The sequence below is a fragment of the Cupressus sempervirens genome, chromosome 4 (assembly GCF_028749045.1).
Source record: "Cupressus sempervirens isolate cs-2001-9-10 chromosome 4, ASM2874904v1, whole genome shotgun sequence".
NCBI lineage: Eukaryota > Viridiplantae > Streptophyta > Pinopsida > Cupressales > Cupressaceae > Cupressus > Cupressus sempervirens.
Genome location: NC_143121.1, coordinates 629,382,896 through 629,671,253, shown reverse-complemented (window position 1 = coordinate 629,671,253; position 288,358 = coordinate 629,382,896). Strand labels below are relative to the sequence as shown.

The 288,358-nt window shown below is 34.2% G+C and overlaps 2 protein-coding genes across 3 annotated transcripts; one reads left to right on the top strand and one right to left on the bottom strand.

Annotated features, from left to right (window-relative positions):
- Positions 1–164,047: 164,047 nt before the first annotated feature.
- On the bottom strand, positions 164,048–171,475 carry DIM1A (Ribosomal RNA adenine dimethylase family protein). Of its 2 annotated transcripts, none has more exons than XM_089826265.1 (3): positions 171,292–171,475; positions 165,179–165,496; positions 164,048–165,009 (listed from the first exon to the last, which is right to left on the bottom strand). In XM_089826265.1, the coding sequence occupies exons 2-3, from the start codon at positions 165,479–165,481 to the stop codon at positions 164,272–164,274; spliced, it is 1,041 nt and encodes a 346-aa protein (XP_089682391.1). In that variant the 5' UTR covers positions 165,482–165,496; positions 171,292–171,475; the 3' UTR covers positions 164,048–164,271. The 2 variants fall into 2 exon arrangements, with proteins under 2 accessions (XP_089682391.1, XP_089682392.1); XM_089826266.1 differs by having other exon boundaries at positions 165,179–165,489.
- On the top strand, positions 166,532–170,856 carry LOC149562803 (pentatricopeptide repeat-containing protein At3g24000, mitochondrial-like). The gene is made up of 3 exons (XM_089828026.1): positions 166,532–166,620; positions 170,259–170,528; positions 170,580–170,856. The coding sequence occupies exons 1-3, from the start codon at positions 166,532–166,534 to the stop codon at positions 170,854–170,856; spliced, it is 636 nt and encodes a 211-aa protein (XP_089684152.1).
- Positions 171,476–288,358: the final 116,883 nt, after the last annotated feature.

Here is a 288,358-nt window from a genome sequence, read left to right as displayed (position 1 = left end):
TATAGAACATCGAATGGAGAGATCACTTCACCCAAGAGGTCAAGTGATCACACCTCATCAAATTAAGCACTAGAAAGGCACATGGGGCTAAAACATATAAAGATGTATCATACATCAACCCAAAAGAACATAGGAACATTGCAAAGAAGAAATTAGCATAAGTTAAGATGTCGGGATAAAAGTTGGAAAGATGATGTTGAGCTACCTTTGGTTGCTGAGTAAAACTCCAATACATGCCAAATTGAAAAGTCTAATGGATGTTGAGTAAAGAGATGATAGTAGTTGTTGAGTGAGTGAAATATAGTTGATGTTGAGTTGGAAAATCCTTTGGAAGCTAAGTGTATAACTGTAAAGCACGAATGTAATAAATGCAAGGTTTCAAGCCTAATAAAAGTGAAAATCATTCATTTTTTGTTCATTCGAACAATTAGCAAGATGAGCAAAGTAATTAAGTGATTTCCCAGTGATCAAAAGGTGATTTATAGAAATTTAATAGCTAACCAACTCTATTTCATCAATTTACCAGGTATTTCATTCAAGTGTTGAGTTACGCAGTTTAAAAATTTGTAAACAGTAAACCCTAGTTCAGTTAAAGATGGCATCTGGTTCTAAATCTACAAAAGAAAAAGAAGGGTTGGAAATTCAACTAGTTAGCAATGAAGTTAGACAACCAGATTTTAGACCCATCCCTAAAGTTTCTTACAAAAATGATCCCGTTGGTGCCCTATCTGTAATTCTTGATAAAGTAGTTATGGTCCAAGATGTACGCAAATGCTAAAACTGCAAGATAGGAGCCATAGGAGATTTGGAGATTTTCAATGCATTTGATAAGCTCTGTGAAAATGGGAAACTTAAGGATGAATTATCCATAGTCAAAAAGAAGGGATTGACCAAAACCCTAGTTTTCCCTATTGTTTTTAAAATAGAATGGATATGCATTGTGCTGAAAAAAATCCATGATGGAGCTTTTTGGCTAGAAAATGGGCTAGTAAAGTTCATAAAGAAAACTGTACATAGGGTCACTGGTATCCCAACCTTAGATTGGCCCAAAACTCTAAGGAGTGATAAGAGGGAGACAATCGAGAAAAACACTAGTGCCAAGTGGAACAACAGTGTATGACCATTGACACCATCAAAGACCCCCTACTAGATTTTGCTATCAGGATCATATCTCACAAATTTTACTAATCTATTAGGTTAAATAGTGTAACCCTGCATAGTTGTAGATGTTGCCTACAAGCTAGTGAAAAATGATCACACTTATGATCTTATAGATTTGATGATGTAGCAAATCAATGAGAACTTGGGAGCCATAAGGAAACCCAAAGGGGTTCAATGTGAATTTGGTGTAGTATTAATTTGAATGTTCTTCTATATTATGAAATAATTCCCCTCAATAGGCAAGGTGAGATGGGATCTAGATAATACTATTGTTGAACAAATAAATGGATTCATTGAGCAGATGGGTGAGAACTTTGATGCCCAAATGACTAGGTATTTTGAAGATTTCAAACAATCCATGAAACAAAGAATGAGAATTCCAGTCCCATTAGTGGAGCAACATGAAAGGGATATTTGTTTTTTAGTGGTTATTGACTATACCTACATACAAGTAGTCATCCCTAGAGTTAGATGGCTTAGACTACTAGGCTATGAACTTGATGTAGATCAGGCTTCAACAGCTATTATAGCTCTACTTGTAGAGGAAATTGATAAAATTACAAAATATTTTTGAACCTATGACATTGTTAAATCAAGGGTGGTTACAAACCTCAAAGTAGCCTCAATAGTAAAGAAGGATAAATCGGCCAAGAAGATCAAAAAGAAATTTGGGGTAGATATTGGAGAGATAGATATTGTAGAAGAAGCAGAAGAAATAAGTGATGATGACAAAGAAGATGACAATGAAGGAGATGAGCCTGAACAAGAGTCTCTACAATTGACTCAAGGCTTAGGAGAGGATGAAGAGAAAGGTGTAGAGAAAGAAGAAGCTGAGGAAACATCCATTAAAACCAAGGTCACTAAGAGAAAGGAAAAAGCACCACCTGCTCCTCAGCCTAAGCCAAAGAAAGTGGCAAAGCTTGTACCCAAGAAGCCCACAACTAGAGCTACTACAAGAGCGACAACACTTAAGGAAAGAGAAGAAGTAGCAAAGAAAAAGAAATCCATTGAGAAGACTGGAGAAGAGCCAAAGAAAAGAAGAAAATTTGTGGCTCAACCTGATTTAGATGAAGAAAGGATGGGATCAGAAGACCATAGTCAGTTTAAAGTGGTAATTCATCCACCAAAGTCTTCTATTGATAAATTATGTGCTAAGATTAGGAATGGAGACTTAAATGATTTGAAGAATGTAAATTTTAATAAGCTCACAAAGGATGAGCAAAATAAAATAGAGAAATCTATCTATAATATGATGGCAGAATATAAACATACACCTCTTGAACTAGATAGTTCATTGCCAAAGGAATTATGTAAGATTGTTGAGGAAAAATGACATTTTTGTCTGCAAACTGAGAAAGAAATAAGGGAGTCTACCTTAGCAAGGATGTTTCCTACTTTGACTAAAAGTCAAATAATAAATGCAATCAAAAGGCACAATAGTAGATTCACTCCCAAATATAGGGCATTTAGTATTCTACAAAATAAAATTGAAGAGGTTGTGAGCAAAACCACAAAAGTGTGGAAAATTATTTACAAGAAAATTGATGATGTATTTGATGAAGGATACAAGGTAGAAGCAAGTGCCAAAACAAAAGAAATAAAAGAAGCAAGAAGAAAGAAGATAGAGGAGAAGAAAGTAGAAGAGATGAAAGTGGAGGAAGGAAAGAAGGATGAAGAAGAAAAGGAGGAGGAAATAAAAAAAGAAGAGGAAAAGGAGATAGGTGAGCAACAAGAATAGAGTGTATAGGACACACAACTACCACCTCCTAGCTCTCCTCGTTCTACCATCACACTTGCAAAGATAATTAAGATAAAGGATGTCATTGACACTTCTGGTCAAAATATCAATCCATTAACTATAGAGGATCTAGAAAAGATCCCTGACAAATCAACACAAGTAGCTAGGCTATGTTCAAGCCCAATATTGGTTAGTGTTGATGAACTCCAGAAGGCAATAGTAAAATTAAAGGAAATCAAGGTGCACACACAAGAACCGTCTATGATCACACAATCTACTAGACTTCTACTTCTTCCACCACCATCTCCACCAAAAGAAGTCACAATTGCACTTCATGGGCCAAATGTAGCAACAGGGAATGATAAAGTCAAATCAGTACAGTCATCAGGTACACCCCCAACTAGAATGATAGAAAAAGAAGAGACAAAAGATAAGGAGGAATCTGTAATATAAACTTTGGTTGAACTACCCAAAATAGGTACTTCTACAAAAACTCTTCAATGGTCAAGCATTGGAACTCTAGAATTGCAAATTAGAACACTAGGCTTGAGCTCCACTAGGGTAGCCAGGACAATTCATTATGGAATTCTTGAGCTTGATGAAGAAATAAAGATACCCTATTATAAATCCAATACTCTCACTATGGAAAAGATGAATGAAATTCAGAGTGCATTGGATAGAAGAAGGAGACAAGAGGCACTTAGAAGGGACTACAAATATAGGCAAGCATTGAATGAAATCAAGGACATATTCATGGATGCCTTTAGTCTATAGTCTCCAGATGAATCAAGACCAATTATAGAGCAACTATTAGATATAATTAATTAGGTAACAAATGAGGATCATGACACCAATGCTAAACTAATGGAATGGCCAGAGAAGAAATTCCAAGGTAAGGTCAATGAGAAGATATCAATTACTATCATTTTGGGACAAGTTGACCTAGCTAAGAAAATAGATAGAGTCAAAATTGTACTAGGGAATATATTCTCCCTTTACAATAAACTATGTGATTTTTCAAACTTCACACATGAGACTAGCCAAAAAATAATGAGCTTGGAGATAAATCTAAAGATTTCTAATACACAACTCCCAATCGATCCAGCTCAAAGTGAGAAGCATTTTGCATAAGATGCTTCACACTCAAAGGGAACTAGCTATATTATTAGTAGAGAAGGCTAATATAAAAGCTAAGATAATGCAAATTCAATCCTCCATCACCCCTCACTTGGAGATACTTCACAAGGAGAAAATGTATGCAAAGATAGTCCTAAAGAAAGATCCCAATCTTTCTACACATGAAGGACTCATAGACCCAACAATAGAGCTTACAATCCAACACAAGTTATTGGATACTGCATTAAACAATTGGGATGCAACTCTGAAGATACACATGGAGGTTAATAGCTTATTTTTGGCTAAACATGGAATTAATCCATAGAACCCTTTGACATCAGTGTCAAAAAAGGGGGAGATATATATTATAAGGGAAAAAATAATGGGTAATTACCAAATTTTGATCATTCATTTATTTTGAGAATAAAGTGGAATGATTGTATATAGCCACAAAGGGGGAGATAAAGAATAAAGAAGTGAAGGAGAGATATAAAATTTTGCTAATCATATGACATCACACAGATCAAATACAACATTCAGGCTTAGAAAGAAGGAATAGGTCAAAGGATAGAAAGGATCAGGCATATTGGCATAGAATTTTAATTTCAAAGGCACAATCAACTTAGGGGAAGTCATAAGGTATATTGCTACTCACAATTTTTTTTTTGAAATTTTTCATGTAAGTTGAGTGAGTAAAGAGTGTACTCAATAAGGATAGGATCATCAATGTTTAGTTAATTGTTTTTGACACTCATGTCAAAGGGGGAGATTGTTGGTCAAATAAATAGTATTGACAAATGAGTTTCAACACACTTAACCATTTTCACTATGTATGTTGAGTACATAATAGATGTCGAGCCAGAATTTTAATAGTTGCCAAGTCACAGTTAGTGCCAAGAAAATTACAGTATAGTATGTGTCGAGTGATCCAAGAATTATTCATGTGCCGAGTAACAGAATCATTTAGATGTCGAGTAACTCAAAACAAAATATGCCAAGTGATATAGGATACAATAGGTGCCAAGAAAACCAGGAAATGTAGTTGATGCCAAGCAATCTAGAAATAGTATGTGCTAAGCATTAGTAATACTTCATGTGTCGAGCAATGTAGGATCAGCATAAGAGTTTGTACTTGCACAAACTAAGATGTAAACCATTTTTGGAGCTGACTTAGAGAAATTTTGAAGGAGAAAAAGGATAAGCATGAGTCATTTGCATTCCCTATCGAATCTATATGCAACCAATCAGAAAAATGGTGAACGAATGCAACCAAACAGAATAATGCAAAGTATGAGTAGGAATTTGAGATTCAATTTGGGTCATAGATTCGTACCTAACCCTAAGTCTTCACATTCTTTATAAGGAATACAAATGCACCATTAAAAAAATAGCATAAGGGAAGATTATAGTGTAATTTTAGTGTGAAGAGGAAAAGACTGAGTGGAAGGGATAGCATTTATCCAGTCAATTAGAAATAAATAGAGGACATATTCAAAAGATCAGATAAAGTAAGGATCAGAAGAGAAAGAGCAAATCAAGTGCTTGAACCTAGCAATTTGAGTTTGCATTCAATCAAGTCAAATTTTCTAACACTCTCTCACAATTGTATTAGAAGTTGAAATCCTATGGTGATAGGTTAGCTTAACAGCTAGGCAGGAGAGCCTTTGGAGAAGGTCAAGAAAATCCTATGTATTAGGTGGGTTTAATAGCCTTATGTTAATCCTTTAACAGGGTGACACTTCATGTAAAGTGTTTGTAAATCCTTTCAATAGGTCACTATTGACACAATGTAAAGCCTTTAATAGGTTAGGCCTTTAACAGGGAAAACCATTAGAATGGTTGAACTCATTGCTGTAGTAATTTTTGTGGGTGTCATCCCCACCACAATTTTACCTTCTTATTCCTAGAGGGTTTCTGAGTCACCAAAATCTCTTGTGTTATGTGTTGATGCATGCTCTCATTTTATGTTTGTTTACTTTGATACATGTTAATTTCAGTTATATGTTATTAGGGGCTTGAAAGGATAATAATTGGTTACTTTTGATTCACCCCCCCCCCCTCAAAAGTACTCTTCCCATTTGAATATTCCAACAAAAATTACTTTCACTTTTTCCTTGAAAGTGGGATCAACTTCTTACAACCACACTTATCAATTTATTCTTATCAACCAGGTAACAAAAAATATTGAATAAATAATCAATTGAATGACATACATAAGAGTACACCATATTTTTTTAATGAAAATCCCAAATAAGAAAAATCAATCATGGAGATGATTAACTAATAATAAATTTTATAGATTCTCACTTTGAAGGGTACACTATCCAAAAGATATAGGATCACTACCTAATTCCTCAATGCCTAAATTATAATAGGTAAAAAAAATAAATTGTGACAATTACATATGAGATGTGCACAAATGAGCTCCTTTGAAGCTCTAAATATACATAACATACTACAACTGCTCAAGGGTTGGTGGATCTATCATAATAGATGATTATTTCTATAGGGTTTTCTCATATGTATGCAAATGTCACAAAGACTTATGATAGAAGGGACACATGATAGTTTAAGAGGAAGAGTGCTATCAGACATTATATGATTAGATAGTGTTAGAGAGTGGCAGGGCTCCAAGATTCTCACCAAAGACATAATCAATGTGCATAGTTTCAATAGAATTGGGAGGGTCAATAGGAATGAGGATGCCAAGGCCACCACAACTACTTAATAAGGATAAAAGGAGTGTAAGATAGAGCCTATATTATGTGAATTTGCATATATTAGGCCCAATTTACTGTACATTCTCTCTCTCTCTCTCTCTCTCTCTCTCTCTCTCTCTCTCTCTCTCTCTCTCTCTCTCTCTCTCTCTCTCTCTCTCTCTCTCTCTCACACACACACACACACACACACAGATGTGTGTGTGTGTGTGTGTGTGTGCGCGCACGCGCATGTGCATATGTATGTATATGGTTTCTTATTTATGGACTTGTTTATTATGTGTATTGATGATTATGATGCATGTTTTTTATGAGGCATGATTTATGGATTGGTCTACCTTACAATAGGTGTATAATAATCATGCTCTAGGCCATGCTTAGGAATAATGTATTCAATCTAAGGACTATTTATCCCACTATGAGGTGCATTTAATCTTATCAACCCATGGATGTATACTTGAAATGGTTAGCACAGTATGTGCACAAGGTCTCTTAATGAGTCACTATGCTTATGCTGTAGGAAAGTAAAATGCAAGGAAAAGAACCTACACTATTGTCGTAGGAAACTAACATGTTTATCTCATTACTGAAATGAATACTAGAAATGCAATAAAATGCTAACATGTATTCCAAATTAGTTCATCTATTATAACTATTCTCACAGATGTTGTAGGAACATTCACAAAGTATGATGTTATAGGAAGGAACTTACAACTTCTACGTGCAATACTAGAAATGCTTGGAAATAAATCTATACTACTCTAATCTAATCCACCTCCTAGGTGGGCCCCCTTGGTTGGCTTCTACTAATCTACTAATATAGGATAGAATCCAAAAACTATTTCATTACATTTCAAAAATTCATTACAAGGGAACAATACATAGAACTGTAAAAATAATTCACTACAAAAGTTAACTATTTTTTTTCATAAACTTTCTCCTTCTAACTAAACTAACACACTTGGTCTAATCCCTATATATAGAAGATCGACACTTATTTTGAAACAAAAAAGTAAACAACCTAGCTATAAATCCGCAGGAGAGAAAGAAGGAAAATAACAACTCAAGGTGGGAAGAAAAGATAATGGCTCAAGGCGAGAATAATAAAGTCTAAACAACCGCTTGACATAATAATAAATGTAGAGAATGTAGTAAGTCTTCATAGCTCCTCCATACTCACAACCATGTCCTTTGGTACCATTATGATTTTTCTCCATCGTGGCTAAACCTCAACATTCTTTTTCTCCTTGAATGCTATTTATTGGCTTCAACGTTCATCTTTGAATTCTTCCAATCATCTTCAACTTCATTACTAATAGGTTAGCTATAATGTAGAGATAATTGAAAATAAGCATTATCAAATTAAATTCAAATATAAGAACACACATTCTGATAATTATATGAAATATTGCATCATATATATATTATTGGGAAAAGATGATATACTATCTACCCATAAGTTAATCATTGGTTTAGGTAAACATAAGTTCACAAATGTCTCGATGAAAATGAAATAGAGTATTAAAAAAGTGTTTAAAACTATCATGAAATAGAGGCAATAATTAGCCTCATCATCTGCCCCCTGGTAAACTGATGCTTTTCCTCAAGTATGACATTTCCTAGTTAGTGACCTGAATTCCCTCACTTCTATCCTTCCTTTCCTACTACTCTTGAAGGTATAATAGAATCCTCATGTTCTTTTCCAAACCTCCCTTTTGTTTTCCTCCTATAGCTTGTCAAGTCTGTCAGCATAATGTCATATAAAGGCCACATGAGCATTAGAGGTTGCATAGTGAGTGGGCACCATAGTTCTGGTCTATCCTATTTCCCTAACTCTAGATACTTTAGAGCTTAGTGAAGGGTAGCCTCCAAGTTTATGGTACTAAATGGCTCTAAAATTTTAAGTGACTCAGGTAATATGGCCCATCTACTTGTAGTACTAGCCATAGCTCTCTAGAAGGAAAAGTAGGGTAAGTTCTCAAAATTAGCATTGGCCTTGGTTTTGGCAGCAAAGGTTCTATCCCTTACTCCCTTGTTCTTATCCCCATAAGTTAATTTGAACCAATCCATAAGAACTTCTTTTGGTTTACTGCTCTTAACTCTTAATGGCAGGGGCTATGTTCTTTCCTCATCTTTATAATTATTCAGTTGCCTATCATAGTTTGCTTCATTAGACATCTAGGACATCAAAGCCCTTAAATTTATATCCCCTATATAGAGTAAAGGATTCCATTATGTTTCTAAAGGAATAACAAAATTATGCACATATAATTCATAGAGAAAATTTTGCTGCTAGGGTGGTAGAGTCTGATATAAACCATAAAATTCCTGGGCTGATTTAAATTATGCATTTATATTCTTAAGGGTTAGTATAAGTTGGAATAAAAGAAAATTTTCTTTTAAATAGAGAGCATAAATCCATGGCAGTGGTCTATAGTCAAGTTCTTGATTAGCCAATTTGAGGGCATGATCCATCCTTTGTTTTTGATTTGCCAATTGCTCTTTCAAATCTGTAATTTTTGCACATAGAGACACTATGTGTTTCTTCATTCTTTTTCTTTCCTCTTCCCATAAGGCCTCATAAAACATATGTTGTCCAAACAACTGGAAAAGGAGTTTCTATAGGGTAATAGAACCAATGTCTTCTTTATGGTTTCTTTTCCTCTTTCTTTGTTCCCTCAATAAATGCTCTACAAAATCAATAAGCCATGTTGATTTATAGGGAAATAGGGTAGTGTTTGGATAAACTAGCTCAAGAACTATTTCATCTCTATAGCTTGAAGTATCTAGTTGGCCTCTTGGGGTATCATTTGGATTTTCATTGACTTCAACCCTATATTCCTCATTAGGGTTTTCAAGAATATTTTTAGTTTCAGGATTCTTTAGAAATTTGTCCTCTCATTCTAGGACTTCTTCTTACAAGAGTTTCTTCTAGTATCATATCCTTCTGCCTACCTCTTCCTTTTGGTGTCTCTACTATAGGAGTAATTGTTGCAGGACCCTTCCTAGTTCTCTTTTGCCTCACGACTGTAGGGTTTGGCTCTTATTTTACCATAATAGAGATTTCTTCTTGCAATTTTCATTTTCTCTTTGCTCAACTAGAGGTAGGTTTTTGGGTTTCTTAAATAGGTAAAGGCACAGTCTCTTGCACATTTTCTTGTACATTTTCTTATACATTTCCTTGCACATTTTTTGCTTCAGCCTCTTGAGTGCTTTTCTCAGTAGGTTCATTAGTGGGAACTAAATTCTCCTCACTAGGTTGTTCATGAAGGGTAGCCTAGGGTTGTAAGGTTTTATCTTGGACAAATTTTGCCCATGATATGGGAGAAACATCCCTAAGTGATCTTTCTATGAGTAATTTAATTAGGGCATGATGGGTGATGAAATTGTTCTTTCCCTTTTGGGTTTCTTCAGCACTAATATAGAGCATATTGTACAAGAAATTGGGAACATTTACTAGATAATTATGCCTTATAGAACTGAGCAATTTAAAATGATGTGCATGTCAATATGAAAATCTTCCTTTGTATGTGAGGTACTTGATAATGTGCATGGCTAGCTCATTGTATGGTGGTAGAAGAGACGTTATTTTGCAACCTTTCTTGGTAATATCTATCTGAGGATCAGTTGGTATGAAAAAATGAGCCCTGGCTAATCTTGCATCATGAGTATTGGGATAATGTTCTCCTATTGCCACTAACCCAGTTACTTCTACCATATGCTCTTCTATAGCAACCATTGTTAAGCCCCATATAGAAGCTTTTTCTTCATCAAACATCCTTGTGAATTCTATGGCTACTTCTTCATCAAATGCAGTCAAACTTAAGAAATACCCTAACCAGCCACATGCATTAAATATCCTCACTACCTCTACATCTGAGAGCAAAATGGTATGCTCTAGCAGTTCTCATTGTTGCAATTGTCCACCCATTTCTACTTAACACTTTCATTGTTTTCACTACTTGCACTATTTCCCCCTTACAAATTTAGGCTTCTTTTGTTGTTTTACAGACCCATTTTCACATTTTATTTGATAGGTAATTAATGACATAACAATTCAATATGAGCAATAATATGGTTTTAATGAGAGTAAATCATGGATGTATGTGAAAATCATCTGAAAATGGGATTCAGGTCACTTAAAATTTAAATACAAGTCACATCACAGTTTGATAATAAAATCATTCAAAAATAAGGGGTATGACACCTAGACACTTGTGTACTTAAGGAAACATGAAGATTTGGAAAAATATTTACGAATAAATAGGAATGTCATTGGGTTTTAGTAACCTTCCCTACCCCCTACGAAATATGGATAAGTGTCTACACTTGTCAGACTTAGTAAGGGGTATGGAACTAGCATAATGCCACCATAATATAAAGAATGTAGTATTAAAAATAATCAACAAAATTTGTGTACTATAAATGAATAATAATTTGAAAATCTTATACATGTTAATTGATTGTTGCACATACCAAAAGTTGGCGGAAGTTACATCAGCAGTGATAGCATCCATCAACAAACTTGCAGTGTTTATTGAAAGCATTAGAAAATGATGACGTGGAAAGTGGGTAGGTGGAAGGTAAAGAAATGAGATGAAATGAGAAAGTGAATGGAGAAATGTGGAACTTTATGTGGGCATAAATTTTTTTTTTATGAGCATGCACAAAGAAATTAGTGTTGAAGAGCAGTAGGTAGAAGGTTAACACCTTCGGTTGCAGGAAGAGTTACCTAGTGTGTATTTGAATTTGGCCGTTGGAACTACTACAAGAAGTCCTCTTTTGTTTTGGGCCACTTATATAAATTGAGTTTGTGACTATTGACTAATAATTTAAAAGGCACTAGATCAATGGTAGTTAATTAGATAGCTCCATTGTCAAAGACATGATTAATTTCATATGGACCCAACCATCCTGTCTATAGCTTGCCTAGCATATCTTTAAATCTAGAATCATATAGTAGTGCCTAGTCACCAATTTGAAATTTTTTATTGATAATATGAGAGTCATTCCATTGTTATCTTTGTTTTTGTATAATTTTAGTACATTCCAAAGAAGCTTTGCGATTTCATCTAAAGAGTTAAGATGTAGAAGACATTCTTTTTGTGTTACAGGAAGTTCAATGTCTAACTCCAGTGTAGTTCTTCAAGTTTTATGTTCAAATTCAATGGGAAGCATTGCTACTTTCCCATATAGGAGCTCAAATGGTGTGAATCCTATAGTAGTCTTCCATGTTGTTCTGTAGGCCCAAACAACTTCTTGTAATCTACTGGTCCAATCCCTATAGTGGAAATGAACTATTTCTGTTAGGATGTTCTTTGGCTCATGACTTGTGACTTCTGCTTACCCATTAGCTTGAGGGTGATTAGCACTTGATTTGTGGTGCCTAATGTTATATTGTTTCATCAGTTTTGAGATTAGATTAGAGGTAAATTGCACACCTTGGTCAATGACTAGCTCTTTGGGTACACCATAGCGAGTAAAAATTTCTTCATACAAAAATTTTGCAACTTTTTCATCATGAGCATGCTTCATGGCTTTGACTTCAACCCATTTTGTCAGGTAATCAATGCACACAAGGATATAGGATTTCCCACTGGATGGAGGATCAATTGGACCAATGAAGTCCATGCCCCATTTGCTAATAGTGTTAACACCATCTATGGGTTAAGAGGCATTTCATTTGTTCTTGTTGGTCGGCCCATCATTTGACACTTATCACACTTCTATGTACAGTTGGCTGCATCTTTGTGAAGTGTAGGCCAATAATAACCAATTGTCAAGATTTTCAAGGCTATTCTTTTTTCTACAAAGTGTCCTCCACATGGTTCAGTATGAAATGTATGTAGAATTTCATATGTCTCATCCTCTCTCACATCTTCTCATAACTTGATCAGGTCCAGTGTAAAACAAGAGATTATCTATCCAAGAGAAATGGAAACTTTTCTCTACAAGTAGCTTTTTTTCCTTATAAGAAAAATGTTCTGGTATTTCATTAGCTATAATGTAATTAGCAATATCTGCATACCATGGAGTTTGAATAGCAATATGAAATAAATGCTCATCTAGAAATGCATCATCTACCAGAGTAGTGTCAATATCATCATGATGGATTCTTGATAAATAATTAGCTACAACATTAGCTCTTCCAGGCTTATCAATTGTAGTTATATCAAATTCTTGCAACAACAATAACCATCTTGGTAACCTACTTGCTATAGTAGGTTTGTTCATGAGATATTTAATTGCTACATGATTAGTATGAACAAATATGGGATAGCTAGTTATGTAATGTCAAAATTTGTTCAAGGCATAAACAACTACTAGCAGTTCTTTTTCAGTCACTATGTATTTTAATTCTAGTCCATGAAGGCTTTTGCTAATATAATATATTGCATTTTCAAGATTTTGAGATTTTTGTCCTAGAATTGCACCTATGGCATAGTCAAAAGCATCTGTGTGTGTGTGTGTGTGTGTGTGTGTGTGTGTGTGAAAAGGTAAATTCCAATCAGGGCCTTGTAAAATTGGGGTTGTAGTGAGAAGTTTCTTAACCTATAGGAAGGCTTCATTACATTCTAATGTCCAACTAAATTTAGCTTCTTTTGTGAGTAATTTATACAAGGAACTAGCTATTTTTCTTAAATCTCTTATAAAATATCTATAATATCTAGCATGACTTAGAAAAGATCTTACATATTTTGATTTTGTAGGTATAGGCAATGTTTGAATTACCTCTATCTTAGCTGGATCCACTTGTATTCTTGCAACTAATATGAAATGGCCAAGTACCACACCTTCCTACATGAGCATGAAATATTTTTCACTATTAAGTGCCAAATTATGTTGTTAACACCTTACCAAAACCTTTTCAAGATTCATCATTTCTTCCTCAAAGGTGACTCCAAATGTTGTGAAATCATCCATATATATTTCCATACAGTCATGTGATATATCAGAAAAGATGCTAATAACATCTCATTGGAATGTTGCAGGGGCATTACATAGACCAAATGGTAAAATAGAGTATACAAAAGTACCCCATGGGCATGCAAATGTGGTTTTGTCTTGATCTTTAGGAGCAATATTGATATGATTATAACCACTATACCCATCTAGAAAAGAGAAATACTTCTTTCTAGCTAGAGTGTCTAAAACTTGGTCTATAAATGGTAATGGAAAGTGATCCTTTTTGGTGGCCTTGTTCAATTCTCTGTAATCTACACAAATTCTCCATTTTCTTCCCTTTTTGGGCACTATGACTAGGGGTGACACCCATCTTCTATCAGATATAGGAAAAATAAAACCAACATCAAGCAATTTTTTTAATTAAGTTTTAACTATTTCTCTAAGGCTTGGATTTATCCTTCTTTGTGGTTGACAGAGTGGTAGACACCCTTCATTGATGTATACCCTATGGGTGCACAATATAGGACTCAACCCTTTCATATCACCATAGTCCCATGCAAAGGCCTTTTCATGTCTTTGAAGCAACTCTGTTAATTGTTCCATCTATGTGGGTGTAAATTTGGGATTAACATGGAGATTATGATCTTTAGATAGTTCAACAGTAGTGGTAGACTCTATCATAGTAGCTTTAGAGATTGGACTTGCTTCTAATTCATACGGTAAGAGTGGATGAAGAATGTTAGGTTCTTTAAGTAGAGTACAATTCTCATCACATTTCTCATATGTGATTAATTCCAACATAGAACTTTTAGATACATCTTTTTCTACCACACAACTATTAGTGAGAATACTCTAAAGTACTAAATCTTCCTCCTGTAGCTTTAGAAAGGATTTTCTATGTAACATCATGAGTTGTACTATAGAATATAACTCTTCTTCTTCATCCCTTAAATCTGGCCAAACAAATGTGCTCAAATCTGGTAATGGTTGTGCTAGAGGATATAAATCAAATTTCTTTATTGCTTGTCTATTGGATATGGTCATATTCCCTAACCTAAAACTTATATTTGCATCAGCTATGACTAATCATGGTTGACCTAGGATGATAGGGTAACTAGATAGATTAGCTTTGGGGGACAAAATCATGAAGTATGAAAGGATACTCTAGAGAATCTAAGGTTACAACTATGTTTTCTATCATCCCATCAGGGGTGATAGTAGAACTATCTGCAAGTTGTAGAATTGTTGGAGCAGCCCTTAATCCTTCTATTTTCAACTTTTTCATAGTGTCCTTGGTCATGAAATTTATATCAACACCAAGATCTATTAAATGATTTTTAATAGACTGCCTGTTTATGCTCACATTCATTGCTAGGCCACTTGGATCAGAATATTTTGGTGTGATCAATTTTCCTAACATAATGTCAGCCAATTGTCCCCCAACATGGACTTTGGTGGGGTCCTTTTTCTTCCTTCTAGGCTTCTTTAGGTAGGCATCTCTAATGGCTTTTCCATAGATTAGAACATTTTTAATGGCTTAGAATAGGGGTATTTGGACATGTATGTTCATCAACTGATCAACAATATCAAAAGGTTGTTCCTTTGTTTTTATAGGTTTTCTTTTTATAAAAACATTGGAAAAGGAGGTTCCACCACTGGTTGAGCTTGGGTTGAAATGGTGACATTGGTTGGGTCAACCGCTTTAGTGACTGAGGGTTCTGATGTTATAGGAGTATCTAGTATTTTAGTTATAAGAGGTAGTTTAGGCACTAGTAAAGTTGTACCAGATCTTAGATGTATATCTGTAGCACTCAAAGCATAAGCAGGATATTGTTGAGCATCAACACTATACATGGGTTTTTGTGGCTATTGGCTATTTGGATTTGGCTAAGGTTGTGTAGGTAACTATGTCTACTTTTGAGGTCCAATATTTGTAGGTGGTGGCATTAGAGTAGGTTGTTGAACTGGAGGTGGCAATTGTGGAGTACTAGTATTTTGGTTAGGCCACTATTGAGATCCCCTCCATTGGTTCATAGACTACCAATTCCCTTGGGGTGGTTGCCATTGGTTTTGCCATTGGTTATTCTCTTGGTTGGGCTAGGATGGTTGGGAATTCTAAGGCCATTGGGGTTGTTGCAAATTGTTTTGCCCAACATTATTCCAATTAGGTTGATATTGTGGAGGACCTTGGGGATTACGATTTTAACATTGATTACCATATGAATTTGAATTTTGCAAAGGGTCCTGAGGCATACCTTGACATTGGGCCCATGGTCAACATTAACCAACAAAAAATACTTGCTCATCATAGCCATCTATCTTGAGGTACTCAACTGGAAGATGTTGGTTCTCCATGCTTGCAACCAACTTACATTGGCAATTCTTCTTTTGCTTTTGGAAATGAGTGTAGTATTCAGCTAGTTGTAACTTAACTTTTTCATACTTCTTCTTTGCAGTCATTGTGTCAAGATGTGTAGTGAGATCATTGATGATGTCCTACTTGAAATCTGACAATAGGTTAGATATCTTGAGCTTTGGAATACCTTGGCTGATTCCTTCAGTGACTATGGAACAAGGTCCTTGGCCTTTCTTCATGGTTGACCTTGAATAGTTTTGACAGATCTTCTTGAGCTCATCCCAAGAAGCTTGATATACATCACCACTAGCCATCAAGTCTAATGCTTCTAGATAGTTATCATTCACACCTCTTAGAAAGACTAGCTTTTGTGAATCCTCAGACAACACATGCTAATGGTTCTTCTATAGTGTATATAAGAAACATGAAACATAGTCTTCATATGTTTCTTCCTCCTTCTATGATATCCTAAAGACATCATCTCCTCTTGAACCAGATGCTTTGCAATACTCTTTATATTTATCTAGAAATAGAGTTTGCATTTCATCCCAAGTTCCTACTACATTGGCTCCTAAGCCCATGAACCATCATAGAGTTGATTCTTTCAATGTTGTTGGAAATAATTTCAGCTTATGGGCATCAGTGTTGTAGTCAAAATTATGACAGAGTATGTCAAATTCAAACAAGAAAGTATCAGGTTCTTTGGTTGCAAGGCCATAGAAACTTTGGAAGGGTAGCTGCAGGTATATTCTTGAGATTATCAGTATTTATGAGGCTTGGGAGAGGAAATGGAAAAGCATCTTGTGCCATTACTGGAGGTATTAGATTATGATGTTGCTACTGAAAAGGAGTATTGGGTACTAGATTATCAACAACTAGTGGATTTAAAGTAGTATTATCAATGAAACTAGCCAAAATCTCAATAAAAGGTTGAAGACCACTTGTATCTATAGGTTCTACTCTTAAAGATGATGTTGTAGGAAAAATAGGGCTTGCATCTTCAAAAGGCAACTCAACATTTTCTTCTTCATTTTCTTCATTCAAATTAACAAACTCTTGTGGAAGAAATCTACCATATTCATCTGGTTGTCTTCCTCTTTGATGCATGCAATTGAACTCTTCACACTAGTGAAGGAAGCTTTAAAACTAGAAATTTCTTTTAAAACTTTATCTAAGAACTATGACTCAAGAATGCTCCTAGCTTGACACCATCCCTAGCAACGATGCCAAAAATGGTCTGCCTCACAATAGGTGTATAATAATCATGCTTTAGGTCATGCTTAGGAATAATTTATTCAATCTAAGGACTATTTTTCCCACTATGACGTACATTTAATCTTGTCAACCTAGGGACGTATACTTGAAATGGTCGGCAGAGTATGTGCACTAGGTCTCTTAATGAGTCATTATGCTTATGTTGTAGGAAATTAAAATGCAAGGAAAAGAACCTACACTATTGCTGCAGGAAACTAACATGTTTAACTCTTTACTGAAATGAATACTAGAAATGCAGTAAAATGCTAACATGTATTCCAACTCAATTCATCTACTATAACTATTCTCATAGATGTTCCAGGAACATTCACAAAGTATGATGCTATAGGAAGGAACTTACAACTTCTATGTGCAATACTAGAAATGCTTAGAAATAAATATATACTACTCTAATCTAATCCACTTCCCAAGTGGGTCCCCTTGGTTGGATTCTACAATTTCATTACATTTTCAAAATTCATTACATGGCAACAATACATAGAATTGTAAAAATAACTCACTGCAAAAGTTAATAGTTTGTTTTCATAAAATTTCTCCTTCTAACTAAACTAACACACCTGGTCCAATCCCTACATATAGCAGATCGACACTTATTCTGAAGCAAAAAAGAAAACAACCTAGCTATAAATTTGTATGAGAGAAAGAAGGAAAATAACAACTCAAAGCGGGAAGAAAAGGTAATGGCTCAAGGTGGGAATAATAAATTCTAAACAACCGCTTGACATAATAATAAATGTAGAGAATGTAGTAAGTCTTCATAGCTCCTCCATATTCACAGTCGTCTCCTTTGGTACCATTATGATTTTTCTCCATCATGGCTAAACATTAACATTATTTTCTCCTTGAATGCTATTGGTTGTCTTGAACATTCATCTTTGAATTCTTCCAATCATCTTCAGCTTCATTGCTAACAGGTTAGTTATAATGCAAAGATAATTGTGAATAAGCATTATGATATTAAATTCAAATATAAGAACAGACATTCTGATAATTATATGAAATATTGCATCATATATATATATATATATATATATATAAACAAAAGATGACATACTATCTACCCATAGGTTAATCATTGGTTTAGGTAAACATAAGTTCACAAATGTCCTGATGAAAATGAAACAGAGTATTAACAAAGTGTTTAAAACTATCATGAAATAGAGGCAATAATTAGCCTCATCATGGATTATGGATTTTAATGTAGATTATGTACTATGCATATTTTAATCATTATGTAACTAACTATACCATAATAATATGTAAGCAATCATTTACTTAGGGGATCTTAAGACATTTAGCTCCTCTTTGATCTCCTAGACCATAGATGTATTTATGTTTAATTTTGGCTCTTTTTCTCATTCCTAACTAATTGATTCTCAGTTTTCTTCACCTATTGATTCTAGATAATTCTAAAATTGGAATTTATTTGGGCCTAAGACCAATTTTAGTTGGTCCCATAAGGACCACATCTAGGCCAACTTGGTCCTTTCTAGGGTCTAAGTCAAAGTTGAATTGGTACCCCCTGGTGACATCTTTTTTGAATTTTGGGAATTAATTCAAGTTTTCAATTTCTTTCTCAATTATTGTTGACTCTCTATTTGAGTATGCAATTGGAATTATGTATATAAGGAAGCATTATCCTTTTGTATTGAGCATTTACAATTTTTACATTCACAATCAAGGAAAAATTATAACATCTTCTAGTTATCCACATCTTTTGCAAGAATTCATTTCATCCATTTCTTCTTCAATATCTAGCTTCTTCTTTTTTGATATTTCATTTTTCCATTTAGGAGATACTCCAGTTCCATCATAGTTTCATTCATCCTTCTTACATTGAGCATGTTTACATCCATGGATATATGAGTTTTATTTTCTAGATACATTGCATAGTTGGAGATATCCTGCATTCAATAAATTTAACATTTAAGCATCATCAAAAAGAAAGGTGAATATTAACATTTATCTTATTTCACATTCATTTTTCTTTTAGGGTTGATTCCTCAATCTAGGGCTTGACCAAGGTAAGTCCTTCCCCAACAAACCCAAAAATCCATTTCCTTATGCATAGGTTTTGGAAATGTGCATTTTGATCATAGATACAAGTACCCATTTAAGAAAATATTTGTTTTTTTTTGCATAATTCATCGTAGTTCCCAATTCCTCTTGCTCGTTAGGTAATCTTGGTCCTAGAGATATTTTTTTGTATAGAAATCATAGAATAGGGACATAACAATTTAGATCACAATTTTTTGCACTTAGGTTGACCTGGTCCCTCTAGGTCAACTTTGATCAAAGTCATCTAAGTCCTCAAGTTGACTTGGTTCCTCATCTCAACTTGGTTATAATGCAAAAAAATGCAAAAGATCATCATTTTTAATTAAATGATATATATTTTAAGTCATATGATAAAATGGTAGGAGAAGAAATTTCTGAAAATAATCAAGAGGAATTTATGTTTCTATTTTAGTGAGAATGTAAAGTTGAATATTCAAAGGTAAATGCATTCAGAAGTGACAATTAGAACATTTAAAATCTAAGGAGTAGAAAAAAACCTCTTGTGAACAAAATCCCTCCCATATTACATCCTATGTCTCTTGATACATAGGACAAAAATAATCCAACACCTCCTAAGGGTCCATGTAACACTTTTATGACATCTCAAATTGCTAGGCAACAATTTTTAAAAATTCCACTTGATCCACAAAAAAGTATAGTGTTTTTAAAGAACTAAAAAGGGAAAAGGCACATATCTCTATATTTGAAATGTTGTAAAGCTTTCCTACATATAGGAAAGCTTTATTGAAGCCTTTAGATCACTCTAATATTATTACTTTATATAGTATTAGAATGAATCCTAAATCAAGAATCAATAAGTAGATGTTATGCCAACCATGTTCACGGAAATGGTCAAAGTACATCTATTTTTACCAAGTCTTCGAATGTTTGGATATAATTTGCATAATTGTCTAATTGATTATGAAGTTAGTGTAGTGTAATGCCTATGTCAATCTATTAAATACTGGGGCTCACCCATTATTGATCTAATTGAGTTATAATCTAGCTCAATAAGACTAAAGTGAAGGTGGTTGATGCTCTTAAAGATGTACTTATTAAGTTGACAACCAATCTTTGAATCAAATATATTGTAGATATTCATGTGTTGGACATCCCTAAAACTTATGGAACTCTTTAGAGAGTGGAATAAATTCTTAAGGGGATGAGCATCCACTAATTTCACATAAATATGTATATCCTAGAAGTGGTTAAATAATCAAATCAAATTTTATGTAGAGCCTAAGTTATAAAAACATGATTACACAATATAATGACCCCAAAAAAGTTTTTTTTATGAAATTGGACTTAGGTTCATACAATAGTAATCATATCTTGATTTCCAAAGTTGAGGGGGGAGAAATATTAAATGAGATTTTGGTTTTTGGTTTACCAAAATTTCATGTTAATGAATTTTTTTTCAAGAGTTCATGTAATATGTGACAAAGTGTCATGCCCAAAAATACAACGTAAAAACACACCAACAATTTTTTTTTTTTAAAGTAATAATAGGATTAAATGTAATACATCAGTGTTCAAATAGAATTACTTAACTTCCTCATACTTCTATATGTAAGTACCAATGAAATGTGAATTTTCTTAACATATTTTAAACTTAACTTGCATAACTTAACATATATATCACCATGTTATCTAATTCACCTCAATCAAATGAATATAATTTTGAAAACATGAGAATGTCGTAGGAAGGTGAAACATCATTTTATCCATTTAACATAAATCAAGTGAATGAAATTTTGAAGTATATAATGCCACAGTAAGATAAAACATCATCATATCTAATTTCAAGTAAACATATGCAAAAACGGAAATACCAGAAATATCATATGCAAGAATATTACTCAATTTTTTTATCAACATACGTGGACTAGCCACTTCTCATTTATTTTATTTTACCACCTGATTCAAAGGCTCTGCTAGGAAAGAACCGGGAAGAAAACCCAATATCATAGCCATTTCCACAATAAGTTTAAAAAATAACATTTTTACACAAGATTACTATCTTGAGGAGAAATCTACCCACATATTTGAATTCAATAACAATTCTTAATTTCCTTCTTGGCTCCTCAATAGGGAAACCATTACGAATTCTGCAACACATCAAGGTGATCATAGAGAGAACAAAAAACTAATTGGGAGACAACCAAACTTAACATGAAGATAATTTTAAACATTTACTCCCATCTAAGTTTGCACAATAGGTTCGTCATTGAGCCAGACTAGGGAGAACGTGGATTTTTCCAATAGGAGATGTTAGCCACAACACCATAACAAGTGCCCTTTTAGGGCTATAAACTCAAGAACTTCTGTTCTTCCATTTCATAAATTACAAAACTCAAAACATGGTTTGTGCTGATGAGTAGGGGCCCATAACACCCTACTCTCTCTCCCTCTTCTCATCTTGAGAAGAGACTCAGCACTGTTGGAGTCCAACTAAAGACATCCTCCCATACATAGCCACTTTTGCCCTATCTAAGGGTGAGTAATGTCAATACAACCCATAAAATCTCTTTGAAAATCAAGGCAAAATATGAAGGAAAAACATTTAAGAAAACCCATTTCAATCCCTCCCAAACATATTCAACAAACATACGAACATACATATGCAAACAAAATGACTTAAGCATGAAACACAACATGAACAAAAAGAGCTTGAAGGGTTCCTACCTTCACAATAAGGCTATGACAATTGAATAATTTGAGATGAGCTTCCCTTCCTTCTCCTTCTCTTTCAATCCTAAATTGCTCTCTAAAACTAGAGGTTGGGTGAACAATCTTCCTCTCTCAATTTTGCCTCTCAATAGGATAAAAACTCAACCAACTCCAAAATACAATAACTCCCCCACTTTCCTTAGGTTCTAGAGACTTCTAACTCAAATTTTCATAAGATTAACCTCAAGGTGGAGTTAAACTTATCCAACTCATGGTGAAAACATTCAATTTTCGCAATAAAGCATAAATAGGATATTTTGGTGACCATAAAAGCCAACAAAAAGGGCTAGAAGGGTGGAAAATGCCTCCAACCCATACCCATACCCCTTAGGTACTTAGTTTTAATGATTTTATGCCTCTAAGACTAATTAGGGACCTATCAAAATGCTAAAAAAATTTGGACTTCCTATCAACCCTCAAAAATGCAAATTAATCACTAATCCAAATTAGGGTAATTAATCTTGATTACTAATTGATAAGCAAAAAGGTAACTAACCTAGTCCAAATTAGATCTTTAGGTTACTTGGTTAACCCTAACTATCATGCTAGAATGCATATACAATTCACAAGTGTCAAGCAACACTATAAAATCATCGTTACAAAACATTAACACTTAATGCTTACAGAATAATACATTCATTCATATTCATGATACAAATAAAATACGAGCAATGGGTTTTGTGTCTTTATTTAGACTCAACCCTGGTTTCCAAAATTGGTACATAGGGTCTAGTTTTAGTTCTCCATTAGATTTCTTGGCTAATAAATCCTACACACTTGTTTCACACATCAGTAACTCGAGAAAATCATATGCATATATTCAAAACTTATTTGGATAGTTACATAAATCAAAACATAAATCTTTCATTTAAATAACCCTTTCTAATTTTGGCACACACATTTAGTCATCAGTAAGTACATAATCAATAAAACATAACTTATTCATTAATTCATATTAAAATACTAGAATAATCATTGTTAGGCATGCATGCATATACCTAACATCATAAACATCACCAATTAAGGAGTGTTGAACTATTTGAAAGCATAAAACCTAATCATCAAGGTACCAAAATCAACACCCTTATCATCAGGTGAAAATGCCTCATATCATCGTTAGTGAAATTTTAATGTTTAAACAATCAAGATAATGTAGTAGTTCTCGAATCATTGAGTATTAAAACATGGATGTATCAACTACTCTCTTTTTCATTAGGACATTCATAACATAAACATCACTCCATATCCGTTCTAATCTCCTATAATAGATTTAACAAAGAAATTCATATTTAATAAGTACATGCAAGGAGGGACCTTACATCCTCCCCCACTAGCTTTTGACTTCCTCCCAAAAGTCGCACAACTAAAATATTCATATTTTGCTAGACCTTGTCTAGACTTATACCAAAATTTACTCTTGTAAATATAATGATCAATAATTCATATACATACTCAGGGGTGATAACATGTTTACCTAATTATTCTTACTAAAAGTGAAGTTCAATCCATATCTCTAACATGGTTACATTTTCCAAGGTCAAATACTCCTTAAAACATATTGATCACATATAAACAACATTCAAATCTAGTATAACATACTTATAAAGTCTCTAATAATAATTATATCATAGATATTCCATATTCCACACACCCACTCATCAGGGTAACATCTATACGAGACTCCTTCAAACAAGGTTTTCATATTAAGTAACTTGACTCTTTATTAAGGTTAAACACTTTTACTTTAGAGTTTCCACAATGTACTAATTCTTTAATAGGCCACAAAACAAGTCCATCACTACACATGCACCTTTTGCATCTAAAAATCCATTAGGTTAACTCATAACCTTAACCAGTTGAATGCTTGAGTGAAATTTCATTACTCATAACAGTCAACAAATATTCACTGGTCCTATTTTCAAAGTCTTGGGAGAGGGTGGAGCATGAATACTCTCAATAATAACCTCATACCCTAATGCCATGCATCCACTTAATTGTCAATAATCCCTTTGGTAGGCCCATCATATATCATTTTGCCAACAAAATTCACAAGAAAATGCCTCAAAAATTAAATTCAACATCAAGGATGAAACATCCAATGCAAAAGTTTGAAATAAAAGAAATAAAGAGTGGCCACTATAAAAAAAATTTAATCAAGAATAAAGACATAACCAAGAGGCAAAATAGAATCATCAATAATATAGTTGGCTAAATAGCCCCACATCACACTATTGGCAAAAAGGAAGAACATTAAAATACCAAAATCTGGAAATCAAACATATAAGGAAATAAATCCAATTACTTACAAAATTTACATTATTGACATAATGCAGTCATACCAAGGTCACTGAGGAAAATGAGGAATCTTAGGTCTTCCAAATACATTGCAGGGATCTTGAATTAAAATTGGATGGTGGTCTAAATACCATGTTACTCAAACTCTAATTGATCCCACCTACCAACTACATAGCTCACTTTATCGACATCACTCTACAATTAGGGTTTACTATACTAAGGGGTTTGGCCTGATTAGAACTCACTCCAAAAATGCAAATGTGAGGATACAAATATAAGTCCTCTTGTTGTTACATTGGTTTCCTTTCAAAGATCTCAACATGAGGGGACATCAATGTCAATATAGTTGTACTTTGAGTTGTAGTTACAATATCAAATCTCTTATTCTTAATTCACTAAAATTATATATTAGGGCTCCTATCCATAATCTTTCTTAGGTCAAAATTTACCACAATATACTGATTGAAGTTATGTTATCATTCTTTCCAAATTTGGTATTATCTTGTATACATATATACATCACTACCCATGTTATTCCATCATTTACACAAGTTCTAATTATCATCTGATAATGTACTAGATGTTATTGTTCTTATCTATAATTCCATATTCCAAGTCTCCTAGTTATGGATGACTTATGATTTCATCCTTAGGTTGTAGGTTTACAACTAGGTAGGTATAGAACCATTATTAGGATGTTGCTAATGTTTACTCAATCATTCTTACAACTTTTTGCTTGCTGACATTATAGGTCATCATCATTGTTCTCATCATTCCTTGTAGCTTATAATCCACTTATTTCTTAATTCTAATACCTAAACCTTTAGTTTGTGTTAGGTTGATGGCCTCATCATGACTTTACTTACTCTATATTTTAGAGTTACAACTCATCCAAGAATTTCAATGTTAGAGTCTATGAGCATTTACTTGATAGTTAAAAACTTATTTCTCATACTTATACAATAAGTTTGCTAACATAATTTAACTCACATAACCCTATCTCAAAAATTTACATATTCCCACCATTTAATTTCCATTCTTACCACCATATTTTTAGATAGATTTAATCCCCTGATTAGGGTTCCACTACTCATAGTAGAACTAAGATTCTTTTATTGTTTGAGTGTTCCTAGCTAACTCACTTGTTCAAAAGCTTCTCACATTAGTAATCCTATTGTTTGAGGTTTCCAAAGGTTACTTGTAGATTTCAATTGAGTTCTCATTTTAAAAAAAATAAAAAATTAATAATCTACTATATATATACATACCACACTGCAATGGTTATGAGAAGTAGATGAAGGATTAAGAGTGAGTTTCAAATGCATATCATCAAGATGCAGAGTGGATATCTTCCACATGATGTACGGGTTTGAACCCCTAAAGTTCTAACAATATGGGAGTACTTAGTTCTGGTTGAATGAGTTGATCAATTAATATTTAGGTTCAATTGCAAAGTTATGACTTCTAATTCAATTTACATTTTAGGTTTTCCAAGTTCACATGTCGCCTATGATGCTATCCCTTTTATCACTATACTAGATCAACCCTTAGGAAAATCAAATTAGGCATTTAAAGGCTAATCTATCAATATACTAATACTTAATTCTAGATATAATCATAACTCATCTATAACTATTTTTTTTTAAAAAACAAATATTTATCATTAAACTAATCATGAAATTACCCTATCTTCTAATCAAAACCAAAACCATTCTCTCAAGCTATCTAGACAACTATAAATCCATTACACATTTAAATTATGATATAGCTATTGAACTAATTAATCATTTCTATTTGTCATTTAATTTGTTTACCACATTCACAATAATTTTAAAAACATACCTGACTCCTTAAACAAGTTCTCTTAGTCAATTTGAGTTATAACACTTCCTGATCTACAATCCACCTTTTAGGTTGGAATTTAAAATGTACAATACCCCAGTACTATAATCATTGCAAAAATTTAAATCCCAACAAAATATTTCTAACATAAGATTTCCAACTAATCCATTTTTCATCTTACTCTTCACTTAACTACTAAGGACATTATCTAACAATAACTAGCACCATTATACTAACTCTAATCCCTAAAACAATTTCGATATCCTATACCAAAATAAAACTAAGTATTATTTTCAAAATAATAATAATTCTTATCTACTAACATTAATAAGATCTAGTTTATAATCCTAATCTAAAAACAACATATCTAAATATCTCATAAAATTTGAATAAAACAAAGATAACATTATATTTTAAAATCATAGACTTATTTAGCATTAAATAACATCAATGTACTCTATTAAAAGAATACTAAACTAAATTATAACTAACTAAAAACACAATAAACACTAACATTTATCTAAAATATTAATATGAAATAATAAAAAGAACTAACTAATTCTAACATCTAACAATTAATAATTAATCTTTAACTTACTAACTAAAACTAATTATAATCTAACACTAAAACTTGCTAACATAAAAACTTATAAAACATAAATTATAAACTAACATTTTCTAATCTTAAAATATCATTATACTAAACTTTACTTGCTTCACCACTAACTAAAACTTAACATCTAACATAACTAACCTTAACTCCCTAGTCATACAATTAGTTACTAATAAAATAACACTAATAAAAATATATATTCTAGTAATTCACAACAATTTCCCAATATTCTCACCTTCTAATACTAACTAATTTTAACCACATTATTAATAGCTAACTAATCCTACTTAATCCCTAACACTCCCTAAACCTGAAATATCTACCTAGAACTCACGTACCACCCCAACTAGGCCACTTGGCCACTAACCCACCCATTTCCAAGAACTTTTTGGGTGCATTCCAAGTTGGGTCCACTACCCCAAACCATGTGAATGCTTCCCTAGAGTAGTACACCTAATGAGTCATGAAGTGGTGGTAAGGGAAGCGGTGATGGTTTTAAAACAAGTTGGATGTTATTGGTTTTTTTTTTCTATGTTTTGCTCCAACCACAACTTGGATACCATGCAACCTACGCCCAAACCTAATATCTACTAGGAGAGTGAGGAAAAGTGCTTGCATTTAATATATAATTCCCTCCTCTATTGACTTTGTAGGTCTGTGTGAGATAATTGGAAAAATTTAAGAGGTGGGTGGAGTGTGATTTTAATCAAAACTTTCTTCCCACTACCATTCACATGAGCATGGTGCAAGGCTTGTCCCTCCCCCCCCCTCACAAACTCAACACTAAATAAGGCGCTTCCAAACATGTTTAGCCACTAGCCACCCCCCCTTTTCAAAATGACTAATGACATGACCCCCCTTTTTAAGGTGCTAGTCAGTTTGTCCTAGGGACATGTGATGATAAGAGGTACGAAGAGTTTTTTTTTTTTTTATTAAAAAAACTTGCTCCTCATTAAATCATCCTCCAGTCTTAAATCTCTCACTCTTCTTCCACTTGGGGATGAAATCTGCTCTATGGAAGTGAATTGTCCAATGTTGGAAAGCATTAAAATCACTGAATGCTTTGAACTCAATGTGGTGAACATATATTTACCTGTATGCATTCATTTGGAAGTGGATTTTGAATGTCTTGAGCAATTTGTAATAGTAAAATCATTGAAGAAAATCATGTGTTTTGATATTTTAACATTCCATCATTACCGGTATCTAGAGAGCTTTCCTTGCTTGGGAGAGCTATACATTGCCAATATTTTGTCTTGTCCAATGGTCAGTATTTCTCTTTTTATTTAATCTACTTCAAAAACTTCCTTTCCAATCATTTGTGTTCAAGACTTCAGTGACATCTTGCAAAGCATTGGTCTATAATTTTGAATTTCTATTTAAGAAAATTTCCTCTATTGTATGATATAGATAGGTTGTTCCCTCATAATCAAATCATCAATCAATACTTTCAAATTTTCATATGATTTGATACTGTTTAAACATGCAGCTATAGGTTTTATCAAAGTGGTGGACTATACAACTACCAAATTTGGAGACTCTTGCTATGAATATTGGGTTGAAAGATATAATTAACAAGACTTCCCATCCAAACAAATTTAAGGTGGGAGGTGACTAGGACCTGACACCATTCCCAAACATATCAAATTGCCCAACTCATGCCCTCTTTCAAGTGCATGGAAAGGGTGGTCAAGGTGGAGCTCGCCCAATCGATGTGCCACTTCCCTTTCATTCAATATGTCAGTTTCCCAATAAATTGATGATTCAGACCAAATCTACATGGGGGTACATTGGGGGTAAAGTCAATGTGTTTAATGCGCCATTGGTCACATATGGATGTGCCTAGCGTGATGTGGGATAGTAAATGTAAATTTTAGTGGTTAGATTCTTAGGATAGGGTAGAGTAGATATTATGGTTATTATATGAAATTAGTTTTATTTTTATTTTAATGTTAAATTATTTATAATTTATATAATTTATCTTTTCAAAAGTGTCAAGGTGGAATCCAAGGGAATATTCCCTATTGCAAAAGGGATTAATTTCTTTCTTCATAGAAAAGGCAGAGAGCTTTTAGCTCTAAGAATGAACAATTTCTCAAGGCCCATTTTTTTTTCTAAGTTTTAGGATTTTCAATTTTATTTATATAGCCAAGGGGGATTTTTTTTTTTTAATATGAATTATAACATAGAGTTTAAATGTTTTGTTAATACAATAACATAGGATTATTTTCCCTTCCAATCAAATACAAAAATGTCAGAGGAGATTTAATTCATGTAGTTTTAAACATCCACGCTTTACATGTGCCCATTGTTGCCCAAGTGTTATGAAACTGGGCCCTGATACCAAAATGTCATGCCCAAAATACAGGGCAAAAACACACCAACAAATTATTATTTTTAAAAAGTGATAATAGGATTAAATGTAATACATAAGTGCTCAAATAGAATTACTTAACTTCCTCATACTTCTGTATAATTACGAAATTTAAGTACCAATCAAATGTGAATTTTCTTAACATATTTTAAACTTAAATTGCATAACTTAACATATATATCACCATGTTATCTAATTAACCTCAATCAAATGAATATGATTTTGAAAACATAAAAATGCCACAGGAAGGTGAAACATCATTTTATCCATTTAACATAAATCAAGTGAATGAAATTTTGAAGTATATAATGCCATAGTAAGATAAAACATCATCATATCTAATTTCAAGTAAACATATGCAAACATTGAAATGCCAAAAATATCATATGCAAGAATATTACTCAATTTTTTTATCAACATACATGGACCAACCACTTCTCATTTATTTTATTTTACCACCTAATTCAAAGGCTTCTTTAGGAAAGAATCGAAAAGAAAACTCGACATTGTAACCATTTCCACAATAAGTTTAAAAAATAACATTTTTACACAAGATTACTATCTTGAGGAGAAATCTACCCACATATTTGAATTCAATAACAATTCTCAATTTCCTTCTTGGCTCCTCAACAAGAAAACCATTACAAAGTCTGCAACACATCAAGGTGATCATAAAGAGAACAAAAAACTAACTAGGAGACAACCAAACTTAACATGAAGACAATTTCAAACATTCACTCTCATCCAGGTTTGCACAATAGGTTCATCATTGAACTAGACTAGGGAGAAGGTGGATTTTTTCAATAGGAGACATCCAGCACAACACCATAATATTTGCCCTTTTGGGGCTATAAACTCAAGAACTTTTGTTCTTCCATTTCATAATTTTTTTATTTTGAATACATGGTTTGTGCTAATGAGTAGGGGCCCATAACACCCTACTCTCTCTCCCTCTTCTTGTCTTGAGAAGAGACTCTGCACTATTGGAGTCCAACTAAAGACCTCCTCCCATACATGGCCACTTCTTCCCTATCCAAGGGTGAGTAATGCCAATACAACCCATAAAATCTCTTTGAAAATCAAAGAAAAATATGAAGAAAAAACATTTAAGAAAACCCATTTCAATCCCTCCCAAACATATGAACATATATATGAAAACAAAATGACTTAAGCATGAAATACAACATGAACAAAAAGAGCTTGAAGGGTTCCTACCTTCACAATAAGGTTATGGAAATTAAACAATTTGAGATGAAGTTTTCTTCCTTCCCCTTCTCCTTCTCCTTCAATCCTGAATTGCTCTCTAAAACTAGAGGTTGGGTGAACACTCTTCCTCTCTCAAATTTGCCTCTAAATAGGATAAAAACTCAACCAACTCCAAAATGCAATAACTCCCCCACTTTCCTAAGGTTCTAGAGACTTCTAACTCAACTTGTCATAAGGCTAACCTCAAAGTGGAGTTAAACTTATCCAACTCATGGTGAAAACATTCAATTTTCGCAATAAAGCAAAAATAAGATATTTTGGTGACCATAAAAGTCAACAAAAGGGGCTAGAGGGGTGGAAAATGCCCCCAACCCATACCCATACCCCTTAGGTACTTATTTTTAATGATTTTAGGCCTCTAAGACTAATTAGGGACCTATCAAAATGCTAAAAAAAATTGGACTTCCTATCAACCTTCAAAAATACAAATTAATCACTAATTCGAATTAGGGTAATTAATCTTGATTACTAATTGATTAGCAAAAAGGTAACTAACCTAGTCTTACTTAGATCTTTAGGTTACTTGGTTAACCCTATCTATCATGCTAGAATGCATATACAATTCACAAGTGTCAAGCGACACTATAAAATCACCATTACAAAACATTAACACTTAATGCTTATAGAATGATACATTCATTCATATTCATGATACAAATAAAATACAAACAATGAGGTTTGCATCTTTTGTTAGACTCAACCCTAGTTTCCACAAATGGTACATAGGGTTTAGTTCTAATTCTCCATTAGATTTTTTGGCTAATAAATCTTGCACACTCATTTCACACATTAGTAGCTTGAGAAAATCACATGCATCTATTTAAAACTTATTTGGATTGTTGCATAAATCAAAACATAAATCTTTCATTTAAATAACCCTTTCTAATTCTGGCTCACACATTTAGTCATCAGTAATTACATAATCAATTAAACATAACTTATTCATTAATTTAGATTAAAATACTAGAATAATCATTGTTAGGCATGCATATACCTAATATCATAAACATCACCAATTAAGGAGTATTGAACTATTTGAAAGCATAAAACCTAATCATCGAGGTACCAAAATCAACACTCTTATCATTAGGTGAAAACATCTTTTATCATCGTTAGTGAAATTTTAATATTTAAATAGTCAAGATAATGTAGTAGTTCTTGAATCACTGAGTATTAAAACATGGATGTATCAACTACTCTCTATTTCATTAGGGCATTCATAACATAAACATTACTTTCTATCTGTTCTAATCTCCTACAACAGATTTAACAAAGAAGTTCATATTCAATAAGTAAATGCAAGGAGGGACCTTACACAAAGAACTTGAAATATCTTAAAGATGATGTTGACTCAAACATTCTACAATTACCAAGCTATCTTTTTCTACACCATGAGGGTCACTATAATTTTGAATGAATTATTTGCAAGGATGTAGCATCTTGAGTGTTAGTGCAAATAGGCTAGCCTACTTACGTTACTCAAGTTTCAAAATCATCAAATAATGCTGAAGTGCTTAGGTCATTTAGTGATGCATCCTATGATTGAGGAGATTTTCCTTCCTACATAGTCATTCCAAATTTACTCTAAGGATTAGGAAAATGTGATGTGGTGATGGGAAAGGTTGGGTAACTAAAACAATAAATGATTATGAAGAGAATAGTGCATCTCATCTTTAATCTTTATTGGAGGAAGTAAAAATAAATAGAAATAAGAATGGAAATCTATCTCTTAGCAAAGTGATTTTAATATACTATTTGATACTAAGAAAATAGTTTCTTTGGAGTAATATATTTCATTAGATGATACTTCTTATCCTACACCTGAACAACTATTGAAACATAAATATAAGGTCAATTCTAAGGCCAAACCCAAACCTTGAAAATATAATAGAGTTTTGAAGTTGTGATTTGATATATCTAAATTCTAAAAAGAAGCTAGAATGATCATTGAACTAATCCACCCCTGAGGTAAGTATTTGTGCATTCTCCACATGGAATTAAAAAAGAAGGTGAAGATATTATTTTTTCAAGGTGACTCACTATTGGCGATCAGGAAGATTAAAGCACACTATTCATGTAATGAAAAAATCCAGATGGAATACCAAAAGAGAGTTTGGGATTTGATTCAAGAACTTAAAGCTTTTAAAAATAGCATCAATCCTAGGAGAAAGATCTTTATTGTAGATGCTTTGGCTATATTCATTAGTTCATTATAACCTATGGAGAGAACCAATTTGAAGATAAATTTTCTTGAGTTGGTTTATGATCCACCTATCCTTGATAATATGACCAATTTCTTAGTTTCTTGGTAGGATCAACGTATCCTTAAGTTCATAATGTGTAGTGGAGTATTAGAGAAGAAAAATATAGTTGATAAACTAGAGGGAGAGCATGTAGAAGAAGAGGATTATGGTATTATGAATTTGAAAACTAACACTATTTTAAAGGGAATGGTTTCTCTTGGATGATTGTTTTATAAAGATGAGTCATATAAAGAAAACATATCAGCTCTTAAAGAAGGAAGAGATGATTGTGAGACCTAATACTTGTGTTAGGATTAGTTAGATAGAAAATAAGAGCTACATGAAAATATAACCAATATCATAAGGGAATTAAGCACACATAAATGAATAGAAGACACAACATTTTAACATGGTTTGTCCAATCCTTGGGCTATGTCAACCAAACAACAAGTCCAATATTATTATCCAATACACTAAATCAGTTACAATCTTCAATCTCCATTAAAATTTGACACTACTACAAGAATATATACATTCACTTTTGAAAACCCTAACCCTAAGCCAATATTTCATGACTTATATTGACTTAACAAGTTAACCATAAACATACTAGCCCTAAACCCCATGTCTTATATCCCACTTGGTGATTGATAAGGCTCGACAATAAACCTTTCACTTGGAGACTAACCCTATAGCCACACTACTACCCTTGAATCTCCCACTAGATTGATGTTCCCTAGACTATTTTTTTCCTTTTAGTAAATTCAGTCTAGAAGAACAACCAAAGACAAAGACAAGTGTTAAGAAATAAGATTAGAGGTAGAATTTGATTCTTTAACTTATGTTCAGATATATCTACTCTTATGTTAATACTTATCACAACAAAGATATAACTAGATAAATCAAGAGTTGAATCTTGATCTCTTACATGTATTTGAATTTTCTAATGAATAATGTTGATTCTTTCTTCTTTGATTATGGATGTAGATATATCTAAATGTAGATCATTGGTAATAGCATGTTTTGTTGAATGTGTTTCCAAGTGATCATGGCATTTCAATTATATATGAATTGTAATGGTTGTGTCTTGTATAGGGATGTGACTCTACGTGCCCTTTAGGTTTGTAGGATCATGTCTCTACATTAGATAACCCATAACCACCATTAGTTATGATTCATTATTATTAATCACACCTAGTGATAATGTATTTAAGGAGCCTGATTATAATCAATGTCTAATATTTTATTACACTCAACCTTAGTCTATGATGTGGAACAATGATAACACAATGAATCACGATAATGGAGAATTGGTGGGTAGTAGAATCCACCTCCATGATTCACATTGATTGTGATGTTGTCACGTTAGGATCACTGCATTATAATGGAGATTGAACCAAAATGAATTATTTTTACAATCAACTATTGTGTGTGTATGTAAAAGCAAATATGTGTGTGTATACATACATATATATGTATATGTATGTGAATTTCCCTTTAAGAAACAATTAGATATTAGATTACTGATAGATGCTACAAAATCAACACTCCCTCTTATCGAGGGAGGATATGAATATCTCACAAAATGATGATCTAGGTTTTATCAATCTTAGATTAAAATTTTCATCAACACACATATCCTAGAAAGATGTTAGATATCTAATATTTGACACATTCTAGGATAATAATTAGGTATAGTTTACCAGATATCCATCTCAATCTTAAGAATATAACATAGAATCATGATCTCCAACTCATTTTGGGACTAAAGTAGTCCATCATAATTCATTTCATTATCATGAAATCTAGCATAGGCCAAGCCAACATGTTCACACAATCTTTCTCATGATAGTGGATCAAGAACTCAGAAAAACAAGACAAGTAGTATCATGACTTTTGGCACATTCCAGGACAACAATAGAAGTCAATCATGATACTATTGTTATCATACTATCTGGTACATCTTGGTACAAAAATTTAATCAAATCTATAATAATAAGTCAATCTATTGTTGATATCATCACCTCACAATAGAGACCTAACATCTCATAAAGTGAAAAATCATCACCTTTCATAAAATAATACATGTGCACAATAGTAAATCTTCAAAACAAAAGAATATTTATATATAATACAAAATTGAGAGTTTATCTCAAGAGTTACAATTATAGTTTTTCATACCAAGTTTCCCTTCGAAGTATTCAACTTTCAACATTGCAAGAGGTTTGGTGAATATGTCAACAGACTACTCTTCAATGTTGGTATATTCTAACATGATGACACATCTATCTACCATATCTCTGATGTAGTGGATAGGTATCTCTTTGTGCTTTCAGCTATTATGGAAGACTAGATTTGTGGAGAGTTTGAAACAAATTTGATTATCACAATGAATAATTGTAGGTTTTAGAGGCTTCCCAAACAACCCAACCAACAACTTCTTTAACCATACTACTTCTCATGCTCCCATGGATGCAGCTATGTATTATGATTCAATGGAACTTAGAGAAATAAAAGATTGCTTCTTACTAAACTAGGATATCATCGCAGATCCAAGACTAGAACAACATCCTATAGTACTTTTTCAATTAGTAGAACATCTGGCCCAATCAAAATCTAAATATCCATGAAGCTATAACTCAGCTTTTTCATATTTTAGCCCAAGTCCAATAGTTCTTGGTAAGTACCTCAAAATGTGTTTTTCTACCATGAGGTGAATCTTCTTAGGTTCTCACATAAACTGACTTAGTGTATTTGTGGCATCACTAATATCAAGACAAGTTTTCACTAAGAACATTAATTATCTAATTATCTATCTATAATATGTAGGATCAATAGCCTTAGACTCATGTGCCTCATTTTTTATTTTATGGAAATTCATCTCCATAGGTATGGATAGTGGTTTATAGTCCGTCATGCCAAATCTATTCAATATGTTAGTGGTATATTTCCCTTGATTTAGGAAAATGTATTCTCCCTTTTTTTGTACTTCTAATCCCAAGAAGTAATGTAGAAGCCCTAAATATTTCATTTTGAATTTAGCTATGAGGTCTTTCTTACATTTAATATTAAGATGGTCTTCACCTATAATAAGAAGATCATCCACATATAGAACTAGTATTAATATATATCCCTCTGATTTATTGAAGTATATGTTAGGATCTACTTCATTTCTTGAGCACCCTAATTTGGCCAAGTAGCTATCTATTTTCTCATACCATGCCTTGGGGGCTTGTTTAAGACCATAAATAGATTTCTTTAATTTTCATATATGTGACTCTTTCTTGTGGATAAAAAACCCTTTTGGTTGTTCCAAGTATACTTCTTCATTGATGACTCAATTCAATAATGTCATTTTTACATCAATCTTATGTACCTTCCAACCTTTAGATGTAACTATTGCAAGTATAGTTATGACAAATGTGTATCGGGCAACCAGAGCAAAATTTTCATCAAAATTGATCCCTTCCTTTTGTGAGAATCCTTTGACCAAAAATTCAGCTTTGTGTTTCTTAGTACTTTTGTTTCTTAGTACTTTCATTAGGTGTCCATTTAATTTTAAATAACCATTTTGACCATAAAATGGATTTGTCTTTGGGTCTTATCACAATATCCCAAACATTTTTTTTACTATAGATTGATATTTCTTAATCATGGCATCTTTCTAGGCTTGATATTTTAGAGCTTCTTCAACATCACAAGGTTCAAACTTAGTGGATTTATTTAGGTGAGTAACGTAAATGATTTCTTGTCCTCTTGGTTTCTCTAAGCATTTCATCAGGTACCACATTATTTTCTTCAAACGTTTTTCTTTCCCATGAGGGTGTTTTCTTGTTGAGTGGATTTAAATTATATTTAGGATTAGATGTAGTGGGTCCATTAGCTTCTATGTCCTCCCTCTTAATCATAGAACTTTCATTATTTTAAGGAATGAAATCATCATTACGTTCTTCTATATCTTTAAAAGTTTTGAATGCAACATCTTCGTCAAACTTGACATCTCTACTGATTTCAATTATTCTTGATCCTAACACATATACTCAATAGGCTTTGGAAGAATCACTATAACCAACAAATATGCCTTTCTTCCCTGATGACTCTAGTTTAGTTCTTTTCTCCTTAAGAATGTGGATATATATGGGACAACCAAAGATTTGTAAATGACTTAGATTAGGTTTGTTTTCTAAGAAAACTTCTTCAAGGTTTATGTTCTCTATAATTCCATGAGGACATCTATATTGAATATATATAGTAATATTAGATGTTTCATCGTAGAATGATGTATGTAGATTTTGATCATGCATTAGTTATTTAGTTGCTTCAATGATAGTTCTATTTTTTATTTCCACTACTCCATTTTGTTGAGGATTATATGGTACAATATACTCCCCCTTAATCCCAACAGATATACAAAAATCTTTGAAGTTCTCGGAGATGTATTCTCCTCCATTACTGGATCTTAAAATTTTAATCTTCTTCCTAGTTTGGATTTCAACTAAAGCTTTGAAATCATTAAATTTGGATAGAAACTCATTTGATTCTTCTAATTTATGGAAATACATCCAATTTTTCCTAGAATAGTCATCTACAAAGATGATATAATATGAATATCCTTCTAATGAAGGTACTAAAATGGGTCCACATAGATCAGTATGAATGAGTTCAAGAATCCTCTTAGATTTATGTTCACTGGGATGGAAATGTTAAAATTCTTTAGAATAACTAAGAGGGGGGGGGGAATCAGTTATTCAAAGTCCAAATGCCCTATTAATACTTTTTCACTACTTTTTATGAATCCATACACTTTTCATCCATCCAAACTTTTAAATCAACCATATTAGCAAGTTACAGTAAATCAACATGCAAAGATAAAACATGCAAGATCAACACATGACACAATGATTTACGTGGAAACCCAATTTGGAAAAAACCACTAGTAGCATGCTACTTGATTCTCACTCTTCTGAAGTGATGCCCTATTAAAAGCCTGCCCTATTAAAGGCTTACAACACACTGTTAAATGTGACCTTGTTAGAGGATTTCACCAAGCTATTAGGAATGGGCCTGGTTAGAGGATTTAAGAAAATTCACTTGGAATGTCACCCTGTTAAAGGATTTATCTCATGGCTATTAAACCAACCTAATTCCATAGGATTTAAACTTTACTGTTACAATTCCTAGAAAGTAACGATAATGATCTTTTGATCTGATATAACTTACAACATACTTTGCAGATTTTAGATCACACTTTAAGTTCAATCCTAATGCTTGGCTTCAATCACTTCAGCTCTGACTGCTTGACTTCTTCTCAAGCTTCATCTCCTTGAGTCTTCTAACTCATTGTACCAATGCATCCATATCAGGGGTCTTCTTACTAAAATAGAGTCACTATGCTCTCTTATCTCCTTAGCACCTCCTTCAGCATTTCATGCTTTCATGCTTGACCGCCTCTCTGTCTTTTTCATTAACTTATGACTCCTTAAATAGAAATCTAATTTGCTTGGAACATACTAGCTTGCTCGACTCATTCTCTCTAATGAACTTAGTTGAGCTTTACAAATGTCTTAGCTAAAACTTTACATCTTTGATATGTTTCAGTGCGCCAATTCTCTATGTCTTATAGTATGTCATCAATACACTTTTTCATCAATGGCTTAGCTGATCCTTGTACTTCATTACAACATCATAACTTCAACTTTTCTCTAGGTGTTCTAGTTACATCTTATTGATTGCCTCCTCCTTGACAATCAACTAATTGATAGTATTTGGATCACTAAAGCAATTTTCATTCCTGCAAGTAGCAAGTTTGACATCAATGACAAAACAATGATTGAGAACATTCTTTACTAGTTCCATATATCATTCCAACAACTTTTCTTATGATCATTTCAATCATTTCCAACAATCTTCCTCTTTGGCATTGATGGCAAACCAAACTGATCAATTTATCAACTTAGTTACCACCAAGATTGTATACGTTGTCTGCTATATTTCTTTGCTGCTGCATCATTTACTACTGATCTCATATATCTCCCTCTTTCATATATATCTCCCTCTTTCTTATATATTGATCAGGTTTCTGCACATTTCTCCCTCTTTGACATAAATGCCAAAGATGAAGCATCTTTATTATGCAAAATATGAGCTTTTGCTTCTTGTTGTTTTCTCCCTCTCTCACCATGCTTGTGACTGATTTGGAGTTTCTGCTGCTGTTGTGATCCTCTGCATCATTCTTCTGATATTTCAATGATTCACTACTGGTGATGCAAGGCAACTTCCTTGTTGCTTTAGAATGCTTGAGTTAGGGGTATTACCCCCAACTTGCCTCTAAGATATTCATAAGCATCCTTTGGCAATGGTTTGGTGAAGATATTTGCAGTTTGTTCCATTGTGTGAATGTATTCCAACTTCACTTGTTTGTCTTCTATTAGTTCTCTAACATAATGATACTTGATTGTGATGTGCTTGGTTTTTGCATGCATTACTAGATTTTTAGATATGTTTATAGCACTTGTGTTATCACAATACAATATCACAGGTTTTGTTACCTCTTCTTTCATTCCTTCTAATAGATGTGTGAGCCACACAATGTTTGTGCAATTGACTGTTGCTGCCACATATTCTGACTCTGCAGTGGACTGAGATGTGCATGTTTGTTTCTTGCTAGTCTAGATAACTAGCCTTTTGCCTAGAAATAATGCACCTCCACTTGTGTTTTTTCTATCATCAATGTTGCCTCCCCAATCTGCATCTGTATATGCATTGAGCTCAAATTTTCCATTCTTTTTATAGTATAGACCAAAGTTATCAGTTCCTTTAAGATATCTCATTATTCTTTTAACTACTATGAGATGATTTTCTTTGGGGTTAGCAAAGAATCTGGCTACTATTCCAACTACTAATGCTATGTCTGGTCTACTATGTACAACATATTGTAGTTTTCCAATCATGGATCTGTACATTGTTTGATTGACTTCAGTTGATTCATCATTTTTGGACAGCTTATTTCTTGTTACCATTGGTGTGCTGATTGGTTGGATTCCTTCAATCCAAATGTTTTAAGAATCTCTTTGATGTACTTTGATTGTGTCACAAATATACCATGTTTGAGTTGATGTACTTGCAATCCAACAAAGAATTTGATTTCTCCAAACATAGACATCTCAAATTCATGTTTCATTTTGTCAGCAAAGCCTTTGCAAAGAAATTCCTTTCCACCAAACACTATGTCATCCACAAAGATTTTAGATACAATAATGTCTTTACCTTCTTCTGCTTTGATGTATATGTTGTTATTATTAGTTCTTTCAAATCCAATTTGCACTAGATACTTGTGAAGTCTCTCATACCATGCTCTAGGTGCTTGTTTCAAACCATAGAGTGCTTTATGTAGCTTACACACCATATCCCTATTGTTTTCATCAAAAAATCCTTCTGGTTGTTCAATGTAGACTTTTTCTTCTAGTATACCATTTAAGAAAGTAGATTTTACATCCATCTGATAGACTTTAAAATCTTTGTAGGCAGCATATGCAAGTAAAGTTCTTACTCCTTCCATTCTAGCAATAGGGGAAAATGTTTCCCCATAGTCTATTCCTTCTTCTTGAGCATAACCCTTGCATACTAGTCTAGCTTTGTTTCTGGTTATCTCACCATTCTCATCTAGCTTGTTTTTGAATACCCACTTGGTGCCAATCACATTCTTGTCAACTAGTCTGGGAACCAAACTCCAGGTTTTGTTTTTCTTTATTTGATCAATTTCTTCTTCCATAGCTTTACACCAGTTATCATCTTGTAATGCACTATATACTGTCTTGGGTTCAGATTTGTTGATCAGACATGATTCATGTCTTAGTCTATTCCTTGTCATTGGTCTTGCATTTTTGTCACCAATTATCTGTTCAGCAGGGTGATGTCTTTATACATATTTGGATAATCTTGGCTCTGTCCTTGTTTCCATATTTGATCTTTTAGATTCAGGATCACTATGCACTTCATTGTCAGATTGTTCTTCATCATGTGTACTGTCTTCAGAATCGGATTGTGCATTTTCTTCATTCTACAACTTGGCTTCTAAATGCAACTCGACGTTCACTGGTTGTGACTCAGCTGAAACTGATACTTGTTGTTGATTTTCAATTTGATTAACATCATCCTCATCAACATTCATTCTTTCATAAGAATACACAAAGGTTCTATATTCTTCCATTTTCTTTGGTACTTCAGCTTGGACTTTTGTGTGCTTATCAAAATTTACATTTTCACTTTCCATAATTTTATTAGTGTTAATATTTAAACACTTGTATGCCTCACTTCTAGTGGAATAACCAAGGAATATCCCTTCATCACTTTTTGCATCAAATTTTCCATTTCTAGCATCTTTAAGGATAAAGTATTTGCAACCAAACACTTTAAAATGTTTTACATTGGGTGAGTGACAATACCATAATTCAAAAGGTGTAGTATTTGTACCTTTCTTGACTTGTACTTGGTTTAGTGTATGAATAGCTACACTTACAACTTCTCTCCAGTATTTTAGAGCAATAATCTTTTCCATCATTAGTGTTCTAGCACAGTCAATCACAGATCTATTTCTTCTTTCAGCAATTCCATTCTGTGGGGGAGTTCTAGGAGCTGATGTTTGTCTTTTGATTCATTTATCATTACAGAATATCTTGAATTCATTTGAATTGAATTCACCACCTCTGTCTAATCTTAAGCATTTCAAGCTTTTTCATGTTTCCTTTTCAACTCTAGCCACATACCACTTAAACATTTGAAAAGCATCAGATTTTTGTTTTAAGAACATAATAGTCATCATCCTGGAATAGTCATCAACCAACAACATTATGTATTTATCTCCTTTATAGCTTTGTACTTCCATTGGACCACATAAGTTAGCATGAACTAATTCAAGTGATGCTTTAGATGTATAGTTTTTGCTCTTGAAACTTGACGTAGTCATCTTTCCTAGCTGACATTGTTTGCACATGATATTATCAGGCTTATTCAATTTTGGTAAACCTTTGACTTTCTTCATTTTACTGATGTTGACCAGATTGTCAAAGTTGACATGATATAATCTTCTATGCCACAACCATTCATCATAAAATTTTGCAATAAAACAAGAAACATCATCCATATCAAGGTAAAATAGATTACTCTTTGTTTGATCTCCTTTTCCTATTAGTTTACCATCAGTATCATAGATTTTTGTAGTTTTGTTTCCAAATTCTACTTTGCACCCTATATTGCTTAACTGTGAGACACTCAACAAATTGTAGTTTAATCCTTCAACATAGTATGCATTATCACATGAAATTTTTTCTGTGAGCTTAATGGAACCTTTTCCTTTGATTTGACATGGAGCATCATTACCAAATCTAACACTATTTCCATCATACTGAGTAAAGTTAACAAACTTACTTTTATCTCCTATCATGTGATGTGAGCATCCATTGTCTATGATCCACCTATCATTCTTGTTCATACATGTTACCAATGATGTGGGCTCTTCTTCATTAGATTGATCCTTCATGGCTACATAAAAAACTTCATCATCATTTTCATCAGAATTTTCTTCAACAATGTAACACTTCTTACATTTTTCTTTGTAATCTCTCTTGTCATCATCTCTTCGGAATTTGTTTTTGTTGCCTTCCTTGTAATCCTTTCTTTGTGGACACCTGGTAGCAATATGACCTACTTCATTGCAATTGAAACAAATGATAGGCATCTTACCTTTGAATTTTCCTTTACCTCTATGAAATCTTCTAGCAAGCAATGCTTCCAATTGTTCCACATGTTCCTCATCAGTGCTACTATCACTGGATACATACTTTATTTTTCTTCCTTTCTTTGATTTCACCTATTCAGCATCTTTCAGTGATAACTTGGCCTTAAAGGTAGATTCAACATTCTTTGGTCTATAGTTGTCAAAATTAGATAACTCAAATGCAGCGAGTCTACCTATTATTCCTTCAAAACTTAGATTGTTTTCTGGTATACATCTTAGCTCTTGTATTGCTAATACTCTAATAGCATAGATAGGAAGCAAGGTTCTTAAGAACTTACTATTAATAGTATCTTCATCCAGTTGACCATTCAAGCATCTTATTGCACTTACCACTTCTTTTATTCTTGCACCATACTAAGTAGCATTCTCATTTTCCTCCATTTTCATGTCATCAAACTTTCCTTTGAGACTTTCTCTTTTTGCTCTTTGTACATTCTAATCTCCTCCATAGATATCTAATAGGTCTTTCCACGTTTTGAATGCAATATCACATCCTTTGATATCATCAAATTCAGCATAGTTGAGTGCAGAGGCAATTTCCAGCATTGTCTGATTGTGTTCTTGCCTGTTTTTCATATCTTCTACAGTAGGAGCACTTGTTGGATCTACATGTTCAGTGACAATTGAATTTTGGGCATAATCTCTTATGGATCCAAGATGTAGCTTCATCAAGCTTTCCCATGCAACAAAATTGTCTTTATTGAGCTTGGGAACTTCTCTCTTAGGCATTTTGATCTTTTCTGCTTATAGTTCCTTTAAACTAAGTCAGTAGTAAGGCTCTAATACCAATTGTTAGAATTCTTTAGATTAACTGAGAGGGGGGGGGAATCAATTATTCAAAGTCCAACTGCCCTATTAATACTTTTTCACTACTTTTTATGAATCCATTCACTTTTCATCCATCCAAACTTTTAAATCAACCATATTAGCAAGTTACAGTAAATCAACATGCAAAGATAAAACATGCAAGATCAACACATGACACAATGATTTACATGGAAACACAATTTGGGAAAAACCACTAGTAACATGCTACTTGATTCTCACTCTTCTGAAGTGATGCCCTGTTAAAAGCCTGCCCTATTAAAGGCTTACAACACACTGTTAAATGTGACCTTGTTAGAGGATTTCACCAAACTATTAGGAATGGGCCTGGTTAAAGGACTTTAGAACATTCACTTGGAATGTCACCCTATTAAAGGATTTATCTCATGGCTATTAAACCAACCTAAGTACATAGGATTTAAACTTTACTACTTCATCTCCTTGAGTCTTCTAACTCATTGTACCAATGCATCCATATTAGGGGTCTTCTTACTGAAACAAAGTTACTATGCTCTCTTATCTCCTTAACACCTCCTTTAGCATTTCATGCATTCATGCTTGACCGTCTCTCTGTCTTTTTCATTAACTTATGACTCCTTAAATATAAATCTGATTTGCCTTTGCTGCTCATTTCTCCCTTTCCAATTTTAGGGTTTTGAATGGATTAGGTAGGATATAATGTATCTACCTCATATCTTGTTCTTATCTTCAAACTTTGTCAGTTGTATTCTTAAAAAAAATTTACATGGTGTTCTGTGCCACCAGCTCATCATTCTTATATTCTATTTTAATTCACAAACTTCTAGATAACAACCTTGTCAGCTTAGATCTAGCGAATCTTCGATTTTCAAAATAATGCAGCAACTCTGCATTATTGGTTTTACTGGTGCTCGGCATCTCTATGTTACTAGGCACTATTGGTTTTATTGGTACTCGGCATCTCTATGTTACTCGGCACCTATCTTTGCTCGGCACTCGATATCACTCAACACTTGAACTTGCTCGGCACTTGAAGTTTACTCGGCACTTGAAATTGCTTGGCATTTGAAGTTTACTCAGCACTTGAACTTGCTCGGCACTTGAAGTTTACTCGGCACTTACTAAGAATTTTCTCGGCACATACTAGCTTGCTCGACTCCTTCTCTCTAATGAACTTAGTGGAGCTTTACAAATGTCTTAGCTAAAACCTTACATCTTTGATATGTTTCAGTGTGCCAATTCTTTGTGTCTTATAATATGTCATCAACACACTTTTTCATCAATGGCTTAGCTGATACTTGTACTTCATTACAACATCATAACTTCAACCTTTCTCTAGGTGTTCTAGTTACATCTTATTGATTGCCTCCTCCTTGACAATCAACTAATTGGTAGTATTTGAGTCACTAAAGCAATTGTCATTCCTACAAGTAGAAATTTTGACATCAATGACAAAACAATGATTGAGAACATTCTTTACCAGTTCCATATATCATTCCAACAACTTTTCTTATGATCATTTCAATCATTTCCAATAGGAAAGGAGTTTAAGGATTCTTTCCTAATGCACACGCTTTAGATATTCCTTTATGTTTAGGTTTAAGGTTAGGTAAACCTTTTACAATTTTATCTATAAAGGGTAATGCTCTAAAGTTTAGATGTCCTAATCTCCTATGAAAAATCTCATTTGTCTTCCTAGTTTCATGATTTAGGGATAGATTTGTGGAATTACAAAGTTTGTATAGATTTCCTTCTCTAACTCCAATAGAAATAGAATTTTTAATGTTTGAATTTTTTGACTAGTACAAAACTTTATTTTCTTGAAAATAAATTTAATGTCCTTGATCTACTAGATTGGATATAGAGATAAGGTTTCTTTTGATTTTAGGAACAAGTAGGACATATTTTAGGTGAAAGTTAACTCTAGTATCTAGTTGTATTGAATAGGTCTCAATTCCTTTCATAGGGTAAGTGGAGTTGTCTCCTATTGTCACTTCTTCAATTGAATATTCTTCAAGAGTCTCAAATTTATCTCTAAATCTGATTATATGTCTAAAGACTCCACTATTGACTATCTAGGTATTTTTATTGGTGTTTATCTCACTAGATAAGGCAAGGTAGAATAATGCATTTTTTCATTCTTGTCTTCTACTTCCTTGACTTCAGCCATGTTGACAAGATTTTTCTTCCTTTCTGGACAATACATGTATGTCCAAATTTTTCACATTTATAACATTGAACTTTTGATAGATCTCTTTTCTTAGAGGTTTTCTTTCCTCTCTTCATTTTGAATTTTCCCTTTATATTTCTTTATTTTATATGCAATGCTTGATAATCAAGCCTCTTCTTAAGTGCATTCATTTATGAGTTAATCAAATTTGGGTATAGAGGGATGAGTGATGCATTGAATAAATGATTTACATAATTTTGGTAATCCTCTAAGAGATATTAGGGATAATTTGAAATCTTCAACATGGTTTCCAATGGTGGAGAGTTGATCTCTTAATTTAGAGATCTTTGAGAAGTAGGATGTGATTGTATCTCCTTTGTCCATCTTGATGTTTAGGTGTTGTTATTTTAATGTGAGCAATTTGCTTGCATTGTTTATCTAAAATGTATCTTGAATCATTTTGAACACTTCATGAGTAGTTGTTAGTTTTGCTATTGATAGAAGAATATAATTTTTAACTCCAATGATTAATTTCTTAGCTTTGTCATTTCCTCTTTTCCATGTTATTATTTTTTATTCTTCTTTAGGCATTTTCTTGTTTCCCTCTATAAATGACTCTAATTCAACTTCTTGAAGTATTGTCATGATTCAAAATTAGAGGCATCTTCCAATATATCATCAACTCTTATATTATTTACCATGGTTGTTATAAGGAATTTTTGTTTCAATGATATTGAATTAGAAATAGTTGGTTAATGCTTGTTCTACCAGCCAAGCTTGGATATCATGTTAAGGAATAAGATTAGAGGTAAAATTTGATTCTTTAACTTATGTTCAAATCTATCTACTCTTATTTTGATACTTATCATAGTGAAGATATAACTAGATCAATCAAGAACCAAATCTTGATATCTTACATATATTTGAATTCTCTAATGAATAATTTTGATTCTTTCTTCTTTGATTGCAAGTAGATATATCTAAATGTAGATAATTAGTAATAGCATGTGTTGTTGAATTTATTTCCAAGAAATCATGGGATTTTAATTATATATTAATTGGAATGGTTGTCTTGTGTAGGGATGTCACTTATGATTCACTATTATTAATCACACCCGATTATAATGCATTTGAGGAGCACAATCATAATTGATGCTTGATATAACTCAACCTCAATCTATGATGTGGAACAATGATAACATAATGACTCAAAATAATGGAGAATTAGAGAGAAACAAAATCACCTCCATGATTCACATAGATTGTGATATTATCACAATAGGATCACTACATTATAATGGAGATTGAACCAAATCAAATTATTTGTACACTCAACTATGAGACTTTCTATACACACACACACACACACACATATATATAAATATACAAATATGTACATATATATACACATATGAACACATGTATATGTATATTTATATGCATGTGAACTTCCCTCTGAGAAATGATTGGATAATAGATATTTGACAGATGCTACAAACATATCTACTAAATTGTCATTTGTATGTATCTTTTATAGCTTTAATTGTCCATCATCCAAAACTAGTTGAATAAATGGTACAATAAATATATGTATTTTATCTTTGAATGTAAAGCATAATTCTTGTAAAGCTGAATGGAACTGTAGCTATCTATATATAGATAATTTCTAGTATGTGAGGATCCCAACTCTTCCATAGAATATTGTATTTGTATCATCTTCTTTATTGGCTCATTAGTAGCAACACACTCAGCCTCTATAGTGGATAAATCATCCATATTCTACATTCAATAAACTCAACTCATTATTGTCCCAACAATAGTAAATATGTATCCTATAGTAATCTATCTTGTATTTAAATCCCCTGCCAAATATTGTCAACATAGCCTTGTAAATCAGTAATAGAGTCCCCAAAATGTAAACATTTGTTAAATGTACCTCTTAGGTATTTTAGAATCCACTTGACTGCATTTCAATGCTCAATTCCAGGATGGCTCATATACTTACTAATGACTCCCATAACATTTTACACTTCTTTGGAGGAAGAAATTCCTCCAAAGAAGTGTGGAAGCAAATTTTTAGTCAAGAGGTTTCAATAGGAATCTCCCAAAAAAATTTATCAAAAGTCTAAAACTTTTAATAAAAAGTAATTTTTAAACTACTTTCAGTCAAAACTAATAAAAAAGTACTTTCACTTTCAATGGAAAAGTACTTTTTTCATTTATGAGAATATTAAAGTACTAATTACTTTCTATCAAAAGTACCTAGGTACTTTTGATTGAAAGAACATGGGTAAACTTTTTCCTACCTAAATTTGGCAAAGTACTTTTGATTGAAAGTACCTTATGAAGTACTTTCAATAGAAAGTTCTTGACTAGACAATTTTCAGAGAGCCCAAAAGATTTCTATTATTTTCACGAATTCTAAGATCAATTACCATGTCGAGATGGAGCACTAAAGATGTGCCATCTTGCATGACACAAGTACTCAAAATGAGCTTTCTAATGACTATGGATTTGATACATTTGAGCTTTTTAGGTATAAATTTTTTGATGTCAATTGAATAGAGGTTTATTATTAGGAAAAGGCCTTTATATTGGATGCTCATGGAAAAATAGTAGATAAGAGAATAAAAATTCTAAAAAATAACCAAAAGCTCTATATTCAAGTCCTCTTTCTTTTAGAAAAAGAATTTTTGAAATGAGACAAACACAACATAAGTTACATGATAAAAATAATGTATGTCAGAGTAAGAGTTAGGTCAACTTTAAACATTAGTAAAATATGAAATACTAAGATTAAAGATATAAAACCACCTTCATGACTCAGTATGGATGTTAACAAACTAAATTCAAAAGAATCGTATTGAAATATATTGTAGGAAAAAAGTTGTGTCAAAAATAGTGTCACTCTTTAACAAGTTTTTGACAACATACCAAGTTTTGTGGAGAAAAAAATTTGAATTAAATCAATTCTACACACACACACACACACACACACATGTATATATATATGTATGTATGTATGTATGTATGTATGTATACATATGTATATACATATGTATATGTATACATATATGTATACATATATATATATATATATATATATATATATATATGTATATATATACATATGTATATGTATACATATATGTATACATATACATATGTATATGTATACATATACATATGTATATATATATGTATGTATATATATACATACATAAAGATATACATGTATATATATATGCATACATCTATATATGTATATGTATGTATATATATACACACATATATATACATATACATACATACATATACATATATGTATGTATGTATGTATGTGTGTGTGTGTGTGTGTGTGTGTGTGTGTGTGTATAGATAGATAGATATATAATGCACTCAAAAAAATTCTAAAAGACTCTAATTCGGTTTGTCATCAAATTTGTAATTGTTAAATGACTACTTGCATTCAAAAGTGAATTTTTTTTTTTAAAATTGACAGTTTAGTTTTTATTTAGGTAAAAAATTGTAACTCACTATTATGGTACACCCTACAATATCTAGTCCAATGCATACCTTTACACAAATTGAACTACCTACTGTTGAAGCATAAGATACCCTAGACATTTTATCCTCCTCTTTATGTGCCTTCTGACACATCTCCTTAGTCAATCTCAAATGACTAGACAAAGGTGTATTAATAGCTTTTTTTTATTTTCCATATAAAATCTCTACAAAATCTTTTCAACATAATCAACTTGACATAGAGTCAATTTCTTGTTCTTCTTGTCTATGTAGATTTTCACACCAAGGATTTGGGATTTATTTTTCTTCCCCCAAATCCTTCATCACAAAAGAAATTTGCTAAATTTTATTTTAACCCCTTGATGTGCTTGATGTTAGACCCCTCCATAAGCATATCATTGATATATAGAAATAAATTAATGTATTCATCAATATCTAGCATTTCAAATTTTAAAAAAAGGTCTAAATGACACCAATTGTATACATGTAAAGTCATAAAACTACCAAATTTAATATATCATTTCCATGGTGCTTCCTTCAAGCCATATAAACTTTTCTTCAATTTGCACATTGAATTATCCTTTCCTTTAACCTCAAATCTATGTGTTTGCACCATATATATTTCTTCTTCCAAATCACCATGGAGAAAAGTGGTCTAGATGAAAATCTTTAGTATCCACAAGAGTTAAAATAGTATGAATGGTACTCATTTTAATAATTGAAGAAAAGATTGCATCAAAATCAATGCCCTTTTTCTACGCAAATCCTTTTACAACTAACCTAGCTTTAAATATTTTCTTATCTCTATCTTCTTCTTTCATCCTATAAACCCATTTGTTTTATAAAGCTCTTTTACCTACAGGCAAGTTACATAAATTCCAAGTCTAATTTTTCATTAAAAAAATTATTTCTTCTATCATTCTATGCGCCACTAGTACATTAGACCTCCATTTGCAACCAAAATTTTCGACAATGAGCCAATTTGGCTTGTCAATTTCACTTGCTTTTTTAAAACATGATCCCAATAAGGTTGAAATTTTGACCAAACTTAAGTTTTTTGTTAAAATTTTGATGACACTTAAGGTTTCTGTCAAAATTTTGACAACACTTAAGTTTACTATCAAAGTTTCGATGACAATCAAGATATAAACAAAAAAAAATGTAAAGTAACCATTTTATTTTGTATCTAACAAATTGAAAGTGCACACATGGGATGGTTTTTGCATGTTGTCTTCAAGAAAGGGAAAGTGTAGGTAAGAGATTCAACCCATGTCATTGTTATAAAATGGAAGGGAAACTAAAAGTTATTAAATTTTGATTGATTGTGTTATAACAGCTTCTTCCCCCACCCACATTTTTCATCCATTCATTCATTTAGGATTAAGTAGAAGTAATAATTTTTAGTAAATTACCCCCACCTATTTTAGTATTATATTATGTCAACTCGTCCCATTGTTTATCCAAAGAGGCAAATGAAGTAGTTTGGTTCAGGTGAGTTTTGAGGTGCTAATGTTATCATTGTTTAGTTCTCTCATCTAGCTTGTTCTATTGGGTTTGTCATCATCAAGCCTATTACCACTAGTTTATCATTTTTTTGTTGGTATGCCCCTACCTTTATCATCTGATGTGTTTGATGTGGTCCTCTACATCTAGTGCTCATATGAGTTCTAGTATGGGTCATTAATCTGAGGCCAACTAACTAATCTATCAATGCCCGATGTATTAACACTAGCCATCAAATTTGGAAGGTTGTCTCTAGGATATTGACGTATTGTAGTCTTAGTAGTTAGCCCTTTTGTAAGGGAACACCTTCTAATAAAATGAGTAAAACATGTAGTAGAGTTCTACATACCATCGAGGTTCTAGGCATATGTATTTGAATGGGATTTAATCAACTCTATGCCAATGATGCCCAATTCATTAAATCCAACGTCCTATTGATTTTTGTCCAGCATGAAAGAAAACCATGAACTATATGACAAAATTTCAATGTGCTTTGAACGATTTCCATTCAGATGATATAGTGTCTATTATTATGGATCAAATCCCTTTAGTTGATTTTTGATCCAACATAAATTGTATTTTCCTCATTGGTTTCACATCTCTCTACATTAGGGTTTTTTTTAATGCAAGAATTGCATCAACATATTGTACAACAATGAAGGAATCAACTTCATAACCCATGGGAGGTATCCATTTAACCCATGGTTCAACTACCTCCATATAGGTTCTATCTCTCTCAACTATAAAACACATGGTTTCCACATACTTCTAAATAATGTTCTTCAGTATCCTTACTCATTGTTTCATCTTTGTCTAAAAACCTTTGACTATTTTAAATGAATCACTATCAATCATCTTCATATCTTGCATTCTATAGTATTTTGTGATTATTTGAGTGGTAGGAATATCTTCTCTCCATGCATGATGATACATATTGGGAAACTTGTAAATTATATGGAAAAATAAGTGAAGTATCAAAGTGATGCAGACAAATAGATGAATAACTAGGGCCAAAGGCTCACCCAACTATCCAAACCACCCTAGAAGATTTAACACAATGGAAAAAAAAACACAAGGAACAACAACCAAAGGAGGAAGAAGAGAGAATAATTTTATTGATTCATCAAAATATCTTCATACATGCTCAGCTGTAAGGCCTTCTGGGTTATGGCCAATTACAATAAATTCATTTTCAAAGATCCAATAGATAATTTGCACCTTCGATTCTGCTCTAAAATCATCTCCCTAAACTTGCCTAACTCTAAGCCTAAACACTCTATTTATACTTTCCAAAATGGCTTACAGATCATTCTAGAACATTACATAAGAGGAAGGCTGACCCAACAATGGTCTAGACTCATCCCAAGAAAAGATTTTAACATAAATGTCACAAATGAAATAAATTTTGCAAGTTAGCTCACAAAATCATGTCCAAATACTAACACTCAGCATAAACTAGGTAACTCGACATACACTGAGTAACTCAGCACATGAAGAAACACTCGATATACACTAAGTAACTTGGCACATTAAGAGTCACTTGGCATACACTGGGTAACTCGACACATGAAGGAATTGCTATAGTAACTTGGCACATGAAGGAATTGCTACAATAACTCGGAACATGAAGGAAACTAGATTGCTAGGCACATGAAGGAAACTACACTGCTAGGCACATGAAGGAAACTAAATTGCTAGGCACATAAAGGAACTTCTAGGTACATGAAGGACTACTAGGCACATGAAGGAACTACTAGGCACATGAAGGAACTACAAAATGAACAAAATGAGTAGGATAACAAGGCAACCTAGGATGCTCCTACATCAGACAATCGGGGTTGAAAGAAATGATTCTCCTAAATCATTGAGATGTCCCAACCTGAGCTAAATCCAACTCAAATTGAGAAATCCATGAAGCATCTTCAATAAGTTTGTTCTTCCACTTCACCAAATATTCATAGTAATATTTTCCTCTTGTGTTCTTGTCAACTCTCTGATCCAATATCTATTCAACTTCTTCAATTTGCTTCTTAGGATAATCATCTAATACAACAACTTCATCCTCTAACTCATGACACTTATAGAAATCAGAAATATTGAATATAGGAGATATATCCATGTCATCAAGTAACTCAACTTCATAAGCATTACCACTATCAAACTTCTTCAAGATCTTACAAGGTCCAAATTTCTTCATCGTCAGCTTACTGTATGTTCCCACTAAGACTCTTCCTTTCTTCAAATGAACCATCACCTCATCACCAACTTGAAAATTATGGTGTCTTCTAGACTGATCAGCATTCTCCTTATACTTCTAATTACTTTGTTCCAACCTCAACTTCACTTCCTTATGCAAAGACTCCATAAAATTAGCAAATTCTTCTCTTGCAACACTTTTCTTTTCTTCACTAGCAACATCTCTCAAATCTAATATACCTCTAGGATGCATTTCAATAACAATATCAAAAGGTGTCTTCCCTGTACTCCTATTGATAGAATTATTGTATGCAAATTCAGCTTCTACCAATACCATCTCCCAATTACTTGGCTTATTCCCAACCAAACATCTTTTCAAATTTCTTAAGCTTCTATTCACCACCTCTATCTGTCCATCTATTTTTGGATGGAAGGTAGAACTAAACTCCAATTCAGTACCCATCTTCTTCCATAAAGTCTTCCAAAAGTAACCAACAAACTTATTATCTCTATTAGAAATAATACTTCTTGGTAATCCATGCAATCTCACAATCTCTTTAAACAAAAGTTCAACAACATGCTCAACATCTGATGTCTTCTTACATGGTATGAAATGAGCCATCTTAAAATATTTGTCCACTACAACGAATGTAGAATCATACCCCTGCACTGTCTTAGGCAATCTAAGAACAAAATCCATACTAATGTCAGTCCAAGGTTTCTCAGGAACAGTAATAGGTGTATACAAACTAGTATTTTGACTCACTCCCTTTGCAACTTGACAAAATCCACAACTCTTTACAAATTTCTGAATATACTTATACATTTGTGGCCAATAATACTTCTCTTTTAGCAAACTCAATGTCTTAGCAATTCCAAAATGTTCAGCTAATCCACCACTATGCTTTTCCTTAATCAGATTCAACCTCATAGGACTTCTAGGAATGCACAATTGAATACTTTTGAACAACATACCTTCTCAAATGAAATATTCATCATACTTACTTATGTGGTCTATCAAATTTGGTGCTTTGCACTTTGTCCATGCCTCAAAAAAAATTAGGGTCAGCATCATATAACTCTTTCATCTCATCAAAACCAAGAACTTCAACCTTCATTTCAGTCAACGAAGAATGTCTTCTACTCAATGCATTAGCAACTCTATTAGTAACTACACTCTTATGCTTGATCACAAGTGTAAAAATCTGCAAGTACTCAACCCACTTCATATGTCTCTAATTCAATTTATGTTGACTTCCCAAGTATTGTAAAGCTTTATGATTAGTATACAGCACAAACTCCATAGGAATCAAATAATGTCTCCACTTCTTTAGTGCTTGAAAAATAGCATAAAACTCTTGATCATACACAGAATATTTCCTTTTAGCATCATTCAACTTTTCACTAAAGAAAGCAATAGGCTTACCTTATTGACTTAATACAGCTCCTATTGCAGTACCACTTCCATCGCATTCAACTTGAAATATTTTGTTGAAATCAAGAAAAGCCAATCCAAGTAATTCAACAACTTTTTATTCCAAAGTCTCACAACTCATAATAGCTCCATGTGTTCACTTGAATTCCTTTTTATCTCCCCTCATTGTTTCAGTCATAGCATTACAAATAGCACTGGAATTCTTTATAAACTTTCTATTAAAACTAGCCAAACCATGAAATGATCTTACCTCACTCACATTCCCAAGTGTAGGAAATTCCAAAATTTCTTTAACCTTCTCAGGATTCATCTTCAAATCATTAGTTGAACTCACAAATCCCAAATACACAATCTCCTCTTGCATAAAAGAACACTTTTTCAAATTAATCAGCAACTTTTCCTCTTTCAACCTCTGTAATACTTGTCTAATATGCTCAAGATGTTCTTCCTTAGTTTTACTGAATATTAAAATATCATCAAAATAAATAATCACAAACTTACCCAAGAATCTTTTCAAAACTTCATTCATCAACCTCATGAAAGTACTAGGTGCATTAGTCAAACCAAAAAGCATAACCAACCATTCATACAAACCATCTTTTATCTTGAAAGTAGTCTTCCATTCATCGCCTTCTCTAATTCTAATCTGATGATAGCCACTCTTCAAATAAATCTTGGTAAAATACTTTGCTCCACTCAAAGAATCCATTATGTCATCCATCATCATCATAGGAAACCTATATTTCACTATTATCTTGTTAATGGCTCTGGAATCATACACATTCTCCATTCTTTTTGGGTGCTAATAGAGCAGGTACAGCACATGGACTCAAGCTTTCTCTGATCAACCCTTTCTACAAAAACTCATGCACTTTTCTGTTAAGTTCTTCATTCTCTACAGGTGTCAATCTATATGGTGCTTTTTTTGGCAAACTAGCTCCAGGGATCAAATCCATACAATGACTTATACTTCTTACTGGAGGTAAACCATCAGGAATATCATCAACAATAATGTCTTTATACTCATTCAATAATTCTATAATTTCTACTAGTACTCAGCTATCAATATCTATTGTCACTCGATCATTACTAGCTTCTGCTACTCGACCATTACTACCAACACTGAGTCCTCTAGGAACTATGGCAAAATAGACTTGATTCTTTTTTATTTCCTTTTCAAATTATTTCCCATTAACCATGCAAATTTTTACAATAGTACAATTACCCTCATCTAGACCTTCAATGAAAGGCAGGAATGTTTATTTCTTCCTATTTACCCAAAGAGTATATTGATTCAATCTTCCACCATGTACAACATATCTATCATATTGCCAAGGTCTACCCAACAAAATATGACAACAATCCATGGGCATAATATCACACAAAACTTCATCAAAGTAATATCTAATTTTAAACTTCACAAGGCATTGCTCACTCACCAATATCTTATGCTCATCTTTGATCCATGAAACATGATAGGGTTTGGGATGTTTCAGCCTTTGCAGTTGCAACTTTGCAACCAGCTCCTCTAATGCCAGATTTGTAGAACTTCCACTATCAATGATCACTTTGTAGCATTTTCTAGCCATCTTACATCTTGTCTTGAAAAGACTTCTCCTTAAAATAGGTTCCTCATCACTTCCCTTATTACATAAGGTTCTTCTCACGATTAGATTTTCTCCAACCTTAGATCCACTTGGTGAACTCTCAATGTCTGCTTGAATCACAATATTTCTATTATTCTATTCACTTTCAGAGGATCTACATTCAAAATATCTATGCCTTTCTTTGCCACATCTAAAATAATTGCCATGAAATCCACCTCTAGAGTAAAAATTACCTCTTCCTTGGTAAGAACCATTTTCTCCTCGATAAGAATTACCACTTTTCTATTTGATCTTGCCTTTGTCATCATTCTTCCATTCAAATTTTCCTTTATCCTGCACAAAACTTTTAGATTTTCCACCTTCACCATAAGATCTACCTTTGCCTCTCTAGAATTGGCCACCTCTACCTCTTTGTCTTTGTTCATGCTTCTTTGTCAAGATCTCCTCAGCCTTCAAGGCATATTGGTATGCTTCTTCCACACTCTCCAACTTCACAAAAATTATTTCATCTTGTATTCCAGATCTCAATCCATTTATCTACCTTGCAATTTTCTCAACATCATCATCCACATGTCTAGATTTGATGAATAGTCTATAGAATTCTTTAGTATACTCTTTCACAGTCATGTCTTTTTGCTTCAAATTTTGCATCTTTCTCAATAAGCTAACTTGGTAATCAACAAGAAGGAATTTTTTCTTTACCTTGTTCACCATCTTTGGCCAAGTTCTAATCTTCTCCTTTCCTCTCCTTTGTCTATTAGTTTGCAAGTGCTCCCACCATAGTGATGCATGACCTTTCAACCTAGTGACTACAATCTTCAGCTTTCTATTATCAGGAGTATTTTCATACTCAAATAACTTCTCCATATTAGAGATCCAATCCAACACAGTATTGGCATCCAATTTTCCATCACAAGGAACAACTTCTACAGCAGGCTTTGAATTTTTCCTAGACAACACTTGCAACAATCTTTCCTCATCTTGATCTTCTTTAAGTTCTGGATTATGGTTTGGTGCTACTGCTTCATCATCAAGATGTGCTCTTCTCCTTTGGGCTATCTCCACAACATCTAATCTAGCTGCAATTTATCTCAACTGATCCAATATAGCATCATCAACATTTCTTCTACCATGAACCATCTTTATAAATCATGTTCCTACAAGATCGTAACCCTCTGCAAGTTATAGGTCAAATCCACAGATCTTCCACCCTATAACCAAATCCAAATTAGGGTTCTACATGATCCAATCTCCACAAGGATGAACCTCAAGCTCTGGTACCAACTAACATAGGCAAATAGATGAATAACTCAGGCCAAAATCTAACCCAACTATCCAAACCACCCTGCAAGAGTTAACACAATATAAGCAAACACAAGGAACAACAACCAAAGGAGGAAGAAGAGAAAATACTTTTATTGATTCATAAAAATATCTTCATACATGCCCAATTTTAAGGCCTTCTAGGTTATGACCAATTACAATACATTCATATAGAAATATCCAACAACAAATTTGTACTTTCAATTCTGCTCTAAAATTCTCTTCCTAAACTTGCCTAACTCTAAGCCTAAACACTCTATTTATACTTGCCAAAATGGATTATAGATCATTCTAGAACATTACATAAGGGGAAGGCCAACCCAAAAATGATCTGAGCTCATCCCAAGAAAAGATCTTAACATAAATTTCACAAATGAAATAAAGCTTGCAAGTCGACTTGCAAAATCACGTCCAAATACTGACACTCAGCATACACTGGGTAACTCAGCACATGAAGAAACACTCAGCATACATTGAGTAACTTGGCACATGAAGAAACACTTGGCATAGATTAAGTAACTCAGCACATGAAGAGTTACTTGGCATACACTAGGTAACTCAACACATGAAGGAATTGTTATAGTAACTTGGCACATGAAGAAATTGCTATAGTAACTCAGCACATGAAGGAAATTGGATTGCTAGGAACATGAAGGAAACTAAACTGCTAGGCACATGAAGGAAACTGGATTGCTAGGCACATGAAGGAACTGCAAAATGAACAAAATGAGTAGGATAACAAGGCAGCATCACAAAGAACCAAATCTAAAGACTTCTAACTTTTCATGCTTTATCCTCCTTATGTTTTCAAGTAGTTGTTGCCTTAAGATCTCACAAATTGTAAAATGTTCATTCTCAACAACTATCGTATAAGTTATATGAATATTTTTTGTTGATGAAGATTTATATAGCCACTATAATACATCTTATAACCAAAAATCTTAGAAATTAAGCTCACATATTTTTATCTAATGTTTGTGAGGTCACTTCTCACTTTTCCCATTTATATCCAGCATTCCTTTCCACTTTCTTCTTCACTAACTTGGTCACAATGGTAGTAATTCTGGCAATGTCAAATCTAGTGACCAAATGGATAAGTCTCTTGGTTATTTTGATAGGTGTATCTCCTAACCAAAAGAACTAATCATGAATTATACTTACCTCAACTTTGATCCATTATATCTCATCAAATTCCACAAAGTTAATCATTTGCACAACATTTAGGTTTTCTAAGTACTTGGAATCATCCCTTAAAGTTATTTCCTCAGTGTAAACAACATTCAGATTACTCAAAATTCCTAGATTCCCTATGGTCTTATACTTGTAGTGGATGTATACCAATATATCTTCCATGTGAAGACTACCATTAGGGATTTGTGAAAATACACTTTCTAGATCATCTTCCATTGATTGAAATAGGTGTTTCTTAAAATGGTATAACATTTTCTCCTTAATGTCATAAATTTGTCAAGTGTCTATGTAGTACTAAACTATGAACAACTATTAAAACTTTGAACAAAGCTTGCAAGAATAAAATACCTCTTGGATCATAGAATTAGGGTTTTCTCAAGATACTCTGAAATCTCTTGCACAAATGCTCAAATCACCTTTAGCTCACTCTTCTCTAGCTCTAGAAGCATAAACATAGAAAAATGACTCAATTTTATCTATTAAATCCTTTCAATTTTCTCTATGATTAATGTGTTAGGTCTAATCTAGAAAAGGTTGCTACAAAGATAGTAGCATGAATTTTCACTACAATGTCTCATATCACCGTATCAAAGTTTGTGATCAAAGATATCAATTATATACCTCAGTATACCTTAATCCAATCTTGTACTATGTAACTCTCTAAAATGGGGGTTGAACAATCTTTGAATAATTACTCCACCTTGAGAAATTGTAGACAACTAGGTTATGAAGAGGATTCAATACTTGGCACTAATACTCCCTTATGTGATGTAATATTCTTTCTCTCTTTTTATGTGCCTTCTCATTTCCACCATTAATTTCATTTACAAAAGTCTTTTAGTGTCTGCCCCTAGTTTTATTTTTATTATATTGTCAAATTCTTTTAGGTCAGCTTTTATGGTTATGTGTTATGATTTAGTGGTACTTGGCTACCTAATTTGATTAATGTTATTTTATACTCAATTTATATATTTTATGAGCTACTTGATACTCAGCTATTTCATGTGTTCATGGTTATTCTTTTGATGATGATGATTTGTATGTTTCATATAGTGATTTGAGTTACTTTCGTAATTACAATTATATGAGTGATTTATATATGGTTTTATGGTTACTTACCCCATACTTGCATGTATAAGGTGTACATGTGTGTTTTATTTTATGTTTGATGTTTCTAATGTAGTTGAGGGAGGGAGTCATAGTCACCTACTACTCAGGATCTACACGATGCATTACTCCCCTCCATTGCCAGTTTAGTTTAGATATATATGCATATGTGCATCTTCACCTTTTATGCAAATTGTAGGTACCAGGCATTGACTTCCTTGAATTTCCAGGAAGAGCATGCCCTATCGCAGTATCTCAATGGTAAAGAGGGGAGATAGTTCTTGAGTCTAGATCCTAACCCTGAGCCAATTGTCCTAGAATATAGGACAAGTATCTAAGTTATGTACCATTTTGAATTTGTCAAGTGACATGAATTCAAGATTTTGACCCTTTGAATTTGATTTTGTAGTTTGTCTTTTAGATGGGTTTTCTTATTTAGTTTGTAGGCCTATTGTGATTTTCAATTATAATTAAATCAAATGAAGATATTATTAAATGATTTAAATAAAAGTCCAAATTTGGCATAATTATATTTATTTAATTTAATAATTATTAATTTAGAAGTTTCAATTTTAAAATAAACTCTAAATATTATTATTAGTTAAATTAATAAATTTATTTTCTAAATACATCTTGTTATTTAATAAAAGCATGTGAGAATAATTTAAATAAATTTTATTTTAATTAAATGTAAAAAATATTCACAAAGAATTAAATTAATTAAAATAATAAAAAGAAAGGCTTTTGCATGTTCGTAAAACCAAAAACCCTAAGAGGAGATAATCTTTTATTATGAGATTAGTGCTCTTTTCTTCACATACACATTTTGTGGAGCAAGAATTGGAATTTGAGCAAAAGAATTGTTGAAAGTTTCAGAGGGTTTGGATTTGTATGCATTCACAAGTTGTCTCAAATTTTAGTTTTTATTTTGAGGTAGGGTTTGAAAACCCATTGTAGAATTTTATTGAAAGATCTGTCTATTTCGTGTCTTCTTGGGTGCTTGCATAATGCTTATTAATTTATTGTATTAAACTTTGGATAAAGAATTATGTTATAGATTTTGAAAAGGAAAAGTTATTAATCAAGAAAACATGACTAAGGAAAACTATAGAAAAATAGAAAATTATTATGACTATATTCTTTTAAAACCCTTTCTAATTTGATTATAGAAAATTGGAAGAAAATAAAAAATTGAATGGCTAAGGTTAGAACTTTAAATTTGTCATGTGATTTATCAAGAGTTTTCTAAGTAAAGATAAATATTCTTCTTATATCTAAAATAATTTAATTGCAAAATTTATTTGAAAAGCAAAAAATTAATTGAGAGAAAAATATGTTGTAGCTAAACTTATACATCCATGTGAAAACAATTATACTAAATATAGAAAGCTAAGTATATTATGGTTACATGATTGGAGAGGTCAAAGGCATGCAAAAATACCAATTGCATGTTTATTTTTATTTTATAAGTTTATAATTTAATTTTTAGATTATTCATTTTTCTTACTAATTATTAATTTTGGTAATTTAAAAAAACAAAATTATAAATAAAAATATATATTATTTATTTATTTTGAAAATTAAATGAATAAAAACTACTTATTTTCTTATAAGTGGGTTTTTAATATTATTTCTTTTTTAAAAAAAGACTCTTAGTGATTTATAACTTGTTATATATTTATTAATGCAAGTGGAGTTAATAAATATATATTTGTGATATAGATATATTTTAAGAAGAGCTAAAGTTTAGTTAACTATATAATCATCTAGTTATGAATATTTAAATATTATGAGAAAATTTGTAAATAGTTTAATTATAATTATAGTTTCAAGTTTGAGTTATCTCGACTTGCATTATGAATTAAATGAAAAGTAAATATTAATATTGGACTTAAATAAAAATCAAATTAATAGTTTAGAAATGAAATTGATATTAAGATTTAATCTAATAATAAGCATTGATGTTACTAATTAAATCATTCATGATTTAAAATTATTTAAATGAATAACATAATAATATTGCATGATTGATAACCTTCATCCAACTATGAAATGATTATGAAACAAAAACTTGAATTTGATGCAAATATTTTTTTATCGAAATATATATTTTAAAAAAAGACTAGATAACTAAACTTGCTTTAAATCCATGTCGAAATGTCATGTTTTATTTTGTGGTGGGTTTGGGAGAAATCTTGTAGTTTGACCAGATAGGCATGTTTACTAGAGGCTTGGGAAGTGGTTGTTTTTGTGATGCTTTTATGTGATGTTTAGTCCCAATTATTTCATTCCCAACCAATGCATTATATTCATGTGTTTCTATAATGAGATCAAGCTATTTTTTTGTAAGCTCATGTATTGTGATTTTCTTGGTGTAACCTATGAGGTTTCAATTAGTTATTTATTGGTGCTTTCTAGTTACTTGTATAGGACTGAGGTGAATATTGTGATTTATCTATTAGTGCTTTCTAGTTGCTTATATAGGACTGAAGTGAATATTGTGATTTTACAAGTTGCACTTTTTATGAGCTTAGGGTAGGTTATCTATGTGTATGCTAGAAAGTGGATTGCAATGGAGGCTAGAGCCCTAAAGAGGTTGCTTGGGTAAACCATTGTAAGTTGTTTTAATAAGTGATGACATTTCATTAAATGGTTTAAAATGAATTAACAAGAGTTGGTGTTTTACCTTGCTCATGCCTTGAGTGCTAGTACAGGCTAGGATGGGTGTAGAGAGGATGCTTAGTTGCAACTTTATCTCATTAGTATAGAGGATGACTATGCATGTTGATTATGCCATGTGGTATCTTATGTAGTTGTATATTCTTTTAGGTGTGTTTTTGTACATGTGGTTATTCTATGACATGGACTTTGTTTACTTATTAGATTTAGTCTTATTAAAACTTATGTATTTGATTCAACATCATGGAACCCTTAAGAGATGTAATCTATTTATGGATTGTTTGTATGTATGTGATTTTTTTCTTCTACTATGTTATCTCTTGTTGTTTTAATCTTTCAAAAAAAAGTTTGGAAAACTTGGTGATATATGAGGTTAATTTCTTTTGGGTTCCCTAGTGAGGCATTACAACTCTTATTAATGTTCTCATAGATTGTCAAATTAATACTATTATTCCTTCTTGTATTATATTTATTCCTTCTAACATTAGGCATTATTATATTGCTCACAAATCCATGAAATTTACAACATCCAATTTTATGCCCTAGATTATTACACTTGTAACATGTAAAACTTGAAATTCCATACCTTGGTCCATTCTGATTTACTTGTGATCCATAATCTCTAGAAATATGTCCAAAACTATTTCATTAGAAACATGTAACTCCACTAAATAATATATTTCTATTCCTAATAGGTCTTGTCACATAAGTTAAGTGTGAAGTGTAGTGTAGAAGAGTGTAAATTTTAGTGTGTTAACTACTAGAAGTGAGCCAAAAGTGATCATAGATATTGAAGTGGTAATATAGTTGTATACTAATGGTATACTTTCATTGAATTATTTTTTAAAATATATAATGGAATCAATCTCATTGTCAAAATTATTGTAGGCTAGTTACCTGTTCAATTGGGAGTTTCATGGAATCAATTTATTTTCAAAAAAATAATTTGATTCACTTCATCAAGGGGTTCACCTCTTGAGCAAGAAAAAAAGGGAAAGGGAAAATATTTTTAAGAAAATAGTTCATTAGAAGTTCAAATCCAAAATCAAGTTGAACTCCCCTGAATTGCCTCATAATCCTCATAATATGGAGCTTTGAGTTAAATCTTTGAGCTTGTAGTCCAAAAAAATTGAATCACAAACACTAAATTATTCTAGATAAAGCTCCTCTAAGTGGTATCTCAATCTGGATAAGGGTGATAATTCTTAATCACAATTTCATTAGCTCTTTGAGAAACCATTTATATTTGATCTCTTCACAAAACCCCAAAGCCTTCTCCAAACTATTACCTTCATAACACATGTATCCATCAAATTTATTAGCATCAACATAAAGGAAAAATAAAAACATAAACTAAAAATTTCAAAAAATATTCTCATAAGAGCATCAACTTAGAGAAAGAAGTTAACTTGTACTTGTAAAAATCTTTCATCCATTGATGCCAAAAATCTCCAAAATTGACAATCGTTAACCCTTAATAAATAAAAAGTAGTACTAGAGGGGTAATGAGTACAATAAACACTTTATCAATCAGTACATCTATAAGGCCATACTCAAAAGCTTCCTTTAGACATGAAATTATTCCATTCCATACACCAACATTGTAATATCCCCAACAGGTTATAACTTCTTCAAACACCAAAGTCTTTATACTTCAGTTGTTTGATATTTTGTCAAACACTTTGCAAGCAAGCTCTGATACCAATGTAATATCCTCTTACAAGGAACTAATATGCAAGTGCAATTCTTTTGGTATTATCAGTGCAAATACATGGAAACTAGATGCAAAACAATTACTACAGTAATGCCAAAATTTAGATTTTGAAGTATCATAGCAAAATCATATGCTGATGAATTACATGATAATAGTGATGCCCAAGAATGGAAAAGAATCAAACACAGATACTGTAGCACAACATCAGGCATGTGTACTATAGCAGCCAAAATCTTTCCTTCAATTAAGCACAAATGGAACTCCTAAATTGTAGCTCTCCTAAAAACCAAATTCAATGGATATTTCAACACCTCGAATGGTTGCAACACTTTGACGTTCTCCAATGGATGACTGAAATCAAAAACCTTAGTTTCTTCTCCCAACTTGATATCAAATGAAATTCACAAAATTAGATGATAAACAATAAAGCTCTCACCTCTATTTATACTTTTCCTTGACCCTTGTAGAAGGAAATAAAATATTTAATAATTGCATTCTCTAGAAGTTTCTCCCTTTCCAATAATTAATGCACTCTCTAGAAGCTTCTCTCTTGCAATACAATAATTAAATAAAATATTTAATAATTGCATTCTCTAGAAGTTTTCCCCTTCCAATAATAAATGCACTTGCTAGAAGCTTTTCCCTTGTAATACAATAATTAATTGTGCTTCTAGAAAATTAAATAACTAGAAGCTTCCCCCTTCCAATAATTAATGCATTCTCTAATAAATTAAATTAATTAATATAAATTCACTTCTTTTTTTTGGACTTTATAAGAAATTAATTTAATCAATTTCTCCTTTTTCTCTACTTAGCCTTCGGAGAATGTAAAGGCTAAGAACTCCACTGATATGCTAAAAAGATGGGGACATTACAGTCTGCCCTCCTTGAAATTGCTTGTCCCCAAGAAATTCACCACCTAGATCCCAAAAAAAACTACATAATGTCCTATCATCACCAAAAAATCTTTGCAACATTTGCTCAAGCTAAAACTATCGTGCCAACTTAATATCATCATCAACTAGTGTTGCAGAAGTATAAGCCTCAAGTGGAAGCAAGCCAAGAGACTGATCAACCTTGCCTCCAAACTTCATACAAGCTAAACTATCATCCCAACTATTCAGTCCATGCACTCCTATATTATGCATCATGAATAGGTCATGTGCATGAGAATAAAAAATGAAGCTATGAGCATTCCTCACCATGTACACCTCTAAAATCTCCACTATGAGCCCTATTTGCAATCTCAATGCACTAATAGGATCACAAATACTATCAACAATGCCCATCTTAGGACTAGAATCAAGAGGGCTATCATCATCTAAGCCATAGAGTTGATTATCATATGACCAAGTGGCTTCCACTTTGAACAATGGATTGAGACTCATCTCAAATTTTTCCTAAATCACTTTCTTCTTTCTCTTACTGTCCACCCCTCTAATAGAATGCAAGCCTACCTCCGTAATACCTCTCAATACATGCCTCCTACCATCAACCTCAAAAGACATTTCCATCTTAGGTACATTGAGGGTAAGTACTCCCAAGTTTTTGAGCCACTTCATTCCCAAAACTATGTCCATCTCTTCCATGTTGACCACATAAAAATTTGAATGTAACTCATAGTTGTTCAATCTCAAGATTAGATCAGCAACCTTTCTAGTGCATGTAAGAGTATATCCATTTTCTACTCAAACTTTGAATCGGTCAAAATCCTCAACCTGAAGTTTGCACTGAGCTATAAAATTTCCATTAATAAAGTTATGTGTCGCACCGGTATCAAGCATTGTGATGCAACGATGTCCATCAACTATCCCTCTAAACCTAAATGTAGTCTCATCATGAACATTGGAAATATATGCCATGGAAGCAAAAGTCTTCTCACCCCAATCAAGTTTTAAAGAAACTTTCTAATCAAATTCATCAGATTCAGAGTCCTCAAAGTATTCCCACATGAAATAGTTCACCTTTCCCTTAGGCCTCAAGGGGTAATCATGATCCTTGTTGTAAGGCTCCTTGCACCAATAGAATAATTTCCTCTTCCTCAACTCTTCTCATGTCTCCTCATCCATCATAGGTGTTGCTTCTAATTGTTGAGGAGTCTTATCACTTGTTGAAGGGATTTCCTTATGCAAGCTCTTGCTCTTATGTGTTGCAAATCCATGCTCCTAGCCTCCTTCATTACTTCATGTAGTGAGGGAGGATTGAAAGCTTTCAACCAACCCTTCAATGGCTCCATCAATCCTTCCATGAATAAGACCACCAATCTTCTTTCACTAATGTTAGGAACCATGACCAACAACTATTGAAATTCATTCATATAAGTGTCAAGGGAACTATGCTATTTTAGTTGTGCCAATTCACAGAAACTCACCTTAGGATCTTTGACATCAAACCTTTCAATCAACCTATTGGTAAACTCCTCATATGTAGTGATAAGGTTGTGTCCAAGAGTGATTAACCCATGATACCACCACTTGTGAGCAGATCCTTCAAGATGTAGTGTGAAAAATCTTATGGCGTCCTCTTTAGGCATTGGTCTTAAAGAAAGATAATTATCAAGCTTTTGAACCCAAGACCTAGATGTGCACTTGTTACATCCATCATAGTAAGGCATGGAAATCTTACCAAGTGTTTATTGATAGTCATTTCTTGGAGCATAGTGATCATTCCTTCCTCCTCTCCTATCTCTTTGCTTCATGAAATGGTCAAATGTCCATATTTCTCTCATATCAAGAGGGAGAGTGGTATACTCCAAGTAGACTTGTCTAGCTTCATCTCCAAAAGAAACAGCTAGAGTAGCATGTGGTTGTTCTTCTCTTGGTGTAAAGGTGGGAAAAAGAGGCCTAGATGTTGATCCTCTAATGTCTTCAGCATGATGTATAGACCTTTCTGCACTATGTTCAGCTGTGTTTTAATTTTGAGTGATTTTTTAATCAATTTTTGCTAATAAGTGTGACATCATATCAAGCATGGTATCAAATTTCCTTTCAGCTCTTGCATCCCTATTTTCTTCTTCTACCGTATGTTGAACTATTTTGTCAATATTTCTTTCTCTTAATGCTTATGAGAATGTATCCCCTTCAACCTGAGGATTCTAAGATTGTTGTCTTTGTTGTTCCCTATTATAACATCTAATTTCTCTCTCACTCATCTATTGTTTGCCTGATCATAGGATGGCAGGATGAAAGCTCAAATACCACTATAATAACCCCAATAGGTTATAACTTCTTCAAACACCAAAAAATCTTTATACTTCAGTTGTTTGATATTTCATCAAACACTTTGCAAGCAAGCTCTGATACCAATGTAATATCCTCTTACAAGGAACTAATATGCAAGTGCCATTCTTTTGGTATTATTAGTGCAAATACATGGAAACTAGATGCAAAACAATGACTACAATAATGCCAAAATTTAGATTTTGAATTATCACAGCAAAATCATATGCCGATGAAGTACAATGATAATAGTAATGCCCAAGAATGGAAAGGAATCAAACACATATACTAAAGTGCAGCATCGTGCATGTGTACTATAATAGCCAAAATCTTTTCTCCAATTAAGCACAAATAGAACTCCTGAATTGAAGCTCTCCTAAAAACCAAATTCAATGGATATTTCACCACCTCAAATGGTTGCAACACTAAAGAGTTGATGTTCTCCAATGGCTGACTAAAATTAGAAACCTTAGTTCTTCTCCCAACTTGATATCAAATGCAATTCACAAAATCAGATGATAAACAATGAAGCTCTCACCTCTATTTATACTTTTCCTTGACCCTCATAGAAGGAAATAAATATTTTATAATTGCATTCTCTACTAGTTTCTCCCTTTCCAATAATTAATGTACTCGCTAGAAGCTTCTCTCTTGCAATATAATAATTAAATAAAATATTTAATAATTGCATTCTCTAGAAGTTTCCCCCTTCCAATAATTAATGCACTTGCTAGAAGCTTTTTCTTTGTAATACAATAATTAATTGTGCTTCTAGAAAATTAAATTACTAGAAGCTTCCCCCTTCAAATAATTCTCTAATAAATTAAATTAATTAAATATAAAGTCACTTTTTTTTCTTTTTCTTTTTGGACTTTATAAGAAACTAATTTAATCAATTTCTCCTTATTTCTCTACTTAGCTTTCGAGAATGTAAAGGCTAAGAACTCCATTGATATGCTAAAAGATGGGGACATTACAAACATTTTCAAGATTTTTCTTGGCAAAGAGAATATTTTTACAATATTTTAAGCCTCTCCTATGTAGCCTAACAATTTTCCCTCCTCAATTAGGTAAATAAATGAGGCATATTTTTCAATGAATTTCCATTTAGGTACCTATAATTTTTTTCCTCAATAGCTTGATTCCCACGATAAATTTTCTTCCATTTCTCTTACTTTTAAAAAAACTAGTTATAATTAGGATTTCTCCATCCACATAATTGCTACCATAACCTAAAATACCAAAAATATAGTTAATTTTGTCTAACATTCACAAATAGGTTTAAAACTTGTAGCCAAAAGTTGTTATGATTTGGAGGTGATGAATTGAATGTGAAATATCATTCACAATATATAAATATATAAAGATGTTATGTATAATTAACTTCAGAAAATAGTTATGTAATAAACACTAGCACATGTTTTGCAAACTAATATTTATCTAGTCCAATGTTTCAAAAGAATTAAATATTGATGCATTGAAGAAAAACAATAGTAGACTCATATGTTGAATTCTTGCTTACTATAGATGTAGCTATGCACTCTAATTAATAGAGAGTGGAAATTTTTTTTATTCGAATCACTATGGAAATGGATGTGCAAATAGATTGAACACAAACACTTCATTTAGACACCTTCTATGCCTTACCTTCATGCACTGTTCTACATGGAAGAAAGGTGAACTTCCACAACTTGTTATTCTTTAACCTTCCACATATTCATGTACAGATTGTATTGCTAGAAGCCCAAATGAATCCTTCACCATTAAGATGTCTTTATGCTAACATATATAGAGAGAAGACCTAGTTCCTCTCCAACATTGCAATTATTTCTTCCTTTCTTTCTTAGTAAATCCATTTTACACAAATCATGTGATCATTTTATTGTAATTTAAAATCCTTCAAGATTCATGCTAGAGATGAAAGAAGGAATGTAAACTTGAACAGATGCTACTAGGCCCCTTAGGACATTTTATCATTCTTACGTGATTAACCATAAAATATTCCATTTGATGAGCCTCTAAAAGGCCATTATTTTGAGAACCTTTTTTTCCTTGTTTTTAGACAATTATCTTGGAAAAAAAATTTATAACTCTATGGTTTAAGTAAAAGAACTTATGCTTTTATGAATATATTATCTATATGTTAAGACATGAAGATTAAAGTATAGATTATTTAGATATGTTGTATTTTCTTGAATATATGCACTTCTATGGTCTAATGAAGAAATATTACATGTTGATAAGTATTTCCTCATCCATGCTATATTTTGGTAGGTTCCTTCCTGTAGCCATAGGATTTGCAAAGAGTGGTAGTTTGAACATTAATACCTTTTCTAAAATTGATGATAAAATGAATATATATGTATGTGGAAGTTTTTTGTGTTCAATGTTTTGTAGGTACTTGCCACACATATTCAAAGTTAACATTTCAATGCTAAATCAAAGCCAACCAGATTGATGAATCACTGCAACAAGCATATTATTGTGTGATTTCTGTTATGGTAGCATACAAATATAGCTTCCTCAACTTGCTATATTCTTGGAGAAATTAAAATGCAGTTAACAATATATCTTTTGTAATCTTTATGATTTGTAATTGATCCTCATTGATGGAGTGATTGTAGAAGTAGGATTTTTTTGTAACTTTCCTTTAAGTAATGTTTGTTGTAGATTTGAAATGAGATTTTTCTAGAAGAAAGATATAATAGATTGTTTGTTAAAATTAGTAGTGTGTAATCATTTTTTTAGATGTAATCTCTTACTATGAATTAATAGAATAAAAAATTCAAGTTTGTCAGTTTGTGGTGACTGATCAAGAAAGTATTGTACATACTTTAGAAATTCTTTGGGGTTCAGACTACTATTCACCAATGGCACATAATTTTTGGGCTACTATTCACCAATGGCACAAAATTTTGGGCTACTATTCGCTATTCACCAATGGCACAAAATTTTGGGCTACTATTTGGCAATTGGCTATTACTTATACTCACCAATTTATGGCCAACATATTTTAGCCCTAAAGCAACAAAAATACTGGTATAAAAGGGATTAGGTTCAGGGATTGTTTCATAAGGTGTGATGCAAAAATTGGTTCTTATGGTAGTATTGAGTTGTAGAGGATTGCAGGTTTTAATCAAGTTGTAGTCACTAGATTGTAATAATATTGGACTTACTATTTGGTGGACATAGCCTAAGGTTTGGATGAACCACATTAAATCTTGGTGTCTTGTGTTCTTTTTTGTGTGATCTATTATTTTCTAATATTATTTATATTTGCATGTAATTTTTATTTCTATCCATGGTTTAATTCTAACAAGTGGTATTAGAGTGAGGTTATTTTTACATTATCCTCTACAAGAAAGTCTCACAGTTGAGTGGGAGTCTCACAATTGAGTGGGAGTGATGGTAGATGATGGTAAGTTGTTGACAAGTTTAATGGATAGAACTTTTAGTTATGGAAGATGCAAATGGAAGACTATCTTTATCAGAATGATTTATAGAAGTTGTTGGAAGGAAAAACCAAGAATCAAGGATCTATGTCAAATAAAAAATGGAATCTTTTAAATAGAAAGGCACTTGGAAGCATTCGATTATGTCTAGCATCATCAATGGCATTTAATATTACAAAAGAGAAGATGACAAAAAATTTGATGGAAACCCTAACAAACTTGTATGAAAAGCCCTCTACTTCAAATAAGGTATTTCTCATGAATCATTTATTTAATATGAAAATGGTAGAAGGTGGATCTATTGCAGATCATTTAAATGAGTTTAATACTATTACTTGTCAGATATCTTCTGTGGGTATTAATTTTGACGAAGAAATTAGGGCTCTCTTGATTTTGTGTTCTTTTTCTAAAAGCTAGAATGGCTTGGTAATGGCTGTAAGTAATTCTATTTCTGGATCTAATACCCTAAAATATGATGATGTGATTGGTGTTACTCTGAGTGAGAAAACTCATAGAAAATCATCAAGTGGATCTACATTAGGAAGTGCTTTGAATGCACAAAGTAGAGGAAAAATGATTAAGAGAGGAAGTAATTCTGAAAATCATGAGAAATCAAGAGGAAAGTCAAAGGGGAGGAGGTCTCAATTGAAAGGACCAAATGATTGTTGGCACTGTGATAAAATAGGGCATAAGAAGAAAGATTTCTAGACTCGAAATAAAAATGAAGGAGAAAAGCAAGATGGAGACAAGGAGGCAAATGTGGTAAGTAACAAATCCAAAGTGGATTTTTTCTTTAGTCTTTGGAAAGTGTTGATGATTCATGGGTTTTAGATTCTAGTGCTTCATTTCATGCTACACATCATAGAGGTTATTTCATTGATTATGTCCAAGGGGGTTTTGGGTTTGTTTATTTGGGGGATAATGAACTTTGTCAAATTGTTGGAAAGGGAAAAGTTAAGATTAAGTTGCAGAAGGGAAATCATTGACTACTACATGAGGTAAGACATGTTCCAAGGCTGAGTAGGAATTTAATTTTAGTAGGGAAACTTGGTGATGAGGGTTGTGTAGTTACTTTTAATGATAAAAATTTGAAGGTTTCAAAAGGTTCCCTTTTAGTAGAAAAAGGTGTGAAAGAAGGCACCTTATATCTTTGAGCAAGTCATATTGTTCCTTCTACTTTGATTATTTCAAAGAAATATAGATGTTTAGGAATAGTTGCTACAGTTGAGCAGGGAGAACAAATAGCTATGTTAGATTTTGATATAGCATTGTGGCACAACAGACTTGGGCACATGATGTTGGATAATTTTGTCCTTGATGTCACACAAATGTCATATCAGTCATTAGTATCAAGTTCACTGAGCTCAGACAGTCTGTAATGCAATCTACAGTGTCAACCGAGCTCACTCGATCATCAAAGGAAATGTGGAAGACAGTGTTAACCAAGCTAACTCGATCAACAAAGGAAAGGTGAAAGATAGTGATCACTGAGTTCACTCGGTCATCAAATGAATCATGGAGAAGTCAGTGTTAACCAAGCTTCCCTTGCTCTCCAAAGCGTAGTTTCCACCGAGCTCGCTCAATTATCTTAGGAAACTCAGTACTTACCGAGTTCTCCCGGCGATTGAAGGATTGTCACGAAGTTCGCTGTATTAACTGAGCTCAGTCGGTTAACACAGGAATTATTTTTTGAACAATATTCACCGTGCAAGGTTGGCCAATATAGGGATTTGCAAATTAATTACTTCTAGCCGACTGTTGTAATTGTTTGTTTGGTCAGTAATTCGAGCCGACTAAGATAATCTGAAAGGTATATATGGTCATTCAAGTTATGAATTAAAAAGAGTGTGTGATTGTGAAAGAAGTTATGAATGCAAATTATAGTATGAAATGAAAAGGTGAATGTTGAGCAAAGTTTGATGAAGGATCAGATGTGTTGAAGGAGTTGTAAAGATGCATTTGATTAGTAAGGATTCAACCAAGCACAACAGAGATCTGTAATCAGCAAAGATAAGTTGTACATTATATCAGGTCACTTCATTGTTGCTTTCTAACCATTGTAACAGTGAATTCAAAATCTTTTAACAGAGTTGGTTTAACAGCCATTCAATAAATCCTCTAACAAGTTGATAGTTCAATCGAATTGTTCTAAAGACCTCTAGCAAGGCCACTCCTAACAGGGTGATTAAATCCTTTAACAGGGTCACACCTAACAGTGTGTTTCTATAACCTTTAACAGTGTTGGCTCCTAACAGGGCTCACTTCAGAAGAGTGAAAAATAGTATCTAGTTACATTGGTGTTTTTTCTCATATTGGGTTTCCACGTTAAATCTGGTGTCTCTTTTGTTCTTAATTGTTGAATTGCTTTGTGCATGATAACATATCGGTTCTTAATATTTTTCATTTGTTGCATTATCAAGTTTCAACATTTTATATTAATCAGATCAAGGGTATATTCAAACATCTTAGGGACTGTGAAAGTTTTTGTAGTAACTGATTCACCCCCTCCCCCTCTCAATTACTCTATTCTCATTTCCAACAATTGGTATCAGAGCTTTTGGTGCTTGCAAGAAGAGATTTCAAGGATCTAAGCCAAAGATCAAGATGTCTTACAAAAGAGAAATTCCAAAACTCAACAGAGATAACTTCTATGCATGGCAAGGATTGATGAGACTTCATCTAGCTACTGTTGGTGATACTGGACTAAAATACCTTGAAGAAAAATATGAAGAACCTCTTGGCACATTGTTTGTCAATGACATTGCTGAAAAGAAGACTCACAACAATATGATGATAGACATAGCATCCGCTCTTAGTTATGAAGAATTTGATGACATTAAGGACTGCAAAACTACCTTTGAGATGTGGAACAAGCTAAAAGAGATCTATGGAGGAGATGATAATGTGAGAAGAGCAAAAGCAGAAAGTCTAAGAGGACAATTTGATCAAATGAGGATGAGAGAGGATGAAAACATTGCAAAGTATGTTGAAAGAGTTAAAGCATGTGTAAGTGCAATCAGAGCATCTGGAGGTGATATCAAAGGAGAAACAGTTATAAGCAAAGTTCTCAGAACCTTGCTTCCCATTTATGCAATCAGAGTTTCTGCAATTTAGGAAAGAAGATGTGAAGCAAATCATCAGATAAATCTTGAAGCCATAGTTGGAAGACTAACTGCATTTGAACTAGATAACTTTGACAACTATGTTCTAGCCTCCAAGAACATTGAATCATTATTTCAATCCAAGCTCTCACTCAAGGAGAAAAACAAAAAGGAGAAGGAATCTCAGTCAGAAAGTGAAAATGAATCAAGCCCAAGTTCAGAAAGTGACATCGAAGTGATTGAAGCTCTACTAGTAAGGAAATATTCTAGAGGCAGAGGAAAATACAAAGGTAAAGTTCCTCTAATCTGCTTTTCTTGTGAAGAAATTGGTCATATTGTGGCAAGGTGTCCAAACAAGAAAAACAATGATGAAAAGAAAGATTACAAATGGAATGGCAAGAAAGAATTCAAATCATCCAAGAACAAAGGTAAGAAATCATGCTTCATGGCTGAAAATTTTAAAGATTCTGATAATAGTGAGGATGAAATTGTTTATATTGTTGTTAAAGATGATTCTGACAGTGATGAGGAAGATAAAATGGCACTTGTTTCTCATATAAGTAAGAATGATACATGGATTATAGACAGTGGTTGCTCACATCATATGACTGGTGATAAAACTAAGTTTGATCAGTTTGAAGACTATGATGGTGGTAGTGTAAGGTTTGGTAATAATGAACCTCATTTCATAAAAGGAAGAGGAAGAATCTATCTAACCAAAGAACTTGTATGTAATAATTCCTATTGGGTTGAAGGTCTTAAACATAATTTTCTAAGTGTGGCACAGTTACTCAATACTAGATTCAAGGTGGAATTCATGCATGGAAAGGCAAGACTGTTAAATAAGCAAGGAAAGCTGATAGGATCTGGCACCCAAACTAAAGGTAACTTTTTTATCTAGAACTTAGTAAATGCTCATGTTTTATTGCTCAAATTGAAGAAAGTTGGTTATGGCATAAAAGGTTGTGTCATGTCAATTTTGATAATCTGGTAAAAATAAGCAAATTCAAGAAAGTGAGAGGCATTCCTAACATTAAGAAACCTGCGGTTGGTCTATGCAAGAATTGTCAGATTCATAAAATGGGAAAGACTAGTTTACTATCAGTCTGAAGATATATTAGAAATTGTGCATACTGATCTAGGTGGACCCATTGGAATAGAAAGCTATACTGGAGAAAAGTTTTTCATTCTTTTTGTTGATGACTACTCAAGAATGATGACTGTCATGTATCTAAGGAATAAATTAGAAGCATTTGAGAAATTCAAATGGTATTTGGCAAGAGTAGAAAAAGAAACAGGAAAAAGACTAAAATGCTTAAGGTCAGACAGAGGTGGTGAATTCATCTCACATGAATTCAACAACTTCTACATTGAAAAAGGTATTAAAAGACAAGTCCCAGCACCAGGAACTCCTGAACAAAATGGAATAGCTAAAAGAAGAAATAGATCCATCATGGATTGTGCAAGAACCCTGATGATAGAAAAGAACATTGCTATCAAATATTGGAAGGAAGCCATCAGCACTGCAGTTCATACCTTAAACTGAGTACAGTTGAAGAAGGACTCATTCAAAACTCCCTATGAATTATGGTATGGCTACAAACCCAATGTAAGTTATCTGAAAGTATTTGGAAGCAAATGTTATATTTTGAAAGAATCTAGAAAAGGAAAATTTGATGTAAAAGGTGATGAAGGAATATTTTTAGGATATTCTTGCAAAAGCAAAGCATGTAGATGTTTAAATCTATCCACTCACAAAGTCATAGAAAGTGCATGTGTGAAAGTTGATGAGTTTGTAGGCAAATCTGAAGAAGAAAGCAAAAAGATACCTAAAGATTACAGAAGATTTGTTTACATTGAACCAGATACTATACCAAGCATATCGTTCACTCAAGAATCCTCAACTCCTGAGTCATTAGTAATCGAGTTGCAAAAAGTTCAAATCGAGCCACAGCAACACTCAGACATTACCAAGCTAGTGTCTACCGAGTCTGAAGCACCCGAGCCAATTCTTACCAAACCAAAATAGCCTAAACATGAAATTGAAGCACAAGGAGAAAGCAATGAAACTCATTCAAGAGGCAAAGAACCTGTATTAGCTAAATATGTCAGAAGACATCATGCATCAGATCAGATCATTGGAGACAAATCTGAAGGAACCTTGACAAGAAGCAAGCTGAAAAATACTTGTTTACTTGCTGATTTTGAACCTAGAAGCATTAAAGATGCATTTGCAAATGATAGTTGGATTGAGAAAATGAACAAGGAAATAGAACAGATAGAGAAGAACAAGACATGGACTCTTGTACCCAGGCCTAAAAATAAGAATGTAATTGGAACCAAGTGGGTATTCAGAAACAAGTTAACTGAAGATGGTAAGCTATCCAGAAACAAAGCTAGATTGGTATGAAAAGGATACTCTCAAGAAGAAGGCATAGATTATGGAGAAACCTTTGCTCATGTTGCAAGATTGGAAGGAGTCAGAACCTTACTTGCATATGCTTCTCACAAAGGATTCAAAGTTTATCAGATGGATGTCAAGTTAGCATTCCTTAATGGAATACTGGATGAAGAGGTTTACATTGAACAACCTGAAGGTTTTGTTGATCCAGATAAAAGGAACATGGTCTACAAATTACACAAGTCACTGTATGGTCTGAAACAAGCCCCTAGAGCATGGTATGAAAGATTGCATAACTATCTTATTCAGATTGGTTTTCAAAGAACTAATGATAATAGTAGCTTGTATATAAAGGAAGGACCAAATAATAAGATTGTCTTGGCAGAAATATTTGTAGATGATATTGTTTTCACAGGGCATGATGATCTTTGCAAAGAATTTTCAAAACAAATGAACAAGGAATTTGAAATGTCTATGTTTGGTGAAATAAAATTCTTTGTTGGTCTTCAAATTCAACAAAATAAGAATGGCATCTACATCACTCAATCAAAATACATCAAGGAGATATTGAAAAAGTTTGGTATGGAGGACTGTAAACCTGTTGGAACTCCTATGTGTACTGGATTGAAACTTACCAAAGATGATTAATCCAAAGAGGTAGATCAAACATTGTATAGATCTATGATTGGAAAGTTGCAATACATAGTTCATACCAGGCTAGATATTGCCCTTGCAGTTGGTATTGTTGCAAGATTTTCAGCAAAGCCAAGAGAAACTCACCTGATGGCAATCAAAAGAATAATGAGATATTTGAAAGGAATTGAAGATTATGGCTTATGGTACAAATTTGGAGGTAATTTGGATTTGAAAGTATTCACTGATGTTAATTGGGCAAGAAACCTTGATGATAGAAAAAGCACAAGTGGAGGAGCATTCTTTCTTGGAAAAAGATTGGTTTCTTGGACAAGCAAAAAGAAGAATTGTACATCCCAATCTATAGCAGAGGCAGAGTATGTTGTTGCAGCAGTAAACTATTCAAATATTGTTTGGTTTAAGCAGTTATTGTAAGGAATGAAGATGGAAATCAAAGAACCAGTTGTCATGTTCTATGACAATACTAGTGCAATCAACATATCTAAGAATCCAGTGATGCATTCCAAGACCAAGCATATTGCAATAAAATATCATTTTGTCAGAGAATTAGTGCAAGACAAGGAGATCAGATTGGAATATGTCCATACAAAGGAACAAATTGCTAACATATTCACAAAGCCTTTACCTAAGGATGCATTTTTGTATCTCAGAGGTAAGTTAGGGGTCATTCCCCTATTTGAAGTCCACTAAAAATGAGTTCTAGTGATGCATCAACGCATACAAGATTGAAGATCTATCTGTTGATGTAGTTTAATCAGAAATCATTGCATATGAATTAGTACTAAAGGTACATTACAATTCACTTAACTTCTGTTGTCTTTGGCATGTGTTGTCAAAGAGGGAGAGATTTACTATCATATCCTTCTGAAATTTGTGAGATTTGAAAAAGTTTTCTATGAAGTCCCTTAATAGAGGGAGATTATTGAAAGAGGGAGAAGTCTATTATCTTGTTCAACTTGTTTTCAAAATTTCATTTTGTTATGACATGTTGTGTTGCCATCAATGCCAAAGAGGGAGATTGTTGGATAATGTTGTCCTTGATGTCACACAAATTTCATATCAGTCATTAGTCTCAAGTTCACCAAGCTCAGACAGTTTGCAATGCAATCCACAGTGCCAACTGAGCTCACTCGGACATCGAAGGAAATGTGGAAGATAGTGTTAACCGAGCTAACTCGGTCAACAAAGGAAAGGTGAAAGATAGTGATCACCAAGCTCACTCGGTCATCAAAGGAATCATGGAGAAGTTAGTGTTAACCGAGCTTCACTCGGTCTCCAAAGCGTAGTTTCCACTGAGCTCACTCGATTATCTCAGGAAACTCAGTACTTATCGAGTTCTCTTGACGATTGAAGGATTGTCACGAAGTTCGCTGTATTAACCAAGCTTAGTCGATTAACACAGGAATTATTTTCTAAATAATATTCACCGTGCAGGGTCGGCCAGTATAGGGATTTGCAAATTAATTAGTTCTAGCCGACTGTTGTAATTGTTTGTTTGGTCAGTAATTCGAGCCGACTAAGATAATTTGAAAGGTATATATGGTCATTCAAGTTATGAATTAAAAAGAGTGTGTGATTGTGAAAGAAGTTATGAATGCGAATTATAGTATGAAATGAAAAGGCGAATGTTGAGCAAAGTCCTGTAATGCCAATGGAGTATTCACCAAAGAAGCTTGAGTGTCTTCAAGCTCGAGAGAAAGCCTGTCAACTTCCTCCTCCTTCCTCCTCAAGGCATCTAAATAGTCTCTGACAAGGCTAAGAAGATGGTCACGATCTGATAGAAGATGTAAATATCTCAACTTCATTGTCCCCATTCCTTCCCTAATCACCTGTAAATCAACACAAGAAGACTTTGCCTAAACTCCCTTATGTCTACCCTGTAACTGAATCATCCAGATGTGATCCTCTATCATACCTCACATCCTATCATGATGAGATAATGAAGTCACAATAATGTCTTTGCTCACCTTGAGTTGGCTGGACAAAGCATGTAAAGTACTACTAGCCTCAACCTCATGTGGTGAAGCATCTAACTGTACCTGGTACTCTCTCTCAAAAAATTCATGGATGCTCAATATCTGCTCATCTCTACCAAAATTCTCACCATCAAGCACAAAAACATCCTCATAATCATCATTTAAACCCACTATGTTGTAGTCACTACCTGTTGGAACTAAACCATCCCAAGTACCTGTGACATCACTCTTTGACGACCTATATACAATTGTCTAAACTTGAGTATCAAGTTGACCGTTACTATCAATCTACGTAATATTCATTCCCACTACCTTCTAAAGTATTGTGTGCCCAACATCTTCCTCCAAGCTAGTCTGATTTTTGTCCTCCCTAGATTCGGCTATATGCTGGTCACCAACTGCTACAAACTCCTTGTAGAGGTTTCTAGATACCTCACTTGTAGAGACCTCTTGTTCCTCTTTGTCTTTGTTCTGTGATGTAGTCCTCTTAAACATGGAAACCATCAATTCGTTCATCCTTTTCTGACTTTCATCCAACCTTTTCAAATTTTATTTAAGCTTCTTCATATCCTTGTCCCACTGCTTCTAGTTACTTGAAGTAAACATGATTAACTAACTAATTCAATGTCCAATCTACCCAACAGGATGACAGGTCAATAGCTCTGATACCACTGCAATAACCCCAATAGGTTATAACTCCTTCAAACACCAAAAATCTTTATACTTCAATTGTTGACATTTCATCAAACACTTTGCAAGCAAGCTCTGATACCACTATAATGGTCCTGCTCAATTCGGACCTTAAAATGCTGATTGAAGGCTCAAAGAATTTTGTCAAACACTTTGTATACAAGGGGCCATATGACTGATATAACTTTTCAGATTGCTGCAATGACTCTTGTTTCGATTTGCATCAAAGAGAATGCTTACAAAAAGACTCCAGATTGTCTAAACAATGACTTAACATGAATGTGCAACTAATTTTGACAATATTCAATACAAATATGTGACTTAACTACTTGCAATATTCAGCTACAGTAATTAGTAATTATGATAAATACTTTGGATGCAACCTAAGATGGTATTAATGCACTTACAACCAAGTGTCATTAATATAAACACTTAGTATGCAAAATTATAACATTATTTATGCCAAAAAGAGAACTTACAGCCAATTGACATTTTGTCAAACAATTGGAATGCAAACTAATAACCTGATCATCAACTCTAGGGTTGCAATATAGATAATCTAAAAATTACAACGTTCTTTCAATTGCAAAATCCTAGCCTTCCTTTGATACCAATAATGCCAAATGGTAAACAAAGACAAGTACAAGGTGAAATAATGAAGTGCTGAAGCTATATTTTGTACTCAGCTGAAAACCTACATTTCTCAAAAAATATGCCAAATGAGAAGTGAAGAACCTGATTGTGGATGGCTATAATATTTTCCTTCAATGCTGCCCCTTCTGCTTGCTTTTTTTTTTGATCTACTTATTCCACTCGCTTTTTCCGAATTTTCTTTTTTTGTTTTTCTTTTTCAAACTACTTTTTCGGATTGCTTTTTTTGAAGCTTCTTTTTCGGATTGCCTTTTCGGCCTGCTTTTTTTTAGTTTTGCTTTTTCGGCTTGCTTTTTTTGGACTACTTTTTTTTCAGTTTTACTTTTTCGGCCTACTTTTTTCAGACTGCTTTTTCAGTCTGCAGACCTGCTAGAAATAGCTTCTTTTCGGACTTCTTTTTTGGCCTGCTTTTTTGGTTCTTCTTTTTCGGCCTACTTTTTCAGTTCTGCTTTAAAATGGCTTCCTATAATTTCAGACCTACTAGAAATGACCTCCAATAATTTTGGCCCTGCTAAAATTGACTTCTAAAATGCTGAAATGTTGAAAATGGCCTTAGGCCCAATGATGCCCTAGCTGAAGTGACTAAAGTATCACCTCCAAATGTGTAACCCTTCAAGAGATATTTCACTTCCTCAGCTATACTAATCCAAGGGAGTTTTCATTCCCAAAGATCAACTGACTATCTGAAACCACTTGGCTCCACAATAGACTATGTGACTGAATCACAATTTGATGTCAAGAGAGAAATAAACAACTAGATGATAAAAATGAAGCCCGGGGTGCCTATTTATTCTTTTTTCTCCACTTTCTCCAAAAGCTTCTAGAACATTATTTTATTTTATCTATTTAGTGACTTTATAAAATATTTTATAATTCAAGTCACTTTATTAAATTAATTAGATATAAAGTTACCTTTTAATATTTATTTATTTGATAACTTTATAAATAATTAACTTAATACCACTTATTTAATTAATTAAAATAATTAATTAGTCATCCTCATAAAATATTCATTATTTTGGACAACCTAATTAATTAAATTAATTAAATCAAATTGCCTCCAAAAATGGGGACATGACAAGCGACTTTTGGAACCTTCCATTTTGGCGGTGGATGCCAACTAGCACTTTCTAGAATGTATTCCTAATCCTTAACCCTTTGGGGTCTATTTAAGAACATTTATGGCATTGTAAAAGGTAGTTCAGAGTGGAGTTTGAGAGAAGGTACTAGGAGAAGAATTTATCTCCATATTTATGCTATTGTAAGCCCATAGGGCATGTTTTGGAGTCTGTTTCTCTGCACTAAGTGTACTAGCTTATTTTCATAGTTAATAAAACTTTCCCTTTCCTATTGTGTCCATTCTATACTTGGGTCTTGTCTCCATCAAAAATGGAGTGGTTGAACACATGAATAAAACTATAATGGAGCGTGCAAGGAGCATGAGGTCGCACGTTGGGTTGCCCTTACGCATGTTGGTGGAGGCTATCAATATTATTGTATATTTTATTAATAGAGGTCCCCCTACTCTTTTGGATTGTGGTATTCAAGAGGAAGCATGAACTGGTAAGAAGGTGAGTTATACTTTTCTCAAAACCTTTGGTTGTGAAGCATTTGCTCATATAGATTCTAAAAATAGAACCAAGCTAGAAGCTAAGTCAAAAAAATGTGTATTTTTTGGATATGGAATTAATTAATTTGGTTATAGGCTTTGGTATTTTGAAAATCATAAAATTGTAAGTAGAGATGTCATATATAAAGAGAAAGTGTTGTACAAAGATCTATTGCAGCAACATGAGAAGAAAGAAGATGATTATGTAGTGCTAGATGATACTCCAAAAGATGGTGTTCCAACAATTTCTCATGATTTGCAACAACTACAACAACAAGTACCATGTACACCAATGAATGTTAGATGGTCAACAAGGCTAATTAGACCTCCAAAAATATTTTCTCCCTCTTTGTATTATATTTTACTAAGAGATGCTGGTGAACCTGAATGTTATGATGAAGCCATGTAGGTGGATACTAAGATTTAGTGGGAGTCCACAATGAAAGATGAAATGGACTCTTTGCTAAAACCAAGACTTGGGATTTATGCAAATTGCCTACAGGTAAAAGGGCTTAACAAAATAAGTGAGCTTATAGGTTGAAAGAGGAGGATGTAAGTAAGAAAAGATTTAAAGCTAGGTTATTTGTAAAAGGATTTGCACAGGAAAAGGCATTGATTTTGATGAAAAATTATATTATGTTATTAAAATGACTTCTATTTGCACTATTTTAAGTATTATGGCTACTAAAGATTTGTATTTGGAGCAGCTTCATGTCATAACATCCTTCCTTCATGGTGATTTGGATGAAGAGATATATATGGCATAGCCACAAGGATTTGAGGTCAAAGGTAAGGAGAACTTAGTGTGCAGATTAAAGAAAAGTTTATATGGCTTGAAGCAAGCACTCAACAATGATATCTGAAATTTGACAATTTTATACATGAGCATGGATATAGTATGTGTCATTTAGATTGTTATATTTATTTTAAGAAGTTGGTTGATGACAACTACATTATTTTATGTTTATATGTTGATGATATGCTTGTACCTAGGACTAACATGGATCACATTAAACGTCTAAAATGCCAATTAGCACATGCATTTGCTATGAAGGATTTGGGGGAAGCAAAAAAAATACTTGGCATGAAGATTTGCAGAGATAGGAAGAATAGGAAATTGATGCTATCTCAAGTTGATTATGTTGAGAAGATGTTGCAATGTTTCTCTATGGAGAATGCTAAAGTTTCTAGCATACCTTTACCTAGTCATTTGAAGTTGACTAAGGAGATGTGTCCAACGACACAAGAAGAGGAGGATAAGATATCTAATGTACCCTATGTTTTAGCTATAGGAAGTTTGATGCATGTTATGGTATGTACAAGGCCATATATTGCACATGTAGTGGGAGTCATTAGCAGGTATATGAGTCATCTAGGAATTGAGCATTGGAATGCAGTCAAATGGATTCTCAGATATTTGAGAGGAACATCCAATAAATGTTTACACTTTAGGGGCTTACTACTGACTTACATGGCTATGTTGACTTAGATTTGGTAGGGGATATTGATACCCAGCATAGTACTATAGGTTATGTATTTATTATTGGTGGGGCAATCATGAGCTAGGTTTTCTAGATTTAGAAGGTTAATGCTTTATCCACTATAGAGGCAGTATGTTCCTACTACAGAGGCATCCAAGGAGATGATATGGCTTTAGTTCTTCTTGGAAGAATTGGGACATCCTCAGAGGGATAATTATTTGTTTATAGATAATTCAACTCAGTATTCAAAGAAAAACCATATACATTTGCAGTACCATTTCATTTGCTTAATTTTGGATGATGGACAGTTAAATCTGGACAAGATACATACAGATGACAATCCAATAGATATGTTTACAAAGGTAGTGACAAGGGAGAAGTTGAATTCCTCTTCATTTTTTCTAGACTAAACAAAATAAAAGAATAGAAAAATCTAGGGTGGTTTGATCTAATGGGATCCTCATGTGGTAGTGGTGTTGCTACAAGATCAATCTCCAAGCGGGAGATACATACAGATGACAATCCAATAGATATGTTTACAAAGGTAGTGACAAGGGAGAAGTTGAATTCCTCTTCATTTTTTCTAGACTAAACAAAATAAAAGAATAGAAAAATCCAGGGTGGTTTGATCTAGTGGGATCCTCATGTGGTAGTGGTGTTGCTACAGGATCAATCTCCAAGCGAGAGATTGTTGTCTAGTGTGGAGTTTGATCAGTCCCCAAGTGGGAGATTGTTAGTTTGTGGTGACTGATTAGGGAAGTATTGTACATACTTCATAATGGCACAAAATTTTGGGCTACTATTCACCAATTTATGTCTAACATGTTTTAACCCTAAAGTGGCAAAAATACTTGTATAAAAGGGCTTAGGGTTAGGGATTGTTTCATAAAGAGTAATGTAAAAATTGGTTCTTGTGGTGATATTGAGCTGTAAGGGATTAAAAATTGTAATTAGGTTGTAATTACTAGATTGTAATAATATTGGACTTACTATTTGGTGGACATAGTCTAGGGTTTGGGTGAACCACCTCAAATCTTGGTGTCTTGTTTTCTTTTTTGTGTGATCTATTATTTTTTGATATTGTTTATATTTGCATGTAATTGTTATTTCTATCTATGGTTTAATCCTAACACAGTTTCCACCTTTTTTCTTGATCATCTTTTCTATTCACTCATCCAAGGGGGCCCACTTGGTGAGTGAATTACTTTATTAGAATATATGTTATTTCCTTGTTTGTTTCTTTGCAAAGTAGACTTATGTTGTTCCTACAACCATTGATAATAGAATCATTAAATTGTTCCTGTAAAATAGGTACATAGATAGATTTACAATTTGTAGCATTACTCTAAGTTTTAAGGCAAGATATCATTTGATTTCCTGGCTTAGTTTCTATTGTCACTAAGGTTTGCACCCTTGTCCAAAGCCTATGCATGAGAACAACCTACTGAAACATGGAAACAACCTTCAAGATGTGGGACTTAAACTATGAGGTTGAGTCTCTAGAGAAGGCCGGCTTCCTCTTACTATCGGGGTGCACCTAACTATTCTTGAAGAGGAAAAAGGAGAAGGAGAGCATGAAAGAAAATCTACCTAATCTAATCTAAAGAGGTGATGCACCAAAATAGAGTGTTCAAACCAAACTCTTCCCATATATGCACTATTGAACCAGAATGAAACTAAGGATATACACATTCAAACTTTCTTTAATCTAATAATGACATGCAGATCAAAAGACCAAGATGAATGACACAAGGAAAGAGAGATTCACTTATATTATCATTCATAGGCCAAGGAGATACAATCATGTAGATCATAGATCTCTACAAAACAACAGTAAGAGGCAAAGAATTCTTGCACTTTCATACCAATAGCTAAAAGAAATAAGACATAAAATCATGTAGTTTAGAGGCACAAGGGAATTTACATTGAGAATTTGCAGAGCGGTAACAAAGAAAATAGGGAAAGGTCAACCTTTACAAAATTCACAAAAATTGCCTTTATAGTTCAAGCATAACTGAGATTTTCCCTCCAAAATTATCCTGCAACCACTGCCATCAAGGCTCTACCAAGAACAATCATGGGGATCTGAAGAAATCTGATCTAAGTATAGCTTTAGGTACCACAAAATCTGACTGTTAACTAAAACAGGGCCTTGAGAAGACAAAGGCAGTGCTATAACTATGCTCTGACCAAGTAGATAGATTAGATTGGGGTGGTAGAGTATCTCTGCATGATTCACATTCACTTCTGGTGGTTGGAATTGATCATGAAGATCAGGTTCATGTAAAACCTCAATTTCTTATCATTTTTGGTGTATGAATCAGAAGGGTTAGCGAGTTAGCTGAACACTATAAGTGAAACAAGCCACATGGACCAATCAATTCATTTCTTTATGCCACCTTGCAGGTCTCCCTGAATTTGACTAGATATTCAAATTGACTGTACCACCTTGCAAACCTTGACTGTGAAAGTCACATTAACTGTCGGCCACTAACCATCAATGCCTTAACTTCTCATACCCTGGCCAGACCCTGTGATCCCAACTAGCACCAATCGGCGATTTCATAATACTCAACCCCACCCTACTACATGTCACTAAGGTGCTATGTCACTATGGGTAATATCCTCGCAACTTTCCATAGCGAGATAGCACCCACCATTGATCCAGATTTATCCAAGGGTGAGGAAATCTTCATGCATTTGAAAGGGGCATGGGTCTAGGCTACTGCTGACATCAACGAACTACCCATCTGGCAACAAATCAAAGCCTTGTTCCAAGCACAGTCATCCCTTCATGTTGCTTGAGGTCCCATCATGTGTGCCAAATTTCATCACTTATATCTAACGGGGCATGCTTGGGACCCACCTTCCTTCTAATGTCATTGTAGTAACACTTTTTGTCTGTGTGTTATGTCGTTAATGGCGAGGAACACAAATTTTTTGATAGCGCCCTCCGGGGATCTACCAAAATTTGGCATCGAAGAAACAACAAGGAAAAGGGAGGACCCATCGGCCATGTGGCCAAAAGGTGCTATGTCGCTATGGAAAAACAATGTGCAACTTCCCATAGCAAGATAGCATCAACCATGGATATATCTCGATTCGACGATGGGGACCTACGAGCCCGTAGAAACACTAAAATGCGTGAGGAAAGAAATATTTGAAGTTAGCATAAAGTATTTTGTACCTCTTTTGAATATTTGAATATTTAAAACTTGTGAACGTTACTACATTGAATTCAAATGTGGTGATTCTGGCGGGAAGGAAAAAATGACCAACAGTTTCCTTTAGCATTTCTTTTCCATTTCAGTTGTAATGACTTAAAGAGGAATCAAAGCATATAGTTTGTAGCTACCCTCTCAAGCTTATGCTCCTAGGTTGAAAAAATAAAATGAAGTTAGTATGTTATTCTTAGGAAAAACACATGATTCTATCTAATCATAGAGTAAATGTGAAAGGATGTCCAATCCTTTTTTACTAAGGTATTTAAATGACCGACCATTTTTGGTGTCATTTTCAGGGAAGGTGTCAATCTAATTCAACCCTAAATTCATTATGTTAGATTAGATTTCACATTATTTTGCATGCATAGAAGAAGAGACCCCTTTGGGAGATTTCTTCCCCATAATATTTAGGAAGACATTTTTAATCTTGAACCTGAAGAACCTCACTGGGATAATGAAGAATAACTTTTTGAAAATCCATTCATTATTGATCAAGAAAAAATACCCTCATCCTTTGATGAATCCTTGCATCTAAATGATCTCTTTGTTGAACCTGAATACTAAGATAATCCACTTTCTCTTGTCATCTATCAAGCACCACTGCTAGTACCCCCTCCAAGAATGGCTTTGCCTCAGCCTCAACCAATATTTCCTTTTCCTATCCCTCCTTGGCAAGGTAACCAAAATTTGAAGAACATACATGCTACTGAACTCCCTAAGTTACCCTAAAACCTTTGTCTTTGAGTTTGATATACTATGTAGAAGTTATGATTATATAACTAATGCCCACAAACTGAAGTTGTTTCCTTCTACCCTCAAAGAAGCTACTCTGAGATGGTTCATGGGGTTGGGTGCCAATGTTGTAGCAGATTGGTTTGCAATGAGCAATTTGTTTCTCACAAAGTATAAAGAATACAATAAGGTTTGATATTTAAAAGGGGATAAAATTTTCAAAATGTCCCAAAAGGATGATGAAACCTTGGAAGACTAAATTTCCTAGTTCATGTTTAGCCTATAGCATAACACACAACATAAATTGAATTAGGAATCAAAGAAATATCTTTTTCTGAGAGGTGTAAATGATGGGAGCATTGAAGCTATAGACCTTATGATAGGAGGTGATATCACTCAAAAGACTTGGATTGATATACAAAGTATATGCCTAAATTATTCTAGAGCTACTGTGAAGAAAGGTAGGGGACTTAGAGATCTACCACATAAGTCCAATGGTAGTTTATGATTATCCAAGATGGAATTATCTAACTTTCTATTAGATTTCAAGCAAGACATCATTAACAATGTAGCCACTCAACTAGACACCATGCAAGCCCAAAGAAAGAAAGATGAAGCTAATGCCATGTCGATTGAATACTATCCACATTGTAGAGAAAAGAAAAATCATTGTAGATGTAAGTCTATTGCAAGTGTGGAGACACAACCAATGCCAATCGAGTTCAAAAACATTAATGAAAATGGAGAGGTACTTTACATTGTTCAAAGAAGGCCTTGGGCTCAAAGACAAGGTATCTTGCAAGACCCTCTTCAAAATTATAATAATATTCAATGAAAAAATTTTCAAAATACTAGTTTTAGTGGAAATAACAATTGGCAACAACCTCAAAAAGGTGACCTCAGTAGGGTTGGCAACAACCTCAGTAGGGTTGGCAACAACCTCAGTAGGGTGGGAAGTGACCTCAAAATTGGAATACCCAATCTAGTCAGCCAACCCTATTGCCACCACCTCAATAGGAAGCTCTAGTGCCTCCTCCTATATCCACTAATACTCCTTCCAAATAGACCTAACTACTATTTCAACCTAATCCTAATGCAAAAAATACTAAACAATGGGCTCCACACCAAAGTTATGCCATCTCATTGAATGATATTCACTTAATATCAAGCATCACTCTTCCTGCACCCCAAAAGCCTATAATAACTAAAGTTGAAGATCCTCCAACTAAGAATATAGATGAGTCAAATTAGAATACCTCTCTTGTAGCCAAAGAACCTCCATTTCCCCATAGGTTGATATAACAAGGCCAACCTATAGAGAACCATGTAGTCATTGATTTTCTTAATTAGCTAAAGTAGATAACAATAAAAATACCATTGTTGGATGCTATTAAAGAAGTCCCTACATATACTAAAGCTATTAAGGAAGCATGCATTAAGTAGGCAAGAAGGAAGAAGAAAGATCTAAAAAGCATTCATGTCCTAGGATAGTTGTCTGACTTAATATTGGAGAAATTAACTATACCAAAATGCTTTGACCCTAAGAGTCTTGTAGTTACAATCACTATTCATGGGATCCAAGTTCAAAATACTTTGGTCGACCTAGGAGCATCTATTAATGTCATGAAAAAGGAGGTATTATCTCAGTTGCATATCATTGGCATTAGAGAGACACCCACCATACTTCAACTTTCTGATAGCTCTACCATTAAACTAGATGGGATGATAAAAGATGTTCTAGTCACCTTAAATTCCTTGGAGTATCTAGTTGATTTTGTTGTTCTTTCCCCAAAGGAAAATATGGGAATATGTCCTTTAATTTTAGGAAGACCATGGTTGGCCACTGCAGATGCTTATATAGCTTTCCAATCTAGAAAGATGACAATATCCAATGGTATTCATACCAAGAACCTAACTTTATACTCCCCTATTCAACCATTGTTACTAGATGACCAAGTAATATTGCTAGACTTGGGTCATGATGATCCAAAAGCCAATTCCATCATTAGTTGATGATGATAGGTAGAGATTCATTTATAGCTACTAGAGAAGAAGATGAAATAATTTCATGCATTATTCTAAATGAATATGGAATGTACTCTCCAATGTGTCCTCAAGCTAAATGTATCTTAGAAACCATTGTACCATCCTTGAATTCATCACATCATTCAAAAACTTCACAACTTATCCATTCATTATTACCTCATGAGATGGATTCTTCTCCTATTTCCCAATTATTCATGGCAAATAAGGTTATTAAAATAGAAAGTGGTTTAGGAAAGGAACTACATGTAAATAATTCTTTAGCACCCTCTCAATAGAAAGATATGTTGCATTTACCCCAGGAGAATCAAAGAACATTTTCTTGGGATTACATGGACATGAAAGGATTAGATCATATGCTCTACACTCAAAATATTTACATCAACCTTAACTTCAAACCTATTTGACAGCCTCAGAGAAGAGTTAACCCTATCTTAAAAGATATTGTTAACAATGAGTTGCAAAAAATATTAAGTGTTGGTTTTATATACCCCATCTTTGATAGCCAATAGGTACCACCCCTAGTCATAGTACCCAAGAAGGGAGGAAAATGGTGAGTTTGTGTAGATCATAGGGAACTCAATTTAGCCACTAAAAAGGACCATTTTCTATTGTCATTTATAGATAAAGTCCTTGACAACCTAGCTAGTAAAAAGTATTTTTCTTTTCTAGATGGTTTCAGTGGTTACAATCAAATTCAAATAGCCCCAAAAGATGAAGATAAAACAATTTTTGCTTGCCCATGGGGAATTTTTTCTTACTCACTCCTACTTTTGGCTTGTGTAATGCCTCAACCACCTTTCAATGAGCTATCATCAATATCTTTTTAGATATTTCTATTGATTGTATGGAGATCTATATGGATAATTTTATTGTTTATGGTGCTACTTTTAAAGAAGCAAAAGAAAATTTATAAATGGTACTCAAAAGATGTCAAGCCTATAACCTTTCCCTAAATAGTGAGAAATGTTTTATGATGTTGGAGGAAGGGGTAGTGCTAGGCCATTTCATTTCATCTAAGGGCATCCAAGTAGATCAAGCAAAGATTGAAGTCATTAGTACCTTGCCCATGCTAGAGAAGTAGAAGGATGTTCGTAGTATTTGAGGACATGCTTGATATTATGGAAGGTTTGTTAAAAAATTTAGTCAACTTGCAACCCCTCTCTACAACCTACTTAAAAAGGATTTTGAATTTTCTTGGGACTCTAACTAGACAACATCCTTCCTGTAGCTTAAGGAAGTTCTTAACATAGTGCCTATTTTGAGAGGACCCAATTAGGGTCTACCTTTTCACATTCATACAGATTCCTTAGACTATGCTATTGGTGTTGTGCTAGGATAGAAAGTAGACTCTATTGAACATGCCATTTATTTCATTAGTAAGAATTTGCAAGGTGAAAAATTTAATTACACAATCACTAAAAAGGAATTACTTGCACTCATCTATGCCATTAATAAGTTTAGGCCCTACATTATTAGATATGGAATATTTGTTCACATTGACCATTCTACTATAAATTATTTGGTGAACAAACCTGCAATTTTAGGAAAGTTGGCTCGATGGTTATTTCTTATGCAAGAATTAGACATCACCATAGTTGATAAACCTAGTAAGGCCAATATGGTAGCTAACTTTCTCTCTTGGTTGCATGTCCTAGATGATCCTACAGCCATTGATGATAGTTTTCTAGATGAGTAAATTTTTCTATTGTCCATACAAAACCCATGGTATGCAAATATCACTAACTACCTCACCATAAGTAAAATGTCAGTTCACTTCTTTTCCTAAGAAAGAAAGTTACTAGCAAAGAAGAGCTTTAATAATTCATGGATTGCTGGATTTATGCTCTATACTAGACCTAATCAAGTCATCTGTAGGTGTATAAGAGAGGATGAAACATGTGATGTCTTCAAGGTAGGTCATGATGAGCCCTATGGAGGTCACTTTTTAGCCAAAAGAATAGCCTTCAAAATCTTGACAGCTAGGTATTATTGGCCAAGCTTGCACCAAGGTGCAACCAGATATACAAAGAAATGTGACAAATGTCAAAGAATGGGAAGACCCACTAAATCAGATGAAATGCCCCTATAACCTCAAGTAGTTGTCACATCCTTTGAAAAATGGGGGATTGACTTTGTAGGACCCATTGAACCTACTTCACAAGAAAAATCCTACATTCTAATGTGCACTTACCATGTAACCAAATGAGCAGAGGCTAAACCCATGAAACACCCAAGGGATATCAACATGGAAAAGTTTTTGTATGAATACATCTTTACATGGTTTGGTGCTCCTAGGAAATTGACATCTAATTAGGGTGCTCAGTTTACATCCAATTTGATAACTTCTCTTATGAAGGAGTATACTATTAGGCATGGTAAATCATCACCTTATCATCCTTGGGCTAACAATCAAGTAGAAGTTACTAATAGGGAGCTAGAATTCATTCTCACCAAGACTGTAGCACTCCACAGGAAGGATTATGCCACACACCTTTTTGAAGCTCTCTGGGCTTATAGAACCACCTAAAAGTCCATAACTAGTTTTACTCCCTTCGAGCTTGTTTATGGTAAATCGGTAGTAATGCCTATAGAATTTGAATATAAAAAATTGAAACCTATCTTGTAGCTTAAGATAGGACTCAATATTGTCCAACTAGAACAAATCCTAAGTTTAAATGGTCTTAATGAATGGAGGAAATCTGCATTGAACAATACTGAGCTCATTCAACACTAGAGAAAATAATGGTAGGACAAGTTTATCAAATAGAAAATGTTTGTTGTAGGATATTGGGCACTCCTTTATGACTCAAAGTACCAGCATAAACTAGAAAAGTTTCAAACATGCTAGTTAGGAATGTATGAGATTATTGTCATATTTCCAAATGGTGCAGTTTAGCTATCTACCATTGACCTTGTTCGATTCAAACTACTTGTCATGGGCACCATCTCAAGCTTTACAATAAACTAGTTAGTCATCAAGAGTTCTTGTAGCAATTCTAGCATAATGAGGACATTTTTGTTCCTATAGCCAATGAGTTTGGTCTCCTACCTTGACTCCTAATACTTCTTGACTCTGTTCAAAGTATTCATAATAAACCTTCTCTCTCTTGCATCTTACGATTCCATCCCATCACTCTATCAATTTTGATGACCTTTTCCAGAACATCTTTTTTGTAGTAGTTGCCACGTACCTACTGCATGACTTTTCATGCATTTTATTTTTTTTTGTCATGCTTTTTTAGGATTTGGTATTGTTTATAATTATTCACTCTTGCATATCCTAGCCTGGTGGGACCCATGCCTTTATTTAGTTGGTGGGAGGGAAATATTAAAATTTTTCTTTTAAAATCAATTTCAATTTGCATGTAACTTCAAAAGTTCATTGAGATGACTGGAAATAATTGCATGCTTAATATCACATGTTAGTGACTTGTCCTTCTATGATTGTGTCATTATGAAATTAAGGACATTAAAATTAGTTACTTAACTTTTAATGATGGTTTACAATGTGTTTGGGTGATGAACTTGTACATGAGAGAAAATTATGAAATTTGATGCAAGCTGGATATTATGAGATATTGTGCATTAAACTCTCTAAGTACATGCCATTTTTTTTAAATAACAAAGGCTAATACCATAATATTGTAAACTATGATTCACCAAGCTCTGAAATGTCATAGTTTTTCCATAATTTAGCTGAAATTTACCATGGGTGAAGGTATACAAAGGAACAAGCATGTTGATCATTGAGTTCTTTTGAGTGATTCAGTCAGTTGTGAAATGTTTAGAAGAAGGGGATGGTTGGATTATTGTCTTAGTTTGAAAGGATATGATGAAGAAGTAGCTCTTCATTTCATGAGAACCTTAAAGGATAGCATTGCAGTGGTTAAAGGCATGATAATTGAGTTCTCAGAGGAGGTACCACCCAAGGTCACTAGGTTGCCTAAGGAAGGCAAAAATTGGGAGAAACAGTTTGACCTAAAGATAGCTAGGGCACAATTTAGTATACACCAAGACTCTCCACTAGACTTTGATAAGAAACAAGGTACTTCTAGGTTATCCTTGCCAATGGAGTTTATTCAACCAACTATGTTTATCATCTAGTACTTCATGTGCAAGGGACACTACAAATACCTACATACCCTACATTTCAAAATATTGGCTGGCCTATGGCATGATTATAGACAGGTGAATCTTCCAATCATGTTTAATATTGTTAAGAAGCAAGATTCTCTAATGTAGTTAGGAAAAGATCAGTCCATCTCTGACCATTACTTAATAAAGTTAATAGTAGAAAGGGAATTGAATAAGCAAGAAACTGGGACATGGGAGGAGTTCTTGTAGTTAAAAGAGGTAGAGCCTAGGTTGGTCGTCCCTAGAGGCTAAGGTATTGGATGAAGGGAAAGAACATCCACTAGATTCTATAAAGTTGTCCCCAGAGCTGAAAATGCTCTTGAAGCCTCTCCCTTTAGTCCCAGGAAAACTAAGAGGAAAACATACAAAGATAAGCCCTCCATTGTTAACAAAAATAGAAGTAAAAATGTAGAAGATGCTAGTGCTCCTCAGGCCCCATCATCTGCTAAGAATAGGTCTCCCACTAAGAAAAAAAAAGGTAAAACTTTGGAACCTAAAGTAGAAGGGTTAGAACAACAACCAAGTGAGGAGAGTAACCTTAATGAACCCCTACACTCTCAAGAGGAGGAAAAACTAGAAAATCCTTCTGAAGCACTTGTGGTGGAAATACATGTGAGCAAGAGGAAATGAAAGAGTCCTCCATGTCTAACAACACCACCCATAATGTGAAGTATGAGACTCTCTGAGAGTAGGGTTCCTAAAGCATTTGTTCCCATAGTTACCTCTAAGCTTTTTGAATATGAAAAGGAGTCCTCTCTAGAGGAAAAATTATAACAAACTCAAGAAAGTGAAAATGAGAGAAAAACCTAGAATCTACAACTGGAAGTTGATTGTAGTATTGATTATGTGCTTATCAATAGTGATAAGGAGTTTGGTGAGTGTGAAATATCTAAGGAGTTTGAAGAAAATCCTAATATGCAAGATATTATTGAGAATTTTGCATAACTCCCTTCAGAGAATTATCCAAAATTTAAACTTGAAATTGTTAAGGAAGTACTAGAAAAGCTAGATCAAGAAGGGTTAGATACATTAGTTGTAGTAGCTATTGAATCTAGTAGGAAATAAAATGTGGAGACAATTGCTTTCATAAGAAAAGTAGAGTCTTCCACAACATAGAGTGTCAACAAAACTTCCCATATGGAACTTGAATGGATAGACCTCTTTAATCACGAGAAATTGCCACCACCTAATTGTTAGTTTGTGGTGACTAATCAAGGAAGTATTGTACATACTTCAAGAATTCTTTGAAAAAAAAAAAATTGGCTACTATTTATTCAACAATTTATGGCCAACATGTTGTAACTAATTTTAACCCTAAAGAAGCAAAAATATTAGGGTTAGGGATTGTTTCATAAGGTGTGATACAAAAATTTCTTCTTGTGGTGGTATTGAGTTGTAAGGGATTACATATTGTAATCATGTTGTAATCACTTGATCATAATAATAGTGGACTTGTTATTTGGTGGACATAGCCCAGGGTTTGGGTGAACCACATTAAATCTTGGTGTTTTGTGTTCTCTTTTGTGTGATCTAATATTTTTTGATATTGTTTATATTTGCATATAATTGTTATTTTTGTCCATGGTTAAATCCTAACAAGTGGTATCAAAGTGAGGTTTTTTTATTTTCAGTTATCCTTTGTAGGAAAGTCTTATGGTCAAGTGGGAGTCTCACGATTAAGTGGGAGCAATGGAAGATCAGGGTAAGCTATGAGTCGACAAGTTTAATGGGTAGAACTTTCAATTATGGAATATAAAAATTGAAGACTACCTTTATCAAAAGGATTTATGGAAGCCATTGGAAGGAAAATTAAGAATCATGGATCGATGACAAATGAAAATTGGGATCTTCTAGATAGAAAGGCACTTGGAAGCATTCAACTATGCCTAACACCATCGATGGCATTTAATATTTAAAAAGTGAAGGAAATAGAAGAGTTGATGGACACCCTATTGAAATTGTATGAAAAGCCCCCCACTTCAAACAAGGTATTTCTCATGAAGTGTTTATTTAATATGAAGATGGTAGAAGGTGGATTTGTTGTCGATAATTTTAATGAGTTTAATACTATTACTATTTAGTTATCTTCTATGGGTACCAATTTTTATGAAGAAATTAGGGCTCTCTTGATTTTGTGTTCTTTGCCTGAAGGTTGGAATGGCTTGGTAATGGTTGTAATTAATTCCATTTTTGGATCTAATACTCTAAAATATGATGATGTGATCAATATTATTTTGAGTGAGGAAACTCATAGGAAAACCTCAAGCAAATTTACATCTAGAAGTACTTTGAATGCAGAAAGTCGAGGCAAAATGACTGAGAGAGAAAGTAATTTTAGAAATTGTGGGAAATCAAGAGGAAATTCAAAAGGGAATAGATCTCAATCAAGAGGACCAAATGACTATTGGTATGGTGGGAAACCAATTCATAAGAATAAAAATGAAGGGGAAAATCGAGATGGAGACAAGGAGGCAAATGTGATAAGTAACAAATTCAAAGAGGATTATTTGCTTCTATCTTTAGAAAGTGTTAATGATTCATGAGTTTTAGATTCTGGTGATTCATTTAATGCTACATCTCATAGAGGTTATTTCATTGATTATGTCCAAGGGGATTTTGAGCTTGTTTATTTTGGGGGATAATGAACCCTATTAGATTGTTGGAAAAGGAAAAGTTAAGATTAAATTGTAGAATGGGAATAATTGGCTACTACATGAGGTAAGACATGTTCCAAGGCTGAGTAGGAATTTAATTTTAGTAGGGCAACTCGGTGGTGAGGGTTGTGTAGTTACTTTTAATGATAAAAATTGGAAGGTTTCAATAGGTTCCCTTGTAGTAGCAAAATGTGTGAAAGTAGGCACCTTATATCATTGTATAGGTCATATTGTTCCTTCCACTTTGATTGTTTCAAAGAAAATGAATGTTTAGGAACAGTTACTATAGTTGAGCAAGAAGAACAAATAGTTGTTGTAGATTTTGATACAACACTATGGCACAAGACACTTGGGCACATGAGTGAGTAAGGTATGAAATTTCTATGAAAGTTGTGTGTATGGAAAACAAAAGAGAGTGAGTTTTGTGAAGACTAGGAAGGAAAAGAAAAGTGAAAAGAAAAGTGAGAGATTAGAGCTTGTGCATACAGATGTATGGGATCAACTTAGATATCTTCCCTTGGTGGCTCTCATTATTATGTTACATTTATTGATGATGCAACTAGAAAAGTATGGGTTTATTTCCTTAGACAAAAATTTGATGTATTTCAAACTTTTAAGAAATAGAAATGCTTGGTTGAAAATGAGATTGGTAAAAAACTAAAATGTCTGTGATCTAATACTAGTGGTGAGTATTGTAGTCATGAATTTGAAGATTATTGCTCCACTAATGGTATTAATAGATAGAAAACTATTCCAAGGACTCCATAGGAAAATGGAGTGGCTAAATGCATGAATAGGACTATAATGGAGTTTTGACAAAGCATGAGGTTGCATGTAGGGTTGCCCTTAAACATGTGGGTGGAGGCTATCAATACTATTGTATATTTGATTAATAGAGGTCCCTCTACTCCTTTGGGTTGTATTATTCCAGAAGAAACATGGACTAGTAAGAAGGTGAGTTATTCTTTTTTCAAAACCTTTAGTTGTGAAGCATTTACTCATATAGATTTTGAAAATAGAACCAAGCTAGAAGCTAAGTCAAAGAAATGTGTATTTTTTGGATATGGCATTAATGAATTTGGTTATAGGCTTTGAAATTTTTTTAATTATAAAATTGTAAGAAGCAAGGATTTCATATTCAATGAGAAAGTGTTGTACAAAGATCTATTGCAACAACATGAGAAGAAAGCATATGATTATGTAGTGTTGGATAATACTCTAGAAGCTGATGTTTCAGCAATTCCTCATGATCTACAACAACTGCAACAACAAATACCACACACCCTAGTGAATTTTAGATGGTCAAAAAGGCTAAGTAGACTTCCAAAAATATTTTTTCCTTCCTTGTATTCTATTTTACTTACTCATGCTAGTAAACTTGAATGTTATGATGAAGTTTTGTAGATGGATACAAAGATTCAGTGGTAGTTTGCAATGAAACAAGAAATGGACTCTTTGTTGAAAAATAAGACTTGGGATTTATGCAAGTTTTCTATAGGTAAAAGGGCTTTATATAATAATTTGGTTTACAAGTTGAAAGAAGAGGATAGAGGTAAGAAAATATTTAAAGCCAGGTTAGTGGTAAAAGGATTTGTATAGAAAAAAGGCATTGATTTTGCTAAGATTTTTTCTCCTATCGTTAAAATGACTTATATTTGCATTGTTTTAAGTATTGTGGCTAATAAAGCTTTTCATTTAGAGTAGTTTGATGTTAAAAAAAACTTTCCTTCATGGTGATTTGGATGAAGAGATATATATGGAATAGCCACAGCGATTTGAGGTCAACAGTAAGGAGAACTTAGTGTACAAATTGAAAAAAATATTATATGGATTGAAGCAAGCACCTTAGCAATGGTATCTAAAATTTGATAGTTTTATGAATGAGAATGGATATAGTAGGTGTCATTCAGATCATTGAGTTTATTTTAAGAGGTTGGATGATGAAAACTACATCATTTTATGTTCATATGTTGATAGTATGCCTATACTTGGGTCTAACATGGATCACATTAAGGGGTTAAAATGCCAGTTACCACATGCATTTGCTATGATGGATTTGGATGTAGCAAAAAAAATCTTTGGTATGAAGATTTGTAGAGATAGGAAGAATAGGAAATTGAATATATCTTAGACTGATTATATTGCAAAGGTGTTGCAATGTTTCTCTATGGAGAACACTAAAGTTGTCAGCACACCTTTACTTGGTCATTTGAAGTTGACTAAGAAGACTTATCCCAAGACACAACAAAAGGAGGATAAGATGTCCAAGGTACCTTATGCTTTAGTTTTAGGAATCTTGATGTATGTTATGATATGTACACGACCAAATATTGCACATGCAATGGGAGTCATTAACAAGTATATGACTCATTCAGGAATTAAACATTGGAATGTAGTAAAATGGATTCTCAAATATTTGAGAGAAACATCCAGTAAGTGTTTACACTTTGGGGGGTGCTACTACTGATTTATAGGGATATGTTGACTTAGATTTGCAAAGGGATATTGATATTAGGTGGAGTAATATAGGCTATATATTCACTATTGGTGGGGTAGCTATGAACTAGGTTTCTAGGTTACAGAAGGTTAATACTTTATCCACTATAAAGGCAAAGTATGTTGCTAATACAGAGGCAACCAAGGAGATGATATGGCTTTAGTTATTTTTGGAATAATTAGGACACCCTCAAAGGGATAATTATTTGTTTACAAATAGTCAGAGTGTCATTCATCTTGTGAAGAATTTCTCTCTACGTTCAAAGAAAAAACACATTCAGTTGTGGTACCATTTTATTTGATCAATTTTGGATGATGGATAATTAAATCTATACAAGATACATACCAATGATAATCTAGTAGATTTGTTTACAAAGGTAGTGAAAAGGGAGAATCTAAATTCCTCTTTAGCTTTGGTTGGTCTTCTAGACTAAATATAATTAAAGAACAATAGAGTCCAGGGTGGTTTGATCCAATGGAAGCCACATGTGGTAGTGGTATTGCTACTAGATCAGTCTCCAAGTGGGAGATTGTTGTCTAGTGTGGAGTCTGATCAATCCCCCAATGGGAGATTGTTAGTTTGTGGTGATTGATCAAGAAAGTACTGTACATACTTCATAAATTCTTTTGGGTTTAGGAATTGCCTCAAAAAAAATATTTGGCTACCATTCACCAATTGGCTACTATTTATTTGACAATTTATGGCTGCCATGTTGTAACTAATTTTTACACTAAAGAGAAAAAAACCTTGTATTAAAGGTTTAGAGTTAGGGATTGTTTCATAAGGTGTGATGCAAAAATTTCTTCTTATGGTGGTATTGAGTTGTAAGGGATTAAGGATTGTAATTAGGTTGTAATCACTAGATCATAATAATATTGGACTTTTTGTTTGGTGGACATAGCGCAGGGTTTGGTTGAACCATGTTAAATCTTGGTGTCTTATGTTCTCTTCTGTGTCTTGTGTTCTCTTTTGTGTGATCTATTTTTTTCTAATATTTATTATATTTGCATGTAATTTTTATTTATGTCTGTGTTTAAATCCTAACACCAGTTTGTCTACACCTTTTTCTATAGGAATTAATTTATTTCAATAGCTATTATGGGAGAGAGCTCAATGGAAATTGGAAAAAGAAAAAATAAAGCATTTTATTTATGAGTAGAGTTACCAATTGAAAAAAAGTTTACATAAAAATTAAGTCTTGAATAGAATAATTGAGCACATCATAGGATTGATTCCTGAGTTAATTGAATGTAGGTCACCATCGCTAGTATATGCTTTGTTTCTTAAAGAACAATTTGCAAACTATAAATTGACTCAAATTGTGGAAGGTATTAATCCCTCTATCTCTACCCCACATGAGTTTTATGATTCATTTTGATCTATTCCCATGGCTTTGAAAAATATAATGTGTGAATTGTATCTTCACAATCTGAAAGTGCCTAATGAAATTGAATGGAACCCAATCCTTTATATAGGGGATTTGTAGTTAAGAGAAGTAATGTCATGGATATAGAATGAAATAAGCAAAGAACATCAAGTTGCACCCTATAGGGGGAATTAAATGACAACACCCTTGTTCATGAGACTAGACATTCAACATTCTAGATGAACATATCTAGATTAGATTTCTATTTTGGGAAATCATGTAGGACTTGATAAGGTGAGTACAGTTAGAGAATGGGACTTTATAGACTAGGAACAACACTTATCTTAGAATGTTGAGACAACAATCATTGCCTTAAGGCAAGGATGGGCTTGAATGCCACATGATCTAAAAATAAGAGAACCCCACTCTCCACAAAACTTGACTCTTGCTACAATTAGGATTCCTTGGTATATTGACTTGGGGAGGAATCAATGCAAACATTGGTTACAATTAAGGTATCAACCCTTAGTTCTCCTAGAGCCACTACTATAGCAAATGACAATGTAGAAGATCATGACATGACTACTAAAGTTTGGCATTAGATGAGGCTCAAGACAAATTATGGTTGCTTCAATTATGTGAATAATGAGCTAAGTGAAAGGACACCTAGTGACTACAGAGTGTGGGGTTGGATCAAGAACTTCATGATTGCTAGGGACTAGCAATAGATCAGTTGGGGGGAATGATGATCCTCTAAAAGGCCATTATTTTGAGAACATTTTATCTTATTTTTAGACAATCATCTTACAGAAACATTTTATGACTCTATGGTTTAAGTAAAAGAACTTATGTTTTTATGAATATATTATCTATATGTTAAGACATGAAGATTGAAGTATAGATTGTCCAAATATGTTGTGTTTGCTTGAATCTATAGACTTGTATGGTTTAATAAAGAAATATTACATGTTGATAAATATTTCCTCATCCATGCTATATTTGGTTAGGTTCTTTCCTATAGCCATATGATTTTCATAGAGTGGTAGTTTGAACATTATTACCTTTTCTAACATTGATGATAAAATGACTATATATGTATGTGGAAGTTGTTGTGTTCAATGTTTTGTAGGTATTTTCCATGCATATTCAAATTCAACATTTCAAAGCTAAGTCAAAGCCAACCAGATTGATGAATCACTGCAACAAGCAAATTATTGTGTGATTTCTACTATGGCATTGCACAAATATAGCTTCCTCAACCTACTATACTCTTGGAGGAATTAAAATGTAGTTAATGATATTTCTATTGTATTTGATCCTCGTTGATGGAGTGATCATAGAAGTTAGAAGTTGTTGTAGCTTTCTTTTAAATAATGGTTTTTGTAGCTTTGAAACAAGATTTTTTCGGAAGAAAGTTAGAATAGATTATTTGTTAAAATCAGCAGTGTGTGATCTTGTTTTCAGATGTAACCTCTTACTATAAATGAATAGAATTAAAAGTTCAAGTTTTTACCTTTTGTCTTGACCATCTTTTCTATTCTCTCATCTAAGGGGGCCCACTTGGTGAGTGAATTACTTTGTTAGAATAGATTTTATTTTCTTGTTTGTTTCTTTGCAAAGTAGACTTCTATTATTCTTGTAGCCATTGATAATAGAAACATTGAACTGTTCCTACAACATAGGTGCATAGATAAATTTACTATTTGCAGAATTACTCTACGCTTTAATACAAGATATCATTTCATTTCCTAGATTAGTTTCCTTCAAAATTTCTTTTATGTTTCAGTTGTAATGACTTAAAGAGGAATCAAAGCATATACTTCGCAGCCACCCTCTCAAGCTTATGCTTTTGGGTTGACAAAATAAAATGAATTTAGTATGTTATTCTTGGGAAAAACATATGATTCTATCTAATCATAGAGTCAATGTGAAAGGATGTCCAATCTTTTGTTATTGAGGTATTTAGCTGATCGGCCACCATTATTGGTTCTAAAACATGCTAATTAACTTTAATTGGTGTCTTCATGCCTTCTTCCATGTTGGTAGCCTTCAAGAGGTCTTTGGCTTTAAGAGATTTTAAGGGGTGTCCTTGCACGACAATATTTGAACAACTATAGATGTTTTGGGGAAATAAATCAACATATATTGAAACCTATAAATTTATTTGATTTTTTTAGATGGCAACCTTACTAAAGAGATACTAATATTTTATTATTTTATTATTTTTTATTATATTTAAGATATTACTAATGCTTGTATGTTTATATTTGATAGAATTTTATAGCCCAAATATTTGCCTATGAAGAAAGTCCACGCCTAACAATATGAACCTAGAACAAAATAAGGTGACAATTTTGTGGTCTCAGTTAAAAAGAAACAGTGATGTAAAATGTTATTTTCATCATAAAAAATGAAAGGGCTTAAATAATTGAAGAATTTTGATCACAATAGCTCAAATACATTGTAGGCAACATGATCACATTAAAGGTGAAAGCATTTTCATCCTTCAGTGAATGTGAATTTCGAAAAAGTGGAACATGGAGGTGTGAGTTTCAAAGAAGAAGATCTTGAAGCAGAGAACACAATTGAAGATGTTGGTATTGGCATAGCTAATGTGTTGGAGAACAAGAGCAAAGAAGATATTACTAGCGTAGTAGATAATGTACCAAAGAATAGGACTAAAGAAGATGTTATTGGCACAACTAGTGAAGATAATGAAGATGATGATAGTACCATATCTAATGATGATGATGAAGAGTACATTGATATACCTCTAATTGAAAAGGCATACGATCCCCTGTACCAAGGCTCCTAGAGAACACTTCTCTGTGCTATATTACTGCTAGTAAACTTCAAGGTTGTGAATGATATATCCAATGTAGCAATCTCACATATGGTAAGGTACAGTGTGATTTTTGTCATCTTCTATGTTTGTGTACCATTAATATTCTTTATATTAATAATTTTTTCCATAGGTTGATAGGTCAGTGTTGTTACCATCATCAAACATTCTACCTCACTCTTACCAAGAATTATCAGCCATTATGAAAGATATTAGAATGGAGTATCAAACAATACATGCGTGTCCTAATGATCATATTATATAACATAACATGAATTTGCAATAAATGCCCTAAGTATCACATTAGTAGATATCAATCAAATCAAATAACCAAAAAGGTGCCTTGGAAGGTTCTTCAGTACATTCCCATTATTCCATGTTTGCAACAATTATTTAAGTGCACTAGTTTGGCACAATTTATGGATTACCATGCATGCAATAGAAGTCAAGATAGGTGGCCAACATTTAAATAAGAACCTCATAATCTGAAGGTTTCATTAGAAGCAGACGGTGTCAATCTATTTGGAGAGTTGAGATCTGTTTACTCGGTCTAGCCTATTTTTGTTATCAACAATAACATTCCTCCTTGGATGTCCATAAAGAGGGAGCACATAATGTTGGTAGTGGTTGTACCAGTTATTTTTCCATTTAATATTCATCTAAATTAATTTATAAACATGGTATCAAAATGGTCATAATAATTATGTTTTGTTTATGATATGAATCTATATTGAGCCCTTGATTAATGAGTTTTTGGAGTTATGGAATGGGGTCACTACGACATCCTAGAAAAAATTGTGAAAGACAATTTTAATTTTGTGCAATGCTTTTATGGATAATACATGATGCCCTTAGAGTAACACATTTTTGTAGTATGTAAAATTGTTAATGCATGTTTTTGGTATGAAATAGTGCTAATGCATTTTTTTGTATGTTTAAGTTTCATTTGATAATTTTAAATATGAATCTTCTAGTACACATTTCATCCAATTATAAATGATCTTGTAGGTCTTCAGACAAAGGAAAAATTTGTATGTCCAATTTGTGGTCCAAAGATGAAATCTCATCATTCAAAAACTTTAGAATAATAGGTGTTCAATGAGCATAGAAAATTTATTCACAAAAATCATAAGTATTGAATTACCCAAAAACATTTTTTCAATGGGAAAGAAGAGACAACATGAAAACCACAAAGAATGACATCTCACAAATGGAAGTTAGAATACAATACAATGAATCGTCGAGGTAATGTCATTCCACCTTATGCAGGTTTTTGTAAGAAATTAAAATTTGGATATTATCTTTTTTTTATTAATGATGTAATTGATGTTCATGAAGGTCCTCAAGGAATTGATGAGCAACTTCCAAAAGGGCTTAAAAGATATCCTAGACAATTTAGTAGGTTATTGTACTATGAGCAACTCCCAATCGTGCATTTATTTGATGTTGTGCATATTAGAAAGAATGTAACAAAGAAAATATGGAAAATATTGGATGGAAGGCATGACAAAGAACATTGGTCAAAATTTTTAATGGCATTGATGAATCTAATCATACATTGAATTTTTAGCTTGAATCAAATAGCAATGGAAACCAGATTAATACAAGTGGCATTCCTTGGTTATTAACATAGTAGAAAACTAATACCATATTTGAAGCCATAATAAAACTAAATTTCCCATAGGATTTTCTACAAACATAAGAAGTCTCATATCAAAGATTGGTGATTTTTTATTAGGGTTGAAAAGACATGATTCACATACCTTCATCAAGGTAAGTCATATTCTTCTCTATTTACAATAAATTTGTAAAACATCTTGTACTTTTTATTGTTTTATTTTATAATATATTGAAAATATCATTTTATTATTGCAGTGCATTCTACCTCTATCTCTCCCACACAGCTTTGACAACATGAGTGTCAAATAAGTAATATATGATCTTGAGAAATGCATGAGGTTAGAAGTGTTATTTGTTAGATTTGTTGTATAGATATTACTTTTTCATCTTGCTCTTCTTTTTCTATAATTTTTTGTGTAATTTATTGTAGAGTCTCGTTAATATGTTTTTGTATGATTAATATCTTCTAGGTGGTTTTCATCTAAAGAAATTGATGAAAAAATAAAGCATTGAAAGAGAAAATTCCTCAACTTTTGTGTGAGATGCAAAAGTGTCTACCTTCAACTTTTTTCAATGCACAAGAACACTACCTCATAAATCTATTTGAGGAGATATAATTGTGTGGACCTATACCAACTAGGCCAATGTGGATGGTTGAGAGGCACTTTAAATTTTTGAAGGGCTTAGTTTGACAAAGAGCATGTCCTAGGGGTTCCATGGTCAAGGGATATATGGTATACCAAACCATGGTGAACATTAGTGGATATCTTACCTGTTTGTATCAAAGATCCATGTAGATCACATTTGGGATCCCAACTCTATTAATAGATTCAAAGGGGAGTACTTGATGGGTAAAGGAAGATTTAAGATTTAGTGAGAGGCAATTATAAGATATTATTGTAGTTAATTAATTCTTATCCATCATCAATATAAGTTGTTTCTAATTGGTCTATTTATTTTATATAGTTACTTGTGAGTGAGATACACTTCGTTTGTATATTGCAAAAAATCTTGAATAGATGATGGTATGGATTGAACTATCTCAATATAATGGTCACTCATTAACATGGGAAGGTGTTGCTTCATTAGTTAAAGAAGCTCATTGTAATGGAGATTCCAATGTTATGCCAATGATAATTGATGTAGAAAATGGTTTAAGAGGTGGAAAGGTACATATAAGTTAATCTATCATGACCCATTTTTTAATTATCAATTCATGGATGGATGCATAATTTTGACAAGTTTGAAAAATGACATGTCAAGCTCCACAAAGCTATGTACTTCAATGGCTATAAATTTTGCATTAAAAAGGTGGACTACACTAAGAGAACTTATGATTCTAGGATAATTGTAGTCTTTGAGATCACTAATATTTTGTCTAGAAATGACATGCATCCTCAACATTCTGAAAATAAATACTATGGCATTTTGGATGATATAATTGAGTATGACTTTAATCCCTTCAAACTAGTTCTATTTGTTGTCAAATGGTACATGTTATGACTGAATCAAAATGATTTTGATAGAACTATTATTGAACACGATAATGGATTTACAATGATTAATACAAGGTCATTTAAGCTAGTTAGAAATGAGCCCTATAGTCTTCCAAGCCAATGTGAGCAAGTGTTTTACTTTGACTTTCCACATAAACTAGGTTGGTCATTTTTCATTAGACATGATCCAAGAGGAAGATCAATAAATTATATTGTGATTAAAGAAGAACATACTAGAGAAGTCAAAGACAAAGTAGATGATGATGATGGCGAAGATGTTCATGATGATGGTGATGGCATTGATGATGGTGGTGGCGATGATGATGGTGGTGGTGGTGGTGGTGGTGGTTGATGTAGGAGCATCTAAGGTCTTTTCTATTTACCCTGGTAGTCTAATGCAGAAGCATCATGGCCATCATGTTATCCCTCTGATTCTATTGGTTGTTGTTGAGTTATAGCAATTGTCGAGTGCCAGTAAATTTTTAGCCACTGCCAAGTTGAAGTTATCCCATGTTATGTTAACACTTGGGTTAGTGTGTTATCCCATTTATTCTACCAATATTGATCGAGCAATCTTTCAATTGTGGAGTTGGTCAGTTGCAGTGTTTGTCGAGTTGTAGTATTTGTCAAGTTGTAGTGTTTTCCTAGTTATAATGTGTGTTGACCTATTCTTCATGTGCTAAGTGTTCCTTCATGTGTCAAGTGATCCTTCTTGTATCAAGTGTTCCTATTGATGCCAAGTTTTCCTATATGTGTCGAGCACCAATGTTAGTTTTTTATGTCCATTTCTAGTTTGGGATGACCTAGCACATATTTAATTTTGTGATGAGTATTTAATATTCATTGAGATTAAAATTGTAACTTGGTTATGCATTTAATGTAATGGTTTATTTAGTTATTAATTTTTAATAGGCCAACTTGTAGTCGTACAAGTATTTAAGGGGATATTGGGTTGAGTCTTAATCATAATTTTGGGGAGAGAAGTCTTAGGTGGAGCAACTTGGAGGTAGAAGTTTGTATTTGAGTCTGGAGATCTATTCTTCTTTGAAAGATATATTCTTCTTTGTAATAGCCATAACCTAGAAGGTTGTACAACTAAGCATGTTGGATGTAAATTTCTTCATTTGAATATATGAAATATTGTCTCTTAAGATCTGAATCTTGCTCCTCTTGTTCATTTTTTGTTGTGTGTTTGTTTGTTGGTTTTTGGATCACCTCATTTTTGGGTACATCTAGATTATTGTTTCATTAGTAGTGGTGGTGGTGGTTGTGGTGGTCATGGTGGCAATTATGATGGTGGTGGTGATGGTGACGATGATGACGATGACAATGATGATGGTCATAGTGATGATCATGATGATGACGATTATGATGATTTGGATGATGATGACAATCATGATGATGTTCATTATGATGAGATGGATGAAGAAGATGATAAATGACATGACCAATGGAAATGTATTAGGTGTTGATTAGGTGCAATTATTTGTTATGATTCTCAATCCTTGTTGTTGATTACTTATAATATATTTTTTGTAGAGGTAACAAATTAAAAAGTATACAATGATTATGATGTATGCATATTATTCATGTTATGTTCTATGTAATTTTTAGCATAAGTATCATGTAATTTTTAACTAACTTAAGACACATGATTTATATATGCAAGAAACTATACCCCTTTGACGAGGATCGTACACAGTGACATGGATCAAAAGGTATAAGTTTATTACATACTTGCTTTCTCTTTACCTTCAACATTAACTTTAGGAAAACTTCATCACTATTAGCCTCATTTTATAGAAAAATATTTTTCTCATTCAACTATATCTCTCATTTGATGGGCTATAGGTACCACCAAATAGGTATCTATCAAATTTTTCTTCCTTGAGTGAGGGAAATGTGGGAATAGAAGAGGATAGTGATACGTCTACTAGGTCTATGAAAGAGAGACAAACTAGAGGTTTAGAAGCAAATCCAATAAACACATGCAATTTTTCCTTGCTCAAGGGGGTCATGCTCTTATCATGATGAGACAAAGGGAGACAATAAGGTTCCCTTAAGGTATGTGTTGTGGTTTCACAACACACACCCCATTTTCAACTTCAAAAATGGGGACCCCCTTTTTTGGCTCATAGAAGCTCATTCATCAGAATAGGTATCTTCAAAGGTGCCCCAACGAGTGGAAATTTTGTAGTTTGGGTTTAGTCATTTGGTCAACTAGCATCATTTTTTAACCCCTAACACTAGTATATTGATGTTTATATTTTGTGTAGGTCATCATGGCATCCTCATCATCCATAGCACCAAAAGAATTACAATGGTATTGCATGTAAATTTTCAAAATAGGCACCTTGGGATTTCAAATAGCAGAAGTAGGAGTTCAAGAATATGACAGTATTGGGCCATAAAGAGGGTATAAATCATCAAAAAGGAAAAATGAGTACACTAAAGTGCTCTAAGACCTCATCTAAGAAAAACTCAGAAACTATTTTCAAAACTAAAAAATTTGATTTTTTGATGAATTAAGCACCTTGCACAATTCCCTAAAGGTGCATAGGTGTGTAGGTGTGCAAGTGCATATGTGCAAAATTTGAAGATTTGGTGAATGAATTGTATCTAGAAGGTGCACAGGTGTGCATTGTAATTTTGAGATATGCATAAGTTGAAGAACTCTAGAAGGTGTATAGGTGTGCAATTTTACATATTTTAAAGAGAAAAGTACATAGGTGTGCAAGGTAAAAAAAAAAAGTGTAAACCATCAAAAAGATAAAAATAAGTACACAAGAGTGATCTAAAATCCCATTTGAGAAAAACCCATAAACTATTTTCAAAACTGAGAACTTTGATTTTTTGGTCAATTGAGCACCTTGCACAATTCCCTAAAGTTGCATAGGTACAAAGGTGTGTAGGTGCACAATTCAAAGATTTGGTGAATGAATTATCCCTATAGGTGTGAAAGTGCACATATCTAAAACATCTAGAGGCCCACCAAGCTCCCTAACATTGTCATGGTTTTCTTATCTTCTATAGTAGCTAAGACCACACTCAAACCCATGACTTTCAAGTTCCAAGGAATTCCCAAGAAGTTGCACTTCATGATTTCCATAGGGAAGTGAGGTAAAAGTATGAAGATTTAGACTTATTAGGTCCTCATAAACATCACCTCTACCATCCAAAGGTTCAAAGGGAAACATCCACACATCATTTTGGTTGAAGGTCAACAAGACCCAGATGATGGAATCTAAAATTTATGAAGTTTAAAAATTTTAACTCTGGAAAATTATGGAGTTAGAAAAAATTCTAACTCTAGAAAATTGTGAAGTTAAAAAAATTCAAACTCTGTAAAATTGTGGAGTTAGAAAGAATTCTAACTCTGGAAACTGTTAAGTTAGAAAAATTAGAACTCTAGAAAATTGTGGAGTTAAAAAATTGTGAAGTTAGGAAAATTCTAACTCTTGAAAATTATGGAGTTAGAAAAATTCTAACACTATAAAATTGTGAAGTTAGAAAATTTCTGACTCTGGAAAATTATGGAGTTCGAAAAATTCTTAAAAATTCTAACCCTAGAAAACTGTGGAGTTTGACAAATTCTAACTATAGAAAATTGTGGAGTTAGAAAATTTTTCACTTTGGAAAATTAACACTGAGAAGAATTTTTGGATTTTTGGATCATGTCACCAAGGTGAGCATGTGTATAGGTCCACATGTGTACTTTTTGAAGGTGCATTTTTCCAAGGTGCAGTTTTCTTAGAGGTGCGCCAATAGTTTTTGAAGAAGTAGTGCACTAACAGTTAACTATCAGTTGTTATTTTAGAGCATTCCATGCACCAAAAAACATTTTGATGGTACTTCAACTCCCAAAAATGCCTAGAGAAGGTTGATCTTCTAGTTTTAGAACTCTCAAAGACTCCCAAATCATCTCATGGCTTCTATCTTCTTATCTTCTTTGTCTTTTATTGTTTTACGTCATGTGAAGGCTCATGCACCCATTAATGGATATAAACAAGGGTGCATACCTACTTAGCATCATTTAGAGAGTCCGTTTGTATATAATTAGATTTGTTTTATTATTTTTTAGCATGAGTTTTCATTTTAATAGCTCTCACTCCTAACACAAAGGGAGGAGATGATTTCTTATAAATACATGGATGTAATATGTACTCCAAGTTGTTATTTTAATGCAATAATATATGTTATTGGTGCTCTCATTCTAAGTGTAGTTATTCTTGCTGGAGTGTGTTATTTTTGTGAATGTATGTTCATAAATAATAATGGAGCTAATAATTTTATTGTGTTTTTATGATTGTGTGATCTTTTAGTTTTGGTGTTTGCCTCATGTTAACAAATTTTTTTGACATAATGAATTAGAGAAAGGATCATCTTTGTTCTTGCATAGCATCTTGTCTCACATAAGCGCACTTTCTATGGCCTTGAAATTTAATGAAACCTAAAACATCATTTGATTTATATTGATTTCCCATTGGTGATTGCATCAATGGAGTTGAGGAAGTGTTGCTCCTAATTTCATTGGTTTCCTACCCAGTACTTTTGATAATTTAATTCACAGACATGTTGTTACCTTGTTTTATGTTCATTAGGAATTTCCCTTTCAATTTATTTTCTTAAATCTCCCATTACCTTATCTTTGTTATTTTCTTTTCTAACACTTGGTTAAAATAAGAATTCATATTAGTTGCATTGATAACTTGCATTCAACATTAAAATAGAAAATACCAAAAATATATTTCTTTTGTGGTTACTTTTTCAAATAGCAACAGACCAAATAGATTATCCAAAATCATTCAAACAAAGGCCTCCTCATGAACATACACATTTATCTTCAATTGAGTGGATTTAAGTAGGTTGCAAGATTGCTTGAAACCTTGGAGTTCATCTTCGATTATCTTTTCAAGGGAGGAGTTCAAAAGGATTCCTATCATTCAGCATCATGCAAAATGATAGCTCAATAGAAGTGGTGCTAGAAGGAGGGCCCCAAAACTATTCTACCCAAAAATCCAAGTTTTTGTTTGAAAATTCTACAATTTTTGGAAGTTTAGAAATTTTCCAAGTTTGTCACTATTAGAAGGTGCACTAGTGTGCAAGTGCATAGGTGCACTTTATGAAGGTACACTTTTCAGAGGTGTGCTTTTCTATAATAAACACAAGTTACTAGAACTCATTCACTTTCACAAGCCTCACAGTGATAAAGGGATACCAAGAATTATACTACTCCCATTTAAAATTTCATCATCTTCCTCAATTCCACTTGAACTGACCTCCACCTACCATTCTACCTAATCCTCTTTCCATGGCTTTCTTCAATGCCCAAAGTTCACCTTTGAACCTAATTTGTCCATTACATTACTTGACCAAAAATCCTAAAATAAATTCCCATGGTTCATCTATGGAGAATCATGAACAACAGAAGATCATATTAAAATTTTCAACCAAATCTATAATCAAAACCAAATTCAGCATATGGACATGGTATATCACTTGTTTCCTTACACTTTGGGAGGAACAACATTGAATCTACCACCAACATCAACAAGGGAGTGGAACTCTTTTGAGAGAAAGTTTCTAGAATAATTGAAGGTCTATATTGATCCAACTATCCTAAATCATCAGTTCATCTCAATTAAGAGGGATCCCCATGAGACTATTTCATAGTTTAATCATCACTTCTATATGATGTCTCAAAGAATGAAGTTTCCTTACACTTTACCACAACAGGCTATCATCAAGATCTATTTGGGAATAATGGATTCATTAACTTCTATTTTTCTAAGAAGTCTCCCACCTAAAGACATTGATAGCATTTAAAAGGTCTTCAGAGGCTATTACATTCGTGAAACATGAAGATACCCATGGTGGAGGGAACTTTGTGTCTTCCTTCACTCTGAATAATACAATAGGAATAACACCATTTCTAGTAGGAGCATCTACTATGCCTAATGAAATACCCATGTTGAATCTAGTATCTTTATTGTAACAAGTTACCATTGCTCCAATGCCAAAAATTACATATTTAGGGTATGAGCCCCAAAATACAATATTCTTTGATCAAAAGACTTCTCCACCTTATAAACTCAAGAACAATATGGATAGTGAGGTTAAGGCCATGAAGAAGATGATATCTATTTTATCCATTGAACTCATCAAAATAAAGTTGAATTCCTTGAGAAACCAAGGCAATTATCCAAGACAACCTATTTCCCAAAATAATTATTCTCAAAATCAAAGTAAAAATTATGGCCCCTATGATAACATCAACAATGAGAATAATGGTATTATAGGTATGAGTCCAAGTGAATATGGATATGGGTACAATGGTGTTTTGGATCAGCCTTCCCAACTCATGGAGGAACAACCTTTGTAGTTTAGTGCAATGGTGTTTGAATCATATGATAAATCTACATGAGGACAAAATGATGAAGATGATCAAGAGGAGTTTGTGTTCTCATTCAATGAAGAAGAAGAGTCTGAACACTCTAGGATACATTTTTATGGAAGAAATAATATGAACACACAAAGTTTGAAAAGTAGAGAAGGGTTTATAATGGATGATGTTTCTCTATGGTTAAATCCCACTCCTCCAGATATGCAGGTCTATAATAGTCCAATGTATTATGAGGCTCCAATTAACATTACCTTGACAATTCAAAAGGATTTACATGTAAAGGATGAGCTTTTGAAAGCTTTTATGGATAACATAACAAGAAATTTGAAGTATTTTGGAGAAGATTAGAATCCAAACATCCTTTTTCTTCCTAACTATTGTCACCTCCATCAAAGGATTCATTTAGAATTGGAATGTGCTAGTTGCCAAGATGCAGTATCTAAAATGTTAGTGTAGACAGATCGGCCTATTGAAATTGTTGGAAGTAATAAAATTGTTTCAAGTTTTGATGTTGCAATAAGTAATTTTAGTATTTTTAGTTAGGTGTTAGGCTTCTTTGTGTTGAGTTTATTTTGTTTGGGTTTTTTCATCTTTTGGCTTCTTTTACTTTTTTAGTCTTTGAGTCAAGGAGTCACTATGTTTTTTCGAGGTTGTTCCCAACATGTGGTCCATCCAAATTGGTCTCAATTTTTGGAAGAGGTGTTTCTTTGTCAAAGAATTTGGATAAATTTATTTCTTGTACGAACTACATATAGATGTTGCTTGCAGGTAAAGAGGACTTTCAACCTTAAAACCAAATTCTAGATTGACTGCTCTCAATACTTTAAAAATTTAAGGAATTGGTCATCTAGGTTACTTTCAACTTAGGTGGATAGTGGCTAAGGGATAGTCCAAAAATTTTCAGTTTGAACAGAAGATTTCCATAAGAGCTTATCAAAATCACTTGTTCATGTGAGTTTCTTAAAGTTCATTAAAAGAGGAATGCACAAGTCAGCAGAATGCAAAAAGTCCATAAGAAAGGAATACCAACACCTTGAACATACAGTCTAATTGTTGTCAAGAGAAAAATTAAAATAAAATAAAATGGTGTCATCAAATAGGATTCTAGAACTTGGTATGAACCAAAATAAGGTGATCAATGGGAGCTAGCACAATATATTTGTTGGCTCACTTCAAATAAACAAAAGTTTTAAGGAAGAATCAAGTGGAAATGCATGAGCTCCATGAAGTTTACAAATGGATCACCATAAATATGAAATATAAGTAAATGATGACTCATTAAGAGCCCTCTAAATGGTTTCTCACATTTAGTCATATAGTGATTGGAAATTTGTTGATGGGGATTTCTCAAACTCTCATCAGTCAGTGAAATATTGTTTCTATGTAGTTGCACACTCATGGTGGTTGGCACTTAGGAGCATCAAGGAAATTAAGACACTCAACACACACTGAGCGTAAAAATTAAAAATTTTGAGTTTCTTGTTTGAAGTTCTCAAAATGCAGTAGTGACATCTAGAATCAAGTTGCAAACTTCATACAGTTTTGAAAATTGCTTGTTCATAAAAAAAATGCCTTTTTTATTTCTCCCTTTTGTAGGGGCTATTTTTTGTGGTTCAACAATACACACCCCATTTTCAACTTCAGAAATGGGGACCCCCTTTTTTCTGGCTCACAGAAGCTCGTTCATCAAAATAGAGTATCTTCCAAGGTGCCCCAAGGAGTGGAAATTTTGTAGTTTGGGTTTAGTATTATGGTCAACTAGTGTCATTTTTTAACCCCTAACACTAGTATATTGTAGTTTATCTTTTGTGTAGAACATCATGGCATCCTCATCATCCATAGCACAAAAATAATTACCATGGTATTGCTTGTACATTTTCAAAATAGATGCATTTGGATTTCAAATAGAAGAAGCAGAAGGAATTCAAGTCTATGACAATTTTGGGCTATAAAGAGGACATAAATCATCAAAAAGGAAAAATAAGTACACTAAAGTGCTCCTAGATCTCATCTAAGAAAAATGTAGAAACTATTTTCAAAACAAAGAACTTCAATTTTTTGATGAATTGAGCATCTTGCACAATTCCAAGAATATGCGCATATGCATAGGTGTGCAATTTGAAGATTTGGTGAATGAATTGCCTCCAAAAGGTGTGTAGGTGCACATTGTAATTTTGAGATATGCATAAGTTGAAGAACTCTAGAAGGTGTGCATGTGTGAAGGTGTGCAAGTGCACAATTTTACAAGTTTTGAAGAGCAAAGGACATAGGTGTGCAAGGTGTGCAAATAGGCCTAAATCATCAAAAATATCAAAATAAATACACAAGAGTGATCTAAACCCCCATTTGAGAAAACCCAAAAATCAATTTCAAAACTAAGAATTTTGATTTTTTGGTAAATTGAGCACCTTGTACAATTCCCTAAAGGTGCGCAAGTGTGCAATTTGAAGATTTGGTAAATGAATTACCTCTATAGGAAGACAGTTTCTCATATCTAAAATATCTAGAGGCCCCTAGAGGTGCCTAACACTTTGATGGCTTCCTTGTCTTCTTTAGCATCTAAGATCACACTCAAAACCATGACTTTCAAGTTCCAAGGAATTCCCAAGAAGTCACACTTCATGATCTCCATAGGGAAGTGAAGGAAAAGTATGAAACTTGAGACTTATTAGGTCCTCAAAAATATCACCTCTTCCATCCAAAAGCTCAAAGGGAAACATCCACACATCATTTTGATTTAAGGTCAACAAGATCCAGATGATGGAAACTAAAAATTGTAAAGTTAAAAAATTCTAACTCTAGAAAATTGTGGAGTTAGAAGAAATTCTAATTTTGGAAAATTGTGAAGTTAGAAAAATTCTAACTCTGAAAAATTGTAGAGTTAGAAAAAATTCTAACTCTAGAAAATTATGGAGTTAGGAAAAATTCTAACTCTGGAAAATTGTGAAGTTAGAAAAATTCTAACTCTGAAGAATTGTGGAGTTAGGAAAATTCAAACTCTAGAAAATTGTTGAGTTCAAAATAAAAATTGTAACTAGAAAATTATGGAGTCAGAAAAATTCTAACTCTAGAAAATTATTCAGTTAGAAAAAAATTGAACTTTGGAAAATTGTGAAGCTAGAAAAATTCTAACTCTGAAAAAATTGTGTAGTTAGAAAAATTCTAACTCTAGAAAATTGTGAAGTTAGAAAAAATTTAACTCTACAAAATTGTGGAGTTAGAAAAATTCTATCTCTAGAAAATTGTAGAGTTAGAAAAATTCTAACTCTAGAAAATTGTGGAGTTAGAAAAAATTTCACTTTGGAAAATTAACACTTAGAAGAATTTTTAGATTTTTGAGTCCTATCACCAAGGTGCATAGTTGCGCATGTGCACTTTTCCAAGGTCTAATTTTCTCAAAGGTGCACTAACAGTTTTTTAAGAAGAAGCCGTACACTGACAGTTAACTACTAGTTGCTATTTTAGAGCATTCCATGTACTGGAAACACATTTTAACGATAGTTCAAGTCCTAGAAATGTCTAGAGAAGGCTTAGCTTCTATTTTTTTTTGCTCCCAAAGACTCCCAAATCATCTCATGGCTTCTATCTTCTTATCTTCTCATTCTTTTTTTTTTTTAAGTCATATAAAGGCTCATGCACCCATTAATGGATATGAACAAGGGTGGAGACCTACTTAGCACCATTTAGAGAGTCGGTTTATATATAATTAGATTTGTTTTATTATTTTTTAGCATGAGTTTGCATTTTAAGATCTCTCACTTCTAACACAAAGGGAGGAGATGATTTCTTATAAATAAATGGATGTAATATGTACTCTAGGTTGTTATTTTGATGCAATAATATATGTTATTGGTGCTCTCATTCTGAGTGTAGTTATTCTTGTCAAAGTGTGTTGTTTTTGTGAATGCATCTTCATGAATAATAATGGAGCCAATAGTTTTATTGTGTTTCTATGGTTGTGTGATCTTTTAGTTCTAGTGGTTGCCCCATGTTAACAAATTCTATTGACCTAACAAATTGGAGAAAGGATCATCTATGTTTTTGCATAGTGTCATGTCTCTCATGAGCATGCTTTTTGTGGCCTTGTGATTTGATGAAACATGAAACATCCTTCGATTTATGTTGAGTTCCCATCGACGATTGCATTAGTGGAGTTGAGTAAGTGTTGCTCATAATTTCATTGGTTTCCTACCTAATACTTTTGATAATTTAATTCATAGATGTGTTGTTGCCTTGGTTTATATCCATTGGAAATTTCTCTTTCAAGTTATTTCCTTTAATCTCTCATTGCCTTATCTTTGTTATTTTCTTTTCTAACACTTGGTAAAATTAGGAATTCATATTAATTGCATTGATAACTTTCATTCATCATAAAAATATAAAATACCAAAAATATATTTATTTTGTGGTTACTTTTTCAAATAGCAACAGATCAAACAGATTATCCAAAATTGTTTCGAACTAGCAAAGGCCTCCTTGTAAACATACATTTTTATCTTCAATTGAGTGGATTTTAGTAGGTTGCAAGATCACCTGAAACCTTGGAGTTAATCCTCATTTAGCTTTTCAAGAGAGGAGTTTGAAAGGATTCCTATCATTCAACATTAAGTGAAATGATAGCAATGGTACACACATCTTCAGAAAGAATGGGCACCCAAGGAATTACCTTTAATTAACACTAATTTTTGTCTTAGCAAGAGGATATATCACATAGCTCCATCATCATTACATGGTTTGGGCCTATTTTCCATGGATGGAACAAAGTTCAATTATAAAAAAAAATTGAATTGATGGAGTATGTAGGACCTTGTTACAATTACAATAATTGGATGCAAATAGTTCAATATAAAAAAATTATGTGTAGATATGCACTATTAGCAAATTATCTACAATGGAAAGAAAATGATCAAAGTAAGATACTTATTGTGTAGATTGATGGAAAGCCAAAAGCAATAGGGAACATTGCACATTTTATAAATAGTACATGTCTTGGGTCAATTAATAAGTGACCCAATTGTATTTTCAAGGTGCATGAGGGAAATCATGTTTTTTGTAAGTTACAAAGATAGTTACTATCATGGGACCTGTACGTACTATATATGTAATATTTAAATTAATTGCTTCTATTTAATAACTCCAATATACAATATACAATTTTATTAATAAGTTTTTTTGCTAACTCGACTATTCCTTTCCTTATGCTGATGTTTTTATATATATTCTTTTTCACAAGGCAACATGGTTGATCCATCGGATGATAAAGGAAGGGATGTTGCTCCTACCCCTTCTTCAGTGTAGGTAAACATTTTGTATAAAAATTTGTGTAATTGTAATTTTACAAAATTTCATATTATTATGTTATTTTTGTTAAAATTTTGGACTTGTTTTGATTGTTTTAGTGATGTTTTTGTCACAATTTGATGCTTACGGAAAGGGAAAAGAACATATTACACAAGAAAAATTAGTTGCTGATATGGCAGCCATAGTATTATGCAATGATGACATCACATATACCAGTGAAACTTAAGCATGTGTAAAAAGAGCCTCAAAAGAATCAATCTACAAATTATTATGCTTGTGATGGATCCAAATCCAATGGAAGAGAAAGAGGTGACAAGAAATAAATTGTGTCAAAGAGCACATTGTCTGGAAGTAAGAAAAAATGAATCTTTAGCTAGGACAATAGTTCAATAAAGCTTTATGTTTTATACTAATTTATGGATCATGAACCAAAATATGTATGTGTTGTTACAATATTTTTTGAGACCTCACTGAGTTGTTCCACCTGACAAGGGTACCAGTGAAGATCCTATAGGTATATGATTTCAATTTTCAACTATTAGAAGGACATCATCAAAATCATCAATTCTTCTCTATTGTAGTCCATTAATAGTCAAAACTACACCATTATTTTCTTCATGATTACTATTGACAGTTTTATATTATTGTTGTCATACTTTTGAAATCTATATTTAAAAAATACAATACATTATCTATATGATTATTTTTTAGGTCCTAATGATGTGCATACACCTCCTTCAAAGAGGTCAGCTAGCACTCTAATATTGTCAACTATAGGATCGACAACAAGGAGTATGTAAACATCTATGCCTGCTACAACTAGAGATGGTAAATCCTTGTTTTGCTACATTTTCTTATGTGTTAAATATGATTTGATTTTTCCTTCCTTGTTCATTTCATCATAGTATGACATTGATTAACTTTTTGTGGTGGTAGGTACACCTTCTCATGATGATAGAGTGGATACTAGTACTAATGATAATTTACCAACCTTTCCTGGAGTATCTTGTGTTACTTCTACTAGATCATTGGAGGCATCATTATTGATGGCCGAGAAAGATATGATTCCCTTAAAATTGCCTAAGCTTCTAGGTAGTTTAAAATTGTAATTATTTAGAGTGTAATTGTAGTTATTCATAACTCAGTTTTAACTAATGATCCTGTGATGATTTTGTAAAAAACAATCTTTATTATGAAACTTTTTATGATTAAAAATTGAAGATATTTGGGCCCACATTATGTAAAAGGTGTGTAGCTTCATATAATTAGTTGCTACATTTTTCCATCTATGCATTTTTTGTAATATATTCAAGGTACATAGCTTGAACTAATTTTTTTAATCAAAAAATCTTTCTTTTTGTTAAAAGGTGGAATAAGCAAGGCCCTAAATTAAAAGATCAACTCATAAAATATCTAGAGGATCTCTTTGGTCAAAATGTTTTGAACAGAGTCCAAATTCTTAAAAAAACTTTCAAACATCTAAAGATGGATAGACCAATATAGAAGGGCTATAAAGCTCAACCCAAAGTACAAGCATCCTCCTATGGTTCCAGAGCTGGAGTGGAATGAAACCATTGAAGATGCAAAAGAGATAAGACAAAGAGATAAAAGAATTAAAATACCACCCAAAAATAATAGGTATGTGGTAGTATTAATGTAAGTATGGATAAATTAATGATCTTTATATTTATGTAATGTAACATATTTCAAATTTTACATATATAGGCTGCAAGACAAATCAAAAGCTACACAAGCTAGAAAAGATAAGGTTGGTCAACTCCATCTTGGCTCTAGTGGATATATAAAAATTCACTCATGACTTGTAAGTAGCAATAAATGAAATTTTGTATCAATCATTTTTTATAAAATTACAAATAATAAATACATTCAATATTGATGAGATCATGCAAAAAAAGAAAGGCATTGAATTAAATCTAGTGTCCACAAAAGATGAAAAACAAATTGGCTTCAAGAAAGGCTATAAATTAGTTGTTGTCTGCCATGGCACGAGTTTTAGTGGCCAAAGAGATGTAGAAGATTATGGTGCATCAGTTCACACATAGGTAAATAGGCCTAATGAATAATAATTGAAATTGAGAACTTCGTGACAAATAATCTATTTTGAGAAATGATAACAATGCAAATGTCATTTCACTGCATCCTTCTACTCCCATCATAGATCCTACTCTTGATGATGAAAGCACAAATCCTACACATGATGAAGGCCCTAATGTGCATCATAGTGATAGAGGTACATATTCAATTTCTATTAAAAATTAATTATTTAATTATTAATAAAATTTAACATCTTAAATTGGAATTGGTGTAACCTTTATGTGATGATTTTTGAGTATACAGAATGTCATGGTGACGTGGTCAAATGTGATGTTAATGTTGAGTATGTTGAGGTTGGGGTTGAACAAAATGTGATAGTAGATGATGTGGCACTATCAAGAATCCTTGTTATGTTCTTATTATGGGGGCGCATCAACCTTGCGCTTGAAAAAAGAAGAGGAAGCCTCATGTCATAAGATCACAACCACAAGAGCCATAAGAGAATGTCGAAGATAGTCATAATGTGCCTATTAGCCTTTATCTTTTACAAAAGAAAAAAAAAAAAAAAAAATGAATGTTAAAAACCTTGTTTGATGATGACTGTGTTGATATTTTTTTTTATGAATATTGCTTATTAATGAATTTTATTTCATGTTATTGAATATTGTTATGTGATTATAATGATTGATGTGTTCACAAATTATTGATGAATATTTATACATATTAATGGATTGTATCTCATGTTAATGAATGTTATGTGATTATAATGATTCAATGATATATTTCTTAAATGAATTAATGAAATATTTACTTAGATGTTAATAGGGAATTTAGAGTGATTATAGGGAGGGGAGGCCAAATGAGCTTCCACCTTCACATTGTTGGCCTTGTTAAGTAGAGATTATGAAAGGATTCTCAAAACCAAGTGAAGCTCAAACTAAAACTATCAAAACTAAAGACCAATATATGGTCCCATCATTGAGTAGCTGGAGAACCTCACCATAATCACTAACAAATGTCATTTCTTCCATGTTGATGTAGATGTTTCTATGATGTGTCTCTTTATAAAGTTGCAGAAATGAATCACAGTTATCTGATTATAAACATCATTGAAACATCATAAATAGACATGATAGAAACATCACAGTTATCTGATTCATTTCTATAGACTCCACCTAACACACTTTTCTCAACTTTATAAAGAGACCCTTTACAACACCCAAAAATTACCTTCTTTTCCCAATAGTTTCTCTATCCTAAATTGCTTGAAATTGTTCCTTTCTTTTCAAGGTCTTAGAAGAATTTAAATAAGGTCTAAAAAACTTTTTTTTTTTATCTAGAATGAATAATCAAAATGACCCCAAACTCTCTTTCTCTTCTGATTTCTAAACTGGGAGGCTACTTCCTAGTATCCCTTTGCAATTAGCCTTCCAAACAAGGTTTTTGGGCTTTAATTTGCAAAATTTCTTAACAACCTAACAACCTAGTCACCATTTAGGATACCCATTTTGATATTGCATAGGATTTTAGTGGTTTGACTTCCCAACTCTATCCGTACAACACAAAACCCAAAATGGAGGTTATCTGAGGGTTTTGAAGCCTTTCTTAGCTATATGCATCAAAAGAATTTGTAACACCCTTCAATGGATTGGTGGAACCTTACCCTTTCTATGTAAGAACCTCCTTTCACTACTCTTTCATTTTCAAAAGAAACTATGCAATTATCTTGCTTCCTATACATTTGGCAAGCACATTTCTTCACTTATATCTAGTCAGATTCACCATCAACCCGCCTAGGGATTACTGGGAAAATTCACAAACTAACTTTCACTAACTCCAACCTTTTTAATCTTAAATTACACTAAGTTTACCTCCCTTCTCCAAGGTTCCATGATTTTTCAACCATGGTGATAAGAGTTAGATTGCATTTTGTAAAAACTATCTAGTTACAAGGAAAAACTAACAAAGCTTAGAAAATTGAATGGAATATATACAAAACTCAAAGGAGGGAAAATAAGACCTATAAAATAAAAATTATAAAAAAAAATATCTAACTCCTATTTACAATAAAATTTCCCATTCAATCTCAAAAACATGTGAATAGTAGGCAAATATAGCATTTTTACTATCAAAAACTTAGTTTGGTATTCAGTTTTAGATTCTTGTATCTAGACCATAAAACTACCTTTAAAAAGACTTATATGTGATTTAAATATGATTAAAAACTTGATTAAGGTGAAAAATAACTATTATTTCAAACATCCTACCTATTTTCCAAAGTTGCAACAATGCAACTTTTCAATTTTTGCAAAGTTGACAATTGCATGATAACTTTTGGCTTCCTTTCCACCAATGGAGGAAAAATGCATGTCTTATGGTGTTTCAAACCTTATTATACCTCACTCCACCTATCTTCATGCTTGTGACCATATTTTGGTTGTTTGACCACCTTTGACTGCCTAGGAAGCTCTTTGAGAGTTTGACAAAGAAAATGAATGAACGATACAATATAAGCCAAATGTTTACGTAAAAACACATGCTTGGGTTGTTTAGAAACCCTTATTCCATATATATGACCCAAAAGTTAGTATTGAAAGCCAAAACTAGGGTGCTCCTAAAATATTCTCCCCCACAAAGAAATCAATTTTCATGGGAGAGTAGGGCTAAGTAGTTGAGGATTGATTCCTCTCTTCTTGAATTTAATTTCAAGGATCCAAGTAGCCTTGTTATCAAGTCTATCCTTCCACTTGATAAGGTAATCCATGTAGTTCTTTTATATTGTTTTTTTCCTAATCCTTGAACTAAGAATCTTTTCTTCTTCAAGGGGTTTATCATTTTTCTTTGGCAACTTGGTAGTGATTTGAGAGAGGCCCGAATCTACTTTTCATATGGATGGAATGGGCCCTTTATACATTGTTAAATCTACCACATTGAAGGTAAATGTTCTTCTTTTGTTTTACTAAAAATTAAGATGTCATCAAGATAGACTACAACAAATTTATCTATAAAGTCATGCAAGACTTGATTCATTAACCTCATGAAGGTTGAAGGTGCATTTCTCAAACCAAATGGCATTACAAGCCATTCATACAATCCCTCATTTGTTTTGAAGGTTTTTTTCCATTCATCCCCTTCCTTAATCCTAATTTGATGATATCCTTGTGCCTCCTAAACAATCCATGAGGTCTTCTATCCTTGGTATAGGAAATCTATATCTAATAGTGATCTTGTTTATGGCCTAGGAGTCAGTACATGGGTAAAAGTACAAAGTTGTGTCACCTTTCAGGCTGACTTATCAAAATGAATGAATTTGAGTATTTCTATCTAAAACTCAATTTTTTTCAAACATATAATCTTGATAAATCTATTCTAGTTAATATATATATGGTCTCACACTTTTCCAATTGGAAATGTCTATTAAATGCATGTTTTATACTAGTTAGTATCCAATTACTAAAGAAATACAATTATTTCACAAAATTGACCTTTCACTTAACTCTAACTATTTTTTATGATGATTTTTTAATAACATATAAACACCACTTTATAGAGCTTAAAGTCAAGAATATTCACATATAGAGCTCATAGTGATTTAATTATATATAGTATTTTGTAATTAAAAAATTCTACAAGTATGTATTTTAAGACTCGGGAAGATATCAAGTTTGAGAAAGAAAAAAATATTAAATCAAATCAATAAAAAATAAAAATTATATGACATTCTAGAGGAGAGAATCCTCTTTCAAAATCTATAAGTTTTCTTTTGGTTGGAATAGAATTATTTTGAAAAATGTGGTGGGAGATGAAAACTATCAATTTGAATAAGTTGAAGTTTGAATCATTATAAAAGAGAAAATATAGGTCTAAAGCCTCTCTTTTTTAATTGTTCTAGCTACATATGTTGTCTATAACATAATATGAGATCAAAGGTAAATAAGTTTATTTCCATGTAGTTTTGTGGTGGGAACTAGACCCCTAATTTCTAACATTTTTTAGCAACTAAAAAGTTATCATTAAAAAATATGAAAATATATCATTTCTTATTCCTAATAATTATTAAAATTATAATCCTAAACTTCATACATTTCTACACATTTCATTAGTTTACTTCATTTTCAAATTCTAGATGACAATACTAGTTTTATGTCATTGATGGTGAACAATTATACTTTTGTTAGCCTTTTCCTTTGTAAAAGGGTGACACAGGTTTGTGCTTTTACCAAAATAACCTCCATGTTCCACCCTTTTTAGGAGCTAAAATAGTAGGAACAACACAAGGGCTTATACTCTTCCTAATTTGTCTATGGTCAAGTAACTCTTGAATTTGTTTGGAAATCTCCTCATTTTTTTGTGGTATAATCTTATAAGCTGCCTTATTAGGTAAAGAAGATCTTAGAATAAAGTCTATTTGATGGCTTATGGACCTCTTTGGTGGTAAATTAGTTGGTTTCTGGTTATCCATCACTCACTATGTCTTGAAATTGATTTAAGATATCTTGCACTTCCTTGGGTATATCACTTTTGGCCTCTTTCTTCTCCTCTCTAAGTTTGACCACTATGGCATATCCTATTCCTCCTCCTTCCTTTAAGGTATCAAGAAACTCCTTCTCTCCAAAAAGTAACACATTAGGACATATGGTTTGGCTTTCCCCTTCTTCTAACAAGGACTAGATTTTGAAAGTAACCCCACGTGTCTTGAAGGTATATGCATTTTCCTTGCCATCATGTATAGCTTCCCTATCAAATTTCCATGGTCCACCTAATAGGATATTACATGCATCCATGGGTAACACATCACATAGTACCCTATCCTTATACCTTACAATGCTTAAATATATGCAAGCTTGTCCATTAACAATTACATGCTAACCCTTCTTCAACAAAGTGATTTGATAAGGGTTATTGTGAGGTATTTTTTCCAGATTTAGCTTGGTTAATTCTTCATCAAAGATTATATTATCAATGGAACTAGAATCTATGATGACTTTACATACCTTATTGAGAATCTTGCAGTTAATATTGATAATTTGTTTGTCTTTGATTTCTATTTCATAGCTAGCTAAAGTAATTGAAGCAACACTTAAACTCTTCGTTGCATTAGCATTATACACTTTATTTTCTATCTGTGAGTTGATATTGTTAGTGAACATATTCAAGAGAAATTGGAAAGTAATATGTTGGATATTGTTTAATATTTATGTTTCAAAGAAAAATTAAAGTATTATGCTTGAGTGGACCAAATTAATGGGGATAGTAGATGTTAACTATGTCAATCTATTGGTTTCAGGAAATGCAAAAAGATGCCCTAGTTTAATATGCAATCTCAATTGATATGCATAGAACATCAGGTGGAGCTGAAAAATGCAACATGTTTGAATTTTTTATACAGGTCATTAATGTAAAAGTGGTGCATTTTTTCAACTCCACCTACTGTCCATACATATGGAACGTTGTTACACGTGGATTCTCAATTTATAGTGGTTAAATCTTATTTTGGATGAGAGGGAGAGAAGCCAAATACCTATGGATGCTTTAGTAGCTACAGATAATGATTCTTCACTATTTACATTGTGGTTCTATCAATGATTTCCTTATTTTTACCATTGCTACATTCTACATTTTGATGTTATTAAAAGTAATGTTTTGTTTCCTTTGTTGAAACATGTCATGCCTTCATTCACTAAAATTGATCTGTACTAATTGCAACCATATTGGTAACATGTTGATCTTAGTCTTCTTAAAGTTGTTGTTATAACACTATAGATCCTAATATGCATATAGCACACTTACCAATGCAACAAAATTAGAATATATCTCAAAACTTTTCAACATATTTTTGTAATGTTAATTGATCATGATTTCATTGTATTTGGTTGTAGGGTACCGAGCAGTAGAACTAAATAAGAAATTGAGATTGTAGCGTAAGGAAAGCATCTCTCCATCATTTGAGGGTAATTCTAGGTAAGGATTGAATCTATTCATGGTTTGAATCTAGAAGGAAAGTATTGATGAATAAAAAAATTTAAGATTCCTGCATAATGATGTTTCATTACATGTTTGGTGTTGAATGAGGGACATCAAACAATGATATTCTCCTTCTTATTCTAATTGGATAGAATTTTATTAAGGCTACTTTAATTGTAGTAATTTATAAAGGATAATATTGTAATATAAAGATATCTAGTTGATAGACCCTTGAAAAAAGTTTGAATCCCATCTTATATCTTACAAGGATTCGAAGAGATGCACCCCTCAAAGCATAGATTGGTTGGTTATAAGTGGGTATTACACACAATTTTTAAATAAGGATAAATTCTCAACAATTTTTTAGATACAACTTCTCACATCATCTATCCTTACCAATGTCATTTTTCAAAACTCAATTCCTTAAACATCAAGTACTCAAACTTTGATCAGTCTATCAACTATTGATCATATTTCAAGGTCCAACTTCTAATCTCAATCATAGTTTTTTATCACACTCTCATCATGAGACATCTTGTATGTCCCTATGTCCACACCCTTGGGCTATTCAAACACACTATTTTCCATGCTTAATTCCCATTGACAACTACCATCACTATCAGCATGTAGACAATAAAATGAAACTTTCCCTCTCTCCCAACCAACCCACATTACAGTTTTTCATTTATCCAATCATTGGAGACCCTTGACCCTTTAGCCCTTGACTCACTTTAAGCCTAAGGATGTTATTTGTGACATAACCTTGAACTAATATCTGATACTAAAACCCTAATAGCATCCTTAACTTTTAAAAACTTATGATAAGCAACTAAATATGTAGAACACTCACCTATCAAACTAGATAATTTATTCCCCCACTCTTAAATCAATAGGGACACTTACTCCCCATAGCTCAATAATTGCCTTACCTTGGATCACTAAACAAATAGGATTCTTATGAGGAAAAAATTTACAAACCAGGGATATCGTCAAAGTTTCAACAACCATTAGTCGATCTATCAATGGTAGTTGTTGTTGATGACATGGAAATGTCATAAAAATCTCTTAGGATTTTGATGACGCTTTTTCAATGTTTCAGTGAGGCCTACCATCGATGGCATGGCAAGCTCATTGATAACCACTCATGATTGTTGAAGTTTTGATGGTTGGTAGTTATGGTTTTTTGTCACCTCCTAATAGAGATTGGACTTATTTTTGATGGGATTGTCCTTTGATATATAGATAGCCTTGGATTTCATTGAAATTTTAACAAAATTATAGCAATGGAATTTTTTGACCATTAGCAGTCAAAAAATTGACCAACCCTCATCAAATAAAAATGTATTAGTTCTCCCATCAAACCTTGGTATCTAGTTGCATCGCTTCACCATAACATTCTAGTTTACCTACATCCATTAATAAAATAGAGCAAAAAATGAGAAAATCATTCTATAGATCTACTTAGCCTTGTCGATCATCTAAAATTAATTAGGATTTGTGGTATTTTTTGTTTCTATTATTGCGAAGCATGAGGGACCACTAGAACATCATCTTTTAGAGTAGCATCAAGTACTACAAAATCATTTTTTTGTTTTCTCATGCTACTACAATAGATCTTGTAGAACACATTCTAATTGAATATGACATCCATCTTTTTATAATTTTATGATTTTTAAAATCCCAAAGTCTATAGCCAAATTCATCAATGTCATATCCAAAAAATACACATTTCTTAGATTAAGGTTCTATCTTGGTTGTAATTTTAGAATCTATATGTAAAAATTCTTCACAATCAAATGTTCTAATAAAAGAATAACTCATCTTCTTACATTTCCATGCAACCTAATATGGAATAAAAAAACCCCAAAAAAGTAGATGTGGCTCTCTTGATTAAATATAGAGTATTATTAAAATTATTTTCTCAGATGTTTAAGGGTAGCCCAATGTACAACTACATACTCCTTGCATGCTCCATTATTTTCATATCCATGTGTTCAACCACTCTATTTTCTTGTGGAGTCTTTGGAATAGTTTTATGCCTATGAATACCATTAGTGGATCAAAAATCTTCAAAATATTTGTTGTAATACACACCATCATTATTAAATTCAAAATAATTTTGTCTTTTACCAATTTCATTCTCAACCATTTTTTTCCATTTTTTAAAAGTTTCCAATACATTAGACTTATTTCTAAGGAAATAAATCCATGCTTTCATAATAGTGTCACCAATAAATATAACATAATACAAAGCCACCAAGGGAAGATACTTGAGCTAGTCCCCATAAATATGTATGTGCAAGCTCTAATTTCTCTATCTTGTTTTCCATTGTATTCTTTAGAAAACTCTTGAGACCAACAATCTTTCTTCTTCTGATGTTGTTTCTCACAATACCAATAATCTGTTGGCCCTTAGGATTGATACCTCTTTCCCTTTGATTTTCCTCTTGATTTTTCATTATTTCCAAAATTATTTTCCCTCTTTGTCAATCTACTTCTACTTTTTACATTCATTACGTTGCTTAATGTTGATCTACCTGATATTTTCTTATGAATTTCCTCACTCAAAATAACACCAAAAGAAATATAAAATTTTAGGATATTTGAACCAGAAATAGAGTCACCTATAGCCATTCTATCTTTTAGGAAAAGAACACAAAATTAACATAGTCCTAATTCCTTTATAAAAATTGACATTTATAGAAGATAATTGACTAGTAATTGCATTAAACACATTTAAATGATCAGCAACAGAACTACCTTATACCATCTTCATATTAAATAAAAACTTCATGAGATTTACCTTATTCAAAGTAAAAGGATTTTTCTAGAACTTTTGTGTGATTTCCATCAAGTCTTCATTTGTCTTTTCTTATGTAATACTAAAAGCCATTGATTGTGTTAGGCATAAATAAATAATTCCAAGTTCCTTTTTGTCGTAAATATCTCAATCCTCCTCTTACATATTTGGTTCTTTCTTGGATTTCTCCTCCCAATGGCCACCATAAATCCTTCTAATAAAGATAGTCCATTTAAATTTTTCATAATTGATAGTTCTTCCCATTAAACTTCTCAACCTTATGCTTACGCTCATCTTCCATTAATCCTACTCAATCATGAGACTTGATTATAGAGGATAACTAAAAAAATTTGGATTTGATACTAACTGTTAGGAATAGTTAGATAGAAAATAACAATTAAATGTAAATGTAACCAATATCACAAAGGAATAAAGAATACATTAAAAATATAACACACAAGGATTTAACATGGTTCATCCAATCCATGTGATATGTCTACCAAATAGGGAGTTCAAAAGTCAATATCCCTTATAGCTCAATACCATTACAAGAAGCTAGATATTGAATTTTGAAAACCCTAACCCTAAGCTAGTATTACATGACTTTTATTGGCTTAACAAGTTAACCCTAAACATACTTCATGAGTCAAACTTGGGAAATGACTGATAAGTCAACTTTAAAATGCTTGATGATTCATCCCCAAAAAAATAGGGTGATTCCTCAAACCCCATGGCTTATGAAAGGTGTATAGTACTTTCCTGATCAATCACCACAAATCAACAAATTGGACACTTAAGAGGATCCTAGGTGTGTTAAGACTAGAAAAATTTTATGTCAATAAAGAGACACTATAATTTAGCTCCTGAAGGAATGTAAGGAAGTCATAGAATGGAGTTATAAGGATCTCAAGATATACAATCTCAATGTTATTACACATAATATTATTCTAAAATTAAATGGTAAACCATTGTGTCAGTGACAAAAAATAGTAATTTTGTTCAATGAACCTTTGATATAGAAGTGAAAAAGTTACTTGATGCTAGAGTAATATTTCTTATACAAAACTCTACTTGGATTTCTAGTTTGGTACTAGTGCATAAAAATAATCATGAAATCCTATTTTAAGTTGATTTTTGAAACATTTATAGGTCCTAACAAGAGGATGACTACCCACTATTGTCTCTTGATGAAGTACTACAAATTGTTAATGAGCCCAAAATGACATCCTTCATGGATGGGTACTCAAGATATAATCAAGTGATTATTTAAGAAGAATATTATTTGAGAAGGGAATTCATAGTAAAATGAAGTACTTTTACTTACTTGCATATGCCTTTTGGATTGATTAATATTGGTACTACTTTCCAGTGATCCATGGATTCCACTTTCAACAGATTGGTGAATAAGTGTGTTGTGATATATATGGATGAGCATATGATATTTTCTAAAATAAGATCTAATCACATTAATGATTTAAGGAAAATATTGAGTAGGTTCCATAAATATGGTATATCATTGAATCAAAATAAGTGTTCTTTTGGGGTTACTAAGGGAAAACTTCTAAGATGCATATTTTTTAGATTGGCATTTTAATTGATCCTAAGAGAGTTAAATATATCTTGAAGTTAATGCTATAAAAATATCAAAAGGAATTAAATCTTTATTTAGGAAGATCAATTTTTTATTTCAAATCATAAGTATTTTTATTGAGATAGTGTATCTCATGAATGATATATTGAAGAAATATGCAAATACTAAGTGGAATGTATCAGTAAAGAAATAGTTTGAAGAGACTAAGACAACTATTGTAACTACTCTTGTATTTTTCATCCCTAATCATTCATCAACATTAAAGGTATACTCTTTTTTTTTTATCATTTATGTGAAAAACTATTGGCACCAAACAATGAAAGTGAGGATGATATACCAATTTATTTTATGATTTGTCCTTTGAAAAATACTAAGCTAAACTACTTGAATTTGGAAAGTAATATTTTAACTTGGTTAAGGTTGTTAAGAAGTTTAGACATTAAATTTTTAGGAGAGATTTATTTTGCATCATATATGACTATGCACTAAAGTCCCTACTCATGGAAAATGAGCTAGGTAAAAGAAGATGGAAATGGATGACTAAAGTCTAGGAGTTTAATATCTAAATTGAGTGTAAGAATCTTTTCTAAGGACAAGGCTTGAGAATATTAATTTTGAATGCCAAAGAATGTTTGGTTTCTTATGTATACATTAATGGAATTATTTTAAATCTTTGGTATCAGGAAAAACTATATTATCCATTGCAAAATAGGTTCCCTAAATGTTTGAACAGTTCGTAGAGACATGCCTTGAAGATGAAGTGTGGTTCATGTATGTTGAATAATAGATAGTTCTAGAGATTTAATTATAAAGGTTTATACCTCAAGTTCTTAAGTCATGATAAAGAAAAGGATGTGCTACATGATTTTCATAATAGATATGGAATTGGAGATTAGTCTTTTGAAGTGATAGAACATCAAATTTTGAGGTCTAAATATTACTTTCCTACGTTTTTTAAGTTTACACGCAAGCATTTCATTCTTGTTGCATATGTCAAACAAGTGAAAGCAAAGATAAATATGGAAATACCAAAATAACTAGTGTATGAGGTGCATATTTTCTCAAAATAGGGTTTCAATTTCATTGGACCTATCTATTAGACCTAGGTACATTCTTATAACCATAATTATTTGCACAAGATGGAGTGATGTAGAAGCTTTCTATAATTGCACTACTCAAATCATCATTGGCTTCTTAGAGGAGAAATTTTTCATGAGGTTTTGAATGTCTTTTTTTCGAGTATGTGATAACAAGACTTCTTTTTCTTTAGCAGTTCTTACATAATGGTCTTTCGAGGATCATGTAATAATTAAATTGTCCTTTAATTATTACCCACAATAAAATGGTGTGGTTGATTGCACTCATAAAAAAGTATTCACTATCACTAAGTGTGTGCTTGACCAAACACTAAATATTGTCACTCTCAATTAAAATATGTGATGAAAATCAATCAAGGATCAAGAATACATTAGGCACATCTCCTTACTTGTAATTGGTTTATGGTCTAAAGTCAATCTTTCCTATGAATTTTAAATTTTCTATGTTGAAATTTATGAAAGGTTGTATTGAGGATGAGGTTAGGTTTAAATTGAGGTTGATAAATCTATTGGATCTAGATGCGACAAGAATTATGGCCTTAGAACATTTTTCCAAGAACCAACCTATTGTTGAGTGTTACTTTGAGAGACAATTCATTGTGAGATCTTTTAGGATTTCTAAATTAGTCCTTATGTAGGACAAGATGAAATAAAATTCAAACAATGATACTAAGTTCTAATGATTATGGATTTGATTATACAAGATTGTAGAAATCTTAGGAGAATACACATTTAGGATTGGGACATTAGATAGAGAGTTGGTTCTATCTCATGATGATGGGAAATTACTTAAGCATTTTTTTAGATCCTAATGTGTGGAAATTTATACACATATACTATAGTGCCTAATTTTGTCTTTTTAATTTTGGTTTTTATCTTTTGGTTATTTTTTATGTTTTGAGTCAAGGAATCTATGTGTTTCTTGATACTATTCCCAATATGTGATCCATTTGAAGTAGTCTTTGATAAAAGATAAAGGTAATCCTCAATCAAAATGTCTAAAGGAATTTGTCTTGAAAAAATCTACATACAAGAATTATGAACAAAAATTTATGATGATGACTATTAGGTTGGGATTCAAAGATGATCATTCTTAGCAAATTATATGCATTAAGTACCATGCAAGGATCATTGGTTTCTTGGGTGAGTTTTAGTTGAAATTGGTTAAAGCTTGTTATAATGAATGGATTTGGTTTTCAAAACCCTTGTCCATCAACGTATTGACTTGGAGATATTTCACAATCAAAAGGAGAAAAAATTATTAAGTCAACCAAAAACATGATTTCATTAGTATTACATAGTCAATTAAGGAGATGAAGTAGAAAACTAAAGAACTTATTTAGTAGCCAAACAAAATAATTCAACCCAAGTTTTAGTTATTGTTGAGAAAATGTATGAAGAAGTTTTGGTAGAGACCAAACATAGTAATGGCTGAGTGATCCTATTGATGTAGAGTGATAAAGTATAGTGTATATCAAGCTACATAATGATGACCCATCAAAGAACATTGTGATAGTTGAGTGACAATAAAAGTTACAGTTTGAGAAAGATTTGAATTTGAGGCTGACACGGTTGGAATTTTAAATTATTCAAAGTGTGTGGAAGACAAGAATTGATGAGATGGTGTATTTAATGTATGAGGAGATTTTTTTAAGTGATCGAAGGAAAATATTTTATCAAAAGTTCTTAGAAGAAGGAGAACAAAAAGATGGAAGGATTTGATGAATCTGACCTAACACTAAGATCAACCATGATGTTTGAGTAGAAAAAGAACAAAATTACTTATTTAAATATGCATAAAAGATTTTTTCTAAGGTTGGTTCATTATTGATTGGAAATCTTAAGGAGAATTTGTGAAAGAGAAGAACAACAAATGTGAAGTGTGAAGAGTTTGGTGAAGAGTGATTGCTTGAGGAGATGCCAAGAAGATCAATGATGGAGATGTAAATGATGGCCAATCAATGAACTAGTAAATGAGTGAATAGAGATATGAATTTTCAAACTAAGTTTTACTTTATAGATCAAACCTATTATTAAATTCTAATCATTATATTAGTTAAGATCCTTTAATCAAGGTTGACCTAACAATCATTTAGTGAATCCTTTAATCAAGGTGACATTCTAATGAAATGATCCAAAGTCCTATAAGAAGGTCACTCCTAATAGGGAAATTGAATCATTTAACAAGGTCACATTTAATAGCAATATAATTTTTAATAGGGTTGGCTCTAACCAAGCTCACTTCAAAAGAGTGGAAAATTGGTAGCATGTTACTTGGTGGTTTTTCCCAAATGGGATTTCCACATTAAATCTTGGTGCCAAATTTTTATTTTCATGTGTGGATGTTATTATTATACATGCTATATTTTACAATAGTTTTTTTTACTAGAAGTCATCATACATAGAAAGAGAGAGTTAAGTAATTGCATGAAAATTTAAATTATTGATGATATGCTATATAGATCAAGTGAGTATATGAGTTTGATTAAGTTTTTTGAAGTTAGTAAAAGTTTAATTGGTACATGTAGACCTAAGGTTAATTGATTCACCCCCCCTCCCAACTCTCATTTATTTTAAATTGTTATAATAATTGGTGTTAAAGCTTTGGTGCGAGTTGGGAAAGTTTGAAGGAACTCAAGCCAAAGATTAGGATGTAAAAGAGAGAGATACCTAAGTTGAACAACAAGAACTTCCTAGCATGGCTAATGAGATTTCACTTATCTGGTAGTAGATTTTCCACATCTTACTACCTAGACAATGAATACATTGAGGTGTCTAAACCTATGATAGAAAAATAATTGAAAGAGAACCAGGAGTGCAATCAAATGATGATTGAACTTGTAGTGGTCCTAAGTTATGAAAAATTTGATGGTGTGAAGGAATGCAATTATGACTTTGGGTGGAATAATGGAGAGTGCACCGACAAGGTCATTTTTATAAGTAACCTCTCAAATTGGCCTAAAATCTAGTTGTTTAACCTCATTACTAACCAACTGAACCTCAAAACCTTCCTTTTCCTTAGGGTTTTTAGAACTAGATGCCATTTAGTAAACCTAGGGTTTCAAAAGATATAAAACTTTATGACTATATAACTCATCACTTAAAGAATACCTTAGATCAATGAAAATGATGTTGAATCTTGTTGAAATTCATGCAAATTGCTTCAATATTGTTCTTCAATCACTTTTGTGCTCTTCTCATTCTTGCTCTACATTCAAATGATAAGAAATAATCAAAAGTTTAACCTTATACTTTTCAAAACATAGCATTAAATGCTTAGTACATACAACTATACACTCAGCTCTTAAAGATTTCAACATAACTCAGCTTCTATTGGTTTTCTTTTACTCGACTCCAACCAAATTTATTCTTTGCTCGGCTTCTATTTTCAACTCGGTTGTAACTAACTACTTGACATACACTAAAATTTACTCAACATCTAAGGACAACTTGGCAGCACTAGTGAAAACCTTGAATTTTAACTTTTTCATCTCTAATCATGTTGATTTTTTCTTTTTTAGTGCTTGTTTATCTTGGAACTGATGTATGATGTAGCTTTGTATATCAATCCCATACATCTATCCATGCTTAGTTGGATGAGGTGTGACCACTTGACCTATTAGGTGAAGTGATCCCTTCATTTGATGAGGTACATTCATCTTTCTTCTTCCAAGTCTTTTTCATTTGTCCTTTAATGTGTTCAACATCTACCTTCTCTTTTCCATTGTTAACTTCTAACTTGGGTGCCTTTGATTTTGTTGGAAAATTCCTGCTGATATGACCAGTCTTCAAGCAACTAAAACATGTGGTTTGACTTAACCATCTATTCTAGTTCCCTTTGAAATGTGTCCTTATGTAGTTTTCAAGAATGTGTCCATATTCTTGATAGTAATGAAAGTTATACCTAGTGTTATAGTCCCAATTGCAGTGATGACTATGGTTACTTTCTCTTGTTTCCTAATTTGATGTCCACATAGGCTTTGTTCTACACTCAAATGTTCTATGTCCATACTTCTTGCAATTGTAGTAGTGACCTTCAAATTTTGGTGTCCTGATAGTCCTACTCCTACATTCATGAGCTTGATGTCCTTGCTTCTTGCACTTGTGACAGTAGCTTGCATTCTTAGGCTCATCATGCTGATGGGCATTCTTGCTCTTGCATACATTAGAAGTATGTCCCTTTTTACCACAGAAATGACAAGTGGGTTCAGTGTTCTTACCTTTGTTGCTCCTTTCTTCTACAGTTTTAGATGATTCTCCTTGTTCAATGTTGGTGTAACCAAGTCCTAAAGTATCATTACTGGCCCTTGGTGATTTCAATAACTACTCAAAGTACTTGATAGCCTCATTGGGTTTGTTGAAGCTTTCTGCAACTTCCTTCTCTCTTTTTAGGTCATTTTGCAGTTGTTCATTTTGTAACTTCAGTGTAGAGATCTTAATGTCTTTCATATTCAGCTCATGATGTGCATTCATCATTTGACTTAAGGTGTCTAGCTGCATGTTTGAGATTCTTTCAAACTCAGTTGTCTTCTCCTCCAATCTATTGGTAAGATTTCTTTAGTCATCCTCTAGCATAACCTTTCTTCAGTGGCTCTTTTCTTCTATTCAGTTACTTCACAAAGCATTATGGCTTGTGATTCTTGTTCAAGATTGAGTATTTTGATTTCTTCTACTTGAGCTCTATTCTTCTCCATCAAATTTTCTATTGCTGCATCAAACTCTTTGGAATCTCCATTAGCAAATACTTTTGTGGTATCAATCTCCTTGTAGTGTGTGTCATTTTCAGCTATGGCTATATCCTTCTTACTTTTCAGGGATTTTCTTAATTCTTCTCTGGCTTCCTCCAAGTTGTGTAGGGCGAGGTGTACATCAATCACCTAATTCTCTATAATCTTCCCAATTTTAAAGACTTCCATCTTCAAATATTTTCTCTAAGTTTTTAGGCTTTTCCTTGTGAGAACCGAGCTCTGATACCAATTGTTGGAATAATCAAATGGGAAGAATACTTTTGAGAGGGGGGATGAATCAAAATTATCACAATTTAACCTTAAAAACTTTTAATTGAAAATAAATTGCATGCATGTAAACATATCAAAAAACCATAAAGTAAACACATATATCACAACACATAACACCAAATTTGGTAACCCAAAAACTCTCCAAAATGAGAAGGTAAAACTGGGGTAGGGATGATACCCACAAAATCATTGTAGCAATAATGTTTGACCACTTTTGATGGTCTGCCCTATTAAAGGCTTTACACTATATCAATAGTGACCTATTTAAAGGATTTACAAACACTTTACATGAAGTGTCACCTTATTAAAGGATTTTATCACCTTTTCAAAGGATCTACAACCTAGCTATTAAGCTAACCTATTAACATAGGATTTTCCTTCTAATACAATTGCTAGAGAGTATTAGATTGATAAACTTGATAGACTACAATCCTTAATTACTTAATTTAGGTACTTGATTTGCTCTCTCTAATCTTGATCCTCTAAGATCTGATATCTATTTGATGCCCTTGCTCTATTCTGATCAATTGAATACTGCAATGTTGCTCTGTTCCTCTAAGTCTTTCACATTCCCCACTAAATTTTGTTATAGTTTATCCATACTCTACTCTCATCCACACATACAATGGGGTTTTTTCCTCCTTTTAAAGATTTTGAAAACTTAGGGTTAGGTATGGATCTACAATCCATATTGAATCTTTATTTCCTACTCATTCCTTGCACTTTTCTTATTGGTTGCATGCCTTCTCCATTTTTCTTATTGGTTTCATGCTAATTGTATAAGAAATATAAAAGATTCATTCTTATCCTTAATATCCTTCGATATTCTTCTATATTGGCTCAAAAAATAGTTTACATCTGAGTTTGTGAAGGCACAAACTCATATGTTGATTTTGTGTTACTCGGCACATACTGGATTACCAGTGCTCAGCACATATATGATTCTAGTTTTCTTGGAACCTATTGCATTTTGGCTTTCTCGACATCAACTATGACTCAGCACCTACATATCACTCAGCTCATATGGTTCACTCAGCACGTAAAGTCACTCAGCACCTAAAGATTGATCGGCACCTGAAGATCACTCGGCACCTGTTGTAGTTCTATCTTGCTCAGCACATAGTATGGCTTGGCATATATAGAGTACTCGGCTTCTAAGTGAAAATTGGTTAACTGTGTTGACATTCAATTGTCAAAACCATTCTGAGCCCAACACTATGCCTCAACAAACAAAACCTTGTACAAATAATCTCTTCCAATCATATCAAAACTACATAATCTTAAAAAATGTAAACTTAGAGATATTGAGAGTGTTTCATCACCTTTCCTTGGACTTGGACTTCATTGTACACCTCTTATAAATGTTTGTTTTTCTGCCTCAAATATCATTCTAATATTCATCCAATAGTATCTCTTGACCTAATTTGGTTCCTTCTATTCTTCCTCCTAAAGAAGAAAGAGTATTTTGGTGATTTATCCTAAACCAAACCCAACTTATAAAAAAACTAAATGTAGTCATTATACTCATGATTGTTTCTATAAATGTTGTGTTGGAGCCCATCAATATTTTTCTTAAAATCATGATTCACATAGACACCTATTGATGCTTTAGTTTCTTTGACCAAAAAACCTATTGATGCTTTAATTCTTTTTAACCAACTTAATCTTGAACCAAAAGAGTAAGTTAACTTGAAAAATATGATAATAATCTAACATGATAATTCTATTCATATCTTAGGTTCTATTACACTTAATTTGGATGAAGAAGATACTCTTGGTGATGATTCTTTTGATGAAAATAAAAATGATGTCTATATTTGGTGATTATGATTATAAGTATGAGAATATTGATTTCAATCATGATTCACTAGCTATATTTTCACAATAGTTATCTAATAGTCTTAATGAAGAACAAAGTAACTCATCTTTATAGCATGGTCCCTATTAGGAACTAACTATTGTTTCATCTACTATTCTTGATGTTGCTCCTCTTACATGTTTCTCACCTTCTCTAAATACTATATACTAAGATGGGTATAGGAAATATGATTGATTAACTTATGTTTGGTGGATCATATACCTTATCTATTATGTGTTTCATATTTTAATTAAGTAAAAACAGCTTTTAAAGGACCTGAAACCTTTAAAAAAGTATCAAGAAGTATTAACAATATAACAAGAGAAGTTTGAAATGAAATAGAGAAATTCAAACCACCTAGAACACAAACTAATAGGCCTCATAGAGAACAAAAACCAACAAAAAGTAGGAGGCCACCCAAAAACAAAGCTAAAAGAAACAACAAAAGGATAGCAAAAAACCAGCATCCAGACAGCTATGTAGTCTGTAGCAAGTTAGCAGCCTTATACACTAGAATGTGCATGTTCTTCGTAGTAGCCTTCATTTCCTCCACCCTACTTTCATCCCCAACCTTCTTGGAATGAGCCCTTGTGGCTTACTTGGTCCTTGGTTGTCAGTCGCAATAGGTGAATCTTGCCCTTTATCCTACTCAACCTTTTTCAAAAGACTACTCACATTATCCGCCACTATCTTCAATATGTTACTATTTTGCTCAACCATCTTCTTAATAATTTTTTCAATGTTACCCATTCTGGTCTCCAAACTCTCCAGCCTCTTCTTGAAATCAATGTTGGCCTTCTCTAAGACCATGTTTGTATCTTCAAACATAGGGAACTTTTTCATGTTATATGTTATTTGTATATTTCTTTAAATGGCCTTTTTTTCTCAATTGGAAAAAGGTGATAAAGAAATTAATCTATTGTGACATTCATCTTTTTGTATCTCTCTTCTTCTATATGTTGTTACATTTCATGTTGTGTGTGTACAACTATTTATAAATTCTTCTTTTGTTTTTTCTAAAACTCCATTTTTTTAACAAAATTATTCAATATTCTAGTAGATATAAAACATTTTATTTCTCTAGTGTGAATAAGTATGCAAATGGAATTTACATAAAGAGTACTTGTAGTTTCTATCAAGCTGATATGGTCATCAACTTTCTTTTTATCTATAGAGACATGAATCCTTTCATGCAATTTTATCGATTGTGTTGGTAAATGATTCTTATGGGTTTGGTTTCCAAGCATCTTCATAGGGGACTTATTAGCATGGTGGTCCTTACCACGAGTAAAAAATCCTCCTACTAGTCCTTTCTTCTCGATATTTTTAGAAACCACATTACCTTCCTTCTTATATTAATTCTACCCTCTCTTTTCCTTCTTGAAGTATGATTTGTTCCCTTTGGACATTTTTATTTTAAAGGATTATGAATTATGTTGTCATCCAGATTTTTGTTTCCCTCATCTCTAGAAGCATTACCATATTTGATTTTCTATTCCTAACATATTGTTCTTTCATAAGATTTTTTTATAGTGTGAGGAACCAACACATCTATTAACCCTTTAGTGTGATGGTTAAGCTCCATCATAAAAAATAAATCACATGAAAATGTCCATCTAGTTGTTATCGAGGTATATACTTGAGGAGTATAGAAAACTTCTTCTAGTACTCATAAACAGGCATGGTTCCATGCCAAAGTCCTAAAATTATTTGAATTTCTAGAAATATGGTAACTAGGGTAGCCACCTCTACATAAAAATATTAACAAACTACTCCAATTTAATCTTGGTTATTTTGATTTTGATTTCCATACTCTTTTTCTCCCACCATGTGATTACCTCTCCTCCTAGCTAAAATTCCCTCCAAGCGGTCTTAGATTTTTTTTAGTAGTGTCACATTTCAATTTATTTTTCCATTTTTATAATTTATTCCTCTATGGCATCCCATAACATGGATCATGAAATTTTAGGGGTTTTCAATTTATGCATGTTGGATGACAATTCCTTAGCCAACTCGCACTATCCTTTAGCTTCGTTTAACTCTTCAAAGTAATCTTTTCAGGGATGACTTTGTTGAGTGTGTTTGGAGTTGTGAGTGTTGATTCTCAAGAATGAGACTCCTTTGCATCTTCTAGGGACCTAGTTGATCCATCTACCTTCCTTTGTAAACTAAGAACATGATTTTGAGTGTCAACCATCATCTTAAGAAGTTGATCCATCTTTCCTATTAGACTATTGGCATCTTCATTTTCTTCAAAAGAATGCATAGATTTTTTCTCATTTTTAATTTATTATATCATCTAATATAATAGAAATAATGTTTAATTAATTACTTATTATTAACTCATTCTTCCATTTATTTATTACAAGAATTAAAATACATGAGTTAGAAGAAATATATGCATAGGCAACAAATTTCTCATTAATTTCAATGTAGATTGATTACATTAATTTTATTCTTGATAGATAAAAATGGTTTTAATGGTGCTCATTTCAAGAGCCATTATAATTAGTGATAGGTTCCTCCTAATTTTTAAACTTGAAAGGGATGAGATGCTATATAGGCTAGGCACTCCACATCTAGAAGGCTTATTAGATCCCACGCTCTAAACAAGGAGTTCCTCAAGCTTGACTTCCTTAGTTTCTTCTACTAGTTTCTTAGAGACATCCTTATCCAAAGATGACCATCTACATATTTTCTTATATAATTAATGAATATAATGAGCTAAAGTCTCACGATCTCCCAATGGTGTCACTCTAAAGAGGTCATATCTAGCACAAAACATCCATGGTTGCACTATAGTCGAATATTTTACTTCCTTATGAGGGTGCATCATATACACATTCTTTGAATCACCAACAATAGTTTTTAGTTGTCTAAGCATACAAGAAATGAGCCTCCAAGTGCAATATGGAACTTGATGGGTTTGGTGCCATGTGTAACATCCAAATTCTATGAACATAGAAAAATAGATATTAAACACTAATTATTGAAAAAAAAATTAAAATGAATTACAGTTAACTTTCATTTATCTAAGAACTTGAAAAGAAAAAATTAAATTCCAAGTTATAGTTATTAAATAATTTCATATGAAATTGAAATAGACTAACTTATTCAATTCACTTGTTAAGAAAAAAAAATTCTTAAATAGAAACTCGAACTGAGTTGAACTCGATCATGTTGATTGAGTCACTTGGATCTTCTGAAAAGTTGGAACATCTAGGGTGAAACAATATCATTAGGGGTCACAAAATATTACCTATATGTCTTATTAAGACAATATCCCATCCCTTCCCAAGGTACATGGTCAGGGTATTCATTTTATTTCCCTCCAAGACTTGGTGTAGAACCCACAATCATTGTAGTCAGTTGACCTAAGACATTATTACCTAATAGGTGACCTTCCTTGCTAAATGTTGCACTATTGGTTCTAATGAATGACATGTAATATTTATAACATAGTACCACCTTGTAAAAGGTTTTAAATTTAAAAAAAGCACATATCTTATGCATTCAATGTCACCACCAATCTCATTCCATAGACATTCTGACCAGAGGGTTCTGTTGGTGTAAATAAGTATTTACTTATTACACTTACTTAAGTTTTACTTAGGTTAATGCATTATTTTATTATTTTGCATTATTTTATTATTATTTTAGTGAGACACTTAGGAGTTTGTGAACTCTCATTGAGTTATGCAACTCTAATTATGCACATGGTGTCTACAACATAGGAGTATGCATCATTCACTGAGTTGTCATGATGACAAGACAGTTATCCGAACTCCTCATTTAGCACATGTTGTCTACACCACTGATTTGCATGCTACACCATTGTAGGCTTATCCTCACATCATCGCACTTAATCCCATGCTTAATGGAGGATAATCCATATCTGGTGGAAATGTGCCTGGTTGTATGACATATCATGATGCTAACTTCTATGCATTCTAGAAGCTCTCTTGAGACCTTTATATTCAGGCACTCCTAGTGTACTCTCAACCAATTATTGAATGAATATCGTCATTCTGATCATACTCTGTCTATTTTGGTCTACTGTGTGCTTGTGTTCAGTTCTTTAGTTCTTGGGTGAATTCTGGCCTAAGCCAAATTCTTATAGGTTCAAACAATCATGTCTTGATGGTATCGACCCTCACAAGTCATACAAAATTTTCAAGGGTCTGCCCACTCTTGGGTTTAGATATAATCTTATGATATTCTTGTTCATCACCTATCCCTTTTAGCTTAGATTTTCCTACGGGAGAAATCTAGAGAAAGCAAAAAACATTACTACATGCCCTGGAGACTTGATAATTATTTTCAAAAAGAGTATTTCAATCTAATACAAGATGTTAACTAATTATAATGACTAATAACTATCATTGGAAAAAATAGTTTTGACAAACTTACATACCATTAAAAAAAGAGACCAGAATTAAATTTGCCACATGTAACATTTCTCAATCCTCTATTTTGTCCCTTCATATTGTATTTACAATAACAATTATGATGATGTAGAATTTATTTTCATATTATGCAAAATATGTTGTATATCGATGTGATAAAAAATTTCCTTCAAAACTTCACTGTGTACATATAATAAAGAAATTTTACTTGCAATAGAACATGCAACAAGAAATAACTATCCACACAAGTTTAACACATAACAAAAGGATTTTTCTTGTGGAAACCTAATATGGGTGAAAACCATGATGGAATTGATGCCCATAAATATGAATGCACTCTTTTGAAGTATGTCTGGCTAAGAGCTGAGCTCTGTTAGGAGCTTACAATAAGTCCTATTAAAAATTAACCTTATTAGGAGCCACCTAGTTAAGAGATTTCCATCTAGGATCCACCTTGCTTGTATAGATCTAATTAATCTCACACTTCTTCCTCACATAAAGACACACTTCTCTTATGAATCACACCTCTTGATTCATGAAATGTCACCACCGCACACATGATCTTTGCATTCTTCTCCTTTTCTTTCATATGTAAAATGATAGTACTGTATTTCATAAATTAGGGTTCTTCACTACATCAACACTTCATATGAAATTAAAATTTCCCTCCTTAGAAGTCCTCCAAGAAATTTTAAATTGTTCTCCATCTCACACCAACATCAAGATCCAATCGCATATCGATTTGACAACAAGATTCAAAACATATTACACTTCCCTAGGTTCATTCACCTCTATCATGGATTATTGATCATATTGAACAATAAGAACTATAACTAATATTCCATGTCATCACATGTCCTTAAACCTTCAATCAGCCTTACATGTTGATCTTCCTTTATCGATCAGGAATCCAACTGATTGTTCTATATTGTTCTTCATTTCTTTGATGTCATAGGATTGAATTCCTATAACTCTTACCATCAATAACCAATCTTCGTGTGGTTGAAATAGAAACTCAATAAGATCTTAGAGATCAAGTACCTTCAATCACAACACATGATTCCATTTTCATAGATCATACTAATCAAATTTTATTATGTATTCTTGTTCATGTTCTTGCATTGTGAACCAATTGCAAACCTTCATCAAATTGGTTGTAACTTGTACCAAAATTATCATGAATATGTGCAATCATAGATATAGCATAATAAACACTTCTATAAACTATGTACATGATTGTGCACCATAATTCATAACCTAACTCTCACTTCACCACTTTATTAATTACTCCTTAATTTTGTTAGCAAAATTGATTTGCACCCATCCATCTAACCTTGTTACAATACCACAATCTTGTTGCCAGAAATGACAACACCATACCATTACCAATCTCATTGTCAACTTCCTCAAATGCCAAAAACAAGTATGATATATGTTTGAATATCTCCATTTGAAAGATCAAGAATGTTTGCCACCATTTGTATTTATTATGTGTTTTCTTTCTATTGCAAAGTAAAAACATATCCAGAGACCGAGAAAAATCATAAAATCCCAAGCTCCAAATGTATCTATTCTATAGAATAGAGTTAAATTGATGCAGAAAGATTTTAGAGCCAAGATAATTGAAGGACAAAATTATTCGTAGAAGGATAATCATAGAATGAAGCTAAAACTCATCATAAGAACAAACAAAATAGTTTAAAATAGAACACCATTTTTCCAGAGAAAAATAAGCAAAACCAAACAAGAATTGGATCCTTCCAAGATTTGATATCCCCTTCATAAGATAGGTGGCAAGGAGTAACTCCTTTCACAATAATTAATCTTGACACCCTTTAAAATTTCTAGCAAAGTGGCTCTCGATCATAGATTTGTATCAACAATTCATTTTCCTATTTTCCGTTGAACAAGATTCAATTCCTTCTATAAAAAACTATACTTTAGAAACACATAAGATATAGTAGAAAATTTTTGAGATACAATATCTTATCTTTCCTCTAACATCTTTACTTCCTTCTCAATAGGATTTTTCAACATTCTCACTTCATTTGTGCCTATGATGAGTGTTGGTTTGTTGATTTTGTAAGACACTACTTTTTTGGCCATTGATGTCTCTAGGGACTAGGTGCTAGGCTATTGCCATTTGTGGGAGCTCCTTTTATTATGAGTTAGGCTCACGATGACACTCTTAGACCCTTTCTTTTGGGTGCTAGCCTTGGTCTTGTAGCTATCTCTACTATTTTAGCTAATAGTGTTGGTGGATCTAGTCCTAGAGTGGACAAGGGAGGTGCTCCCCACCCAAAATCTGTTGTTACTAATACAAGGAGCTAATCTTGTGTTGCCAGATATTTTGCTACTATCCCTTCAAAGGTGAAATATCAAGTCATTTTTTGTGCCAAGACCTCATATATGGTGGTATGTAGCCTTGAACTGATGGGGAATGTGGATTTCTACCAAAATCATGGGTTGGTTGGTAGATATATAGGTCTTTGTCCATCTCTTTTGGATCTACATTGTTGGGTAACCAACTCTCGAAGGCCATTAGCCTCAAGTGACATTGAGCTCTACCCTTTTTCTTAAGGATTTTTAGTTTTTCATTTTCTTCTTCTAAGGATCATGATTTGGTCTTGAACAACTTGTGGGTTTGGGGAAATCATTCCCTTTCTGCCCTGGATAGTTTCATTCAGCTCTCTTACTAGTCCACTCAAAGCACATTTAGTGTGGGATCACCTTCTAAAACTCCCACTCCACTTCTAGGAGATGTCTTTCTTTCATGCCATTGTGAACTCCCTTGTCAGTTACTTGAATCTAGTTGAAGCTATGGATACTATGGGCTATTCTATTTTGGCTTGTATTTTGGTTGATATGGATCTCTCAACCACTTGAAGGGGATGTGGTGCTCATGGTTGAAGAAAGGCTATGGAGTCAAGTGTTGGATCACAAGGGCCTTCCCTTCTATTGCCATTGTTACTTCTCTATAGGGCACATGATTACTAATTGTGCTCTTGTATGTTGAAAATGCATTTCTACTTGGTGGAAGACTACAAGCAATGATCATTTGACAATTTATGTTTCAAATTACCTCCCTAATTCCTCCTCTAAGGATTCAAAGGCTATTGATGAACATGAAATCCCCACAAAAATATTAATAATGCCTATTTTGTAGATTTGAGGTAGGATTTTGTTGCTAATTTGGATTTTTCTCCTATAAAACTTTCATTTTTGCCCTTGAGTTTTTTGTCGCAACACCCTCTAGGCATGAGGATCCCTCTTCTCCTCTACTTTCTCTTCTTTTATGAACCAAGTTTTCAATGATGTTGATTAGCTTCTATGGGAGTATGGCTATTGTATTGCCAATTTCCCTAGACAAGTCTCCTTTGTTGGGGAGCCTTGGGATAGTATCACTTCGACAGTTGTCCAATAGTGTAGAAAGAACCCTTGCTCTTCTTCTTTTGTGGCATGAGCTTGTCTTTCTTTTTAGGATTGAGCCTTTTTGCTTGGTGTATTATCTTCTTTCTCATCTTTGTTGTTTCTATAATGGGCTCATTGATGGTATGAATTTTCGCCTTCCACCCTTGAGCTTATAAGGCTCAACCCCTCATGTAGACTACTTAATTAATAAAAAACAAACTATACTTTGGAATCCACATTAAAAATTTAATAGAATTGTATTTCTATTCTCATTAGAATATTCATATAATTGAATTTAACTGAAATCCACTTAAAGGTTAGTCACACTCTCAAAAGAATTAGTTATTTAGCTGATAGGCTATGTGTGGGAACTTTGTTCTTGTAAAATTAATTTTTAGGCTAGGAAATTGTCAGCCCTTGCCAGATTTTATTTTTCGACCAATTTTTACGTCAATCCCCTTTTAACTATAGTTTTTTTAAATAATAAAAATTAGTAGTTGTTTTGGACTAATTTAAACTTATTGGAAGACATAAAAATCTATGCACTTAGTTGTTATCTCCACTTTTAACTTATATTTTTTCCTATTTATTTAACTTTTAATTTTTGAAATCAATTTAGGTTTTAGTTATTAAATTATTTTAATTTATTTTTAAATTAGTTTTGTTTTTGGAAATGATGATCGATATGGGAGGTCGTGCGTCTGCAGTTGTTCGCTAAGCTAGGGCAACCGTGCCCTAGCTCTTCATCATCATTCTTGGGTGTGCGTAGGGGGGGGGAGCTTCTAGTTTAGTGTGGGGAGGGTAACATTTGATTTTCACAGACTCTGATTCGTTGGTTCTGAGTGTACGTCGAGCGAGAGTTGGTCATTGTGCAGATCAGCGAGTGAGCCTAGTCTGATCCCATTGTGGGGGATTGACCAAGGCTGAGCATGGGTATGGATAAGGAAGAGCCCTCTAGGGTGTTGCCTATAGTAGATTCGCATGATATGATAGATTGGAATTTGTGTTAGATTATGGTAACTGATCGGGAAAGTACTGTACATACTTCATAATTATGGCTGACATGTGGCTGACATATTATGGTCAACATGTGGCCGACATGTTGTAACCCTAAAATGGATAAAATACTTGTATAAAAGGGTTTAGGGTTAGGTATTTTTATTATGTTGTGATGTGAAATTGCTTCTTGCAGCAGTATTGAGTTGTAAGGGATTACGGATTGTAATCAGGTTGTAATTACTGGATTGTAATAAGATCGGACTTGTTGTTTGGTGGACGTACCCCAAGGATTAGGTGAACCACATTAAATCTCGATGCCTTATGTTCATTTTTGTGTGATCTATTATTTTTGTTATTGGTTATATTTGCATGTAATTTTTATTTCTATCTATGGCTTATCCTAACAAGTGGTATAAAAGTGAGGTTGTCTTTCAGTTATCCTTTGTAGGAAAGTCTCATGGTTAAGTGGGAGTCTCACGGTTGAGTGGGAGCGATGGCAGATGAGGGTAAGCTAAGGGTTGATAGGTTTAATGGGAAGAACTTCCAGTTATGGAAGATGCAAATGGAATACTATCTATATCAGAAGGATTTATGGAAGTCGTTGGAAGGCAAAGCCAAGAATCAGGGAACTATGTCAGAGGCTGAATGGGATCTTTTGGACAGAAAAGCACTCGGAAGCATACACTTATGCTTGGCACCATCAGTGGCATTTAATATTACAAAAGAAAAGACGACAGAAGATTTGATGAAAACCCTAGCAACACTGTATGAAAAGCCCTTCGCTTCAAACAAGGTATTTCTCATGAAGCGTTTATTTAATATGAAAATGGAAGAACGTGGATCTGTTGCAGATCATTTAAATGAGTTTAATACTATTACTAGTCAATTATCTTCTGTGGGTATCAATTTTGATGAAGAAATTAGGGCTCTCTTGATTTTGTGTTCTTTGCCTAAAAGCTAGAATGGCTTGGTTCTTTACCTGAAAGCTGGAATGGCTTGGTAATGGCGGTGAGTAATTATGTTCCTGGATCTAGTAACCTAAAATATGATGATGTGATCGGTGTTGTTTTGAGAAAGGAAACTCATAGGAAATCCTCAGGTGGATCTACATCAGGAAGTGCTTTGAATGCACAAAGTAGGGGCAGAATGACTGAGACAGGAAGTAACTCTGGAAATCATGGGAAATCAAGAGGAAATTCAAAGGGGAGGAGGTCTCAACTGAGAGGACCAAACGATTGTTGGTACTGTGGGAAACTAGGGCACAAAAAGAAAGATTGATGGAATCGAAAGAAAAATGAAGGAGATAAATCAGATGGAGACAAGGAGGTGAAAGTAGGCACCCTATATCTTTGTACAGGTCATATTGTTCCTTCTACTTTGATTGTTTTAGAGAAAAATGAATGTACAGGAACAATTGCTGCAGTTGAGCGGGGAGAACAAATAGCTGCTATAGATTCTGATACAACGTTGTGGCACAATAGACTTGGGCACATGAGTGAGAAAGGTATGAAAGTAATTCATTCAAATAAAGTTTTACTATGTCTGAAATGTGTTAATATGGATTTCTGTGAAAGTTGTGTGTATGGAAAACAAAAGAGAGTGAGTTTTGTAAAGACTGGGAAGGAAAACAAAAAGGAGAAATTAGAGCTTGTGCATACAGATGTATGGGAAACAGCTCAGGTATCTTCCCTTGGTGGCTCTCATTATTATGTTACATTTATTGATGATGCAACTAGAAAAGTATGGGTTTATTTCCTTAGACAGAAATCTAATGTATTTCAAACTTTTAAGAAATGGAAATGCTTAGTTGAAAATGATATTGGTAAGAAATTAAAATGTCTCAGATCTGATAATGGTGGTGAGTATTGCAATCATGAATTTGAAGATTATTTCTCCACTAGTGGTATTCCTAGACAAAAAAAATTTCCAAGGACTCCATAGGAAAATAAAGTGGCTGAACGCATGAACAGGACCATAATGGAGCGCGCAAGGAGCATGAGGTTGCATGTTGGGTTGCCCTTACACATGTGGGTGGAGGCTATCAATATTGCAGTATATTTGATTAATAGAGGTCCCTCTACTCCTTTGGGTTGTGGTATTCCAGAGGAAGCATTGACTGGTAAGAAGGTGAGTTATTCTTTTCTCAAGACCTTTGGTTGTGAAGCTTTTGCTCATATAGACTCTGAAAATAGAACCAAGCTATAAGCTAAATCAAAGAAATGTGTCTTTTTTGGATATGGCATTAATGAATTTGGTTATAGGCTTTGGGATTTTGAAAATCATAAAATTATAAGAAGTTGGGATGTCATATTCAATGAGAAAGTGTTGTACAAAGATCTGTTGCAGCAACATGAGAAGAAAGAAGATGATTATGTAGTGTTGGATGATACTCCAAAAGCTGATGTTCTAGCCATTCCTCATGATGTGCAACAACTGCAACAACAAATACCACACATGCCAATGAATGTTAGATGATCAACGAGGAAAATTAGACCTCCAAAAAGATTTTCTCCCTCTTTGTATTCTATTTTACTTATTGATGTTGGTGAACCTGAAAGTTATGATGAAGCTGTGCAAGTGGATACTAAGATTCAGTGGGAGTCTGTAATGCAAGATGAAATGGACTCTTTGCTAAAGAATAAGACATGGGATCTATGCAAGTTGCCTACATGTAAAAAGGCTTTACAGAATAAGTGGGTTTATAAGTTGAAAGAAGAGGAAGGAGGTAAGAAAAGATTTAAGGCCAGGTTAATTGTAAAAGGATTTGCACAAAAAAAGGGAATTGATTTTGATGAGATATTTTCTCGTGTTGTTAAAATGACTTCTATCCGTACTGTTTTAAGTCTTGTGGCTACTGAAGATTTGCATTTAGAGCAGCTAGATGTTAAAACAGCCTTTCTTCATGGTGATTTGGGTGAAGAAATATATATGGCTTAGCCATGTCAGGGTTTTGAGGTCAAAGGTAAGGAGAACTTAGTGTGCAAATTGAAGAAAAGTTTATATGGCTTGAAGCAAGCACCTCGGCAATGGTATCTAAAATTTTATAGTTTTGTGCATGAGCATGTATCTAATAGGTGTCATTCAGATTACAAGAAGAGGAGGATAAGATGTCCAAGGTAACCTATGCTTCAGCTGTAGGAAGCTTGATGTATGCTATGGTATGCACTAGGCCAGATATTGCACATGCAGTGGGAGTCGTTAGCAGGTATATGAGTCATCCAGGATTTGAGCACTGGAATGTTGTCAAGTGGATTCTTAGATATTTGAGAGGAACATCCAATAAGTGTTTACACTTTGGGGGCTCTACTACTAATTTACAGGGCTATGTTGACTCAAATTTGGTAGGGAATATTGATACCAGGTGGAGTACTACAAGTTATGTCTTTACTATTGGTGGGGCAGTTGTGAGCTAGGTTTCTAGGTTACAAAAGATTAATGCTCTATCCACTACAGAGGCAAAGTATGTTGCTGCTACAGAGGCATCCAAGGAGATGATATGGCTTCAGTTCTTCTTGGAAGAATTGGGACATCCTCAGAAGGATAATTATTTGTTCACAGATAGTCAGAGTGCCATTCATCTTGCAAAGAATTCATCTCTACATTCTAAGACCAAATACATATAGTTGTGGTACCATTTCATTCGGTCAATTTTGGAGAATGGACAGTCAAAGCTGGAGAAGATCCATACAAATGAAAATTTAGCAGATATGTTGACAAAGGTTGTCACAAGGGAGAAGTTGAATTCCTCTTCAGCTTCGGTTGGTCTTTTAGACTAAACATGAATCAAAGAACAATAAATTCTAGGGTGGTTTGATCCAATGGGAGCCCCATGTGGTAGTGGCATTGCTACAGGATCAGTGTCCAAGTGGGAGATTGTTGTTTAGTGTGGAGCCTGATCAGTCCCCAAGTGGGAGATTGTTAGATTATGGTAACTGATCATGGCCAACATGTGGCCGACATGTTACCGACATGTGGCTGACATGTGGCCGACATGTTATAACCCTAAAATTGATAAAAGACTTGTATAAAAGGGTTTAGGGTTAGGTATTTTCATTATGTTGTGATGTGAAATTGCTTCTTGCGGCGTTATTGAGCTGTAAGGGATTACAAATTGTAATCAAGTTGTAATTACTGGATTGTAATAAGATCGGACTTGTTGTTTGGTGGATATAGCCCAGGGATTGGGTGAACCACGTTAAATCTTAGTACCTTGTGTTCATTTCTGTGTGATCTATTATATTCTGTTATTGGTTATATTTGCATGTAGTTTTTATTTTTGTCTGTGGTTTATCCTAACAATTTGTTGGATCATGAGGCAAGGGTTTTTGACAATGCCCTTTTTTTCTCAGAATGTAGATGCTGCGATTTCGAGTCCACCTGGGGGACCACAGATCACCAGGATTAATGGTTGCCTTGAGCACTACAAAGAGAGACCCAAGCTGGTTATTCCTTTTGAAATGATCGTGGAAGATGTCCAATATTAGTCTAAACATTTGCTATACTACAAGTTTTTGGGTTTGAGAGTTTCTCTTCAATTTTTGGAGAATCGGGCTCAAAGAGTTTGGGAACCTGAGGATGAAATGGAGATCACGCTACTTGCAAACAATTTTTTTATGGTTATGTTTAATTGCTTGGCAGATCGTAATAGGGTTTTCGAGGGTGGGCCTTATTTTTATAACCAAGTTGGACTTTTTGTCAAACCATGGCATGCAGGATTTAATCCTTCTAAGGAGCTTCCTAATTGGGTTCCGATGTGGGTTTGGTTACCAAAATTTCCAATAGAATGTTGTAGAGAGGATGTCCTTCTTATGATTGCATCAATGCTAGGAAAGGCGATGGGTCCTTCTACACAAACTTTGAGTAAGAAAGTAATGACTTTTGCCCGAATTTGTGTGGAACTTGATTTGAGTAGGCCATTGCCAGACATGGTAGAAATGTGTGCAGGCTCATATTCTTGGGTGCAATAATTACATTATGAGACCCTTCCTTGTTGATATCGTCTTTGTCACAAATATGGCCGCCTTCTGCGAAGATGCTCGAAGGCCAAGCCAATGGAGCAACAACCTCCGCCTCCTCCTCGTAACACTTTTGGTATTGAAAAGGGGAAGAAGCCTACTACTGGTGAGGGCAGGGATTCTTAGGGGTTCATTCAGGTTAAGGCTAGAAACCGAAATAGAGGTCAAAAGAGGACTTTAATGGAGAGACAAGAAGAGGATACTTTTAATAGGTTTGAGGTTTTGGACGAATTGGGTCAGCAAGAAGTTAATCCTAGATTAATTAATGTAGAACAACTAATGGCAGACCCTAGACTGGAGATTTCTTCATACATTCCTCCTTCTGATGCTCATGTGGAATCTACAATGCATATGGTCATGGATGGGCAGGTAGGGACTCAGATGATTTTAGAGCCAAATGTTGAATTAGGTCAGGGAGGGGAGGGTGCTACTCTTCCTACAAGGACTGCGGCTTCAGATACATATAAGAGAGGTAAATCTGCTTCTCATTTGGGCATTCTTCAAAAGGATGGTAAGAAGGGGGTTCCAAAGAAAAATATTAAAATGGGGCGTAAAAAGGACTTGGAGAAGATTAAGATGATATGGGGAGACTTTGGTGGAGTCAGGTTCTGTTAAGACCTTGGATTCCCACTTTTCAACTCCTCTGAAATGATCATTATTTCTTAGAATGTTAGGGGCTTGAATAGTGGCCCTAGACAAAAAGTTGTTCAGAAATTAATTAGAAATTATTCTCTGGATGTTCTCTTTCTCCAAGAGACTAAGGTTTTAATGGATTGTATGATGTATGGCACCTAAACTGTGGAGAAATGGTCAATTTCAGTGCATTGGAGCTCAGGGGTCTTTGGGGGGGTTGGCATGTTTCTAGAACCCACGGAAGATCCAACCTATGTCATGGATTTCCTTTAAATCCTCCTTATCCATGGTGTCTCTCTGCATTGAGTCAGGAGAAACTATTCTTCTCTCCAATGTCTATGCTCCTATTGAATTTCAAGGTAAGCTTCTTGTTTGGAATAATATTCATTTGGTTCATAGCCTATTTCCTTACTTGCCATGGATTATTGCTGGAGACTTTAATGCTATTCTTGATTTAACTGAAAAACGAGGAGGTAATGCAAGATTGGAGCCCTCTTCTATCTTACTCCGAGATAATATGTCAGTACTTAATCTTGTGGATATCAAGCCTAGCAATGGTCAATTTACCTGGAACAATAGAAGGGTGGGTGATAGGTGCATCGCTAAATGACTAGACTGCTTTATGGTTTCCTGCTTTTGGGTGGGAGGATTATGGTCTTCCAGTGCTAAGATACTAGATTGGAGAGGTTTGGATCATTCGCCCATTAAGCTTGTCATTTGTTCAGCCTATTTGCCTCAGAAGCCACCTTCAAGTTTTAGCTCATGTGGCTCAGGGACCCAGACCTTTATGGTTGTGTTGCCGAATGGTGGAGGGATGGTAGGCCAGCTTTTGGAACAGCAATGTATATCTTTGCTAAGCTCCTTCAATATACTAAGTATCAGCTCAAACGTTGGAACTGATAGTTCTTTGAGAACATTTACCAGGCAAAACGTGAGGCTCAAGTGGAGTTGAATAATATTACCAGGGTGATTATGGAGGATGGGGTGTTAGAGCATTTGTTGCAGGAGGAGGCTAGGGCTCTTAAAATCTAGAGGAATGGGAGCTGAGAGAGGAAATCTTTTGGAAACAGAAAGCTCGGATTGAGTGGCTTTAGGAGGGGGACAAGAATACTGCTTTCTTCTTCAATTCGGTGAAAGCTAGACATCATGGTAATTCTATATCTTCTTTGGTTACTGATAGGGGGGAGGTTATTTCTTCTACTTAGGATATTTCAGATGAAGCTGTGCAATATTTTCTTCTTTATTTAGGGAGGAGTCGCAGGGAGACTTGTTTGCTGAGGCTCAAGTCCTCTCTTGTATCCTGCCCTTAGTCACTTTGGAAATGAAAGAGCATCTTATGAATGCCATATCTTTGGGGGAGCTAGAGAATATTTTTTTCTAGATGAAAAAAGGTAAGGCTCCTAGTCCTGATGGTTTCCCGATTGAAGTCTTCCAGGAATTTTGGGATATTATCAAACTAGATTTATTGGTAGTGGTTCAAGAATCCCAGCAGAATAAGCAAATGCTTAGGGCCCTGAACTCTACCTTCCTTGCTCTCATTCCCAAGGAAGAGAAGGCTAATCAAATAAGTCAATTTCGTCCTATCTCTCTTTGTAATTTAATTTATAAAATTATATCTAAGTTGATTGTTGAAAGGCTAAAAAAGTGGCTTACAGTCTTAATCTCTGAGAACAAAGTGGCTTTGTGGAGGGTCGCCAGATTCTGGATGGGGTAGTTGTGGCTACTAAGACTATTCATTCCATGGCTAATTCCAAAGAAAAGGCTATGTTTATCAAGCTAGACATGGCCAAGGCTTATGACAAAGTTCGCTGGTCCTTCCTTTAGAAGGTTTTGGGTGCCTTTGTTTTTGAGGAGGAATAGATTTGTTGGGTTATGAGTCGTGTGGATTCAACTTCTTTCTTAGTCTTGATCAATGGGGAGCATTCTAATCTCTTTGGGGCCTCTTGAGGTTTGTGACAAGGTGACCCTCTTTCTCCTTACCTGTTTCTTCTTTTGGTGGAAGGTCTGGACGATTGTTTAAAAGGAAGGTTGGAGAGGGTTTCATTCATGGTTGGCATTGGGGAGGGGGTCTTCCTATTTAATCTCACCTCCAGTTTGTGGATGACATGGATTTGATGGGTATGGCTACCATCAGGGAGGTGTCTAATATGCATAAGGTGTTGGATGTCTATTTGGTTGCTTCAGGACAGCTAATCAATGAGGGCAAGTCTTCCATTTTTTTCTTCAACACCCCACCATCCATTCAGCGAAGAGTTGCTCATATTCTTAGGTTCCAAATTGGGAGCCTACCATTGATATACCTTGTGATCCCTATCTTAGCTGGCAGGCAGTCAAGGGAATCATGGAAGGTTATTTTGGATAAGTTTCATGATAAAGTGATTCACTGGACCCACCGTTGGTTATCCTTTTCTGGTTGGGTTCAGTTGCTTCAATCTATGGTGCAGGCCCTCCCACTTTATAGGTGTATGATTCAGGTGGCACTGATGAGCTTTGTTAGGGAGCTTGATTCCTTAGCAAGACAATTTTTATCGGCTGGAAAATTATCTTCAACTAAGTGGAGTCTTATTAAGTGGGACGTTGTCTGTAGCCCATGAAGGTTTGGTGGTCTTGGATTATGACAATCTTTGTTTTCTAGTATTGCTCTGGCAACTAAACTTTATTGGTGTTGGTGTGTGGAACAGGATCGAGTATGGGCTAGAATTTTGTCTCATAAGTATTTTTTTGGGATCTCACAAAATGATATCCCTCAGTATAGCTTGACAGGGAAAGGCTCAATGATCTAGATTACTCTCAAGAAAGGGGTTGCGCTCATAAAGGGAGGACTTTTATGGATCTGTAAGAGAGGGTTAGAGGCACACTTCTAGCATGATTCTTGGGATGGCCACCCTCCCATAGTCATTCAATATCCTCATCTATGCATATTGTCCCAGAGGTTTTGTGAAGTTGGATGGACTAGGGTGAGTGATTTTAAATCCTTCTCCCTTCAAGGACAGTTGGTGGAAGCAAGATGGAAGAACCCAGAGGAGTGGCCTACCTTTGGGTTGGAGGTAGAGTGCGATGAGCTTCATCACATTCTTTCTCGTCGTAGCTGCAATGCCCTTATGGGTAGTGATGTGTTGGCCTGGTCCCCTAATCCTAAGGGTGTCTACACTGTGTCTTTTGGTTATCAAGAGTTTCTCTCTCAGCAAATTGTAGGGGGAGAGGTTCAATGGGGAAAGAAAGTCTAGAATAAATTCTCTTGGCCAAAGTGCAATTTTTTTACTTGGACACTGGTCTGGAATAGGTGCTTGACTTGGGACAATATTCGAAAGAGGGGCTTTTATGGCCCTTCGAGGTGTGTTCTTTGTAGTGGGGGCAGGAAGATGTACAACACTTATTCTTTCGATGTTCCTTCACCCAGCAATTATGGCATTTTTGGTGGGATGTTTGGAAATGCTCATGCATTCATGCCTCCTCCTTGGCTGATTTTTGGATGAGATTGAGAAGGCCTCTTGCATTGGCTCCCTTCCTACATGATGTGTGGTATGCTGGTCCTTTCTTCCTGTTATGGCAAGTTTGGTTGGAAAGGAATCGTAGAATCTTTCATGGTGAGAATTTGGGGATTCAACAGGTTTGGACTAGAATTATGAGAATGATCCAAGAAACCGTTGAAGCTAAGAGCGAGATTGTGTTGCCTCTGGAGAAAGGGGATGCTGAGATGGTTGGTAGGTTTGGCATACAGGGGATATCTCTAGCCTCAACATCTGTCAAGAGAGGGAGACATGTGAAGCAAAAAGTTCAAAGGATGGGAAACTCCTTATGGTTTTTTGAAAATTAATACAAATGGTTCTTCCAAGGGTAATCCAGGTCCAGCTGGGATTGGTGGGATTGGAAGGGACTATTCTGGATCTGTGGTTTCTGTCTTCTCGGCCAATAAGGGGATATAGACTATTAATAGGATGGAAGGCTTGGCTATTCTATATGCTTTGAAGCGGGCTTATGCTCTAGGTTGGTGGAAGGTGATTTGTGAGGCTGACTCCCAGGTCCTAGTCAATATGCTTCTTGAGAGAAAGACTTCTGATGTAGCTATCTTAGTGCAGTAGATATTGCAAGTTAGTTATTTAATGGATTCAGTGTCTTTTGCCCATATTCCAAAGGAATGGAATAGGGCGGCTGATTGTCTAGCAAAATGGGCGTTAGAAGATATAGAAGGTCGAAAGATTGATGAGTGGCAGCAGCTACCCTATGAGCTATGTCAGGACTTGGAGAGGATTCTAGTAGATGATAACAGTGGTTTTGGGGAGTGTTGTTTATAGTGATAGTGGCTCTGTGGTTCCTAGTGTTTCCTGGGGCTATGGCCCTTTGATGTTTTGTATTCATTTGCTCTAATTTTCAATAAAGTTTTTACCCCTCTTTTTCAAAGAAAAAAAAAATTAGTTTTGTTTTTACTATAAATATTCATTTTTAGTTTAGCCAATAGGATATTTGTGGGAGAAGTTGATATTTTATTTTAATAATTATTTTTTAGCCAATGGGTTATATGTGAGAACTTTGTTCCCATAAAATTATTTTTCTAGATGGAAATTTGTCAGCCTTTGACTGGAAAACGGTCAATCCTTGTCATTAATTATTTTCTAACTAGTTTTATCTCACTCCAACTTTAACTCTTTTTTTTTTCCTCATTTATTTAATTTAATTAGCTATTATCTACACTGTTAGCTCTCTTTTTTTCTATTTTTTTATTTATCTCCATTTTAAACTCTTGTATTTAATTTATAAATTAATTTATCTATAATTTTAACTCTTATTTTTTCCTATTTATTTAGAAAATTAACGAGTTATTATCTCCACTTTTAGCTCATGTTTTTCTTACTTTTTATTTAATTTTGATTTTTAGAATTGATCAAAGTTTTAGTTTTAAAATTATTTTAATTAGTTTAGTTTTGTTACTTGAAGTATTAATTTTTAGTTTAGCCAATAGGATATTTGTGGTAGAAGTTCCTATTTTTTTACTATATTTTTTATATTTCTCATATTAATTTTTGAAGGTTTTTTTAAATTATTTATTTATTCATATATTTAGTTAAGTTTTTAAATTAGTTTAGTTTTTCACTTTAAATATTGATTTTGAGTTTAGCAAATAGGATTAGGGTTTAACGATTAGGATATTTGTATGATTTAAGTTTTAGTTTTTAAATTGTTTTAATTTGTTTTTTAAATTAGTATAGTTTTTCATTTAAATGTTGATTTTTAGTTTAGCCAATATGATATTTGTGGGAGTTGTTATTTTTTAATAGTTCTCATATAAATTTTTCATAATAGTTTTTTTTACGGAAATTATTTTTAAATGATTTTTTTTTCATATATTTAAGTTAGTAGATTTTAAATTAGTTTAGTTTTTAATTTTTTTAAATGATTTTATTCTTATATAGTTTAGTTTTTAATTTTTTTAAATGATTTTATTCATATATTTAAGCTAATAGACTTTAAATTAATAAGTAGGAGATATTTTTCCACACCAAGTTAAATTGTCATATTGTTATCAGGGTTTAACTATGTAGTTTTTGAGTCAAACTCATTGACTCGTGTTTAATGAGTAGTGATTTACAAGAATTCATTGCTCATGATAATAAATAGAACACTTAGTAGTCATTAGATCTAGGTGATGCTCACAGAGGTGAAGCACCGAGACTTCCCTTTTATGGGAATATTTTTTTAGATGATAATTTATTAGTATATAATAAATTAAATAAGTAAATATTATTTATTTTATTTTACTTAAACACCTATCAACTCATTGTTGCAAGCACAAAAGCTTGCGACTGCTAGTTTAATATTTCTCATATTAATTTTCTATAATATATTTTTTTGTGGAGATTTTTTTTAATTATTATTTTATTTATGTATTTAAGTGGATGGACTTTAAATTGGTTTAGTTTTTAATTTTTTTAATTAGTTGACTTTTTAGTTTTTAAAATTATTTTAATTTATTTTTGCTCCTAATTTTATGTGTGCTATTTATTTATTTATTTTCCTTAATCTATCTTAATTAAAAAAAATTATGTGAAGATATTTTTAGATGATCATTTATTAGTATGTGACAAATTAAATAAAAATAATAATACTTATTTAGTCTATTTTTATTTCAAAAATTACTTAAATTAAAATTTAGTTTTAATTTATGCACATTAAATTATTTTTAAAAAAATATTAGTAATCATCTATTGGCTCATCATTGCAAGTACAAAAGCTTGCAACTGCTAGTTATAGTTATTAAATAATAAGGTATTACGAAGGGATGTAATAATTATAGCATGGAGGTTTTGTTTGTCTCTTTTGACTGTTGGGTGTGGAGCTCTTGATAGAGCTGTGGAGACTTATTGTGCAAGGGTTTTTGTAGCAGTCTTTTCATGTCATAATTATGGGTGTTTATTGGTACTGCATGATATTGGTTACACCTTTGATGTGATTATATTGATAGAATTAATATTTCCTTGATATTTCAAATTGCATTACCCATGCAATCAAAGTCTCAAGATATGTATGATCTCCATTGACAAGTTTGCACATGGATATTGATTGTGGTTTATGGGTTTGATTCTTTTTAGGCATGAGTGCACTATGTTATTGAGACCTAATTATGAATGACTGGATGGTTTAGCATTTTTGTGGTTGTTTTTCTATCATGTGTGTTATCTATAATTGGATGTGAGAAATCAACCATGGTTGTTATGACTAGCTTTTTGACCATTTGTGTTTGATCATATTCTTTAGAGGATTGCTTCAATTTATAGTGATTCTTTTAGAAAGCTCATGGGCATAGTGGAGTTGTGGTAGTATTCTATGACTTGCATTTTACTCTTATTTGGTCTTCAACAAGTGGGGGAATGCTAGAATTAAGTGTCTCTAAGTTTAAGTCCTAACATTGATGATTAATTTAATCAAATGATTTGGTGTGTATTTAGTTATTCCAAGTGGAGTATTTCTTTAGTTTGACCTTCATTTTATGGATCCTCTTAGAGAGGTGGCATGGTACATGACAAGTGAGGTTTTTGAATCTTTCATATTTTGTAGGAAAGGGTATTTATAGTATTTTTGTTTTTTTCAAAATTTCCATGATAAAACCAATTGACTTGACAATCTTTAATGTTGAGTAGAGAGTCTTGCTGTACACTTTCTTTTTCAAAATAGAGAAAGAAAGAAAGTAATTTATTTTCTTTATTGTATATTGGATCCTAAGTTATGTGTTGATATGATTTTTGTTAAAGATTTATGCTGAAGGAGATAGATAAATCTGTTTGGATAAGCAAGGATCCTAAGTTATGTGTTGATATGGTTTTTGTTGAAGATATATGCTCAAGGAGAAAGATAAATATGTTTGAATAAGCAAGGAGAATTTAGAGCAATGGATGGTCATCTTTCTTTTAACTTGATGTTTTGTTGAAGGCAGAAATTGCTTTCTTTGTTCCTTAGCTTGTATATTTTTAGCATTTGTTATACTTTCCTTGTTCCCTGGCTTGTATAGTTTTTAGTATTTGTTGTATTATATAAGAAAGAATAACAAGATGATTGTTGCAGAGTTATTGTATTGTTTGTATTTCTACAAAGAAGTGCAACATGTAATGTCCATGTCAAGGGTACGAATCTACATGTGTTATACTGGTTTGATGTTTTGTAGTATGGATTTTTTTACCTAAAAGAGTTTTCCCCATGTATAATGGTTTTTCTTCTTCTTTGTCTATGTATTCTTCTTTTATGTTATTAAAATTGTTGAACTTTGCATGCTTCATAGTTGAATTATCTTTCTTCTAAAGGTTATTGTGATGGAAAATCAATTGTCCATCTCTACTTTAAAGGCATAGTAGTATGTTATTTTATCAATATAATAGACATCCTAATCCAAAAAACAAAGAATATTGAAAGTTCATACTACTACTTACAAATTTTTGGGATACCCTTGCCCATTCATCGTCAAAAATTTGTGGTTTGCCATTTATAATGGAGACATATGATGAATTGAACCAACAAAAAAACATTTAAAAAGATGCATATACAAAACTATCAAGCATTGGTGATTTGATGGAAATTTATTTCATCGCATACAAAGATACAATCCATCATTGAAGTACTAAACAAATTGACGGTTATTTATGTTTCTCTTTCAAATTTAAAATTCAAAAAAAAATATTGAACCTATTCAAACTTGTTTTAAAATGGTGATATATAGAAAATCTAGGTTTAAAATTTGAGGAGAACAAGTATGATGTTACGCTTATGCTCGTGCACATAAATGAGAAAATATTTCTTATAAAAAAATAAAATTCAATAAGTTTGTATTTTCAAGAATGAAGGAAATTGTAGATTGAAGGATGAAATACAAGACGTGGAGGTAGAATTTAAAGAAAAACATTGTTCAACACTATGACTAACAAAGTTGAAAGCACATTAGAATATTTTGTATGCATGTAAATAAATAAAATAGATAAATCTTTTGCTAAGTTTGTATCTTCAAAGAATGGAGGAAATGGTAAAATTGAAAGGAGGAAATACAAGACATGGAGGTAGAATTGAAAGAAAATAATGCTGAAGACCACGAAAAACCATAGGATAGACAAAACAAGTTTTGTAAATGATGTGCTAAGAAAAGGAGTCAAAGCTTATGAATGAAAAACATCATTGAATAAGACTGAGATCTATTAAAAACAAGAAGAAACTTGGAGGAAAGAAAACTTGGCTTATTTTGCAAGTGTGTGTATGCTTTCTATATCAAATGATGCCAAGAACATCTCAATGAATTCAAACTATTATGAAGCTTAGTCCAGCAACACAACTTTTTACAAGTAATTATTTGAAAAGTTTCATTTGTATATTTAGAAAATGAAATACATTTACAACCTAAAAAGAAAAGGATGCGGTTAACCTTCCTACAGACTAGGATTGGCCAATTTTCAAAAAATCAAAAACATCATGGATTCTTCCGAAAATTTCAGCATTTGATCTTCATGACCTACATAGTTTGTAGTCAACAACAACAACAGAATTAGAAAAAATCACTACGTTTTTGTGAATCTGGAAAAAGAAAAAAGAAAAAAAAAAAAGTTTGACTTTTTTTTTGTCTTCAGTACATTCTGTCTGGAGATTAGCCTATCCCAAAAGAAAATGGACAAATTGAGTCCTTTCAAAAATCATTTTCTAAAATGTCTTATACAGTTTGTAAATGATATGATAATCTGTTGTCCTTGTCCTTTCTCACAAAGAGGACACACCATCTTGTTAGTTGGAGAAATAATAATCAAAATGAAATATGATAATACAATTGTCTTGACCATTTTTAGGAAATGGAATTTGTTGAAGCTCAAATACATTTGCATTAAATAAAAAAACTATTTAAAGAGTATTGACGTCTTTTATGTAATTCAAAGTATGAGCATACAAACTGTGACAACATTCACCCAATGCAAGAGACTGATGGTGAAGGTTTGTTGACTTTGTTAACCATAATTGAAAATTGTTGTGAATGCATTTACAGCTTTATATTAAAGAAATCCATATCAAAAATGAAAGTAAAGGGCTGGAAAGAAATTATTCCTCCTATTGGCGGTGATGAGTACTTATGTTCTTTGTTAATGACTGTAAAAAACACATAGATCTATCTTTCGTAATAAGAATTTAAGACCTTCAAAATCTTATCAAAAGTATATAAGATGGTTTAAAATTACACATAATCTCATATTTGTACAGTAAGTATTAATCGAAGTGGTATGTTTTCATTAAAGCAATCTAAACACTATCCCAAGAAAATTAGGGTCAAGCATCATCTAGTAGATCTTCACACTTCATAAAATGGAATATTGAAAGGATGAACACAAACGTTATGAATATGGTCAGGGAGATTTCGGGTTTTAAAGTCATAGAGCAACATTTCAGGTAGAAATAACTCAAATGATAGTTTATTTTTGTTAAAAATAACAAGGGCTGAACTTTGCTAAGCACCGAAACATTCTAAACTCACTTTAGAACTCCAGCTTGATTTTATCAGATTATCATACCAATGCACAACTACTCTCAATAAATGGTTTTTTAAGCCCCTTTCACATGCAAGAACGGAACCTGGTAATATTTTCAATTCTTTTACAACATCAAACAGCTGCTTTATTGATTTATTGCCGGAACTATGGGTTTCCTAAAATATGGATCCAACTCTGTGTAATCCTAACTGTCCAAGGCATTCAGATTACATATTAATTCCTTGTGGCAATTCATTCTTAGCATTCAATTTCTATTTAAAAAAACACTCTTGCAATAGTAGTAGTAGAAAAGGAAGAATAACTAAATTTGAGCATTTTTTTGTGCAAAAGAAATTATTGACAAGTAAAAGACAGATTGACATGGATACATTCTAGCATATTCTGTTAGTCCATTTTCTTGATCAATTGAAAGCAGATTAAAGACAGAAAGAACATAGGGCTTTGGCCTCTATTGAGCCCGAGAGATGAAGACGTGCTAGTTGGGGGCGACAGAGGTAATGGCCAAGCCTCGGTTAAGGCTGCTTTCAAAGAGCATTTTTGCAATCTTGAGAGGGTGGATTGGGTGTCCAACTATGGGTGGTATATGCATAACGTCCCCAACTGAACTCTTTCCTTTGGGTCACAGGCAGACATGGGTCCTTAAATGGGACAGGCTGACAAAATATGGGCAGAAGGGGCTGTCCAAATGTGTCATGTATGAAGCTGATGAAGAAGAGAATGATCACCTTTTCATCCATTGCAGCTTTGCTCACCAGTTGTGGAACGCTTTTTTGAATAGCTGGAATTTTGTTTGGGTGATGCCCCAGAGTATACCTCATCTTCTGGTGAGTTGGAATTTTAAGACTCATAGCCCCAGCCTCAGATTGATTTGGAAGGCTGCCCCGGCCACTATTGTGTGGAACATCTGGCTTGAATCAAATCAGAGGATTTTTCAAGATAAGGGCAGATCTGTTGAGAGTATATGGGATAAGGTGGAAATCCCTCTGTCTGAAGTTGGGGAAATCCAAAATTTCCATAGCAGAGAGGTGTATGCTAGCAAGAAGGTTTGGGGGAATGCTTGGCCCTGTTTCCACTGGCTCAGTGTTCCTGTGTCCAGACCGGGCACTGACTACCGCTTTGTGTTTGGACTATTCCGATCCTTGGATGCATTAAATTTAATTTCAATGGTGCTGCTAGTTCCAACCATGGGTGTGCTGGTGGAGGTGGGATCTTTGGGGATGATCAGGGCAACCAGTTGGTGCCTTTGCTATGGGTTTTGGTGTAGACTCTAACAATAGAGCTGAGCCTAGCACTTTGATGCGGAGGATTATGATAGCCAGAGAGAACAGGTGGACAAAGCTATTCAAAGTTGATCATCAGTGCTCTTGGGGGGAAATTTGAAGAATTGGAGACAAGAGGCCATAATGCAAAGCGCAAGATGGGTGGCTAGAGCCCTGGTGTATATTAAAGTTTCTCATATGAGACAAGCTGGTAATTGGGCTGCTCACTGGTTAGCCACTTAAGGTATTAGGATGGACAAAGACAAGGGTGCTCAGGCCCAGCAGAGGAGGGGTGATTTTCCCTTTACGCTGATCAAGCTGCTGCAAGATAATATCAAGGAATCTCAGTGTTTGGGGCCCAATGCCCTCTCTTCTAACACGAGGCAGGTAGATGTTGGTATGTGTTAGGGCAAGTGCTTTGGTTTATTTGGAAGATCTGTGTGGCTGATGCTGTTTACTCTTTGAACTTTGGTATCCTCAATGTTGGATTTGACATCTGTGGAATATGTTTTCACAGCTGATTTTTTATGAGTCCTGGTCCTAAACAGGTTATATTAATCAAAAAAGAAGGAACAATGGTCTTCACTTATACAGACCATATTGCTTACAAGTTTTACATAACATAATCCCAACAAAATGGAAAGCATTCTTACTCTATAAAATGCAATCAATTTCTTGTTATCTATTCCAAAATTTGTTTACAAAATAAAAAATTTCAAATTATGAAGAAGCTCAACCAACAAACTTGGATTCAAATGCAGGCCCAATTACAACTTACATGAGCAAAAGGCCTCCATCAACATACAAATACTTCCTACTCGGGAAACAAACTTAAAAAATGACAAATAACTTTCTAATGACAAAAACTAATTAAGCAAAATGTATACCAGCCTTGTTAAAGAGGGATAAAAGATGCAAGAAATCATCTTGAGTAAGCTTGGAAGATCTCTTATCTTCAAAATTGCCTTCTTGCAAAATATTAAGTATTTTATCCTTAAATTGACAAGTCCCTTCCTGCATATCAGCTTCATCAACCTCCATGTCTTGATCATTCCCAGCATCAATTTCCATACTAGAGTCATTGGCTGGGTCACCCAAAATTGACACATCCCCGACTGTTGATTCATTAGGCTTTGAACATGCTTCTTGCAAAGCTTGAAATGTCTTATAGTTCTTCTCCAACAATGTTAAGATGTTTTTATGCTTAAAAATTGCCCCCAAAGTTTTATTTTTGCGATTAAAACAGAGACGAACCATCCCATCCCACTCCTTGAAACTAATTGGAGGAAGAGGATTCCGGGGCTCAATTCGAACCACAGAGGAGTCAACTTTTGGTGGCGGCCTGAAATTATTTTTTCCAACTTTCAATAGATGTGAAACACGAGCCAACAACTGAGTATTCACAGAGAGGCGACAATATAAATTCTCTCCGGGTTTTGCAACAAGCCGCATGGCAAACTCTCTCTGGAACATGATAATGGCACATCTGAAAATCGGTCTGTGCGACAGGAGCTTGAATGTAAGAGGAGATGATATCTGATATGGGATATTTGCTACACACACATCAAAATAAGGTAGTTCGGTTTTGAGAACATCTCCTTGAATGACCTGTCAGTTTTAATGCAAGTAATCCACACCTTAGCGATAGCATTATGCAAGTTCAGATCAACATGATATGGGCAAATATCATCTTTATAATCACTAAATCCATAATGCTAAAACAAAATGGCAATAATATTGAAATTCTTTTAAAATGTCATGTGATTTAAATCCAAACCTGCAACCGAATGGCACTGCTAGTTCCCTGCACCCTGCGCTGCAATTCCAACACCATGCGAGGATCCAACTCCACTGCTATTACCCTTTTTGCTACCTCCAGCAATTTCATTGTCAAGTTCCCAGTCCCAGGCCCTATTTCCAGCACAATATCTGTACTCTTAATGCCTGCTTTTTGCACAATGGTCTGTACTAACATTGGATTCTTAAGGATATGTTGACCTTTGGATTTGTAAAACTGAATTCCTCCTTGCTGACGCTGTGCTGCTGAAGGCTTGGTTTTGCGCTCTTTCCCACCTGCCATTTTTGTACCTGGGTACTAAAACGGATCACAAGAAGTATAATTCAGAAAATTATGCCATAATTATCAATTAATTTAGCAGCTCGTAGTAAAAATATGTTGATTTTGATTATTTTGGGTGTAGAATATTGCAGATTGTTAGTAACCCAATGTTGCCAAATTGGAGGCAGATACAGGTACCAGTACAAGGAGATGCTATGGTAGTGTTAATGTTTTAATACCAGAATAACATAAACAGAGTGCAAATAACTATAGAAGATTAGATTAAAAAAATGACACAAATTTAACCTGGGAAAACCCTCCTGGAGGTTAAAAACACAGCCACACCAAAAAATATCACTTTATTGAAAAATCAGAGTCTGAAAACAAGCTTCTCAAGTTAATAGCTTCAAAACACATGCATGATCTCAGAATACTCTGCTCGTGATAATTTTGTCTCAGATATACCACACACACAAAGTGATGAATAATGTCTTCAAAGTTCAAAACAATTCTGATAATACATCACATAATAAATAACTATAGTAAACTCAGACAATCTGAATCGGAAATATAATAATGATCAGATAATACTAAGATCATGTACACTGCTAACAATAGTCATTATAACATACAAAGTATCCCTTGACAGAAAACGATACAAGTCACTATATTCCCCAAATTCGCAGCCCAGAAAAATAAATAGCTCAGAGTCCTCCAAACCTACACTACTCCATCTCATCCAATGCAAGGCAGTATACTTATCTACTTGTGCGACTCAATCAGCCATGGACATGTGTCTACGATAATGAACCATTACACAACATGAGATTATCTAATTTATGCTTCTGGAATTGATTGTGTGATTATTAATTGAATCCAGAAGCATTAAATTTGATAGTTTCATATGGATTGCGGAAATCTTCTTTTTCTTACATGAGATGCTTTAGATTCCAAACACCCACAAACGTGAGACATTTTTAATTCCAACCGCTATGCCAGAATAAAACTCCTCAAATCTGATGGCCGACATAGGGAGTGCTTTGAAACTTGATTGCCGTGTCACATAAACAGATGACAGTTACAAAGAATATGCCGTTTCATGATCTGGAGTATTATAAGTCTACAAAGGCAGTAATGACTCTTCAATTACCAACAGTTATGTAAGCATATGAGCCATCAACCACTGATGAAGATGACAAAAGCAGAAAGAAACAATCGTCACAGGTAAGAAAAATGTATCCTGCAGTTACAGACTCTTAACTGCTAGCACATTAGAAAAAGATGGTGTTGGTGGTGATGGGTGGGGTGTCAACCACATCTACTAAACTTGGTACAATTATGTATAGGCAGTCCGCAATGATATTCTTGCAAGTTTCTTTGTAAACTCCTGTCAAATGTCTATAACTTCATATGCCCCCTCTCCATTTCCCATAAAAAGCAAAACTGACAATAAGCTAGCAAGGAGAATGTTAAATTGTAGAACAATGTTTGCAATGATATGGAAGCCATCATGGAGGCAACATCAAAAAGATTTCCAATATGATTAGAATTCAATAGATACCTGCTAGTCTTAATGAATATCCAAGAACGGCTATGAGGACTGGAGGCTGAAACACATTGGTTAAAATATAAAAGATGTAATGCAAATAAAATGCTCTAGTGGTACAAAGTATGGTTTGAAATCCTATATAAAGTCTATTTTGTTAGAAAAACCTACCTAAATTTCTTCACAACTGCATGCTCTCAAGGCAGAGTTTTGAGGTAGCTGGCTAGGCTATTTAATGACTGCCTATGGCAAGCAGATCCATTATGGTCAGCCCAATGCATGGCTTGTACTTTGTCCCATAAACATCAAAATTGAATGAGTTCTTTTATCCTTCTTTTTTGGTTTTGCTAAAAGAACTGATGCATCAAAATGATTTACACAATCTGGACGGACATTATTCAGAATAAAAAATCAATAACAAAACAACTCCATTTCCCACCTTTGACAGCATGTCCCAGCGCCTACCTTGTGGACTGATAAGAAAACAGCACGGCATTCTGTGGTATCTAACTTCTACAATTTTGGTGCCATAGGAAGGAGAATAATGTCTGGTCTGGAAAGTGATGAGGTACAAATTTGACTGCTGAGTGATGAGATGTCCAAGTTCTATTTTTCAAAAATCATGTATTACAAATTCATCCAGTCCCTCCAAGATTATTATAAGTATATTTATAAATAAACTGCAGCAATCAAGAGGAAGTTCCATACCTGCAAAAGCAGAAAACATCAGCAGAGTTTGGAAAGGAAAAGTGCTGCAACTTTTTCAGTAATTGCTGGCACTGATACTAACAATGCAGAAGAATTTATCACTCTAATCTGGGACCTCAAGCATGCTCTTGGCCTTAGAATTAGACATCTTTTGGTAGAAGGGGATTCAATGATCACAATTAGAAGTTTGATGAAATGTTTCTTGGGGATTCATGCACTTATATTGTTCCTAAAGTTTTATATTCCTCCCCAGAGAAATCCAGGACTTTATCTCCTTCCTTCAGTTCAATAATCCTCATTTTTCTAGGAGGAAGAAATGGAAGATAATTGTCTGACAAAACTTGGAATTGACAAACTTCTCTACTTATAATATTTCTTCTAACAAGTTCAAAGCATAGTTGAAAATATCTCAGATATATCTGCGACAAGTCTACTTATCATGAGCTCTGGAGAAGTAACGTCAACTTATCTCGAATAAGTCATCGCAGAGAACTTCGTAAAATATTGGCAATATTTCTCTATATTATCACAATAAATAGTAAATGTATCGCCTGATGGCCCAGAAAAGGGAAAAGCAATTCCTTTATTGGAAAAACAAATTTGGATTGGAGAGAATGGGCAAAAAGGAGAAAGAAGGATCCATCAGAATTGGAAAAACAGATTTGAAGTTCCCGATATTTTCTCAAGAAGTTTCCAACTTTTTTCTCCGATATTTTCCATTATCTTTTTATTTGCCCCTCGACGATAAGTTGCTGATAACAATATTTTGAGCAATGGTTCAAAGAGTTAAAATATTCTAATTTCAAATGAGCAAACAGTAACTTAGGATGATTTTGGGAATGATGAGTTAACTACACAAGCCATTGAGGAGGTAACTCACTAAGCTTTCATTAACACCATGAAATCATGCTTCGCTTTTCCCATGTCAGGTGGAATTATGCATCCTCAGGGGTACTGAGCTTCTCCAAAAAGGCTTTTTGGTTTACATAGGTGAAGTTGTCTTCTTACTACTGAAGTTGCACCTTGCCACTTTGTCTTCCAAGTTAAGAGTTGATGTGAAGGCTTTTTGAAAGTTGTAGGATTTAAGGCTTTTAGTAGTCCTCTCAGGAGATCAGCTAAACCTTCAAGAAGAGTATTATTAACCTCCTATCTATAACATTGAGCACCATTACAGCAAGATTTTGAAACTCAGCTACCTGTAATGATTTCTAGCATGAGATCTACCACAGCTCACCATCTTTATGCACCAGTGAATCCAATGCCCTTAGCCACCTATAATGATTTTAGCGACTTGCTAATGGTTTCTCACGCGACTTCTCAATTTGTTTGTTTGCTGGATACTCTTCACTGTCACTTGAGCCCTGTTGAAGACAAAGGTGAAGGCGAGTTCTAGATTGCTTTTGGTTCCTTTATTAAAAAATTTCCAGCTTTTTTGTGCCTGTAGACAAGACATATAGTGTTGGATGAAACTCAAATTGAATGAGTATACCCAAACAACATGCAACTGTAGTAGGGATAGCATCCCGCCTTGCTAGGTCTCCAGAGGTGTTCATCCCAATAGACCAGATGTGCTACTCACTTTACAATTCCACCAAGTATTCTCAACTACACAAAAGTCATTCCTTAAACAGGAGATCCAACATAGGTCAGCCAAGTCAACCTTTGCATAAAAAAGAAATTTATTCAAAATTATTATTGATTCAATCCTAGGTCGCCAAGGCCCAGCTTATTTAATTTAGTTTTAAACTTTTAATTAATTAAAATCATTTATTTAACTAAAATAAAACAAACAAAAGGGTACTAATAAGCACCGTTTAGCTGGCCGACCAGCCCTCATTAAATTGGGTTTATTGAGGTACCAAGCCAAAGAACAAATCCCAGTGAAGCATACGTAAAGAGCTTTGCTTGAAAGAGGTACTGCAAACTAGTGACTCTTCTTACTACCCACAAAAAAGCCCATTCAAAGGGTCAGCTAATTCATTTTTTCATCATCAACATGGGAGACAATTTTGATTGAGATGCATTTGTTGTGATGTGGAGCCTAATCAGACTCGGAGGTTTATTCGGCGCAGGTTCTCCCCAAATTATTTCTACGAGGTTTGGGGGTAGTGCCTCTATGAGGTCCTGGGGCAACACCCCAGGTGCACTCCCTAGGGGTGAGGGGCAATGCCCCTGCTGCAGGGGATTTCGGGGGCAGAGCCCCCAAAACCAAAAATGACCTTATATTGTAAAAGGCATCGGTTGCTATTTTTCTATTGGAAGACTTATTCTAGCACTAATTTTGTAAGTGGCAAAAGCTTGTATAAAAAGGCTTAGGGATAGGGATTTCATAATTAATTGTGATATTGTAGCTTCTTGGGATTGCAGATTGTAATCACTAGATAATAATAATATTGGACTTGTCATTGGTGGACGTAGACCAGGGATTGGGTGAACCACGTTAAATCTTTGTGTCTTGTGTTCTCTTTTGTGCAATCTATTATTTTCTGATATTGATTATATTTGCATGTAACTGTTATTTCTGTCTGAGGTTAATCCAAACAGCATTTTTTCAAAAGAAATTAGTAGCACGTATATCAAGTGTGGTAGTTGGATTGATGTTCGTAAAGATGAAATGACCGAGCAGGACTGCTTCTCATGTAATTTGATGATTGCAGTGTACAAAAGACATAGTTACTATCACAAGGCATCCGTACTCTTCTTTCTCCAAATGCCACAAACAGGTGTTCAACCCAATCAGTTTCACCTTTGCCAGCATCCTCCCTGCCTGCACCAGAATAAGAGCTTTGGAACAGGATATGAATATCCATCAGGGCATAGTGAAGAAGAGATTATTATAAGTTGATTGTGTGAGTGCCCTGATAGACTGTATGACAAATACAGAAATATACAGAAGGCAGAGGAACTGTTTGATAAAATGCTGGAGAGAAATGTGGTCTCATGGATTGCAATGATTGCAGGATGTGCACAAAACGGGCTTCCTGAAAAAGCTTTACATGTGTTTAAGCAAGTGCAATTGAAAGGCACTAAGCCGGACACAACAACATATTCCAGCATCCTCTCTGCCTGTGCTGAAGTGGGAGCCTTGAAAGAGGGTATCCACATCCATCAAGCTACTGGAAAACGGTTTGTTGTCAACTGATGTAGCTGCGGATGCCCTGCTAGAGTTGTATAGGAAACGTCGAACCATACAAAAAGCATGCGAAATGTTTGACTATGTAGCTCAAAGAAATCTCGTACAATGGAATACCATAATTGCAGGATATGCACAGAATGGTGTTCTAGTCTATGCTAAAATGGAAGCTTTGGACCAAGGTATGCATATACATCAAAACATAATTGAAATCTTTTTTTCCTTCCCATGTTGTAGTTGCAAGTACATTGATAGACATGTATGCAAAACGTGAAAGGATTAAAAGGCACAGAAACTTTTTCGCAAAATGCCTCGAAATGTAGTTTCGAAGACTGCGATGATTTCAGGATATTCAGAAAATGGTGTTGTTGAGAAGGCCTTTACCCTATTCAATGATAATCAAAAATTACAGGAAAAGGGGAAGGAACAAGCTGGAAACCATACCTGTCGTGGGACTCAAATCATCAAAAGAACCGGAAGCGAAGCGCAACTGAAAGTTAGTCTTGCCCGCTCCTCAATTTCAGAAAATTCAGGAGGTTCACAGTAACGAAGTCTAAAAATATCGAGGTTTTAGGGTTCGCAACATTTCGCGATTAAAGTCCGCTTTCACGTAGAGACTACTCTGAGTGACTAAATTAAGCATTTGACTGCAGATCAAGAGGTCACCGGTTCGAACCCGGTTGGGCCCTTTGGAAACTTTCAACAAATTCATGAATAAACAAAGCAACAAATTAATTTAATGGACTTTTTTTCATACTACTTTCAACAAATTAATTTAATGGACTTTTTTTCATACTACTTTCAACAAATTAATTTAATGGACTTTTTTTTATACTACTTTCAACAAATTAATTTAATGGACTTTAATATATAATTATAATAATTAGTCTCAATTAATACTTATAGAAAAATATAATAAATAATCTAAGCCTTTGACTCATTACTATCAAAAAAAAAATATTGATTTAAAAATAACTATTTTCAATTAGAAATACAATTATTCCATTCAAAGTGGTTTAATTTTAAATTTAAATTTAAATAAATTACAACTAGCATTTCATTAGATGAAGTGCAATTATTTAGCAGATAATTATATATAGTAAAACTTTTATAATTTACAATTTTGAAATTGATGGGCATGTTTTAGTATTGGAAGTTCTTATATTTGCCTATTTTAGTGTGCAATTGTTGGAAGACTTGAAAGAGCACACAAAATTTGTCTAAAAAACTAAAAAGCATGTTGATGACTACATTGTCTTTTAGTTACACATAATAAAATGAATTAGGTGTAATGTCTACCTAGTTGGACTATATATCAAGAGTGATTGCATACTTAATACATTACATGTATTTATTTGATGATTATGACTACTTTTGTAATGATAATATTTTATATGTTCTTGGTTAGTGATTAAAATTACTTTCATGATGATGTCATATTATATGTCTTCGTGTGATACTTATTGTTAGTTTTAGAGATGCTTGATTCTACAGTTCTATGACATTACCTTATGGTTGAATTATATATCAAGAATGATTGCATAGTTGATGCATTACATGCGTTTATTTGATGATTATGACTACTTGCATAATGATGTCATATTATATGTCTTTGAATGATATTTATTTTTATCTTTACGGTGATGAGACTCTTGTGATTTAGATATGATATTATTTGTACTTGTGATATACCAGTTGTACTTACCACATACTTACATGTATATGGTGTGTGTGTGTGTATTTTACACTTATGTTTGACGCTCTTGATGTGTTTGATGAAGGGAGTCATAGTCACTTGCAAATCGAGATCTACATGATGTATCACTCCCCATCATTGTCTATTTAATTAGATATATATTTGTACATGCTCATCTTTATGTGAGTTTGTTGGTATTAGGCATCAGCTTCCCTGACATGCCTGGATCATAAGTGTGTCTTATCACAATAGCTTAATGGTAAGAGAGGGGAGATAATCTTCAGTTGTGAATCCCAACCTAAGTCAATTTATTGTCTTGAGAAGAAATACATGTATCTGAATGACTACCCATCCAAACCCATCAATCTATCCTTTTGCATGTTGTTTGATTTTGGATTTGGTCTATTTTTCTTATGTTGCATTTATATAGTTTGGTAATGTGTTTTATTAAGTAAATGATTTAATTATGACACTTGAATAATCATATGATATTTAGATTATTAAATATTAGTTTGATTAAAAGAGAACACTAAAATATAATAAAATTTAATTAATTATGTGCATTTAATTAATTAAATACGTGCATTTAATTTAAAAGACTCAAATTAAAAAGTCTAAATATCTCATTAAGAAAAGTAATTAAGTATTAAAATAAGGCGATGTTTTATACACAATTATTTAATTAATACTAATAAATTTATAATTGTACATAACTAATGAGTTGTAAACATTATTATTATGAAAATAATAATTGTATTCTTCAAAAGTGTTTTGCACAAATAAATAAAATGAAAAAAGAAAATAAGATCTCAATGGAGCAAAAGTAAGGTCAAGAGGGTGGCTATCATAGGGAGGTTTTTAGGATTTCAGATAGGTCTATAATAGTAGAAGCTATGGTCGTGGATGTAGGGGTGGAAGGTTGCCTTGGTCTCTATCGAAATGACCATCGGAACCTCCAAAAACTTACTGAGTTGGCAATAAGGTTGGCCTTCCCCAAGGGAAAGAGTATGGATGTCAATGGGGAGATGTTTGGGTTTATAAGGGCAAAAGGGAGGAGGAAGCAAAGGCACATAGTCCAAAAAAAAATCAAAATGACATGATATCCCAGAGGAAATGATTATGTCAAAGCCAAGGACGAACGAAAAGAGATCGGTGAATTTGAGAGTGGATTCAGATGCATGGAAAGAGAATGGTAGGCACCTAAAGGAGATTACCTTTATAATGAAATGGGGTGGAGGATGGTCAACTTATCCATAGCATCGCAAGTGGGTAGATGAACATTGGGGTGAGATAATCTATATGTTCTTAGTTAGTGATTGTAATTACTTTCAATATGATGTCATATTATATGTCTTTGAATGATATTTATTCTGATCTTTACAATGATGAGATTCTTGGGATTAAGATATGATATTATCTATACTTGTGATATACCAGTTGTACTTACCACATACTTACATGTGTATGGTGTGTGTGTGTGAGTTCAAGAGGGTGGTTATCGTAAGGAGGGTTTTCAAGATTTCAAACTGGCCTATTACAATAGAAGCTATGGTCGTGGACATGGGGGTGGAAGGTTCCCTTGGTCTCTACTGAAACGAGCTTGGGATCCTCTAAAAACTTATCAAGTTGGCAACAAGGTTGGCCTTCCCCAAGGGAAAGAGTTGGGATGTCAATGGGGAGATGGTAGGGTTTATAAGGGAAAAAGAGAGGAGGAAGCAAAAGCACATAATCAAAAATAAAAACCAAAACAACATAATATCCTAGAGGAAATGATTGTGTCAAAGCCAAAGATGAATGAGAAAATATTGGTGAATCTAAGAGTCGATTTAGATGCATGGAAAGAGAATAGAAGGCACCTAAAGGAGACAACTTTTATAATGAAATTGGGGAAAGGGGTCGGGGGGGGGGGGTGTTAGTCAACTTATCCATGGCTTTGCAAGTGGGTAGATGAACATTGGGGTGAGTATTTGGTTATCAAGTCTTTGACAAATATTATTTTCCTTGGCAAAGCTAGAGAAAAATGAGAAAAGCAATTGATAATTTATAATGGGAGGGATAGGCTTTTATATAAGGGACTGAGTACCAAACTTTAACCCTAAAAAAGACTCAGTGGAGGAGATCCTAATCTAACTTAGACTTTACAACTTACTACATGAATATTGGCATGAGGAAATTTTGGAACAAATAGGGAATCATTTGGGTAAGTTTATATGCAATGATGAAGCAATTGACCAGAAGGACTTAAGCTTGTATATGAGAATTTGCATAGCATAGAAACCACACCCACCCCTCCCACATGCGATTGAAATCTGAACTTCTGAAGGATGTTAGTGGTGGGAAATCAAAGTATAGGAGATAGAGAGAAAATGTGATATTTGCAAGAAATGGGGGGCATGGAAAGGAATTATGCACCTCTTAAGAAAAGGTGAATGAGAAAGAGGAAAATTTTGGGGAAACCCTCTTAGACAGAGCTACAGGAAAGGTTAAGGAGAAGGAAGGTAGGGTGAGATCTATAGCAGAAGTCATGAAAGGCTTATGCGCAGAAAAGACACCTACAGAAAAGGGTTTGGATAGAGAAGATACAAGATTAAAAGATGAAAAACAATGAAAGGAGTCCCTCCTTTGGTTGAGGAGGAGGACAAAAAAGATTCTTCCATGACCCATTCTCCATCAGAAGAAACTGTTGTCTCTGACAAGGATGAAACAACCAAGGCTGGATTGATGAAGGAGTTTGGAGGAGTTAAGGTGACAGAGGTTACATAAACCTTGGATGGTTAGAGTGTGAGATGTCAAATTGTAGCACATCAACTAGATATGACAACATTATGTCAGAAGAATATGCTCTTAGGTGATTGCCCTAGTGTAGAGGGGAGGGATAAAACAGAAGTAGTAGTTTGGCAACTAAGAACTCCAACCTTGGAGAATCTTTTGGGCCCCAATAGAGAGGATGATCTTGAAAGAGATGTTGTATTTAAAGAAATTTAGGTTTCTCCAAGGAGGGGAGAGGTGTATGAAAACCTAAAAGATAGAAGGGAGGTCATTCCTTTTGGGGAAGTCCCAGAGGATGAACACAAAAATCAAATTCAGAATCATTAGAAGAGGAGGTTGTTCTAACCCCAAGATCTCTAAAGAAGGAATTACAGTACACAGGCAAAAGTTCGAACAATGGGAAACACAAGAAAAGAGATGTAAATCAGTTCAGAAATTACTAGAAGAAGCTGGCAAAATGAAAGGCCAAACAAAACTTAGATTCAGGAAGGACCCCTTTTTTCTTTTGGAGCAATGAGCTCCTTATGTGGAATGTCAGGCGTTGCAATGCCCCTCAAAAAAAAATTGATCACACGTTATTTTGATCAAATGAAACCATGTTGGTAAACAAATTTGTCACTTGAAAATAATGTAACTCAACCCAATAGAGTGTATGTGGAAAACTATTCCCAACATTTGGATAGGCCTTTGATATGTGACCTTCCTTTACATTTAGAGGGGCATCTCCCTCATAAGATGTTTTTTTTTTTTTTTTGATAAAGATGTATCCAAACTTGAAGGATACAAAGAAATCTATTGACAATGAATGCACCAAATGACTTCAAAGCACTCTTATATTAATGTAAACTACTAATAAGGTCAACCAAGAGCTATGCTTGAAGATGAACATTAGCACAAAGTTGATTCAAGATTCACAAATATTTGCATAATACCATGAAAACACTCATTACAAAGAGAATCAACACTTTCACACTTCAACAATTCAAATTTTTAGAAAGAGAACTCAAAATGTGGTTTCCTTTATTTTCTTGCACCAAGAACATAAGTGGAATATTCAATTACAAAGATAAAAATTTTACGCACTTCCCAAAAATAGTCTTATCACCAAAATTCTAACATAAGTGTTCCCTAATTCCAAAGTGATAAAAGTCCCTCTACAAAGAAAAATGACCCCTTATATAGACTTGAGGTTAAGAACTACTCCTCTTTGGTTAATAACTACCTCCCAATTATGTGATTTTGGTGAGGTTAACTAACCTTACAAAAATTAACCTATGCATGGAAAACATCTACAAACATGAATCAAGCTAAAATTCACCAAAAAGAGCATGAAATATACATCTAATCACTAAAGCTTCTAGCTATTGAAATCCATCTATCAAGATGTGATAGATTTATTCTTGAGAGCCATGTAGGCATCAAGTATTGCCACCATCAAATCATAATTTGGAATGAACACATTTTCAATCCTGAATTTGGTTGTGAAGTATTTGTCTTGGATTTCTTCCAACTCTTGTTGATAAATTGAAATGTTGCAATCCTCAAGAGTGACAGAGACTAGATTGAGCTTCTTCATGGTTTCAACATCTAACACTCGATTCTCTATCTCTAAATGGATCCTAACACTAAATAAATCAAGAAGAAACTGACAATCAACATGTTGAAGATTGCTAATTGCTACTCCACCTGTAATATTTGTCACCACTTCATCTAAAACTTTTATCTTTGTCTGTTCACATAGAGTTATCAACTTTTCAAATTCAGCGATCCTTTTATAAATATTTATTACTTTCCAGTTGATACTTTTATTCCATATGTGCACCTGATTATCATTCAGATCAGCAATAACATTTTCAAGAATTAGAGTGTTCACATCTATCTTTGACATCTCCTACAATTCATCAGGTACTCTTTGCCAGGCGACTTTTTGTTCCTTAATTATTTCAATCTCTTTAGACATATCTTGCACCTATATAATGATCTTCCCACATATTTCCTTCAATCCATTTATGAACTTCAAAGCATCTTCTATCATCTTTCTTACCCATGCTTCTACCATCATGTTGTGAGACTTTTGTTTGTTTACCTTGTCTACCACAGTATGATCAAGGATACCTTCAAGATCTATTAGAGATGGTGAAGTGATTATTTATTGGGTGCTTGAAGAATTTCTTACTGAGTTAATGTACGATACCAAAATTTGTACCTTCTCTTTGAGCTATTCCTTTGACTTTTTTTCTTCTTTGCTATCTGTAATATTGGGGTTGCAGACAACTCAAAGTTATGAAATCTTCTTTTGCATATGATGAACCAAGATCAACTTTGTTCAAAGTGAAATCTAACTCCAAGGCTTCTTCCACATTCTTCTCTTCTATAGGCCTTGCTATTTCTACACATAAATTACCTGAAGTTTTATCAATGGCAAACCTATACATCACCTTGGCTCTCTTCACTTTGGGATGTCTTTGGAGAAAACCACAAATCATATCAAATGGAAGTGGAACCACTTGGACTACCTTCTTCTTCCTTTGTAGACTTTCTCACAGCCATAAGGGTGTAGAGGTTTGAGATGATACATGTGTATTATCCACTTGATGTGCAGTGATCACCATTAGATCTCTAGGGTTCGACAGCTATTTATCCACCTGTGTAATATCAATTAGTGATATCTCGGGAGAAGAAAAATCATGAGGAGAAACTACTATTGTAGGTGACCCACCTCACAATAGGTGTATCATAGTCATGCACTAGGCCTTGCTTAGGAATAATATATTCAAACTAAGGACTATTTCTCCCACTATGAGGTGCATTTAATCTTATCAACCTAGGGATGTATACTTGAAATGGTTGGCATAGTATGTGCACTAGGTCTCTTAATGAGTCACTAAGCTTATGCTGCAGGAAAGTAAAAAATGCAAGGAAAAGAACCTACACTATTATTGCAGGAAACTAACACAATTAACTCTATGAATACTGGAAATACAATGAAAAGATAACAAATATTCCAACTTGGCTTATCCACTAAAACTATTCTCACATATGTTGTAGGAACATTCACAAAGTGTGATGCTATAGGAAGGAACTCACAACTTCTAACTAAGATGCTATGAATGCTTGGAAATTAATCTATTCTATCCTAATCTAATCCACCTTCCAAGTGGGCTCCCTTGGTTGGCTTCTCTAAACTACTAACACAATATGAAAGCCAAAAACTATTTCATTCAATTTAGAAATTCATTACATAACACAGAACTGTAAAAACACAATTGTAAAAGTTAACAGTCTATTCTCAGAAACTATTTCTTCTAACTGGTTCTACAACTTAACACACTTGGGTCGATTCCTATATATATAGGAAATCATCATTTATTCCATAACAAAAAAGTAAATGACCTAGCTTAAAATCTGCAGGAGAGAAAATAGGAAGATAACAACTGAAGGCAGGAAGAAGGAATAATGGCTTAAGGTGGGAATAATAAAGTCCAAACATCTTCTTGCCATAGAGTAAATGCAAAGAAGGTAATAAGTCTTCATAGTTCCTCCTACTCGCTACTATGTCTTCTGGAACCATTACAACTTCCTCCACTGTGGTTGCTCCTTGGCGTTCTCTTCTCCTTAAATGTTATAACACAAAACATGTTTGCAAATAAACATTTATCAAATTAAATTCAAATATAAGAATGCACATTTTGATAACTATATGAAATACTGCATACTATATATAATATTAGCAAAAGATGGCATAGTTTCTACCCCATAGGTTTATCATAGGTTTGGTAAACATAGGTCCACAAATGTTTTAATAGAGTATCAACAAAGTATCTTAAACATCATAAAATAAAGACAAATGTTGGTCTCATTAGCAGGCAAAGAGGAAACTAGAATAGATTGTTCAATAACTTAAGGAGATTCTCGAACATTCTCATCGGGTCTATTTTATCGTTGATTCATCTTGTTAGCCTTACCCTATAATTTTGACCTTCTTCTCTTGACTGTAAATTCAAACTCACATGCCTTAGATAAATTGACTGGCTGATTTGGATCTTCATCATCACCATAACCACTTGTATTAAATTGTTGCATTTTCTTATTCGAAGTCACTTTAGGGTCCATACAAGATTATTCTCCTTTCAATTATTGTTTCTCCAGGTAGGATTACCTCCTCTAACTTGAAGTCTAGTAGTTGTATTTTCTATCCTCATATTTCTCACCCACTCTTTTGTTCTCTTGATGATGTAGGCAGTTCTTTCCTTTAGATTTTTCAATTCCTAAATAGACCAATCAATTGGTAGAAGTTCTAACAACTCAATCTTCTCATAGTAGAAAGGATCAACCAATGAACATCTATCATCTTCTATGTCTATCACATCAATATCCACTTTGAAATCTAGCACTTGCCTTATAGTAAGTCACATCAGCTTCCTGACTTTGAAATCAATTACACAATCTTCTCAGAGGTCTTCTAGAGTCAGAAAGTGACCAAGGCCTAGAGTTAGCTTTAGTTCATTGACAACATAACCTTTACTATCATAAGGGAACCACATGGTATATATATATATATATATATATATATATATATATATATATATATATATATATATATATATATATATATATACTTTAGTAATGGATCTCTTTATGTTCTTTGCATCTATTGATGTGTCACACCTATAATGCCCAATGCCAATAGGAAAGGGGATCTCATCTACCCTCCTATTCCTACAAAGCTTATAAGTTTGATTGATTTGCCTACACATCTCAATCAACACTAGTTTAACATCAATGAACCTAGGTAGCATAAGGGGGTATCCATCATAAGATGCCAACTGGATATAAGTGAACTTTAGGAATTGTATGAAGTAACTTCCATATCTGTGAATTGCTACCAGTACTTCTGGTTAAATTATGAGTCCTATGTTCTCTTGAAACCCATTTTTCTAGAAAATTGGCACAAGTATCCGAGATTATTACCCTTATCAATGCATCGTATGACATAAATTCGTAATTATAACCCTTTAGTTTGATCTTGTATGTGTTTTTCTATGATGGGTTTTCGTATTTCATCCTATAAGTCTTTAGTGATTTTTCTCTTAATTAAGTCTAATTAAAAGATTAAATTAATGAATTAATTTAATGGAAACTATTATAATATTTTAAATATTTAATTATATTTAGTTAATTGGGAAATTAATTAAATAAAAAGAATTAAATTATAAGTCTAATTTTAGAGCATAATAATATTTATTCAAATGCTAAGTATTATTATTACTTAAGTTAATAAATATTTTATCAATTAGCACTTTGAAAATAAATTAAAGAATGGAAAAGATATTAATTTATTAAAGAGTTTTAAGAATGCATAAAGTATGCATGAGATTAAGATTTAATTAATTAATTAAAAAGAGAAGTCAAGTGAATTTAAATAAAGATATTTTATATTGCAATAAACGTACATGAAAACATAAATGAAAGATAATACAAAGTTATAAAGTTGTAAGCAAGGATTCCTCTCAGATGATCGCACAATTAGTGCCCTGAATTTAGGAGAGAACTCCTTATCAATAGTTGAGGGTTCATTCTCAAGGGACCGCAAATTTTGGAGAAGGAATTTTCAGAGAGAAGGTTTTGAGAGAAGAAATTTCTCTCACAAATCTTTTGGGTGTTTGTGATTTTAGCATCAAAACCAAGTAGATTCTTATGTTTTGATTCACCTAGCTAATTACATTATTTATTATTCATGTCTTCTTCGTGATTGTTGAAATCTGTTTTCCCAAATTCCATTATATGAATATCTCAATCTTCATTTTTAATCTTTTGTTCTTTCGTATTGAGTTTCTTTTGTATACATAAAGATTAAAATATCATAGAATCCTCATTCAGTAGATTTAAAATTTTGAAATTTAAACTAGGAAGGGTTTTGAATTGAAATGGTAATTTTGAAAATTTGTATGGTTGGGTGTATTTTCCCTATCACGGTATCGCTGTAAATTTTATAAAATAAAAAAATAAAAAATTAAACTAAATTAATTATTAAAAAAAATTAATATGAGAGGGGAAGCATTTTTCATAAATTGTTATATTTATAAAAATTCAAAATAAAAAATAAAAATTGGGAGGGGGTGGGGAATCACCACACCCCACCGCCCTCCCCCCCGGTACCCACCTACCTTTAAGACTATGGCCATAGCAGTAGTTATTATTGTTGCCTACGATAGCAATCAAACCTACTGTCGTAGGTTAAAGGCCAGTGGGCCTTTTCAAATAAACACTTTACATAAATGATTTTTGTGTTTAAATTTAATTTATTAAAAATTATTTTATCAAAAATTTATTATATTAAATTTTAAATTATTATTTGTTATTAATTTTATTAATAAGTTTTATCAATATTTATTTATTTAATAAATAATTAAATAATATTAATATGGTTATTTTTATATACAATTGTTAATTAATTTAGTTAAATTTAATTTAATTAAGTATAATTAATAATGGAGGTTATTAGTGAAGTTTTAAATTTATTTAATTAACAATATTGATTTTAAATAAAATGGTAAATTATTTTACTTAAAAATCAATAAGTATTATTTTAATATTTTAAATAAATAATTACCCTTATATTATTTTTGAATAATTGACTTGAAATCAAATTAGGGTAATTGTACTATTTATTCGAATATGAGGATAGGTTAATTGTTAGGGTAAACTGTAAGTTATATCTACTTAAAACATACATTAAACAGAAACTAAAACCTTACTGTTAACTCAACCATGTGTTTTCAAAATCAAACCAAACTATGAAACCTACACTATAATTTGTATGTCATCTATGCTTTGGGTTTGGGTTGACTAGAGTGTTGACCAGTTCTAGGATGTCTACCAGAGGCTTGGGAGTTCTATGATTGTGGTATTATGTTGATTTGATCTTAATCTTTTAAATTCAACCATGACAATGTGTTTGGTATGCTCTATGTTGAGTTTGACCTTATTGTTTGTTATTTCCTTCCAGTTTTCTTGTGTGAAGCTAAGGTGAATGTTATGACATGTTTGACTTAACCTTTTTGAGTCTTTGATCAGTATTTTTTTGGGATGCTTTCAAGTTGCTCATAAAGAACTGATGTGTTATTGTGATTATCTTTTTGATGTTTTCCAATCACTTCTATAAGACTGGGGTGAAATCTATGATTCTCTATCTTGTACTTTTATGAGTCTAGGGTAGGTAATCTATATGTTAAGTTGGGAAGTGGCTTGCAAAGGAGGTCGGGGCCCAAAGTGGCTACCAAGGTAGCCCATTGTAAGTAGATTAATAAGTGATAACATTTAATTAAATGGGTTTAAAATAAATTAACAAGATATTGGTACCAGAGAAAGCCACTAAGGGGCTAGAGGATTAAGAGACTAGTTGGGTAACCTTAGAGTTGACTCATTAGTATGCCTGGTTAGTATGAAAGGCTACTAGTGCCACATAGAGTCACTAGGGGGCCAAAGGATTAAAAGATTAGTCGGGTAACTCTAGAGTTGGTTCATGCGATGACACTTTCCCAATAGCAGTATAGACTACCTATGTGTCTATGTTTGCCTCTGGATATAGATGTTGATTTATCTTGGAACCTTTGAGTTAGATTACTTTTAAGGTTTTCCTTGACTTAAATATTACTTTTGATTTTTGGATTGATATCTTGTTTGGGACTTGAGACTATCTCCTTAGCATGGTGGGAGTGGGCCTTTTTGGGTTACCACGCGGTCAAGTGGTAGTGCTTTTTACTCTTACCATTGAGATCCTCTATTGATGTTGTGGCTGGAATTCTTTGTCCGATTTTCCTTTCATTCTATCTTTTGGTATTATGATAGATGGTTATATCAGTATGATAGATGGTTATATCATTATGATGGATGGTTATATATTTATGGTGGATGATCTTTACTTATTGTATTGTACTTTGTTTCATGGATCCAAAGGATATGATGTAACCTATTTTTGTTAATGTATATTCTTTCAGCCTTTCGTACCGTGTGACATGTACAGTAGATGATTGTACATTCCAAATTTTATTGCCAAGTGGCATCTGGAACAAATGTATATTATTTAAATGGACTTGGACTTATAATTATTCTTTCATGTGGATGTGGTATTGGTTAGACTTAGTATTAATTAAACTTAAAAGTGACTCAATGTCTTGGGATCCTTAAGGAATGTAATTTGTGATGTTTGCTTAATTATGATTCTATGTTATTGCTTCCGCTACTTTGTGTTTGACATGTATGTTATTCTTCTTCTTCTTCTTTTAATGTTTGGAAAATTTAGTAAAACTTTAGGTTAATTCTTTTGGATCCCTTAACGGGGCATTACATCTAGTATCAGAGCTCTGGGCATATTGGAAGGCCACTAGTTGTTAACTAGTTGAACTAAAACAAAATTTAAATTGTTGTGTACGTCTATTTCAAACTGAAACTTGAACTAGTTGAACTAAACAAAACTTAAACTTTTAGTTGTACACTTTCAAACTTGAACATTTAGACTTCAAAACTAAAATATACTTAAACCTAAATAGGAAAAATAAAAAATTGAATGATTTTGTTTTCAAAACATGTGTCTTTTGTGTATGCTTTATAGTAGTGTGGTTTATGGTTACTATAGCATCTTGCATCTTGGATATTATTGTAGGATGGTATGTGGGACAAGATCTTCTGTTAGAGGTCATCGCTTAGGCCGTGGTAGAGGTTGTGGATGAGGCAAAAACATTAATGTACATAAGTCTATCCACGAAAGACTAATCAAGAAGAGGGTAGGGATGAGCATGTTAGTGAGCATCAGGAAGAGAACCATAGAGAGCAGTAGGCCAACTCAGAGGAAGTTGACCTCAGGCAAATGATGAAGATCGTCATTGATTGCCTACCTCCTCTTCAGGGTGTTGGTTAGGATGGGGCACATCAGGCAGGATATGAGCATAGACCTAGGTCTAGGAGTCCTTGAAGGGATCGACAGAGATCCATTATAGATGCTTAGATGAAGGACCTTCAGAGGTCCAAGGTCAAGCCCTTTAATGGGCATGTTCCAACTTATGTAGCTGAGCAGTGGCTTATTGCTCTTGATAGGCTTTTTTCTTTTTAGGACTTTGACACTAATGTCAAAGCAAGGTTTGTTATTACCAAATTGGAACTCTTTGGAGCCACTTGGTGGAATATCAAAGAGAAGAAGGTGAGCATAAACATGAATAATGTCACATGGGAATTATTCTTGGAAAACTTCCATGAGTGATTGCTACTAGAGGAATGGAACTAGTAGAGAGCAGATAAATTCCACAACCTGAGACAATTCACTATGACTGTAGTAGAGTATGAGTGCAAGTTCTATGAGCTCATGCCCTATTTGGGAATTATTGATAACCCAGTAAAGTTGGCACAACATTTTATCAGAGGCTTGAACAATTGTCTAGTTGGGGGTGTTAAGGTATTTGAACCCAAAACGCTCAAAGATGTGGTACATCGAGTCATTCTTGTAGAGTAGAGTGTTAACCTAGGACAGGGGGACTTTGTGGGAGCACCTTCAGTAGCATGGTCCAAGGGTAACCAAAACTCAAGTGGTAGTAGGAAACCTACTTTTGGAGGTAATCAACAGTAGGGAGAAACTTATCCTTCATCACAGAGTGGTGGCGGTGGTTCCAAAGCTAGGAGCTATCATAACCCTCAACACAACAAGCGAAATCAATACACTCAGCCTATGCAGAGTAACTAGTCTTATGCTAGTGGGGGTAGTGTTTAGTAGTCTAGTGCACCTAGATTGCAAAGGAGCTTCTACGAAGAGTGTTTCTCATGTAGACAATGTGGACACAAGTTGTCCTGTTGCCCTCAATGAAAATCACAATTCTCATAGCAAAGACCTGCAACTTTAGAACCTACGGTTGGAGACATAGGTAGGTCCTAGAGAGTGTTCTCAATGGAGTCATATCCTCCTACAAGGGGGAAGGGTCCAATGGGACCCACATAGTGAGTTCTTTAGTTTTACCATTCTTGTAGGCTTCCAAGAGTAAGCCTAAGTCTTGGGGGGTGGATGTAGTGCCTGCCCCTAGTTTACATTTTGTTATTATTGCCGAACTCTTTTAGGCCAATTTATGCTTGATGATTAGTAGCATTATTTTTTAGATTATCAGATATTGTTTCATATTCAGTTAATTTTATGATGAGACTACTTGGTACTATTTACTTCATGTATGCATGATGCTTATTACAGTGATTTCAGTTATTGATGATGATTAGTTAGATGGATTATCATATGTGTTTTCTTATGGATACTTACCCCATACCACATGTGTATGGTGTGCATGTATATTTTCTTTATGTATGATGTTTCTGATGTGGTTAAGGAAGGGAGTCGTAGTCACCTACAAGTCGGGATTTACACGATGCACCACTTCCTATCATTCTATGTTTAGCTTAGTATATATGTGTTTGTACATGCATGGATTTTATGCAAATTGCAAGTACCAATTATCGACTTCTCTGAATTGTTAGGATGAGCATACCCTATTGCATTATCTCAATGGTAAGAGAGGGGAGATAAATTCTCAAGTCCGAATCCTAATCTTTAAACCCATTTGTGCTAGAAAATTGGGATAAGTATCTGAGATGATTACCCTTCTAAATTCATCATATGATGTAAATTCATGATTATAACCCTTTAGTTTGATCTGGTATGTGTTTTCTATGATGGGTTTTTGTATTTCGTCCTATAAGTCTTTGGTGATTTTTTTATTAATTAAGTCTAATTAAAAGATTAAATTAATGATTTAATTTAATGGAAACTATTATGATATTTTTAATATTTAATTAATTAGGAAATTAATTAAATAAAAAGAATTAAATTTAAAGATAAAATTATAAGTCTAATTTTAGAGTGTAATAATATTTATTTAATTTAATAATAAGATATTTAGGAGATCATTTTTAAATAAATGCTAGTATTATTATTACTTAAGTTAATAAATATTTTATCATTTAGTGCTTCGAAAATAAATTAAAGAATAAAAAAGATATTAATTTATTAAAGAGTTTTAAGACTGCATAAAGTATGCATGAGATTAAAATTTAATAAATTAATTAAAAAGAGAAGTCAAGTGAATCTAAATAAAGACATTTTATATTGCAATAAACATGCATGAAAACATAAATGAAAGATAATAAACAGTTAAAGAGTTGTAAGCAAGGAGTCCTCTCAAGTGATCACACAATTAGTGCCCCAAATTTAGGAGAGAACTCCTTATTAACAATTGAGGATTCATTCTCGAGGGACCACGAATTTTGGGCAAGGAATTTTCAGAGAGAAGGTTTTAAGAGAAGAAATTTCTCTCACAAATCTTTTGGGTGTTTGTGATTTTAGCATCAAAACCAAATAGATTCGTGTGTTTTGATTCATCTAGCTAATTATGTTATTTATTATTCATGTCTTCTGTGTGATTGTTGAAATTTGTTTTCCCAAATTTCATTTTATGAATCTTTTCATCTTCGTTCTAAATCTTTTGTTCCTTCATGTTGAGTTTATTTTGTATATGTAAAGATTAAAATATCATAGAATCCTCATTCAGTAGATTTAAAATTTTGAAATTTAAACTAGGAAGGGTTTTGAATTGAAATGGTAATTTTATATTGCAAATTTGTATGGTTGGCCATATTTTCCCTACCAAGGTATCGCTAGAACTTTTATAAAAAAAATTTAAAAATTAATTATTAAAAAAATTAATATGGGAGGAGGAGCATTTTTTTTATAAATTATCATATTTATAAAAAATAAAAAATAAAAAATAAAATTTGGGAGGGGGTGGGGAATCCCCACACCCTTACCCACCTGCCTTTAAGACTACAACTGCAGGCCAAATTGTTAGTCGTAGCATCAATTATTACTACTGCATATTGTAGCAGTCAGGCCTGCCACCACAAGTCAAAGGTCGGTGGGCCTTTTCAAATAAACGCTTTACATAAATGAATTAATTTTTTTAATTTAATTTATTAAAATTTTACTATATTAAATTTTAAATTTTTATTTGTTATTAATTCTTTTAATAAGTTTTATTAATATTTATTAATTTAATAAATAATTAAATAATATTAATATGGTTATTTTTATATATAATTATTAATTAATTTAGTTAAATTTATTTGATTTTATTATTATTAACAATATTAATTTTAAATAAAATGGTAAATTATTTTACTTAAAAATCAATAAGTATTATTTTAATAATTTAAATAAATAATTTATCTTGAATTATTTTTGAAAAATTAGCTTGAATGAAATTAGGGTAATTGTACTTTTTATTCAAATATGAGGATAGGTTAATTGTTAGGGTAAACTGTAAGTTATATCTACCTGAAACATACATTAAATGAAAACTGAAACCTTATCATTAACTCAATCTTGTGTTTTCAAAATTAAACCAAACTATGAAACCTACACTGTAATCTATATGTCATCTATGCTTTGGGTTTGGGTTGACTAGAGTGTTGACCATCCAGTTCTAGGATGTTTACCAAAGGCTTGGGAGTTCTATGATTGTGGTATTATGCTGATTTGATCTTGATCTTTTAAATTCAACCATGATAATGTGTTTGGTATGCACTATGTTGAGTTTGACTTTATTGTCCGTTATTGTTTTCTAGTGTTCTTGTCTGAAGCTAAGGTGAATGTAATGACATATTTCACTTAACCTTTTTAAGTCTTCGATCAGTATTTTTTTGGGATGCTTTCCAATTGCTCGTAGAGAACTGATGTGTTATTGTGATTATCTTTTTGATGCTTTTTAGTCATTTGTATAGGATTGAGGTGAAATCTATGATTCTTTGTTTTGTACTTTTATGAGTCTAGGGTAGGTAATCTGTATGTTAAGTTGGGAAGTGGCTTGCAATGGAGGTCGGGGCCCAAAGTGGCTGCCAAGGTAACCCATTGTAAGTAGTTTAATAAGTGATAACATTTCATTAAATGGGTTTAAAATGAATTGACAAGATATTGGTGTTGAGATAATGGGTGTTGCACACATTGCATAATATTGTTATTTTATTATTTTATTTTTATTATGTAATGTTGTACCTAGATGGACGTGCAACATGTAAAGATTCCCATGGAATATTCTTGATGAGTTGTATTGTAACATTTTGATAATATTTGATGTAATTATTTAATATTGGGGAAAAGAATTAAATGCCCAATATTAAATGTGGGGTTAGTGGGTTAGGTAGCACATGGTTTTAGCACATGGTTTATGTAATACCACTTGGTGGTTTTGTGGGACTTGCTACTATATAAGCAGCCACAAGGGTAGTTGTTGTAGAGAGAGAGAGTGACAAGGAGAAGACAAAAGGCAAGAGTCGAGCGGGACAAGGCTTGACAGGTTAGCCAAGGGAGCATTTGTGAAGGTTGAAAGCATGGCATGGGATGTGTGGATTCATGCTTGTTCACATAGTTTGCTCGGTTGTGGCTATGGCCATGAAGGCTTCCATGGATGTATGACAATGGTATTTTTTGCTGAATAATACATGGTGATGGATGCTTTTGGAGGCTGGGTTTTTCCCTCAATGAGGGTTTCCCAGGGTATATCTTGTGTCACATTTTATGGGTATGTTGTCTATTCTCTTGCATGTGGATTTTAATTTCGTGTTTATTTCAGATCTATTATGGGTTATGTGGATACGGTTATATTCTTTATTGCCAAGTTTCCTTACAAGTGGTATCAGAGCTATGGTTTTATTATTGTAACCCTAGATTGAATCCATGGGAATGCATGAGAGGATAAAAAAAAAAAAAAAAAAAAAAAGGGCAAGATATATGAATGATTTATTGCAGATCCGAGGGTTTTGGATTTGCTGTTATGATGGGATGTTAAAAGATTTGGGCATGTGAAATTGTTGGACAAAAGGATTTTTCGGATGTTTCATTTAAATAAGGGTTTTGGGGGGTAGCATGCAGAAATGACCTCCTGGGTAAAAACAAACCTCACCATTAGATCCGGGTCAACATTTTCATAAAATTTGATATATAATATGCCCTAGTTTGGCCATGTTCAGAGGAAATGAAAGAGTTTTTTAGTTTCAGCCCGTGATGGCCGTCAAATTTAATCCTGTCGGAATTTTCGTCACTAAAAAAATAAAAAAATAAAAATTTGTACTGAAAATGGTAAAAAGACTGTCTTAGTAAAACGGCCATAACTTTCTCTCAAAATATCGGATTTCAAAGTTCTTACAGGCGTTGGAAAGCTAATTCAGAGCACTACAACATGGTGTAGGTTTGGTTCTATTATTTTGAAATTTTGTCAAATTTTAAGAGCCCTAAATTCAGATGTTATTTATTTTGAGCACGGATTAGGGCATAACTTGGGCATACGGAGTCAGATTTTGGACTTCGAGTAGTCAACGAAAAGCTCTTGGAGAGCTCTACACATTGGTTTAGATTTGGTGTAAGTTTGACATGATTTATTTGGTGATATATTTATCTGAACAACTTATAGATATATTTTGACTATGGTAACATTATGAGTTTATGGCATTGGAGATTTAAGTTTTGATGTCATTGTATACTCAAGTTTGGTCTCATGATGATATGATTATCAATGTTTGGATTTGGATATGCATGATGACTTGTTGGGTCTACAAGTTGTGTAGTGTTGTAAGCGGTATATACTTACAAGTTGCATTTATGGCTTGGTTATGGGTTGTCTTTGCCCATTGATCTTTCATTATTGGTGCATATTCAGATTGGTGGCTTGGATTTGGGTTGTCTATGCCCTAAGTCACATGATTTTATCTTCATGTAGAAGGGATGAGATGTTGTTACCAGGTACAATCATGGCAGAGGATTGTGGTTGACTATGCTGACAGATTGGACATATTGAGAGCCAGATGCTCGGTTCATGGATGTGATCATGGTGTCATGGATTTTGGCATGACATGATTGGATATACAGGTACATCCTTGATGTTCATTAGCTTGGATTTCTAATTTGGTTATGGTGGTATATCTTCTTAGTTGAGGATTATGGTTATTTGGTTTCTTTTGAGGAGCTCATGATGTGCACTTTGAGTTCTTTGATGGTTTGATGCCTTGGTTGATTCTCATAGTTAGAGGATGGGTTTTTCATCATTATGTCATGGATAGCTTGGATACACGGTTTAGTGGGAGCTTGTGACAGTGATGGGGTGACAGTGCAGGATTAGTTCCTGGTTTGGTTTATATCTTCTTGGTTTGGAGAGGATGGATTTTATGATGCCATAGGTGACTTGGTACCACGGTTGAGTGGGAGTTGTTGGCATTGATATATTTATTGAGTGTTTGCAGATGTTGGAGGTTTGTCTTAGATCCTGTTGCTGCAGAAGCGTCTTTGACATTTGCATGGTGCACTTGTTATCTTCATGGTGTATGAGGATGGTTAGATCTTGAGGACTCATGGAGTTCTTGGTTATCGTCATGGTATGTGGAGATGTTTTTTTCTTCATGGTGTGTGGAGATGGTTGCATCTTGAGGACTTATAGGGTTCTTGGTAAAGGTGTGGTTTATGCTTTTATTTGGCATGTTATCCTTGGTATGAGGATGGTTTCATTATTATGTCATGGTATACTCTTGATATGCATTTAGAGTTGTGACATGTTACGGTGTGTTCATGTGGAGCATGTTATCTCTTTGGTTGAGATGGTAAGATCATGTTGTCATGTTTATGTTCCTGAGGCCATGGTTGGAACTTTGACATTGATCTTGGTTTAGTTTCTTGGTATTGAGTACACTGATCATAAGCTGGATACTTCATGATATTGCTATGTTGCATTTGGAGTTGGCATGAATTGATTGGTTACAGGTGCTCATGGATACTTAGAGACGGTGGTGACGCTGATTTCTCTTAGATTAGAGAAGCATTTGTTGGGACGGTTGATGGTTTCAACAGGAAGTCCGAGGGGTAGTCACCTGATATGGACTTGAGAGGAGATTGTTCTTAGATGAGTCTTGGTTGGAGACTTGGGTATCTTGATGAACATTCTCATTCCCCACTCTTGGTCTACTCGACAGTTTGCTACTAGAGAGGTATAGCCCATTATTTTCTCTCAGTTGCATTATATTTATGCTTGTCTTTCATGGATATGGATCTTGAGCTATGGTACATGAGTTAGTTCTGGAGGGTTCATTTGAGAGATGGTTTAGCATTGGTTATCTCCATGTGCATATGTTTTTATGCTGGTTGAATTTGGGAGATGGTTTTATATTGGGCATTTTCTTTGGATTAGGAATGGTTATTCCTTGATTTAGGAATGGGTTTATTGAGTTTGATCTTCTTGTGAGAGGCTTACATCCATAATTAGTTATATGGTTTGGTTTGGGTGTTGTTGAGGCTTCTTGTTGGGGTTTTATGGAGGAGATCATACTTGCACAGTTTACATCTAGAGGTGTGTGTAGAAGGACATGATACAAGTTATGATTTGCATGGTTTCTCTGGTCTTGGTTATCTTCCTGGATGTTCAGTTTTGCCTACATTGGATTTGAGATTGGTTGGAGATTGTGATCACTGTTTTGTGCTCATGCATGTCATATGACATGGTTATTTCTTTATCTCTTTCCTCTGTTGGTTGTGGTGAATTTGGGAGACTATTGGAGACTTGTTATGAGAGTTTTTTCTTGCAGGATATCAGTTTATGTATTGTGGATGTCCTTGATACTACATGGATTCACTTCTTTGAGATGTGTTTAGTGGATTGGTTATAGATTTGACATTATCTTTTGCAGTGGGAGCTTCTTGGTATATATGTGGCAAGTATTGCTCTTGAGGCTTGTGATTGCAGGTTGCAGATTGGATATGTCAGTGATATGAGATTCACTTGTTATACCTTTGAGGTATGGATAGTTGGATGGGTTTGGCACTTTGTTGTGGGTGCTATTTCAACTATGAATATTTTGACAACTACGGATACATGTGATTACCTTTGGATCAGGTTTTTTACGCTTGGAATTTTAGTTGGTACAGGATTTTATGATCTTCTAATGCGACAGGTTGGGTGGCTTTCTCTTTGGATGGCTTCTATGTATGTCCAGTGGGAGTGGCATAATAGGAGGTGAGATCATTCATGTTTGAGATGCTGGATACTTTGATTTTGTTGGGGGTACCAGGATGGAGCACTCAGTGTATTTTGATCCATGATGGTGGATGTGCTGGGAGGGATTGTTCCCTTGTTCATTTATGTGGCTATGGATTGACCCTATGCAATGTATACAAAAAGTGGGAGATTGTTGAGATAATGGGTGTTGCACACATTGCATAATATTGTTATTTTATTATTTTATTTTTATTATGTAATGTTGTACCTAGATGGACGTGCAACATGTAAAGATTCCCATGGAATATTCTTGATGAGTTGTATTGTAACATTGTGATAATATTTGATGTAATTATTTAATATTGGGGAAAAGAATTAAATGCCCAATATTAAATGTGGGGTCAGTGGGTTAGGTAGCACATGGTTTTAGCACATGGTTTATGTAATACCACTTGGTGGTTTTGTGGGACTTGCTACTATATAAGCAGCCACAAGGGTAGTTGTTGTAGAGAGAGAGAGTGACAAGGAGAAGACAAAAGGCAAGAGTCGAGCGGGACAAGGCTTGACAAGTTAGCCAAGGGAGCATTTGTGAAGGTTGAAAGCATGGCATGGGATGTGTGGATTCATGCTTGTTCACATAGTTTGCTCGGTTGTGGCTATGGCCATGAAGGCTTCCATGGATGTATGGCAATGGTATTTTTTGCTGAATAATACATGGTGATGGATGCTTTTGGAGGCTGGGTTTTTCCCTCAATGAGGGTTTCCCAGGGTATATCTTGTGTCACATTTTATGGGTATGTTGTCTATTCTCTTGCATGTGGATTTTAATTCCGTGTTTATTTCAGATCTATTATGGGTTATGTGGAAACGGTTATATTCTTTATTGCCAAGTTTCCTTACAATTGGTACCACAGAAAGTCACTAAGGGGCCAAAAGATTAAAATACTGGCCAAGTAACCTTAGAGTTGACTTGATAGTATGCCTTGTCAGTACAAAAGGATACTAGTGCCGCATAGAGTCACTAGGGGACCAAAGAATTAAAAGACTAGTTGGGTAACCCTAGAGTTGGTTTGTGCGATGACACTTGCCCAGTAGCAGTATAGATTTCCTATGTGTCTGTGTTTGCCTCTGGGTCTAGATGTTGATTTATCTTGGAACCTTTTGAGTTGGATTACTTTTAGGGTTTTCCTTGACTTAGATATTACTTTTGATTTTTGGATTGATATCTTGTTTGGGACTTGACACTATCTCCTTAGCATGGTGAGAGTGGGCCTTTTTGGGTTACCATGTGGTTGGGTGGTAGTGCTTTTTACTCTTACCATTGAGATCCGTCTGTTGATGTTGTGGCTAGAGTTCTTTATCTACTTTTCCTTTCATTCTATCTTTGTGTATTATGATAGATGGTTATATCATTATGAGAGATGGTTATATCATTATGATGGATGATTATATCTTTATGGTGGATGATCTTTACTTGTTGTATTGTACTTTGTTTCATGGATCCAAAGGGGATGATGTAACCTATTTTTATTAATGTATATTCTTTGAGCCTTTCATACCCTGTGATGTGTACAGTGGATGATTGTGCATTCCAAATTTTATTTCCAAGTGGCATTCAAAACAAATTTATATTATTTAAATGGATTTGGACTTATAACTATTCTTTCATGTGGATGTGCTATTGGTTAGACTTAGTATTAATTAAACTTAAATGTGACTCAATGTCTTGGGATCCTTAAGGAATGTAATTTGTGATGTTTTCTTAATTTTTATTGTATGTTATTTCTTTCGCTACTTTGTGTTTGACGTGTATGTTAATATTTCTTTAAAAAAAATGTTTGGCAAACTTAGTAAAACTTTAGGCTAATTCTTTTGGATCTCTTGGTGGGGCATTACATCATATAGAAGTAACCATTAGCTTGGAGTTCTATGAGTTTTTTATGTAGGGTATCAGTAATAAGCTCTGCCCAATCAATGTGTTTCTTCCCTTCACAGATCATATTGATAAACAAAGACATCCATCCTTCAAACTCATGCGAGTCCTTGAGTCCCATTATTCTACTCAGAAGGATTACTATATTTGCCACATCTTCCTTTAATGATGATGTATGGATGGACTTCACTAACTGAGATTTACCTTTCCTTGGATGTGAGAACCATGACCTAACAACAGTGTTCAAACATTGAGTTTGATTTGTAACATAGTACTCCCTTGTCATCCTTATATCTATGTTGGCATATTGTTTTCTGATAGGCAGCCATAAAACTATGGTGATAGAGACATGATCCAATTGAAATAGGACCTTATTATTTGATGAAATGACTTCTTTGGTATTTGGGTGGTACACTTTCATATATTCCAAGACTAGATTGGGACAATGTGTTGAGATGGGATGACCTCCGACTCAAGCTATTCTACTTTCCAATATCTTCCTGACAAAGAGGGTCTTATCGCCACTTTCAAGAGATGACCAAAAATTTTGTAGGCTGACACTTCCTAAGATGGTGTCACCAATGCTAGAAATTCACCAATGCCAGAAACAATGTTTTTTAAAATAGAAGCATAACGGGGCCTCTGATATTTATATTTCATGATTAATAAAATATTGTTTCTAAATATATCACCTGAAATGATGACTTTGGTAAAATGGTAATTTATGAATGAGTCATTATGCTGCCACAAAAACTATTCATGTATCAAGCCCATTATACATATAGGCATGAACTGCTTCATTGCTATGTTAATGTTCATCCAACCTTCAAATACTTGGATCACCAATTTTATTGCAGACACTGATCTTCAATGTTCAATCTTCCCTAGGTTCCGCATGGACCTTTCTTTCTTCACAAGTGATTTATATGCCCATACTCAAATGAAATAGAAATTTTGTGTTACCCATTCTATGTGTTCCCTGTCTCAAATATTCTTCTCCACGCATTCAATTCTATGATTGTATTGGGGCTCAAATGGAGATGATATTTGTCAAATGACTTGGGTGTGTATAGAGGGTATTTTGACAAACAGTTTGCATGCCTTCTCTAGAAATCTTATTAAACATTTTACATATATTCTCATGTCATTAATAGTGTGAGCAACCTTTGAATTAAATGAAACTAGTGCCTTGTTCTTCTCCTGTAATGATTCCCCGTAGATGTGGGTGTTTAATCAAATTCTATTACTTAAATCCATACACTTTACTCCTCACAGGGATGTAGTATCATAGACTAAAATAGGGCTTTGATGATTCCTTGTACTTCTTGAGATTCCAAATATCCTATGCTAATTTTGTTGACAATATCCAGTATTGATAGGCATTGGGGAAAAAAACCACAATGCTTCAAAATTATCCACTATTAATAGAACATTCTTTGACTATGAATTGGCTAGAGTTTTTGGTATATTTGGCTTCATTGCTTTCATTCAATGGATATGGTATATCCATGTTTAATCAGCATATCTTGTGGCCTATTTTCAAATGTCACTCTTAACCATAGTTCTCCATGTTTCTTCCAACTCGATCCTCTACGAATTCATAAAGGTGATTCCTTTTGTTAAGGGTCTATTTGGTTCGCAGAAGATGACAGTAGTTGGCTTTTACAAAATTAGGATTTGAAATTTTTTACGTTTGTTTCAAAATTGGTAAAATGGAATTAGCATACCGAACTTCCAATTTTGCCTAAAAACCAAGTTTCCAACTTCCTACTAGCAAGTAGGAATTACAAATCAAAACCTAGTTATGTTTTTTAAGGAGTGTAAAAATAATAGATTGGACTACTTTTTGAAATTTTCTTTCAACTCCAAGATTGTGCATAAAAATGTGTCTTCACATGCATCTTCCAAGTAAAACAAACAGTTCAAGTATATCCCAAAATCAGAATGAAGATTTAGAAAACATTGATTTGGCTAAACCAAGGTTTGTAGAAATCCCAATTTTTTTAATTCCACAAACCAAGTGGACAAAGTATTATGTCGAATAGTTAATGAGCATTTATATCCTTGCTCTATCAAGGTTTCAAGATAATTTTTAAATGCTTGGGATGCCAAACTCACTATGGATATGAGTAATCAATCAACCATAACCATTCATTCCTCTCACCATTTTATATTTCTCTCATCATTTCTCTTATTGGTTAAAACTTTAAATCTTAGAGGAGACTGAAGATGGTCCACACAAAATGTTCAAATCTATATCTACAGATAGGTACCTGGAGAAAGACATCATACATTGACTTATTCTCATTGGATGAGCGAGTAAACTTCTCACTTAGAATTTGTTATGGAATAACGTGCCATGGGCTAGATGATAGCTTTAATACTATAATGATTTGCACTTGAATATCATTTACAACAAAATCAATTACTCATTAATATTAAAGTCCAGAGCTTTATGACATAATGTATGTATAATCCTCTTCGAGCATGCTTCCATCCATAGTCTAAGTGAATGTGATCTTAGACTTCTTGAAAACCTTGAAGATTATATCGTTGGCTTATATTCCCAACATTGTATCTTTGGGTTGCATCAAGCCATGATAATGTGCCATGTTTCTTAGATTTTCTTTGCCTAGGAGTTTAAAATATGATGTGGGTACGCTTGCCTTGCAGATTTCAAATTCTCCATCTAATACCTTCAAACCATTGATATCATTCCTTCATGACTAATACACATTTTTCCATCTTACACCCATCTTTGAGATGATCTAGCTTTCAATTATCATCCTTTATTAACTTGGGCAAAGAGGTTTTTGGACTCCAATCTTAACCTTTTTAATTTTGGAGGTTAAGGTTGATGGTACAAAATAGTGTTTGAGAAGTTTATCTAAACTCATTTTCTTGGTTGAGAGGTTAAGATTTTAGATCAAAATTGTGTGTTTTGTACTCTCAACCTTAACCTCTTAAAGGTTAAGGTTAATGATGTGGATGAAAAATAGATATTTTAACTCCTTTCATTAACCTGTGATATCTAGAAAATTGGGCACCAAAATTCAAAAATTTGGAGTGATGAGCGAAGCTGGAGATAAGCTGGTAACTTTAAGATCACAAAATAAATAAATAAAGTAATTGATCATAGGATGTTTTAAACTTTGAAAATGACACATTTGGATTGAAGGAAAAGTTGACAAAACAAAATAAATGAAAATAGGGCAAGAAATTAGATGTTGTTTTCTTGCAAGATATCAAGGTTAACGAAGATATAGCAGCAAGGTTATTAGGACTACAAATTAGGTGGTTAGGTTGTTTTGTGTATTCGAATGGAGTGTTGAGGGGCCTAGGGATATTGTGGAATCCCTGAAAAATCAAGAGAAAACTTGTGGACCATGGACAAAACTAGATCTTTATTAAGATTCAATTCCTTTTGTAAAGTGTGAGTTTTTAGATGATCAATTTCTATGGTCCCACAAAGATAAAAGAATAATCCCTTGTAGTGTAAACTCACAAAAATAATTGAGCCAATTCATTAAGACCATGTTGGCATAGCTTAGGATTTCAACGCAACTTTGGAGGTAGCTGATAAGAATAAAGGTGTTAGAAGAATAGTGAGAATCCAAACATATTTTCAAGATTTTGTGATTGAAAATGGTCTTTGAGAGATTCAGTGAAAGAGAAAGAAATTTACCTAGATTAAATGACATATAGGTTTTTCTAGCATTACTGAAATATTGGATCATTTCTTTGTGGGAGGAAAGTGGGATAGGCTTCATGTGGTTTTTGATGTTATTATCCTTCCTTTTTTAGCTTCAGTTCACTTTTCAATGTCATCAAATTGACAAAAGACTGCATCCTTCCTTGAAATCCCTTCAAATTTGAGAAGATGTGGTTCAAAGAAGAATGTTTTTTTGACATGGTTAAGGGTGAGTGAGAAAACACCCTAGAAGAAGAAGGTAATAAAAGTTTAATTTTTTTCAAGAAACTTCAATATTTAAAAAAGTTCATAAAAGCTTGGAACAAATCTGATTTCAAGAATATTTTCAAGGAAAAGGAAATCTTAAAAGGCCAGCTAGTGGCTCTCGACGGTAAAATTATTGAGGAACACATGGAAAACATTAATTTCATGATAGAAAATCATCTCAAAGTGAAGTATGGGGAAATCCTTGCAAGGGAGAAAGTTTTCTAGAAACAAAAGTCTAGGAAGGCATGGTTTAGAGGAGATAAAAACACAAAGTTCTTCCAGTGCTTTGTCAAAACTAGAAGATCAGTTAATTGGATCTTTAGTCTATGACTTTCAAATGGCAGAGAGGTATGGTAGGTTGATGAAATAAATGCTCAGGTTGTGGAATTTTTTTCTCATCTTTGGAGTGCAGGGGATGCTATTAGGGATAGGTAGAGCAATCAAATCTTGGATTTGATTCATCCAACTTTGATAGAGGAGTATAACTGCATGCTCATGGAACCTATCAACATGAAAGAGTTGAAGAAGGATGTCTTTAGTTTGGAAAGAGACAAATCCCTAGGTTCAAATGGGTTCTAGACATTCTTTTACCATAAATTCTAGAATAACTTGAAGAATGAGTTACTTGGGGTGGTGGAGGAATCTAGAACTAGTGGTTTTGTATTGTGTGATTCAATAATATTATGGTTTCTCTAATTCTCAAGCAAGAGAAGGCGGATAAGTTTGAGGATTTCAAACTAATTAATTTTTAGAATACTACTTATAAGATAATCTTGAAAATAGTTACTAATCGAGTGAAACTTGTGTTGGAAAAGCTCATCTCTCCACAAAAATGTGGTTTTATTTTGTGGTAACATATTGTGGATGGCATTATTATGGCACAAAAATTTATTCACACTATCTCAATGAGTAAATGTATTGCAATGATTTTAAAATTGGATATTAGGAAGGCTTTTGATAGGGTAGATATAGGACTCCTTTATGAGGTTGTGAGAAAGTTTGGATTTAATGAGAGATGGATAGCTTGGGAAAAATACATGATGGTTTACTATAAGGCTTTAGTGGTAGTGAAAATTAACCCATAGGGTTTCTTCCCTATGACTGTGGGTTTGCATCAAGGGGATTATATTCTACCTTTTTTATTCATCATGTTGGCTAAAGTGCTAGGTAGATTCATTACAAAGTAAAAGACTCAGGGCCAATTGAAGGGAGTCATGATAGCAGAAGGTTTGGATCCATCTACCATATTCAGTTTCTTGATGATATGTCTATGGTTGGTGAAGCCTCCATGAGAGACAAAAGGATCATGAAAAGTGTTCTAGACACCTAAAGAGATGTTTTGGTTGAAGACATCAACTAGGAAAAGTCAAAAGTAATATTTTTCAATGTGGCAAAGAAACTTAAAGAAGGGCATCATAAGAGTGTTTAGTTCAGAAAGGCAGACTTTTAGGTAAGTTTCTAGGCATTTCTTTGTTTATAGCGGCAAGGAGAGCTAGCCTATAGAGCTAGTTGGTTGATAAATTATCTATTATTATGGAGGGATTGAAGGCAAGATGGTTCACATTAGTGGTAATTACTCTCCTTAAATCAGTAGTGTTAGTACTGCCAACTTACTCTACATTTTGCAATCAGCTTCCACAGAAGGTTCTTAAATTAATAGAGAAGAGAATGTGGAAATTTCTATGGAATGGAAATAGAGATCAAGATAAAAATTTGTATCTTACTTGAGACAAGTTTTATTAATTGAAATCAAATGGTGGACCAAAGAGATGAAAATATTTTAGTATGTTGGGGGTTGAGGGTAATAGATCCAATGCTTTACAAGGGTTTTCTTGACCAATGAGAAATATCTCTTATAGATGTTAAAGATAGGATTATTTGATGTTTCTCTAGGAGTGGGGAGTACATAGTGAAGAAGGGATATAATTCGTTGGAAAAAGAGGAGGCAAGAGAAAAATGGGCATTGTAGATTCATTGGCATTAGGTGTGCCTTCCAAAGGTTAGTACATTTACGTGGTTGGCAAGTAAGGGAAGTATTTTGACAAGGGAGAGTATTTAGAGGGTCAACTTTGTGGGCCCTTTCAAAAAAAAAAAATTATGTCATGAGGTAGAGGAGAATGTAGATCATATGCTCCTCAATTGTAGGTTCTCAAGGAAAAGTTGGGGATTTGTTCTAAGTAAATTGGCTTGGGCAGGCCCACTTCCACACAAATTAAAAGTTTATCTAGTATCTTGTCCAAGTTGGAGTCACAAATTGACCTTTGTAGCTTTATGGGTGGTCATCCCTTCAAAAATAGTGTGGGAAATATGGAAGGAGAGGAATAGAAGGATTTTCCAAGAAAAAGAAGAGGATTGGAACAAATTTTCAGTAGGACTAGAAAGATCTATCTCAGAACTGGTTTATTATGCTACCTCACTTATCAATGCAGCTCAAACTCCCTTTACTACCTTTGACTTGAGGTTCAATCCAAATGGCTTCATATTAGGTTTAGGCTTATTCTATGGCTTCTAAGTGCTAATCCTTTTCAACCACAAGTAATTTGTAGGGATCAAAAGAAGGAGTTGGAAGATCGTTGGATTAGAGTTCATTTTGATGGGGTTTCCAAAGGCAATTGGGGTTGGTGTGGGGTTGGTTGCACTATCCTAGATGTTGAAAATAATGTCATGGTTCTTGATTCTAAGTCTTTAGAGGAGGGGATGAGCAATGTGGCATATTGGCATGCTATTATCTTTGCACTTAATGTTGCAAAGAAAATGGAGGAAGGAAGATCCATATAGTTGGTGATTCACAAATAATGATCAATGGTATAATTAAAGGAAAAATGGAGGCTTGGACTTTGGATAAATATATCAAAAGGATTTGAATATTTCTAGAAGCCTTTGAAAGTGCCTAGGTGTTGCACATTAGAAGGGGAGTGAACAAGTTGACATACAAAACATGACCAATGGTGGTGTTATCCTTGGCAAGAAACAAGAAATGGTAGAGGAATAAACAAACATAGATTTAAATGATGAATGGACATTGCAATGAATGAGGAACTGAGGAGGTAAGTTGGCAACTGTTGTCCTCTCTATTGAGATGTTTTGAAGAAATGGATAAATTAAGCTTAATTCACATGGTATAAGCATCAATTATGGTGACGTTGGGAGTTGGATAAATTTCTAGACAATGGAAAAAAGTTTAATGGCTTTATTTTTTAGATGTCAATGTCTTTCTATAATGAGTTGGAGAAAGGATTAAAGTCCACATGGAGGTTCTACCTATCAACTCCCAAGAGGAAACAAACTCTTGGGTTCAACAATGAAATAACATTGTGCTACCTTGGTGAGGTTTTTCTATATCTAGAAAGATGAATTAGTGAGTCTTATTAAGGAAGGAAGATCAATATAGTTGGTGATTCACAAATAGTGATCAATGGTATAATTAAAGGAAAAATGGAGGCTTGGACTTTGGATAAATATATCAAAAGGGTTTGAAGATTACTAGAAGTTTTTGAAAGCTTTTGGGTGTCGCACTCTAGAAGTGGAGGGAAAAAATTGGCAAACAAAATGGCCAACATTGGTGTTAACCTTGGTGAGAAATAAGAAATGGTAGAGGAATATACAAACATAGATTTGAATGATGAATGAACATTGCAATGATGGTGAAGTGAGGAGGTAAGTTGGTGACTGTTGTCCTTTTTATTGGAAAGTATTGAGGAAATGGAGAAATTGAGCAAAATTCACATGGTATAGGTGTCAATTATGGTGACATTGGGAGTTGGAGAACTTTATAGAGAATGTAAAAAAAATTAATTTCTTTATTTTCTAGAGGCCAATGTCGTTCTACAATGAGTTGGATCAAGGATTAAAGTGTAGATGGAGGCAAACTTCTACCTATCAACTCCCAAGAGGAAACAAACTTCAGGGTTCAATAATGAAATAACACTATGTGAACTGCGTGAGGTTTTTTTGTAGCTAGGAAGATGAATTTGTGAGTCTTATCAAGTGGTTTTTAGGCAAGGAATTCATTGGGAAGGACTTTTGCACATGAATAAACCTAGCCATTTAATCATTAATTTGGGTGTGGACTTTATTTTTGGCCTAGAATAAGGAGGAGGCTACAAATGTAATTAAATTATTTATTGAACCCAATTGGCATCAAGGTTACCAAAGGTGGCTTGACATGGCAGAAATGGGACTTGGGTTTCAAATTGTAGGTGTGTGGTGTTGTATGGAAGAACTCGAGGAAGCAATGTAGTCATTCCTCATTTTTAGCACCCCAATTCCAATTTAGAAGCATAGAGGTGAGGCTCTCACAACCTGGATGAATATGCTCCAATATATTGCTAAATGGGAGGAGGACCAAAAGAGTTTGGAAGAGACACCGAGCAAGGTTAGGGAAAGAGATGTAGGGGAAATGATGAGAAGTTCTTCCACTTGTGTTGGGTTGAAAGATGGGGAAGATGCCTATGATGGGTGGAGTGATGATCATAGATTCAAGGGAGGAGATGACAATTCACTGGGGGAATGGGTGAGTTGCATCTTGGTTTGTGTTTGATCACCCATTTTCTATAGTAGGGCATACTTTTTGTTGGTCTTCTTGGTTTTTTGTCTTTGTACATCTTTTGGTCAATGTTTGTTATGGTGTCTATGTAATTATGGGTGGGATGGGTGTTAATGCCCTTAGTCATAGGGTTTCATTATTAAGGTTACACTAGATTGTAATGGGAGGGATATGTAAATCAAGACAAGGCCTAATTTTTTGCAGCAATGTAAGAAGGTATATGAAAATCAAGGCTAGTAGGCCTATCTAGTGACAATGTAAATTTTTTTTAGAAAATTAATTAAAAAAACCATCACTTATAAAAAATAAAAGTTAAAAAATAAAATATAACAATATTAAATTAATAAAGTGTTTTAAGTGCACATGAAAAAAATTAGTAAATTAAATTATTTAATATCCAATTTAAAGTGAATTGTTCTTTATAAAATTACAATTAGAAACCTTGTGTATGAAAATGTTTTCTTTATTAATCAATTTTGGGTCATTTGAGCACACACGGGTTTTGGAGAGTAAATTGGTGAATTGAAGTTAAAGAATTTTTTCAAAGCTTAATATTATTTTGGATTGTGTGATTGAGCTAGGTTACTCTAACATTCAATTGTGGTTTTGAGGTAGGGTTTGAAAACCTGTTGTAGAATTTCTATTCAAATTATTACCTACCTTGCATCTACTAGAGTGCTTGTGAATTGATTATTATATATTGTTATTTTGATTTTGGATCAAGGAATATGTATGTGCAATTTGGAAGGAGAAAACTTGTTTGGTCTTTGTTGTAGAAAGCTTGGTTGGAAATCAATATTGTTGGAAAACCTATAGAATTAATTAGAAAATTATCAATATTTATGCATTTGAAAATCCTCTTGATACTAGAAAAAATTCAATAAGGAAATTTGAAAGATGTGAGAATTAAACAAACTAGGGTTTCAACATGTGAAAACTTTACAGTTAAAATATAGAACTTGCTATGAAGAATTTTCTATAAAAAAATACGTATTTATTCCTCCTTTGAAGTAAAGAATTTACTTACCCAACAAATCTATTAGAAAAATTACATAAAAAAGAGAGATTTGTATTTGTTGGAAAAACATTTATCAATCTAATATGAACGGTAAAATTGGTCTTAAAAATATTTTAAAAGGTTGATTTATTTCTAGGTTATGAATGGCTACATGAGAATTAGATGATGGCCATAATATTCTGATGATGTCAACATATGCACATGTAAACCTTAAGGGGTGGACTCTAGAGAATACAGCTAAACAAATAAGGGTTTGGAAACCTGATCTAGAGATGTGTTTAAGGTTTTTGGATTAAAATAGAGGGTAAAATTGTTACTTTAGATTTATTATTGTTTAATTCTAGCATTTATTTTGCAGATAATAATTTTCTCGAGCTAAGCCTAATAGTGGGGACATTATAGATCATTTATAATGTTTTGGGTTTTGAGAACCAATGTAATTTTTAGTTTCATGTAATGCAACCAAATTCCATTATCATTCTTTGTGGTATAGGACATTTTTTTTGGTGAGCTTAGGGAAGGTTGTCTAGGTACATCCTATGGGAGTGGCTTACAATAGGGTTTAGGTCCTAAAGTAGTCAGTGCTAGGGTAACCTATCATAAGTTGTGTAGTAAGTGATAGCCTAATAATTAATATTTGGGATAAAACATTTTTTTTTTTAAATAGTGATGTTGTCTCACTCATGCTTTGAGTGCTTGTATAGGCTAAGGATAGGAATGGAATGATGTCTAGTGAGAGGTATGAATGGTATTCCTCATCTTCATGAGAGAATAATCCACTTTCTCTATGGGCCAAATTGAGGATCTAGGGTCTAGAGTGACAATTCCAAGGTAATTCGATGCTTGAGGGTCTGGGGTTTAGTGAGAGACCATTCCAGGGCAACTCAAGTGGTTTGACCATGTGATGAAACTCCTTGATATGTAGCCTAAGTCTCCTCCATAGATTTTGTATTTGCCTCAGGTGAGTGTAATTTATTATTGGTGGTTGGTACATATTGGTTATAACCATATATTTGTTAATTATCATTTATTTGGTGATTATTACTTTGATTTTGAAGTTGATATTCATCTAGTGGTTATTCTCCTTGGTACTAGTACTCATTTTAGAGATTTATATCTTATTGTTGACTTTGGTATGTATTTTTGATATTGGTTGGTGGTTGTTGTTGACACAAAATTTTGCACCCTTGCTTGAGGCATGACCCCCAAACGACCTTGTGTAACATGGAAATGACCTCCAAGTGTGGGACTTGCACTCTATGGTTGAATCTTCGAAGAATATTGGCTTCCTTACTATCAAGGTGCACCTAAACTACAACTTGAGAGGAAAAAGGAGAAGGAGAACACAAAGAAATTGCAAAAAGGGAAAGGGGGGTGATGCACCAAGGTAGAAACATGGTCATAACCCTACCTATAGCTGCACAAAACATCAATGAAATGACCAAAATACACTAGTCTTGACTCTATTCTATTTCCCAAGGAATCACATGTAGGTTTGGAATTGATTGAAGTGTTGAAAGGAAAGATATTTTACTATGCAATAACTACTAGCAAACTTAACATAACATTTGAATCAAGAAAAGTAAAAAAGAAACATTCACCACAAGGCACATACATGCACTAGAAACCCTGATAAATTCTGCCCAAGGTTCCTTTATGAAGAAACACAAACAACTAAGGATCACATTAAGGTTCTCAAAGAAATATGCAATCAAAAATAGATTCAACAAGAGAATGTGGTCATTCGTTTGTTCCCATATATATATTGGGAGAGGTTGCATTTAACCAGTACATGAATATGCCATTGGGATCTATTCAAAATTGGGTGGCTTTTGAAAAGGTGTTCTTGGATCAATTCAAAAAATTCATCAATCTGGTTGTGATACACCACTAGTTCATATCTATCAAGAGGGATCCAAGAGAGACCATCTCACACTTCAATCATTGCTTTCACATGGCATGTTGCAAGTTGGAAACCCCTTACACCATACCAGTTGGGGCTGCAATTTAGATTGATCTAAACTCTATGGACCAGCTCATTACTATCTTCTAGCTAAGGAAATTTCTTGCTATAGATATTGGCACACTAGAAAAGCTCTTTGAAGAAGCAGTCACCTTTACTAAATAGGCTAACCCTAATGGAGGAGGGATGAACCAATGCCAGTACAACAATACCACCATATCATCCTAGAGTTCAAGTGATGCCTAGTCAATTCATTCCATTAACTCCAATCCCACTATAATAGGCACCAACTATGCTAGCTCTAGCTATAACCTGCCCAGGATATGAACTGCCAACCTTCTTTGAGAAAAATGCAACACCATTTGCTGAGGCAAAAAATAATGTCACAACTAAGCTAGATCAAATTAAAAAGACCATGTCTCAAATAACCAATGAGCTTTCTTGTCTGAGGTTTTCACAAGGAAAAAATAACAATTTCCAAAGAACCAATGTGCCCCCTACAACAATAACTATGGTCAAAATTAGAACAAGAATTTCAAAGGAAATAATAATGCAGGGGACAATTTCAACCCACTAGATCATAAAAATAGTTTTCAAAGACAGAATTGACAATGGAATACTCATCCAAACAATGGAAGTATCCTTATAGACAACAATAACAATGTTCAATTCATGGACATCAATCAACTAGACACTAGTCAAAGCATGCCCAATGATGGTGGTTCATTTTTCAATGGAAATCAAGAAGTGAACCATAATTCACAGTGCACTACTAATGAGCCCCCTATTTAGTTCAATTCCATGTTGTTAGAATCATATGATTCTCCATAGAATATTGAAATGGGAGACCAACTCAACAAAGAATTTTTCTTTCTATTCAATCAAGAATTGTACCCTGAACCAATAGAGCCGTTTGCTTTTCACAATGACAACTAGAATACTTACAACTTATGAAATCAAAGGGAACCCATAATTGATGGAATCCCCCCCAGATTGTAGTCAACACCTCTAGATACAAGAGCAAATAATAATCTAGCACCTACAAGAGGACCCTTCTCTAGAAAACAAATTCAGAACCAAGGAAATATACCTACAATACTGAAGAATCTCGCCTGGTCAATTGAAAAGTATTGTGCTATTGAAAAGTTGAAAAGGACCAAAGCCAATATCTCCATGTTTGATATGCTAAAAAGTTATCTCAATCAAATAGAAGCACTATTGAAAACTCTTGATCATATAAAGACAATGCCTAGTCTAGGCCCTCAGAAGATAATATCATTGCAGGTTAACACATTTGAGGCTATGCCTACCATGCATAAAGACAAGGCTGAAGTGCCCCCTTTCTTGCTCAGTCTTAGAATCTTTGGAAAAAACCTTCACAATTATCTCATAGATTCAGGAACTTCTTGCAATGTCACACCACTTTCGATATCTCAAAAGTTGGGAGTTACCCCATAACCCACAAATTGAATAGTTATTCAACTTGAAAAAATAGAAGTGTTGAAATATGTTCACATACAGTTGACTATAGACCCTTGAATCCAAGATATCATAGACATACATGTGCTGGAGATTCTAGAAACATACGACCTATTACTGAGCAGAGAATGGACCCAATTCCTAAGGGGATAGTTCTAAACTGAATTCACCCAATTATGGTTGCCTTGGAAGGGATTTAACAACCAAATTAAAATAGATGTCGAGCCAAGACTAAAGACAATGACCATAGAGTACAATTCTCCAAATAAAGTAGTGTTTCTTCAATCAGACTTAGGTTGTTACAAGGTAATGGCTCTTGACATAACTTCAATTGAAAAACCTTATAACCCGGATGCAGAATCATTGAACCCTACCTCATAGGAAGAAATCATGACTTAGTTCATAGATAGTATGGTTTCAAATTTATAGTGTTTAGGGGAAGACGCAAATATGAATATCTAGCTCCTTCCAAGATTTTGCAGGTTGCATGAAGTGAGTGATTTAGAATTTGAGTCTGTAGACTGTCAAGAAGTAATCACTTGGGTACTAGCTTAGATAATACACTCTACTATCAGTTAATCCATAAGATAAATACCCAAAAGAAATTCAATTCATTCATGCATGTCTAAGATAATGAATAATGAAGAGGAGATAAAAGAAGATCTAAATGTGTCATATAGTGACACCTCTTCAGATGGGGGAGCTTTATCTTCTCCTTCACAAGAAATGATTAAATTTCTTAAAAGGAAACACTTTGTGAAAGGTTAAGGGTAGACCTAAGTGGTTGTTCAACCTAAACCAAAAATTGATAAAATTGCAGAGTTGATTGGGGAAACTGAATATGAATTAAAGAAACAAATAATCCCTATATTCAAAGTAACCAGTAGTAACTCATCAAGTCCAACATGTGAACTAATGCAATGGGTCCTGAAGAAACAATCCTTAAAATTCCAAGTGAAAGAAAAGCTTTGGAAAAATAAACAAAAGTCAAGGAAACCAAAAGAACAACCAATATGGACACTCAAGTTTGATGGTTCTAGATGCAAATTAGGAGCTGGAGCAAGTATTGAACTAATTAATCCCAAAGGTAGGTCTTTTTATGCTACATATTTTTTATAATTTAGGTGTACTAACAATGTTTTAGAATATGAAGCCTTGATACACAAACTTCTCTTCACATTGGAAAAGGATGTCAAAGCTCTCATAGTTGAAGGAGACTCTCAGTTGGTGATTCAACAAGTTAAATTGATCTATTCTTGCAATAATAGAAGACTAGTTGCTTACCAAAAGAGAGTTTGGGACTTGATGGAATATTTTGAAGCCCTAAACATAAGATCTATTCCATGAAGAAAAAATGTAGTAGCTGACATCCTTGCAATCTCATCTAGTGCATTACAACCCATTGAAAGAATGAAACTCAAAAGGTTTTCAGTTGAACTTGTGGTTGCCTCATCTATTCCAGATAACATTAATAACTTCTACATCTTCCAAGATGACCAACATATTCTACATTTCATTATGGACAATGGTTTGTTCAAAGGACAATAAATTGATGACACACCCAATGAAAAACCTAAAGAAGATGAACTAGAAAATGAAGACAGGATCATAAATTTGAAAACTAATACTATTCCTAAGGGTATGGTGGAGTTAGAACGTATCTTTGACCAAGACAAGTCAGTGTGCAACAGTAAAACCACTGAAGAAAAGGAAATCAAAGAATGTGACTCTTATAGTCTAGGCATGGAAGGCAATCCTAAGTTGGTGAGAATTGGAAAGGCATGTAATTCCCAAGAATGAGAAAGTATGCTCTAGTTACTCAAAAAATACAAAGATGTAATTGCATGGAGTTATGAAGAGCTCAAGAAATATGATCCTGGCATCATCACTCATGATATTCTGTTGAAGCCTGATGCTAAGCCTTTCTACCAAAGACAAAGATTGGTAAACCCCATCATTGAATCATTGATAATGAAAGAGGTCTAGAAGTTTCTTGATGCCAAGATTATCTATCTAACATTCTACATGTGTTGCCAACTTGGTACCAGTAAGGAAAAAGACCAAAGAGATTTTCCTTAGTGTAGACTTTCAAAATTTGAATCAAGCATCCCATAAAGATAACTACCCTTTTCCTTAACTAGATGAAGTATTATAGATTGTAAATGGGTCTATGATGATGTATTTTCTAGATGGATATTAAAGATATAACCAACTAATGGTAGACGAGCAAGACAAATTAAAGACTGTATTCAAAACAAAATGGGAAACATTTGCATACAGAAGAATCCCCTTTGGATTAATCAATGCACGAGCTACATTTCAAAGAGCAATGGATGAGACATTTGAGGGATTGATAAAAAAATGTATAATTATCTAAATGGATGACCTAGCAATCTTTTCAAAAGAGAGGAGTACTCATATTGCTGATCTAAAAAACAAATTGATTGATGTCAGAAATAAAATATATCTCTTAACCTTAAGAAATGTTTATTCGATATTACCAAAGGAAAGATATTGGGTCACATCATTTCTAAAGTTGGTATTTCAATTGATCTTAAAATGATAGAAGCAATTATGAAGTTATCACCTCCCTATAGTCACAAAGGTTTAAATCTTTATTTGGGAAGATTAATTTTGTATGCAAGTTAATTAGTAGGTTTGTTGATATAGTTCGCCCCCTTAATGACTTACTAAAGAAAGGAGCAAAAATTGACTGGGTTCTTGAAGTCAAGAAATCTTTCAAAGATATTAGAGTGGCTATTTCCACTGCCCTAGTACTCATAAGTCATGATTATGAGTTAACTTTCAAAATCTATTATTTTTCTTCAGAACACTCATGTGCATGTATCCTCACACAAAAAAAAGATAAATAAGATGAGAGACCTATTACATTCATGATGTTCCTACTAAAGAATGTCAAATTGAACTATCCTAATCTTGAAAAACAATCATTCACCCTGATAAAGATAATCAAGAAATTTCATCACTACATACTCAAGAGTAAGGTATATGTTATAGTGTCAGATCTTGCAATCAAATCATTGTTGATGCAGAATGAGTTAGGTGAAAGAAGAGGAAAATGTATGGGCATATTACAAGAGTTTGATTTGGAAATTCAACCAATGAAGTTGGTGAGAGGAGAGGGATTAACCAAGCTGATAGCTGATAATGAAGAACAATCATAGTGTCTCGAGTAGACACTAATGGGAATAGTCATATATGTCTAGTACCAAGATATTGCATATTACCTCTTGCAAAATCAGTACCCTCAATGGATGAATAGTTCCCAATGTAGAGGACTGAAAATGAAATGTGAATACTACATGCGTCAAGATAGGAAACTCTATAAGAAAATACTATGAGGGGATTTATTTAAAATCATTAGGACACGAAGAAGTGAGAGAAGTACAAAAACAATATCATGACAAGTATGGAACTGGGCATGAATCAGCGGAGGCTATGGCCCATCAGATTATGAGATCATGATACTTTTGGCCTACTATTTTCAAAGACATGTTTAAACATGTACATTCCTGTCACACTTGCCAAATAGGTGCCATTAGAGAAAGAAACCCAGTTATGTCATTGCAACCAGTATTTGAGGTATGCCCCTTTGCCAAGTGGGGGCTAGATTTTATTGGACATGTAAACCCACCATCATCAACATGGCATATGTTTTTCCTCATAGCTATAGATTTTTGAACATGGTGAATTGAAGCTAAAACTTTTAGAAAATGTACAACAAAAGTGGTCACTGACTTCTTAGAAGAACATATTGTGACTAGGTTTAGAATGCCATTCTTCCTAGTTTGTAATAATGGATCATCTTTTGTGTCAAATTTCCTTACTCAATGGGCATTAGACAATTAAGTCTTAATTAAATTCTCATCCAATTATTATCCCCAAGGGAATGGTGTGGTTAAGTCCACCAACAAGAACTTGTTTACAGCCGTAAAATGCTTCTCACAAAGAATCCCAGAGATTGGCATACTCAATTTAAATACACATTATGGATAGATTGGGTTAGGATAAAGATTTCTTTTGGAACATCCCCGTATCTACTAGTCTATGGCCAAGAACTAGTATTCTCACTCAAGCTCAAGATTCCATTGTTGAAATTCATGAGAGGGTATGCTAAGGATGCTGATAGGGTCCAAATCAAATTTTTGAATCTCTTGGAATTAGATGAGAAAAGGACAGTGGCTTTAGAACATATGTCAAAACATCAAGTTGTCATAAAATATTGGTTCGGCAAGTGAGCCACAATCAAATCTTTTAGAATCTTAGACCTTGTTCTTCTATGGGATAAGGCAAAAGAAAAACCAAGAAGACATACCAAGTTTCAATGCTTGTGGATTGGTCCTTGTCAGATTACAAAGATTCTTGGGGAAAATACTTTCAAGATAAATACTTCACAAGGGCAATTGGTCCCATACCAGTTAATGGCCAATTTTAGAAACATTATTTCAAATCCTAACACATAAAACATTATTAAAAAAAATAAATTTGTTGTTTATTTTCTTTCAACATGTGTGTTTTCTTTCAATGTGTGTGTTTTCTTTTAGTCGTGTGTTTGCCTTACATTTTATGTTTTCATTTTCTTTTCAGTCTAGGGGTTAGGTATAATCAATATGACTTCTTGACGCATAACCAAGACCAACCCATTTGGTTTTGACTTTAGGGAAGAGGTATTTCTTTGTCAAATCATTTAGATAACATTGTTTCTTGTACCAACATCATTAGATCAAGCGATGGATGGAGCGGGCGGGAACTGCAATTCGAATCACGTTGTTTCGAATCTGGAGAAAGGCGGGAGACAGGAGAGCACGTCTGTAGGAGGGCATGCAGCAAGGCATGCAGCAAGCGCAGGGCAGGAAATGGAGGGGAAAGATGAGGATGCCTCAAAGGATGGGGACCCACGGGTTATGATGCCCCATCCAGGTGAGAAGATTCCCCCTCCCCCCCATGTGGGCAGTGGGCCGTCTGGGGCATGGGGACGCTGGTCGAATCTATTCGGGATAAAACCATCAGGTAAATTGTCTTTCCCAAAAGTCATTGACAAATCTGATAAGGAGAAAGGTATTTTTGCTCTGGAAATCCCTAGGGAAATTATTGACCACAATATCCTAAGCATGGCGAACACTCTGGTAGGAAAATTTGTAGGGCCAAGACCTAATATTGATGTAGTGAGGACATTTACCAGGAGAAAATGGGACCTTAAAGGGCATGTAGAAGTGACTGCTATGGCCAAAGGCTTCATGTCTTTCGAGTTCTCTTGCTCAGAAGATTTTTCCCGTATACTATGTGCTGGGAACTGGTCTTTGGGCAGATCCAACCTAATATTGCAAAAATGGACATCCAACTTGGATTTGAACAATGATTTCCAATCTCAGGTTCCAGTTTGGTTAAGACTTCCAGAACTTCCTTTGGAATATTGGCATGAGGATGTCTTTGATGGCATAGCCAGGACCTTTGGAGAGCTCCTCTCCATTGACCCTGTCACAGCAGCTAAGAAAAGATTGAACTACGCAAGAATCTGTGTAGGAGTCATTGAAGGCCAGGACATGCCTTAGGTTTTAGAACTACAATCTCGTCTGGGAAACAGATCTCAAAAGATTGACTATGAAAGTGTGCCTTTTGCTTGTTTCCATTGTAAGAAGGCTGGCCACAAGGCTGGATCATGCCCACTTTTCAAAGGGAAGAGTACGGTGGGAAAGGCTCGTCCACAAGGGGGGATAAAAGATTCTCTAGATCCCAAAAAAAAATGGAGGAAAAAAGCATCGCAAGTCAAGGCAAATGGAGAGGCAGAAGGAAAAACAAATACTGCTCCTAATGCGCCCCAAGAGGAATCAGGGCCTCCTCGGGCGACTGGAAACGTAGGAGGGGGAGAAGAGAAAGGAGTGAAAGACGATTCAACACCTCTCCCCAATGCGAAGGAATCTGAGAAGAAACCTGAGGAGACAGGTGAAAATATGACTCTTCCCCCTCTGGATTCTCAGGAGGATGACTTGAAACTATCCTTTGTCCCGAACTCCATGGAAGAACTAAAGGAGGGGGAACCCATGTCCTAGGACCCTAACCCGGTGTGTTGTTCCCCCCCTTCAATAGTAAACAGAATCATAGAGAGGCTGTCTGCATCGACAATGGAAGATTTGGCGAGAATTGATGCTTGGCTGGACAAAGGACTAGAGGGAGAAGAGAATCCCTAGACAGAAGTCAGGAGTAGAAAGAAGAAGAATAGCAGGGACCCTTCTCCGATATCTCCCCCTTCTACTAGAAGCAAGGCCAAGGCTGATCTCGGCCACAAATCTAACCTAGTGGGAAGGAAAAACAAGAATGAAATCAGGAAAGAGGATGGTACGCAGCGCACCATCCAGGAAGCATGTTCAGTAGTTAAATCATGAAGATCTTATCTTGGAATATTCGTGGACTCAATGGAATCCACAAGCAAGAAGTTATTAGAAATATGATAAGGGACCAAAGGCCTGATGTGTTTCTAATCCAGGAAACTAAAATGAAGAAGGAAAGGATGGAAAATATTAAGTTCAACAATAGCATGAAGGGCATAGCCTCTAACTCTGAAGGAGCGTCTGGAGGACTGCTCTTACTTTTCAATGATAAGTATTTCAATATAGTAGCTGAGTATGATGAAGATAACATTCTTTTCTGCAGAGTTCAACATTTGCACACCAATGATTCCTAGTTTTTAGTGAATATTTACGCCCCCAATAATAAGAGAGATAGAAAAAACTTCTGGACCAAAGTTGGTAATATGGTGCAAGATTGTGACATTAAGAAAGGTATAATCATGGGAGACTTTAACACACCGCTAGAAGATAAAGAGAAAAAGGGAGGTATGCCCCCGGATTGGGAAAGTAAACAAGATCTTTCTAACTTCATAAATAATCTGGCCCTTATGGATGTAGAGCTTAAGGGCGGATCCTTTACCTGGTCAAAGAAGAGAAAAGGCCATGATTGCATTCAGGTTAGGCTGGATAGAGCTCTTATATCTTCGGACTGGCTTTAATCCTTCAGCTGCAGACTATCTCTGCTTCCCAGAATTGGTTCGGACCACTCTTCCATTTCTCTTTTAGTTTCCCCTCTGGTACAGAGGAGATACCATCCTTTCAGGTTTGAGAAAATGTGGACCTCTCACCCTGACCTCTTGGATAAGATCAAGAAATGGTGGGGGATAGAGGTGGAGGGCTCAACCATGTTCAGAGTCACCAGAAAACTTAGCAATGTGAAGAGGATGATTAAAATTTGGAACAAGTCTGATTTTGGTCATATCTTCCATGAAAAGAAAGAGTTATTTGATAATCTAACTATTATCCAAGATTGCATTCAGAAGGAAGGCTACACTGAGACCAACAGGGTTTCGGAGCTCAAGACCCTGTCTAAAATTCATAACATTATTAATAAGGAAGAAAAATTTTGAAGGCAAAGATCGAGGATCACCTGGCTAAAGGAAGGAGATCGGAACACTAAGTTTTTTCACCTAACCACCCTCAAGCACCGTGCTAGTAACAGGATCTATGGTATCAGAAAGGGGCAGGAGCTGTTAACTGAAGAATCTGCCATCTCGGAAGAAGCTGTTTCCTTTTTCTCTAGCCTTCTCTCTGAGGACCCAATGCTTTCCAATTTGGACTAGGAGGATTTGTTACACTGTATCCCTCAGCTCATTCAACCTATCCATAATAAACAGCTCTATGCTATTCCTAATGCTTCGGAAGTTAGAGAGGCTCTCTTTTCTCTGCTTGCTGACAAGGCTCCAGGCCCGGACGGTTTTCCCACTTTTTTCTTCCAAAGGTTCTAGCCGGTGATCATTGGAGAGGTTGTTCAGGCTGTCTAGGAATTCTTTGGAGCCAAATCTATTCTCAAGGAGCTAAACTCGACTTTTGTGGTTCTCATTCCTAAATTCCCTGGGGCGGACTCGTTGGACAACTTTAGACCTATTAGTCTGTGCAACTCACTCTACAAGATCATCTCTAAAGTTCTCACTTTAAGAATGCTCAAGATCTTGCCCTTGATAATCTCGCAGCATCAATCGGGTTTTGTTCCAGGGAGACAAATTTTGGATTCTGTCCAGATGGTGCACGAAGTCATCCACTCTCTTGAGGCATCCAAACGGAAAGGTATGTTTCTCAAACTGGATCTTTCTAAAGCTTATGACAGGGTGGACTGGTCTCTCCTTGGGAAGGTCCTCTCGTCTTTTGGCTTTGACAGTAAAGTTTGCAAAATTATCTCTCAATTGGTGTCCACCTCCTCCTTGGCTGTTCTGGTTAATGGAGTCCCTTCTAATTTTTTCAAACCTTCCAGAGGCCTCAGACAAGGAGACCCCCTTTCGCCCATTTTGTTCATCATTTTAGCTGAATGCTTAGGAAGGATTATAGACTGTAGAAAGCGTGAGGCTTGTATCAAAGGGATCCTTCCCTCCTCTAATTGCGTTCCCTTCACTCATCAGCAATTTGTTGATGATACTATCTTGGGGGGGGGAAGCTTCTGTCAAAGAGGCCAGAGCCCTAAAGAAGATTCTTGATACTTACTCCAGTAGGACGGGTCAGCTGATTAATTGGAACAAAAGCTCGCTCTTTTTCATCAACACCTCTGAGTTTAGACAAAGAAAAATTGCCAGGATTCTGGGTTGTGGGGTAGGCTCTTTCCCCTCTACCTATCTTGGTCTCCCTTTGGGATCTTCACCCCCGGAGTCTTTTTGGAATGGTATTTTGGACAGATTCAACAGGAAGATGGTTGGTTGGAAAGGGGTCTCTCTTAGTCAAGCAGGGAAATGCCTCTTAGTCAAATCTTCTCTTCAAAATCTGCCAATCTACGCCCTGAGCCTCTTTGGAATTCCGGGGAAAATAGCTGAAAGAATGGAGAAAATCTAGAGAGACTTCCTTTGGAATGGTAATGAAGGGAAGAAAAGATACCCTCTTATTGCTTGGGAGAAGGTTTGCCTCCCTAAGAGGTATGGAGGTCTGGGCATTAGAAAGATCACCCACCTCAATAAGGCTCTCCTAGCTAAACAAATATGGCGGATCTTCAGTAGCACCGGTGAATGGAGGGACACCCTGGTAAACAAGTACCTTAGAAGACCCACTCTTCTTTTCACCCTTTTTAATGAAGATATCCCAAAAGGATCGAACATTTGGAATGGGATCATGAAAGCCAGGGACCTAGCTAAGGCCAGGATATCATGGAAATTGGGAAATGGGAAGGACATCCAGTTCTGGTCGGATAGATGGCTTTCCCAAGATCCACTTATCAATAACCCTATTTTTGAGAGATGGATGCAAGCTTGTACTGATCAAATTGGGTCCAAAGTTTGTGATTATTGGAATGGCCAGGAATGGAGTGACCTATCCCTCATCTCTGAGGACTTGACTCCTATAATGCTTATGCTCAATTCCATGATTCCTATCAATTTGGGGGATGAGCTGGTCTGGAGGGATAATCCCAATGGAAGATACTCTATTGCCTCAGCCTATAATTCCCTTTGGAGCTTAAAAGAGAAGGCCCCTTGGGCGGAGGCTTGGATTCTGGGCCTCACTCCAAAGATCAACATTTTTTACTGGCTGGCTCTTCAGAACAAAATCCTTACTCATGACAATCTCATGAAGCGAGGACATGTTATGCCCAGTAGATGTCCCTTGTGTAAGAATCAGGCTGAGACCAAAAATCACATTTTCATCTTATGTGACTATGCTAGGGAGGTGTGGAATGTCATCACACATGATAATGAAACCCTCTGGTGCAAACCGGATAATCTCATGGATTTTTTCCATCAGTGGAAAGGTCTTTGTAAAATTGCTGGTCGGCAGGATCACTCGGACTGGATTTTACCCCATTTTTGTTGGGGAATTTGGAAGGAAAGGAATAATAGAATATTTAGAGACAGAGAGGAGCCGGCTATAATCCTTGGCAGGAAGGTCTCGAAGAATATAAAGGAAAATCTCCAAGTGCTGAAGGAGGAAGAAGAGGAAGAAGGGGACAGAAAGATAGCTAAAGAAAAAGACAGGAACCTCAAAAGGCAGGATGCTAGCTGGCTTCTCCCCCCAGATGGTTGGTCAAAAGCCAACTTTGATGGGGCTTCTAAGGGTAACCCAGGCCCTTCAGGTTGCGGTGGAATCATAAGAAATAGCTATGGGGAGGGAATAGCTGCCTTTGCTTCCCCGCTGGGAATCCAGACTATTCATCTGGCTGAAGCAAGAGCTGCAAGTAAGGTGGTCAAGTTGGCTTTTGAAGCCGGGATTACTAAACTATGGCTTGAGGGGGACTCCAAAAAAATTATTAATACCATTAATGGTATTTCCCCTCCCTCGTGGACGATTGTGAACATAATTGCTGAGACTTGCGCCACTCTCACAAAGTTCGATAAGGTCCACGTCACTCATGTTTACAGAGAGGCAAACCCAGTCGCTGATTGGTTTGCTAATAAAGGGGTTAACGCCACCAATAATCTGACCTGGTATGCCGAAAAAGATTTTTTGGTGGAGGCAAAGTTGCTTATCGACCAAGATAAAATCTTGGGAAGGACGGCTCAAATCCAATGCAATTATGGATAATAAAGATTGCCCAGACCATGCTCGAGATGGAGAAGTAGTCTGCTAGGTTGGGTCTCTGTCCTTTGGTTTTTGTTTCTCCTAGCTTTGGCTTTTTGTCTGGTCTCTATTTTTCTGGTTGGTTCTCTGGCCTTTTTAGTGGGCAGTTGTTTCGGGCTGGGCCTTTGGGCTTATTTTCAGCCGTAAGGCTTATGTTTTGGCTGGGCGTTTTCTCGCTTATTTTCAGCCTTTCTTGTTGTTAAACTTATGGGTTTCAGGACCCCTTAAAACCTGTTTACCTTATCAAAAACATTGTTTCTTGTACCAATTAAAAAATAGGTGTTATTTGCAGTTGTAAAGGACTTTTTGCCTTAAAGTCAGAATCTAAGATTGATCGCTCTCGACACTTTACAAATTTAAAGTATTGATCACCTAGGTTGTCTTTAAATCTAGGTTGGTAGTAGCAAGGGATGATTCAAAACTTACAGGTTCAAATAAAGGGACTCTTCAAAGACCTAAAAAGATCATTGTTTGACCTAAGAGTTTCCTAAAAGTTCATTAAAAGAGGAACACAAGAGTTATCAAACCAAAAAATTAATCTAGAAAAGGACACCGATGCCTTGGCCACACAATCTAAATGTGGTCAAGGTAGAAAAGAAAGAAAGAAAGAATCACAAGGGTGTCACATATAAAAATTCTAGACAATTGTAAAAGGTAATCAAATATAGATATAGCAGTTTTGAATTGTTATCCTATTCAGTACACGAACAAAAGACTCCAAGGAAAAATCAAGTGGAAACATGCAAGCTCGACGAAGCAGTTTAAATAAGGTTACCAGAGACTCAAAGAAAAGAGATTGATAACTCATTAAGAGCCCTCAAAATGAATTCTCATCTAGTCATGCAGTGATTGATAAATAGGTTGATTGGGATTTCCAATGTCTATTCTAATTAAGAGAAAGATATTTTTTGAGTTTCTAGACACTCATGATAGATGGCACTTTGAGACGTCAAAAGGAATTGGAATACTAAGCACACAATGAGTCTGGAGATTCGAGATTTTGAAGTTTTGGCTTCTAAAGTACTTTAAAAATAATTGTAGCATTTGGAATCTAGTTGTCACTTGACACATGTTAGAAGAATGCTTGTTGATGAAGAAATGCCTTTTTCATTTCTTCCCTTTTGTCAAAGTTATTTGTTGTGGTTTCACAACACACGCCCCATTTTGAGTCACAAAATGGGGACCACTTAAATTCAAAAAATCTTTTTGAGACACCTAATTAGGTTCCTTGGTCATTTAGGACCCTCCTCTAGGTCTAGGTTAGTCCTTAGTCCCTGATCAAGTAGTATCAAGCAATTTCGAGGGGCTCAAAATTCAATTTTTGGTTCCTAAGTGCAAAAGTGTCCATATGCACTAAGTGCACATGGTGTGCACTCATCTCTTGCCAAGGATGTGCACATGCATACTTGTGCATGTGCACACCCTTGAAGGTGCACACTAAGGCCACCCTAACCTATATATACCCCCTCACCCCCTCTCCTTTTTCACTTGTCACCTTTTGAGCCTCCTTTTGATGCACCTTCGCACCCTCTAGATCTCTACAAGTTTGTAGCTCATCATCTCCAATAGGAATTCAACCTTTTACAAGGTATAACACTACTAAGGATGTACACATGCACATGTGTGCACCCTCAGTAAGTGTGCTAGTGTGCTCAAAACCCAAACACTTGCCCACACATAGGATCAAGTATGTAGTTGCACACAACCACACCTTGTGCATGTGTGCTAAGTGCACAACTACACTTTTTTATACTCAGGTTTTAATGCTTAAGTTAGGGTGCACCTTGCACATGTGTGCTAGGTGCACTAGGTGTGCATGTGCACATTTCAAGTACTTGGGGGGATTTCACTACGTTTTTCTTTTTTCAGACTTATTTTCTCATCAGTCTAGGTCTTGCTTTAGATTCATCATAGTTTTACAACATTAGAATTATTGGCATTTCTCACTTTTATGTAGATATAATAGTATCATCTTCATCCTCAATGTCAAAAAATATAGCACCAAATTCAGTCTCTTTCAAGTATCAAGGAGCACCAAAGAAGTCTCGGTTCCAAGACAAACATTTAGAGATCCAAGACATCGAATTAGGGCACATTGACTAGAATGTCTTTCTAACCCTATGCAACAAGCCCAAAGAGAGGTCATCTATGGTGTTAGCACTAATCCTAAGTGGTTTGGTGAACATTGGCTCTAATCCAACATCAATTCAATCATCCAAAATGATCATGACTTTGGCTCATCACTACATGCCAGAGGAGAAGGTGTAAAAAGTATAACCAAAGAGATAGTTTTGGATCTTAGATCTTGAAACATTGAAAAGGTCTTCCATCTTCCATGGGAAAATCAATACCTTAAAATCACTTATGAAGGCATAGACATATTGTATAGGGAGAATGAAATAAAGGAAAAAGAGTTGGTACAAGAAAACTACCTAATTGACAGGACACCCTTGGGAATTGGAAAGGAGAGATAGTTTTGGATCTTTAACCTTGAAACATTGAAAAGGTCTTCCATCTTCCATGGGTAGATCAATACCTTCATACCACTTATGAGAGCATAGATAGATGGTATAGGGAGAATTAAATAAAGGCCCAAAAGTTGGTACAAGCAAAGTACCTAATTGGCAGGACACCCTTGGGAAGAAGAACTGGAAAGGTCAACATGACATGTGGATACATGATAGCTGATATTGGCTTCTTAATATTTCTTCTGAGTAGAGCCATGGGCCATCATCCTACAGTACATCACCTCAAAACATGAATATATAGGGAGAATTAAACAAAGGCCCAAAAGTTGGTACAAGAAAAGTACCTAATTGGCAGGACACCCTTGGGAAGAAGAACTGGAAAGGTCAACATGACATGTGGATACATGATAGCTGACATTGGCTTCTCGATAGTTCTTTTGAGTAGAGCCATGGCCCTTCCTACAGTACATCACCTCAAAACATGGATAGTACATTTCATTGAAACCATCAGAATAGGAAAGATGCTTATTGATTGAGCTACAATATTGACTGATAACTTGGATGAGCAGTTGATTTTAGTAAAAGATGATCCTTGCTTCTACATGACATCTGATATGGTATATCTTTTGGTGGCAAGAACTACAAATTACCCAAGATTGTACAGAAAGGGAAGCATGTAAGATGAAAATTCTTAGCCTTACATAGTATATCCATAGCTAGTAAAGAAGAAGCTCCCACTGCAAACTGTTAAATATAGGGTGCTCAATGATGGTTTTATATTTTTCATCATCAGGTTCATTGAGGGAGACTATGCGAAGAGAATATCAATGGAAGTTGTCTCATAGATAACGCAAGTTGGTGCATATTATATCTAGTTCAAGAAATTCAGCTATCTCCAGGTAGTTGGTACCCTCTTGTGCTTAAAGAAGCTCCTGTAATATCCATCAGATAAGCTGATATTATTGGACATAGTCAAGAAACTCACTTTTGCATATGATAGAGTTAGAAAACAACATAAGAAAACATGGGTATGACCCATCACTATCAAAGCATTTGAGTTAAAGAAAAAGTAGGACATTGCCACATTTGATTTATAATGGGATCAGTTTCCTCTAGAAGATTACCAAGCACCTATCCTTTATTTTAACAACATTGGGATGGTGTAGCATCTAGTAGGGAAGAATTTTGTGCCCAAAGAGGCACTCAAGGATCATTGGATGAGTGCAATAGATGACTACAATGTCCACATTAGGGACTATTATAGAATGAGTCTATAGCTAGCAAAAGAGGTGTTTAACATGGATATACCCCTCAAAGAATGGGATGAGGATGTCCCTAAGATCTTAGATCCCTTGTATAATAGGGACAAGATTTATGAAAGTACCATTATGAATGGAGAAATTGGGCATGAGGAGAATGATGACATCAATCACTGGGCTAGACATGTGGTGGAATTAACAAAAGAATGGATCAAGAAGCCTTTTAGATGGATCTAGTTCACATATTGAGTAGAGTCATGGGCCTCTCTACAACATGTCACTTGCAAGCCTGGATGGCAAATTTCATAGAGACCATCAAGATAGGAAAGATGTAAATTGATTGGGCTATAATCCTTAGTGAAAATTTGGATGAGAAACTCATTTTAGTGAAGAATGACCAATATTTCTATGTGACCTCCTATGTCGTGTACCTTCTAAGTGTAAGACCAACATATTATCCTAGCTTGGTGAATAAAGGAAGTATGTAGGATGCAAATGCATGGCCATACATACTCTATCCCCAGCTTGTGAAGAAGAAGCTCCCTTTGAAAAGTCCCAGATATAGGTTGGTCAATGATGGATTCATCTTTGATATCATTTGGTTTTTAGGAGACTATACTAAATAAATGTTAGTGGAAGCAACAACTTGTATATCGTAGATAGGAGCTTATTTTATCCAGTTTCATACATTTTCAGATAACTGGGTAGTCAATATCCTTTTGTACCTAAAGAAGCTCCCTCAATATCCATAAGATAGATTATTTCTATTAGATATAGCAAGGCAATTGGCCTCTACTTACGATAGGGTGCAAAAACAACATAAGAAGACATGAGTCTAGTCGATCACCATTAAAGCTTTTGAGGTCAAGAAAAAGTGAGATATAGCTAATTTTGACTTGAAATGGGATCAATATTCTTTGAAGGATTACCCATCACCTTTTCCATACTTTGATAATATTGGGATGGTACAACATCTTATAGGGAAACATTTTGTATTCGACGTGATGATTAAATATCGCTAATGAATTGCATAGATGACTATAAGGTCTGGATTAGGGACTATTGTAGAATGAATTACAACATGTGAAAAAGGTTCTTAACCTAGAAATATCATTTAAATCATGGAACAAGGACACTCCCATGGGATGGATCTATTGTACAATATGGAAAAGATCTATGGTCATCCTATCATGAACGTAGAAATCAATCAAGAGGATAATGATGATAATCATCATAGGGCCCAACAGGTTTTAGAATTAATGAGCGAGTGGGTTAGGAAGCCTTTTTTCTTGGATCCATTTCCCCAAGATTTGAATTTAAAAGCTACCACTCAACCAAAGAAGGTTAAAGGAACAAAATTTATACTTCCTACATACCCCACAAAATCACCTATAAGGCCAGAGATAGTGCATCAGTATGAGCATGAGGTGGAGTACTTCCAAACTGAGAGGGTGACGAGCAAGAAGATAAAGAGGGCCACTCGAGAGAGATCCCAACAAGAACAAGTTTAACTAGAACCAACCATGCAGGAAGAGGCTCAACCTAAACAAGAAGAAGCTCTAACAAAAGAAGACTTCATAACCTCAACAGAGGCCACCCTGTTAGTACCTAAGAGAGCTTGAATTGAGATGAGGGTGGTAGGTGAGAAGAGGAGGAAGTTAAAGAAGAAATGTATTTTGTCACCTTAGGTTCCAAAAATCATACCCAAGGTCAAGACGAGGAAGAGAGGGAGCAGATTGAATATATCCCACTCAATAGGAGAACATGCTTAGGAAGGGCTGCAGAAGAAGAAAGGAGAAAGATTTTAACCCAGACACCACCTTTTATCCCACAACAACCCATTCATATAGAATCCTTTGAATAAGAACAAGAAATATGGATAACAGAGATGGGGACAAAGGAATTGGTGTCTTTTCCATTTAAGACTTCAACTTCATGCCAATGGGCATAGAGATGGTAGGGGAAAGGATATGAGATACCCCTCAAAATGAGTCATTAGGAGAAGAGTGGAAACAATTTCCTCCCTTACATAAAGGCCCGCTTGGTAAACCTTCCCCAACATCATAAGACTTCCATCTGTACCTCCTCAACTATAACAACAAGCAGTTGCTCCACCTCCTTCAATAGCAAAGCCCAAAAACTAGACCATAGAGGAAGGAGAGTATGTCCAGTTACATACAGACATAGTGTGAAAATAAGGAAAAATTTCCAAGGAAGGAGAACAAGTTCTTCCTAGAGTATAGACTAGATCTTCAACCCAAGAAGAAGTGGAAGCTTAATCATTAGTCCTCCCTCGATAATATAAGACTTTAGAATGAGGTGATAAAGAGAAAGAGCTAGCTTTGGAACCTATGTCATCTACTCAGTACATGTCTCCCATAGGAACTACTTCGTCATGATTGAAAAAACAAGTCTTAACTTGACAAAGGATACATATGGAGTTCACTAAAGAGGTGTCTCCAAAAGACTTCATATGAAAGAGATAGTGCTTGGAAAACCTACAATTTATACAACAAAGGTTCTGATCACCATGGGCCTTAAGAAAGTGTTTTCACACCTAGATAAAGGTGAATAAAAAAAATTGGTTTTAAGAAAGTAGAATGAACTTATGAGGGATACTTAAACAAAATGGTGGGTTTGATAGACCCAGATCATCCGGAGATTTCTCTAGGGGCTGCTTTAGAGAAGAAAGAGATATGAGAAGTTATAGATGAAACTGATTCATCTTTGGACACTTGCAAAAGGTGGTGTCATAATTTTTAAGATATAGGAGTAAAAATAATATAGAGTAATTTGAACCTTCTATGCATCATTTAGAATAACAATGACAAATTGGTTACAATAATAAATCAAAATTTTGGGCTAATGGATGAAGTATATACCTGAGCCAATGATTTGGAAGCATTAAAGACTATCTATGGGAAAATATATCAGATATTAATGGAAGTATATATGGTAGAAGAGTTAGATAAAATTGATGATTGGATAGAAAAAGTATCAGTAGACAATAAAGTAATGGTATGGTTATATGAGGATATTCAAGAGATAAAGAATGAAGCTCAAAGGAAATTTTTGGAAGCGGATAAATATTATAATACCACTAGCCTAGAGATTTTTGGGGATGATTCAAGGTATCAGATTTATTTGGTAGAAAAAATGGTGCAACAATTTAGAGCATTATTTGAGGCAGCTTCATCTAAAGATAATATTAGACAAATCTTTAAAATGGAAAAAGTATTGCTAAAGTTAGATTCCAGATTGGAAGATTTTGCAGATATTTTTAGTTGGGTCATCATCTGGTGCATCTTCAATGGTTATAGTTCTTCCTATTATGTCTTCAACCATTTCATGAACAAAATTTATCATCTATTGTAGGGAAATACTAATATGCTCTTCTTCTTTATTGTTAAGTTCAATGTTTTGCTTGATCTCGATGTTGTCCACTTAAATAAATTCTTCTGGATCTTTGATATTAAATATCTATTTCTAGATCATTTGAGAGTCTTCATCAACATATTCCAAGTTTCTTTTTTAAACATAGAGTGTTGTCCTCTTCTGTATAAATCTATTTTTGTGCTTCTCCAATGTCTCTTCCATTTCTTCCTTTATAAATTGGGCATTAATCTTGCAAGGGGGCTTCCTCTCATTTTTTTCTTGGTCTACAATGCATACTTCCATCTATTATCAATTCTTTGATATAGCTCCTCTAGTATTGAGTGTCTAATATCAAGTGGTGTATATTTGATTTTAGTCATCATGACTATTATGGAATCTTCTATCCTCTTTTTCCCTCATCATTCATTTTATCATACTTGAAATATTTGAAAGTAGGAAAACCATTACTCTCTCTAATACATTTGACAATTTTATCAATAATCTCTAGTCTTTTATGTACAACAATTCTAAAATGACTTCCTTCATTTGATTCGGTTCGTTCACTATCCTCAGCTTCTTCATCATTAGCTTTGACAATTAATTTTCTTCTCATTTGTTTGGGCTTCTTAACAAGTTTTCTGTATCACTTAGGTACCTCCTTTCTCTTTTGATATGTCTTAACTTGTGGTTGAGTAGGCTTGGTAATTCTATCTGTACCCTTCTTCAATGGTGGTGTAATTGTTTATGTTGCTTAGGTCCTTGACCTTGTATTCTTTGGACTTATGGTGGTAGCCAAAGTTCTTTTCTTACCTTTCTATTTTTGTGCTTTTGCAATAACAATTTCTTTCCCTTTGTCTTCTTCTCTTGTTACATCTTTACCCTTACCTTCAATAATCATCAAGGGTTGATTATCTTTATCTACACCAAATGCACTTTCCAAAGTTTCAATAATTCTTGGATTTATTTAGTTTTGGGGCAGTCCATTTTGATCTTCTCTTTAGCTTGTTCATACATCCCAAATGGTTGGGCTTCCTTATCCTTCGGTGGCATGATCTATTTCGATCTCATAATCCATGGGCTTAAGCCATAGAACCCTTGGAATCACCACTTTTACAAGTGAATTAAAAGTATCAACAAGAAAGAAATACCATCATGATATTTCTCCACTAACTATGGTGGAATTTTGTGTCTTTGATTCATCATTTCCTTAAAGTTTTCAAAGTAATCAATCATCACACAATCTAATTTGTTACCTAATGATTGAATAAACTCATTGATTTGATAAATAATTGGGGTGTCGATCTTGTAATTAACTTGTCCAGTTGAGGGAAAATAATTTTTCATATAAAAGAAAATATATACTAGTAATGAACGAAATTTGTAAGTATTAGACCTTGCAACCCTTATTGCCTTCATGTTTTCTATAAGTTGCCTCAGTCATAACACAACTACACATGACACACTGTTGGGTCTACTTGATTGAAATATTTTATATCCCACAATATAAAATATAAATTTATTATTTTTCCACATATCCAATAATTTTTCATTGTTGGGGGATAATGAGAATGGGAGTGGTAGGAGATGGAGTTTGGAGGAGAGCTAAAAAAACTCTAGAAATGGTGCAGGAGCCTTGGAGTAGGTTGGTGCCCATTTCGATGGGATTGTTGGACAAGAGTTTGATATCAAGAAGGATGGGGACCCAAAAAATGTTTAGAGAGATCATAGGAAAGAGGACAAGCATGTAAACAAAACTATGTTGGAGATTCCTTGGTCAGTGGTTGTCAATCCTAGGAAAGAGAATTGTCAGGTAGATCCTCTTAGATCACAAGATGAATGAATGTGTACTAAACCCCAGACAACACCTTTTAGTGTCAAACCAACCAAAAAATCAAGTTTTCTAGATATTAAGGTCATCTCCAACAAGGAGAAAGGGAGTGTTGTGATTATGGTGCCAGACAAGCTAGTAGATCACAATATTTTTTTATGGCCACAACTCTGGTGGGTATGTTCATTGGACCTAGACCTAACACTGATATAGTTAGATATTTTGCAAAAAAAAAAGGGATCTTAAGAGAAGTGTGGAAATATCAACCATGGCAAAAGGATTTTTACCTTTTCCTTTCCTTGTCATGGAGATTTCTCCAAAATCTTTTGCAAAGGTCCTTGGATCATTGGTAGAGCCACTTTGGTTCTTCAGAAGTGGTATCCCCAACTTGATCTGAATGATTCTTTTTTTTTTAAGCCCCAGTCTAGGTTAGACTCCCTAAAATCCCTCTAGATTTTTGGTATGAGGATGTCTTTAGAGGGGTGGCTAGCTATTTTGGTGAACTTCTCTCTATAGACCCAGTCACTGCTTCACAAAAAAGAATAACCTATGCTAGGATTTGAATTGGAGTTGAACAAGATAAAGATATGCCTTAAATCATTGAAATCCACTCTAAACAGGGAAAATTTATTCAAAAGGTGGATTTTGAAAATATGCCTTAATTCTCTTGTTTCCACTGCAAGAAGACAAGTCATGTTGCCAAATCCTATCTGACTTTCATTGCCAAGAAAAAGGCAAAAAAGGCCTTGAAAAAAAAATGGAAGAAGGATAAATCAATAATTATTAAGGAAAACAAGGAACAAGAGATGGGCTTTTATGAACCACAAGAGGTTCCCAAATACTTTAGGGAGTAAGATAAGGATATTCCCAAGGTGGTGAATGAGGTATTAGTGAATACCTAGAACAAGAAGAACAAGTTTATTAACCTAGCAGAAGGAGGATCCTCTAACTCACCATTAGAGGACCTCCAAAATGTGTCAACAGTCCTAAATTCTGTGCAATCACTCTCACCTGAAGGAGTGAATCAGAACAAGGAAGACTCCATGGAAAGTATTACCCCAATGATGTCCATACAAGATACCCAACCCTATTCTATATTGGGAGGATCAAGTATCATCATCACAGGGGATAAATATTGTGTGGCTAAGAATATGGAACTAATATTTGATCAATGTGCTACAAAGGAAGGGCCTAATGGAGAAGGGTGGAAGATGGTTACCAATAGGAAAAAGAAAAACAATAGAGATCTTTCTCCTATATCACTAGTAGTCACTAGAAGTAAAAGTGAGCCCAATGTGGGAGCAAAAACAAAGACACTTGGAAGGAAAAAGGCTAGTACTCTCAAAGAAGAAGAAGCATTTAAGAATATTGTAGATGGAACCTAATTGACCATCCAGGAAGGTTGCTCCAATTAGAAGAAATGAAGATCATATCATGGAACATTTGTAACCTAAATGGACCACATAAGTAGGATGTGGTTAGAAACTTGATTATTGATCATAAACCTAATTTTTTCTTGATTCAAGAAACTAAGATGACTAAGGATAGAGTGAAATCCATGAAAGTTGGAAAAAATAATATAGTGGGATCTAGCTCTAAGGGAGCCTCTAGTGGGCTTTCTATTCTCTAGAATGTCAATAAATTCAAAGGAGACATAATTTATGTTAGTGATAATATTATTTTGAGTAAATTATGCAATGTTAGGGATGATGGCTACTAGTTCATTTTGAATGTTTATGCTTCAAATTCTAAAAGAAGTAGATCATGGTATTTGTACCGAATAAGGAATCTTCTTGGAGGGATACATGGTAAAGGGATTCTGATGGGGGATTTCAATACCCCCCTTAAGAGCTAGGAGAAAAAAAGTGGCATGGAGATTGACCTTGATATCAAAATGAACCTCATGAATCTTATTAATGACTTGACCCTTGTTAATTTGCACCTTCAAGGAGCAAATTTTACATGGTAAAATTGTAGAGTTGGAAAGGAGTGCATCCAAGTGAGACTTGATAGATCTCTCATCACGATGGATTGGTTAGCCAATTCCTCCTATACTCCTCCTATACTTTAATGGCCATGGCAATGATTGGATCAAATCACTCCTTAATTGTTCTAATGATGGAGCAAATGGATAGAATAAGGAACTTTCCCTTCATATTTGAAAAAATGTGGATGGGGTAACCTAACATCAAGGATAAGATTAATGAGTGATGGTCAATTCATGTGGAGAGCACACCAATATTTAAAGTGGCTAGAAATTAAGGAATGTAAAAGACAAGATCAAGATCTGGAATAAATCTAAATTTGGAAATATTTTTTAATCCAAGGCTACAATTATGGAAGAGATCTCTCAAATACAAGATACTATACAAAATAAGGGATATGACATTGAGAGATTGGAGAAAGAAAAATGCTTGCTAGCTTCTTACATGATATTATTGGTAAAAAGTAAACTTTCTAGAGATAAAGGTTTAGATCTATCTGGTTGTAGGAGTGAGATCACAACATGCGGTTCTTTCATCTCACAACCCTAAAGCATAGACCAATCAACAAGATTTCTAAAATTATTAAAATTGAAAAGACTATTTTTGATGAAGCCAACATCAATAAGGAAGCCAAGCAATATTTTGAAGAGCTCCTTTTTACTGATCCAACCATTTCTTTTACTAAATGGGAGAGGATTTTGGGAAATATAAAGCATGTTATTGGGGAAGCTCTCAACAAGAGGCTCTATTCGATCCCCTCTAAGAAGGAAGTTGAAAATGCTACTTTTTCTTTCGAAGGTGATAAATCTCTTGGCCCTGATGGTTTCCCCATGTGCTTCTTTCAAGCTTTTTGGCATATAGTTAAACATGATGCGGTCAAGGCTATGCAGGAATTTTTTAGCTCCAGGAATTTGTTGAAGGAGCTTAACCTAATCCCTAAAGTGCTTGGGGTTGAGACTATGAACAATGTTTGTCCTATTAGCCTATGTATTTCTTTCTATAAGATTATCTCTAAGGTCCTCACTCTGAGAATGTTAGATATCTTCCTCGTCTTAATCTCCCCATAGTAATCTAGCTTCACTCCTGGAAGGAAGATTTTGGATTCCATCTTGATGGATCATGAAGTCATCCACTCCCTTGATGTTTTTGGGAATCAAGGATTCTTTCTCAAACTGGATCTCTCCAAAGCTTATGACAGAGTGTACTAATCTTTCTTGCTTAAGGTTTTGGAAGCTTTTGGATTCAATAAAAAGGTATGCAAAATAATCTCCCAATTAATTTCTTCTATCTCTATGGTTTTTATGGTTAATGGCACTCCAAATTCCTTCTTTAAACCATCAAGAGGCTTCAGACAGGGAGACCCTCTTTCTCCTATCCTTTTCATCATAGTTGTTGAACGTTTGAGGAGGCTCATATCATCAAGCATTAACTCTAATTTTCTTGATGGGATTATGTCGTACTTGGCTTCTGACAAGTTCTCCCATCAACAATTTGTTAATGACACTATTCTAGGAGGGGTTGCCACCATCAAGGAAGCAAAAAATCTTAAGGAGTTGCTCAATCAAGCCATAGGCCCACTTATAAATTGGAATAAAATATCTTTGTTTTTTATGGAGGAGGATTGTGGCTATTTTGGGATGCAATATTGAGAACTTGTCATCAACTTATTTGGGGCTGCCCCTAGGTCTTAAGCTGTCAGATAACTTTTTGCATTCCCTAGTGGATAAATTTATAGAAAACTTGTAGGATGGAAAGGTATCACTCTCAGACAAGTTGGTAAGATCCAACTACTCAAGTTAACCTTCTAGAACCTTCCCTCTTATGCTCTTAGCCTATTTTAGATTCCTTCCAAATTTGTGGATGCTATTGAGAAGATCCAAAAAAGATTTCTTTGGTCAACCATTGAAGAGAAGAGAAGATTGCCCCTATTATCTTGGGACAATATCTACCTCCCTGAGGCTTTTAAAGGTATGGCATTAAGGAAAATTAGGGCTTTCAACTATTCTTTGCTAGCCAAACAAGTTTGGAGACTATTCCAAAATAATGATGAATGGAGTAAAATCTTGATTGTCAAATACTTCTCTAATCATACTTATTTATAGGACTTTCTTAGGACTAATAAAATACCTAATGGATCCTTCATATTGAATTTTTTTTGTAAGGGAGGAAAGTGGCATCTTGTAATGTAAAATGGAAACTTGGAAATGAAAATTCTATCCACTTTTGGGAGGATAATTGGCTCCCACCTGGACTGCTGGAAAATTAGGAGGGAATTAAATAACATGAAGGATTTTTGGATGGATAGGTTTAGGAGTAGAGTTGTTGACTATTGGAGGAACAATAACTGGGTGATACATGGCCTTCCTAAACTTCAATCCCTGGCTCTTATGTTGAATTCAATCTTTCTTATAATCAATCCAAATAGATTAATTTTGAAGGCATCTTCCTTTGGGAAATTTTAGGTGGATTCTTCTTACTAGGCTTTATCCTATTTCTCTCTGGCACCTCCCCTATGGGTCAAAGTATGGATACCATCCCTTACCCCCAAGATTAACATTTTCTTTGGGATTATTCTCTAGAAAAAAATCCTCACTATTAATAATCTATGTAAAAGAGGTTTCCACATACCAAATAGATGTGTTTTGTGATGTTGTAAGGCATGGACTATAAACCACCTCTTTTTTTACTACTCCTTTGCAAATTTGATCTGGTCCAGACTCCTAAGTAGATTGGATATCTCTTGGGCTCTTCCTACCACTTTCCGTGACTACTTTTCTCAGTAGACCCCTCCCACTCTAAGCCTTAAAGATTTTTCTTCCTTTTGGACTCCTGCTCTATGTTACATGTGCTGAAGCATTTGGAAGAAGAATAACAATAGGATATTCAGAGACAAGGAAGCTCCCCCTTTAGTAGTTTTCTCCAAAATTATCAATTTGTTTTTTGAAAACCCCAGTATGTTCAAATCTAGAGTTAGGATGAGAAGCCCCTTGACAGCCTTTTAAACCATAATGCCAAAGATGGAATGGAAAGCAAATGAATTTTTCCTTCAGAAGTATGGTACAAAGACAACTTTGATGGGGTGATCAAGGGAAACCCTAGACTAGCAAAGTGTGGGGGAGTGATAAGAAACCATTATGGCTAAAGCATTGTAGTGGTGGCTCTCCCCTTGGAATCATAGACCAACCATGTTGTTGAGGCAATGGTCACTCTCCAAATAACTAGATTGGCCAAAAACTAGGGCATCTCCAATCTATGGCCAGAAGGAGACTCAATGAACATAATTAACTACCTTAAAGGAATAACGAGACCTTCTTGGAATATTAAAAATGTTATAGTGGAAACTGAAAATATACTAAATTCATTGGATGGTCACTATATCTCTCATGTGTACCATGAGTCCAATACAATGGTTGATATGATTCCAAATGAGGCAGTGAGGCATCAAGGGACCAAGACCTAGCAAGGTGGCAAAAGCCTCCCTATGATCGTCATATCTTCCATTGATTATGATATAATCAATGGAAAGGATGGGAAAATTATGATTAAGGATGAAAATGCCTAAAAAGATTGTTTCACTAATTTTAAACTATAAGGATACCCAGAATAAAATAAAAGTATTTTAATGATCATGTCATCCACACATTTTTTGGGTGATTTTGGGAAACACTTCTTTAATTTTAGTGGCGATTATTTTGATAAGTTTTTGCAAGTATTCTGTGTAAACCTAATATAAAAGAATCAAGATAGGAGGCTAAAGAAGGAGACGCGAACTGTCTAACTATGAAAAATGGAAGAAACACTTCAGGGTTTAGGAAATTTTGGAGAATGAGCACCTCACCACCTTCATGTTGAGACTTCATGGTAGAAATATAGAGGTTAAAAATCTTTTTCAAAAGAAGTGGAGTGATAGTTCATGGAATCTGGATGGTAGAAATTATACCATTAATGAGGAGCTCATTTCAATAGTTACTCAAATTATGATGGAAGGGAGGAAGTTCTACAAAGACCAGAAGTTTTCAAATGTAGCTATTGATGACTTCTACAAGGAACCAGAGGAGAGAGAGGTCCTTGTAAAAGATGAAGGTAAGACCTACTTTAAACCAAAATGTATCAAAAAACTTTGGAGGTTTGTCCTATGTACTACCATCTATTATGCTACTCTAGATACTAGATTTTCTAGAATGTGATTGCACCACTTTGTCTTGTTGAACCATTTTAGGCATAATATAAAGGTTTCTATAAATTTTTACCTTTTATCTTCTTTAAATGCTAGTATAAAGGTTATTAGGGGAAAAAATTTGCAAATACTTCTTTACATGAGGGTCTCATATTGCTCATTTACAAGCATATTAAAACCCATTCAATTGGGAAATTTCTTAAGTTAAAGAGCAACGAAGAAATGGACAATGATTATGATGATTCTTATGGTTCTTAGGACACTAAAGATAGTGAATGGCTACACTTTGATGATGAGGACTTAGGGATGAAGTCTAAAGGTAAGAAAAAACATTCCACTCACAATACTCCTCATAAATCCCCAAGGAAATGTGGACATGCCTCCAAAAAATAGAAAAAGAAGGTGGATTAGAAAGAGGATTTGTATGAGGAATACTCTGTGGAGTTAGAGGAATATGTGGAGCTGACTCAACAAAGAGGGACTCCTAAAATGAGAAAGCCTATTTAGAAGTAAAAACCCCTTAAGTCAAAAAAGTATGCTAAGGTGATTATTTCCTCTTATGATTATGGGGAGGAAGGGGATGATATGAACACTGATGGTCAAGAGAATGTGCCTTCTAAGACAATGCTAAGAAATAAAACCACAGGAAAAGAAGATGTGAAAGAGGATATGGGTGATGAATCCCCTCTGAATTACATCAAGAAATAATATAGTGGCTCTCTTTCCCCTGAGGATAAAGATCATTCCCCCCAGTCAGCTCAAAAAAAATGCAAGGAAGAGCCCCCATGTTAAGGGAAAGGAAGAAAAATTGGCTAGAAAAACATGACTTTAAATTATATGAGATTGGGGGATGCAAGGAAAATAATTAATTTAAAGGTTAGATAATTTGATCTAGGTAAGGTGGACCTCTAGATTCTTATGGATCCTTCTCTAGTCATTCTTAGTGATAACAACTGTTGGATACAATTAAGTAATTGTGTATTGTCTTTGATGTTACACAAATGCCATATCAGTTATCAGACAGAGTCTACCGAGTTCTATCGGTCAGGAAAATAGTTTACAGAGTCTACCGAGCTCAGTCGGTCAGTAAAGCCTTTTGCAGTGTATACCGAGCGTTCCTGTATGTCACACGGTGAGTTAATGATAACCAAGTTTGCTCGGTAAGCTAAGAAAAGTTTAGTTCTTACCAAGATCACTCTGGTATCAAAGGATTTTGTAGCGAACGGTTAGTATTAATCGAGTTCGCACAGTAAGCTAAGGAAAGCTTAGTTTTCACCGAGCTCACTCGATAATCGAAGACAGCTTTTACCGAGTCCAGTTGGTTTCCAAAGGAAGTGGCAAGTTTACCGAATTCCCTGGTAACTGTAGTTTTTACCGAGTTCTGCCAGTTAACACAGGAAGCAGTTTTTTCTTTTTTTTGAGTCGGCCAGTGAAGAATTTTGTTTTGATTATTAGTTCAAGCTGACTTTTGGAATATGTTTTGTCAAGTTGGTTGGGCCGACCTGGTATCATGTATAGTATATAAAGAGAGGCTCAAGATGTGGAAAAAGAGCGGAAATGAATAGTGCAAGGAAATGCAATAAAGAGACTTGTGTGTGCCTAAGCAGAGTTGAGCAGAAGGAAATCTTCGAGCTGCAAAGTATATTTAATCAGTAAGGATCTTGTGGAGCTAAACTGAGATCTGTATTCAGCAAGATAAGTTGCATGTATTTTCAGATCATTCATTGTTGCTTTCTAACCATTGTAACAGTGATTCCAAAATCTCCTAACAGAGTTGGTTTAATAGCCATTCCATAAATCCTTTAACAGGGTGACAATTCAGTTGAATTGTTCTAAAGACCTCTTACAAGGCCACTCCTAACAGGGTGATTAAATCCTCTAACAGGGTCACACCTAACAGTGTATTTTGTAACCTTTAACAGGGTTGGCTCCTAACAGGGCTCACTTCAGAAGAGTAAAAATTGGTGACTAGTTGCTGGTGGTTTTTCCCATATTGGGTTTCCACGTAAATCTGGTGTCTACTGTGTTCATAATTGCTTTCTTTTGCATGGTTTCTTATTTCAGTAAATGCTTAATAAATTAACTAAACATCTATCCAGTTTTAAGCAGCAATTTATGTGTTTACCAAGTAGCAGCAGCAACTAAGTTTAAGGCATCTTTGGGACTGTTGAAAATGTTTTTGGGGTAACTGATTCACCCCTCCCCTCTCAGTTATCCCATCTTCATTTTCCAACAATTGGTATCAGAGCAATTGGTGCTTGCAGGAGGAGATTTCAAAGATCTAAGCCAAAGATCAAGATGTCTTACAAGAGGGAAATCCCAAGGCTTAACCGAAACAACTTCTCAGCATGGCAGGGATTAATGAGACTTCATCTAGCTTCCATTGGTGACACTGGTCTGAAATATCTTGATGAGAAATATGTAGAACCATTAGGTACATTATCAGTCAATGACATTGCTATAAAGAAAACTCATAACATTATGATGATTGATATTGCATCTGCCTTGAGTTATGAAGAGTTTGATGATGTCAAGGACTGCACTACTGCCTATGAAATGTGAGAAAGACTGAACGAGATCTATGGTGGAGATGACAATGTCAAAAGAGCCAAAGCTGAAAGTCTGAGAGGATAGTTCGATCAGATGAAAATGAAAGAAGATGAAAACATTGCCAAATATGTTGAAAGAATTAAAGCATGCGTCAGTGCTATCAAAGCTTCTGGAGGAAGTATCAGTGAAGAGACAGTCATAAGTAAAGTTCTTAGAACTCTACTTCTAGTTTATGCCATCAGGGTATCAGCCATTTAAGAAAGAAGGTGTGAGGCCAATCACAAGATAAACCTAGAGGCCATAGTTGGAAGATTGACAGCATTTGAACTAGATAATTTTGATAATAATGTTCCAGCTGCAAAGAACATTGAGTCTGCATTTGAAGCCAAGCTTTCACTCAAGGACAAAGACAAGAAGAAGAAGGAATCTCAGTCAGAGAGTGAAGATCAATCAGATCAGAGCTCTGACAGTGACCTTGAAGTAATTGAAGCTCTACTTGCAAGGAAATATTCAAGAGGAAGAGGTAAATACAGAGGTAAAGTACCCATAATCTGCTTTTCATGTGAAGAAGTCGGTCATATTGCTGCAAGGTGTCCAAACAAGAAAAATAAAGATGAAAATAAAGATAATAAATGAAATAGTAAGAAAGATCTCAAATCATTTAAAGATAAAAGTAAGAAATCATGTTTTATGGCTAAAGATTCTAATGATTCTAATGATGAAGAAGAGGATGAGATTGTTTACATTGCTGTAAAAGATGAATCTGACAATGAAGAAATGGCACTCATCTCTCACATAAGTAAGAATGATACATGGATCATTGATAGTGGCTGCTCACATCATATGACTGGAGATAAAATAAAGTTTGATCAATTTGAAGAGTATGATGGTGGAAGTGTAAGATTTGGAAACAATGAACCTTGTTGCATCAAAGGAAAAGGAAGAATCACTCTAACCCAGGAACTTGTATGTGATAATGCTTATTGGGTAGAAGGCCTAAAACACAATTTGTTGAGTGTGGCACAGTTACTCAACAATTGACTCAAAGTAGAATTCATCCAAGGCAAAGCAAGACTGTTGAACGGTAAAGGAAAGCTGATTGGATCTGGTACTCAAACTAAAGGTAACTTGTTCTATCTTGAACTTAATGAACATTCATGTTTTATTGCTCAAATAGAAGAGAGTTGGTTATGGCATAAAAGGTTATGTCATGTGAATTTTGACAATCTGGTAAAGATAAGCAAATTCAAGAAAGTAAGAGGCATTCCTGATTTAAAGAAACCAGAGGTCGGTTTATGCAAAAATTGTCAAATTGGAAAGATGGGTAAGTCCAGCTTCAAAAGCAAAAATTATCAGTCTGAAGATTTATTAGAAATTGTGCATACTGACTTATGTGGACCTATTGAAACTGAAAGCTATACTGGCGAAAAATATTTTATTCTTTTTGTTGATGATTATTCAAGAATGATGACCATCATGTACCTAAGGAACAAATCAGAAGCATTTGAAAAGTTCAAATGGTATTTGGCAAGAGTAGAAAAAAAAACAGGGAAAAGATTGAAATACCTAAGGTCAGACAGAGGTGGTGAATTTATTTCACATGAATTCAATAACTTTTGTATTGAAAGAGGAATCAAAAGACAGGTTTCAGCACCAGGTACTCCTGAACAAAATGGCATAGCTGAAAGAAGGAACAGATCCATCATGGATTGTGCAAGAACCTTGATGATAGAAAAGAATGTTGCTATCAAATACTGGAAGGAGGCTATCAGTACAGCAGTTCATACCTTAAACCGAGTACAGTTAAAAAAGGACTCATTCAAAACTCCCTATGAAATATGGTATGGCTATAAACCCAATGTAAGTTATCTGAAAGTATTTGGAAGCAAATTTTATATCTTGAAAGAATCTAGAAAAGGTAAATTTGATGTAAAAGGTGATGAAGGTATATTTCTTGGATACTCATGCAAGAGTAAAGCATATAGATGCTTGAACTTATCTACTCACAAAGTCATAGAAAGTATACATGTGAAAGTTGATGACTTTGCAGAAAAGACTGAAGAAGAAAGCAAAAAAGAACCAGAAGATTACAAAAGATTCGTCTTCAGTGATCCGGATATAATATCAACTGCATCTGAGAATCAGAAACCTTCTTCTACCGAGTCATCACTAACCGAGTTGCAGGAAACATCTACCGAGCCAACATCTATCGAGCCAACGTCTACCGAGTCAAAAAACACCGAGTTAGAGATTACCGAGCCAGAGGTAATCGAGCATGTGCATACCGAGCCAGTTGATACCGAGCCAGACCAAACCGAGCATGAAGGAGAAATGCAAGAAGATAACGACAAGATTCATCCAAAAGGAAAAGAACCTGTTCTAGCCAAATATGTCAGGAGACATCATTCAACAGATCAGATCATTGGAAATAAATCTGAAGGGACCATCACAAGAAGTAAGTTGAAAGGTACTTGTTTACTTGCTAATTTTGAACCTAGAACTGTCAAAGATGCATTAGAAAATGATAATTGGATTGAAGCAATGAATGAAGAAATAGAGCAGATAGAGAAAAACAAAACATGGACTCTTGTACCTAGGCCTAAAGACAAAAATGTAATCGGTACAAAGTGGGTTTTCAGAAATAAGTTGGATGAAAATGGTAAAGTATCAAGAAAAAAAGCTAGATTAGTGTGCAAAGGATATTCTCAAGAGGAAGGCATAGATTATGGAGAAACTTTTGCTCTCGTTGCTAGATTGGAAGGTGTTAGAACCTTATTAGCATATGCTGCCTACAAAGGATTTAAAGTTTATCAGATGGATGTCAAGTCAACATTTCTAAATGGTATACTAGATGAAGAGGTCTACATTGAACAACCTGAAGGTTTTATAGATCCAGATAAAAAGAACATGGTTTGCAAATTGTACAAGGCATTGTACGGTCTGAAACAAGCCCCTAAAGCATGGTATGAAAGATTGCATAGCTATCTTATTCAAATTGGATTTCAAAGAAATAATGATAACAATAGTTTGTATATCAAGGAAGGACCAGAAAATAAGATTGTCCTGGCAGAAATATTTGTAGATGATACTATTTTCACAGGGAATGATGATCTTTGCAAAGAATTTTCAGAACAAATGAGCAAGGAATTTGAAATGTCAATGTTCAGTGAAATCAAATTCTTTGTGGGACTTCAAATTCAGCAGAACAAGAATGACATCTACATCACTCAAGCAAAATACATCAAAGAGATATTGAAAAAGTTTGGTATGGAAGACTGTAAACCAGTTGGAACTCCCATGTGTACTGGACTAAAACTTACCAAAGAAGATGATTCAAAGGAAATAGATCAGACATTGTACAGATCTATGATTGGAAAGTTGCAATATGTAGTTCATACTAGACCAGATATTGCTCTTGCAGTTGGAATTGTGGCAAGATTTTCAGCCAAACCAAGAGAAAATCACATGATGGCAATCAAGAGGATAATGAGATATCTGAAAGGAACTGAAGATTATGGATTATGGTATAAATTTGGAGGTAACCTAGACTTAAAAGTGTTTACTGATGCTGATTGGGCAGGAAACCTTGACGACAGAAAAAGCACAAGTGGAGGTGCATTCTTTCTTGGAAAGAGGTTGGTTTCTTGGACAAGCAAAAAGCAAAATTGTATAGCTCAATCAACAGCAGAGGCAGAGTATGTTGTTGTAGCAGTAAACTGTTCTAATATTGTTTGGTTCAAGCAATTGCTACAAGGCATGAAGATGGAAATCAAGGAACCAGTCGTCATGTTTTGTGATAATACAAGTGCAATCAACATATCTAAAAATCCAGTAATGCATTCTAAGACTAAGCACATTGCAATCAAGTATCACTTTGTCAGAGAATTGGTGCAGGACAAGGAAATCAGATTGGAATATGTCCATACAAAGGAACAGATTGCTGACATATTCACAAAGCCTTTACCTAAGGATGCATTTTTGTATCTCAGAGGTAAGTTAGGGATTATTCCCCTATCTGAAGTTCACTAAAAATAAGTTTTAGTGATGCATCAGCTCCTACAAATTGAACAATCATCAGTTGATGCGGCAAATCAAGGAAATATTGCATATGAATCAGTACTAAAGGTACAATGAAATTCATTGAAATTGGATTGTCTTTGGCATCTATTGTCAAAGAGGGAGAGTTTTACTGTCATATCTTTTTTGAAATTTGATTATGTAATTTCTTCATAGAGGGAGATTACTGTAAGAGGGAGAGTTCTCTATCTTAGAGGGAGAATTGTTAATTGTGTTGTGTTGCTGTAGACTTGCTTTCAAATTTCATTTCTGCTATGACATGTTGTGTTGCCATCAATGCCAAAGAGGGAGATTGTTGGATACAATTAAGTAATTGTGTATTGTCTTTGATGTTACACAAATTCCATATCAGTTATCAGACAGAGTCTACCGAGTTCTGTCGGTCAGGAAAATAGTTTACAGAGTCTACCGAGCTCAGTCGGTCAGTAAAGCCTTTTGCAGTGTATACTGAGCGTTCCTGTATGTCACACGGTGAGTTAATGATAACCAAGTTCACTCGGTAAGCTAAGAAAAGTTTAGTTCTTACCGAGATCACTCGGGTATCAAAGGATTTTGTAGCGAACGGTTAGTATTAACCGAGATCGCACGGTAAGCTAAGGAAAGCTTAGTTTTCACCGAGCTCACTCGGTAATCGAAGACAACTTTTACCGAGTCCAGTTGGTTTCCAAAGGAAGTGGTAGGTTTACCAAATTCCCCGGTAACTGTAGTTTTTACCGAGTTCTGCCAGTTAACACAGGAAGCAGTTTTTTCTTTTTTTTGAGTTGGCCAGTGAAGAATTTCATTTTGATTATTAGTTTAAGCCGACTTTTGGAATATGTTTTGTCAAGTTGGTTGGGCCGACCTGGTATCATGTATAGTATATAAAGAGAGGCTCAAGATGTGGAAAAAGAGCAGAAATGAATAGTGCAAGGAAATGCAATGAAGAGACTTGTGTGTGCCTAAGCAGAGTTGAGCAGAAGGAAATCTTGGAGCTGAAAAGATATATTTAATCAGTAAGGATCTTGTGGAGCTAAACTGAGATCTGTATTCAACAAGATAAGTTGCATGTATTTTTAGATCATTCATTGTTGCTTTCTAACCATTGTAACAGTGCTTCCAAAATCTCCTAATAGAGTTGGTTTAACAGCCATTCCATAAATCCTTTAATAGGGTGGCAATTCAGTTGAATTGTTCTAAAGACCTCTTACAAGGCCACTCCTAACAGGGTGATTAAATCCTCTAACAGGGTCACACCTAACAGTGTGTTTTGTAACCTTTAACAGGGTTGGCTCCTAACAGGGCTCACTTCAAAAGAGTGAAAATTGGTGACTAGTTGCTGGTGGTTTTTCCCATATTGGGTTTCCACATAAATCTGGTGTCTACTGTGTTCATAATTGCTTTCTTTTGCATGGTTGCTTATTTCAGTAAATGCTTAATAAATTAACTAAACATCTATCCAGTTTTAAGCAGCAATTTATGTGTTTACCAAGTAGCAGCAGCAACTAAGTTTAAGGCATCTTTGGGACTGTTGAAAATGTTTTTGGGGTAACTGATTCACCCCTCCCCTCTCAGTTATCCCATCTTCATTTTCCAACAAACAACAAAGAGGAAGACATGGACCTCCTCAAAAATCCTAAGAACAACCTACTTGACAACCTTAGGTCATTAAAATGAATGTTTAATCATATTTTGGCCTTCAAAGACAAGATGACCACTGTTGAGGAGAGATTTGGTGGTAAGAAGATGTAGGAGAATGAGAACATAGACAATCCCCCCCCCCCATTGGGTCCTTGATTGACATGACCACTTTCTATAGGTTGGAAGTCCAAGTGATGGAGCTAGAAAATAAAGTCAATAGGATTGAAAGTATGCTCCAAAATATAGTTGAATAGAGCTATAATATTCTCAAAGCATTCAATGAGAACATCAAGATTCTGATCACCAAGTTGGAGAGAAGCCCAAGGAAGAAAGACATTATTGTTGTGGATGAAGATAATGGACCTATATCTGAGAACAAGGAAGGTATGGGAAGAAGGACCAAGGCTACAATGAAGAAAATGATTGTTGGGGCTTCCTCTAAAATCAAACAAATCAAAGATGCCACTGAGAAGATGAACGTGCTCTAGGAACAAGCAACAAGGATGATTAAAAGAGTGGGTTAATGACCAGTTGTCCCCTAGCCCATTATGTGTCTTTTTGGTTTTCTAGCTTTTTTGTGTTGTCTTTTGGTTGTTGGCTTTTTTGAAGATGGCTCTATCATTAGTGTGTTGTTTCTTTATGTGTTGTAAGGTTTAATCTCTAGATATTTTGTACACGATTTTATGGCCCCTTCAAAACCTATTTTCTTAATAAAAAAATATAAACTCTAAATTTTATTTCCAAGTCTTCTATTGGTACAACATTTAATCCTAATTTATCTCATTGAGTTTTTGTGTTATTTTTAATTTCTTCCTTTGAAGCCATACAAATTGATTTAACCTTTTATGTTATGAGATACCTATAACCATTTGAACTAAATCTCTTGTAATCTTAATTGGCTCATCCAACCATATTTTCATATTATGAACTCAGCTCGAAACAATATGAATCTAGTCCTGTTTAAATTCCTTTGGGAAATGAAGGGCATGGGTGAGACCCTTAGTCTCCACTTGTTTGTATTCATTTTTAAATTTCCATCCAACATAGAATTTTTTATATACTTCCCTCAGCTCAAAGTCACAAATTTCTCCAATTTTACAATGATAAAATGAGTGGATGTCATTAACCAACAAAAACCTAGGTGGAATCGATGATAGTGCACCCACCTTTTTTCATTTGAATTGTGACTTCAGGAGATACTTTTTACTTCAAATCCTCATAGAATTCATTAGGGATCAACTTCATTGAGTTTTCCTTGTCTTTTTTCTTCTATTCCAATAATTGATCGTATCTTATTGCATCAACTTCTTGTTCTCTTTTTAGTGACTTGACCTGCTCGGTAAGGTTGTGATTATTCTCCAATAGATCAGCTATAGCAGCAATAGATTCATCAGACATATTTTCGTCACACAGTTCTTCAATTACTTTTTCTTGATAAGTTGTTTCATTTGTGTGTTGATAAATTTACTTCCCCTTTTTCAATGACTACTTCGATGTGTCTTTAATCTCATTTATTTGATTCATGGCCATCCTTAACTCCAGTATTTGATTATCAATAGTCTAATCAAGCCTATACCTCTCCATGACTCAGATCTATACTCTTAGGTGGTAAAGCCTTCAACAAGAGAACTAAACTTTGATACCAATTGTTGAAATATTTGGAAAGGTAAGATACTAAGAGGGGGTGAATTAGTATCCTCTAAAACTTTTAAGAAATTTAGTAACCACCTTTTCTTGTCAACAACTCAGTAAGCACATAATATTTTCCACAATACTTGCAAGTAAAAGTAACTTATCTAATCTACTTCATAACACATAATAAAAGTATTTGGTCATGCAAAAGCCCTTGGTTAGAGCAAAAATTGTACTAGGAATGGTACCTAGAAATACATCACTACTTCACTAAGAGGATACATTATTAGGTCTCTAATGTCTTATCACTTGTGGTGACTTAAATTGTAAAGATCATATAATTAGATCTCCCAGGATCTACCATTTTCAAAGATTTTACAACAATCTTATAAGTGTGTAATCACTTAAGAGATTTACATAAAGACTATTAAGTCTTCCTTTGTCAAGGATTTTGACTACTACAAGGATTAGAAAGTAGAAGCAAATGATTTGTATGATAACAATTTACTTTTCTTGATCAAATGTCAATTCTACACAACTTTTTATAACCTTTTGTGACTAATTTTCAATTCCTTTTAACACTACTTGATTCTTTGACCTTTGATATCCTCAACTCTTTCCTATGTTATAAACTCTTATGCTTGCTTCACTACTCCTCTCGACATCAACTTAAAACTATTTAGGGTTTAGTAACTTTTTGGAATACATCATTGATCAAAATCAATGATCTAGAATAGTCTTCATTTTATACTTTTTCCTTTCATTATTTTTTTAAGCCTTGCAATCATGCAACAATCCATTCACATTCTTCTAGAAATCCTTTCAAATATTTTACTTGAACTGCATGAATAAATTTTCCTTCTTGGTATGTCTATTTCACATTAGATTTTGTGCCAAATAAAACTTTCATGTACTATTTGTTCCACTTGATAAATTTTATGTTCTCTATGTTGTCATTCAGTGTTATCTATGCTTAGTTATAACTACCTTTCTTTAAAATATCTCTTTCTAGTGAGTATAGAATAGCTCGGTAGATACCAAGCTCACTAATAACTATATAATTATCCCTCTCTTCCTTTATTTCTTAGGCATTATAGAGACTTGGTTACTATGTTCACCTATTTTCATTGGTATTTCTTCTTTTCTATTTTTTTGACACTAATTGACAACATAACTATTTATGGGAGTAACATTTTGTCACATAAGATTATATGCACATTGAGTAATGATCCATGATATATCCACAATATGAAACCAATCTCATTGAATCTAGAAATAATAAATATGTATTTTCAAATGCAAATTATCAGACAAGTAACTATAAAATGGAAAACAACAAATATATTTTTGGATGTTGCAAGATTCTAATAGCCCAAGGATTCACCTACATCAGACACCTAAGGCGACAATTCCTAAGGACTACATACATCTGAAATAATTTAGAACATAAATCCCATGCTCATTCTTAATCCACACATCCTCTACATCAATCAACATGGAAGTCTATCTAAACTTATTGCTACAACCAACAATCTCATAAGAAGTCTCAACTCTACTACTACTACTATAACTTGTTGAGTTGTCATTTTGCATGATGCTTAACAGAGGGAATCCTTTCAAACTTCTATCGTGAAAAGATGATTTGGGATCAACTCCAAGGTTTCAAGCAATCTTGCAACCTACTAGAATCCACTCAATTGAAGATAAATGTGTTTGTTCACAGGGAGGCCTTTGTTGGTTCTAACCAATTTTGGATAAGATGTTCAATTTGCTTATTGTTTCAAAATTCACCACAAAAAGAGATATGTTTTTGGTATTTTCTATTTTATAATGAATGCAATCTAACAATGCAACTATATGAATTCCTAATTTAACCAAGGGTTAGAAAAGAAAATAACAAAGATAAGGTAACAAGAGATGAAAGAAAATACCATGAAAGGGAAATTCCCAATAGACATAAACCACAATAACAACATGTTTGCGAGTTAAATTGTTGAAAAGATTGCGTAGGAAACCAATGAAAATAGGAGCAACACTTCCTCAAATCTATTGATGCAATTGTTGATGGGAATTTAGTAAAACCAAAAGATGTTTCACTTCTTATCAAATCACAAGGCCACAAAAAGTTCACTCATGTGAGACATGAAGCTATGTAGGAACAATAGGGTGATCTTTTCTCCAACTCAGTACGTCAGAAAAATTCATCAACATGCAACAAACACCAGAACTAAAATATCACACAATCAAATCAACACAATAAACTATTGGCTACATTATTATCATGAACAAGAATTCAAAAAAATAACACACTCCAAAAAGAATAACTACACTCAAAATGAGAGCACTAATAACATATATTATTGCATCAAAATAATGGCCTAGAATACATATTTAATTCCTCAATTTATAGGAAATCTTCTCAATTTGTGTTGAGAGTGAGAGATTCCTTCATGAAAATATATGCTTAAAACTAGTAAAACAAATATAATCATGTACAAGCTTACTCTCTAAATGGTGCTAATTAGGACTCCACCCTTGTTTATATCAATTAATGTGTGCATGAGCCTTTACATGTCTTAAAACAAAGAAATAAGTAGTAGATAAGAAGAAGGAAGTTGTAGGAGGATCTGGGAGTCATTGGAAGCTCTAAAAATGGAAGCTTAGCCTTCTCTGAATGTTTCTAGGAGTTAAAATTTCATTAGAATACATTTTTGATGAATGGAAAGCTCTAAATTTGGAATTGGAAGTTAACTATAAGTACACCTCTAACTTCTTCAAAAAAATTTGATACACCTTTGGAGAAGTGCACTTTGTGCCCCTACACACCTTGCACACCTTTGGAGAAGCACACCTTAGTGAAATTTGTGCAAGGTGTTCAATTCACCAAAAAATCATAGTTCTCAGTTTTGAAAATAGTTTCTAGGTTTTTCTCAGACGAGGTCTAGGAGCACTCTAGTGTACTTATTTTTCCCTTTTTGATGATTAATACCCTCTTTATAGCTAAAAATTTTCATAGACTTGAACTGCTTCTACTTCTTCTATCCAAAATTCTAAGGCACCCGTGTTGAATCTTGTCATTATTAGTCGCATAAGACGAGGAAATTGTTCTAGTTTATGTGTCCAACCTTTATATCTTTGATCTTTAGTATAAATTCATGAATCAAAACTTTCGTGTGATTCCTTTGAAGGTGAAGATTACCAGCTTAGGTGAGATCTCTATTGTTGTTGACAATGAAGATGCTATGATAATATGTGCACATGCACATTATGTGCCACACCTTTGTGTTATGCACACTTGCGCACCTTCATGTTATGTACACTTTGTGCACTATGAAGTCTATTTCTTGTTTTTTTCTCTCTAACTACCCAATTCTTCCCGGTCAGAGACCAAGTGATCCAGATTATCTAGAACGATCAAATGTTTGAAACTTTTTCATATTTTTTAAACAAGATTTTCTAGGCATTTTTAACTAGGTTTTTTGGAGGTCTTCTACTCAAAATTTCAAGTTGAAACTTTCATCAGTCCCCAAAATTAGGCAACTAAAGGCTCACTACTTTTAGGGACTAAAATTGAATTTTTAGTTCTTCTTTCCAATGGTGTAAACAGTTTTGAATTTTGAGCTCTAAGTCAAAAGTTATGACCCTGACAAGCTAAGTATGCCTTTTTACCTACACAAAGAAGCAAACATTAGTTTGGAGAGTTGAAAATATAACCCTAACTGAAATAAAACCTATCCCAAATGCTCCAAATAGTGAAAAGCCGAATTGAATCCCCCCACAAGCATTGGAATGTAAAATAATGCACCTAGTGCACCCTTATAGGTGCGCTAGATGTGCCAAAAGGGCATTCCAAGAGTCTTTTGGGTGTAGTTGTGCATGTGTGCACCTAAGTGAGGTGTGTACATGCACATATGTGCAACTATGCACATGCATAGTATGTGCAAAGGGGAGACTTCATTTAAGTTTTTATGTGCACAAAGGGTATCCACATACGCACCTTGATTAGGTGTGCATGTGTGCACTCTTATGTATAGCTATGTTGTTTTGGGAGGTGCACAAATGTGCACCTCTCCTCTTAGTGTTTTTCATTTTTGTATGAATAAAGGTGCACAAATGTACATCTCAGACAAGTGCGCATGTGTCCACCTTTGGTATTGTCTAACAAATGTGCACTTCTACACATAGCACACTTGTGCACCCCACAATGGTGTGCATGTGCACTAGGTGTGCTAGTGCACCCTTTAGCACTAAAAGACCCTTTAACACTCAAATTCTCTAGTTCTAAGCTTTGGGTTTCTTAGTTAGAGGACCAGGGCTTGACCCAAACTCCAAGTGGAGTTCCCAGAATGACCCAAACCCCAGACTAGGGGTTTGGGAGACAAAAAAATTTACTAGGGGGTCCCCATTTCTAAAAGTTTACTAGAGGGTCCCCATTTCTAGGAGAAATGGGGTGTGCATTTTGAAAACCATAACACAACTACCAAGATCAAATAAATCATACCTATTGCATGTCTTCATCTAATTTTGAATTTTTTTTCTTTTACCCTTTCTTTTAATCACAAGATTAGATAGGTTCATAGTCTTCAGGGGTGAATTTAGCCTTCAATCAAGAAACCATGGGTTTTAATCCACTAATCTTAGGTTCATCATTATCTTCTCTATCCTTTTGCATCTCTTTCCACCATAAGGCAACGCGACTTTTCAACTTAGTTTGTGCTAACCTAGCTCTCCATAGATCTACAATATTTTCAAGCTCAAAATAATTCTCAAGTTCATTAATCCAATATATCAATTCTTTGGGATCTAAAGAACTAGAATAATTTGAAACTTACATTCCATGACTCTTACCAACTTGTTTTGTTGCCTTCAACAATTTTTCTTCTTATGCATCAATCTCTACTTTAGGTTCTTTAAGATCTTCAATAGCTTCAACATATTCTTCTTCTTGTTTAGGGTTTCTTCTCAATCCATTCAAAATAGTTTGTATCTCATTCCTCATCTCAACCTTGAATTCTTCAAACATATCCTCCAACCTTCTAGGATTCATTCTTCTAGATGACATATTGACTTACAACAAGGTGAAACTGCCTAAAACTTTGGCAATTCGTACAACAAGAAGGATTAATATGTTTGTAATAGGATTCCAAACAAAACTTGAATAAGTCCTCTATAATTATGAGCCAAAACTTCAATCTTCCACCTCACAAGCAAGAATACAATCTAGTAAATGAGAAAAATGTGAAGAAATGAGTTGAAGTAAACCTAGGAACTAAATCTAATGGAAGGAACATGAAGACTAATCTAATAAAGAAAATTGACATCAGACTAATCCATAAGACTATTGGTTACAAGTTGAATTATAGATCAGGATTGAACTCTGTGCCTATTGGATTCATCCATGTAGCTTACCTAATGGTAGCAAAGAAGGAAAAAGTTAACTTGTGTGAGATTGTGAAACAATAGTTGTTGGATAACATAGATAGGCTAAAGAAAACCAATAATGTAGTGTTTAGATTTGAATCATTACTGACACTTTTTTTTTCCAAGTAACTAGATAGTTCCCTGGTGTAATTGTTCAAGAATGGGACAATAATTAATGTACCATGAGCATGATATGTAAACATTATAGGAGACAACTAGAGGAGAAAATAATAAAATATATCTCAAAGATGATGAAGAACTTCCAGTTAGCCATGAAACAAAGATTTGGAATTCCACCAACATTAGTAGAGAAATATAAGGATGACATATGTTTTGTGGTAGAAATAGATGTCATATGCATGGAGGCAATAGAACCAAGGGTAAAAATCATTGACCCTATGAGCTAAGGAATGACTGAGGAGTTAATTGAGGGCTATGTCAAAATAATCCTTGACTCATAAAAAGACTTGACATATCCTAGATGGGGGACATATGAAGAAAAAGTGAAAGAGGTATTTAGTGATCTTCACAAGAAAGAGATTAAGAAGAAAGTTGAAACAATGATAAAGGAATCAGGAATGAATCCTGAACAATTCAAAGAGGCACTAGGAATAACTCTAGAAATGAGAGCTAGTGGACAAATTGATGTCTTAATTGCTACGCCTCTAGTAGTTGCAGGAGTGGGAGAAGGAGTCACTATAGTAGGGAATCCACTCAAATACCAAGTGCTCCCTATGTAGTAGTATCACAAGTAAAACCTGGAATCGTAAGATCTATAGTGAAGGAAAAGGATGAAGAGGTGTTAATATTGGATGAAGAGGTGTTAATATTTATTGAAGAACAAACTTTCACCTCTCTCAACACAAGGAAGTCTAAAAGACTCTCAAAAGTAAAGTAATAACCTATTCAATTCCCATCAAAGAAGAGAATAAAGCATAAATCTAGTGGACCAGACAAAAGAAAAAAGACACTACAGCTGATTGAATCTAAAGAATCAAATAAGGAAGAATCAGAGGAACAAGAAGATAGACCAGTTGAAAAGGTCGAGTTATAGACAAAGAAGACTCCAAGTAAGAAATCCAAGTAACCCAAGGTAGAAAGACTAAATGTTCAAATCATTGAAAACAACAGTTTTGAGCAATTAAATAAGTTTTATCACTTGTATAGTAATATGGAAAGATTACAACTAGAGAATGTAGTAATAAGAAACTATAATGTTCCAATCCCCGTACTCAATTATGTGGGCCTTGGATACCAATTTCTTTGATGACAATTGAATAGGCAATGTGTATGCTAGGGGAAGAAACAACTGAAGGCCAGGAAGGGACTGTACAGTTTTAAAGCAAAGGTCGTATAGTGAGGATGAAGAAAGGTCGTATGAAGGAGACAACTTAGATGTTGTACAATAGGATAAAAGCGATGTATGATGACCAACATTTATACAAAAAATGAAATTAGTGGGGTCGTATGATGGGATAGAGGGTTGTATAGTAGGAGTCTAACTTGGTCGTACAGTGCATGATGAAAATGGTCATACAGGTGACAAGGATGACCATATGTGGGGGAGAATACTAGGGGCCATATGGTAGGCTTACATGGTGAGCAAACAGATGCCTAAAGGGGGTCATTTTATTGATGCATGAGACTAGAGTGTACGAAAGGGGGAGGGGGGTATGGATTGTGTGTCAACAATGTGTCAATAAAGAGCAAATAAAAAAAGAGATTAAAATTACCTGATACAAAATACTAGAGAGTTGATCAATTAAACAAACTGATTCAATTCGTAATATGATGGTGCTATGACTTACCAGATTTGAGTGAAGTGTTATAAGAAAAGGAATAGGTTGAGGGTTGAATCCCACTGAAACTGGACAAAACCAAATAGGGAAGGTCTTTCACTTCCAAAATGGTGAACAATAGAGAACTCCAACAAGAATTTGCAGTACAAAAAAAAATCCAAATTGCATACCTAAAGACTACCTACAAGCCATGCTTAAATACTCATTGGGGAAAACTTTTTGAGGGTGTAAAAAGATAGTTGACGGTGACACAAACTACAAAAATAAAATGAAAATGGGTCTAAGATTTATTAAATCAATCGGCCCATTAACAATAGTTTGATTAATGATTTATTTTATAATGGGAACATTACAGTCCTCTCGTCCCAAATTTTTCTTGTCCTCAAGCAAATGTAATGCCAGGTACTAAAGAATGTGCTTGCCCTCCCAAGTCCTATCATCTAATAGCAAGTGTTTCCAACACACCAAATATTCCTTCACCGTGCTATTTCACAGAGCCTTCTCACATACTTTGATGATCTCTGCTAGTTCCAAAATTAGCTTTCCTTCTTCATTGAGCAACAAAAGGTCTGTGGCTACCATGATTTTCTACCCTACGATCTTCTTTAAGCATGAAACATGAAAGATGTTATGAATACGACTCCCCTCTAGAAGTTCCAACTTGTAGGCAACTTCACCAATGCGAAAAACTACATGATAGGGGCCATAAAATCATGGCTTTAATTTTTCTTTTCTCTTTTCCTTTAATGAGGATTTTTGATATGGCTAGAGCCTGAGATAAACCAAGTCTCCTACTTTGAAACTCCTCTCCATTCTATGTCTGTCAGTGTACATCTTCTATTGATTTTGTGCCCATTATAAGTTTTCCTTTAAGTATCTAAGGATCCCATGTCCCTCCTAAAGCAAGTCCCTCGCCCTTGGTATGTGATTGTCACCCAAAACTAGTTCAATGAAGGAAAGGGGTTCATACCCATATAGAGCTTTGAATGGTGTCATTCTGATGGACATGTGGTATGTGGTATTGTAACAATATTCTCCTAGGTGTATCCATTTGACCCACGCTTGTTGTTGTGTCAAAATTTAGTTTTGAAGCTAACCTTTGAGCCACTTGTTCATAATCTCCTTTTTTCTATTTGTCTGAGGGTGGTAACTAGTACTTGGTGACAATTATGTCCCTACCAACCAAAATAGTTTTATCTAGAAAAAATTGATGAGTCACCCATCCTGATCACTGATAATGTTTTGGGGTAACCTATGCAGACTAAAGACTTCTCTAAAAAATAGATCAGCAACTTGTGTAGCTTGAAAACCTAAGGGGATGGCAAAGAAATGTGCCTACTTTGTCAATCTCTCAACCACCATGAAGATGCAATATTTTTCATTCACCTTGGGAAGTCCATTATGAAATCCATCGAGATACTTTTCCACTTATGTTCTGGAATTGGCAGAGATTGCAATAACTTGATGGGTTGAGTATGTTCAGATTTGTTCTCCTGGTAGACTGCACACTCTCTTACATACTGCAATACATATCCTTTAAGTCCTTTCCATGAAAAACTATCCTTGAGACTTTTGTAAGTCTTAAGGAAGCTCAGGTGTCCTACCAAGGATGAGTCATGTACTTCCTTCAAGATTTTCTACTTCAATTTGGATTCTGGCACTAAAAATATCTGACTCTTATAGTAAATGATGTCATCCACCACTTTGTACCGATCATCCTGGGTGTTTCCATCCATTAGCTCATAAGAAAGTGTATTTTTGGAATATTCTACCAACAAATATGCCTTCCAATCAGCTAAGATCTAATTTAGTGAGCAGATGGTGGGTTTCCTACATAAGGCATTTGCAACTAAATTGTTCTTTCCTTTCACATATTCAATGTCAAAATCAAAAGCCTAAACCTTTGTTACCCATTTTTGTTGCTTCTCGTTCAAGTCTTGTTGCTTTAGAAAATATCTCAAACTATTGTGATCCGTATGAAAAAAAACTTGGCACTCGCCATATACTGCCAAAACTTGGTTAGTGCATGTACGATGGCCAAAATCTCTTTGTTGTACATGGAATATAAGCATTATGTTTGCATAAGCTTCCTACTCTCATTAGCTATGGGGTGTCTATCTTGCATCAGTACTGCACCAATGCCTTCTCCAAATGTGTCGCACTCCAAAATGAATGGTTGAGTGAAATTAGGTAATGCAAGTATGAGACAAGTCCTCTTTGCCTCTTTCAACTTATCAAAAGTGAGTTGTGTCTTTTCATTCCAATGGAAAGCCCTTTTCCTTGTAAGATTTGTTGAAGGTGCACTGAGCTAAGAGAATCCTTTAACAAACCTCCAATAATAATTGTACAGTCTGAAAACATCCTCACAAATCTGTGAGTGATTTTGGGGGAGGCCAATCAAGGATGGCTTGAATCTTCTTCTAATGAACTTGAACTCCATATTTACTGACAACATGCCCCAGGTATAATATTTTTTTCATACCAAATTCACACTTGGATTGCTTGGTGAACAAAGACTACTCCTTCATGATCCTTAGGACTTCATCTAGATGTTTTAGGTGCTCCTCCCATGTCTTGCTATAAATAAGAAGATCATCCAAAAATACTAGCAAGTACTTATGTAATTGTTTGTTGAAGATGTGATGCATGCATGACTAGAATGTAGCATATGCATTTGTTAATCCAAAAAACATGACCAAGAACTCATAATGTCTTTAGTGACAATGAAAGGTCATCTTTTCCACATCTTCCTCCCTCATACGGATCTAATGATAACCGGAACAAAGATCTATTTTCAAAAAATAGATTGCATCATGTAATTCATCCAGCAACTCATCTATCCTTAGAATGGGATATCTATTCTTTATTGTTTTTTTGTTCAACGCATGGGATATCTATTCTTAGAATGGGATATCTATTCTTTATTATTTTTTTGTTCAACGCATGGTAGTCCACACACATGTGCATTATCTTGTCTTCTTTTTTACCAAAACGACTAATGATGTGAATGGGTTGGAATTGGGATGGATCCATCCTTTCTCTAGCAGTTCTTGAATCATCTTTTGATCTCATCTTTGAATTTCTTGGGATGGCAGTAAGGTTTGGTTATGACTGGCTTGGATCCTACTTACAACATAATAGTATGCTCAAACCCTCAATGATGTGGTATACTAGGAGGAATGTCTATAAATTTTTTATCATGTTTACTTAAAATATTATGGAGACCATCATCTTGGGGAGGTGTTTGTTGCCCTTTTATAGGTTCTACCAACACAAAACAATGTGCAACCCAAGCCACATCATCACATCAAAAAATTGGCTCCATTTGATGCATAAAAACTTTCTTCAAACCCTCATTTTCCATTCTACAAAGACCAACCTTCTTTCCATTGACAACAAAAGTGAAATCCATCTATTTGAAGCTCTGAGTGTATTCATCAAGTGTATCCATCCACTGTATGCCCAAAATAACCTCCATGTCATCAAGGTCCACTATCAAGAAATCCTCAGTCATCATGTGATTTTCCATTGTGATATTTAGCTAAGAAACAAGGTGTGTGTAGGGAAGAAGAGTCCCTCTAGCGACCTTGACCTAAAATCCTACGTGTGTCTCCATAGGTAGACCTCTTCGCTTCACCAGAGATGAGTTGATGAAGTTTAGAGTGGCTCCACTATCAAGCATCACCATAACCCTTTGTCCTTTAAAGGTTCCTCATACATGAAATACTATGCACCTTGGGCTACCAGATAGGGTGATAGTTCCTCCACTTCAAACCAATGTTGTAATTCTTTTTGTACATTTCAAATTAACCATGTTGGTATCATCATGATGTCAATTGTCTTCAATGGATATTTCTTCTTGTTCGTCCTCATCATCGGACATGACCTCAATGAAATGGATCTTTTTTTTTGAGGCATCTATGGCTAGGTTCCCAAGGTCCCTTGCAATTGAAACTTTTCTTCCTTTGAAGCTCCTGTTTGGTGGCTTTGTCCAATGATGACATCTTGGGTGGAGGTTTATTATCTTTGTCTTTTGGAAACACCAACAGTTTGGAATGTGAGTAACTTCACAAGGATGATGTCGATGATGATGCCATACTCTATGCCTTTTTAATGGCCTTCAACAAGGTAGTATGATTAAACCCCTTTACCCAACATTTTATTGATTTTGTTAGTTCATCCATGAAGAGCACTATCTATCTTCTTTTAGAAATGTCTGTGACCAAAACAAAGAGTTTCTAATATTTCACAATGTGTCAATCAACCGATCCAGTTTGTCTCAACCACTAGTACATTTGACCCCAATTTTTGACCAAAATTTTTGACCAATTAATAAATTGGGGTCAATTTGGTTGAAATGTGCAAGGAAACCTATACTTTTTGTTAAATACAAGCCCATGTTGGTTGAAATTTTGACCAACATGAGCTCACACTATGTCAAAATTGAAAAAAGTGTTGTTTTCCGCCCTAATTTCATTGTTATACGACCTGAAAGATAGCTCATGCACTCAACCATTTTCTACACTGCATTTTGTGGCCAGGAGTATGCGCCAAAAGGGTTTTATAGCTTCAGCACCAATAGGGTTTGACATCTTAGGTTCTTTGGTGCTTGATTGTAGCAGAGGAGAGCTCATGAATGCTTCAAAGTTGACATTGAAAGAGATTTCACAAAGAAGGCGGCGTGAAAGGATTAAATAATACCTAGAAATGTTGAAGAGTCTCCTTCCCAGTGTTACAAAGGCGAGTTGAAGTTTTGTTTATAGATTGACATTTGATTAATCACTCTCTATCATTTTGAATCTGTTTGACCTCTCTATTTAGGCAAAAATGTTTATTGAATTTTTAGCTATCCTAGTTACTGCATAACTTTCTTCTGTCATATAATTTTTGTTTGAAAGCCCCTCATATTGCTTTTAAACTTGTATCTGCACCTTACATTTGTATACTTTTGAGCACATTAAGACCTACTTTCATGTTAACTAGTTAAATTTTGCTTAGTATTCTTATGATTTGTTAAATCCATACCTTGGTTGTAGCATCAAGATGGTGCCACAACTCTTCATCATGTGTCTTAAAAAATTCTATCATTCGTACCATTGTAGAATGGATGCCTATAGTAGTATTGTCTAGTTTCTAGGAAAAATGGTCCAAAAAATTACTTAGCAACTCTACAAAATAAGAAAAATAATTTACTTCCTCATGCAATTTATTGATAGCCATAACCTGAACTTTATATGTATTGCAACTTGTAGACCACTTTTCAAACTATCATGGTGGGTGAGGTAGAGAAGACTACAAGAGTGATGCTATTGATTAGGATTATATTGTACTTAAATAAAAAAAAATTTATATGTATTCTACATCTTTCGTCCTTAGTTTTAACCAATGATAGGGAAAAGTCATAAAAATGCTGTCAATAAATGATGGGAAAAAATCATCAATAAATGAAAGAAAATAATCATATTAAATGTAGTCCAGCCATTGCTTCATTTCTTTATTAAGAGTTGACAAATACAATTTATAATTAACTTTTCACTTAATTCAACAAAGTACATCAACAAGAAGTTTGTTGACTTGTGTGTCTTTAACTGAAATTGTACAAAACAATAACTAGAATAGACTATCTATGTTTACATCACAATATACATTAGATTTTTTTGTACAAAACTAGATATTGTAAATTCAACTTAACTCATAATGCATGCAATATGCCTGAAATCTAAGGTGCAACTCAAATCTAATCCAATATTTATTCTGCAAGATTAACATCTATTGCTGGAACAATATTGAAACTACTACCATACATCAACCTACAAGTTAAGGTTGCCCATATCTTAACCTACTACACATGCTTTTAGAGCTTTTAAGTTCAACTGCTCGGGTTTGTTACATCAGCAATACTCAAGCAAATCCAACTAACATTGAAATGAGTAAGACTCATATAGTCATCAATCTGCTGCTGTTATGGTTTAAGACCAATTAAAAAATTCAAATAGCTACTACTTAAATGAATTGACTGTTTCCAAACTAATTAACTACCTTTTGAATAGTGACCCTCATGAGTTGGCAAGGTGATTTGGGGGTCTCAGTTGGGGTCTCAAAACTTCTTAATGTCAAACTTCTAAACTTAAAAACAAAATGAAAACATCATCATTAACTCTACAATCAAGGAATGAGCATTAAATACTTCTAATCCACAAATAATAATAATTTGGCGAGAGAAATTTGGCGATTCTTACCAATACATGGACAGTGATCACAGTGAGGATGAATCAAATTATGAAATGACTCTTCAATAACAAAAAGCAAAAAAATGACTTAGAATCAATTGAAAAACAACACATGATAATTTGATCAACTACATAAGAACTTCATTCAAAACAGGTCAAGTGACTTACACCAAGATTTTGCATGATTTTGTTCTACTGTTGAGAATGTTGATAGGAAAAATGACCATAGGTTGCTAGATGAATATTATGACCCAACTAAAGAAGAAATATTTTTATAATGAAATGAACCAAGACTATTCTTCTGCAACTACTGCTGCAATCCATAAATGCCTATTCATAAACAGGTAGCATTTATAAAATGTATAATCTATGTCTGAAACGGTGATTGATAAGATACAATCCATAAGTAGGAGATATTTTAACACAGCAAGTCAAATTGTGATATTGCTATCAAGATTTAACTGTGTGATTTTTGAGTCAAACTCGTCGATACATATTTAACGAAATGAATGGAACCTATCTCTCATGAAAATGAATGGAACAATTAGCACTCATTGGATCTAGGTGATGCTCACTGAGGCGAAGCACCAAGACTTCTCAGGAGGTCACCCATCCTAGTACTACTCCAGCTCTAGCATGCTTAACCACATAGTTTCCTCCATGGCTAAACCCACTCTGCTTGCAACTCCATTTTCAAAACCTTCACCAAGTGTTGTGCCTTATGAACCATTCATTAGAAATCCCTTAAGCTCATCAATTGATAAGTAGGAGATATTTTTCCACAACAAGTCACATTGTGATATTGCTATTAGTATTTAACTGTGTGATTTTTGAGTCAAACTCATTGACCCATATTTCATGAGTAGTGGTTCACTGAACCCATCTCTCATGAGAATGATTGGAACACTTAGCACTCATTAGATCTAGGTGATTCTCAAGGAGGTGGAGCACTGGGATTTCATGGGAGGTCACCCATCCTAATACTACAGCTTGAGAACACTTAACTACAAAGTTTCCTGATAGCAATATCATAATTTTTAAAAAAAAAATCTTAACCCTTATATTTTGTCACAATAGCTTGCTTTTTCATCTACACTTGTGAGGAATTGGATCACACACTCCTGGATCTGCTTAGTAAAGTGCAATTGGTTACACTGAAAAAAGGAAAAGGACTTGGTTTACGTGCATTCAAATCTACTGCTCCTTAAACAAAGTGGCTAAGAGGGGACACAAGGGACTGAGATAATAAGCCCATAACATATTGACTTGGATCTTCCACTTCCCACTTTGCTGCACTTGATGTTGATGATGACTATGGACAAATTTGTGGGCATTGGAGTGCTAGTGCCAATGCCAATACTAGTGGAGCCCTATTTGTAGTTCTTCTAATTTACCACTACCTATATCATCTAATATAGATGGTGATGATATTTTGTAAGTCCCATTTTTTTTTTAAAATGATGACTCACTGTTGACAATTGACATTATTATTATTTAATTTTAATATATATTATAACATTTGAGTTTCACTAATATATCATTAGTATTTTGAACTGAAATACTACTGCAAATATACATATTTTTTATTTTATATGTTTTTGTATTGACGAACTCAACACTAGATTCTTTTTGATAAACTCCTCAAACCAGACCTATGAACCTGAACCCAAACCACTACAAAGGCCAGTAAATTAGATTTTAAGTAAACAATCTTTGAGAAATTATTTCTTTATGTTATGGCCCCATCTTGAGCATTGTTTGCTCTTGTGGGTTTATGCATACATTGTAGGAGTATCTTGCCTTTGTTTGACTTGTTGTAGAAAATTTTCTCCTACTCATCAATTGATGAGCTTAAGTGGCTTTCTAATGAATGGTTCATAAGGCACAATATTTGGTGAAGATTTTGCAAATGGAGTTGCAAGCAAAGTGGGTTTAACTAGAGGAAACTCCATAGTTAAGTGCGCTCGTGCTGCAGCAGTACTGGGATAGGTGACCTCCCGAGAAGTCCCAGTGTTTCACCTCTGTAAGCATCACCTAGATTCAATGAGTGCTAAGTGTTTCATTTATTCTCATGAGAGATGGGTTTGGTGAACCACTACTCATCAAATATGGGTCAATAAGTTTGACTCAAAACTCACACGGTTAAATCCTGATAGTGATATCACAATTTGACTTGTTGTGGAAAAATATCTCCTACTTATCAATTGATGAGATTAAAGGGCTTTCTAATGAATATTTCATAAGGTGCAACACTTGGTGAAGGTTTTGCAAATGGGGTCACAAGCAGAGTGGGTTTAACCATGGAGGAAACTCCATAGCTAAGTGCGCTAGAGCTGGAGTAATACTAGGATGGGTGACCTCTTGGGAAGTCTTGGTGCTTTGCCTCTATGAGAATCACCTAGATCCATTGAGTGCTAAGTGTTCCATTCATTCTCATGAGAGATGGGTTCAGTGAACCACTACTCATGAAATATGGGTCAATGAATTTGACTCAAAAACATAGTTAAATCTTGATATAAATATCACAATTTGACTTGTTGTGGAAAAATATCTCCTACTTATCAATTGATGAGCTTAAGGGAATTTATAATGAATGGTTCATAAGTCACAACACTTGGTGAAGGTTTTGTAAATAGGGTTCCAAACAGAGTGGGTTTAACCATAGAGTAAACTCGATAGTTCGAATCATTTATTAAGAATTGGAAAAGATATATTCTTAGAGTACATATTGTTGTGTCAACAGTTAGGACATTCAAACAAGCTATTGAGGGGACCCTAGTACTCTTAGAGGGAACCTAGTTCATCAAAAAGGAGAGCTCTCAATTGGTCATTATTGTGGAAGAAGGGAATAGCGGTAAGGGACCCTTGCTAGTAGATTTTGTTGTATGCCCTAATTCCCATATGTTTGTTGTTAGTCATGATACTGATTCAGAAGTTGCTATGGTGAGTGGTATTTGTTATAATACTTCTTTGTAATCTTTCCAATTTTCACCAGAAAGGTTTTTCTTATGAATTTGCTTAAAATTTGACAATCTAAATAACAATGTGTATTTATAGGCTGGAAGAGTGGCTCTAGGATTAATTGGTGCTAGAACAAATAATGCTTGAATAGCTGGCATGCTACGAAATCTATCGAATTATTATTACAAACATCCCAACCTTCTATTCTGCGTATGCTATATTGCCAATTATTAATGTTAATGCTACAATTTTATTTTCTAGGTTTAACAATGCCTAACAAATCTTAATTCAGGAAATCTGACATAAATAGATATATTGCAGGTCCGCATTGCTCAAGGTTTGGTTCATTTAGGAAAAGGGTTGTTAACATTGAGTCCATATCATTTTGCAAACTTTTGAACCCATCTGCTTGTATTCAATTTGGTTCACTCTTTGCACTTGTTTTATATTGATTTGGATATGTTGGGACTTTAGCAGCTTGTTATCTATTTAATTGGCCTACCAGGTTCTTTGCACTCTTTTTCTATTTATTTGTTTCGTGTCTTGCTAATCAAAAACCTAAATTGATTTGCAGCTCTGCAGTAGCTAGTATTATAACTTTGCTTCATGCGTGTTTGGACATGAAGTCGATTATCTTGGGAAAATATCATTATGTTATTTATTTCCTTGTATTGGCCATGCAGGTTTGTATCATGTATTGGATGCATGTTTTTTATAATTTTAACTTGACATATAAACAAATTCTTGAAATAGAATTGTCTTATATTTGCATTCACACAATATTGGCAATGAAATCATTGATTGACCTGCATTTGTTTTTGCAATGAAATCATAAACATATTGGCTATATTCTTTACACCAGTGCTGAAGCATTGTGGTCTGTGTGATAAGACCTAGTGAAATCCATGAATAACACTAACAATAATAGCTGGCTTGCATTCTCCCTCTCACCCCATTTAGGGGGTAGGGATCCTCTTTCAAGTATAACTCATCACAGCTATAGACAAGGTAGAGGGGGGCCATTCTATACTACTATGCCCTTGAGGTCTGATGGTTCTCTCTCTATCATGGAGGTTCTCGGCAGGTCCCAAACTGAAGGTAAAGAAATGGTAGCCAACAAGTCCATAACCAAAACCTATGGGTTATCTTCATGAATATCTAAGGCTCTTGAAAAAGCTAGTAGGAATGAATAGTTCTTTTAAACATGAACTTGGATTAGTTTTAGGTTATAGAGTGATGATTTGGAGTTGGTTTTGTAAATATTATGTATTGCAAAAACCATATTTTTTTCCTTTCTTGTGGTTTTGTAGATTGGAATGATTTGAAGCCCCTTGGACTACAACCAACAAGCCTTCAGTTGACAAACATGGTGGACGACAGGCTTTCAAGAGTACAGGCTACACAATATGATGCAGAGGCAACGCTTTGGAAGCACCAAACAAGTCTAAGCACCTTGGAGGTATCAAGCAAAATCAAGTTGCTAATCCAAATTTCCTTAACACGATAGGGTTATTTAGTGTTTGGCTCACATCAAAAGGGACTATATTGCTGTTTGCCACTGTCCAATAGGTTTCACAACCCAATACTCCACATTAGGTTGAACCCCAACTTCTTCTCCCTTGCACCAAGCAAGACTCCCTCCACACTCAACTTAAAACAAAGTGGTTTCAACCCCCTCAAACCTTCTAACATTAGCAAGGGCCTAGAAAACATCTAACACAAGAAAACTATACCAAACAATGATCAGATTTATGAGCAGCTTGACTGTTGTCAGCACCCAAATAAGAATGCAACATTTAGGCTTGTTTCACAAAGTAGCAAAAGTGAGATTTTGAGACTTCACGACTTCAAAACACTAGAGATGGTTTAAGACACATTCATAACTATCCAAATAAGGAATACCATTGATTAGAATCTCTGCAGCCAACAAATAATGAACATTGATACCATGGACCTAGTAGGCAATTAGGTCTCTCAACACTATTTTTCACCAACCACTTAATTTTGTTACAAAGGACTTGGAAATCTAAGACCAGTTTCAAATACCCTTTGCAAAGTGCTAAAAGACTCCAAAGTTTGGAACCCTGACTCCACTCCAGCATGCATTAACCCAACTATGCACTCAGGCCTAATTAGCAAGTTTAGGCTTGGTCTACAAGGAAAATGGCCATGATATGGGTTCATGGACCAAACTCCCAACTTTAGAGTGTGCTTCTAGTCCAAATTAAGGTTCTTTGTCTTCACACCAAGTCCCAACTTCCCTCTTTCATAATGATTCATCAAATTGCATCAAATAAGGTCTAATACATGGGCATATTAGACCTAGAGCTTTCTCCCATAAATCCTTGCTGAAACCTCCTACCTCAAAACCTTCAAAATATGGAAGTTCATTTCCCTAGCTTGCCCCATACAAATTTGGAAGGATTTCCAACGGTGGGAGTAACTAGGGCCATTTCTTTTGCCAAACCCTTGTTTTGAGGGTTTCACAGGTAGTAAGGAAGAAAAATGTGTAACTTTCAAATGGAGATTGATCTTCCCCCCAAACCAACACCAAAATTCTCTAAAATACAACCTCCAACTGAACAATGCAAAATAGCAACCTTACAACCATTAAAAATTCATACAGTACAGAAAAATAGAGTGAAAATGCTGTAACAACAGGTTCTTTATTAGATTTTGGAAGCAAAATACATTTGAAAACTTCTCTTGCCCTCTCATTTGAGTGTACAGGGCCTATAAAGGCATTTTCCAACAGTTTTAATTGACCAATGACAGTTTTATGGTTATTTGCAAAAAGTTTCTAATTTGTTGCAAAAATTGCTAATGCAATTTTGCAATTTTTATGCATTTTTGGAATTCCAACTAACCTCCAACCTAAATGGGTTCTAACCATTCCAAGTGATCATTCTAAGACTCAAAACTACTAAATCAACCTAGAAAAAAAAATATAAACCAAATTCCACCTTTGGACCAATCGATGCCCAGGTTCATATTGTCACCTTGGGGTCTTGTGTCCATCACAAATGGTGGATGGCCTTGAGGAAATTTTTATCAATCCTAAGGCCTTAGTACATTGCATAATTTTAAAAAAAAAAATTGATTAGGTGCTCTGCACCACAATATGGCATGTCTCAAAAGAATTTAGGAGGGCATGTGAGCCCTAAACTGGAGGACTTCTTAGGCTAGAACTCCACCAACAGGGATTCAGTGCCTCTGAGCATGGAAGGCATGTATTATGAGCAACATAATAACAATACCACTCCTGGTTTTGATAGGGATTCATGCAACTCAAGGATTAATGTTAACTAGCTTCCACTTTCTAGGCCCATGGAAGTCCCAACTACTTGGAACAACACCACCACCACCTATGAAACTCAGCCTAATATGTTGTTTCAAGCTGCATTGGAGCATGATGAGGATGACTCATCCAAGGAGAGTATTTTTATAGATTGTAGTCTCCAGTTCAATCCTAAAATCTGCAAGTAGCAAGTAGCAAGTCAAAAGAGCAATGCAAGTGAGCAATCTACAAGATTTATTATAATCATCATAAAATACCCGAATTGGTGATTAATGGGAAGGATTACTTGCCTTATAATACTTATTATATAGATATGATCTTAGTTACCAGATGCTTTCCTGGACCTCCAAGATGCAGATGAGTGCAGATGTTGGTGTTCTCTTGGTGTACACAGGAAGCGCATCCCAAAAAAAAGCCCAAAAGAAAAAAAAAATTGTCATTTGTCATTTAAAATGTTTATGCAAAGTTTTTTTCTTTACAACCTATTGCCTACTAAACTTCAACATACTTAGACTATCTCTAGATGAATCATCCACCCTCTGGTGATCAGGTGTTGCTAGAACCACAGGGACATAGAAATCTACCATAGAGAGTTCCATTTATGGTGTATTAATATGCATGCCTAGAACTACAGATGACATTCATTTGTAGAACCTGAGATGACCTAATGAAAAATATTTTCAGCTATTTACTTTGTTGGATTTGATTCATCAGGGTTGCAAATGTATGGGGGGGAAGAATGCATTTTAAAAATCTCCTTGCCAAGGTTAGTTGAGTGGTCACTAGTGCATACTTAATCATTGATAGCAATTTAGATTTTTGCTGCCAATGTCAGATTTTGAACCATTGACATTAACTATTTGATCACGAGAATCAGGGATTGATAGAGTCTTTTGAAGCTAAATGAATTGCTTTAATTTCTCCGAGCTTGGTCACTTCTATAGTTTAGAAGTACTTGGGCATTTTACTCAGCAAATCCCTTGCACCGTTAGAACTTTCTCTACTCTTTACAAATACTTTATTTACTACTAGGAAAATTATTTACTATTAATTAGTGTTTTCCATGCAGTGTGTTTACTTGACCCAAATATAAATTGGTATATTTCTTTGCATATGTAAATATATAATAATGAATACAATTCTGTTACTTAGGGAACATACACATAGGTCCTATACGAAAGATTTATATCCATTGTCCTCTCTACATCACTACTTCGATTACTATGAGGAAGATTGTCCTACTTGAAGGAGGAAATCAACCATTTTCTCCTATAGTATCTTTAGTAAGCATGAGTAGCTTTTGCATGTCATAGCTCTCAAAAAAAAATTCAAATCTTCTCAATGTTTGACAACATTCTTAAGTATTGTTGTTTATATATTTACTTTGCAAACCAAAAAATTATATGACCAGCATATAAGGGACAAACTAAGTGATTTATTTATTTAGAACTACTTTTGGTATTTCCTTTTACAAGACAGATTTCTTACATGCAAAATTAGATAAAGGAGAATAAGTATTATTCTAAGCTTTCTGAGGCATCTTGTCAAACAGTTCACATGACTTATCGATGCTTCCATTTTGCAAGCATGTCTCCCAAGACAAATGCTACTACTTCATCTACACTGTCTGAAAAAATCCTTTATGCTTTGATGGATGCCTATAGCTTATCCTAAAGCTCTCATTCAACAATTAGGAAATGATCAATCAAGAGGAAATAGTTGAGAGCTTAAAGTGACACAATTTTCAGAAGATCATATGAAATAAAATGGGTGTGCGAGTAGAAAGAAACTAGAAAAACATTGTGTACAGATGAAGGCATGAAATGGATGGTTTTTGAGCACTTAGTACAAACACTCAGCATTCAGTACATATCATTCAAGGTCAAATGGGTGTGTGGGATTATACGCACAGTAAATAATAAAGGAGGGAATTGAACCCTCCCTGAGGCTCACACTTGTTGAGGTCCACTTCAATAATGGCCCTTACTATGAAATTATTGTCTAAAACTTTACTAATGAGATAATGTATTATGAGCTCTTCATCAGTGGGATGGAATGTGAATCTAGGAGGTAGTTGTGCATTACCCATATCATGACTATATATAACTAAAGTTAAAAGCCTCTATTATTGAATTCTCTTCCCTATCACCCATATTCATTTCCTTTTCTATTCATGCTTCACATGGGAGTCTTTTTATATGATGATTTATTGTCAATCATGTCAATTCACTACCAAACAATTCTTATTCTACAAATTCTAGATGCTGGAACTTTTGTGGATGTGCAGGCCATAAGAACATACTGAAGGGAGGATGATGAACTTATTCTCAACTGTCAAACTCATGCAAGTGATACAAATTGTAGAATCTTAACATATGGTTGTTCAAATTCTATATCTCCTAAATGATTTCCTTTTAGCATATAACTTGTTGTGCATAGTTGTCAAGTTTTCTTATTGTATCAGGCATATTAATGAAGAAGCATATTAGTTACTATCGATTTTTATGATAGTTTGATTAGTTATTGTCGATATTTTTCAGGTATTCTATAAAATAGTTCACATGCCTTACGTATGATATGACATTTTGTATGCATCCTGCACTCTCTCATCCGACTGATGATGGATTACAGAGAGTGATATGAAACGATGATGCTAAAAAACACACAATCAAATCCAAAATGAAGTTGCATTACAAATGGATTGTGGAAATGATATTGTTGATTTTTCATGCATGTCTACCAGGACAATCACAAATTAAACATATATAAAATGTCATTTTGGATTTGATTGTGTATTTTTTAGCGTCATCATTTCAGATTACTCTCTATAATCCATCATCAATCGGATGAGAGAGTGTAGGATGCATGCAAAATGTCATATCATACGCAAAGCATGTGAACTATTTTATAGAATGCCTAAAAAAAAATTTGCACGCAGGCATTGGTAGAAATTTCTACCTTCATTGGTCAAAATTTCTACCTTCATTGGTCAAAATTTCTACCTTTTTTGGTCAACATTTTCTACCATCATTGGTCAAAATTTCTACCTTTCTTGGTCAACATCATCTACCTTCAATGGTCAAAATTTCTACCTTTATTGGTCAAAATTTCCACCTTTTTTGGTCAATTTTTTACCTACATTGGTCAAAATTTCTACTTTTATTGGTTGAAATTTGTATATTCATTGGTCAAAATTTTGAACAATTCTAGGCAAAACTTGCACTATAGCTATGGGAGTTTTTCAACCAAAGTATTGCTCAAAATTTTGACCAACCAGCAGGTTGGTCAAAATTTTGACCGAAAAATTTCTGACCAATGAGTTGGTCAAAGTTGGGTCAAAAACTAGGTCAAAATTTTGACCAATAATGGTCAAAAAATGGCCTCAGATGTAGTAGTGAACTATGACAAATATTTGAAATTGAGTTTCAGATCTTTACCATCAAATTGATCTATTAATCTCTTAGTGAATTTTGCATAAGTATTTATTTGATCATGCCTTAGTGTGATGGTGTCATGATGCCACCATTCATGCACTACTCCCTCTAAGTGTAATGCCACAAATTTAATTGCTTCTTCTAGCATGGGATTAAGATGGAAGTAAGTATTGACCTTCATTACCCATGCTTGCAGAGATATGGATCTAGATCTATCAAATGGAGACAAATTTACTTTACTCAACTTCATTCTGATATCATCATTAAAATATCCTTTGTTTTCCCTTGTGAGTATCTCATTCTTAGATTTACATAATCTTTGTAGGATATATCTTCCTCCAAATTCACATTCTTCCAATCTTCCCTCAATAGTTCTTGCATTTATTCAAAGATCAATTGTTTCCCTCTATGTGGTACCTCCGTTCATGGAGGAAAAGATGACATGGAAGGTCTAGAGCATGCTAGATGAGGGTTTTCTTTACCCAACATCAAGTCCGTGTTGTGACCATTTTGTTCACCAGATATTTTATTGTCTGCCAATTTCTTGAGAGTTTCTTTCATGAGTCATTGAGTATCATTGATCTATGCATAATTCCTCATAAGCTCCCTCAGTATTTCCACAAGTTCAGCGGTTGTGGGTTCCAGTTTGAAAACCATTCTATCAATGAAATGTGTTCTTCTTCTCTTCTGGCTATAAAATCTCATTCACTATCCATAGGTTGGAAGGATCAAAACTCTAATACCACTATAATGTTCCAATCCTCATACTCAATTATGTGAGCCTTCGATACCAATTTCTTTGATGTCAATTGAATAGGCAATGCATATGGTAGGGGAAGAAACAACTAAAGGCCTAGAAGGGACCATACAATGTTTAAGAAAAGGTCATATGGTGAGGGTGAATAAAGGTTATATGGAGGAGACAACTTAGATGTCATACAATGGGAGAAAAATGATGTATGGTGACCAAATTCAATGTCGTACAAAGTCCAACACAAATGCAGTGACAAGGTGTCCATATAGTGATAGAAGTAGTGGGGTTGTATGATGGGATAGAAGACCATACAGAAGGAGTCCAACTTGGTCGTACAATGCAGGATGAAAATGGTCATACGAGTGACAAGGATGAACATACATGGGGGAGAATAGTAGGGGTCATATGGTAGTCTTACATGGTGAGCAAATAGATGCCTTAATGGGATCATACTATTGATGCATGAGACTAGAGTGTATGGAAGGGGGAGGGGGGTACGAATAATATGTCAACAGAGAGTAGATACAAAAAGAGCTTAAAATTACCTAATACAAAATACTAGAGAGTTGATCAATTAAACAAAGTGATTCAATTCGCAATATGATGGTGCTCCGACTTGCTAGATCTGAGTGAAACGTTAAAGGTGATGAAATAGGGTGAGGGTTGAATCCTACTGAAATTGGACAAAATCAAATAGGGAAGGTCTTTCACTTTTGAAATGGTGAACAATGGAGAACTCCAACAGGAATTCATAGTATAGAAAAATAATCCAAATTGCATAGCTAAAGACTACCTACAAGCCATGCTTAAATACCCATCGAGGAAAACTTTTCGAGGGTGTACAAAGATAGTTGAAGACAACACAAACTATGGAAATAAAACAAAAATGGGTCTAAGATATATTAAATCAATCAACCCATTAACAATAGTTTGATTAATGATTTATTTTATAACGAGAACATTATAGAAACATGATTTTAACAAATAAAATAATTGAAGATATTCAAAAGAATATTCCTCAAGATTTATATAACAAACTTGTAAATAGAAGTAGAGTAGTAGAAGAAGATAGAAAAATAAAAGAAAACCAAATTAGAAAGTCGTGTGAGGTGAATAATGATGATGACTTGGAGAGAATAAATAAGGGTATTGAGCCCCTACTTAGGAACAAGAGAAGAGCCATTCTAGTAATGAGTGGAAACTATGAGGAGGTAACAAGAGAAACTATTGAAAAGATCAAAATTTATGATTCTAGAAGAAGAGAGAAAAGGCTTAGGGGGAGAAGTTCCCACAATAGCATAATCAATAGAACAAACTAAGGCTATGGAGGAAGAAGAGACCCTGACAGTATCCACACCTCAATCTTTGTCAATTCCAAAGGTTAGCAAGGACACTATGATCCCAAACCTTTCATCACAGGTATTTATTAGTACTGACACTATGCAAATAAATATTACCAAAATCACAATAAATACTGAGGAAGATGATCCTTTCAAGAATTATGGAAAACACATTGTTGACAATTTGATCAATTATACTAGTTCTAAAGATGATGAAGAGGAAAATAAGAAAAAGAAGGTAGAAGAAAATAAATGAAGGGAGGATGAGAAGATAAAGAAGAAAGAACATGAGGAGAAAACTGAAAAGGAAGAAGAAGAGAAAAAGTGAAAAGAAGAAGAGGAAGAGAAGAGGAAGAAGGTAGAAGAAGAGAAGAAGATAAAAGAGGAGAAAATGAAAGAGCAAAGGAGAAAGGAAGATGAGTAAGAGAAAAAGGTAGAAAAAGAGAAGAATGAAGAAGAAATGAATAAGAAAGAGGAAGAGGACAAGAGGAAATGTGAAGAAGATGAGAAAAATGCAAGTGTGGCTAGTTCTTCTAGGACACTCATTACATTAGCAACATTAACAAGAACAAATAATGATGATCAGACTGAACTAATCTCATCCCTTAACAAAATCATAGATAAAAAATAGGAAGGTGAAGAGTCTACAAAGAACCTTGATGGCAGCAACACAAATACTTGAGAAAACCTTGCCTACAAAGATGATAGAATCAGATCCCCAAAATAGAGAAAAAGTTGTGATATAAGCTTTTGATACACAATTCACCAAACTATTAGAAATTGTGGAGATATGAGCATAAGCTAACCATGATGCACAAATGTTCAACAATATTTTTCAAAAAATTAGAAATGATTTGGGAAATCTTGATGTATGCATCAAAGAATTGATAAAATGTGAATAGGAAGGAAAGACAATATATGCTAAGTGTGCACTAACTTTTAGGTTCACTAAGGACAAATATGATGAGATGAAGAAGAGAAATGAAGAACTTGAGGCACTGGTAAGTTAGCATCAGCATCCAAATCAAAAGATTGAAGATGTTGAGGTAGAAATTGAGAATATTTATGATGAGACAAGGCTCATTGAGATGGACAAAAAATAGAACTACAAAGAGATTTTCACTTCTCAAAGAAAATTTATCTTTGAAAATTGGAACATTGGAACAACAAATGAAGAATGTATTAAGGCTAAGACATCATTTAAGAATTTTTTCTATTTAGATTTAAATGTATTTGAGATTGCATCTTACGAACTTTGCACCCTTCTCAGCATATTTGAAGGCATCAAAGATTCATGGAAGAAAAACTTCAATAGTCTAAAGACAAATTTTGATGACTGTATGACATGACTATCAGACTAAGTAGAGGTATTGAACCAAATTTTGACTTGTAAATATGTTTTGGCATCTTTTTCATTGATGTAAAAGGGGGAGAAAGGGTATGGAAAATTGTGTAGATAATTAATAAATGTATGCAAGTCAAAGGGAGAGTAATGTTGTTAGGAGTTATAAGGAAAGATGGTTATTATGATGATCCACAGTTTTGAAGTTTTAAAATTTTTGTCAAGGCCAATTTTGTAAAAAAAAAAATGAAATTTTGTGAAGTGATAAGTTTCTTTTTGTGACTTAGCCAATTTTCTTCATGTTTCCATCTATGAAAAAGGGGGATATTGTTGGAAATTTGGCTAAGGTAATCATCCGATGTTGTTACTTATGGCAACATGATTATAGTATGAACAAAGTAGATCATGAAAAGGAAGTCAAGGTAGTTGTACTTAGAAAACTATTTAAGTATCATGAAGTTTATCTAGTAGAGCAAATAGAATTATGATTGGCAAGCTTCACTTTTTAATCTTTGGCACATACATAGTTAGGTATGTAGAGTACAAAGTGTCATGATGATGTGGCTAAGTGCACATGACAGTATTGTTGAGCTGTCATTTTGCACAATGTTGAATGATAGAGACCCTTTCAAATCTCTCTCTTCAAAAGTTGATCAAAGACCAACTCCAAGGTTTTGAATGGCTATTTTTCAACTTGTTGGGTAAGTTAATTGAAGATAAATGTGTGTGTTCACAAGGAGGCCTTTGTTGGTTCCAACTAATCTACACAACCTATTGTTGAAATGTAACCACAAAGAGATAGATTTTTTGTATTTTATGTTTTATGATGAATGCAATTTATAAATGCAACTATATGAATTCTTATTTTAACCCAGTGTTTGAAAAGAAAATACAAAGATAGAGTAATGAGAGATTAAAGAAAATAACTAAAAGGGAAATTCCTAATGGACATAATCCAGAGTAACAATATGTCTAGGAATTAAATTATCAAAAGGATCTGGTAGCAAACCAATGAAATTAGGAGCAATGCTTCCTCAACTCCATTGATTGTATTGTTGATGGGAACTTCAATAATTACTGAAAGATGTTTCACATTTCATCAAAGTGTGAGGCCACAGAAAGTGCGTTCACATAAGACAAGATGTTATTCAAGAACAAAGATGATCCTTTGTCCAATTCAACACAACAACAAAATTCATTCACACAAGGCAAACACCAGAACTATAAGATCATATAATCATAAAAACACAATAAAACCATTGGCTCCATTATTATTCATGAACATACATTCACAAAAATAACACACTCCGACAAGAATAACTACAATCAGAATGAGAGCACCAATATCATATATTATTGCATCAGAATAATGGCCTAAAGTACATATTACATACATATATTTAAAAGAAATCCTCTCCTCCCTTTGTGTTAGGAGTGAGATCTCTTTTAATGAAAACTTGTGCTTAAAAACTAATAAAATAAAGCTAATTAAAAACAAACTGAGTCTCTAAATGCTGCTAAGTAGGTCTCCACCTCTATTTGTATCAATTTATGGGTGCATGAACCTTTACATGACCTAAAACAATAAAAGAACGAGAAGATAAGAAGATATAAGCCATGAGATGATCTAGAAGTCTCAAGGAGCTCTAAAAATGGAAGTTTGACCTTCTATAAGCATTTATTGGAGTTGAACTACCGTCAAAATGTACTTCTGATGCATGGAATGTTCTAAAATAGAAATTGGTAGTTAACTATCAGTGCACTACTTCTTCTTCAAAATTGTTAGTGCTCCTCTAAGAAAGTGCACCTACACACCTTGGTGACATGATCCAAAAAACCAAAAAATCTTCTAAGTGTCAAAATTAAATTTCCAACATCTGGGTTTTCTTCCCCTTTATACCAAAATGATGTTTGGATTTTTATCTTGAACTTCTCTATTATCTCCACAACTTCACTAGCCTCTAGTAAATATAATACCTCATTTTTATTCTTTACTACTTGTTGATAGTTGCTTACTTCTATCCTTGTCTCCATAAAATCCTCAAGCTTGGTGTCTAGTTCCAACAATGCTTCTTCAGTTTTGAATGCTTGTTGTACATCATCTTCTAACAAAGAATTTTCAAATGTATCCCTTAATTGTTGAACTATTTATTGCACTAAGGAAAGCTTGGTCTTCAACTCATCTTCAAAATCTCAAGGCTAGTAGCATTATAGTACCTTTCCACTTCCAAAAATTGCTTTTGAGCTTTATCTTTTATTTGTTGGATTCCTTCATGCAATCCCTCCATAACCTTATTTCTCAAGGATATTTTCTCTATCTAATCATCAAGCTTATCTAACTCCTCTATTGAGTATACTTCCATCATCATCTAGTACCTTTTTTCCTTAATATATATGAGTGCTTTTTGGTCATTGGCCTAGGTATGCACTTCATCCATCAACCCAAAATTTTGATTTATAATGGAAATCAATTTGTCGGCATTAGTCTGGATATGGTGCATAGGTTCAAATTTCACCGTATTATTTACAATCCTCTCTCCTCAATACTATCACACCATTGCTGACATGCTTCCAAAAATGAATCCACCTGTGACCCTATCTGTATCCTTCCAAGTGCAACTCCAAGAGTGATCTTAGGATGTTCTAGGTCATTGGGTCCCACCACCTCATTCAAGTAGCCTCTTAATAGCTCATTCTACTTTCACAATGTTATCAACTCTGACTCATCTTGATCCATGTTTTTGAACACTTCCTTGAGGCCTATAGTGATCAACACTTTAGCCATGTGCACTGTAGGCTTTCCCAATATGATCTCCTTCATTTGGTAATCCTTAGGAGCCAATTCTTCGATGTCAGCATGAGGAGGAGGAATAGCAATATGGGCTAGAAGGTCTTGATCTTGATTCTTCCTAATGAAGGATTATGTTCTAGCATCATCCTTAGGTGGCTCAGGCTTATTTATTACTTTTATCAATTTCTTCAATCCTTCCTCTTTTGTTAGCTCCATATACTTCTTCTGTCAAAAAATGACCTCCTTATTCAGCCATGATGGTGTAGCTCCCATTGGTGACATATATTTGGCTAAAGAAGTTGGATCCAAAGTAAGCTCCTTTCTCTTATTACTTCTCTTTGGATTCTTCTCATGTCAAGCGAGTTCTTTAGAGGGAGTTGATGTGCTCTATTGGGCTAAGGATATGGCCTCTGTATCTAAGGGAACTTGTTGAGTTGCTTCTATTATTTTTCGTTCTCTAGATACTTCATCAGCATGAAGTTGTTGATATTCTCCTTCCTTGGTGTCCTAACTTTCTAGTTCTGCTTAGATTGTCAGAGGAGGTGGAGCTACTGACCCTTTATCCATTATTGTGGCTATGTCTTGTGGTGGTGATGGTGCAATACCAAGAGGTCCTTGAGGCAGAGGAGGCAGTTGACTCCAATCCTCTCCTAATAGTTCATTTATTAGGGTATCCCTTATTTTCTCACCCACCATCTCGGTGTCTATGGGCATGAAGTCAAAATTTGAGAGGTCAAAAATATCAGCTCCCTCACCCTCCATCTCATCTATCCACTTGTGTTATTTATCTTATGAATTTTCTACCTGGATAGGCTCCCTAGGAGAAAATGTACGTATTTGAGTAGAGCTTCTCCTTCTCTCCTCCTCTACTACCTTAGTTGAGTGAGTTTTCATATTTAAGGGGAAAATTTCAATTTGATCCCCTTCTTCCTCATCCTCTACTTCTAGAATGGTTTCTGCCACCTGTGGTGAGGGAGTGCTCTTCTTTTTCAATTTCCTCTTCTTGACTCCCACCATAGTTTTTTTTGTTCTAGATCTCTTTAGCATAGATGGGAAGGATTCTTCCTCTAAGTTTCTTGGCGGTGCAACCCCCTACTCTTCTGGTGTTTCTACCTCTTGTTGTTCTAATTGAGCTTGCTCTAGTTCTTGTTGGGCTTTTGTTGCTTGGACCTTAGCTGCTTGCTTCCTTACCATAGGGGGAACCCTTTTCCTCTTACCTTTGCCTTTGTCAGCCTCAAAATACTCAACCTCTTTCTCATGTTGATGTACAATTTTTAGCCTCATTGGTGATTTAGCAGGGTAAGTTGGTATAGTAACCTTGGTACCTTTTCCTTTCTAAGGCTCGACAGTAGCTTGTAGAGGTATAGCTTGGGGAACTGGATCCATTTGAAATGGCTTCCTGATCCATTCCCTTTTAAGTTCTACCATATGACTACCCTAATGATTAATGTCATCATTCTCCTCCTGCCCTATTTCTACATTCATAATGGGCCTATCATAGATTTTATCCCTATTGTACAAGGGATCCATTACCTCTGCGACATCCTTTCTATGGATTTTAGGGGTATCTTCATTTTTAGCACATTTTCTACCAAATGTAGACTCATCCTACAATAGCCCCTAATGTGGACATCATAGTCATCTATCACATTCATCCAATGGTCTTCAAGGGCTTCTTCATGCATGAACTACTTCCCCATTGATGTCGAACCAGCCCAATATTATCAAAATATGGGTGAGGAGCCAGATAATATTCTAATGGATACTAATCCCACTCTAAGTTGAAGGTAGCAATGTCATGTTTTTGCTTTACCTTGAACTCCCCAATAGTAATTGACCAAACCCATGTCTTCTTGTGTTGTTTCCTCACTCTTTTATATGCAAAAGTGAGTTGATGAGCTATTTCCAAAAGTATAAGTTGATGTGAAAGGTACCTTGGGAGCTTATTGGGGAAAAAAAGAGTACCAACTACTAGGAGATATGTTAATGTCTTAAATTAGAGGTAGTAGGCTCCTACATTAGTTGCTCTCACCCATGCCTCTACTGACATCCATTTGGCATAATCTCCCTTGATGAACCTAATGATGATGAATATGAATTCATAATTTATGAGCCTATATTTCACACTTTGCAATGGGAGCATCTTCTTCACAAGTTGTAGGTAAACCACATAGGACCAAGCATTTGCATCCTACATGCTTCCCTTCTTGTATAGCCCTAGGTAGTCTGTGGTTCTGGCTATTAGTAGATACACCATATAAGATGTCATCTAGAAGCTTTGTTCAATCTTAACCAAGATCAACTGCTCATCTAAGTTGTTACTTAGGATGTTGGCCCAATCAATAGGCATCTTTGTAGTTTTGATAGTCTCAATGAAGTGAACCATCCAAGTCTGTACGTGACCTACTGCAAGGAGGCACATTTCTCTATTGGGGAGAACAGTTGAATACCTAATGTCATCTTTCATGTTACCTTGGGTCATGTCCACCTTTTATACTCTCCATCCCACAGGTGTCCTATCAATCAAGAATGTGCATTGTACCACTTCCTTGGCCTCTTCATCATTTTATCTATACCACATGTCCACTCCATCATAGGATATTTGAAGGTGTTGATCTACCTTGGGGAGGTGGAAAACTTTCTCAATGTTCTATGGTTTAAGGTTGAGGACTATCTCTCTTGTTATGATCTTGATGACCTTCTCATCTAGCATGTAGTGTTCAACTAGTGTCATGATCAATTTTTAGGATTGAACTAATGTAGGGTGTGAAGTGGTGTTCACCAACCTACTCTGGATCAATGATGATATCATTTTTTACCTCTCCTTTGGTTTGTTGCATAGTGTCAAAAAGACATTCCAATCAATATGCCTAAGTTTTGTATCCCAGATCTCTGCATGCCTGTCTTGGAATTGGGACTTCTTGGGAGCTCATTGGTATTTGAATGCTACAAATTTAGGTGTCATTTTTGCTACCATGGAGGATGATGATGATGTCATTATATCTACATAAAAGAGGAAAACATTAGTAATTTAGTGATGGAAAACCAAAATAAGACTCATCTATGACCCAAACTATAGAAAAATTGAGTGAAAACTAATCAAAAATGAGAAAATCTAAGTAAAACCCCTTTAATACCTATATTGGGCACTAGTGCACCTATGCAAGTGTGCACGGTGTGCTAAAGTGCTTTGACTTTTGCTTTAACATGGAAAAGTGTGCAATTGCACACTTGTGCATGTGTGCATATGTGCACAACCGCAACTGTGCTTTGTGCAAATTCTTTGGAGGGGGGCTTGGTCCTCATGTGCACAGATGTGCACCAATTGATGTTGCACACATGCATAAGTGCTCATGTGCACACTTCTAAGAGGGACTTTACCTTGGAGTAAAGAAGGCTAGAGAAGTGTGGAGTAGTAGACTATTGCATCTCTAGACCTATCTAGGGTGTGATGGTGTGCTAAAAAATTGAAGGAAAAAGAAAATGAATAATGGAGGGGACATTGAAGTCTACTTATAAACCCCGATGCAAATGTGCACCTCCAAGGGTGTGCAAGTGTGCACCTCTTGAAGGAACACAAGTGCGCTTTAGCACTTGCAAGCAAAAAAAAAATCCCCTAAAGAGATTTTCAGGCCTTCAAGCCTATTTGCCTATGCCTGATTGAAGACCAAGGCTTGACCTAGACCCAAGGGAGGGTCCTAGATGACTAAGGCTTTGGAATAGATGTCTCAATAAGTTTACTGAAATTTAGGGGGTCCCCATTTTGTGATTCAAAATGGGGTGTGCATTGTGGGACCACAACAAGTATAAATAGTACAGTAAGCATTATGGTCAATTTAGTAGACAAACAGTTTACAAGAAAGATCAGAGCATAATAGAGAAATGTGAGTTACTATTTAAAGAATTATTCTTTTTATGAAATAATTATTTAACTAATTAGGAATGATATCCTAGATGTTAACCCTAAGTTAGCAAGTATTAGTTTTGTATTTTTACCAAGCGTGTGAAAGCTTGAAGGATGACAGGGAAAGTTTTGTAAAATAGAGAGATATACAAGAAAGATTGTATTATGTGATGTAATAAGTAGCAGATGTGACATGTGAAATTATGTACAGTTAGTTTATATGTTATGCGAACTAAATGTGATACAAAATCTGATATATGATCAGAAGATTGGGAGAACAACAGACATCAGGAAAGAGGTTTTTATATTTATCACTTTGTGTAATGGAGTTTTATTGTATATTGCATGTTTGGGCAATGGACTCATCTTGCATACATTGTAATTTTAATAGAAACTCCTAACAGGGTTGGGTCTTTTAATAGGGCCTAGTCCTCTAACAAGGACCGATATAGTATATGTACTTAACAGACTCCTAACAAGGTCAACATCCTTATTATGATACTTTTATTTACTTGATCATTTTGTGGGTACCATCCCCACTAGGGTCTTACCTTGGACAAGGTTTCCCTAGTTAAAAAAATATGGTGTTATAAGTTCTCTTTGTGTATGGTTATTATTATTGTTCAGCATTGTTAGTTTACTTTCATATGTATGTTATAAAGTAATTAACAATATTTAGCTATGGGAAAAAGTTTGTAGAATACTAATTACCCCCACCTCCCCCCTCACAATATTACCTATTTCTAACAACTCCAACATCACTTTAGAATGAATATTTTTTATGGATTGACTAGCACGCCATGCACATTTCCTAGACCATTCAACACTATCTTTTGTTGTAGTTCACCTTCTCTTTTTTGTGTAGTTCACAATAAGGAACACAAACCTTATTTGGAAAGTTAGATATAATTTTTATCTTGTTGGTGACATATCTCTTGTTATAAATTTGTATATGGTGAAGAATCAATTCTATTTCAAGCTTTATGGTTTCTCCATCTTATTCGTCATTATGAGATTAACTATTTCTTTTGATCTACTCAACTATGAGTTTGGGGCAACACATACACCAAATAAAGTCGGGGTTAAATGTATCATCTTAAAATGGAGGCACCCATCATTTAAGACCTTTTATCTCCTAACCTTTAGTGACCTTATGGACCATCAATGAATTCTTTCTCAATTATCTCCTTCTTCTATTATGTCCTAAATCTTGCATTTTCATATGTACAGTTTTTGAGGCCCTAGGATTAGCTCCTTGTGGACCAACCTTGGAATAGGTCAACCTATTCTAGAATAGGTTAACTTAGTTAACCTATTCTAGAATAGGTAAACCTATGTTGACCTATTACCTATGGTATTTAGGTCTTAGGGCTAGTTTACTATCAAGGTTGTAAATTCAAAAATTGAGTGACCTAGTTGACTTACTTTATTTTTGTGCCCAAAAATTAGTATAAAAGGAATCCTATCAACATTATTTTCACATCAAAAGATATCAATTAACATAAATAATGTTGTACTAACTACCAATGATCCCCTTTAGGATTCATGTCATGGCTTAAATACCTCATGTGTTCTATAAGTCTAGTGGTTATATCAGGCATTGAGAGGTTGATCTTTTGGTGCAACAAAAAACCTAACTAGCTTGTAATAAATGGTATCAAAGCTTGGTCACAAGTTCAAATATCTTGGGGTAACATTGTGGGGGGATTTTTAGACTAACCACAAATGTTCCTCTTAGGGATTTGTGAGTTGGCTTAACCACCTCTTGTGTTCTACAAGTCTAGTGATTGTATGAAGCATTGAGAGGTCAATCTTTTGGTACAATCACAACCCTAGTTTGTAACAAATAGACATCCAAAAAATTGAAAGGCATAATCTCAAGCATTCAAGCATTCAAGAAAGAAAATTATCATCAATCATTCAAAGCATTCAAGATTCAAGGATGCTTTGTAAACCTTTCCTCTTCAAGATCTAGCATTTTGTTTTCCATGAAGGGAGGAAATCTACGTTAAGCCATTCATCATTTCTTCATTGATGCAATTTTGATTCAAGGAGTGATGAAGGAATATTCCTAGAGTATTCATGAGACCTTAGTGTGAAGTGTTGTGAGAATCATAGTAAAGCTAAGGTAGACCCAAAAAGTAACTATCAAATCAACAATTGACGAACATCCCATGTTTCGCTAAATACAACCACTAAAATCACTCTCAGATCAACATCTTAATGACAGTTTTTGAATGGGATTATGTTATCTATGTAGATAATGAAAGACTATATGAGATCTATGTGAATGCATGATATAACAAGATGTGAACATGAAAATAATATTGATATGTGCATGTAGAGACTAAATGATGCTAAAAACCTCTATATTAATTATACTAAATGTATTATCAATTGCTAGCTCTAGTATGCCTATAGTAAGGATGCATAAAACTTGGTCCTTTGCTCTTGTTTTCCCTCCTATTTATAGGATTTTAGAAGGGGTTGGAGTAAAGATGGAGGAATTACTTTTTTATCAAGGGTAATGGTAAGTATGAATATATCTCATAAACCCACAAAAGGAAAAGTCCAACAGGCTTAGATTGTGAGGATAAAAGGTCTTTTTCTTTTCTTTTTAAGTCAAAAAATGTGGATTTTCACTTTTTGAGTGGATAATGACTTTATTTTCTTTATTTAAATTTGCATTTTCTTTAATTTTGTCTTTTTCTCTTTTTATTTGATTTTTTATTTCCCCTTTTGATTTAAATTTACCCTTTTGAAATGATTTTTGGAATTTGAATTGTAAAATGTTCAACAAATTAGGCAATTAATTGATTGAATTAATTACATAAACAACTTGATGTTGTGATTAATCCAAAACTCCATTGTTTTTCCTTAGTCTCTCTGATTGTATCCTTAATCTTTAATGATTTGATGAAAAATACTCTTTAAAAGTCTTGCCAATTTTAAGGTGTCTTCAAATGCCCTTCTTTGTGCTATTATGCGAAGCTTCAAAGAATGTCCTGATTCCTCTAATTTTTAATTCAACTTTGATGGTCAAGTACTGGATTGCTAATGCTTTACTAATTTGATGTTGTCATGGTGACTAGTATTGATGATTTGATGTCTTCATGAGGATATGGTGCCTACTTGTTGATGATTTGATGTCTAATACATGTGTTTGGATGCCCCTATTTGAATGATTTGTTGATGTTTGGGTGAGGAAGAATTTTTTTTTTTTTTTAAAAATGTTGTTGATATGGATATGATGCCCCCTCAAAAATGAAATGGGAATTGATGATTTTTAAGATATTGATGTTCTTATTTTATTTTCGAAATTTTTCACAAAGAAGTAAAATTTTTGTAAACGAATAGCATTGATGGATAGGGCCGATGAGAAACACTATAGAAAATAAGTTGTAGGGCCATAATAGGATGGAGGGTTGTTTTTTTTTGTAAATGTCATAAATGCCCCAAAGTAAGTTTAAATAGGTCAAAAAGACCCTTTTACCTAATCATTTGTACACTCACCTTTCATCGTCACTTGGTTGGAGCTCTGGACTAGCAAGGATGGTGGTCCCATTGTGAGAGACTCGGTTCGACAGGGGTCATCGATATTAGCATCCAACCAGCTATTATAACCTAGTATGTAACTAGATACCTCAATGATTGTGAATTTTGGGTTTGGTAGTCAAATTTTGAGAATTTAGCACATTTTTAGGTTACAAATGCATGTTTTGCACAAAATAGCACATTTGTTTAATGTTTCATTGCTTTGGTTTCATTATAGCACATTCATAGTTTCAAATAGCACATCCATAGAGGCCCTAGTTTTGCATTGTAGCACATAGGTTTATCCTTTGGCGCATATGGAAATAGTTTTAGTGCATACCTTAACTATAGCACATATAGTACAAAATAGTGCATATGCATTAAAGCAAGTTTGCCTTGATCAAAGTGGGTGAATATGTCATCTTATAGTGCATTTGATAGATATAGAAGCACATTTTCTATTAAAAGCATGCTTGCAGACTATTGTAGTGCATCTAATTTTAATAGCGCATTTATGAAGTTGAGTGGTACTTTTGTTGATTGTAATAGTGCCTAAAAAAGGTGTAGTGAATTTGTTATTTAAATAGTGCATATAAAGGACATAATAGTGCATTTGTGTCAGAAGGTATTGTAGAAAATGTAGGATATGTCAGATAATAGAGCATCCAAAATGTTGATGGTTAGATGTGAAAAGTGATTGGTAATGTATTGTAGGAGGATTTAGGAACCATAATGGATTAGATAGTTAGGATAACATGTTTGCATAACTAAAAATAACATACAAGTGAAATCTGAAGGATCAAAACTAATATGTAGGAGCAATCTAATAGGTCAGATAGATACATATTTCCACCTCAAGATACAGAGGTGGAGAAAACATTGTGTTTGGATCAAGATGTAGAGACAGATGAAGAATGGGTTCCTAGTTGAACCATTAGCTAGGTAGCTAGATGTTGTTGACTAAGATTGATGTAGGATAATTAGTTTCACTGATGGATTGATGTAAATATTTGATGTTTGTGTAAATAGGTGCATAGGAAAAAGCTCATGGTGCATGGGTTGTATCCTTGGCCATTGGAGTCAATTGATAGATTGTCAGCTGAGGATCGATTGGTGATAGATATATGTGGATTTTGATATTTCCTCTAGATGCCATGATTTTGGGTGAACTGAGGATTATTGATAGCTATGGCTAAGAAGTCACACTCAAATCACAAGACCTTCCATTTACCATTTCAAATAGATGATGGCATAGCATGCAGAGATCTATTTGTGGAAGATGATATCAGGGATGATAGTATTCCATGGTTTTAGATGCTTCAGTATGATCCATTACCAGTCATGCTAGTAGATTTGATAGAAGGATTCCTTCTTTTAGATAGGTGATGGTGTGAATGTCCAGTTGGATGGGGTTTCATCATTCAGGATATTATTGACTGACCACAAAGATTTTTGTGGGGTAGTTACTTTCTAGCCCATGTGTATCATGTTTTACATCAGGTGGTGTATTTAGGAGCCACATCACTATCTGTTGGTGTTGTGTTATTACAAATATGGACATGGGAGCATCTTCCCATCACCTAGCCCATATGTGGTTGACAATGAGCACAGGACATACCCTTCATATATATATATATATATATATATATATATATATATATATATATATATATATATATATGTATATATATATGTATGTATGTATGTATGTATGTATGTATGTATGTATGTATGTATGTATGTATGTATGTATGTATGTATGTATGTATGTATGTATGTATGTATGTATGTATGTATGTATTCAGGTATCATTATCTAACCATAGCTAGGAAAGACAAAGTATTGGAGGTGTATGTAGAATGACATAGATGAGGTTGTGTGGAGGCCCTATAGGTATATAGTGTCATGGGTAGAGGATTATGATGAGATGGTATATTTCTTTGGTCTGTGTTATTTTCTTATCTGGATCCCTTCAGTGATTGAGATATTTTTCTTCATGAGGGTAGTCAGGTAGTTTGGTTGATGAAAAGGGATGTCATAAGGAGTATCACATTATACCCATATGTATGCAGAGGGGCTAGTATGGGGTCCCACATTAGAGTATCAAGCATGTTGAGAGGCTTTTATGTAGATGATAGAGATGCCACAAAGATGGTCATTGAGAGATGATGTGGCCAATGTCAGGATGGAGGGGGACTATGCACAATGGTTCAAAGAGCACCTATTTCCTAGACATATAGATCCATCTGAGCCAATTCCATCCATTGAGGAGCAATCAAGTAGGGGTGAGAACAATGATGGTGAGGGTGAGTCAAGGAGAGGCAAAGGACCTAAAGATCAAGGTAGGCACCAAGGTAGAAGTAGGGTTGTGAGGATACCTTAGTAGAGAGTGATGTCATAGGTTCTAGTATAGAGACATATGTCACCAAAGAGGCTATGGGATATAGCTGGGGATAGACCCAAAGTGGTCCATAGGCATGGGGGTATTGTGATGGGATCATGCACAAGAGCTAGTATGGGTAGTACATTTGCTAGAGGGACCAGTGGGAGAGGTTTGGATAGTGGCATAGGGCCCAGGAGGAGGGTCAATGATTTTGATAGGGGGAGGATAGGACATCACAAGGTGAGGCTATGGGAGGATGTGTAGTTTGTGAGGAAGTAGAGGCATCATGATGTGACAACCAATCTTGGTTCCTCACCAAGCTCTCTTAGGGTCTCTTAGGTCATCCACTTGACCAACTAGGGTTTCTACCCACCCTAGGCTTCTTAGGAATATATACAATAGATCCCAACTCTTCAATTGGTACACATCAACAAGATAGAACAATCTACTTCTAGCTCTTCAACCAAAAAGTAACCCCTAGCCTAACAATGACTTCCAAAAGGATGATTGGATTACTAGGGTCTCTTTAGACTTCCCTCAAGATGTAGAGCAAAAATTAAGACTGATACCCTAATCGAGTCCCAACTTTGAAGCAAAATTGCACCTAAATGCTTGTAAAAAGGCTACAAGGATTAGCCCTCCAAATGCACTAAAATCAAGATTACTTGAAAAAATCCTTAACAATGGCCAAAAAAAAAAACCATTCTAGATACCCTTTTCAGAGTTCTTAACAATTTTGGGGATCTAGGGTTTCCAAACTATTTGTATTGTACGGGCACAAATTTAGCCTATATTTAAGGGTTTCAAGGGTTTTACTGGCTGTCTACACATAAGAAGCCATTAGTCACCTTGAAACTCTTCCCATAGAATCCCATTTGACTTGGGGCTTCATTACTCACTCATCCAACACCTTCCATGCTCAGGTTGAAGTATCCATATGTTCAACCACTCCTATCAACTCTGCAATAGTCTGTGATCCCTAATCAAGTTGAAATGACTTGCCTAGGGCATCACTACAATAATGGCTCCTCAGCATTCTAGGGCCCCATCTCAATTGTAAAAAATGTAAATTGAGTCAAGTTCCAAATACAAAGAGACCATACTATACCTATGGTGGGAAATGGCCCTATGACCCCGTTTGTCCAAGCAATCTGTCTCAGGACAACAAACTGGTGTAAATCAAAATAATTATTCTAAGTACTCAAAACTTGTTAAAAAAACAAAATAAAACTATACAAAACCTTGAAAAAATCCACTCTACCTATTCCAACACAAAAATATGTAGAACTAGTCCATTTACATGTTAATAACACCAAAAATACAAAACTATTATTCAAATGTTGCTTGCTCAGTTCGTACAATATTAAATCCACCTTTCTCCAAATGATTGAAAATGTTGGAAATGACCTTATAAAGGTTTCCCAAGAGTTCTCCCAACTGTATTAGATAGTTGGAAGGCCCTAACTGAAAATTTTCTCTATTTGCAAGAAATTGTCAAAAAGTTGTCAATGACAACTTTTGCAAGTTTGAGCAATTTTTGCAATTTTGATCCTCTACTCCTCAAAATTGCTCCAATTGATACCAAACTATGAAAAATGCCTTAAATGGTTATTAAACACATAATTTCTTAAAACACTTACTTGACCTTTTTAGGTGCCAAAACCCAAAAATGCTCTATAAAGCCAAATAAGCAATTTTTGAGCAACTAGGAGCAACATTACCATTTTGGGCTTTTCCAACCTACCTATCCTCACTTTAGGACCAAGCTAGTCCTCTTATTGATCTAGTGATTTGTATAGCATCACTACAAGACAAAAACATCTAAGAAGCCATAGATCTACCACTAGCTTGCCTAGGTGCTCCTGCACCACATCGAGTATAGGATCCACCCATGCAGGTTCAAGTCTCCCAACCACAACCATAGGTGCATCTAACCCCAACATAGAAAAATTCTATATAGGGTGGATCATCATATTTGGACACTTGAGTGAGTGTCATAAAGGCACATATTGGACTAATTGGCTCCCAAATTAGTCAGCTGGCAAGCATGGTACACAAATTTATAGTACTAATGACATAGAGGCCTCCACCTCCATCTCTGCCACCAAGAATAGATAGAACTGCCATGAGTCAAGTAGCCTTAGCCATACCAGGCATAAAGAGAACAAGTGTAGAAAAATTTAGTCCATTGGATTAGGGACAAAGAGATGGGATGGGTGCCCCTAGTGATCGAGTAGGTGGCCTAGGTGGTGAGACACATGGATGAGCCTTTGTATCATTTTTATTTTTTGTTGTTGTTTTTATATCAATTAGATTATCGAATGTATCATGGATGTACTTATATTGACCAGTTGGTATCCTTATTTATGAGTATTCAAATTGAGTGGTTGTTATTGTACCATGGACTTTACATTTTCTATGTGTGGACGTTGTTATATAATGGATGTTTTATGCCAATATACTTATGATGTGTTATTTTATTAATGTTATATATGTGCATGAGGTGGTGTTTTTATATTTTTGATGTGGCAGTAGAAGTGATAAATGCATATGTGGATAGATAAAATGTGCACAAAATATTTATGTATCTATTGATGTAGAATAGAGATAGCATGTAGTAAATGAATGGATATGGGATAAAAACGTAATATAATGGTTAAATAAAATCTGTAAATGAAATGAAATAAAATGTACAGAAGTGGTTGAAAAATATGATAATGTAATTAAATAAAAATGTAATAGAAATGAAATGATTTAATGCAACTGGAAATGAAATAGAATGGATATAGTTTAATGAAATGTAAAATGGAATAAAATGTGATGAAATGAAAATATAATGTAAATGGATAATGATTTAATGTAATGAAAATGAAATAGAATGGATATAGTTTAATGAAATGTGAAAAATGGAATGAAACGATTTAATATGATGAAATGAAATGGTTTCACGTAATGAAACAAAATAGGTGTTGAAATGAAATGAAATGGAATAGGTGAATGTAATGAAATTAAAAAATTTAATAGGATGCAATGAAAATGAAATGAAATGATTTAATGTAATGAAATGATTTAAGGTGATAAAATGAAATGAAATGGGATAGGTGAATGTAATAAAATAAAATGAAATGAAAATGAAATTATTAAAGGTGATGAAAATGAAATGACATAAGGTGATGAAAATGAAATGATTAAAGGTAATGAAAATGAAAATGATTTAAGGTAATGAAAATGAAAATGAAATGAAATGAAATAAAATTGATTTGAAATGGAAATGATTTGATTTAGATAATATGACGAGGTGACAAAAATGAACTGTGATGTAAGTGAGTAATGAAATTGATTGTAATGAGATGAAAGTGAAACTCGAATGTGTGAGATTCAAAGGCCACAAAGAATTCATGAGGCATTGATGAGCGATTAAAAAAATGAATAATGTAAGTTAATGGGTGAATGAAATGTAACTAAATGTAATACTATGTAATGGTAATGAAAGTGGAAATGACTTGTGGAGACATGAACGGTGATGAAAAATGATGTTAAGGAGAGGAAAGTGTTGTTTGGATACTTTAGAATAATTGAGAGGGGGTGAATCAATTATTCAAGGTCCAAATGTACAAATACAAATTTTTAGTATTGCAACTTATTCTTATGCATGCATTGACTATTCAATATCTTAAACACATACATATTGTTGTCCTATGTCAAAATAACTTTGCAGAAATGTAAACATGCAATATCACAAAATCAATCACACATTTTGACACAAGGATTTTAAGTGGAAACCCAATTTGGGAAAAAACCACCAATAACGTGCTACCAATGTTCACTCTTCTGAAGTGAGCTCTGTGAGGAGATAACCCTATTAAAGGTTACAATGCACACTATTAAATGTGACCTAGTTAAAGGATTTCAATGACCTTGTTAGGAGTGAGCCTTGTTAGAGGACTTTAGAACATTCCATTAGAATGTTGCCTTGTTAAAGGATTTACTAATGACTGTTAGGTCAACCTTAGCCCAAAGGATTTATCCAGACTGATATAATTGTTAGAGAGTAACAACGGGACTTGATCTGATAACAATAACAACTCACTTATAGATTACAGATCTCACATTCAGTACTCCATTCTACTTGGCATTCATCCTCTTCATCTCTGACAGCTTGTTCACTCTTCAAGCCTTCATCATCTTAAGCCTTCTTTCTTTTTATTCCAATTGCAGACTCTTCTATTCGGCCACCATATTATTAGGATTAAACCATAGACAAAAATAACAAATATAACCAATAACAGAAAAATAATAGATCACACAGAAAAGAACACAAGGCACAAAGATTTAACGTGGTTCACCCAATCTTTGGGCTACGTCCACCAAACAACAACTCTGATATTATTACGATTTAGTGATTACAACTTGATTATAATTTGTAATCCCTTACAGCTCAATACTAACCAATTTTGCATCACCATAATGAAACAATCCCTAACCCCAAGCCCTTTTATACAAGTATTTTTACTGCTTTAGGGTTACAATTAATAAATACATGTCAGCCCAAAAACTCAATAACAAAAAAAAAAAAATTGCCCCAAAGAATTTATGAAGTATGTACAGTACTATCCTAATCATTTGCCACAATCTAACACATATGAAGCAACACTTAGACTTCTTGTCTTCCTTAGGTTCTCGCACATGACAACTATTGATTATGGCCTACTATTTCCTTATATAAAGAATTTAGGTCTTTTGTTGCTTAACAAAAATTGTCCATTCTAGGGTGAGGTAAGATTCATTGAATCTACCCATCTTTCTATTTAATTCCCTTCTAGAAACATCCTCTATAATCCTCTTTGAATTCACCTCAAAATCATTTATCTTGATTTCTATGCCACTAGCTCATCATAGTAATCTTCCACATTTTTCACAAAATTCAAGGAATCAACTTTGTCAACTCAAATTCATTGTATCTTTGATCTAACTCATTTTACTAGCACTAAAAAATAACACTCTATTTGCTTGACAAAAACTATCTTCTGATGCTCAACCAACACTAGGTTGCTCGACATCCACTAAGTCTATACTGGTGCTCAACACATACTAACTTTCTTCACTTGGCACCAACTAGATTTCTCTTGCTCAACTCATACTAACTTTCTTCACTCGGCACATACTAAACTTACTACTCAGATTCAACTAATTTTTTGCTCAGCCTACACTGACTTTTCTCGACTTGCACTATTTTCCTAGTCGGGCTTGGCAGACACATTTCATTACTTAGCCTTCTTCTAGTCTTTGCTCAAGTATCCTTTCATTGTAGCCTTAAGTAAATAAATAATACACTATATCATCAATTTATTTCTTGGTCTTAGTACTCCTTTTATACACCAAATAACTCAACCTTTCTCTATGTTCTCTTGTTCACTTTAACAATCTTCTTCACTTCAACAATCTCCTTTCAACAATCTCCTTCTTTGGCATTGATGGAAAACCAATACCAACAACAATACCAAAAAGAAACTTAATACCTTTTATTGAAGCCTCTCCCTTTATCAATAAGTGTTCCTTCCTATATATATTTTGATCACAGATTTCTCACTCATCTAATCTTGTCCCTCCTTGACAATCTTTCTCCTTCCTTCTCTAATCTGATAACTTTGATATCTCTCTTAATACTTTTTTCAGGTTTTAGGTACAACTCTCTATTATATTCTCCCTCTTTCTCTTATATCTCCCTTAGCCTTATATCTCCCTCTTTGACAACAATGCCAAAGACTTGTCATCTATACATGCAAATATAGTCAATTTAGGTTCTCCCTCTTTGTCACCTTGGATGTGACTATAAATCTTCTATTTTCAGCTCCTTCTTTACTTCAAGCAGGTCCTAAAGTAAGATCCATTGCATACGTAAAGCCTTTGTGAATATATTAGCTATCTATTCTTTTTTATTCACATATTCCATTCTCACTTATTTGTCTTGAACCAATTCTCTCAAGTAATGATACTTTATTGCAATGTGTTTTGTCTTTGTATGCATCATAGGGTTCTTTGCTATGTTTATAGCACTTGCATTGTCACAATAGAGTACCATGGGTTCAATAATTTAGTCCTTCATTCCTTTGAGTAACTATTTGATCCATATCACATTTGTGCAATTCACTACAACAGCCACATATTCAGCTTTAGGAGTAGATTGTGATATATAATTTTGTTTCTTGCTAGTCCAAGTGACCAATCTTTTTCCTAATAAAAATGCTCCACCACTTGTACTCTTTTTCATCAATATTTCTAGCCCAATCAACATCTATATAGGCTCTCAATTAAAACTTGACATT

Bases quoted from the DNA above. Each gene is read 5' to 3' on its own strand.
- DIM1A (XM_089826265.1), bottom strand. From the start codon at position 165,481: ATGGCAGGTGGGAAAGAGCGCAAAACCAAGCCTTCAGCAGCACAGCGT. The intron at 165,010-165,178 runs GTTTGGATTTAA...TAAAACTGACAG, and splicing joins GCAGTGCCATTCGGTTGCAG to GTCATTCAAGGAGATGTTCT.
- LOC149562803 (XM_089828026.1), top strand. From the start codon at position 166,532: ATGACAGTTACAAAGAATATGCCGTTTCATGATCTGGAGTATTATAAG. The intron at 166,621-170,258 runs GTAAGCATATGA...TAATCCAAACAG, and splicing joins CTTCAATTACCAACAGTTAT to CATTTTTTCAAAAGAAATTA. The intron at 170,529-170,579 runs GCATAGTGAAGA...GTGCCCTGATAG, and splicing joins GGATATGAATATCCATCAGG to ACTGTATGACAAATACAGAA.